This window comes from Notamacropus eugenii, chromosome 1, assembly GCF_028372415.1.
Source record: "Notamacropus eugenii isolate mMacEug1 chromosome 1, mMacEug1.pri_v2, whole genome shotgun sequence".
Classification (NCBI taxonomy): domain Eukaryota; kingdom Metazoa; phylum Chordata; class Mammalia; order Diprotodontia; family Macropodidae; genus Notamacropus; species Notamacropus eugenii.
The window spans coordinates 214,644,230-214,932,587 of record NC_092872.1 but is presented as its reverse complement, the minus strand read 5'-3'; the positions used below and the strand labels follow the sequence as shown (position 1 = coordinate 214,932,587).

Sequence of the window (288,358 nt, the reverse complement as noted above, 5' to 3'; positions counted from 1 at the left end):
AAAAAGAACAAAGAAAAGGAAAGAAGGAAGCAGGAATTTCCATCCTCTGCACATGCCTTTTGTTTCTCTTGCTAGGATTCTCTCCCTAACCCTTTCAGCTTCTTGTCCAATTCTTGCCCAATCCAAATCAATCCAACAGTTCTTTGACTAAGTGCTAATTACATGCAAGAAACATCAGGAATCGGCATGGCATAGTCGATAGAAAAACAGCCTTGGAGTCAAGACCTGGGTTCAAATTCCACCTCTGACACAATTTAGCTGTGTGATCCTAGGCAAACTTAATCTCTCAATGCTCTGGGCAACTTTCTCAGACTAATTTTCAGAGAGGGTGCTGACCTACATTGACAGGATGAGTGTCCTCTCCTAGAAGTTCCCCAAACTAATGAAATTACCCATCAATCCCTATCCCAATCCTCTAGTATAAGGCATGATGCTAGACACTGGGGACAAAAAGGAAAAATGAAAACATTAAAAGCTCTACTCAAATGCCACCTCCTCCATGAAATATTCCCCAGTTCCTAAACATGAAAGTGACTGCTCCCACAGATCTCAAGCTATACTACAAAGTTGTAATCATCACAACAATCTGGTACTGGATAAGATATAGAGTGATTGATCAATAGAACAGATTAGGTACATAATATTCAAAAGTAAGTGAGCATAGTAACCTAGTATTTGATAAACCCAAAGATCCCAAATACTGGGGCAAGAACTCACTATTTAACAAAATCTTCTGGGAAAACTGGAAAGCAGTCTGGCAAAAACTATAGTCCAATATCTCAGACCATATACTAAGATAAACTCAAAATAGGTACATGATTTATTTTTTAAAACGATTTCATTTGTTTTCAGTGTTCTACAATCACTCCCATGTATCTTAGATTTTTTTCCCCTCCCTTCCCCTTCTTCCTCCCTCCCTCCCTACTCCCTCCCCTAGATGGCATGCCATCTTATATAGGTTCTACACATATGTTCCTATTAAATACATTTTCATCTTAGTCATGTTGAATAGAAGAATTAAAATGAATGGGAGAAACCATAAAACAAAACAAAACAAAATGTAATACAAAAGTAAATGGTCTGCTTTATTCTGTGATCCAATTCCTTAGTTCTTTCTCTGGATGTGAAAGGCATTTTGCCTCAAAAGTCCATCGGGAATTTTTTAGGTCCTTGCTTTGCTATGAAAGACTAAGTCTACCAGAAAAATTCCTCACACACTGTAGTTGTTGCTGCATACAAAGTTCTCCTGGTTCTGCTCCTTTCACTTAGCATCAATTTCTATAAGTCTTTCCAGGTGTCTCTGAAGTCTTCCTGTTCATCATTTCTTACAGCACGGTAGTATTCCATTACATTCATATACCACAATTAATTCAGCCATTCCCCAATTGATGGGCATCCCCTTGATTTCCAGTTTTTGGCTACCACAGAGAGCTGCTATAAATATTTTTGTACATGTGGGACCCGTTTCCATATTTATAATCTCTTTGGTTACAGTCTTAGAAGTTATATTTCTGGGTCAAAGGGTATGCACATTTTTGTAGCTTTTTGGGCATAATTCCAAATTGCTCTCCAGATTGGTTGGATCAGCTCACAGCTCCACCAGCAATGAATTAGCATTCCAATTCTCCCACATCTTCTCCAACATTTATCATCTTCCTGTTCTGTCATGTTATCCAATCTGATAGGTGTGATGTGGTACCTCAGAGTTGTTCTGATTTACATCTCTCTAATCAATAGTGATTTAGAGCATTTTTTCATATGACTATAGATAGCTTTAATTTCTTCCTCTGAAAATTGTATATTCATATCCTTTAACCATTTATCAATTGGGGAATGACTTGTATTCTTGTACATTTGACTCAGTTCTCTATATATTTTAGAAATGAGGTCTTTATCACAGACACTAATTGCAAAAATTCAGTTTTCTGCTTCCCTTCTAATCTTGGTTATACTGGGTTTGTTTGTGCAAAAACTTTTCAACTTAATGCAATCAAAATGATCCATTTTGCACTTCATAATGTTCTCTATCTCTTGTTTGGTCAAGAATTTCTCCATTCTCCATAAATCTGACAAATAAACTATTCCTTGCTCCCCTAATTTGTTTATAGCATCAATCTTTATACCTAGTTCATATACCCATTTGGACTTTATTCTTGTGAACAGTTGCAGGCATTGGTCTATGACCAGTTTCTGCCACATTGTTATCTAGTTTTCTCAGCAATTTTTGTCACAGTGAGTTCTTATCCCAAAAGCTGGGATCCTTTGGTTTATCAAACAGTAAATTGCTATATTCATTGACTACTGTGTCTTGAGTACCTAACCTATTCCACTGGTCTACCCCTCTGTTTCTTAGCGAGACCAAGCGGTTTTGTTGATTGATGCTTTATAATACAATTTGAGATCTGGTAGGGCTAGGCCACCTTCCCTAGCATTTCTTTTCATTAGTTCCCTTGATATTCTGGGCCTTTTGTTCTTCCAGATGAATTCTGATATTATTTTTTTCTAGCTCTAGAAAATAATTATCTGGTAGTTTGACTGGTATGTCACTAAGTAAATTAATTTTGATAGAATTGTCATTTTTATTATATTGGCTCAGCCTACCCACGAGCAACCGATACTTTTCCACTTACTTAGATCTGACTTTATTTGTGTGAAAAGTGTTTTATAATTGTGTTCATCTAGTCCCTGGGTTTGTTTTGGAAGGTAGATTCCCGATATTTTATGATGTCTACTGTAGCTTTAAATGGGATTTCTCTTTCTATCTCTTGCTGCTGGGTTTTGTTAGTAATATATATATATATATATATATATATATATATATATATATATATATATGCAGATGACTTATGTGAGTTTATTTTGTAACATGCAACTTTGCCAAAGTTGTATATTATTTCTTTTTTTAAAATTTATTTATTTAAGTTTTCAACATTCATTTCCACAAAATTTTGGGTTCCAAATTTTCTCCCCATTTCTCCCCTACCCCTACTCCAAAACGCTGAGCATTCTAATCACTCCTATCACCAATCTGCCCTCCCTTCTAACATCCCTCCCTTCCCTTATCCCCATCTTCTCTTTTGTCCTGTAGGGCACAATAACTTTCTATACCCCATTACCAGTATTTCTTATTTCCTAGTTGCAAGAACAATACTCAACAGCTGTTCCTAAAACTTTGAGTTTTAACTTCTCTTCATCCCTCCCTCCCCACCCATTTCCTTTGGGAAGGCAAGCAATTCAATATAGGCCATATCTGTGAAGTTTTGCAAATGACTTCCATAATAGTCGTGTTGTGTAAGACTAACTATATTTCCCTCCATCCTATCCTGCCCCCCATTTCTTCTATTTTCTCTTTTGATCCTGTCCATCCCCAAGAGTGTTGACTACTAATTGCTCCCTCCTCCCACTGCCCTCCCTTCCATCATCCCCCCAACCCTGCTTATCCCCTTCTTCCCCACTTTCCTGTATTGTAAGATAGGTTTTCATACCAAAATGAGTGTCGAACTGGGGGGTTCGCTGCTGGGGATTCGCTGCTGCTGTGACTGGAGATTCCTCCCTGAGTTGCACCACACCACATGGCCAAGGCTGGGCTGGGCTCTGCTCTGGGTTCGGTGCAACCGACATTTCCTGGGGTCCTTTCAGGTCACCCTGGGCTGGAAATCTCCTCCACTCTTTTATTCTCCACTTCTGCTGCTCCAAAATTTGTTGAGAGTCCCTCTCTACAGGTATTTTGTGGGCTGTGTGGGGAGAGCCTCCATATGTGTGCCTTTCTACTCCGCCATCTTCGTTTATTATTTCAAGTAGGTTTTTCACTTGATTCTCTGGGATTCTCTAAGTATATCATCATATCATCTGCAAAGAATTATAACTTAATTTTTTCTTTGCCTATTCTAATTCCTTCAATTTCTTTTTCTTCTCTTATTGCTACAGCTAACGTTTCTAATACCATATTGAATAACAGTGGTGATAATGGACATCCTTGTTTCACCCCTGATCTTACTGGAAATGCATCTAGCCCATTTCCATTGATTATAATGCTTGCTGATGGTTTTAGGTAGATGGATACATGATTTAGATATAAAGAGTGTTGTCATAAGCAAATTATTGTAGTATGAAAGAAATCACTTGTCAGATCTATGGATGGGGGAAGGAGTTAATGACTTAAGAGACAGAGAGGTTCACTTAGTTAAAATGGATAATTTTCATTACATAAAATTAAACAAATTACAAACAAACAATTACACAAACTAAACCAATGCAACTAAAATGAAAAGAAAAGCAGGAAAATGAGGAAAAAAATCTTTGCATCAAGTTTCTATAATGAAGGTCTTATTGATAAAATATATGGGCAACTGATCCAAATTTGTAAGAATAAGTCACTTCCCCAATTAATAAATGGTCAAAGGATCTGAATAGGCAGTTTTCCTCCTCAAAGCTATCAATAGCCATATGAAAAATGCTCTAAAACACTAATAATTAGAGAAATAAAAATTAAAACACTACCTCACACCCATTAGGTTAGCTAAGATGACAAAAAAATGAAAATGAAATATACTGGCAAAGATGTGGGAAAACAAGTACACTAATGCACTGTTGGTAGAGCTTTGAATTATGCTAGCCATTTCAGGAAAACAGTTTGGAACTATGACCAGAAGTATTAGACTATGCATACCCTTTGATCTAGTAATGTTGTTGCCAGGGCATATACCTTAAGGAAATCAAAGAAAGAAAAAAAAAGACTCAAATGTGCAAACATTTATAATAGCTTTTTTTGTGGTAGCAAAGAATTCGAAACTGAAAGAATACTCATTAATTGGGAAATTGCTGAACAAGTTATGGCATATGAATGATGGAACATGTGCTATAAGAAAAGATGATGGGGATGGATTCAGAAAAAAATTGGAAGATTTATGTGAATTGATGCAAAGTGAACAGAACCAAGAGAACAATTTACACAATTAATAGCAATTATGTAAAGGTAATAGACTGTGACTAACTAATCAACAGAACCTATCACAGTTCTGAAGGACTGATGATGAAAAACACAAACCATTTCCAGGTAGAGAACTGGACTGAGAGTGCATATTGAAGCATATTCCTTCCTTCCTTCCTTCCTTCCTTCCTTCCTTTATTTCTTCCTTTGTCTTACCTTTTTTTTGGTAGAACATGACTATTGTGGAAATTTGTTTTGCATGACTTCATATTTGTAATAGATTTTGTATTTCTTGCTTTCTCAATGGGTAGGGGAGAGAGAGAGAGAGAGTTTGGAATTGAAAATAAAATAAAACTGAATTTTAAAAAAGTGATTTCTCCTTCCTTCAAACCTTTTGTTGTATGTCTATAGTCAAGAAGACTTAGGTTCTAATCCTGCTTCAGATAGTTGCTAGTCATGTTACAAACCCTTGGCAAGTCATTTAAATCTCTTTGTTTTCTTATCCTCTGAGATGGGGACGATAGCACCCCTCCTGCTAGAATTATTGGGAAGATCCAATGAGATAACATATATAAAGCACTTTGAAAACTTTAAGACTGAATGTAAATGGTAGCAACACGTCATCTTTTTCTCCTACAAGGCTATAAGCTCCGTGAAGGCAGGGAGAATTTCATCTTGTTTTCTGTATTTTTCCCTTGCACCCACACTACCTTGTCGTGCCTTGTATATGATATATTGAACAACTGAATTGATGGATGAGTGTATCCAGATGAAGAGAGGAAACTGATTAGAACCATCTTTCCAGCTGTATTCAGTATGTGTTCTTGGTACCTGCTGGTCTCACTGTCTGCAGAAAGCTAGACAGCACATGCTGATGTGCTCCTTCCCTAAGAGGAGGAGTGCAGGCATTTCATTTCGAGGGGAGTTACACTCACAAGGCCATAACTACAAGGGCGAACTCTCCCTGCCAGCCTCTGGTGATGGCAGCAGGGGCAAGAGCTAATAACTAGCCGGCTGCTTGCTGCCACACCTCCTCTTCTGACCCCACACATCTTTTCAGCTGACATCTTGGTTCTTTTCTCTGCTTCACTGCTCAAGCAACAGATCTGTGATCTGTCCTACTATCTCAGATTCCTTCCCTGTGTCCCAGCTTTTACTGCTTCGCCTTTCTGAAAGAGCATTATCTGAAATCTCCAATCTCCTCCAAGATGTCTAGAATTCCTTTTTCTTTTTGCTTCCTTTTTCTGCTGTGGTCAGCACACTAGGACAGATTCTCTCTCTTCTCCTGGAGGATGGGCACTGTTCTAGGTCCCCTGGGATTCCCAACAAACTTCTGAGGGATTTGAAATGTCCTCATTACCCTAAGGAAGGCAGACAGGGAATAACATGGCCCAGTAAAGATCCCTTGAAATAGCTCTGCTTTGGACTTAATGAGGTCATTTGACTCTAGTACTGGGTTTAAGCTCCCAGGGCTGCCCCTGAGCCTTCAAAGCCAGCCCCAGTATAAGTCTAAACATTTGTGGCTTCTAGTTAATCATCAGGACTCCAGGTAATCCTGATGGATTATTGAGAAGGATGCTGTTTCATGTAAGGTGACCCCCATTGAGGTAAGTTCTTCCTTCAGAATATAAGCATCTTGAGGGCAGAGACTTTATCTTTGTATCCTCAGTGATTAACATTAAGTAAGTGCTTAATATACATTTGTTGCTAGATGTAAAAATGGGCTGGCAGTTTTAATGTCTACAATTGCATATGGCTGGCCTGTTGTCCATACAGTAATCTGTTCCAACACACTTCAGTCCTGGTGATGTGCCCCCATGTTGTGCCTACTTATTCATGGCAACACTAATTTCTGGATCAAAGTTACCTTTGATGCTACTAGGATCTTTAGGTCTTTTTCAGCTCAACTCATGGATAGCTAAGCATCCCCTCCCCTCTTTTTTTTTTTTTTTTTTAGCTTTTATTTATATAACTTATTTTCCTTATTTGTGAGATTGAATTTACTTCTGTTGCTTTCAGTTCTCTTTTCTATATTACCTAAACCATTTTTAATTAAGCTGGGCAGGGTCATATTGTAAAGGGTCAGCTGGATGGTGTAGTGGATAGATCTGTAAGCTCTGACTCCGGAAGATTTACATTTGAATCTTGGACTCTGAGCAAGTCAATCAACCTCTCCTAGCCTCAGTTTCCTCATCTGTAAAATGGGAATGATAATAGCCTCTACCTCACAGAGTAGTTGTGAAAGTCAGGTAAGATAACATATAGAAATCTTCTTCTTCTCCTCCTCCTTCTCCTCCTCCTTCTCCTCCTCCTTCTCCTCTTTCTCCTCCTCCTCCTCCTCCTCCTCCTCCTCCTTCTTCTTCTTCTTCTTCTTCTTCTCCTTCTTCTCCTCCTTCTCCTCCTTCTCCTCCTCCTCCTCCTCCTCCTCCTCCTCCTCCTCCTCCTCCTCCTCCTTCTTCTTCTTCTTCTTCTTCTTCTTCTTCTTCTTCTTCTTCTTCTTCTTCTTCTTCTTCTTCTTCTTCTTCTTCTTCTTCTTCTTCTTCTTCCTCATGCCCTGGTGGGTCATTGATCCACAAAGTTTGTGGTCAATCAGATTCAGATTCAGCAATGTTTTTCTGTATTTCACTATATTCTATATCCAGCCTTCTCCATCCTCCCTCCCCTACCTCAACCAATGGTAAGACCTCACTGGCCTCTGACCCTGGACTATTGCTCCCTTCCACAACCACTCTCTTTCTATTAAGTGTCCAGTCTTTCAGGCTAGAATTGTCTTTGTCTCCTCCCTCTCATTATTCCCTGTATCAGATCTGTCCTATCTATTCTTCCTTTTGAAGAACAGTTATTTGTAACTTTCTCATGCATTTATTTTAACTGGACCTGTGATTTCATTAATATAGGGAATTTCCAGGTAAGGAAACTACTGCTACCAATGCAAATCAGCTCTGCAGCTTAAAATCTTAGAGTTACCTAATGTACTTATCATATAATATATTGTATGTTTTCATCCTTGTATCCCCAGTCAGTGTCTAGCACAGTGTCTTACATGTAATAAGGAACTTAATCGTAGAATTTCAGAGTTGGAAGGGACCTCAGTGGCTGTTTAATCCTACCTATGTCAAAAAAGGAATAAGGAAGTGCAGTGGATAGAGCATCAGCCCTAGAGTCAGGAAGATCTGAATTAAAATTTGACCTCAGACACTTACAGGCTGTATGACCCTGAGAAATCACTTAGCCTCTGTTTACTTCAGTTTCCTCAACTGTAAATTGGGGGTAATAATAGCATCTATTTCACAGAATTGCTGTGAAAATCAAATAAGATATTTGCAAAAAAAAAAAAAAAGTGCCTAGGTTATAATAGGTATTATGAAAATGCTCATTTCCTTCCCTTCAATCCCTTCATTAGCACGTACTTGACAAATGGTTATATAGTCTTGTAACCCCGCCTTCCCCCCCACTCCCCACCCCCAGGCAGCCCATTTTACTTGTGCAAGGCACTCATTTTTAGGAAGTTTTTCCTGAAATCAGCTTTAAATTCACTTTGCAATGTCCACTCCTTGCTCTTGGCTTGGCTCTCTGGGGATCTAACCCCTCCTCCACATGATCCCTTCAAATAGTGAAAGATAACTGTCATGTTCTCCCCTTCCCAGTTTTCTCTTAAAATAAATGTTCTAATAAATGTTGAAATGAGCTGATAACTCACTCCTGAGTCATCCTATCTATTTTTATCCCCCTATTTAAATTGTAAACTTCTTGAGGGAAGGGACCATGTTTTTATCTAAATGTTGTATCTTCCCCAGTGCCTTGCTTATTGTACATGCTTAATAAATGTTTGTTTACACAGATGAAATCTCTTTTCATTTTACCTTTGTCCTCTTCATGCTTACAGCTACCACTATAGCCCAGGCCCTCATCCCCTCACTCCTGAATTACAATGACCTGTGAGCCTATCTTCCTGCATCCAGCCTCTCCCTTATCCATCCATCCTGCATATCACTGCCAGATTAATATTCTTGAAACCCTATTTTCATCCCATCCTTTCTCTGCTTCAGAGCAACAATGCTTTCTTATTGCCCAGTGATAAACTATCTCCCGTCTCAACAATATATACGTGCATTGCCAGTTTCTGTGGAAACCTTTTTCTTCTAATATTCTTCACTAGGTTGAATGTAAAGGTGAGCTTTAAACATGGGAGGTCAGGGATCAAAGGCAAGGTGAGCAAATGAAAACCAAGGGATTAAATAATCACAGATCATAGATTCAGAGCTGGAAGGAAGCTGAGAGGCCATGTAGTCCACCTCCACCCTCCCCAACCTCCCACTTCTATTTTACAGATGAATCTAAGGCAAACAGAGGCTAAGTGACTTTCCCAAGGTCTCACAGCTATCAAAGTATCTGAGGCTGGATTTGAACTGAAGTCTTCCTGAGGACAGACCCAGCACTCTGTATTCAAAGGCAGGTGTCAGGAATAGAATATTACAGGGTCTCTCTCCTAAAAGGTGAGAAAGGGCATGAGAGTCCATAAAAACTGTCAGCAGCCAGGTGAGCTTCAGGGGCTGAATCACCAGACAAACTGGGAAGGCAGAACTACCAGACCTATAGGAATGGAGGGAGTCAGGCAGGCAGGTGGGAAAGTTCACAATACGGAAAGAACACTGACTTGAGGGTAGCGTATTAAGCTGACATTAGTTGCCTTTATTCTCTCAGCCTGTTAAGAGCTAATCCCAAGTGAGTCAGGCTTGGAGGCCTACAGGTAAAGCTAAGTAAAAACAGCTGGTTGGTAAGCAGTGTGGGGGCTGGAAGGAGACATGGATCTCTTGCATAGGAATTTCTCCAATAATGAGATACAAATTGCTTTCTGAAACAGACTGCCTTCTAGTTCCCAGTCCGAGTTTATACCAGAAATTGTTTTTTAAAAGGGCCAGGATCTCTTCCATATTTAAACCAGAACTGTAATGAGGTCTTTAAGCAGGAGTTTAAAGTGGTTTCATGACACTTCTCAGTAGTGAGTCACCAATTCAGTATTTCCTAAGTATTACTCTGTCCAAGGAACTGTGTTAGACCCTGGGGAATAGATAAAATGAAAGCTGACATGATTCTTGCCCTCAGGGTGCTTACAATCTGTTAAGGAGGATCTGATATGAGCACAAATGATTATAATACGAGTGAGAGTATAGTTGGAACAAAGGAGAGAACCAAGCAAAATTCCCTAGGAAAATTTGAGGAGGAAGATGTTACTCAGCAAATGGAACCAGGAAAGGCTACCTTAGGGAGACAGCACCTGAGCTGAACCTTGAAGAAAGAGAAGGATTTCAATAGACAGAGATAAAGAGGAAATACATTCCAGGAACTGTCGTTGGAAAGTTGAAATTGGGCAATAACTAGCTGGTGGTTCTGTCTTGCTAGAGAGAAAAGCACATGAAGGGGGAGGACTATGAAATAAGACTGGGAAGATAGTTTGAAGCCAGACTATGAAGGGTCTTAAATGCCAGTTTGTATTTTATACTATAGACAATAAGGAGCTACTGAGAAGTTTTCATCAGGGGAGTGACATGGGAAGACCCATGTATTAGAAAATTATTTTGATCACTCTTGGCCTATTTGGTCTAAGAGATCATACATGGAAGACTCTTTTGGTACCTGTGTGAAAGCTGGATTGGAGAGGAGGAGTACTAGAGTCAGGGAGATCAGTTAAGAGTCTATTACCATAGTCCTAGGGAGAAGAGAAGAGGGTCTGATCTGTGAGTATGAATGGAGAAAAAAGGCAGGGATGATGGGTATTGTGGAGTCAGAATCAATAAGACCTGGCAATGGATTGGATGTGAAGGGTGAGGTAGAAAGAAGAGTTCAAATTGCTTTAAGGTGATTGAACCTGAGTAGCTGGAAAGATGGTGGTACCCTCAAGAGAAATAGTGAAGTTAGGAGGAAAAGGGGAAAATGAACAGTTTAGGTTTGGATATGTTGCATTTGAGATACTGACTAGACATACAGATTGAGGTACGTGCTAGGCAGTTGGACATATGGAGATAGTTTATACTGTGAAAAGGGAAAAGTATATAGACAGTATGAATTAAGGAGGGAGGAAACTATATCCCAAATAAGTGATTGTTAAGCCAGCCATTAGTTATAATCACTCATATAAATATGTCTATTTGCATGTATATATATGATTATAATTTATTACTAGTAGTACTCATTTGGGGCATAATTTGCTGCCCAAGGCATAAGCAAACATATATGTTTGGATTTGAGATTTCATTAGGGTAGGGTTCAAAGTCGGGTCAAGTTCAAAGCGGCTGCTAAACCTTAGATAAGATTCCTTGTGGCCTGCATATTGACTTAGGAAACTACATGTTAACATTATCTGTGTTCCATTGCATTTTTATTTAATTTGTTAAATATTTCCCAATTTCATTTTAATCTAGTTCACTGACATTTCTGATATAGAAAGCTCCTACTGAAGAAACTCCCTCCATCACTGCAGATCAACAACTATTATGCAATTTATAATTTTTGAGAGTTGGTTGAGACATTGAGAAGTTAAATGACTCGCTGTGGGACATACAGGGAGTATACATCAGAGATATTTACTCATTCATTCTGAATTCACAACTCCACTCAATGCCATTCTGTCTGATCTCTATCTCTATATAGCCATGTGTCCCCATGCTGTTGGGTGTATGCTTTGTTGTAGAGTATGAACGTGGACAAGAGTTATACAGGATAAATAGGCATGAATATTTTGTAATTGGCAATTCTGGAGGGAATACCCATATAAGAAGGATTATAGATCACAGATTCATTTGAGCATTTGAATATAAAATAATATATTTTGTTTTGCTTTTCCATTGAATTCCAAAACTGTTAGAACCATCCCCCTCTCCTTTGTGTTAGACATCTCACTCTAAGGGATTATGTAAGTGTAGATAATAGGTACAAAGCCATGTAAGCAAATAGGGACTGATTATTATCCAATTATTGTGATATATATGTATATGAAGTATATAATAAGCCTACAAGACTGGCCATGGGTCTCCCTCCCTCCTTAGCTTTCTCAGGTAATTATAATCTCTTCTGAACTGTAAACCAGAGACATCAAAATGAAATGAGCCTTCCCAAATCTTCATTAAAACAATGGAAAGTCTAAATCAGAGATGGGGAAGTGAGGTTCACTGATAGCACCCAGAAAGGAGTATAAAATAACAGAAATGAACAATTAAAACAGACCTTTTATTGTCCTATGAATACGAAGACCTTAGAGCTTACGAGGGCATGTCAACAGCTGGCATGAGATACTCTTTGACCTGGACGGAACATGTCCCTTCCTTGGAAGCATTTCAGGAGACCCTCAGCAGCTCCATTCCCTGAACTCTCCATTCATCTGAGATGTGGTCAGCTATAGCATATCCTTCAGTAAAAGATGTACATTGAATTGTTCTTGCACTTTAAGAGGAATGGAACCACAAACCAATTTCAATAATAAAAAACAGTCTTGAGAGACGGATCATTCTTGGACCCTCGTTTGTTAGCATCTAATGTACTCCACAATGTCTTAAAACAAAGTAGGTTTTTGATAAATGTTTGTTAAATTGAACTGAAATGTTGGGACTAGCTATAGGGTTATGGTAGTTATCTGTGTAGAGTTGAAGATTTAAACCATAAGAATGGAGCCACATTATTGTCCTAAACAAATATTTATTGACCACCGACTACATGTAGGTCATTGTGCTGGGTTCTAGAGTCACCAAGAAGCATAAGGGACAACAAGAAACCAAGTTCCCACAGGGGCTAACTTTCAGAATGCTCATATGGACGCTAAGAACTTATGAGATGTGTCAGCACTCTTGGAAGGAACAGGACCATGTCACTCACATCCAAAACTGCATTGCATCACCATTATAGGGATACAGGGGTGGCAAATTGTGGAGGACTTGAGAATGGACCTCACTGCTGTGGTAGTTAGAGACCAGCTGCAATTGTGAAGCTTTGTGAGAAAGCTCAGAGTTAGATGAGCCTTTGTGGTTCAGGAAGGGTGAGGTTACATTGTCAGGATCCGTAGGATAACTTCACTGATTTAGGTTTATCTCTCCATCTCTAGAATACCAACCCCCGGGAAAGTGACCAAGAGAATTTTGTGTGTGTGTGTGTGTGTGTGTGTGTGTGTGTGTGTGTGTGTGTGAATTTCCTCTCCCCCAGGGTGTATTGTGTTCCATGACTTTACTTGATACCTCCCCATAGAATATGGCTCTGGAAAGATATACCTATCTAAAAGAAATTGGATAGGTAAAAGGGGTTGGTGGGGAAAACAGGAAATAGCAATGTATATTTCTCTGGTGAAGAAATTCAGGAATCAGAGTATAAAAGATGGAGAGCATTTCGGTATGAATCAACTGGGATAGAAACAGAAGTTATATTATCATTAGTGTATATTACAGACCCAGGGGAAGAGGGAATATGTGAAGGGTTTAGGAAACAGCGTGAAAGAGTGATAGAATAGATATGGAAAACTTCAATTATCCAGGCATCTGCTGTAACTCTCTCTCTCTGTGCATAAAGCTAATAGTTTCTTGACTTGCCTAATGATAATTTCATTCTTCAAAGGCGGAGGCATTGATGAGAGGACTTGATATTCTGCATTAATAAGAAGGAATTGGTTGGAAATGATGGGACTCTTGGCGGGGGAAGTGACCACCAATCTTAGAATGTGTGACTGAGAAGGAAAGAAAAATAGTCTGATATGAACCCTAGATTTTAAAACAGGTTTTAAAAGGTTCAGATAAAGCATAAGTGGGGTAGTGTGGGCTAAAATTTTATAGAAGTCAGTCCAGGAGTGACGAGAAACTCTCAAGAATGAAATTCTTAAGATACAAAGAGAAATAATTCTGAAGAGGAGGAAAAGAGAGAGTTGTCTAAGAAGATGAATACGGCTGCGTAGGAAGCTTGTGAGGAAACAAACACTGGGAAATCCATGCTGATCGATAACCCTCCAAATAATTAATAAATCTGGGTTTCTAATAGACTTGCTTTCTAAACATAATGCAGAATTCAGTCATGGGGAACTTGCGGCCTTGAGGCCATATGTAGCCCTACAGGTTCTCAAGTGCAGCTCCTTGAAGCCAAACTTCATAGGAAGTTAAAGAAGCATACTTGAGGAACTAGAGGGCCACATGTGGCCTTGAGGCTGCAGGTTCCCCACCCCCTGGTTCAGTTTATTTGATTCAACCCTATGAGTCCAAGGCAAATTTTCTTCCTAACCATCTGTGTTCCCGTCAAGATGTGAACTTGATGTAACAAGTACCTGGGGTGACTCCTCCCAGTGGTAGTTCCTTGTACCTCCCTCATGGGCATGTGGACATCAGATTGGCTCATTTGCTCCAATATACTCACACTGGTACATCTAGATTCCTAGAGAAGGACCCCTACAAACACAGTTATACTCAAATTCTCTAAGGGTTATAGATGGTGGAGTACACAAGTAGTTGTTGCTTTGGATAGACTGTTGGACCTGGAGTCAGGAAGACCTGGATTCAACTCCATCCTCAGATACTTACTAACTGTATGACCCTGGACAAATCACTTCTCTCAACCTCAGTTTCCTTAACTGTAGAGCCTAGCTCCCATGATTTATTGTGAGTATAAAAATAGATAATGCTTGTAAAACACTTTGTAAACTTTACAGTGCCATATAAATGCCAGCTATATAATCCTGTTGTGAGGGAATATATTCCCTCTACCCAACACTCTAGCACTAATACATTTCTAGACACAAAACTATCTACTCATGGTAATGACACTTTCAGTCATTTACTTAATACCAAAGGAAATATCATAGGTTATCAGTCATGCATGAAAGCAAATACATAAATCATAAATATAACACTATCTATACATAGACCTGGGCCATGCTGTCCTACCATGGAGCCCAGTATCTAAGGAAAGGTGGGTATACACAGAAACTGACCAGGCAGGCCTATGAATGAGGAAAGCATGTGCTCAGAGTAACTCAAAACCCTGGAACTATAAACTTCACCGTATTCTCTCTGTCCCAGGAGCTATCAAAGTTCCTTGATGAGCTGATCTTCTGTATTGATTTGCTGTATCCATAGCTAAGCCAGGTTGATACTCCTATTCTCGGTAGACACATCAACTAGTTGAACCCAAGTGACTTCTACAATTCTTTGCCTCTGATTCGTTCCTCAGCTCAGCTTGACTTTCTGCTCCAAAGCAACTGTACAATCTATTATTTCCGTCTTTGAAGGTAATGAAAATGATACTGAAATCTGTCCCTTCATGTCTCTCTCTTTTTTTTTTTCTGGTTCATACTGTAATCAGATAAATTAAATTTATCCCATAGTCACACTGCCATTTTGTTGCCCAAATCTCCCTTGTTTATAATAGCATCCCATGCATTGGCCTTGAAACTCTCAGGTACCCTGAACCCACAGCAACTGTCTTTTAGACTTGAAATTTCTCTTAGAATTCTGGGCAGAGACTTCATTCAGCAACAAATCTTAAAGAGACAGTGGATTAGCTCCATGCTACCTTGTAGGCAATTTCCCATGCTTTGAAATACACTCTGCCACTTCCTCTCAGAATCCTTACTTTTATTCAAAGATCAACTTAGGTGTCTCTTCTTATGAGAAGTCTTTCCCCAATCTCTCCTCAAATTTTCTCATGTTAATTTATCAATTTATATGTGTAGCAGTGATGTCAATGGTGTGGTGCAGTATGGGTAAGCAGAATTCACTCTTTCCAGATCCCCACTCTTGTGTAGGCTGGGTTACTCATTTTAGTTATTCCTTCAGCAACTCTCCTCAGGTGAGTAGTTGTTTTTTCAAACAAGAATGAGAGAAACAATGGGAAGGAAAGTGGCAAAGAGTCCACCTCTACTATCACCCCACCTAGTCTGACATACTGACATCCTTCAGTCATACTGCTGAATCATTCATTCATTGTCTCTGTCCATATCCATCCATACTCCCCAAAGGTTTAATAAATCCATGGATAGCAGATTCATAATGAGTAATTTAAGAGATGTTGGGAATATCGTGGAGAGGGGCCTTTGAGAATGACAGGACTTTTCCTCCTCTATAAAATGAAGGGATTAGACTAGATCTGGGTCTCTTAACCTTTATGTGTCATGGACCCTTTTGTCAGTCAGATGAAGCCTATGGACTTCTCCAAAGAATGGTTTTAAATGTTTAAAATAAAACACACAGAATTACAAAAGAAGCTAGTTATATTGTCGTAGGTACATAGTGATATCCAATTATCAAAATATTTTAGAAATCAAATTCACACATCCCAGATTAAGAACTCGTGGTCTGGAGAGAGTTCCTAACATATGTTTTCTTTCTTTCTTCTCTGTGATGTTGTAAAAAAGACGAAAGAAAGAAAGGAAGAAAGAAAGGAAGGAAGGAAGGAAGAAAAGATCAATAACTTTCTTACAACTCTGAGCCCCGAGCCAGGTAAACCATTCTAGCGAAATACCACACTTGTGAATCTCTCTTTCTCTTTTTCTTGCTCTCTCTCTCTCTCTCTCAGTCTCTTTCTTTCTCTCTCTCTCTCTCTTCTTCTCTCCCCCTGTTGCCTTACATTCCCTCTTTGCTGAATTTGAGCAAGGATAAAAAATTAACAATTCAACGATTAGTTTATCACGTGAAAAATATAAATTAAACAGAAAGATAAGTAGTTTAGAGATAGAGATATGTTTTCGCAAAGAGGTGCAAGCTCTTTTGGGAGAGAGAGGGAGGCAAAGGGAAAAAAAATTGAAGAAATCACCTCTTGTGAGTTTGCGGGCCTATAGTCAGAGCACAGAGAGAGACTGAGTTTTGGAAACATGTTATCCATTCTGATATACCTCCACTACAATCTGCACATACACAGCCCCAGGTCTAGAGTTTAGTGCTTTGCATTTCTCCGCTGGCCTGCTTCCTGCTCTACCTTCTATTCCTCCAGCCTCTCCCTCCTCTGCATTTCAGGGTAGCTCTTGTCCCTATCCTGCTTCCATGGTTGGAAGTCATATTCAGCCCACAATCCTTTAACTAGGTGGGCAGGTTTATCAGTTTTATCTTTCCCCTTTGTCCAAGAGTTAGAGCAAATTCCCTGATATAAGGTAGCAAGATCAAGAAAAGGCAAAACTCCTGAAGAGCTCTGCCTGAAAACCAGTAGGCATTTCCCTTCACTGTCCTGATCTAATATCCTTAGCAATGACAACACAATATTACATATTACATTTCCCCCAATAAAATCCCACCATCTTTGAGGGGAAGGACTGTTTACTTCTTTTGGTTTTGTATCCCTAGGATCTAGCATAGCATCCAACACACAGTAGATACTTCACTTCAACTCAACATTTATTTAATGTCTACTATGTGCTAGACACTCTTTCAGGTACTGGGATGCAAAGACAAAAATGCTCTCTGCCTTCAAGAAGCTTACATTCTTAAACTGAGTTTTATTAAATGAGGGTACGACTTAGAGGAAGATAATCTGTTCTATTATAAACAAGTGTAGGCATAGAATGCAGTCTATTCAGTATAGAAATGCTTTAGAGATTTTTCTCAGCTCTGGGTCTCTCTTCTCATGAACTTCTGACTAACTGAAATATCTCTTTTATTCCAAGTCATACCTTGTTTCTACTCACAAAGCTAGAACTATCCCTTTAAGCTTCTCTGGTGCCTAAGGAAACAAAGTCCTTTTTGATTCATCAGGCTCTTTCCTTGAGTTCAGGCTAAACTAGACATGGTAGCTCTCCACCATGTCCAATGCTATCTTTTCCCCTAGTATGTCTGCCAAAATTTCCCCCTTCACTTTCTACATCTCTTCGTTAACCTGGCCTCTGTCTGACCAGTGCTTCTTCTCTCATATTTGTTCTCCACTCAGCTACTGCCTTGGTTCAGTCTTATCTTTGAAAATTTGTGCAAATTTTTCCAAATGAACCCCTTTGTCCTCAATTCTTCCATAACAAATTTACATATACTTTTATTTATGTTGAATATGCAAAAGATAACTCTTGGAAAGGACTGTAAACAAGAGAGGAAGACAATACATTCAGAACAAGGATGGAGTTCTCCTTCACACTCTGAGCAGCCTTCCCTCCTTTCCTCCCATCCCTCATTCTTTCTTTCTCTTTCTTATCCCCCTCCCACCTTCCATCCCCTCTTTTTCATCCTTTCCCTTTTTCTCCCTTCCCCTTTTCTCCTTCCCTTTCCCCCTTCTTCCTTTCTTCCTTCCATCTCTACCTTGCCTCTATTTTTCTCTCCTTCCCCTCTTGCCTGCTTCTCTTGGGATAGTTGTGAGCTCCTTGAGAATAGGGGCTATCTTTTACCTTTTTTTTGAATTTCCATCACTTAGCACAGTGCTTGGCACACAGTAGGCACTTTACAAATGTTTATTTACTGACTGGAAGTGGATCAAATGCTGGATTTGGAATCTAGAATTTTCCTATCCTGCCTCTGACAATTATTAGCTGTATTTCCCTGGGCAAGTCACTTCTATTTTCTTTGTCCCCTTTGTAAACCTGGGTAGTAATAATGGCATTTACTTAATGGGATTGTTGTGAACTTTAAATAAGATCGCAGATGTAAAGTAACCTTGAAGTGCTGTACAAATATGAAGTACTATGCTTCTCTCCTCTCCCTTCCTCTCTTCCATCTTTTTTTCTCCTCTTCATTCCTCTTTTCCTTCCTTTACTGAGTACCTGAAATGTGTAATACTGTATTGTGCCAGTGTGGAATAGAAAGATGCGTAAACTTAGAAGTTCTTCAGAGAAGAAACCCCATCTAAATCTTTTGTATCTTCCACTCCTGCCCCATACCAGGTAACAAATGTGTGCTCTGGGGTATTTTATTACAGTTTTGAAGAGACTGGGGAAATTGTATTATCTATCTTTAAAAAATGTTTCTTTTTCTGTCTCTTTACTGGGAGTGGGTGGGAATGGTTATTTTTTCAAAGAGGTAGAGATTAGTAAGAACCGAATTCTGAAAGATTTCTTCTTTCTGACCTGAATGGAACCTTAGGAACAGGAGTCAGGTGGCATGTCTGGGAGTATCCTTTGACCTCAAGTATCCAAAATGAAGTAGAGAATAGTCCATTTAGCACTTTATTGATCTATTGTGCTTTTGAGTAGCTGATAAAGAGGGCTGGACTTTTGCTTTCCTGGAAGGAGGGAGAACCAGGCTGCTTGAGAGATTTGAAAAATAAAGGGCCTTTCCCACTTTGGACCACTGTACGGTAGTGGGGTAGGATCCAGGGTCTAGAGAATCTTGATGTACTAAGCACTTGATGTACTTGATGACTATGGCCTGAAGGGTAAAGGTTAGACAAAATTATCTTAATCCATCCAATCCAGCTCCAGAAACATTTATTAATTTGCTACCACATGTGAGGCATACCACTAGGTCCTAGGAGTATAAAGATAATGAAAAATAGTCTTTACCCTCAGGAAGGTTATATTCCACTGGGGGTAATCAGACATTTAAATAGATACATTTGTGATCATTTGGGAAGAGGAAATGCTTAAGAACTCTGTAGGCATCAGAAAATGCTCACCATAGGAGAGGGCACATGAGCTCAGAGTTGAAGGAAAATAGGGATTCTCAAAGACTGTGGTAAGGAAGGATTACATGCTAAGCATGGGGGACTGTGTGCAAATAAATATGTGATCTTTATAGGTTGGGGGACAGATATTCTGCTATCGGTCTTTATGCTCTTTATCCCCTCAAGACTGACATCTATCTATCCTACTTATATAGTTCCTTGCTACACACTCTTCAGTCTTTCTAGCCTTTCTGTCTGTACTGCAGCTGAATTTTCCTTTAGGCATTAACTCTCCTAATGAGAGTGTAAGTTCCTTGAGAGCAGAGATTGTCTGGCACTTTTCTGTTTTTATATTCAAAACTTAGCACAGGGCTTGACATATAATAAGTACTTCAATGCTTTTTTAAAAGCAATTTTATTTTTAAAATCAATCACACAATCATTTCTGATTACCTTAACTCTATTGAATTCTTTTCCCCCTTGCAAATAGAGAAAGTCCCTGAGGTCTGTCAGATAGTAGAAAGAATTCTAGATTAGAAGTCAAAGGAATTGGGTTTGCATGCTGGTCCTGCCATATGACCTTGAGTAGGTCATTTAAATCTCTGGACCTCTGTAAAGTGAGGAGGTTGAACCAGGACGTTTTTAAGATCTTTCCAACTCTAATAAATAGATAAATAATTGAAAAATTTTAAAATTCTACAATTCTCCACTATTTGTAAGACACATCTTTGGTTTCCCTCCCAGTCTCCAGGCTGTGTTCCCTTTCTTCCATTCTGCATGTAACTACTTCTACTTTCCAGTGAATAAAACATTAAAAGCATCTGTGTTTCTGATGTCCTCTTTTTTATCAGTTTTCCCTCATCATCTATTAGGAAGAAACATTTCCTCTTATCTTTTTCGTGTTCCTAGTGTATTTTAAAGAATGTTTTTCTATTTCCCTTTATATGTTTTGCTGGTTGCATCTCATTTCTTTCTTTGATTTTTCTCTTCCTACTCCTATAAACAATTTGACTCTCCCTCTGTGGGGTTTTTTAATAGGAGATCCAGCCTAACTGCCCATCTCTGGATTTCTGGTAGGTGGATTGGCTCCTTGTGCAGTTCTGTGTTTGGCCAATGAGATTTCCTGGTCACTTATTACCCTTCTTCATTTTATGAGCTTTTTTTATGTTCTTAATAATGATCTTGATTCATTGGCCCTCTGGGATCAGGATATCTAAAACCAGGGCCGGTACTAGAATTTTGCTACCACGTATAAAATGAGTCATTACATAGCTTGTCTTCTTGCCTCTCAGTTGGTCACAGCTTCTCTACTTTCAGGGCAGTGGAAAGAGCAGATAGCTCTACTGTCAGGATGGGGAATACTTAGTGACATAGTAAAAAACAAAACAAAACACTAGACAGTATCAGAAGACCTGAGTTCAAATCCTGTCTTTGTAACTTACTAATTCTATAACATTGGGTAAGTCACTTTATCGCCCCTGGACTCAATTTTCTCATCTGTAAAATGAAAAAAGAGATGGTTTCTAAATTTCTTTTGAGTTCTAAATCTCATGATTCCTAAGGGCTATATCTCCTATGTATAAATAAATGAACCATGATGTCCAAGATGGTTGAATTCTAAGCTCAGAGCACTCAAAGGACATGACCCAGGTTTGGTCAGTAACAAGCATTTATAAAGCACTTACATGTGCTGGGGATGTGTTGAGTTGCTCCGAAGACAAAGGAAGGCAAAGAAAGATAAAAAACCAACCAACAAAACAAAACAAAACAAACAAATGTGCCCAGAGAGTCCACATTTTAATAGGAGAGATAACATGCAAACCATGCACCTATGAGAGTCAATCTCAGAGCAAAGGAATTAGCTGTGGAAGATCACATTCCAGCTACTCTGCTTTTGTGAGTCCATCACACATGACATCGCAGCCACGTAAGGGAGGATCTTTTGCCCAGTGCTACTTCTACTTGGACTTCTGTTTAAATCTTATTTTCACTCCCTTCAGAGAGCAATTGGAGGCAGTCCTCAGTGGACTAACAGCTGGCATGTTATTATCATTAGTATTATGAGAGTCAGGGACCTTATTGATGATCTAGCCTGACTTTTTTTTTTTTAAACAAGGAAGAACCTGAGACCTAGAGAAGTATGGTGACCTATCCAAGGTCACATGGGTAGAAAGTAGGAGAATCAGGCTTCTGATTCCAAATCCAGGCACAAGGACTGGCGGGAGATAGGAAACTAATTTCTCCCTCCAGATTCTACAGAGTAGCTCTGGAGTAGAAGGAGAGGATTACGGCAATTGCCTCCTAAAATAATTTCTAATTCTACTAGATTCTTCTGTTATCTGAATATCTTGCTTCCCCATCAGGATTTCCTATTAAATTGAATTGAATTGAACAAAATTCAACTCAACACACTTTTATCAAGCACAAACTGCCTAAAACTCTTATGCTGGGCACTGACAATATAGCTAGCATTTATATAGCATTTTACAAATATTATTTCATTTCATTCTGATGACAACTCTGAGAGGTGGGAGCTATTATTATTCCTATTTTACCCATAAGGAAACTGAGACTGAGAGAGGATAACTGACTTGCCTGTTATCACACAGATAGGAAAAGTATGAGGCTGGATTTGAACTCAAGTCTTCTAGACTCCAGACCTAGTGCTTGCTGGTAGCAGTTACTCTCTTCAGTTCTTCAGTAGTTCCACTGTGATAGAGCCCCAGTGCAGGAGTCAGGAGGACCTGAGTTCAAATCTCATCTCAGACACTTGACACTCACTAGCTGTGTGACCTTGGGCAAGTCACTTAACCCCAATTGTCTCATCCTGGATCATCTCCAGTCATCCTGGTGACTATGTGGTCACTGGATTCAGATGGCTCTGGAGGAGAAGTGAGGCTGGTGACCTGCACAGCCCTCCCTCACTCAAAACAAAGTCAAGTGCAAGTCATGTCATCATTTCCCTGATGGCATGGTCTTCTTCAGCAATGAAGGATGAACACACACACAAAAGATCCACTGTGATTTGATTGAAGTGGGTATTCTCTCCAATGATGCCACTCATCACTCTGCAAAATGAACCCAATTCTGATCCTAGCACCTCCTCAGCACTCCATGCTCCTCTTGTTTCAGAGGGTGTGTGTGTATGCAGTGGACACTTGAGAGCCCCTCCCTAATTCTGTAGCATTTAAGGAGAGTACCCAGGGAATTCTCCAGATCATTTCCTGAACCTCATCATCTCCAGAAATTGACCCCTCTGCAAAATGAAATCAACTTTGTCATTCACACCTCCTCAGACCATTTCTCATCATGCCCCTTCCCTGTAACTGCCATCCCCCCTTCTTTTCAGCATCTTCTTATGTGTCATCTCTTCCACTAGATTGTGAGCTCCTTAAGGGCAGGGACTGTCTTATGTCTTTCTTTTCACCATGCCTGGCGCATAGTAGGAACTTAATAAATGTTTATTGACTTTGACGCACAGCCCATCCAAGCCTTCCCACCCTTTGACTCTTATCCATATCCTCCCATAAATTCTACATAAGAGAAAGGGAATACAGACTGGCAGCCAAGTACCATGGACAGAGTCAGAGATCCTGGGTTCAAATCCTGCTCTGATATATAATTGACCTTGAGTGAATCACTTAATCACCCTAGACCTTGTTTTTTTCTTCTGTTGAGTGAGGAGGATGGACTAGATGGTCTCTCAGGTTCTTTCTGATTCTCTGAAACTGACATGCTGGGTGCCTTCTTCTAGGTCTTTTCAAAGTAAATAGTCTGTTTATTAGACTTCATTTTCACCCCATCTCCTTTATCCATGATATGCTATTAAGTGATTTTTTAAATACAGTTCAAGTATAAGTCACTGTTGGTCATGTTTGAGAGAACTAGATCTGTGATCTCATTTATATAAGAAACTCCCTCTACTCACACACTTTTGTTGCAAATGTGCCTCACCCACAGTCTAATAGCCAGTATGTGTCAGGTTTTGAATCCAGGTTTTCCTGACTCTGAGGTCTGTTGAAATCCATGAGATCATAGTTGCCTCTGTTGATAATATACTCCTGCCTACTTATAAGTCTCTCCATTGTCTCTGGAGGGATCTGCAATTTTGATTTTGGTATTTTGTAATTTGTAGGCATGTGACATCATGGGAAGAATTTTTTTTTGTGGGGGGAGCCTGGGCTTGTAACTTCATATGTTGATGATATGCAAACTCCTACTATGGATTCATGCAGGCAACTCAAATCAAACTTGGAGTTGGAGAGAGTTGCCTGTGGGCATTCTGAGGTTATGAGTAGCTTGTGGTCACTCAGCTAATTAGTATGTATCAGAGGCAGGGCTTATATACCCAAGTCTTCCTGACTCCAGGGCTAGCTGAGGCCCTCTATCCACTGCATCATTCTGTCTCTTCACAGGGGAAAACACAACAAAAGCCTAATATTAAAAAGATGGGATCTAATGATGGTCCTGGAGAACAGATAATGAAATATCTCTCTCCTTATGGCAGAAAATTGGAGACTTACTAGAGCAGAATGTTGTATGCATTTTCAGATATGAGCACTGTGTCAAGTGCTTTTGCCTGTTTTTCTTTGTTGCAAAGTAGGGTTCACTTTGGAATGGAGGGAGTTGAAATGACCGTGGTGTAATAACAAAATGCATTAATAACATTTTTTAAATGAAAAAAAATGGGGTTTAGATTCAAGGAGCTTGGGGTGATTGAAAGTACTGCACAATTTCCTCAAAACAGAAATGAGCTCACCAAGTAAACTGAAATCAACATTCTAAAAGTTAATTTCTAAAAAATAATTTTTCTTGTGTTTCTCTCTTCCTTCTTTCTTCCTTCATCTGCAAAATACTAACCCCCTTTCACAAATATCATACTTATCAAGGTCACAATTTCCAAGGTTGCCTTCTACCTCAGAAGCTATAAGTAGCTCCTTCCTCTTAGATCGTGACTATCACATCAGAACACAGTCACTTGGTTGAACTTCTACCTTCTGAACCAATAAATTGCCACTGACATAGTCTGAGTTTGCTGAGTTGTATGTGACTTTGGCCCTTTAGTTTTATGTATGTACATCTTGCATCTCCAGCTAGATTGTAAACTTTTGTAGGCAGGAGCCATCTGTACCTGAACCTGTACCAGGAGCTTTGTATCTGACACAGCCTTGAGCAAAATGCAGAGAATAAATAATGAATGCTGGCAAGTGCTCATAATTTGGGCTCTAAGAATATTAGAACACAAAGGACTCTGACAACCATGTAGTCCAATCTCTCTTATCTTATAGATGAGAAAATGATAGCCTCTGGGGGTTAAGTGACTAGCCCAATGTCATAGAGCTAGTTATGCAGACAGTATTGATTGATTGAGATTCCTTGCTTTTTGGTTTTCCAAATGATTCTGTGATTCTACGCTCATGTGTTATAAACCCACAGCTCAGTGAAGGAAACTGAGTAAAACAGGAGAAGACTTGGTAGACTCCACTCATGATTTTGACAGCACACCAGAGCCAGGTGGCCATAGGGAATGCAAGCCGCCACAATAAAAAGATGAAAGCCTTGGAGAGTTAGGTTGAGTTCAGCCTATGGATGAATCTCTGTCATTTGCTTCATGTTGCTTTCTTAATCCAATAATGATCTTCTGGTCCTGAATCTCTGTTATAACAACTAGTCTTCCCACTCAAATTAGCTTTTTTTAAAAAAAAATACTTAACTAATTTTTAGTTTTCAACATTCATTTCCATAAGATTTTGAGTTTTAAATTTTCTCCCCCACTTTCTCCTCTCCCCTTTGCAAGACAACATGAAATCTTACATAGGCTGTACTTATACATTCATATTAAACATATTTTCATATTAGTCATGATATAAAGAAGAATTAGAACCAATGGGAGGAACCATGAGAAAGGAGAAAGAAAACAAAACAACAAAAGAAAAGGAGAGCAAATAGTATGCTTCATCTGCATTTAGACTCCCGAGTTCTTTCTCTGGATGTGGATGGCATTTTCTATTGTGAGTCTTTGGAACTTGTTTTAGATTCAAATTAGCTTCTTATGTTGATCCTCTGCCACCATAAGTCTGGCACCAAGTGGTCTGTCTTTTTGGTATATCCATGCTTTTCTCCCAACTGACCCTTCACCTCCCTAGGGCCCCATATAGGGATTACCTTCTCCCCATCCAGTTTGTTTATCATTGGCATGTGTTGAACCTGCCTGAGGTGAGATGCGGCAAAGTTCACCATCACCATTCAGTCCTGTTCCTTGGCAATTTTAGAGAGTTTCTCCAAAATGTCCATCCTGACCTCCTTTTCTTAGTAATGATCATGAAATTTGCTTCTCTCTTTTTCTGCCTTTCCAACTTAACCCAATGATAGGGCTCCCTACTTCATCATGTTCTAGGCTAGGTCCCCTCCCTTTAACATTCACTTTCTCCTTCCCAAACAGAATTATTTCTTTCTGCTCCTATAGGCTAGCCCAGCTAGAGAGAGCTATTTCACTATGTTTCAGTTGTGCAAATCAAATCACACACCCAGCCATAGTCTTCTAATGGAAAAAATGCTTTGGCAGAATGCAGCAGGAACACCAGGAACCTTGCTGTCAGCAGAAAGATACCCATCTCCTCCCTCACCAATCCTTTTCCCTGAATAAAAGATACACATCCCCTTTCTGAGGCATTAAATCTTCTCCATACTCCTATTTATGGCCACTGCAGAATAAACCCTGACTCTTCCCCATGTGTGCATATGAACTGCCCTTGCCAGTTTGACCCTGTAAAGGACATTTTGTTGGCCCAGGTACAAGCCTGGGAGTCTTAAAGCAATGGAAAGCCAAATAACTCTTACATTGTCTGACTCCCCTGCCATCCTCACTGTTCCTTTCCTTCCAGTGTTACATGGGGATCTTCCCATTTGGGAACAAACATTTCTGTATCCCAATGAGAAGCAGAAGGCCCTCTTCCCCTGGGCCTGTTATCCACAGATGCACTGGCTGACCTGCCACTCCTTTGTGTCAGAGGCTATCTGTGAGTATTAGAGAGCCGTATTGCAGAGGAGAAGAGAGGCATTTCCCTGCTCACATGTCTATGTCTTATAGCTAATGGGAGGGGATGGATGGGAGGGCAATCTTTCCTCTGAGACCTGTTGGAGGGGGCCATGTGCTCTCTCCACTCACCCAAGGGCCAGTACTGCTTCACGTGACTTTTGATCCAGGGTTGACATTAGTCCTCAGGGGAAAACACAATGGGCGGCTGACTCTCTCGCCTTATCCTTGTCTGATCATCTGTAACTGTGCCAGATGGAGTGCAAGGGAGGGCTGTGTGTGAAAGGTGGCAGAGGGAATGAAAAGACAAGCTGAGAGAAAGGAGCTGTCTCAGGGCTTTGGGTACTGACTGCTTCTGAACTGTGAATAGGGGAGACAAGGTTTTCTTTGGTGTCTTTTACGTTGCAGTCCTAGCTCTCTGTTCATTTCTTCATGAAGGGCTCAAGGGACACGGATTGGTTGTTTTGTTTTTTTTTTTGACCATCCTCTAACAGTTTCTGTGGAAAGCATTGGAGATTGACTTTTAAAAGGAAGAACCAGGATGCTAAAAAGTTAACCCTGATTCTTAGGAACAGGTCCAAGAACTCTAGCTCTGTGTATGTGTGCATTTGTAAGGGGTATGTGGGGGGGGGGGGGGTGGCAAAGAAAAGAAAGATTAGGGATGGGGAAGAGAGACAGACAGACACAGAGACAGAGAGATAGAGGCAGAAAGAGAGATAGAGAGTCAGAGAAAGAAAGAGATAGAGAGACAGAGAAGAGGTCTGGGTCTCCTCACCATGGACTGATAAGATAAGTTTGCTCTACCAATAATGGCTTAGGGTTGAGAATGGACTCTAAAGATCCAGGAAAGAGTGATCCATTAGCCATAAGAAAGGATTACGTTTTCCATAGAGTTAAAGGGGACCAGAACACTGTCTCCTGAGAACAGGCCATCTGTGATGAATTTCTCCTTGGTTAAGCATGGCCTCATCTGGACAAGGGGTGGGAAAACATCATTTCATGCCCTTCCATTTTGAAGACAGAGACAAGAGTGATTCTTCTTTCTTTGGATGACTCCATATGGTGACTATTTGGGAGTTTCAAAGGGAAGAGATCCTCCTTCCCACCAGACATTAGCCAAAGGAGGCAGCAGAGACCTTAGAACATGTAACATTCATCTCTGAATAGCCTTGAGGTTTCCTAATAACCTGTGTTGTTGAAATCATCTATACCTGCAGTCTGTCCCCTAGCCCACAGATCCATGGAGATGGCTTCCTGATGTTCACTTACTTCCCCCACCCCACCCCCCATTTTGTTGTTAGAGCAGTATCTCCTTCAGCGAAAGGTCCAGACCAAGGACAGAGTGTAATCTGACCGCTTATTTGACACATAGCATAGGCTGCCTGCCTTATATGGTTATTTAGCTTTATATGTGGGCATTATTCCAGTGACATTACAGGGCTGTGAATCATGGAACACCACAATCTCCAAAGGATTGGAATTGAGGATCACTCAAAGGGCAAAGGAGAAGCACATGGCCGATATGATCGGGAGTATTGGAAGAGGGCAACTGGGACCTTGAATTCATGTCCTATGCAGATCATTTGAAGGAAGTGGGCATATATAGCCTGTAGAGAAAGGAATTCAAGGGGAATGTGAGAGCTGTATTCAAACATTTGAAGGACTATTATGTGGAAGAGGAATTGTACTTGTTTGGGTTGACCAGAGAGGGCAGGAGCGATGATTGAAACTGTCAACAGGCACATTTAGGTTGAATGTCAATAAAAATTCCAAATAGTTCTACTGTTCAAAAATAGATTCCCCCTCCTTAAAGGGCTTCAAGATGACCACTTGTCAAGTATATTAGAGTAGAGATTCCTTTCAGGTATGGGCTAGACTCCATGGCTACTAACATCACTCTCAAATTCTACAATTCTATGACTCATGCAGGAGGAGTATAAAGGATATCATCAGGGAATATAGGACTAAGGAAAAGGAAAAGAAGAGCTGTTCATGTAGCAAAAGGGAGGGCTAATCAATGGATGGTCCACATGCTCCTCTAGTAACTATGCAATGTCAGGAGAACATAAAGAAGGCTGCTGATGTGTTGAATGGACCCACTGTGGTGAATTTATGGGAGGTCATGTATAAGAGTCACATAATATGGGTGGACATGAATGGGCCATGACCTTCATTGATGGAGGTAATATCCATGCTGATGACTGGGGCCTTGCCTAATTCATGTATCTTTAGTGCCTAGAATAGTGTCCCCAACACTATAAGAACTCAAGAATTGTTTGTTAAGGAGGAAGATGAGAAATTTCAAGCAGCAAAGCAAGAGGCAGAGTGGTATAATGGAAAGACCTGAACTTGGAGTGGAGAGCCCTCATTTCAAATCCTGGATGCCAATAGTTACTAGCAATGTGAACTTTATTTTAGGTGGGTTGTTGCATATGCCTGGTTCTCAGTTTCAACACTTTAATTTCCTTAAGGTGCTAAGTTCTACATTAACTCTCTGTCCATTCAACATTGACAGGCTTTTATGATATTTGAGATTACTTGAGAATGCCTTGTAGCAGAACAGATTTGAAAATACCTATATCCTTGCATAAATTTTGCATAAACCATGTATTTTAAATGGATCTTTAGGTGATGTAGCATTTGAGCCTCAGTTTCTTAATTTGTAAAATAGGCATAATAATAGTTGTACTACTCTCCACTCAGGGTTATGAAGTGAGCACTTTGTTGTCTTTAAAGCACTATCTAGACATAAATTAATGTCATTATTAAAAGTCTGTCACTCACAGTTATCTATAAGAATCACTATCATCTGGTTCCTTAAATGGACTTAGGAAATCAGATTCTAAGGTATGTCATTGACTAGTAACTTCCTTGTGTGGAATCCTGTCCTCAGAACTATTACTTGTTTCCAAAGAATTACAAAGCAGAACACCAGCCACCTGTACTCAAAAAGCACCTGTCATTGTTCACATAATAATTCTATGTTTTCCCAATTCAGAAATTATGATTGACTTACACCAAATCAAGTATTTCAAAGTCTGCTTTAAGGTTTTGCTTATCTTTTCCTCAGGAAATCCAGAAACACATGACCAGCTAGTGGAAAATTTATTTTCAAAGACCCATTCTTGGCCTCATGGTTTTGGCTGGGAATCCCACTGTTGCCTTTGTTTGAGCTGGAGATTTTGGAATTATATCTTCACCCTTCTTTGGTTGTGTAATTGCTTACAGATGGGTAACTAAATGCCCATGATCCTTATGTGCCATCAGGGCCTGGTAGTATGCTGTTAAAGAAATGTTTGCTCTGCTTCCTCCTGCCCTCATAACTGGCATTGTAGAAAACAGAGGAACTCACTACCTGGGGCAGGTGCTGGTGAAGAGAGACCCATGGAGAGGTTAAAGGGTTACTCCTAATAGAGCATAAGGGATTTAGGATAGTGAAATGCACCATTAAGATTGATTTCCTCACAAAGTGCCTTTTTCATAAGTGCTGTCTTTGGGTGGTTAAGTGAATAATCTTTATATTCAGGAACTTTTCTAAAGAGATTGGACTTGTACCATTAAATGCTGCAGTTTCACTTATTGAAACTTGTGTTGGTCTCTAGTGGCCCAACATTTAGGTCTCCACCAAGATAATTGCCAACCTCATGATAACCAGACCAAGGATTCAGGCAGCTACTCTAAGATATAAAGCAAGGGCTTCTCCCAAAGAAACGGCTAGAATCTCATAAGAATAAACCCACACTGTGAGAATCAAATGCTGATGCTTTCTACCCTCAGCCATTCTTTTTTCTATCTGAATCTACAACGTGAGAACAGAGAGTCATCTTATTCAGTCCTCATACCTCATACCATGTTTCTTTGATGAGGAGGTAAGAAATGGTGGTTGTATTCTCTGGGATCTGAGTATTAGCACAACTCATGGGTGAAGACTAGATGACAAAGGAATGTTTGTGTATGTGTCTTAATCTGGATTAGAATAGCTTCTCTGCCCACTCTCTGCCTTCATTCTCCTAATTATGAGAGTTAGGATTTATTAGTCAGTGGATCAAGAAAAGGCAGGAGCTGTCCAGGGTGTGAAGGGAACCAAGGCCCTGGCTGAAAAAGACTAAGTGACAAAGGAAAGTATGTACATTTTTACTTGACTTAGAGAATCTTCTCTGCCCACTATCTGCCATCTTCCTCATCATTACTAAAGTTAGGACTTGTTAGACCCATAGGATCAAGGAGTGAGGACAGGTAATTAGAAAATCTATGCATGACAACTTTTGGTTATGTTGGTCCTGTGTTGTTTTTATCCCCAGAAGCACCTGAGGTTCAAGGAAATTTGGTTTCTCCAAGTTTTTTAGTTCTTTAACTTCTTAAGCTAGGACACCTGTCATTATGTGATTCTTACCACCATTCCACACAGGAAGATAGGTCCTTGATAGAAAGATGTGAGGAGCAGATTTCATCCTTATAAATAAAAGGGAAGTGACTCTAGTTCTTAGGTTAAAGGAGCTTGGGTGTCAAGTATCACAAGACAGTTTGGAAAGTCACTGAATGTCTCCTGATTGGTAGATTTGAATGGATTAATCAGCTGGATTCACTCAGAGTTAATAAATCTTTAAACATGTTTGAAGGAGAAAACCCAGGCAGGGGCTGTATCCTGGGACCAGCCACAGTCAGCAGAGAGGAGCCAGCCACAATTACTGAGTGGCCCAACTGAGATGCTGCTGAGCTACTGCCAGTGTTATGCTCTTCCCTCCTCCCTCCCAACAGTCCCCGCTGCATGACTCCACTGATTGACAGAGAGAGGGCCGATGGACATAAGCAACTTTACCTGCTCCCAAATTCTAAAGCGAAATATATTAAAGAAGACTCAGCCAGGTAGAATTGTGGAGTGAGTAAAGTTTGTCTGTAGCACTCCTTTTCATTCCTCTTATGGGCTTTCCCCTGCTTCTCAGGGCCTCCTCACCTTGTCACCCAGGACTCCCCAACAACACTCCCCTAGCCTTGTCCTATAAAACATCAGCTTCTATCTAAGGCATTCTCCTTTATCTGGCCCTTTGAAGTGTTATTTCCCTTGACTCAGGGGTATGATTTTGTATGAGATGATCTGGCTAATATTCATCTAATGTGTTCATCCTTCATTGCTGAAGAAGACCATGTCATCAGAGAAATGATGACATGACTTGCACTTGACTTTGTTTTGAATGAGGGAGGACTATGCAGGTCACCAGCGTCACTTCTCCTCCAGAGCCATCTGAATCCAGTGACCAGATATTCATCAGGATGACTGGAGATGGTCCAGGATGAGGTAATTGGGGTTAAGTGACTTGCCCAAGGTCACACAGCTAGTGAATGTCAAGTGTCTGAGGTAAGATTTGAACTCAGATCCTCCTGACTCCTAACTGCTGCTGTATCCACTGCACCACCTAGCTGCCCCAATATTCATCAATAAATCTGGTAAAGATGCTAATTGTATGGGTTTTAACAGGTAACTCCAAGAAACACAATTGATGTTTTTGGATAAAATAACAATAAGAGTTGTATAGCAGGCTAGTGGTGGGTTTTGAGAATGGCAGGTTAAGGGCATCTTTGAAATCCTAGCACATAAGTGATTACTGCTTTGTCTAGATATCAATGCAGCCCTGAAAATTATAACAATTGTCATTATTATCTCATTCTTTTTATGGTTTCCAATGGAGTTCAGATAGAAACAGTCCTAAGGACTGTCACTATCCTGCTATTATTCCTTTATAATTAATGATTTGTGGAATGTTATACATGTGAATAAAATGAGTATTTTTTTTATAATGAAATAAAAGTATTGAGATGTGAGGTCGTCTTCTGTAGGTTCACTGAGCACATCTTTGGGACGACTCCGGTTGACAGGATGATACTATAATTATCTTGCTCCCATGTGATTTTGGTTTCTTCTCTTATTATTATAATAATTTTTAGCAACGATGTTTATAATACCTTGGTGCTTTATAATGTATAAAATGTTTCTATATCTCTCTTTTGATTACAGTAACCTCCATTTTATAGGTGGGGATACTGAACTTTGAGAGGTTAAGGTCGTTGTCCAATTATTGTCTGATACAGTTAATAAGTTTTGGACTTTGATTTGGTTCTCCTGACTATGTTTAAAACTTATTACTTTAATTAGGCATTTAAAATAAACGGCAGTTGACTATTTAAATAGACTAACTTTTCCTTCATTATATGGGATGTAGGGTCATAGATTTAAAATGAAGGGAACTTAGAGGTGGTGCAATTGATAGAGCTCCAGGCCTAGGGTCAGGAAGTCCTGAGTTTAAATCCGGTCTCAGATACTTACTAGCTATGTGACCCTGGGCAAGTCACTTGACCCTGTTTGCCTCAGTTCCTCATCTGTAAAATGGGCTGGAGAAGGAAATGACAAACCACTCCAGTGTCTCTGCTAAGTAAATGGAGTCACAAAGAGTCAGACAGGATTGAAATAACTCAACAACAACAAATAACAAGCTTTTTACTTTCTAGATGAGGAAACTCAGGCCCAGAGACTTCAATTTGCCCAAGGTCACAAAGGCAGCAGATGGTAAAGACAGAATTCAAATGCAGATCTTTTGATTTCAAATCCTTAATTTAATTGTAATCTTTCCAGGAAGGGAAAGTTATGTGATCTACAGTAGCAGACTTAGCCTAATGGTCTCAAACAAAGCAGTTTCCTCATCTGTAAAATAAGAGGCTAGACTACATTTACAGGTTGATGGGCTCTGGGCATAATGTTTATTTAAACACAAAAAATCCCTACCTTACCTTAAAAAATAAGTTCTTTTAAAATTTTAATGCAGTTCTTTGTGGTTTAGAAACACAAATTCCCTCTTCTTTCCATTCACCTCTACTACCTCTTTAAGATATCAAAAACATTTCATAGTACATAAGGGATAATCACTACTTTTGAATATGGCCCCAAATGGTGTTAGACGCAGCACTACACTTTAGTAAATTTTATAGGTTAACTGCTTCTATTGCTGCTTAGCCTATTATATCCTTTGCCATAACTGCCACCCCTTTGGCAGGGTCCTGCCAAGAAATGACTCAGTAATTTTAAGAATTCTGGAGCAGCCGACAAAGTTAAGAGATGTCTACCCATCAGCTAAAGATATTTGCTCAGCCTAGAAAATAATAACACAATAGAACTCAATGACCTAGGTATACTACCGGAGAGGCAGTTTGGTATAATGGATAGATAGCATGCTGCATTTGGAATTAAGATCTGGATTCAAGTCCTTTCTCTGAAGCTAACTGTGTGATCATGGACAAGCCCTGAGTTCCTTCATCTGTACAATGGTGATGATAATACCTGAAGTCCCTACTTTTCAGGATTGTTTCTCAAATGAGAAAATACATACAGAGCACTTTGTCAACTTGTGTACTATATAAAATGGCAGTTATTATTATCCTTCCTCCCTGCCTACCCCCTTCTCCTGGTGAATCCATTCCTTCCTCCCACAATTACAGCACTGTCTTTAGATAATAATGAGACTGAGTGTACCACAAGATGACCATGAATGACATTTCTAATCCTGTACTCATCATTGCAAGTGACCCTCAGCAGAGTATCTAGGGCTTCAGGGACTAATGCTGTGGGGGATGCTTGTCTGGGTGGCTGAGGGGAGGGCCATGATGTTAAACATCAACCACAGAGGTTACATAAGGTTCAACTTTGGCTCATTGATTTTGATTTTCTTACAGTTTTTGATGCCGAGTGAGTCATTTTGGGCTGTTCTGTCAGCATTGGCTCTAATCGATGGGATCAGGATCGCTTTTCAGCCCATTTGTTTTCAATAGCTTGCTATTGGCGGCCCCCCACGTTGGCTTTCTCCAACAGCAGCTGGTTCCCCCTGCTCCCTGTGGGTCTATGGCGAAGAACGCTGGCTAAGCCACTGTCACAACTTCAGTCTTTTAATCTCTCCTTCTAAAGGATAAGGTCCCAGGCTTTCCCTTCTGAGGAGATTACTGTCATTCTTGCACAAGCCACAAACAGCTTTGCTTGTCACTTGAAGCTTTCCCCTTCCTCTCTGCATCTTCTTTTATTGTAGACAATAGGGTTTGGGGGTTGAAAATGACCTTTCCCTTGAACTTGGGCCATTCTAAGGACATGGGCAACTTTTGTAGCTGCAGAAGAAAGCAAACTCCATGGAGTTTTAGACAGAAGACAAACCGGAAAGGTCATAAATTGCCTGCTGCTGTTCCTGCCCCCTTGGGAGAAGTCTCAGTTTGAAGTCCATTCTGGGGTTATTAGAATTAATGGTGAAGGATCTTGGACCAAACCAGATCCCTGGAATATCTGGCCCTGATTGAATCCAGACTTGCTTCATAGAACTTGATAATGGACAGAATTTTTTTCAAGGCTAGAAAAAGGTTCAGAAGTGTTGGCATGTGTAAATGTGGGAGGTGATACCATTCACATGGTCATTTGCTCCCTCTTTTTTGGCATTGATACACCCAAACCAGGGTGAAGCCTCCTTACTCCTGCTTCTGCTCCATTTAGCCCTTTGCTTTGCCCAGGTCACCTCTTCAATCTCAAGACTGGCCTCAAATCACTCCCCTCCAGGAACTTAGGTCCTCAAAAACCCCATCTCTGGGGCTTACCCAGTGAGGTAACCCAAAAAAATTCTCTCTGAGTTCTGCTTCCCCACTGGGCTTGTCACCAAAGCAAAATCTAGTGTTTGTTTCCACCTCACAGATGGCTAAAAACTCCCACCTACACAGAGAATAGTCTGAGGATTGGGAAACAATGTAGTATAGTGGGAAGAACAGTGGGCCTGGAGTCAGTAGACCCATATTCAAATCCTGCCATGGCTATTTACTTGAAGTATGACTATGAGCAACTTGTCTGAACCTTGGCTTCTTCATCTTTTATGAAATTGGCATCATCATCACCATCACCATTATTATCATCATCACCACCACCTTCACCATCATCATCATCGTCACCACCATCATCATCGTCACCACCACCATTATCGTCATCATCACCATCACCATCATCATCATCATCACCACCACCACCACCATTATCTTCATCATCACCACCATCACCATAACCATCCTCATCATCTTTGTGCTGTCTACTTCACAGAGAGGTGTGAGGAAGTATTTAAAACTATAAAGGGCTTTATAAACACGAGCTATAGTTGTGGCATGGCAGGAAACTCGCTAGATTTGGATGGAGTCAGAGAACATGCGTTCTAATCTTTGTTCTGTTCTTTTACTCTATGTGTAACTTTGTGCAGGTTGTCTGTCCTCTCTGAGCCCTGAGCTCCTCATCCATAAAAATGGAGAGGTTGGACTAACTGGTTCCTAATGTTCCTTCTGGCTTCAAATCTAGGATTCTATGACCTCACAAACCTAGCCCTTCCTCGGCTTGTCTGATCTTTGAGAGCCTAGGCTTCATAACCACTATCACCAATTTCCCTTCCCCAACCTACCATCAAAACTTATTTCCACTAATCTGTCCAGTGCCTGCTTCTTCCTTTCTGAGAATGCTTGTTCACAGTGATTGCTATGGTAAAGACATCCTTGAGCTAGAAGGGGGATTACTCTGAGTTCAACTTAATCCAACTTTCTCATTTTTTAAAATATGGAAATTGAGGCTCAAATAGCTGAAGTGACTTGAATAAGGTGAGACAAGTGATAAGTAGCAAAGGAGGAATTTGAACTCAGCTCTTCTAACTCCAAACCCAGGGCTTTTGCTTATACAGTATAATAACTTGACCATAGCCCATACCATATTTGAATTTGTTTATTTGAATAGTGGTCCCAAGAGATCCTTTTTAGAATTCTTGCCATAGATCCAAGACCTAATCCCTATTCTCACCAAGGATTCAATGGTAGACAAAAGCCCAATTGAGCAAAGACTTTCAAAGATTCCACCATTCCCTCTAGCAACACTACATGGCTGCGAAGGACAGGAAGCAAATGGCTACAAGAGGAGGTTAAAGCCATGACAGGCAGCTGAAGGAGGCACAAAATGATTGTCAGAATTGGTAGCAGGCCAGGACACCTGGGTTAATGCTTTGGCAAACTAGGTCCTCATCTTGGCACATCTCACACTACTGGGATTTGGGGTTGTCTCCTGAGTTAGAGGACAGAATACCTTCTACGAACTTGTCACCTTACAGGACAAAGCTTTAGAAGTCACTTGGGGGGCTCAGGTACCCCCTAGCAGATCCCAGCTGCATCAGAATTCACAGGCGATGCAGCATCCAATGCAGTATGGAAACATCATTTAGTGGTGATAGGCAGCAGTCTGGGAATACTCATTCCAGTCCTATTGTTTTCTTAGGATTCCACAGCCTATTTTTTTTAAACAGGAAGGGACCATAGATGAATCAATCAATAAGCATTTACCAAGGATCTACCATACGCTAGGTGTAGATAAAGACTAACTGTGATAAAATGGAACGAATGTTGGATTTAGTCAGAGGTCCTGTCACTAATGACCTGTGTGACCTTGCGCAAATCATTTCATCTCTCCTAGTCTCAGTTTCCTCATCTGTAAAATTGGACTAGATAGCTACCAAGATCCTTTCTGGCTCAAAATTAATGATTTCATGATTCTAACTTGATGACTTTATTTTACAGAAGGGGATAATGAAGCCTGGAGAGGACCTAGGACTGGAAAGGAACCTAAACGTCACTTGCCAAAGGTTGGCAATGGAATAAGGACCAAGATCCAGATGTCCTGTGTCCCAACCCAGTGCTCTTTTTAGACATGTGCCTAATTCATAGAATCACCAAAAGTGACTGACCAGGTTCTTTTCCCAGTTTCTCTAAAGCTCCATTTCACCACTGAGAACAGAGGGATAATGATACTAATGTGGTCATTGTCCAGTAAGGAATCTGTTGTGAAACAATGGGAATGGCCTATGCACATTTTCTGTGCTATTTATGCTTAATAAGTAGCTTGTCTTCTACCTCTCAGAGGTTCTCAGAAATAAGGAAGAACCAGGAGCCAAATGCCTTGGATCACCAGGAGCCCTGATGAGTGCCAAGAGAAAATTAACCCTGCATCTGGTACTGCGGTTGACATCCTGGGGTGGTGCTACTGCTGATCCTCTTCAGCCTCACTTACTAAGCTGGCAGGATTCTCTGAGGAACCTTATGTAACCACAGCAGGCCAAAGCACATCATTGTAGATTTTCCAACTCTCTTTGTACTTAGTATCTGCATCAAAAAGTGACTTTTTTCCCCAAATCTCTTCTGTGGTCCATACATTTAAAGAGATGAAGATTTAGAAGACACAAGGCATTCAAGTTTATAAAGGATAAATCCCTTTGACGAGGATATCTAAATGCTTGAATAAATGTGTGGTCTTATTGATGTGAATGTCTTCTTGGGAAATGCAGGTCATAACCTATCAGTGACTTGCTCATCCTCAGGGCATATCCTGCCTTGACAGCCCTATAGAGGTTCCTCTTTTTTACCCACATATTTCTTTTACAGAATCTTTTACCCAAATTCTCTTTTATAATTCCTTATTTGAAACATACTGCAGTCTGCTCACACTGACCATGTGTCTCACCATTGACCTCAGGGTAATACTTATTTTTAATCTTCAGAGACTGTAGTTTTCTATGACTTGTGGCCATATTACAACAATAATATAATACCAATATTAAAAAGACAGGTCTTCTTTTCTAGGAGAAGTTTAGAGTCATTAAAAGAGCTTTGCAATTGCCCAGAGCTAATCTAGTTGGCTCTCCTCCTCCTGTTTCATTTTAGTCCCAATTCTTTGTCCATTTGTACTATTGAGGCAGCTAGGCAATTGTGGAGACTTGGCAAAGATTGTGATGCAGATAGAGTGGTGAGCTTGGAGGCAGGAAGATCTGGATTTAAATTGTGCCTCAACTACTTACTAGCCAGGAGACCCTGACCAAGTCACTTGAAGGGAAAGAAAAGGGAACAAGTGTTCATATAGTACCTACTGTGTGCCAGGCACTCTGCTAAGTGTTGTTTTTTTAAAACAAATATTATCTCACTTGACTCCTTAGTTTCCTCATCTGTAGGATGGGGATAAAAATAACATGTACATCACAGGGTTGTTGGAAAGGCCAAATGAGATAACGTGTAAAGTACTTTGTAAACCTTAAAACACTTTCTAAATGCGAGTTATTATTTTTTTAAACTATCCAAGAGACATACAGAGATGGATGGATAAGCTCTATAGGTTACCCATTCAACCGCATGTCATAACCTGGATAATAGACATTCTTCATCCATTTGTGCTTTGCTGCATGAATGGCTAGGACAAACTCTTTTGAGTGGTCATGGCTCTTTTCCAAAAGGTACTGCAATGTTTCACGGATTGGGACACCCAGCACAATGTCATTTGTAAACAGAATTATCTGGAGGACCTCACCACACATGGTGAATCTCTCTTCAACTTAAGTTCTGTCCTGAATATCTTCCAGGACAAAGGCAAACCCTTTTGGCAAGCATACATTTCCATCCTTTATGCCTTGCCTGATATTTATGATGAGAGGGTCACTGGACTAAGTTTTCATTGTCTAGATATCTTTCAAGAAATCTTGAGTAATTTTGATATATGGATGAGAGACACATTGTTGGAAGGGATCCTTAAAGGTGATATTTGATTATAATAACATCTGAGAATTCTCATCAAGTAGATAGGTTGGGTAATGTATTGAAATAGGATAGATAATGTAGAGAAATAACCTCACCAAGCTCTAACCCTAATGGCCTTAAATGCACCTTCAATAGAATGAACTCTTAAGAAGATACTGTATAACTGTGCCATCCAGCCACCTTGAGGTCTGTATTTATAATGATTTTGTGCCCTAGGATCAATGAAACATGGCTCATGTCTTCCAGGAATTCGACACACCTGCCTGGCACAGCACATAGATGCCTACAGAGAGAGAAAATTCTCCAAGATCCCAGAGCACTTTGTGTAGCTATGGCACCTCGTTATGGCAATGACCCCCTCTCCCATCTCCTATCTGATCCCTCCCTCTCTTTCCTTTATCTGCAGACTTGATCTGTCTGCACCCACAGAATGATGAGGGCTTTCCTAAATAAATAGCTGACAATGCCTGCATCAATTCTCTCTGCTTAAATATTCTGACTAATCATATCTATAGTACACAGGACAGAAACACTGGTGCACTCCTCTAGTACAATAGCTGCACCTGCTCCCTTCTTCCTCCCCCACTTCCAAGTGCCCCATTGCCTTTCTTGCTGTGCTAACAAACTCATATTAAAAGATGATTTGTAAACATGTTGCGAATGAGATTAAGTGTCTCTCAATCTCCTCAGGGAGCCTCTAATCTTAAATGTAAACTAATGCAAAAGAAGCTATAATTTTAGAAACTGTAACGTATTACAAGGTATGAATCAAGTGTTGCTGTAATGACAGGATGTTCTGATGGCCGGTAACCTTGGGCAAGACACTTAACCTCTTTGGGGCACAATTGTCTCATCTGGAAAATGAAGCAGTTTAATTAGATGACCTCTAAGGTTCCCTATGGCTCTAAATCTGTGATCCTGTGACACTAAAAACTTGACAATATTTTTCTAGGATTGACTAGGGAAAAGGGTGCCCTGACTAACCACCATGATTATTATAGTCCCCTTTCCTAGTGTAAATTAATAAATTGGCATTCTGGTTTGTCAATCAGTCCCCATACCAGTCTATTTAGAGTGAATCAATCCTACAGGGCCTGATTACCCCTGGGAGAACTGACCAAATCTGCTGACCTCCAAAGCTTAGGACCATACCTTTCATAGTGATTTTTCCACCAAGGAATAACCACACCTTGAAAAACTGGCTGAAACAAACACTTAGCTTTACCTTTTTCCTTATAAAAATCTGAATACCAAAACCAAAATCCAGCTCCTACAGCTATCCATATTCAACAAAATAACATCAACTTTTGAAATTTGCTTCCCAAGCTTTTCAATTGAGATTTCTTAAAGTTCAAGTCACTCTACCTTTACATTTTCTTCTTTATCCTCAAATAAATGTGATTCAGTTCAATACAATAAACAACTATTAAGCACCTACTATGTGCAAGGCATTGTGCTAGTAGTAGAGAATATAAACACTCTGTGAAAACAAACAAATCTCTCACAATTCAGTGAGGGGAATACTGCGCAGAGGTGAGTGGTATGAGCCAAGGAAGGATAGGTACATTACAGCCAAATTGTAAGGGAGTCTAGAGTGAAGAGTTTATGCTGCCCAGATATGTATTGGCAACATTTTGAATAAGAACCTCCTTCATTCAGATCAGGAGAATGACATGGTAGAAAGTATTTAAATTTCAAAAGACACTTGACAAAATCATATGATTGTCCTAGCAGTGGAGATAGAAAAATGGTACTATGGTTAAGTGGCTCCAGGGCTGGATAAATAATTGGACCGAAAGTCTTGCGTAATGACCCCATGTCAGTCTGGAAGGGCATTATGTGGTGGCTTGCCATAGAGCTCTGTCCTTGGTCCTGCTCAACATTTGGTAAAGTTCAACAGCGATTTATTAAGTAGCTTCTATATGCCAGGCACTGCTATAGGCACAGGGGATACAAACACAGAAGTCAAATAGTCTCTGCCTTCAAGGAGTTTACATTTTACTGAGGGAAAACAACAAATATTTATGAATTTATTACCATAGAGATGCCATCTACCAATGTAAATAGCAATCCCTAGATAGCTTGATAGATGAGATGCTATGATTGAAAAAAATTCATTACCCAATGGTTACACATTTGGTTATTATCAATAAATTGGATGAAGGTATAAGACATTTATCAAACTGGAAGACACAAAGTTGGGAGGAATAGCTAATTTTATGAATGAAAGAATCAAAGTTCAAACACATGTTGCCACTTTGGAATACTGTATTAAAAATTACAAGATCAAATTTATGACAATAAATGTGAAGTCATGCACTAAGAATCATTTGCACAAGAACTACTTAAGGTGACCCTAGCTCCAAAGGAGTTCATGTGAAAAGGATCTGAGAATTCTTAAAAGAATATACCCAGTATGTCAATAGTGTAATATGACTGATAACAATGCTAATATGATCTTTGTCTGAATTAATAGAATTATAGTGCCCCAGCCTTGGAAGATAATAGTCTTATATATTCTACTATATTTATTGTGTTTATTTCTTAGTGCTACATTGTAGCAGGAGCATTGATTATTGTAATGAGTTCAGGAGATGATGCCTAGGGCAATAAAGAGTTTCAAAACTATATCTTATGAAAATTAGTTCAATGAACTGGTAATATTTAATCTGGAAAAGACTTAAAGAGCGACGTAATATTTATCTTCAATTACTTGAAAAGCTGTCTTATGGAAGAGGAAATAGAATTCCCCAAAGTTTTGCAAGGGGCAGAACTAGAATGAATGGATAACAGTTAAAAGAAGCAGATTTTTGTTTCAACAATGACTTCCTAAATAATTAGGGTAGTCCAACCATGGAACATGTTTCCTCATGAAAGTGAGTGACCCATTACCAGAAATTCTCCAATAGAGGCTGGATAACTACCTGTTAAAGATGCCAGGGAAGGGATTCCCACGTTAGGTGAGAGCAGGGATAATAGGGACCATTGCCCCTCAGAGGGAATCACCTTCTTTCCTCCTCTGGCATCTTAGAATCTTAGACAAGAGAGAGAGGGAGAAGCAGTTTCATTTCCTCCTTCCATACAGTTAAGGGCCCTTCTACAAGCTAGCTATTGATGGCATGCCTTCCAAGGTGCTTTCCAGCTCTAAGATTTTACAGTTCTATGGTTTTTCTGAAATAAGTCAAAGAGAGATCCATTACTTTCAGGATAAGTAGTAGACAGCCATATTTTCTTCTCTTCTAAGAAAATGTTAGTCTGAGGAAAATTAGACAACATCTACTGAGCTATATACTTGGTATTGGGCACCTTGAAGATTTTTTTTAAAAGAATGAAAAGCGTAGGTTCCTGTCCTCAAGGACTTTATAGTCTATTTGGAAACAGAGAAATAAAAGCAACCACTGAACTTGTTGAATGTGTAACTTCTCAAAAAGAGTAATTTAACATAGGGTGGTAAAATTCCACCGTGAAGAAGATGATGTTACAAAGTGGGGTTCTGCATAATAAAGCTATTCTCTTCACATATTCTGAAATATATGAATATATAGATCTATACACACATACATATATGTACACATATACATGTGTATGTGAGTATATACACATCTACATATACACATATATTCATACATATATGCATTTTTACACACACACACACACACACATATACACACACACACAATGAACAGAACCACTCCTAGGATGGGGTATGACAAATTAGGTGATTCTTCTGGACCCAAAGTTTTTCCTGGTTTACCCCTCCTCCTCGACTTCTCCATAATCTCTCCTACCCCAGCTCAGGAAATCTCTTTCTTGTTTTAAATCTGTTTTTAATGACCATTTCTAGATCCACTCCATCATGCATATCATCAGGCCCTGCCAGTCATTCATTCAACCAATCTGTATTTACTGTCTATTGAGGTGCAAAGCTTAATGATCTGTAGGGGATACAAAGATGAATGATTCATAATCCTTGCCCTTAAGGAGCTTATAATTTAGCAGTCTTAGGAAAAATAATAAAGGAGAAGTTTTTCTTTAGTATCTTCCCACTTGTATTTTCTTCTCTCTCTCCTCTCCTGTTTATCCCATGTACCATTCCCAGGGATAGTATCTCTGCTATATGGTTAATTGAAAATAGATGAGAAATAAGGTTTATGAGATCACTTTTCCCAGGGATATTTTAATCATTTTAGGAGACTCTTGGAAATTGAAAAGCCTTCAATATGCAGAGAAATGAATCTCTAATAGAAAAGTCCAGGCATTGGGTCAGAATAGGGGAAATATTTTTGCATGGGGAGGAGGATGTGTCTTCTGCATGCCTCTCAAACTTAATCTCAAAGAAAACTGCTTTATCTGCCTATTTTTAAGGGTGACCAAAGGTAGAGATTCAAATTTGAACCACAGTGAGTTAAATAGATGTTGTGGTAAAGTGAATAAAAGGTCACGTAGGCTCATCACCAATACTGTGAACTGAAAAAACTCAGCCACTTCTGTGCCCTTGAGTTCTCAAAGTTCAAAACTAGGTTTTTACCTGAAAGAAAGAAGTGGTGGCTAAGCACAGATTCCTGCAACCTAGAGACCTGGCCAGATGTATCTTCCTCCCCTTACCCCATACACATACCTTTTACTCAGGGCACCTCCAACTCTCCTGACAGCAGGTAGAGAGGTGAGCAAAGCAAAGGCAAGAGATTTGAGAGTGAGGATCCAGTTACAGAAGGAAAGGGGAAAAAAAGAGAGATAGTGAGAGCGATCGAGAACAGCAATGCAGCAAAAAGGGCTTTTAGTGATAATTAATAATTAACATTTCTAATGATGTCCCGGCGACAGGAAGAGGCCAGAATAGGGCTCTGGGGCATGACAAGGGGTGACAGCAACCTCCAGGAGGCCCAGACAGTCTTAGCCCTCATTAACCTTCACAAGACCACCCAAAGCAGTTCAGATGTTTGACTGGGTTAATAGTAGCCAGCAGGCCTGCTAGAAAGGTTATTCATTTCAACAGATATGGGAGCAGGGAAGCAAAGGCTCACCCTGGAGATGGTAGGATGTCCATGAGGGTATACAGAGGGCCACGCTGCGGGTTTTGAGTAATTCTGCTTCTCAGATCTCAACAGGAAGCCTGAGGACACAGTAGAAGCAGTATATGAGGAGTGAGGAAACTTTCCCCTTTTCTGCCCCAGTCCTCAGTTGCCCCAGTCCTCAGTGCCAACCAGATCTGACGTGTCCATCCTCATTCCCATGAGAGGTAGCCTGGAGCCTTTACCCTTCTGCATACTATTCCCTTCCCAGCACCTATTACCAGAGACATAGTCTGTCATACTGCTTGGATAAACCAACTGAAATTCTTCTAGAAGATGGTGGGCTGTTGTTCAGTTGATTAGTTGCATCTGACTCTTTGTGACCTCATTTGGGGTTTTCTTGGTAAATATACTAGAGTACTTTGCCATTTCCTTTTCCAGCTCCTTTTACAAATGAGGAAATTGAGGCAAACAGGGCTAAGTGACTAGCCTAAGGTCACAGTGAAGAAGTGTTTTAGGCTAGGAAGATGAGTCTTTCTGACTCCAAGCCCAGCACTTTATTCACTAGGACACCTAGCTGCCCAAGACTGTGGACTACCAGACTTTGATATCTGCTCTTGCTCCTCACCATCTTTCTTGCTATTATGCTTTCCAGACCCCCAGAAATTCCCCATCCATTCTGCCACTGTACCTTAAGGACAACTGGCCCTTGCTATCTGAATTGTAGTGGCACCTACCTATATATGTTATAATTAGAATGTGAACTCTGAGAGCAGAGAATGTCTTACTTCTCTGTTTGTCTCCAGCAAGTAGCACAACACTCAGCACATAGTAAGTGCTTAATGAATGTTTTCTTATTCATTTCTTTGGGATCATAGAACCAGCTCCTTTTAAACCCACCTGTTTGGCTCTTCCCTGTTTGCATCAGTGTACTATGGAGCAGGAGTGATTGAAGGTATGGGAAATTCCAGTCGAATGGGGACCACATTAAGAACAGAAGGAGCCTGTGAAAAGAGTTGGAATAGGAAAAAGTTCATCTCTGAAGGTGGAAGGGAGCTGTTTCTAAGAGGCAGATATAGCCAAGGCTGAGAGCAGCCTAACTGAAGTCATGGAGGCGGGTATCCATGGAACCATGCTGGTTTGCCTTCATCCTGGATCATCCCAATCCAAAGACTAGCTGTGTGGTCAGCCACTGCTAAGTTTGTAGAGATAGCTAGAGACTTCCCTCCTTTCCATTAAGTTCAATTCAGCAGTCCCTTTGCTGGATATCTACTATGTAAAAAGCATTGAAATCTTGCTAGAAAAAGCAATAGCGTCAAGTTATGTGATGGGGACAGGATACATTAGTTATCACATTCCTCATATCATGAACTTGGTATAACAAAATGAATTTGGAGTAAAGAAGCCTGAGTTCTACTCCTGGTTCCAATAAGAATCATTAAAAGAAATAGCTGGGGTAGCTAGGTGGTATAGTAGATAGAGCCCCAGTCCTGGAATCAGGAGGACTTAAATTCAAATTCAGCCTCAGGCACTTACTAGCTGTATGACTCTAGGTAAGTCACTTAATCCCAACTGCTTCCAAAAAAAAAGAGAAAAGAACAATAGCTTATATTTACATAGCACTCTGAGGTTTACAAAGCACTTAACGTGCCTCATTTCTTTTGACCCTCACAATATCCCTAGGAGCTGTTAGTCACATTTTACAGATGAAGAAATTAAAGTTCAGAGTATTCAAGTGAGTTTCCTAAGGTCAAATTCCTAAGGTCAAATGAACTGGGATTCAAACACAGGTCTCCTGATTCCCTGTGACCAGACCAAGTCATGTTCTCTCTTTGGGTCTCAGTTTCCTCATTTGTAAAATAGGGGCATTAGATTAGATGTTAGCTAAGGTTCCTTCTAGCTCTGGCATCCTATCCTGGTAGAGTTTTGCTTACCTTTGTTGCTATATCCAGTAAATAACTTTTGTCCAACAATATTCTATGTTTGCCGTTCTTGTCTCTGGGATACTTTAACGCAGAGTCATAGGACCACAGAATTTTTAGAATTGGGAGGATCTTTAAAGATGATCTAGTCCAACCCTTTCAATGGTTACTGAATGACCAATTTTATGGTCCATCCATCTGTACCTTTCATACAAATGCCAGGGACAGAGTGTTCTCTCAGTTCTGTTCAGTCTTCCTGGAAGACTGAAAACTAATACTTATTTGTGATTTCCTCTAGATCCTAAGGAGCACCTCTAGGCTTACAGTCTTCTCTGAAATGTACTTTTTAGGGCTCTATTCCTATAATTTCTTTAGTTTCTTTTCCAAATGCTGAAACTCCCTCCGATTATGCAAATAGGCAGTGCAACATTAATTTATGTTTAAGAACATAAGGGACACTGAGAGACCACATGGATTTTCTTGTTCCATGGTCCCATAACATTGAGAGGCAGGATTTGAATCCACATCTTACTGACTTCAAGTCTGACTGTCTATCCACGAGGTACCCAATGCCCTTTAAATATGTTCCTAATATAATTTTAATTTCTTGTAGTACCTTTAGGCTGTGTGTTAATTTTCTTAATTTGTCAGCCTTCTCAATTCATAGAATCATTGAATCTTATGGAAAGGAAGGGACCTTTGAAATAACTTATTCTACATTTGTCATCTTATAGATTAATAAACAGATCTAGAGAAGGGAATGAGCCCCCCAACCCACCCAAACCACACCAAGGTCACACAGCTGGTTGGTGTCAGTCTGGGAATAAAACCCAAGCTCTTCTGACCTCCCAGTCTAGCATTCTTTCCAGTTAAGTAAAAATAAATACTTGCTGTAATTGATCAGGTTCTGTACCCAGTGAAGACTTGAGCTGAGGGCAAATTGGCTTCTCATCACTCGGAATGGTTAGCCTATGGGGTGGGCTATATCCAGAAATAAATGAAGTAAAATAAATTCCTCTAAATATTCCTCCAGTTCATCAGTGCCCAGATTTAGACCCTAGTTGATTCCCTAGTCTATTTGCTATCCTAATTTATAGGTTGGGATGACAGCTGGGTCCTGTAGTAAGTAAATATTTGTTAAGTGCCTACTAGATACAAGGAACTGGGGTGGATTCTTGCTGTTCTCATGCTGATTTTGTTGGTTGTTGAAGGTCAGGCCATTATCACACTGGAGCATTTGGTGGTATTACCCATTTGTGGTCATCAAGGTTTTGCCATTTATGAAATGGGGCATTATTATGTGTTTCACAACCATTTCTGGTGCCTAATTACTACAAGATTCCTGCATGTGTCTGTACATGGAGGAGGGGCTATTAAAGAGTATAATTCAGGGAATAAGCTACAGAAGTAGACTTGATGAAAGGAACACTTTCCTCAAGATTAGGGCTACTTTGGGGAGGTAGTGGATTTTTCTTCACTGGAGGGCTTCAAGCTCTTGTAAAAGGGATTTTCATTCAGCTAAGTTGGATGACTCTTGGTATACCTCCCAGACCTATGATTCTGTGATATTATGATCACACATTAGGAAAATGAGGAAGTATGGTATATTAAAAAGAACACTGGAGTCAGAGGATCTGTGTTTGAGTCCCAACTCAGTAGCTTTGTTACCTTGGGCAAGTCACTTAACCTCTCCGGGCCTCAGTTTCTTCATCTGTAAAAGGATAGGGTTGTACTTGCTGACCTCTAACATCTCTTCCCTGATCTCAACTTATGATTCTATGATACTGCCTCAGCTATCTTCCAAAACAAGCCTAGAAACTCAGGAATTCCTACTGAACCACATCCTGTCTGCTTCAGGCTCATGGACCAAGGAAAAACAGTAGGTCAGCTGAACTTTTTAACTCATGTCCCTGAAAGTAGCACAGCAAAACCTCAATTAACTAACACTAACACTATCAGTTAAACAGAATGTTTTTGGACTGGAGTTTTAGGAGGAAATAAATGTCAAGAAAAGAGGTGATAGGAAAACAACCTGACATAAAACACTTATTTTTTTTTAAAGAAAAGAAAAGAAATTTCAAGAGCATGTACTGGGACCAATAAACATGCAACCTAATCAATCTTTCTTACACAGCCTCATATCTACTATACTCTATAACCATTGACAGTCCCAAGATTCTCCAAGATACCAGATTATAGAATTATAGAATTTCAAAGTTGCAAGGAATCCCAAAAGTCATTTAGTCCAATCATATTCAAGCAACAATCTCTTTTAAAACATCTAGACAAATTATCCTCCAGTCTGTATCTGAATGCATACATGATTAAATGAGTTCACTTTACTGTATTTACTAAGGCAGGAAATTATACTCAAGTATTTTAGGAACATTTTCAACAAGTTCAATATGACAATGTTTATATTTAACCCACAGTCAACAATTACATTAAATTAACCAGAACTCTCTGCCTTTAATAACTACCTTTTCTCTGTCAAATCACACACAGCCCTTCTATAGCATTGTAATGCATGTATCATAATGTTATTGTGCATTATAGTCATTTGAGTGTGTCTTACTGTACTACACTGTAAGGTTCATAACATCAGGTACATATCTTAAGTCTTTGTACCTTCCCCAGTGCTTTAAGTTTTGGTGGAATTGAGTTGGCTTGAGATGAATTCCCTCCAGAGGCCAGTTGGAGATTTTATTTTAAATAGGAGTAGTAGCTGCCCTCTACCAGTAGGGGGAGTAGGGGGTGGCTCTTGAAGTGACCCTGAGTCAGCTCTTCTAAAATGTGATGGGAGCTGATCAGAAAAGTTGAAAAGGACCTCAGACAGCATCTAATATAGTCTAAATCTAAAGAAGAACCCTCTTGAATTTAGCTTTGATGATTTCTAGTTTAGTGCTATTAGGAGCAGGATATATAGTGCATAGGGAGCAGGATACAAGAATGATTGTAATTTGGATAAAGGAAGACATTTCTCTTTATTTTGCATTTTGTTGGATGGAACAACAATAGTTACAAAAACGCATAGTAAAATTTCCCGTAAAAGGTGACATAACTTTGAATCTAGACTGATGGGAGGAAGACTTTTGAGAAACTAGAAACTTGAAACAATCTATGGAAAATGGGTAGTAAGGACTTTTAACCAAAATTTGAAAATCATATGTACGTACATATATACAAATATATGTCTTTGGATAAGTAATATGTTGTTGTTTAGCTGATTAGTCACAACCAACCCCATTTGGGGTTTTCTTGGCAAAGACACTGGATTGGTTTACCATTTCCCTCTCCATCTCATTTTACAGATGAGGAAACTAAGGCAAATAAGGTTAAAATATTTGCCCAGGCTCACATAGCTAGTAAGTGTTTGAGGCAGGATTTGAACTCAGGTCCTTCTGATTCCAGGGCAGGTACTTTATGCACTAGTTTCCTCTGTGTGTGTGTGTGTGTGTGTGTGTGTGTGTTTATATGTCTATATTTATATATGAAAGACAATAAGGGGATGGGGGCAGCACTCCTGACCCTGATATATTTTCTGACCAGCTATGGACTAGCCACTTAAATTGTTGGTGCCCCGAGGTGATTGTCTAAGATTATAAGTTACAGATAAGTTGCTGCTCTAATCTAGTGGAAGGAACTTCCTGTGATTTAGTCAACAAAAATTTATTAAGAACCTAATTTAGCTCCAGGTGTACAAAAAAGGTAAAAGACAGTTCTTGCTTTCAAGGAGCTTACAATCTACTGGATGAGCTATGCAAACAACTATGTATAAACTAGATAGAGGATAAATTAGAGATAATCAGCAGAGGGAAGGTATTAGCATTAAGAGGGGTTGGGAAAGGCTTCTTGAAGCCTTTAGCTGGGACCTAAAAGAAAGCCAGGAGAGCCAGGAGGCAGAGACAAGGAGGGAGAGCATTTCATACGGGGGAGAGAGGTGGCCAGTGAAAGTGTGTAAAGTCTAGAGATGCTGTTTGTCCTTCATTTTCAAAGAGGGCAATGTCTTGATTTGCAAGTGAACTGGATTTAAGTGAGGCAGAGCCGTGCAAAGTCATCAGCCCGACTCTCTCCTTCAGAATCATCGGAGTCCAGTGGCAGGATATAAGTCAAGATGACTTGCAATGACCCAGTGGAGTCTAGGGATGGAGTCTAGTGCAAGGAATAGCAAGGAAGCCAGTGTCACAGGATCCTAAAGTACTCAGTAGAGAAGAGTAAGTGGAATAGAGTGAGAAGACCAGTAAGAAGATAGGAAGACACTATGTTCTAAAGAGCTTTGAATGACAAACAAGATTTTATATTTGATCCTGGAGGTAATAGTGAGCCATTGAAATTTGTTGAAGGGGGAGGGATGGTCAGACTTATACCTTAGGAATATCAGTTTCCCCAAACTGAGTACATGATAGGTTGGAGTGGGGAGAGACTCAAGTTGGGGTGACCCCAACCAGCAGGCTATTGCAATAGTTCAAGAATGAGGTGATGAGGTGTCAGAGGAGAGAAGGGATCATATCCAAGAGAGCTTACAAAGGTAGAGTTGACAGGACTTGGCAGCATATTGGACATGGAGGATGAGAGAGTGAGGACCAGAGGTTGTGAGCTTGGGTGACCGAAAGGATCTACACAAATAGGAAAGTTCAGAAGGGAGGGTTTGATGGAGAGGAGGGGAAGATCATGAATTCAGTCTTGGACATATTGAATTTAATATGTCTATGGCACATCTAGTTTGAGATATCCAACAGGCAGATAGAAATGGGATTCTGAAGATTAGGGTTAGATAAATTGATTAGAGAATCATTAGCATAGAGATGACAATTGAATCCATAGAAGCATTGCCAGAACTGATGAAATCACAGGTCCAGAAATGTGATTTCCTTTTCCCACCCCATCTCCAAAACCTAGTCTTGTGAGATTATATATATAATGTATGTAAATATATTTAATATTATATATAAAATATAACTGTATATAAAACCCTTTGTGCCATAAAATGCTATTTATTATTATTATTATGTAGGTAGGTAGTATTATTGACCCCATCACACATGAATAAAACCAAACAGTGGCCTTTGATGACTTGCTCAGGATTATACAATTGATTAGTGATGGATCTGAGACTAGAACCCAGATCTCCTAACTAATAGTCTAGCGCTTGCATTTTAAACCAGGTCTTGAAGGATAAAATAGATAAATTAAGAAATTTCACAGGAGGAGAGTGGTCTTAACTAAGATCTGGAGTCATAATCCAGGAAGGATTTGAGAATACATGCATTTGTTTAGAGGACTGCAACCAGATGTGCTCGGTTCTAAGGGAGGGACCACATTGGGAAATAAGGAAAGGTGAAGCTGAAACACTATTGCGGGCACTTGGTGGTATAAGTAAACAGCTTGAAGAATAGACTGAGGAAAATGATTTGATGCTATAGCAATGGGGAACCATTTGGAGGTTTTTTGAGCACAAGACAAAAGATGAAAATATCATTGGAGGAAGCTTCCTCTGCCAGTTTTATGTAGCATGGATTGGAGGGAAGACGATCTGGAAGGAGGGAGGCCAGCTGTTGCAGTAGCTCAGATGTGAGGCATGTGATGAGATTCCTGTTGGAGGAGGTCTTAGGACCTACACCCTTCTGTCTTCTGGTTCCCAAGGACATCATGTAGGTGCCTGGGTCCACTTGTCAGCTGCCACCTCCAGAGAAAACCACCAGATGGAGCTCTTCCACACCTTTCTAGTATCACATGTTCTGGTAATGGTAGTTATCTATTGGTTTGCTCCCCGTGGAAAAAGACAGAGCCATGAACAGTGCTAGAAATCTATGATCAGGTAAGGGATAGAGTTGAGTGGAAATAATATACGTATACCCACATATATGTGTGTGTGTGTGTATATATATATATGTATGTATAATATACAGATGACTAGGAATATTCAGTTTAAGCAGTGTAGTGTAGTAGAAATAGCACCATACTGAAAGTCAGCCAGTTTGTCTGCTCATAATTTCTCGGTCATTTAATGGTAGCCTTGGACAAGTCACAGTAGTTATTCAGCTCCTCTCCTATAAAACAGGCATAATCATACCTGCCCTGTCTACTTTGCAGGATTGATTGAGGTTTGGATGGGATAAAGTATATGAAAATGCTTTATAAATTGTGAAGTACTGTACAAACACAAGGGATTTGTATACTACTACTATTGAAAAGTCCCCATTTATACCTTGAGGCTCTATCTTAATCCTGTAAGTTTTCCACTGAAATTCTGTTCTGCTCAACTCTTGGGGCTCCCTAGATAGCCTCTTTCCCCCTGACTCTACCCCTTTGAAATCACCACTCTCTCGATCCTTCCAGCTCTATCCCTTCCACTGTGATGAGATAGACCCCTAGCCTGCACAGACTGTGCAAACTACCATCCCCTTCCTGGATAACTGGGCTGCATGTGGGTAGCCCAGTCCTGGTGCCAGCTATGCCCAAGCATAAAGCATACTGTTGCCTTCAGGCAGAATTGTGCCTAGATCAAACCTGATCAGCGAATATCTGTCCAGTTCTCCAAGCTCTCTAGGGAAATAGATTCTATAACCTCTGGTGTTAATTAGTTCTAGTCTTTCACAGCTCTTACAGAGAGAAAGTTGTGCCTTACATATATGTAACCTAAATTCCTTCCCTGTTGAAGTAAGTCCACAGTTCCTTTTGTTCTCTATTTGACTGAGCTAAATTTGCAGAACCAAAATAATAGGGAAATTCTTCTTCCCACCTCATAGACTAAATACAAATGGTCAGTCAACATTTATCGATCATCCCCTGCTTGCATGCAGAGCTCTGTACTAGGAGCTCAGCAAGAGAGACAAAAATATAAGCTGACATTTACATAGCACTTTAAGGTTTGCTAAATGTTTTATATACATTATCTCATTTGATCCTTACAGCACTCCTTGTGAGGTGGGAAGTGTAAGTATTATTATCCACATTTCCCAGATGAGGAAACAGGTTCAGAAGGTTGAAGTGATTTGCCCAGAAAGGGGTGAGACTTGTTGCGAGCCTTGAAGGATGGATAGAATATAGAAGGAAAAAGAGAAAGCATCCCAAGTGGGGGAGGGAAAGTAGTAGGTGGGAGGGAGAGGACTGATATGAGCAAAAGCACTGAGCCTGGTGTGCTTAGGAACAGTGAGACTGGACTGGAGGGTGCATTTGGAGGAGTAGCAGGAAATAATGTTAGACAGGTGTTTGTGAGAATGTCCCAGGGGAAGGAAAGATGCAAGTTTGGAGTAGAGGCAATCCTTTAAAGGAATGCCTTTGAAGACAAACAGAGGAATTTGGAATTGATATACGAGGCAATGGGGAGCCAGTGTAGGACTCTTGAGCAGAGGAATAACAGGAGAGAAGCAGGGTTTAAGGAAGATCAATCTGGCAGTGGTGTGCAAGATAGATTAGAAGAACAGGCAGGCAGGGAGAGAAGCTGGCTGGCTGTTGCAGAAATTCAGGTGCAAGGGGATTAGAATCTGAAAATGGAAACAGTTGGAAGAGAGGAAGCAATGCATCTGAGAGAATTCAGAGGAAGACCTATCAAGATGGAGTGGATATGGGAGAATTATGGAAAGGGAAGGTGGAGATGCAAGGAATTCCCCCTGGTCTGCATTTACATCTATGCCAGAGAATTAGAGATCCAGAGCACTGAGTTCTCATCTGAGCAACTCTTACTGGCTAGCTGTGTGATTCTGGGTAAGTCATCTCATCTCTCTGAGCAGCAGTTTCCTCATATCTAAAATGAGGGGATTGAACTGAATGACTCTCCCAGGTCAATAATTCTATGGATTCATGACTCAATGTTCTTTCAATGTTTACCATTGGTCCAGGGACCCAGATTTCATGCCTTCCCCTGCAGATGCAGTGTCTTACCTTCTGAGACTCAATGCATTGGGGGATCCTTCTGAGGGAAGCTTGAATTCAGGATGAAATAACCCTAATCCCTTTCATTGTCCCTCTGCCTTTTGTTCAAGAAGAATGCAGGGAAGACAGAGAAACAGAACATGGAAGATTTCAAATTAGAATTTCAGGAGTATAGATTAAAGAGAAGCCAGAGAATAATGATGCGATACAGAGTTGAGTTCGTAATATTGCAGTAGATAGATAGACTTGGGATAAAATTATTAGATACAATCTGCTTTATGTTTTGAGGATTCCAAGGACTAATTTAATAACGAGGAATCCAACAATCTTTTCCTACCCACTACCCCACCACCATCACCAGGGGATACATACCATACTTACTGTGATTCTATTCAAATCCTGGGTACTCAACCCACTCCCTTTTTTCTCTATACCTCTATCCCTTCCACATGTACAACCTCTGACCCAATTCTTTATGTTCCCCTTTTTATACTGCTTGATGACGGGGCACTCTGAAATCTGTTCAGTATGGACAGGCAGGTGGTGTAATGGACACAGTACTGGGACTGGCGTCAGGAAGACATCTTCATGAGTTCAAATCTAGTCTCAGATACTTACTAGCTATGTGACTCTGGGCAATTCTTTTAACCCTGTTTGTCTCAGTTTCCTCATCTGTAAAATGAGTTAGGCCACAAAGAGTCAGACGCTACTGAAACAACTGAACCAAAAATGGACCCTAGCAATAATATGTTCATATTTTGAAGCCATGCTCTCTTCAGTGGTGGAGATAATGACCCATCCATGCCACCTCCTCCTGTGAGATTCTTGTCCTTGCCTTTCCATAATTCCTTCATTAAGGATCTATTCAGTACACTAGAGACAGTCTACACTAGATCATTAGATCACTCATGGATAGTTCTGGAATATCATCTTATCCCTTTCTTTGACAACCTGATCAGCTCAATTTATTATTTTTATTGTCAAAAATGTCCTTGATATTTTATGTCCCTTTTTTTCATTCAAGTGATCATTGCTGATTTGTTACAGCCTATTTATACTTCCCATGTATCTTTCCATTGCCCTTTGCTTACAAAATAATAAGCCAACATAATAACACAATTGTCCCTCATTTGATCTCTCAATTTTCCTTCTTTTTAATAATAATAATGACAGCTAGCATTTATATAGTGCTTGTTATATATCAGGCAGTATGATACATACCTTACAATTATTATCTCATTTGATTCTAACAACTCCAAGAAATAGCTGCAAGTACTATCCCTATTTTATAGATGAGGAAACTGAGACGAAGTGCTTTGAGCAGCACCATACAGCTGGTAAGTGTCTGAGGCTAGATTTGAATTCATGTCTTCTTGACTCTAGGCCCAGAACCCTATTCATGTTCCTTTTAATTTTTTAATTTCATTCCCTATTTCCATTACTTCTTCCTCTTGTATTTTTCTGTTCTGCTGTCTCTTCTATCTTATTTATTTTTCCTTTTCCTTTTTCTTTCTTTCCCAGTGAAGAAACTGTCCAGGGCACCCTCACACAGAACACTCCTTGTTATTTACCACTGATAGCTTTTTACCACTGAACAATCCTAAAGTTTACAGGTTCTTTTCCCCTGGCTTATGATATGGTGGCATTTCCTCCTTTTTTTCCTTCTAACATTGTCCTTCTCTGTCATGTGTCTTCAGCACATCAGATGCTCAGCCAGCCATTTTAGACTGCAAATCTACTTTACTACAATACGATGGAATGTGGGGATACAAATTGTACACAAGGATTGAGTACAGGTATGTAGTCTAATGTTTAAGCCATTTTAACCCTGCCAAACACACAATGGATTGAGGTTTCATGGTTGCCTCTTAGTTTCCCTTGGAAGATATGACTAGCTGGATTGTTCTTTAACCTGGTCCTTGAGCCACTCTGTCCTTTCTTGGTGGGGTGCGAGTGCGCCAATTTTCTGGTTCTCCTAAATTTTATTCAGTTCCTCTATCAAGTCTCTCTTCCCTAAGCTCTTTCTGTCTGGGGAGGGCAGCTAGATGGTGCAGTGGATAGAGCACCAGTGCAGGAGTCAGGAGGACCTGAGTTCAAATCTCACCTCAGACACTTGACATTCACTAGCTGTGTGACCTTGGGCAAAGTTACTTAACCCCAACTGTCTCATCCTGGGTCATCTCCAGTCATCCTGATGAATATCTGGTCACTGGATTCAGATGGCTCTGGAGGAGAAGTGAGGCTGGTGACCTGCACAGCCCTCCCTCACTCAAAACAAAGTCAACTACAACTCATGTCATCATTTCTCTGATGGCATGGTCTTCTTTGGCAGCAAAGGATGAACACACATGTTCTGTCTGGGAAAGTTCCCTTCAGTGATTTCTGCCTGCTTTCAATCCACTCTGGACTAACCTCTTCCTGGTGAGCTAATGGACTCCTTTACTCCTTTCAGTACATCCTTGTAATCTTGACCAAATCTTCAATTCATTGGGACAAACTGTTATTGAGCACCTACTATGCATGGGGATGTTTGACTCAGTTTCCTCATCTGTAAAAAAAAGGATTATAATAGTACCTACTTCCCAGGGTAATTGTGAGGATCAAATGAGATAATATTTGTAAGGTGCTTGGCACAAAGTAGATACAATATAAATGCTAGCTATCATTACTTAGATTCCCAGTGCCCCTAAGACTAATGTGCAGAATAGGTACCCACCTGCATGGGCAGATGGAGCTTCCTTATCATGAATTCTAAATGTTGGCAAAATCACAGACCTGGAAAAATGACCCCCTTTCCCCCCAGACCCAAAGGTGTTCCTACCTGACCTTTTTAACACCATAACATGAGAAGATGTGGGATTTAATAGTCAATATCTTAAATTTCAGGAGTGTGGTGAGAAAAAATAGTGAGGATCATGAGGATTTTATCATATTGGGAACTTGACTAGCAACTATTAAAACTCCAGATTTGAAGAAATAGATTTCTCTTTCTTCAAAATAGAGGTTTGTACAAAGGACTTACTTTCTGTGCCCATGTCTAAGCTGGGAGGGTTCTCATCTCTAACCTGCTACTAACTTGATCCTAAACCTGTTGTTATCAGTCCTTCAGTTGTGTCCTACTCTTTAGGATCCCATGGACCAACTGGTTCATGGGGTTTTTTTTGGCAAAGATACTGGAGTGGTTTGCCATTTCCTTCTCCAGTAGATTAAAGCAAACAGATATTAAATGACTCATCCAGGGTTACATAGCTGGTGTTTGTGGTTACATTTGAACTCAGGTCTTCCTGACTCTAGGCTTAACACTCTTTCCATTGAGCCATCTAGCTGCCTGATCATGGGTTTAGTCTAGTCCAACTTTTTCATTTTTTAGATGATAGAATCAAGGCTCAGAGAGTTTAAGGGGCTTATCCATGGTCACACAGCTACTAAGCAACAGTGGTAGAAAACATTCTTTCAACTGAGTGACAGTGGCTTCCATTCTCCTTGCTTACTGGCTGTGGGTGTCATAAAACCTCTCTGAGATGTTTCTGGATAGTGGCTGAAGTCCTCTAAAGGATACTATTAGGGCAGATTAGCAATAATCAGAGCTATAAAGGACCTTTGAAGTTTTAGAAGGTAGGTCAAAATATACACCAAAACTTTCACCATTATTAGAATTTAAAGCAACTGTGTGTAATAAGAATGAGGGAATGGCTCTGTGTAGTATTTTTGTACCACTCTATGGACTATGAGGGATAGGAGCAGCTGGGATGGAAAGAATGATGACCATGGATTTGGGCAGACAAGAGTTTGAATCCGACTTCTGAAGTGGGTGACCCTGGGCAAGTTATTTTATCTGTCCAGACTTTATTTCTCTAGTCTGTACCTACTTCACATGAGGTGGTTGTTGAGGCTCAAGTGAAATGATTTACTCCAAGTGCTTCACAAATCTTAAAGCAAGATACAAGTGGCAGATATTTTAAAGCCAATTCTTGAGCTCAAGGAGCTGTTAATCAGATTGGGAAAAGAGTATGAATAAGAGATAATTGGAGAAAGACAAAACAATACATAGAATCAAGTGCTAGCCTGTACCAGTGATGGGAAAGATCAGAGAAACGAGAGAGCCGCTTGTGTCTAGAGGAATCTGGGGAGGCATCCTGGAAGAGGTGCAATCTAAAGGACACCTGATGTAGTGAGTGGGATTTGAAGTGGTGAAGAGAAGGGAGAAGGGCATTGCAGAAAGCACAAGTCAAGGCTCTAAGCAAGAAACAGCAAAGTACCAAGGGGAAACATTATGGAGACTAATAGAAAGGATAATTCCTGTTAGGGAATAGAAGGTAATGAAATTAGGATAAAATCATCAATTTGGGGGAGGGGTCTTAGAGAATGTCAAATACTCATTTGACAGATGAAGAAACTGAGGCTCACATAGAAGTGACTTGCCAAAGGTCATAATCCTAATAGTGTCATAGCCAGGGTTATTTTTCCATATCTTCTGACTTCCAGCCCAGAGATCTTTTCACTATATTTCATAAAAAAGGAGAACTTGTGGTTGTATAGATAGGTACCAGGGAAGCAAAAGTGATGAGGCAGATCCTGGGTGCTGATGGGTACTGGCAAGTTGTTTGCTACAGGGCCAGGCAAGGGTTGGCACTGAGTGTCTAAAATGTGCTTTAGAAATGGTGTATTTTCAGATAGATAGAGCCAATTCTGTTTGACATCACTGCGCTCAGCCCTTGTGAGTATGTTTAACGAATTCAGACTGTGTTCCCTAGAGAGCATGCTGGACTGAAGTTTAAGCGTATTCCTCTATCTTCACCTCCACCTCTGATCTCTCCTCTTCCCCAGAACCCTAGGTTTGTTGTATTTGTACCTGGCAGGTTACAGGAAGGCGCAATATCATTATGGAGTGTTTTGTGCAGAGACTGTAGTCACATCTGGATAGCTAATGCTGATAATTACCAAGCTGGTTACTAAATCAGACAAGCCAAGAAGAGGGAGGTCTGCTGCTGTGGTTGCTACTCACAGCTTGGCACACCAGGGGGAGAAGTGAGAAGAAAACCAACAAAGGTGTAGGGTGTGTGTGTGTGTGTGTGCCTTTAAGTGCTCCAGGACTGAATGAAATGAGCTAATTATCAGTTACTTTCTGGTCCTCTGAACTGAGAATGCTGAGGCTGTTTCTGTCCAAAGAACTCTGCTCAAGATCAAACATCACAGGAAGTATGCAAGTAGTCACACAGAAATGGAGACAAGGATCAAGATGCATTTCAGATTGACTATCAGAATGGAGGACACCAGCATGAAATAATGAATAAAGGGCTAGCTTTGGATTAAAAAAAAAAAAAGACCTGCATTCAAGTCCCATCCCTATTGCATGCTAGCTGTATCTCCTTGGGCAAGTCACTTAGCCTCAGGACCTCAAGCAACCTAAGACTAGAAGCTGATACAGATCAAATGAGATAATATATACTAGATGTATTAAAGCTTAAAACCGCACTAAGACTTTTGGGACATCCTGTATGTAAAGCACTTTGCAAACTTTATGTCAGCCATCATCAGTTGTTGATCTGCAATGGTGAAGGGAATTTTCAGAATGGAAGTTCCCTGAACCAACAAAATTACAGGTCTGGCCAAAGACACTCTCCTCTAAATCAAGATACCAGTACCATCCATGCTTTTGTGTTGTCTCACTCATTTGTACTCAGAACTGAAAAATGGACTGATGGTCATTAAATGACAGTGGAACAGGTTGTTTGGACTGGATCTTCTATTCCATAAAGTGATTCATTCAACAAACATTTACTACCACCAAAGTGTAGTGTAAGGTGTGCAATGCACGACAAACCCAAAAGCTGTCCTTGTATTCAAAGAGCTCACATTCCAGTGAGGAGGAACTCTCAGAAGCTAGGAGTCCTATTGTATCCCCTCGAGAGTAGTGAGAGTTTACAGTGTTGTTCCTTGCACACTCCTAGGCACGCAGGGGCTTGATCTTTACAGGTGCAGTCCCTCATCATTAGCTGCACACTAGGTTTTAGAATGTAACAACCCCTTCCTCAGCAAGTTATAACAGCTAAGTTTCAGGTTGACCAAGGAATCTACACTAATGGAGGATAGTCATATGAATATATCAGCAGTGGGAAAAACAAAAGATTAGATCTGAACCGTGTCATCGGAGTGTGCATTTACTTCCTTGGTCGTCTCAGCTTCCAAATCCCCAGCCCTTCTGTGTCAGAAACCCTAGGCCTGTCCCAGTTTAGTTTGCTCATGTCAAAACCAGTGATCAGGCCCATTGGTTCTGGACATTTACCTGGGCCAGTTCCCAGCCCTGGAATGGTGCTGCTTGGCAGGAATGCCCAAGAACGTCCTTTTCTGGTCATGCCTACCACGCGTCCCCCCATGCTACAGAAATAGACGGGAATCCTCCCATGCCCTCTGCAGTAGACACTTTAGGCGAAGAACTCCCAGTGCGCACCAGCACCGGGGGGCTTGGTGGGGTCCTGGAGCCCGGGACCAGAGCACGGCCAGCCCAGGGCGAGGGCGCTCTTGGGACTGGCCGGGCTCCGTGCTCTGGTCCGAGGAGTCCAGCCGGCAGCAGCTGCCGCCGCCTTCTCCACTCCTCCTCCCGCACTGCTCGCTCCCGCCCCTCGGAGCCGTCGGTGGAGGCCTTCCCTCCATACTAAACAGCTCCCGGGAGGGATTCGGGCACGTCCCCCAGACCGGATAAAGATCTGGCTCGGCTCTCCGCAGCCCGGAATCTCGCTATCAGCGCTGTTCCAGCGCCGGCTCCAGACGGGCCCGGGCCCGGGGTGCTGCCGGAGGCGAGCGACTGATCTTTACCGGAGGGGAAAACCAGAAGGGCAGGTAGGGGCGCTCCAGTGGCCCCTGCTGCCCCTCCCGGCGCAGCTCGCCGGAGGACCCAGCCCTCGGAGTCCCCTCCCCTGGCTTCCCGGCTGGTTCCTCTCCCCGCGCTCCAGCTCCCAGCTGGAGACAGCTTTAGGGACCACAGCCCGGGAGGAGCCCTCTTCCCCCGCCCCTCTTCTCGCCAGGCCCTGCTGCCTCCTGAAGGTTACGAGCTGTGGCTGCGGGGAGCGCTCGCCGTACCGGGGAGGAGCGCTCGCTTGCCCCCCGCCCCCGAGGCCGCCGCTCCCGCTCCGGCTCCCGGGCCAGCCTGTCCGCCGACTGCCACCGCAATCCCGGCTACTAAATCAGCGCGGGGAGGCGGCCCCTTTGCCCCTCTCCCCACCATCACCCCCCCACTTGAATTCCCTTTCCTGCCATTGGTCGATCCCTCCCTCCCGCCCCCCGCTCCCCACCCCCCGGCTCTCCAGCCATTGGCTGCCTGTCTCCGCCAGCCTTTACATAAGCCTGGGCGCGCTCGAGTGGAGTTGTATAAAGCAGAGCGGCGTCGGGGCGAGAGGGCTGAGACGAGCCCAGGGCCGGGACGGGGAGCTGGGAGGAGGCGAGCGCCCGCCCTGTCTCCGCGACCCGTGCCCCAGACGGTGCGGGGGACGGAGGGGGTAGTGAGGATGGCACCCGGAGCGGATGGCCCCGTAAGTACCCGGCTATCCCTTGTACCTCTCCCCCCCCCCACCTTCGGATAGAGAAAGTTTCTCCCATCCCTCCACCGTTCCGGCCCCCCCCCCCCAATTCCCCCAAGCTGGGCAGCAGGGATGGCAGCTGGGGTGAACGAAGGGGGAAAGAACGATGAGGCAGCAGCTTCTCTCTCAACTTGGGAAGGGGCGCGGGGTTCTTCAAGCCATGCACGGGGGATGTAGGAGGGGGAACCATTGGAGAAAGGGGGAGCTATGGAATGGGGAAAAGGAAAAAGAGGAGAGGTGATAAGATTGTGAAGGATTAAGTGGGAAGGTGAGGGGGGATTGTTGGAGGTCAGATGTTTGGGGAGGGGGAGCTGGCTATAGGAGAGAGTGGAGGTGATGGGAGGGGAGCAGGTGAAGAGGACTGAGCTGGGGTAGTCGGGAAGTGACTGATTAGGGCGGTCTCAATTCTCCTGCTTTGGAAGATCTTGTGCCTGACCAGGATGTCTGTGCCTCCAGTCATTGGCATACCCCGGAGGGGTTGGAGCTCTCCCTTGGGAAGAAAAGCTCCCTTAGGCATGGAGCTGTGTGATGTACAGCTGCTGAGCCCCAGCTCCTCACAGTATTACTGCTTGAGCTCCCACAGCTAGCCTCTACTGCTTGGACTGAGGTGTGGTCTAGCATTGAGCCTGCCTCTGACAAGCTAGATTGCTGGCTTACTAGAGGAAACTAAGTTGCCTCTCCTGGAGGGGTGGGGGAGCTTAGTAAAGGGGGTGGGGAGCAAGGAAGCATGGATTTTGGGGGCATGCCCAGCAATGCAGAGGACTCCCTGGGCTATGTATGAGTTGAAGAGTCCTGTAAGAGTCCTATTTCTGCAGAGCAGAACTCAGGAATCCTAAGTCATCTCCCCCTGGATGGGATCCTACCAGTAGTGGTCAGGAGCTCCTGTCATACTTTGCAGGGGAGTGGGGTATGGGGATGCAGAAGAGATTCAGGTATGGCAGGTGGAAAAGACTATGTAACCTGAACTGATAGAGGTCCTGATATTTTGGTGTCCCTGATACCTGGCTCCTGTGTGGCACTGCGGAGGAACCCAACTCTTAAGCAAGGATGGAACCAGAAGCTTGGGGGTAGACAAGAGGGCAGGTGTGTTCTTGAGTCCTAATTGAGGTTTCTTTTGGGCCAAGCTGCAGGACTTCCAGAACTGGAGCCAGGCCCAAAGGAAAAAAAGGAAAGACAAGGAACTAGGCACTTGGCAGAACACTGTCTGGAAAAAAAAGGAGACATCATTGGAAGACCTGGCGCTGGATGCCATGATGGGTTAGGACCAGGGATGGTAAATCCTTAATTAAACCTGATATAAAGAACAACATTAACATATAAGCCAATCTTTGGAGAGGATGAAAGGCTGGGATCCTCCAGTCACTTCCAACATGGCTCTCCAGGGAGAGTTAATCTCTTTCTTAGCTAAGAAAAAAATATATATTTTTTTGTTAAACAACAGGTTCCAAAATGAGTTTACCAACGCAGCAGAAGGGAAACAGGGACATCACCCCTAATATGTTCCCAGTTGCACTGCCACCAGTTGAAAAACAGGAACTTTGGGGAAAGGTTCACACCTGTATAGAAGAAGAAAGGTTGCCTGCTCCAAATTTTTACCTGAAACTCAATTACAGCTTGCTTTTAAATGTATCCATGCTTTTGCCCTATCTATGGATGTTGGTGGTTGTCATATGTTCCTAGTAAGGCTATTTCAGTCTGAAGGGTGAGTGAGTACACCCTCTATACTCCCAGAAAACTAACTCCATCATCCTTGTACCTGCAATTGACACCTTCCTGGTCTGTTTCCCAAGACCATCGAGCCCCTGGGAATTTGTGCAACTAAATACCTGCTTGATTCAGCCTCTCTAAGTATCTAGGTTGTACCTGATGTTTATTTTCTGGTACTCTGATGTTCAATTATGAAGTTCAGGGAGTCTATTCCTGGGGAATACCTTTAAACAGATAATGTGGTATAATAAAAAGAACAATGTACTTAGAGTCAGAAATCCTGGAAATAAAAACTGGCCATGCTCCCTCTACCTCATCTAAGGCTTATAAGCTAGTGACCTTGGGCAAATCCCTTGACCTCTCTGACCCCCTTTTTCCTTATTTGTAAAATAGGGGAAACGATATCTTTACTATGTTTTTCGCATGATATGCTATATGTTAAATTCTTTGTAAAGTAATGGCATCTACCATTTGCATAATACTTCATTGCTATTAACTATGTGGCCTGTCTTTGTATTTTTAGGGTAAGAGTCCCCAATATTATTTTTCCTTCCACTAACTTTTCAGGAGACAAGTCATCAAGTCTTAAAAAAAAATGCCTGTGTTGAGGCAGCATTTCATAATGGAGAGAGTCCAATGGGATTTCAAATCCTGACTTCAAAACCCACTGGCATTGTGGCCATGGACAGCCTCTCTGGCATACTTTTTGACTGATTGAGGATATATCTCCTTATCTGTAAAATGGGGATAAGCCCATTTATACTACCCACCTTCAAAGAATTGTTGTGAAGAAAGTGCTTTGCAAATTCTATAAACATGAAATAAATGTAGGTTATTGTCGGTGGTAGTAGAGCAGCTGCCCAAATTCCCTTAGATTCTGTGTGGACCAGGCAGCTTGAGGTAGCTCAGACACCTCAAGGACAACTGACTTTTTGGTTTTCTTTCCTTACCCTGAAAAAGTGAGGGTGACTTAGGACTTCTCCATTCTTGCCCTTATTCATTGAACTCACAAGGGTCCACGTTTACCCTGAACCTTGTTAAATGGTACATTAGTGTATGATTAGACCAATGTGAGGAGTGCCCCCCCCCAATACTACAAAAGATGCTGAGATGTATTAACTCAGCTCTTCCCCCTTGCTGTGATCATTCCCCTGTGCTCAGTGGGGCTCTGATCTTTTTCCTTTTTTAACTAGTCAAGAGCAGGAGACACATCTTCCTACAGTATTCCAGACGTAACCAGCACTCAGTAAAGATGGACAGACAAGAAGTTTGGTGATGTTTTTGTTTAGTGGGAGAAGGGAACACTTCTCCTCCACTCCCCACCCCTCACACACAATGCTTTGATTATGTAAATTGGATGAGGAGGAGGTACTTTTCCCATAACTCATACAAAAAATCCTATTCGTGCTTGCTATATGTTTTTCATAGGGTCATAGATTTCAAACTGGAGGGGGCCATAGTGTTTGTCTAATTCAGTGCCCTTGTTTTAGAGATGAGGAAACTGGAGCCCCAAAAGGGCAAGTGACTGGTGCAAGGTCATACAGGTAAGTAGTAAATGGCAGAACCAGTAGCCAAACTCATATCTTCTGACCTCTGATCTTGTGCCTCTCTCCCTGTATTTTTCTCCTCTGTCCTTGGTTTGTTTGTTTGTTTTTCCCTTCTCTCAAATTGTCTCAGTCCATTTTTCAGGAAATTTTTGGTGGACAAATAATTTGTCCTTTTGTCCCCCAAAGTATCTGGGCAGAAATAGGAAGTACCTTACTCCTTCCTTAATATTGGTCTGTCTGGGACCAGACTAAGAGAATTCTTCCTGCCTCCTGACCAAGGAGGTCTGCTGGAACAGGAAGAAACCACAGTGAGATGTCTTATGGGTTCCACAGGACAAAGTCAAAGGCAAAAGGCAGAATGTTAATGGGATTCCCCTAGGGCAATACACTGCTGGAAGCTTTACTGCTACCTTGTCAGTTTAACCCATTCCTTACCACTACTGTGCTTAATGTTAGTGATCTAATGTTTCCTGTTTCCATTTTGCAACTTGGGCCATCCAGCCTAAGCTCTGGTAAGCTGGAGAAAACAATTCTGTGTGGCTTATGGAATCTCCTGGGATCAGTGTGTATGACTGTGAACCATGCAACAAACCATTGGTTTCTCTGTGTTCCATCATTCTATAAATGAGGAAACAGAATAGGAGATCAGGTCTGTCCTCCAAGAGCTTATAGTCTTTTGGTGAGATAAGACAAGTTCCTAGAAGATTATAATACAAGATAGAATAGGAAAGAGCAGTGCGATGACATTTTAGGGGAGGAAGAAATTCCTGAATAAGAGGGTCAGGGATGAGCTACCTAGTGCAGATGCCCTTGAAGAATGGGTGAGAATGAAACAGACAGGACAATCCATGTGAAAGGGAAGTGTGAGCAAAGCCAAAGAGTCAGGAAATCACAGAGCATGTTAGGGAAATAGATATTTAAATCCAGTTTCAGTGAAAGAGCAGAATTATAGAATGTTAGAAGGGAAGTTTAGAGGTCATGTATTCCAATCTCATTTTATGCATGGGGTAACTGAGAGAGATCGAAGAGGTCAAATGGCTTATCCAAGGTCACACAGCTAGTTAATGACTGGATAATACAGGAAAGGTTGATCATAGAAGGCTTTGAATGCCAGGTGAAAGGAATCTGGAGTGTATGCAGTAGGGAGCCCCTAAAGTTTTAGAGCAGAGGAGAGACAGGGTCAGAGCTGTGCTTTTAGGATTGGAAGAAGAATAATTTTTCAAAACTTGAAGGATAATTACAATAGTCCATTCAAGATGTAACTAGAAGCCTTGAATTAAAATGTGGCAGTAAGAATGGAGAGGAGAGAGTCATGAACCACTGCAGAGAGAATCTCACAAAATGCAGATTTTCTATGGATTGTCTTAAGGTCCAAAGCCAAGACTGAGGACAGTCTCCTTCCTTCTTACCTCTACTGGGAGGGGAACAGGGACTCTCTAACATCAGAATTTGAAATGAGCAGCTCATGTTTTGCCTTTACATCCTCAATGTGCTAGCTAGGGATTTATGTTATGAGGATGGAAGGTAGCGTTTCTTGGCATACCTGAAGGTTGTCTATGCAGACTCTTAGCCGTCTTGGCAGACTTGAAGGTAAGAAAGCAGGGCTAGGGTTATCCTCTACTTTAATTCAAAGTGGGGCTTAGGGAGCATATGACTAGGGTTACTCCTGGGGGCTGTCAGCTATAATGACACTGTAAAGAATCTGGGCCTGAATTCTCAAATCTTGATCCAAGAGATAAGTGATAACTTCAGGATGTATAGCCTCAGAGAATTAGAATTCTGGTACTGGGATTCTGAGGAAATGGTGGAGTGCACTGATTATATGTTCCCCAAAACTGAAGTTTCATGAGGGGCAATCCCTTTTGCTTTCTCCTCAGATGGGGTTGCCTCACAGAGATGCCCACTTTTTGTTGACTCACTGGTGTTTTCTCCTGGGCAAGTTACTTAACTTCTATTTGCCTCAGTTTCCTCAAATGTAAAATGGAGATAATAACCACACCTATCTCCCAGGATCAAGTGAAATAATATTTCTAAAGTTCTCATTAGAGGGACATAGTAGGCACATAGCAGACATATTAGGCACTTAATAAATTCATCCTTCCTAACACCTGAAGCCTGAAGTGTAATGTGGGTACTGTCCTCTACTTGCAGCTGTACTTTAGAGTTCATATGGAAACAGAGCTGTAACTAAGTTGAGCCAGTCTGGGGTTTGGCTCAGGGTGCTGATTGTATTTGTGTCTCTTCTGCAGCTAGAAACAACTAAGGTTAGCAAGAGTTATTAAAACCCATAACTACCAGATAGTGAATTTTCTCCCCTACCCTCTGCAGTTATGCTCCAGATAATCTCCTTGTTGTGCCTTCCCTATCCCTCCTCTAGGAAGCCTCCCTAGCAGAATCCTCAAGGTTTGCCAGGGTCTTTATCCAGAGGGGTTAGGGTTTCAGGGTTGCTGTACCCTTTCTCCAGCATAAGTGGAGCTGTTGATTAAGCATTGAGCTAGGAACCAGGAATATTCATCTTTCTGAGTTCAAATCTGGTCTCAGACTCTTACTAACTGTGTCCCTGGGCAAGTCACTTAACCCTGTTTGCCTCAGTTTCCTCACTTGTAAAATGAGCTGGAGAAGGAAATGGCAAACCACTCCAGTATCTTTGCCAAGAAAACCTCAAATGGGGTCATGAAGAGTTGGACACAATTGAAAATGACTCAACAACAACATCCCTCTCTCCAACAGAATTTGTCTTCTAAAAATAGATTTGATCAAGTGTTTTGTGCTGCTTGCTCCAAGCATAAAAACTGGAAGTTATGACTTTATATGAAAGGAACATTGACCAGGTCCTCTTAATCTTTTAGCCATGATCACCCCTGGGACTTCCATTTGTGAGTATAGCCTTCCTTTGGAAGTTACATTTTATAGTTATAACTCAGGTTGTGATGGACAACATTGAACTATTAATTCTTAGGGAAGGATCTTTCTGTTGGAAGAAGCCTTCCTAAGGGCACGATGATTTAGGAGGGCATTCTATGTCTCCTGCATGTTGTAGATATGGGTTTACATGTCCAGCTAGTGACTTTCTCATTACATGGAGAGCCTTATTGGTTACCTCATATGTTGTATAGGGGATATAAGCCCAGATACTTTTTTTTCTATGGAGATGGATCTATGAAGATCATTCATTACTGCTAAGATCATAAACACTGGTCCATACATACAGTAAGAAGCCTATGCATAAATGAAGGCTGTATCAAGTATAACTTTTTTAAAGTAGGAGGTAAAATAGATTGGAAATAGAAGAATAAATGGTGAAAAGATGTAGACTAGAGTCATGATCTGTGGTCTAACTAAGATGGGGGTGGTGAGGGAAGATTGTATCTAGTAAGACAGTCTCCCACCCAAGCATTCTCTGGCCCTGGGGTAAATTTTCCCATCATGGTCTACAGAAGGATGTCCAAATGGTTTTACTAATAGGAGTCTGGAGAGTTCTATTCCTGTCTCTGAGACTGACTCATTGTATATAATCTTAGGCAAGTCATTTCTCCCCATCAGGCTCCTGTTTCTTTGTATAATGTTTCTCCTCTCTGCTTTGCTTGGGTGTGGGTGCCTATGTGCTGATGATCAAAAAATAAGTATAGTTGGTGTTTTTAATAAGAAAAATCAAAAGATTTGCCCTTCAGAAACCCTAAGTAGACACCTTTTTTTTTAATGTAAGGGATTTTTCCTTGAAAGAAATCATGTTGACTTCATAAGAAGTACAGCATTTCATTCTTGGAGATATTCCAATTCCTTGGCCTTGCATGTTGGTTCCAACCCAGGAAATCTGATCAACATCCGGAGGAGAAAGTGATAGCTACACAGATGACAAATGACTGGATCTGTCCCCACTGAGAAAGGGAGATGGCAACTCCTCCTCAGCCCTCTCTGTAAGAGAGATGGTCTGTCCTGCATGGAACTTTGATGAAGAATGGGGAAGGGTGTTATTAATTAGTAAAAACCTGGTTTACTGAACAGGCATATTCTTAAAGATCTCTTTCGAGGGACGTTTTGACATATTACTTTAATTAGCCACAGAAGAATCCTAAATGTAGAGAGTGTAAAATGACCCTTCCTGTTGTTTCCAGTTAACTGTTATCTTCATTTGCTCTCAACAAGCATGGTGACAAGGTCACAGGAATCTGTTAAAGAACTCAGGCGGTGCATCCCATTGGCAGTTGGTGGGATTGCAAGAGAATGATAATAATCACATTTAAGTGGTGATTTACCATTACAGAAGGACACTCCATCTACCGCACTGCCTTTATGATAGTAAGTGTGTTGTTTTCACCCCTATTCTTTCCATGGAATCCTAGCTCTGTATTGTTGATGGTCTGGACCCATCCATTGAGATGACCTGCCCACATCTCAAACTCAACATGTTCCCAAGCTGACTTTTTGCCCTTCCCAATCTATCCCTTCTCACAGCTTCCCTACTTATATTGATTCCACCACCATCAAAACTTCAGGGTCATCTTTTTCTTCACTCTCCCGTATATACCAACCCAACATATATCATTTGTCAACTCCAGTCAATTCTATCTCCACAGTCCCTTGCATCTATCCCCTCTATGTACCTGTAGACAAAAGGTTCTAAGGACCTTGAAATGGTATTTTAACTAGCTCTCAGTCTTCTCATAGCTGCCAAAATATTCCTAATACAAAAGTCTGAGCTACCTTGACACTTCTCTGCTTAAAAAAACCTTCAGTAGCTCCCCATTGTCTGCAGGAAAAAATAAATTTCTCAACCTGACATTTGAGGTCGGTTGTGATCTGACTTCAACCTACCTTCCCGGCCTGATTTTTACAGTATTCTTCATGTATAGTATATTCCAGCCAAATGGAACTACTAGCTATTTTCTGAGCTTGTCCTATCTTTGTCTTCCTCTCTGCTATTATACAGGTCATTCCCCCTGATTAGAATACACTTCCTCTCACCCCATTTCTTACTGATAAATTCCTTCTCTTTCTTTATAGTCCAACTTAGGTGCTATTTCCTCTATGAAACTTTCCCTGATTTCTACCAGCTCTCCCAGTGAAAAGTGGTCTCTCATTCCTCAAATTTTCTTAATAAAAAAATCTTTGTTTTGGGCTTAATGACTGTTATTACATTCCAACTTAGATGTACCCAATTGTTTGAAAATTATATACACTGTGGAGGCAACTGGATTGCTCAGATAATAGAACTTTGGGCATAGAATCAAGAAGACTTTGGTTCAAATCCAGCCTCAGACACTTACTAGTTGTGTGACCTGGGGCGAGTCACTTAACCCTGTCTGCCTCAGTTCCTTATCTGTAAAATGAGCTGGAGAAGGAAATGGCAAACCACTCTAGTATCTTTGCCAAGAAAACTGCATGGACAGCATTGGTATGCTATGGCCTATAGAATCATAAACAGTCAAACACAACTGAGCAAATGAATGACGACTGTCTATACTCTGGAGGATTATAAACTGCTTGAGAGGAGGGACTGTGCTATTTTTTTAAATCTTTGTTTCTCAAGATACAGTACTTTCCACATAGTAGATAAAAGATACTTATTGAATTGAATCTGGGTTTCTTGGGGTTTGGAGCTGAGAAGGATCTTGGATATCATTCATTCTAATGCCTTCATTTTTACAGGTGAGGAAACTGAGGACCAGAGAGTTGAGGTGACTTACTTAAGATCACATCACTAGTACAAATGGCATGTTGGCCAATAATGTTTACCCGCTACCTTTTTGTTCCAGAGCAATGAATTGTAACAGAAACTTATACTGAGAATTCAGAGATTATCAGGAAAACCCCATTTACTTTCTTTTCTTCAAAGAACAGAACTGTTCACCTTGTTTATCTGGAAACTACATATCATGTCACTCTGCCTTCTAAATATGTGGGTAACATGTTGCACCTCTAATGTGCTTTTCCTTAACTTTTTTGTTGTTGTTGATTAGTACATCTGCTGTTTTCTGCTACCAAACTTTAAATTCAAGTGGCCAGGGACTATGTCCCTCCCCAAGAGCTTGATAATCTGCTCTGCATATAGTAGGTGCTTAATAAATTTATGTTTGTTGAATTGAATCATTGTTTAATTGAATTAGCTCATTTGCTGCTTTAACAACCTGGCATTGTAGACTTGGTGTTAAATGATCGTACCCAATTTGTATGAAAAGAAACTAAACCTTACGGAGGCAACATCTCATTGTGGAAAGAGTCCTGACCCTGGAGTCAGGAGACCTGGGCTCCAATTCTATCCTCAATGCTAATGGGGCGATAGCATGATACAGTCCATCAGCTGCAAGCCTCTTCTTAAAACAAAGCTAACAATTTAACTCGATACAATGATCCAAGACAATTCCAAAGCACTCGTGATGAAAAGGGGCAGCTAGATGGTGCAGTGGATAGAATGCCAGCACAGGAGTCAGGAAGATCTGAATTCAAATCTGGCCTCAGACACTTATTAGCTGTGTGGTCCTGGGTAATCACTTAACTCCTTTTGCCTCAGTTTTCTCATCTGTAAAAAGAGTTAGAGTAGGAAATGGTAAATCGCTCTTTGCCAAGAAAATCCCAAATGGGGTCCAAAAAGTCAGACATGCCTGAACAGCATGATGAAAAAACACTATCTACCTCCAGAGAGAAAACTGGTGAACTCTGAGTGCAGATTGAAGCATACTTTTTCGGTCTCCCCAAAATAAACAAATAATTAAATAAAGAAGAGCTAACAGCAAAAGAGGTACAAAGTCTGCCTTTGGTCAGTCGAGAAGAACCAGGTGCCTCTGACAGATTTCCCCTCTATCAGGCTGTTGATGAGGCTGTAGGGCAATAGCTCAACCTTCAAGTTCAATTCTCTTCCAATTAGTTCCCTAAAAACTGTACCACCTTTTGCTTCAGCCAATCATCAAGACAAAGCCCATCTTCCAATCAGTAGGCTCCCAGAACAACAGTTCAAACCTCTCCTGATTGTTTCTTTATATTTTCTTTCGCAGTTGGGTTTTCCCCTACTCTCAATGCCTGAAATCAGAACCTCCTGATGGCCAGTGAACTCACCTTTCCTTTATGATGTAAAACTTAAGAAATCCACCTTTTTGCCATCTACGAGCCCAACAGTCCTGATTTAGTCTTCTCTTAGACTACAAACAATTCTTTGATTTGCCCTTTTGTAACCTCTCAAACTCTAACAATAGTCACATGAAAATAAGTTGAGGGACCATAATGCCCTGCAGCTTCAGTTATTTCAATAGATCCTCCCAGTACATCATCTGAGTGTCAGTTTTCTTGCCAACCTTTCTAACAGTCTGTGCCACTTCTTTACATTTTATTTGAGAAATGTTTCTTTATACATGGATTTTATCAGTTTTTCATGCACAAAAGTTCTTTTTCTGCCCTTTTCAGCAACCAAACTTCACATATGTAACTATGTAAATATCTTATACTTAACAACATGTGTGATTTTAGGCAAGTCACTTGCACCTTCTGGGCCCTAGTTTCCTCATATAAATTTATGCTAGATTATATAAGTAGTAGGATCAGAGCTTGAACTCAGGTTTCTAGCTCTAAGTTCTTTCTACAATACCACATAATCCAGTCCTTCCTAAATAAACCTACACCATGGAATCAGGGTGGCAATAGTTAAATTTCTGTCTTTGTATTCACAGAATCACAAAATTTTCAAGTTGGAAGAGACTTCAGTAGCCACCTAGTCCAACCTATCCGTGATTGGAATTTTCATTATAACATACCTGTCAAATAGGCATCTAACCTTTACTTACGGACTGCCAAGGAAGTGGAACTTTACCTCTGCATCAGCCCTTTCTACTCTTGACCCTAATTGTTAGAAGGTTTTTCTTAACATCAATCCCATATATGTCTCTTTGCAACTTCCACACATTATTCCTGATTTTGCCTTGTAAGGCCAAATGAAAAAGCATTAATCCCTCTTCCATATGGCAACCCTTTAAAAACTTGAAGACAGAGTTCTTAAGCTTCGTGAGTTTTCCAGGTAATACATCTCCACTTCCTCCATCCAATACTTACATGGTTTGGATAAAGGCCTTTCACCATCCTGGTCACCCTCTCCTGCGTGCTTTCTTGTTTTTAAATATCTTCCTTAAGCTGTGGGACGCAGAACTCCAGATGGGATCTGACCAGGACCAAGGGTAAAGGGCCTATCAACTCTTTGTCACTGGAAGCCAAGCTCCATGATACATTAGCTTTTTTGGCTCCTGCATAATGCACTTGACTCATAATGAGCATGCAGTCCAACACTGAGCACAGTACCTTGTGCATAGTAGATACTTAATGAAGTTTGTTTAATTGAATTTTAGATCAAGAAAAGACCTTAAAGATCTAGGTCAAATCCCTCATTTTGTATGTGAAGAAACTGAAATTAGCATTTGCCCAAGATCCCACAGTAACTCAGCTTGGGTTAGAACCCCATGCTTTTGACCTTGACCTCACTTCTATGCTCTTTCAGCTATGGCACATAGACTTTGGGAAGTCATTCATTTGTTCACAAAACATTTATTAAATATCTATTGTATGCAAAACACTATGTGACAGACCTGGTGTGTGGTAAAGTTACAAAGAAAATTAAGATCTTTCCCCTGCCCTCAGGGGGCTTAAATTTATCAATGCATCCAAATTAGATTGTAGGTGCATAACAAAATGACAAATAATGTATAATGAGCCCAAATGAAGAGTTCTCACCAGTCTGGGGCAATCAAGGAAAGCTTCATTTAGGACGCAGCATTTGAGCAGAGCTGGAGTTGGGTCAACTACTACTTTTGCCTTCCTCATTTGGCAAGCAAGTGAGTAACAAGTACTTACTGAGTGCTTATTATGTACCAGGCAGTGTGCTAAGTGCTAGGGATACAAACATAAGAAAAAAGAAATAGGGTCCCTGCCCTCAAGGAGCTTATATTCTTATACTGGATGGCATAAAAGGGAGCTGAAAAGGAGGGAGTCCAAGAAAAATCCAATGTCAGAAGTAGAGGTAGAGTTGGGAGGGAATGAAGGATGCTTGCTTGAGTCACTCCCCCAAAATGGAGACCCTGAAAGAAACTTCCCCATGGGAGAAGGGATATTCTCCCCTACCAATGGGAGAAGGGATATTCTCTTCCACCAGTGGGAGAATTTGAGGGATATTCCAGAATTAGAAGACCCTAAATGTGGAGGGAGGTGATTAAAACATCTGTACTGCATTCTTCATTTGTCTTAAACCTGGTTGCAGGGACAGGGACAATGAGAGATTGATTCATTTTCCCTTGAATTCATCATAGTTTCAGGGAAGTGGTGAGAGACTCAAGACTCACCTTTTTGATAGGTGGAAAGTGTCTGAGCTCCCTTGACAGCTGTATTCAACCAAAGGATTTCTAAGCCAAGATAGTACTTAATTAACATCTTCCTGCTTAGGTTTTTTTGGTGGAGGTGGCTTCTGATACCTTCTGGGAATGTGGTGGTGTGGTCCATTGTAAATGGACAGTATGGAGGAACAATTCACAAAGGCTTCGAAACTGTTCTCCCTAAAGTTACAAACCATTTGTTAATGGCCATATCTCAAGGTCTTTGTTCAGTCCTCATCCTTACCAATGTACCTGATGCATTGGACTTTGGTAATCAACCTGTCTTTCTGGATATTCTGCCCTCTCTGGGGTTTTGTGACATTTCCTGGTTCTCATCCTACCTGTTTGACTGCTTCTTCTCCTTCTCCATCTCCATCTCCTTTACTGGTACATCATCCACATCACTCTTCTTAACAGTAGGTATTCCCCACTGTTCTGACTTTAACCTCTTCTTTCTTTATACTTTCTTTTAGTGACCTCATCAGTTCCCATGAGTGTAGTTATCATCTTTATGCAGATGACTCACAGAACTATAGATTCAGCTCTAGTCTCTCCCCTGAGCTTCAGTCCCACATCACCAGTTGCCTATTGGATATTTCAAACTGGATATCCCAGAAATATCTCAAACTCATCATGTCCAAAACTGAAATCATTCTCTTTTCCTTCAAGCCCTCCTTGACAAACTGTCCTATTCCTTTTGAGGGTACCACCATACCACCAATCTCTGTAGTCTATAAACAGAGTCTATTTTCCTTGACTTCACTTTTCCTCACCTCATCTATCCAATCAGTTACCATATTTTGTTTCTGTGTTTTGCAGATGACCCATTCTACCTATTCACACAGCTACTACCTTTAACCTTCATCCCCTCTTGCTTAGATTCCTTCTTTAGAGTCCCTTCCTTAGTCTCCTCATGGGTCTTCTTCCTTTCCCCCTCCAATACATTCTCCACAAAGCAGTCAAAGTGATTAAGCATAGATCTGCCCATGTTACTCCCCTACTTAGACAACTCTATTGGTTCCCTATTGTACTTAGAATCAAATATAAGCACTTCTGTGTAGCTTATAAAGCCCTTCACAACCTGCCACTGATGTATCTTTCCAGCCTTGCTAGACATTACTCTTCCTTCTATACTCTAAAATCCAGTCAAACTGGCTTCATTGTTCCTCATACACAACACTTCATTTCCCATACACTTCCCCCTCCTCATTGCCTTATAGACTCATATTAGCCTTCAAGATGCTGTTTAAGCTTTTAAGATCTTTCTACATCTGTGGTGTCAAATAGAAACAGGGGCATTAAAAGGACTTAAGGAAGGATCCCTGCAGGTGGCATATTGACTTAGAAAACCACATATTAACATTATCTGGGTATTATTATATTTTTATTAATTTTATTAAATATATACCAATTACATTTTAATCTTGTTCTGGCTCACTGGGGAGTGTTGCAGGCAACCTTGCTGCCTGGTATGTTTGATACCTCTGTTCTACATGAATCGTGTCCTATTCCCCCTCCACAAAATTTCTAGTACTCTTCCTGCCAAACTACCTTGTATTTATTTATATATACCTATATTTATATAGTTTTTATAAATGTGTGTGTACTCGCATATTTACGTATATACTTGTTGTCTCCCACGCTAGAATCTAACTTCCTTGCCAATATGGATTGTTTCATATCCACAGTCCCTGGCACATAGTAGTTCCTCAAAAACACTTGTTGATTGCTTAATAATTTTCCCTCTTTCTTTCTCCTACCACCCCATTTTCTCAAAACTCTTCCCCCAAGTTTTCTAATATTTCTTTTTTTCTGGCCTCCAGGCCCCACCCCCCCAATAAATTGTACTGACCATCTTTATATTAGGTTTTTATCATCTTATCACTATATACAAGGAAACTGAGACCCAGAGAAAAGAAAGGATTTATATAGTAGGTCAGTGGACCCTCTTGGCATTTCACTGTATTTCATATTCTTTCTCCTAATTTTCCTTTCTCATCTTAATTTTGATTCCCATTTTCTTCTTATACTTTGCTAATTAGTGCTTCTTTGTACCTGAGATATCCTCATCAAATTCTTTAATGGGTGCATAATGTCATCACTCCCAGCATAGGTCCAGATCCTACACCTCCAGACCTTGTCCTATGTCTTTCTATCCATGTTCCTCTATTCTTCCTTCTTAGAGGATCTACCTACAGTATCAAATACCTTTTTAGCGGTCTTCCAGTATTTAGTGGACATAGTTCAATTCTTTCTGTAGTGTATCAACTTGTTCTTCATTGGGTGGAGATGATGAATCTTGAACATTAACAGTTAAGTTAATATTTGTAGGTAGTCTAAAGGCTTTGTAATTCATAGCATCTTCTTAGCATCAATGGGAACTCTACCAATAAATCCACAACTATTTGAGCATCTATTATTGACATAGCACCAGCCTTATATGTGTCTCTGTTCCTATGCCCTTAGCAGGAAATGGATCACAGATTTTGGAAGGGACCTCAGTCCAACCTCCTCATTTTTAACGATGAGGCTCAGAGAAGGTGCCCAGGGCCACCAGGTAGTAAGTAACAGAGCCGAGATTCAAACTCAGGTCCTTTGTTTCCAAATCTGGTGTTATCCATTGCCTCTCGGCAGTTTCTATATTCTACCTCTCCGTTCTCATTACCCTCCTGGAAAGATAACTATGTGGGTGGACCTAGCTTTCAGTGAATAGGATATAATAACATTTCGGACTTGTACATAATCGCAATTTCAGAGTTTGGGCAACTGAGTTGTAAGAGAGCAAGTTTCCCCAGAGTGCATGAAAAATCTGTAGTGGAAAGCAAGCCAAATATTTGAAATGGAGACTAGAAAAATACAGAGACACCATGTGCCAGATACACTCCAAAAAAGTTTCCATGGATCAAATTTTTATAAACTGGTCATTTAAAATGCACTAGGAGAATTTGCTAAAGGTATCTACTCATGGATCTTTTGGGAAAGTAATGAATCACCCTCTTGCTTATATTTTGTGTAAATCCAAGTCCATAAACATTTGTTGAATGTAGATTGTAGGAAACAGTTGCATTGGGAGAGCTCTTGGTAATGGGCGTGCTTTCATCCATGGTTTTTTTCTTTTTTTCTGGGGCCCAATGAAAGCTCTTTTCCCTCTACAATATGTTTTCCCAGAGGTCATGTGGTTTATGATCTCTGCCCAAAAACGAACTAGATGATAACACTACTAGAATTGCTGAACCACCTCCAAAAATTATTGGAAGACCTAGAAGCTTTAATTGGTTCCATGAAAATTCAGTTCAATTCAGCTGGGTTTTATTGAGTGACTCTTATGTAGAGGGCACTGTGCTAAATGGTGGAGATACAAAGAAGAGATCACATCAGTCACTGTCCTTGAAGAGCTTACCTGACTTGGACAGAATGATGTAACAGGTGGCTCCATAGGACAGATCTTAGAAATGGGTGACTGGCCAAAAACAGGAAAGTATTCAGTTTAGTATAAGAGCTAGAGCTTCAAAGAACACTAGAAGTCACCCAACCCAACTCTCTTTTTTACAGATGAGGAAACTGAGATGCAAGGAGATAAAGTAACTTATCTAATATCACATGAGTAGCAAGTGGCAGAGTCTGGATTGAAACTTAGGTCCTTTGACTCCAAAGCCAGTGATGTTCAAATTCTGTTTTTTGTTGGGAGAATGTTAATTGAAGTCCAAAGAATGTATGTAAGGACAAATTCACAGGCATTGTTGACTGATTGGATATGGGAGATAAGGGAGAAGAGCAAAAGATTTCACAGTTTCAAGACTGAATTATAGGGAAAATAGTGGCATAGTTAGCAGAAGTGAAGTTGAGGACTGGTTTAGGGAAAAAGATGATTTCTCTTTAGACCAGTTGTTCTCAAAGTGTGGTCTGGGAACCCCTGGGAATCTCTGAGACTCTTTCAGAGGGTCTGCAAGGTCAAAACTATTTTCACAATAATACTAAAACATTTATTTTCTAATATGGTAATATCAATGATATAACCCACAGAAACAAAGTTCTTTGTGGGATCCTCAATAATTTTTAAGAATGTCAAGGGGTCCTGAGACCAGAATGTTTGTGAATTTCTGCTTTAGACCATGTTGAATTGGAAGTAATGATAGGCCATGGAGATGGAGATGTACAGCAGGTGATTAGAAATGCAAGTTTTGATGTTAGGAAAAAGGCAAAGGAACTTGAAATTTACTAAAGGCCAATAGGGAGCTCCTGAATTTTTGATCAGTGACATGACTAGTTCTTATGCATAAAAATATTATTTTGGAAATGGCATCAATGATGGATTGGAGACAAATTGGATGGAGATATGTTGTTGAGTGCCCCAGGGATATATGTTCTTAGTCTTGTGTAATTCAACATTTTTATCAATGACTTGTAAATAAAAGGCATGCTTGTCAAATTTCCAGCTGGACACTATGCTGGGAGGGATAGTTAATATGTAGGATTACAATTAGGCTCCAAAGAGATCTCACCAGGCTATACTGATGGGCCAAATCTATTAAAGTTAAATTTAATAGGAATAAATGTAAAACTTTGAACTTGCAAAGTTCATTTTTTTGAACCAAAGTACTAGAATGTGGAGAGGAGGAACTTGCTTATAACATAGTTCATGTGATAAAGATCTGGGAATTTTAATGGACCTAAAATTCAGGAAGAGTCATCAGTAAGAGATGATTTTTAAAAAAGGCTAATAGACGCTAGGCTTCATTGAGAAGTATAGAGGGTAGGGATTGTCTATTGCTTCTTTTTATACCACAGTGCATAGAACACAGTGAGTGCTTAATAAATGATTATTAACTGACTGATCAGAGAAAGTGATGTGATAATCCTACCGAACTTTACCTCTATCAGGCCACATCTAGACTGTTTATTCTGTTCTAGGTGCCATACCATAGGAAGAACATTAATAAACCAGTGAGAACCTAAAAGAGGGCAGCTAGCATGATGAAGGGGTTGGAGACCATGCCATATGAGGAGTGATTCAAAGTATCTAAGGATCTTCAGGTGGGAGGAGAAAGGCAGAGGAAGGACAGGATAAATATTTATCATTTAATTATAATAAGGATATCCTTAAATATTTGAAGGATTCTCACATGGAAGGGAGATTAAATTTGTTCTTGACACTAGAAAGCAGAACCAAGGCAACTAGGTGGCACAGTGGATAGAGCACCGGACCTGGAGTCAGGAAGACCTGAGTTCAAATCTGGCCTCTGACACTTCCTTGCTGTGTGACACTGGACAAGTCACTTAACCTCTATTTGCCTCCATTTCCTCCTCTGTAAAATGTGAGTCATAATAGCACCTACCTCCCCGGGTTGTTATGAAGATCAAATGAGATAATAGTTATAACATGCTTAGCCCAGTGGCTTGAGAATAGTAGGTGCTAGATAAATGTTAGTTATTGTTAGAAAGAGGAGCAGCCATTAATACAGCAGAGGCAGACTTGGTATGAGGAAAAATTAAACCTCTGTAAAAGTAGAATGGAGAACTTTAGGAGAAAGTAGGTTGCCCTGTTCTGTCTTCAAGCAGTAGCTATCTTGGTCATGTATGTTGGCCATGAAGTAGAAGTCATATATACAACATGTCAGGCATACATTGGACTAGATGGTCTTTGAAGACTATTCTAACTCTGAGATTTAAGGAAATCAGGAGAGAATAGAAGCTGGGTATTAGGAGACTAGAAGTTCCTTGAAAGTAGGAGCGATTTTATTTCTTATATTTGTAGCTCCAGCATCTAGCATAGTTCCTTGCTCATAGTTAGGTACTTAAATGCTTGCTGAATTAACTGAGGCTACTGGATCTGTCTGAGTAGATAAATGGATTGATTGATTGATAGAGCATTTATTAAATGCTTATAACCTACCAAGCACTATGCTACCTACAGAATCCCTGCCCTCAAGAGGCTTATATTCCAGTGGGTGAGGAGAATGTACAAAAGTGAGAAGTTCAAAACAGTGGCGTGATTTTGGCTGTGGTGACTGGGAAGCCAGGTGTAGGATTTGTTTCAGGCAAGATAGTGCAAACGCTTGCCTGTTGGAGTCCAAGGTAATTCTAGGGTCTGAGTCTAAGATTCCAGTGGGGAGAAGGTGAGGATGATGGCAGAGTGGAGGTGATAGTAATGAAAACCTTTAATATAGTTGTAATAGTAGGGATAGAGAGGAAGGGACAGATGTGAGAGTTATGTCAGAGTTAGATTCAACAGGAGTTGGTAATTGTTTGGATGTGAGGGGTAAAGGAGAAGGAAGTCACAGAAAGCGATAAGGTTGTGGATAGGGACAGTGAATAGGGACAGATAGAAATAGTGAAGCCAGAAGAAGCAGGTTCAGGAGGAAAGATAATAACTTCAAACAGAAGAGAATGGTCAGCAGTATCGAAATTGACGGAGGATGAGGAAAAATTAGGACCGAAAAGAAAGGCCTTTATATGTGACAGTTAAGAGGTCACTGGTGACTCTCTTAGTCATATGGAGGCAGATGCCAGCATACAAGGAGATTAATAGGAGAGTGGGTGGTAGAAATAATTGATATATGAGAAAAAAAGAAAAGATTTATTCCATTTGGTCCTGGTTCTGTCTTCTGGAGACAATGAGTCATTAGCAGTAGGTTTCGTTTCAGTGTAAAAAAAAGCTTTCTGTTAGAGCTATCCAAAAATGAAATGGACTGCCTTGTGACCTAGTGGCTTCTTGATCACTCAGAAGTGTTGACAAGATAACTATCTGTCTGGAATGATATTAGGAAAATTCCTCCTTTAAGTGCGAGGTTGACCTAAATGACTCTAGGGTCCTGTCCAGCCCTAAGATTATACAATGTTTAGTGAATGCAGTAGATGTAACTGAACTCCTTGGTCTGGGAAAGGAAGACAAGAAGTAAGGCAGAAGATAACATGGGTCTACAAAGCCACATTTCTTTTATTTTCGCCAATGGAGGGGAAAACCATGCATACTTCAAGATGGAAGGGAAGGAGCAGAAAGAGACAGTGAATATCCCAAAGGAGGCAGAAAAGTCCAGTACTAAATAGAAAGTAACCTCAGAAAAGAGTGGGGGTACTTCTTCCTCTGAGAGAGGAGGAAAGGAAGAAAGTAAGGGAACAAGAACAGATGAATTTTAGTACAGCAAGATTTGTTGAACAAACCTTCTGCCCTTTGTGATTTTCTCACTTTGGATTGTCCTTTGTAGTTCTTTGAACTTGTCAGAGTAAGGATTCAGAGGAAACGGTGGGCATTAATATTCTACATATTGACTTCCATCTTCTCTTCTCCCTGCTGTTCTGTCCAGCTTGGAGATTTTTGTTCATTTGGATGTACGTTCAGTGACTGGGCCCACTCTTGTGGTTCCTAGTGCTCTCAGTCTAGGATTCATAAATTTCTACTGCTCTTCTTGCCTGTGCCTGAGCTCCACAGCCCTTCAGAAGCAGCTTTCAAAATGGCTGAAGTGTTTTCTAGTTCTTCCTTTCACATGCAAGTAGGCACCAATGGTGCAGCAACATTGCCAGCTTTCAGTCATTCTCAAACAATTGTTGGTCTTAGAAACTACCCTAAAAGACTGACTATGGATGGTGGCTTACTGTTTTTCTATAGCAATTTCAGATGTACAAGCACTCCCTACCACAGCTCTATGAGGTAAGGAGTGCCAGTAATATTATTCATATTTTACAGATGAGGGAACTGAGGCAAAGGGATGAAATGACTTGTTCAATGTTACTTGGCCACTAAGTAACAGAGCTGGGCAGAACTTAGATTTCTCCTGATTCCAAGTCTAAGAAAATCTTTCTCTTTTTTCTCTTTTTCTCCTCTTTCTTCTCCTTGTCCTTCCTTCTCCTCTGCTTTCTCTGTTTCTATTTCTTCCTCTTCCTTCTCTTTGTTGTCTCCCTCCTCCATCCCATTTTCCTCTTCCTCCTTTTTCTTCTGTCCTTTCTCCTGTTTCTCCTCCTTCCTTTTCTTCTCATAATTTCCTATTCATTTTCTTCCTTTTCCTTCTCTCTTTCTTCTCCTCATCCTAATTCTTGTCTTTCTCCTCTGTTTCTCCTCTTCCTCCTATGACAACAGTGACTACTACTACAACTCATAATTACAGCTGGCATTTACACAGTGCTTTAAAGTTTGCAGATCACTAGACATATATTGTATTATTTGATCTTCACAACAACCTGAGGCATGGCTACTATTATTATCTACATTTTGCCGATGAAGATACCAGTGTTCAGAGAGGTTGTGACTTTTCTAGGGTTCCCATCTCCTCAGTGTCTGAGATGAGGATTCAGACTCAAGTCTTCCTAATTCTAAATTTACCTTTCTATCCTCACTGCATCAATGTGCTTCTCAACCATTCATGCTAGCCTGAAAATCACGAAGTCTAGGACATTGGCTACAGGTGTGCTGGCCCAGTTTATCAAAGTGATCAATCATAAATCTAGTCCAACTCGCTCATTTTACAGACTAAAAAACTAAGACCAAGGGAGGCCGAGTGACTTATCCCCAGGTCCACGTAGAAAGTAAATGGCAGAGTGAGTATTCAAATGCAGGTCCTTCAGGGGCCACACCCAACAGCCTTTCCACTGCCCTACACTGCCCCATCCATGAGACTACAGTTTATTGAATTTGGATATCAGTTGCCTATTAATGTCTAAAGATGCTTGTGACCTTAATGATGCACTATATAAGTACAAAGACTAAGTACATAAGGTATTTTTAATAAATTAATTTGATTACTTACTTGACTTCCATCCTCCAAATTCTGTCAGTTGTTTCACCTGTGTAAATTGCAAACCCTTCATGCAAAGTGTATGGTCTTCATGAATTTCTCTAGTTAAAAAATTCATGACCAGTAGTGGCCAAACTCTTGGATATGAGCTTTTCGGAAATTAGCTAGACAAACATAGAGGACCATTTACTAAGGCTTTCTAGCTTGGTTAGACCATGTGGAGTTCATGCTCTGCTGGCATAGACTTCAAGAACTCCAATTCACCGCCCTGACACAACAAGGTACTAGATTTGTTGATACTTTTCTATGTGCTTCAATGTTCAAACGGTTCCTGATTTTATCAAGGAGGGTCTTTCCTCCAACAATGCAGATGATAGCCCATCCATCCTGGCCCATCCTGTTCAACCTTTGTTCATATCATTCCATAATGTCATCACAGTGGTCTATCTAACATAGTTGAGTAGATTGAACCTTCTTCAATTTCCCTTGATAACATAGGAATGCCACAGGAGCGCACAGGTCAGTTACTCCTTTCTCTTGCCTCATGACCAGCCATCTTCCTTCACTCATCCCTTTCTTTGTTGACACCTTTGGTTATAGTTGCACTTCATAATTCCCTATTTGGAGTGTGCTCCAACCTGCTCCCACCCACCATGTGCCTCTCTGTTACATTCTGGGTGACAGTCATTTTTAATTTTTCAGCAACTGTGGACTTCCATGATTCAGAGCTTTACTGGTAGAATGTCAGTCTTATAAAGATGGGTTTTTGTTTCAGAGAGAACCTTTCTATATAACCCAACAGGCCCAATAAAATGTGACTTTCCACTAAGGTCAATATCATTGGAACCCCTCCTTCCTTCCCCAAAACTTTGTAGGTAACTTTATTGCATTGTGCTAACTGAAATTCTTTACATAAAACCAACCAGGTTGGCCAGAAATCTCTGCCATAAAACCAATTTTTTTTTATCTGAGGACCCATATACTTTGTCTGAAGAACTATGTATCTAAGAGATCAGTCATTTTAAGCCATGGACCCACCAAGTCACAAATGACTATGGCTGATCTGTTTTATATTTTAGCAATGAAGTTACTATTTTATTGCTTCATATGTAATGTGTGCTGGGAATTAACCTCATAAATTTACTTTCTAAATAACCCTTGTATGTTTTATATTCCCTCTCTTCATAAAACCAGCTGAATGTATTACCAGTAATCCAGAGCAGTAGCCATTCTGTGGAGGAAGGGTGAGACAGAGAAAATTATTTTCCTTTCCACTTTTCCTTCAATCTCCTTCCCAGTTCCCCACAGTCTATAAAGGCAAATGAAATTTTACTCCTCTGTTCTCAGCATCTAGTTGGATTGAGGGTCAATCTCAGGAGTTGCACATTTGGCCCAAGACAACATTTTTTTGGGGTGAGCAAGGTTCACATATAATTGGTTTCTGGTCATCAGCTCTACACAATCTACTCTCTTCAGTCCTAAACTGATCATTTCAGGAGATATTTTGGAACAGGTCCATAGTGGTATAGACATAAAGCTCTGGGAGTCAATTTGGAACTGAACTTACCCCAGTGGAGTGAGAGGATGCTTTTGTAGACCTTGTTCAGAGATTTATCACTAGAAAATGTACCTACGAACTGGTCACTTATCCATCAATAATTAGGCATCGAAGGGACTTAAGATTTCATTGGCATAGGGAACTCCTTAGCAAGCAAAATTCCTTGGCCAGTGCATGTTGGCATCTTGTCTGTGACTTGTATTCTCTGAAATGACTATTTCACACCTAGAGAAGTTAAATGACCTACCCAGGGTCCTGAAATCCAGATCTTCCAGGTTTCAAAGTCATCGAATACAGCAACTACTAACTGGTATTTATGGCTATTTGAAAGCAGCACAAAATATGAAGGTGAAGTTCCTTTCCTGGAAGTTCTTACACTCTAAAGCAGGGGTCTTTAACCTTTTGGGTTCATGGACCCTTTTGGCAGTTTGGTAAAGCCAGTCTAGACCCATTTTCAGAATAATGTTTTTAAACACATAAAACAAAATAATATTAGTTACAATAGAAGACAATTATATTGAAATACATTTATTACAATACTTATTTTAAAAAACCATCAAGAACCCAGGTTAAGAAGCCCAATAATAAAGAGATAAATTATGTGTAAAAATATAATCTTATAATACATAATTACATAATATATGTTACACATAGTTTGTATATATGTGTATATATAATGTATATGTGTATATAATATATAGGTATATATAATATATGTATAGGTAATGTATGTAATATATGTATATATAATATATAATCATATATTATATGTAATATAATTGTGTGTATGAGGCAGTTATGTGGTACAATGGATAGGGTGCTGGACCTGGAGTCAGAAAGTCTTGAGTTCAAATCCTGCCTTGAACACTTCTGCAACCCCAAGGCAAGTCACCTAACTTCTCTCTGCCACAGTTTTCTCATCTGTAAAATGGAAATGATAATAGTACCTTACCTCCCAGAATTGTGAGGATCAAAAAAGATAAATATGTACAGCATCTTGCAAACCTCAAAGAGCTACAGGACTGCTATTATTATGGTTGTGATTATTTTCAAAGCATTATTCAAATGGCATTCTATCCCATTCCAATTTTTGCTCTGAGTACCATGGTATCGGTAGTGTCATTGCTTCTGGAAAGGGCATGCCAGTTGACAACCACATGGATTACTCTTTGTGACTCTCCAGACACTTCCATCAAAGGCCACTTCTCTCTTATATGTGTTGCCTTTCTTTATTAGAATATAAGCTTCCTGAGGGCAGATACTCTTTGCATTTGTATCCTTGATGATTAGCACAGTGCCTGGCGTGTAAGTGTTTAATAACTACTTTTTCATTCCTTCCTTTACCCGGTCCCCATTCTTTACTTTGATTCACCCCGGATCTAATGGACAGAGTTTTAGCACCTGGGTTCAGGTCTAGGCTTTTGTCCTAGATGTGTGATTTGGGGGAGCTCATGTAACTCTTGTGAGCCTTAGTTTCCTTATCTGAAAAATGGGGTTAACAATATTTGTACTACTTGCCTATATAGGCTAGGTTGTGGTAAAGAAAAGTGCTTTGTAAACATTAAAATTCTATATAAATGTGAACCATTATTTTTGAACTTTGCAAATGTTAGAGTTCAAAGCAGTGCAAATATTCTGTACTGACAGGTTCTTCCAGGGGATAGGATAGGAGGGAAAAGCATTTGTACAGTATCCTGGAACTTAATCATGGCCAGATTTTGGGTTATGCCACCTTGTTAGCATTATTTCATAAACTCTCAAAGTTGGAAGGGACTTCAGAGGGCATTTAGTCCAACTCATGCCTGAACAAGGATCCTCTCTCTAAAACTTATCCAACAAGTAATTAGTCATCCAGCTTCTCTTCGAAGACTTTTAGCTCTTGGTATGTTTGTAAATGTTTTTAACAATCAACTTTCCATGGGAGGAGGAAATGTACCCGTGACACACTTTTAAGTTTCGTCTGCTTAAACACACTTTAAAAGTTTAATATTTTATATTTTCTCTATTACTTTCTTAAGTCTATTAATCAAGAAAATAATAAATCAAACCTTAATTTGTACCTTTTGCTGATTTCCAAGGTATAAAGACTTGTGCTGAAAAACAACTATTAGGTCTGAGAGGTGATTAGAGCTGGTTCCAGCATAACCCTACCTCCAGTGTGGAAAAAATCCATTTTAACCATTTAATCATTCTAAAGAAGGGTTGGATTTTACTTTGGTTCCCTTACCTGAGACCTAACTTTGCCTTACAACTTCTACCCATTGTTACTAGTTGGGCCTTCAGGGGCCTAACAAAATAAATTCAATTATTCCTTTAAGTATTCAAATATTTTAAGACAGCCCATCACATCTTCCCTTCTTTGGACTATATATCTCTAGTTCCTTCAAGTGATACCATAAGACAGGAACCCATCCACCAGGCTCTTCATCCTGGTTGCACCTAAGCTGGACATTTGTCAGCTTACCAATGTCCTTCCTAGAATGTGGTTCTCAGAATCGGACACAATATACTCCAGATGTATTCTGATAAGGTCCTGGTCCTGAACACTGCCTCTCTCCGTGCAGCCCAATAGTACATTTGGGGAGTTGAGGGAGGGCAGCCTTGTTGAACTCTTGACTCATAGTGAGTTTATTATCCACTTAAATTCCCAGGTCTTTTAGAAATTGTTGTCTAGTTATAGATCCCCAACCTTCAACTGATGATGTTGATTTTTTGAACCCATGTTAAAAACTTTACATTTATTGCTGATGGGAGAGGGTGAGTAAATCAACCAGGCCTCAGCCCCCTTAACCACTGAGAAAACAGATACCAGGTCACTCCCTACATGGTCACTGGGACCCAGCCCATGACCACAACCTTGCTCTTTTCTCCCCCTAACCTCATCCTTAGAAAATATAGCCAGAATCTGGGTGGCTGCCATTCCAGTGGGCCCCTAGACACTAGACCTCTCCCTATCAGGCTACTGAGCTACTTTTGCATGCTAGGAAGGGAATGACAATCTATTGTTGGCTGGTTAGCAGATTTTTCTCTTCCTCCTCTTAGAATCTCAGTGGTTCAGAGTTGAAGACTATCTAGGTAACTCTCTTTCTACTACTCCCTATTCATTCCTACCCACTTCAGCCTAACCTTTCCCGAGATTTTGTGTTTCTCTGCCTTCCTCCCACTGTTCTCTCTGGGACTCTTGTTTAATTGTTAACAAGCTGCCCTTCTTGGTAGACCTCTCCCTCTCTCACTCCTTTCACCTTCTTGTATTCATGGAAATCTGGCTCCATAGAAGACAGTACTCAGCTCAGGCTTCCTCTCTACTCCAATCCCTGCCTATGTATTAGAGTCCCTTCAAATACCCCAGATTCATAATTTATCAGTTTCCTCAACTCCCACGATCTGCGTTGTCATTCTGTTTCAGCCACATACAAGGTCAGTCATCCTCTTGAGCTCCTTGTTATCCATACATACTCTCTTTGGCAATCTAGAATTCTGAGATGCTTCTGACTCTAACCACCTATCCTTGCACCTCGCTTCTTCTAACCCTACTTTCATCCAAACCAACACCTTCAGTTACTCCTTGTACCCTGCTCTGGACTCAATTACTTCCCTTAGAATTAGCCACTTAACATTGCCCTATCTTTGAATTCCTTGTTCCTTTGTCCTAGCATTGCTAATGTCTTTCCAAACTCCAACCCTAGGTTATCCCCACCATTGATCTCTTCTGTTCCTGCTCCCTGTTTGCTAACCCTGTTGGAGGAAACCATTCTGCAGGGCTGAGTGGAGCCACTACTAATTTGTGTTGCCTAATCTCAACTGGGCCTTTGTTGTAATGAGGCAATCCTTTCACTGTTCCTATTCAGCTCTTGCTTTCCCTGAAGTGGCTATTCGAAATGTTCTTTCCCATTGAGCCACCTACACTTTCTCCTCCCTTTTTCTTTCAGCAGAGGATCTCCACCTAATACTATACTGAGAAAATATACATCATTCCTTGGAAGCTTCTTCTCCTACTCAATTCTGTATCTCAAACCCCCCAACATCTTCACCTTTCTCTTCTACTCGGTTCCAGTCTTAGAGGAAGAGGTTACCAAGGCTTCCGAACTATTTGTGCCATCGATCACATCCCCTCCTGACTACTTTGATCGTTCTCTCTGTCCACTGGCTCCTTCCCTAATGTCTCCAAACATGCTCAGATTTCCCTTATTCTTAAATCTTTGTCTAATCTTGCCATGCCCTCAGATAATCACCCTATATCTCTCCTCCCTTTTGATACTAACCTCCTAGAAAAACCATCTATCATGACTTCTACTTCCTCTATGGTATGGTTTCCCATCCATAAACTCCACTAACATTGCCCCCTCCAAGGTCCCAATTATGTTTTAAAAATTTATTTGTGTATATGTTATATAGCCCAGGGGTGGGGAACCTGCCATCTCAAGGCTACATGTGGCCCTCTAGGTCCTCAAGTGCAGCCCTTTGACTGAATCCAAACTTCATAGAACAAATCCCCTTAATAAAAGGATTAGTTCTGAGATTATAATATATCCTAACTAGGAAAATAGAAGTTCCTTGAGGGCAGGAAATGCATCATTTTTATATTTGTATCTCCAGTGATTTGCACATAGTAGGCCCTTAATAAATCCTCATTGAATTAATTAAGCACATTTTATCTAACTTGTCAAGATCTTTGTGAATCCTGACTCATCTTCCAGTATGTTGACTCCCTTTCCCAACACTGTATCATCTGCAAATTTGCTAAGCATATTCCCCATGACTTTACCTAAGTTAGTAATCAAAATATTAAATAGCACAGGATGAATGGATTCATATCTCTGGAGCACTCCAGTGGAGACTTTTTTCCAGAATGGCGCCAAGTCCAAGCCAAGTCAACAAGCTAGCCGTTCAACCAGTTCTGAATTCATTTAATTATGCTGTCATCTACCTCATGTCTCCAGTTTGTCCACAAGAATAGCGGGAGAGACTTTAACTGCTTTGCTCAATCTAGTTAAACTATATTTATAACATTCCCCTGATCTATGAGTCTAGTTTGCCCCCAAAAAAGGAAATGAAGTTAATCTAAAATGATTTGTTCTTGGTTATCTGGTACTTCTATAAGCTGTAAAGTTCTGTAAGTATGAACCATTTTAAAAAGTTATTACCTAAGTAATTTAAGTGACTTAGTATGGTCCTATACTCTAATTCTTTTTTAGGAGTGAATAGTGTTATTCAAACCCTACTATTACTACTATTCTATTTAATATAGAATTAATGTAAATGTACACATACACAGTATGAGGACACAGGTAGATAGGGGGATTTCACCTTCCTTCACTGTATCCGTGGCAACACCAGTGCTAGGGAAAGAAGGATGACATTTATTAACAGTGTTTTCCTGTCCTGTCCTATGCTGTCCCTGAAGTTCTCTACCTTTTGTCTACTCCAGAAAGCGTTTTTCTACTTACTCTTCTCCACTCTCACCTTCCACTTCCCAACTGTTGAGACATCTAGGGTCTTTCTCCACTTCACATAGCCAATTAGAGCTCTTCACTTCTAGAATCTAACACATACAGGAAGCCCTCTTCACACATTAATCCTCAGGATGAAGTGAGCTGTATTGACTACCTCACCCTCCTCAATGAATAGGACCTATCACTCCCAATCCTTCCTTCCCTGGTTCGTTACCAAGGACCCCACCCTCCCTTTAGGGGCAAGTCTGGAAACACAGTAAATACTACTTTGTTTTGGATTAAAGAAGTGGTTTCCAATGAAATTACAAGTAAAATGGTTGGTAAAGACAATCCTTTTCTTTTCTTTCTTGCCTCGTTACTTTGTTTTTCTCTTCTGCCCCTGTTTCCTTGTTTATTCCGTTCCACCTGACTCATTTGGCCAGAATGCAAGGAATCCTGAGAGTTAGGGAGTGCCCGCTGCTGGGCACCCTTTCTAGGGAATGAGCATTAAGGAGCAAGCTCAGCTGGTACAATTCAGACAGGCAGCCCTCGGCTGGAAATGGAGCACAATTCTCAATGCAAGCAGGGGAAATGCTAAAACCAACTCATACCACCTTGTAATAGTTCACTTTTCACTGTGATCATTTACGCTTTGGAAATTGGCAAATGCTGCAAATCAGAGCTTGATTTATTGTTTTGTCGATGGTTAAGATAAAAAAAGAGATGGGGAAAATGTTTATTATTGTGTAAATGAGTATTACATAAATAATCTTTATGACAATAAAGATTAAACTTAAAAGTTGTGTGCCACGTTTTTGGAGAGCTGATTGTTACCATACACTGCCATGGACGCTCATGATTTTATGCACCACAGTGATGATTAAAAAGGGAAAAATCCCAAGGTCAAACACTGGCCTCTATACTTGCCCCATTGCTTCCAGCCTCAACTGATCCCCTTTCCTTCCTGCTCCCAACTCACCCTCTCTTGGTTTTCTCATCTGTAAAATGGGGATAATATCAATGAGAAGTCTCATCAAACACTCTTTCTTACCGCCATGTTTAGGCTGCTTAGAGCCAAGAGACACCAGCCCCCTTATCTGTTTCTTTTCAAATAAGCCATCCTTCACTTCCTGTATCCTGTGCTAGATATTATGCACACTGTAAGGTGCTATCAGCACAGTCTTCCATCTCTAGACCATGTGGCACGCCATTTTCCCTACCATACAGAAGTTTCCTTTCCCTCTCATCTCTCCTCCTATGGAGCAGGGCCAGCACATAAACAGAAAGAGAAAAATGGCTATTCACAGCAAAATAGGGGACTGCTGAGAATAACTTGTTCTGATAATACATAATCCGTTCCCTAATAGCTGATCATAATAGCTAGCACTTGTATAGTTCTTTCAGATTTACAAAGTGTTTTACATATGTTGTATCATTTGATCCTTACAATAGTGTTCAATTAGGAGGCAACAACTTCAACTTTGAGTTGAGATGAGGGAACTGAGGCCGAGGAGAAGCTACATGACTTCCCCAAGGTCACATAGGTAGCATGTGTCTAAAGCAAAATTTGAGCTTGGGTCTTCTTCCCTTTCAAGTCTAGTACTCTACTACACCACCTAGCAACTGCAAGCTAATCAACAACTGCAGAAAATTGGTAGCCACTCCTAGGATATAATCAATGACTTCCTTGTTACCTGTGAGGAAAAAACTGTGTAACTGGGTTTAAACATCTTTAGAAGTAAATAAATATGCCAGGCGCCTAGAATACCTGACTTGGAATCATGAAGACTTGAGTTCAAATTTGACCTTAGAAGCTTATACTAGCTAAGTAGTACAAGCTTCTGAGCAGCTCACTTAACCTCAATTTTATCATCTGTAAAATGAGGGTAATAATACCATCTATCTCACAGGCTTGTTTTGAAGATGGAATGAGGTAATACTTTAAAAAAAACCTCAAAGAGAAGAGTTTTGAGAAAAGTTAATAACAGAGTAGGGAAAACGTTGGGTCTGAGTCTGAAAATGACAAGGGATGAGGGGAGGCGCTCTGTCTCTAGACTTGAATCGTAGACTTTAAAAGCTAGATATCATGGTAAGGATCTATCCAGCCATTTTATATTGCAGTGAAGGGAAGCCTTAGATTCCTCATCTGGAAAATGGGGGCTGGAGGTTGGACCAGAAGACCCCCAGGGTCTCTTCCAGCTCTCAGCTATGAATCCTATGACAATATAACTGTCTTAACAGTGGTCTAAATTCATTTAATGAATGAACAGACTTTAAGATACAGATGTCAGAAAATGAAAACAATATCACCGAGTTGTGAAGTTCTTGAACAGATTGATTTCACATCATTTTGTGATGGATTGTAAAAGATACTGGATTTGGAATGATAAGGCTCTGGGTTCAAATTCTGGCTCTGGGTGACTTTGGAAATTATTGTTATTGATTAATATAGCACTTTAAGATTCGCAAGGCATTTTATATGCATTGTCTCTTATGAGCCTCACAACAGCCCTGTGAGTTAGGCCCATTTCACAGATGAGGAAACCGAGTCTGAGAGAAGTTATGTGATGTTCCCATAGTTATACAGGCAATATGTGTCAGAGGATTCAAGCCCTGATCTAACTGAACTCAAGTACAATATCAGCCATTATTCCATGCTGAACTTAACCTCTCGGAACCTCAGTTTCCTCCTTTGTAAAGAGTTGGATTAGATGACCCCCAAGAGTTCTCTGTCACCAACTCTATGAGTCCCTGAAGCAACAAAGTGAAAGCTCTTATTCCCTATAGATTTCCTAGTGATTTAGGGAACATCCATTACTTTCCTTTTGAAGACGAGATTAGAATTTTCTTTCCTAAGAGTCATCTTAGAAGTAATTCTCTGACCAGTAATTGAAGTTTGAAGGATTTACAGCTTTAAGGGACCATAGAGGTCATCTGCTTTGACTCTGTTTTATAGGTGAGGAAACTGAGGCCCAAGAAATAAAACTGCTTTTGAGAGATGGCTTTTTTTACGATCACGGAATTTAGATCCAGGAAGAACCTTAGGGATGAATGTGATTATGAACAGGTCACTCAGCCTCTCACAGTTTTCTCATCTATAAAATAGGAGTGATATCTGTCATAATTAATGCTCAAGGTTGTTGTGAGGATCAAATGAAAATGAATATAAAGGACTTTACAAACATTTACAATATTCTACTGATGTCAGCTATTATTATTATCTATTCCAAGCTGCCTCATTTTACGGATAGGGAACCTGGTTCTCCAAGAAGTTAAATGATGTACACCCTGACTTTTGTCCTGCTACCAGACTTAGATGTCTCAGGGAGAGCAAGTGAGGCTGATGACTTTGTGCAGCTCTGCCTCACTTAAATCCAATTTATGCCTGAGCCAAGACAGCACCCTGTGATGCCACTGGTCTTCTTCAAAAATGAAGGATGAACCACAGTGAAAAGGAAGGTTCTGGAGTCAGAGGACCTGGGTCAAATTCCATCTCTGACACTTAGCTTTCTGTATGGCTTTAGGTACATTAGTAATCTCCCAGGGGTCTCTGAATCCTTATCTCAAAAAATGAGGGGGTTGTATTATGTGGCCCATTTTGCTGTACAATCTGCATTGCCATGGTTTGCCTGTGGTCACACAGCTAGTAAGTGCTTGAGCCAGGATCCGGATCTCGTTCTCCTTACTTCAATGAAGCAGTATAGTCCTCTGGCTCTGGTGAGCTCCTAGTTGTTCCTTGGGTTATTAAAGACTCCTGCCTACTCAGAGGCATGTGTGTCTGCTTTCCCACGTGAGGACCATCTTCATTTGTATTCCCCTTCATTAAGACATCAGCCTCACTCAGACCCAGATCTTGCTGGCTGATTTCTCCCAAATGCTCTGACACGCCAGCAGGATTTGTTCCATCAAAAAGAGGTGAGGTGCCTTCTGGAAGCCAACAGCCACGGCATCCTCTTTGAGGGATTTGGTCCAGGCAGCAGGTGTGGGATGGGTTCCAGCTGGGCCTTTAGGCCCCTCAGTGTGGTTTTTTGTGCCGACAAGAATAGTCAGGTTGATGCTATCTATAGGAACTTAAGTGTCTCCCTTGTTCTAGTGTAGAGAAGGGGGGAGTTCCTACTTTGGCCCTCTGCATCTGTCTCTTGGGTCTGTGCCATCCCTTCCCATGGCCCCAGGCAGCTTGGCAACACTGTGAGTTATGTTAGAGATATAATAATGAATTATACAATGTATTATACATAATTAATTTATAATAAACCACGCATAAGATGGTTTAATTTCTCCAAGTGACTGATGCAGTGCCAGCTAGATTCTGCTGGAATGTCTGCCCTGGCTGTAATAACTTTGTTTCCTGGTTTTAAAGGCAGAGACCTGGGCAGGGGGTGGAAGCAGGCTCAGAGAGGTATTAAAAAGTAATTTCCTTCTTGGCTGCTTGTAGGAATGTTGTTGTTCAATCTTGAAAGAGTTGTGTCCGACTCTTTGTGATCCCATTTGGGTTTTCATTGGCAAAGATACTGGAGTGGTTTGCCATTTCCTTCTTCAGTTCATTTTATAGATGTGGAACCTGAGGCAAACAGGGTGAAGCGACTTACCCAGTGTTACATTGCTAGTGTCTGAGGACAGATTTGAACTCAGGTCTTCCTGACTCCTGGTCTGTCACTGTATCCACTGTGCCACCAAACTGCTCCTTATTGGAAAAAATACCATCTAAGAAAGTCTCCACAGCTGTGGATCCCCAGTGATTTTGACTGCCTTGACCTGAACTACTAGGATATTGAGAAAGCATTATGCTGTGGGAAGAGTCCTGGATTTGGAGTCAGGGGACCTGGCTTTTTGGTCCTTTCTAGCTTCTAATTTCTGTCCTTGTCCTTCTATTTTCCTTTGTCTCCTTTCATTGCTTGGATTCGAATGTCCAGGTTGTTGATTAAGCTTCTCATGTAGTGGCCAGACATGTTTGAATCACATTCTATTTATGTGGGAAAATCTGCCTGGGCCCCCATCCTTTCCAAGATCAATGGCCTGCTTTTTAAGCTTGTTGGCCTTGGTTTCAGATGCTGCTGAGGATGCTGCTGCTGATGCTGCTGGGGTGGTTCCTGCCTCTCAGTGAGGGGTCCCAGAGAGCCGAGCCCATGTTTACTGCAGTCACCAACTCTGTCCTACCACCTGACTATGACAGCAACCCTACCCAGCTCAACTACGGTGTGGCCGTCACCGATGTAGACCATGATGGGGACTTTGAGATCGTGGTGGCAGGGTAGGTACCGTTTTCTCTGCGCATCCTACCAAGAGTCCTCCATTTGCCTGTCACAGGGATTACTCTGTAAAAACAGCCAATCCATAGCTGAATTACCCCACTGCAAACTTAGCTGCCCTGGCTCAGGAAACCTTCTTCTCTTTCCACTCTGACTCCCTGGGTGTGGAAGTGGTTGGTATTTCCGTTTTTGTCTGGTCAGCTGAGGTGACTTTATCCTTCTTAATACCGGCTCCCCAGCCTCCTGGGGTTTCTGGAATTGTACTGGGCACAAGGAAGATTGTTGTTCAGTCTTTTCAATCATGTCCAACTCTTCGGGACCCCATTTAGAATGCTCTTGGTGTCTCAAACAAAATTCTGAGAGACAGTGTCTGGATATTAAAGATAATTTTATTAATTAGACTAGTCAATAAATAAATTAATGGTTAGTGGTTCTCTCAGTAAACAAAGAAAAAGAGGCAGGGTCTTTGGTCATCTTAAATGTCCACCTGTCTTCCTGACAGCACATTATTGGACCCTCCCCTGACAAGAAAAAGGCAACCTTAATTGGCAGACACTTTATGAGGATGTGAGCTGAGTCCTCAGTCCCTCCTTATTTACTTCATCCTCAAGGGGAGGAGGTCAGCTGAGGAATGAGGCTTGGTCAGGAATTTTAACAGCCTCCAGCAGTCTGAGTGAGGACAACCGTTCTGGATCAGGATCTTTCTCGGGCTTTATTTCTTCTTCAAGAGCCGAACTCTAATGAAGGGACCAAGATCACACAAATGGCTCTTGGTAGCAAGAATCAACTCAGTTTAGCTTTTGTTTATGGGCTAGAGAGCCCCAGACCAGGTCTTAGAAGGAGTTGGTACATGACAGGATTTCTCAGCTTCTGGAAATGGTTTTTTGATGTGAGCTAAAACAAAGAAGTAGGGATTTTAAACAGAGAAGGGACTATTACAAATTAATAATCAAGTGACATAGCATTGAAATTAGTTTTACTTATTGGCAAAGATACTGGAGTGGTTTGCCACTTCCTTCTCCAGCTCGTTTTACAGATGAGGAAACCGAGGCAAACAGAGTGAAGTGACTTGCCCAGGGTCACACAGCTAGTAAGTACATGAAGCCAGATTTGGACTCAGGAAGATGAGTCTTCCTGACTTTAGGCCCATTACCATCAGAAAGATACCATTGTGTTTATTCTGGATGGGTGAGAAGGGTAAGTCAAGTCTTCCTCTACCCATACATGCTGCCTTTGTTTGTGCATGTATTTGGATGTAGTCTTGAGCATACATGTTTTTACATGTACATATATATACATATATATACAAATATACTTGTGTGGCCTTCTACTTCTGCAATAATGGTGGCAGGGTAACAGAAAAGAAGGCAGAGGGCACTAAGAATGCTAGTCTTGGGGACTGTGCATGAGCCTTACTCCAAGTTGGTTGGACATAGATAAGAGCTGCCCAGAATGGGAAGGCATGGGCAAGTTATCATTTACATTTTTGTAAGGAGTATTCAAATAGGTGAGATCGAAGATCTAGAGGTTGGGAAGGGGCGGGTTGGGGAGAAGGGAGAGTGAGAGGAAGAGAGAAGAAGAAGTGGGGGAGAGAGAAAAGGAGAAAGAGAGAAAATATATGTACACACACAAGAGAGACAGGTGGTACAGTAGTTAGAGACCCAGCCTCTGAGTTAGGAAGACCTGGGCTTAGGTCCTGCCTCACTGGCACCCTAGCTGCAGGCCCTGGGCAAGCTACTTAACTTTTTGGTCCTCTCAGACAACTCTCTAAGGCTTAAAGTTGCAGAGGAGCGAAGAGGAAGGAAATAAGCATTTATTAAGTGCTTACTATATGCTAAGCACTTTGTAAATATTATCTCATTTGATCCTCACAAAAATCCTGGGAGGGTGGTGGTGTAATTTCCCCCCATTTTATGGTCAAGGAAACTGAGGCAGACAGAGGCAAAGTGACTTTGCCTAGGATCATCCAGTCTCAGACACTTGCTAGCTGTGTGACTCTGGGCAAGTCACTTAACCTCTATTTGCCTTTGCACAGACTGTTCCTCAGACCCAGAAAGCACTCCTTCCTTACTCTTAAAATCCTTAGTTTCAGCTCAGGCATCACCTCCTCCAGGAAGCCTTTTGTGATCTCCCCAATCACTGATACCCTCTCTCTTCTCCAATGAGGTTGGATCTATTTATCTGTATCCGTGTTGTATCTCCCAATCGTGCATTGGCCTCTCAATAAGAGGGATTTTTTACTTGTCGATTTTATTTTTGCCTGCGTGGCTCAGCAGCTCACACAGTGCTTTGCTCATAATAGTCATTTAATAAATGTTTATGGAATGGAATTGACTCTTGTGAGAAAGGGTTTGAGCCACCAAGGCTGAGACAGAAGACTAAGGAAGAAAGGTTCTGAGTCAACGAACAAGATGGAGCAATAGTTCCAGAGAGTGGAGCTGTGTTTTCAAGGCTGCCTCTGGAGCTCTATCCTTTCTGGTCCTTAAATGGCTGGGGATGGGGAGGAAGAGTGAGTGAATGGCAGTAGTTGTAGCAACAAGGGAAAAAGAAAGAAAAGAAAATTAGGTTATTTAAAAAAATTTCAGTGCATAGAAGAGAACAGAAAGGAGAAAAAGAATCACAGATAAAGAGGATAGCTTTGAAAGTTACATGTTGAATATTTTATGTAGGCAACTAAGTGATGCAGTAGATGGAGCCTTGGGCTTGTAGTCAAGAAGACCTCAGTTCAAAGTCTGCTTCAGATAATTACTGGCCACGTGGCTCTCAACAACAAGTCATGTGACTTCTCTCAGCCTCAATTTCCTCATTTGTAAAATGGGAATAATAATAGCACCTTACTAGTACTGTCTTGTTGTGAGGATCAAATGAGATATTATATGATACATAACTATAAACATATGATTATATATTATATTATACAAACCTTAAAACTCTAAGTACTATTATTATCTTAAAAGGAAAGCAAGCTATACATAATAGAGGCTTGCTGTTTTGTATATGACTTCCCTTGCTCTCTTTCTTTCTCTCTCTCTGTGTCTCTCTTTCTCTTTCTCTCATCTACTATGTACATGGAAATGCTAGATTTATTTAATGAGTGCTAAGCTCAGGAAAAAAAATATTATTCAAACAATAAATAAATGGTTCTACCATGCCATGCTCTTAGGACCTCCCTCTACCCAAAAAGTTTCTCTATCAGCAGACTATGGTTGTGCTTTTCTCCTATCTGTGCAGCCGGCTCTCATGCTCCATGGGGAATGCTCCTTATAGACCCTCCGTCCTGGCCACTAAGCTGATCTCAGTTTTTCCCCATTCACTTTTCAGGAACCAGTAAAGTCCCTGTGCCAGCATTCCATAGAGAGAGACTGGGGTTTGCACAGTTGAGTAGACTTTATCTAAGCTTCAAGGGAAGAAGCAAAGACAGCCTGGTGCTGCTTGCTTGCTTTTTTTTCTCTTTTGATTTATAGCCCCTTGGCAGCTACCTCAAAGGCAAACTGAAATAGCAAAGTCACGGGCCATATTATACCTCTCCCAACTCGTCTTTCAGGTGCAAAGAACAAGAATAAAAAAAACCCCAACAACTCGGAGGTCCTCTTTCAAAGACCTTCTCCTGTCCTCCCTTTCTCTCGGAAGGGATTTCGCTGAGAGTACCTTAGCCTTTCTGTGCCTAAGGTTTCAAAGATGGTCGATGGACCACTGTAGCAAGGCACACAAGTTTACTGAGGTCTGTACAGCCAGGACTGAGCTTGTGTGGGCTTTCCACATGGATACTTGTATCCATCCATTTCATCTCTTGTCCATTACCCCCAGGTTCTTATTCATTGGATTTGAAGGCTCTTCTTTATCATGTATCTAGAAACTGCCTCTTTTTCTTTTCCAAATGCTAATGACTTATTTTTGTCCTTTGCCCTTCTTATATTTCACTTGCTCTGTAATTTCCTCAATGTAAAATACATCAAAACACTCCCGTCAAAGTACAACCCATCCGTACCACCTTACCCCACCCAGCTCATGTCCACATTTTCCTAAAAATCCTTTGCGGAGGATGTGACCAATTTACTAGAGACCTTCTAAGTCTTTAACGTTTTCTAGTCAGTTACCAGTATAGTGCTGTCCAATGGAGATCCCTCACTTTGGCTGCATGACCAGCTCACTGTCCTTCTTTGGCCGTTTACTGAATGATTTTCCCTTATGTCAAGATGATAAGTCTCTTTTCAATAGAGTTTTTTCTCCCCGGGAGCTCAAGAAACAGTAGAGAAGCAAAGTTGTCATGTGTGATCTATTTTGTGGATTATCTACAACAAAGTTGGAAGTCCATTCTGCGTGTGTTTTTCACCTTTCTTTGATTGCCATCTTGGGACTATCCTACATGAAAAAAATTTCACCTCTTCTGGTCTTGGTTCAATTTCTTGAAATATTCTTTCAACAAAAAATACTTAACCCCCATCCCACCTTTCTTCTCTAGAAAACACTATATGAGCCATTCAGATAAATTTTAGAGGTGTTCAGGTTGACAGGCATCCATCTGAGAGGTGAGGCTGTCTATCTCCAGCAAGGAATGGGAAGCAGGGAAAAAGTTAATCAGAGTTCAGGACGATCAAACTGGGCAACTTTCTAGTTCCTGAATCAGGCTTTCATTGTGGCTTCATTATCTGGGGTGAAGTGTGGTAAATTCCTAGAGCATTAGACACATTCATGCTCATTTATGTACAAAAATGAACTCCAAAGGTAAAAATAACTTCTATGTTATCAAAATGTTTTTCTGTTGAATGTTCTGTTAGGAATGATTTGTCACTGTTTCCCTTATTTTAGACTGGATAACCAAGAGTTGGATACCTAGAAATGCTTAGAATACAAAGTTATGAAGTAGAGGACAGATAGTCACTTACCAGAACTGTTGTAGAAGGTTAAATTAGATGGTCTCTTTCAATTTTAAGATCCACTGACTCTCATGAGATTGTCTAGCCCATCTACTGCTTTGAAATAAAATCACATCTAAACCATTTCCCAGTCTTCAAGGTGCGGAGGGAAAGATCCTAGAGGTCTTGTAAATCATTCCAAGGTTTAGTTGCCCTAGCTTTTAGGAACTGGAGGTTAAAGGGAGGTGGGGGAAACTAACCTAAATCACTGATGCTGCATCCCCAGACTTTTCCACCATTTCAGTTGCCTCCTTCTCCTTTCATCCTTACAGTCCCTTCTTTCATAGGTGAGCTCCTCTCAGGACTTCTATTTGGGGGAAGACCAGGTACCTTCTTTTTCCCCTTTTCAGCTCCCTTTTATGTGTTATATCCTCCCATTAGAATATAAGCTTCCTAAGGGCAGGACCTGTCTTTCTTTTAACTTATATTTGTATCCCTAATGCTTAGCACAGTGCCTGGTATATTGCTGTTACCAGGGGTCCAGTTGTGTCTTACTCTTCGTCACCATCCTGTTCATGGAGTTTTCTTGGCAAAGATACTGGAGTGGTTTGCTATTTCTTCCTTTAGTGGATTAAGGTAAACAGAGGTTAAGTGACTTGCCCAGGGTCACACAGTATCTGAGGCTGGATTTGAACTCAGGTCTCCCTGACTCCAGGTCCAGCGCTCTAGTCACTGAGACATCTAGCTGCTTCTGTGGACACATAGTATGTACCTAATAAATGCTTGTTGACTTATTGACTAGTACAGGAAGACTGGAATTAAGGTATATTGATAGTGACTTTGTCCCTCATATTGACTCTAGACCACTGGTGATAACTCCAAGCATAACCTTACTTTTATTTCATAGAATGAATATTCTTAGAGGTGAGAGTCCTCAAGAGATTTGATTCCACCCTCTGTCCTCAGGTAAATTAAAGGGATGGTTATCCCCACCTTTCATGCAAGGCAACTGAGGTTCAGAAGAGTTAAGTCCAAGGTCATATAATTGATTAACAGAAGTATTTGGACTTGAACCTAACTCTCCTCCTTCCTAGTTGAACCTGCCTTCCATGGCAGACTCCTATTCCTTCCCCTCTTCCTCCTCAGCAACATGGTAGCGTAGGAAGGCTTGAAGTCAAAGAACCCGGGTCTCGTCCCTGTTTGGGTTTTTACTGTAATATTGGACAAATCTTTTAACTTCTTTTGGCCTCAGTTTTCTTGTCCATAAAATGAGAGATTTGGACGAGGTCCAGTCTCCTAAGATCCTTTCTAGCTCTAAATCCTCCGCTCCTCAGTTTGATGGCTGAGCCTATATTTGATGAAGTAGAGGGTTTATTCGTAGAATGGAAGCAAGATAGTTGGCCTTTTGAAAGCACCTGCATTTCAACTCATCTTGGGTCCATTGACCTTGTGGTGGATTTTGTTAGGAGGCTGTGTGATCTGTTCTCTGCAGCATGCAGAGGGCTGCTGCTCTGAGTGTTTGCTCTTCAAATAGGTTTTTTTGGTATCTCAGTTCTGGGTATCGATGCCATTGATTTTGAGCATGTTGCCGGTGAGTTTGTTGTGTTTCAGATTCTCCTGTTAATTGTGATGGAGGGAGCGTGCGTGTGTCTGACTCAGGGAGGAACAGAAACCGACCACTCTTTTCTTTGTGCTGGGTTTTTTTCCCTCTTTGGGTCTACATCACCATCATCCAGGGGGATGGTCTGGGCTCAGCTTTCAGAGCCTCTGCTGGGAGAGTGCCTATGCATGCTGACTGCATATCTGTTCACCTGCAGGTGCAAAATTTCTCTTGGCATATTGTCTCTTCCATGTGTTCCATGGGGTAGCATGGGCTTATATTTTGGAGAGAGACACACACGCCTCCTGGTCACTGGAGATTTTGCTCCCTGGCTCCCTATGTCTAAATGGGAAAGCCAGGTGCTTCCCTTTCTCCTGTTAGGAAAAGTGCCCACTCTAGGGGCTCCTATCAGCAGACTAGAAAAATCTGATTTTGTCATTCTTATCCTTTGCAGAAACCGCTACTTCCTTTTTATTCCCAAAGGTCTGAGATGATCTTCTCCCAACCAATAGAAACACAGATCAAGTGAATGATGTAATATAGAAGTTTCTTGAGGGCAGGACAATGACAATTGTCACTATATCCCAGTGCCTGGCTTAGTGCTTGGGCAGTTGATAAAGGCTTTGAATTGAATTGAAAGTAGCTGGATGGTTAAATCAGTATTTAAATCACGAGTTAGTTCCCCCTCCCTATATTTTGTGCCCCTCCTCCTCAAAAAATAAACTAAGTTCATGCTTGATAAAGTTTTAGCACCTATTGGGCAACTCACTTCGATCTTTCCATACCTCAGTTTTCTTAACTGTAAAAATGAAAAAATTGGACTAGACAGTCTTTATAAGGGGTCTTCAGCTCTGAAGTTTCATGACATCTTCTTCATAGGTCAGGAGTGGTTGCCTGTAAAGGGCGATGCCATGCTTTAAAACAATAGCTTCTTTTGATATGCTTCCTGTCTAATTTTACAGTCGCATTGGAAAATCGATCCTGGTTTTATATGTCAAATATGATTTGAAGCAGCCACTCAGTTTCTTGTGAGGTGAGCCCTCTGCAAGTCAACAGACTATTTATGAATATTTCGAGAATGCTTTTGCTCGACTGCCCTGGAAGGACATCCCTCTCACCAGAAATAGAACATTTACATGAGATTCTCATAAATATAAAAGCAAGAAGGAAATGTAGGCCAGGGGTGAGCTGGTAAACGTTTAAAAACAGGCTCCCCAAAAGAAAAAAAAACATGCAATGAATACACTTTTATCATTATCATTTCCTTCATCACTTTCTTAAGTCTAGATAATCAACAAAATGCCAAATCAAGCCCTGATTTGAAGCTTCTAAGGTCTAAATGACCACACTGAAAATTTAAAGTCATTTACTAGTTGTTTGAAAATGGACCCCACACACCCCATGTAGTTCAAGCCCCTTGTTGCCAGATAAAGAAACTATGACACAGAAGGGTAAGAGACTTGCCCATTGCCACACAGCTAGTAAATAGCAGTTCCAAGATACACTTCAAGGCCTTCAGCTCAAAATCCAGGGCCCAACCCACTACATTCTTACTTGTGTAAGTAAAGCAACACTTATGTATGCTGCATGATTTTCCCCCTCTACCATAAAAATATGTAATCATTTGAACAAAAGAAGGTGTAGTTTTTAACTTTGTCAGAAATGTGTGTTTTTAGAAGATGTTAATTTCGTTCACATTGACATAAGAAATTTAAAATATTGGTTTGTGTAACCAGCTCAATCTTTAACCAATTTTTTCTACTTATCCATGAACTAGAAAAGAAAGGTGAGGTTTTTTTCTTTCTTTTTCAATGCCCAAATGATTCTTATTTAGAATAAATTAATCTAAAGGAAGAAAACATTATTTCAGCTTCTGCAGAAGAAGCTAATAATGTTAAAAGCTGGCTTACGACAATTAAACTGGCTTTGACTCTTCACACTTGTTAACTTGGACCAGGGTGACTTTCTTTAAAATCTCATTTGCAAAAATATATTTCAGAAATGATATATTATAGAGTTTTGCAGCCAGAAGAGACTTGAGAGATCCTCTAGTCCAATGGGTTTTATTCTTAATGTGTGGTATGGACCCGTTTGATAGTCTGGTGAAGTCTTTAGACCCCTCCTCAATAATAATAGGATTATAAATGAAACCAAAGGATCATTAAAATAAAGGTATAGGTTTTTCCCATCCAAATTCATGGGTCCCCTGAAATCTATCTACATACCCATTAGGGTGGTCCATGAACCCCAGGTTAATTAAAGCCCCTCATTTTGCAGCAGAAGGAATTGAGAACCAGAGATATCAGATAACTTGTTCAACATTGCACAACTAGTATGTCAAAAGCCAAGACCTGAAGTTTGGTTTTCTTATGCCTAAGGGAGAGTTCTTTCTCTTACACAATGTTGTCTACATCCTCTCTACCCTGAAATACATTATCATTGGTGTTATAAAGGCGTCATTGCTAGATGTTGGAGTTATAACCACTTCTTGTTTTGGCTAATTATGGTACTGAATATTGAGAGTCAGGGCTGCAGTCAGAGCATGCCCTATTGGGACTATTTGTCAAACTTCTTTTAAAAGATTGGATCAGGGTCGATAACCTATGCCCTCCTGCTCCTTGCTTCCTGTCCCCCCTACACACACACACACACACACACACACACACACACACACACGTCTTACTTATGGTAGAAATGGAGTCAATAGAAACTATACCGACTGTGAAATGCCAGCCTAGGAGAAGATGGCATAATCACTCCATTTTGGGGAACAGGGGCAGAGACTTTGAATCTGGTAGCTTTGCAATAGGAAGGGGACTAAAGTGATTTGGGGGTATGTGACTGTGACTGGAATCTTTAACAGCCTGCAGTCATCAGAGGATCATTCTCTGAATAAAACAAGCCTGAGAAAAGAGAAAGCTTTCCTTTTCTCCTCTCTCAGGCTTCTTTTTACCAGCAGAGATGCTTCAGCTCTGGGGTGATACACTCTCCAACCTCATCATCCCTCTGAAGCAGGGGTTCTTATGCTGGAGTCTGTGAACTTTTAAAAAAAATTCAAATTTAAAATTTTAATTTTTAAAAAATTTTGATAACTATATTTCAATTGGTTCCCTTTTTAATCTTATTATTTTAAACATTTTAAAACATTCTACTGAGAAGGGGTCCATAGATCAAATTACCAAAGGGGGTGATCCATGACCCAAAATAAGGTTGAGAGCCCCTATTCTATAGGATTGTTTTCTTCTGACCTTGTACCAGTTTCCTGGGTTACAGAAGAATTTAGTACTTACCAGTTTTATAATGACATATGTTGGATCAATTTCACCTTTTGGCCAGGGAGCTGGGGCAGAACAGGGGGAGAGAGGGATGATGGAGACAGAAATAAGAGTGGAAGGGTAGAAGTGACAAAAATAAACATCACTTGATTCAAGGGTTCTTAACCTTCATTGTGTTGTGGATGCCTTTGGCATTTTGATGGGACCCCTTCTCAGAAGAATGTCTCTGAATTTTGGGGTTTTTTTTAAATTCATAATTGAAGGAAATACTAAATTTCGGTTAGAGGTTGGTGGAAATAAAGATATAATATTTTTCCAATCCAAGTTCATGGACTCCCTTAAAATTTCTCCCTGGTCCCTAGTTAAGATTTTGCTAAATCTAGCCCAGTTCACCTGAATCTCTTCTCAGCTAGGTAAAAGCTATGCACAGAGGTATTAGTGGCCATGCCAGATTTCAGAGAATGTCATGTGTAGGAAGCGCCTTCTTCCCAGCTGCTTAGGAATGGCGGAATGTTACCTTGCCAAAATGCCGCCGTGTCACAGGCATGAAGAGCAGGGTGGAGACCGTCATGCGTGGATAAAAAGGAAGGGAAAAGAGAAGTATGTGCAAAAGCTGCCTGCCTTGGAACAAACCCATATGCTGCTGCCTCCTGGAAGAGGAGCCTTGAAGGTTTGAGACCCCAGCTTTGAACAATCCCATTCGAGGCTGTGGGGATTAGGCAGTGTCTGACCAAGGAAGTACAGGCACAGAGCAGTTCAAAAAACATTCAACCTTAGCCATCAACTCTGAACATCATTCATTCTCCAAACATTTATTAAGCACCTACTATGTGCCATGCTATGGATACAAAGCCTAAAATGAAACAGACTCTACTTTCAAAGAGCTTACATTCGATAAGGGAAATGTATGCAAATCCAGGTACATACAAAATGAAGACAAGGTAATGACAAGGTAGGGAGAAAAGGAACTAGTAGAGCAGAGGCCATAAGACAAGTACAGTGGATAGAGCTCTGGGCCTGGAGTCTGGAAAACCTGGGTTCAAATTTGGCCTTAGACACTGGCTATGTGATCCTGGGTAAATCTCTTAACCTCTGTTTGCCTCAGTTCCCTCATCTGTAAAATGGGGATAATAATGGTACCTATCTCCCAAGGTTGTTGCAAGTTAAAATGAGAGGATTTTTATAAAACACTTTGAAAGTTTTATATAAATATAAGCTATATAAATGCTAGCAATTAGAAGGTGGTGCTCAAACCTGAGTTTTGAAGGGAATTTGGAATCTTAAGAAGGAAAGGTGAAGAAAGTGAAATGATATTACAGACACGGGGGACAATCATTGCAAAGGAGCAGAGATAGAACATGGGAGGCTGTGTATTATGAAAAGTAAGAGCGTCAGTTTGGCTGGACCATAGACTGCATGAAGGGGAGTAATGGCTAATAAAGCTGGAAAGGTAGGTTAGGGCCAGGTTGTGGAGGGCTTTAAATGCTAGACAGGGAAGTTTATATTGAGTTCTGGAGTTGATAGGGATCCACTGGAGTTTATTGACTAGACTGGGCCAGGGAGATGAATCATGGTCAGATACTATGGCAGCTCTTTGGAGGGCAGGTTGGATTGGGGTGGAACATGCTTTAGAAGCACTAACCTCATGAGATCACGATCAAAAGCAGAGAATTCCTCAGAGTCATCCTTTTGTGTTGATGTTGTCCTTGTGCCAGATGTGAGCAAGAAGTTGAGACTTGGTCCCCTGAAAAGAAATTTGGGAGCTGAGGAGGTGATGGTATTCTAAGATTCAGCATGCCATGCCTTCATTTACACATGAGGCAGATCTTGCAATCCTTATGATGGGATCAGGAGTTGGTCTGGACTATTCCAGCCACTGGAGGTACCTATTGGGGTTACTTGTCCCCAGTTATGACCATCAAACATTTTTTAAAACTCCTTATCTATAAGGGGTGGCAAATTTCAAATTATAGTCATTTACTGAGTCAGAGAAACGATCTTATCACAGAATTTGAGTTGGCAGAAACCTCAGACACCAGCTAGTCTAACCCATTCCTGGCCCTGAATCCTTCCTGCAACATTCACACCTAGTGGTCCTTTAGCCTTTGCTTGCTGACCTCTTATGGGGAAGGGGGAGTCTGATCGCCTGAGACTACCCTACACCACTTTTGAACCATTTTAATTTAGGGGAAACTTTCCTTTAGATCAAGTCCAAATCTCTTCCCTTGTAGCTTCTTCCCGTTGCTACACTGAAAGTTACTCATATTGTAGCCAGAGTACTGCAGGCCAGACCACAGTTCCTCTTCCCCACCTCCTGCTGAGGCGATCCCTTTCAGAGAGGAGACTTTGAAGGTTTGATAAAGGCTGTGAATAGTGTTTAACTCATTATTTTACTGATGGATTTATTCCACTGAGTATGGAAAAAATATCTATTATCCCAACCAAGACCAAACTAGAACAAAACCTGGATCAGATTTGGAAAAATAAAAAGGCCTCAGACAAAGAAATAGAATAGCAACTCTACCAACAAAGAGCTTGTGCTCTAACAAAACATTTTGTGCTAGAATTACTGCTACCAGAGCAAGAAATAATACAGGAGGCAAGAAATAATACAGGACATCAAAAGAGGAGGGGGTCTAGAACAAAAATATCGCCAAGTTCTTACTAAAATAGGGATGTGACTTAGACAATGCCCTGAATGTTGAGGTCATCAATTAATCAAATATTTACCGAGTGTCTACTGTGTGAGCCTTCTGCTCACTCCCCTTTTTGTATGTGACTTAAATAATCATTTGTTGACTGGCTAGCATTGCTAGGCTGATCCTTCTGCCTGCTCTGGACTCCTCCTGGCCCCTGCATGATGCTTCAGATTCAGGTGAAGGAAAGAGCTCTAACCTAGGAACCAGGAGACCTGACTAACCAGCCCTGTGACTGACCTTGGCAAATAATTTAACTTCCCTGAATCTCAGTTTCTTTATCTGTAAATGAGGGAGGTGGATGAGGTAATCATTAGATCAATCATGAAGAGTTTTTTAAGCACCCACTAGGTGTTAGGCACTGGTGATTAAAGACCAAAAAAAGAGCTAATCCCTACTCTCAAGAAATTTAGATCCTGTTGGGGAAGATTATATAAACATATGTTAAATACACAACAAATAAATGCAAAATAGACATAAGGTAGTTTAGGGATGGGAAGGGTACTTGCCATTGGGGGGATCAGCGAAAGCTTCATGTAGAAGGTGGAGCTTCACCTAAATCTTGAAGAAGATGAGGGACTCCATGAGATGGAGATAGGAGGGAGAATATTCCAGGGACAAAGACAACTAAAAGGTACAGAGATGGAAGATGGAGGGTTTTGTGGGTAAGGAATGGGAAGCACCATATGATGAAACTGGGAAAGGTAGGCTGGGGTCAGGTTGTGAAGGGGTTTGAAAAATAAATATAAGAGATTATATTTGATTCTAGAGGTAATGAGGACCACTGGATTTAGGATGTGGTAAGGAGTGACATGGTCAGAAAATATGCTCAAGGGAAATCATTTTGCCAGCTGTAAAGAGGGTGAATTGGAGTATGGCAAGACTTTTGGTAAGAGACCAATTAGGAGGCCATTTTAATAGTCTAAGTGAAAGATGATGGGAGCCTGAACTAAGGTGATAGATTTTTAAGTAGTGAGAAGAGGATGGATATGAGACAGTCTGTAGAGAAAGCTGATATCCAAGGTCTTACAAAATTCTTACAATCTATGTTCTAAGAATCTAAGGTGAAATTCCCTAAAATGTACCAATGGCCAACTGTACAACCCCTAGTGTTTTTATTTTTCTTGTGAATATGTGACCATCAACTTCCTGTGACACTCCCCTCCCCCAAAGGTGAGAAACCTCTCTCCTTAGAAAATCAGGCTATGGGAGAAAAAAAGGAGAAAGGATGAAAAAGACCAGATATCTTCAGTTGGTACTATCTCCACTTCGTAGTCTTACTTGAATCTCTCATGCTATTCTGTCTAAACTTTCCCAATTTATTATTAACAGTTATCATCAACTCTCACATTTCTATTGTGCTTTGTAGTTAATAGAGTGCTTTCTTCAACATCCCATGAGGTGAGGGCTGGCAAATTGTAGTGTCCCCATTTTAGACATGAGGAAACTGAGACTGAGACTAAATGATTTGTTCAAGGGCACAACATGGTAAGTGGTAGAACAAGGGTTCAAACACAGGCTATCTGATTTAGAGCCCAACGTTCTTTCCGTTCTGATGTTTTTATGCCTTTAATAATATTTTAACATTTTTTTAATATGTACACACGAACAATACATTCACCATCACTAGATTATAGGATCTTTGAGAGTAGGCCCTGTTCTCTTTTCATTTTTGCAACCATATCACCCAGCATAGTGTGTTGCATATAGAAGGTGCTTCATAAATGTTCATTGAATTAAAATGTGTCAAATTATCTTAACAAATATTTGAACTGAGTTGGATTTTTATCTCTTTTATCCAGTACAGTTAAAATTTAGCTCCCTAGTTTCCCGAGATTCTTGACTATGGTTTCTTGCCTACTTATCCCAAGGTTGCCCCTAGCTTTTGAAGTACCTTCCTAGAGGGCCAGGCTATGTGATCCCAGAAGGCCCTCAGCCAAGTTTTTAAGGCCTGTCAGCACTTTACTAATGGACAGCACCATAGCCACTGACCCAGTGCTGACTAAAACGTCCTCTCTTCACGCCCAGGCAACCTAGCTCCCACCAATTGTAAAGATTTTTGTTTGATTCCTACTTTGTTTTTGACGTGGCCTGTTTTTTCATAAAGAAACTTCATTTCCATAGGATCTGATGATAATAAAGTTCTCTGTAAATATTGCTACCTTCAGCCTTATGTAATGAGGTAGCCCAAAACATTCAAATCAAGGTGGGACAATCCATTCAGTACGGATGTCAGAGGGAATTTCAGACAACTCTAAGTCAGTTAGTCAATAAGTATTTGTTAAGAACTTACCATGGGCCAGGCACTGTGCTAAGCATTGGGATACAAAGAGAGGCAAAGGACAGTCCCTGCCCTTAAATAAGTTATCAGACCTCGAAAACCTAAAGTCTATTTCTCTACATACCTTAAGAGTTCCATGGCCCAAGAAACATTTGTTTCAAGAGTAAACTTTGGAATTTAAAAATAAAAGCAGGCACATCATTTCCTGGTGAACAGAAAGTCTGTTTCTCAATTGTTGGTAAGCAAAACACTTCAGAATAGAGGGATAGTGACTGCTTTTCCAGATTTACTGTCTAGTGTTAACTCGAGTTTTAGCTAACAACACAAAAGAATGCACCATCTTCCTCTTTACCTCCCATAATTGTCCATAATATGGAACCAGAGTACAATTTTAACTTGGTGCAAAAATCATTCATAGAGCAGCTGCTGCTATGTGCAAGACACAGTGCTAATTGTTTTATTAGTTACATATTGCTTGTTATTTTGCTTGATAAGATGAACATTTGTGTGTTTTTATCTAAAAATTCAACAGAATTCCTTTTTTTACCTGTGCCCTTTTTTTGATGAATTATTACCCCTACCTAGGAAAAAAGTTGTTGGCTTTTTTTTCTTTTTTACCCTTGCTAGTTACAGTCGATTCTTGATTATTCTGCTAATTGGATTTAGGGGAAGACTAGATAATTGAAATTCACAGTTTTTTCAAGAAAATCTCATTCTTACCAATAGCTCCCACCTGCCCTTGCACCAAACCTTTTACCAGAGCTGCTGACCTACCGCTGCATTCACCACTCCTTCCTGCTGCTGCCCTTCCCTGGTGAAAGTGATAACAAGGAATTCAGAGATCGCAAATATGACAAGAAAAGAGTTGCAAAGGGTCTAGGTAATCCAGGAGCTAATTAGCACCTGAATAATTAGGATCTCACTGTTTAAAAAAAAGGTATCATGGTTCATGTCACAAAGAAATGAGCACGTACAAAAGCGGGGGAGGACAGGTGGAAATGCAACAGTTCTGAAAAAATCTTAGAAGCCATTTTGTCCTATGTTTAACATAAGTTCCTTGAGGGTAGTGACTATTTTATTTTTGTCTTTGTCTCCTTAGCGTCTTATGCATTGTAAGCATTTAATAAAGCTTTGTTTGAACTAATTTTTTTGAAGGGAAGAAGTAAAAAGAAAGAACAGTAGGTCAATGTCTTTTTTTCATCTTATAACATTAAGCAAGTGGAACATGTGGAACATGTAAGGATTAAGTATACCAAATTCAGTATAATTATCTGGTACTCCCAAAAAATCCATGAGGGAGGTAGGTCAGGTAGGATTATCCCTGTTTTGCAGATGAGCAACGTGGTACTCAGAGAAATTAATCTACTTGCCCAAGGTCACACAGCGAGGTCTCCTGATTCCCAGCTCAGTGAGTTTACTAAACAAGAATAAACATCTATAGAGCTCCTTAGGGTTTACAAAGCACTTTATATATATTATCTCATTCGATCTCAACAACCCTATAATGTCTAAGGTTCTATGACAGGGGTTAAGTAAATTATCCAGGATCACAGTTTGAATGTCAAATGAACTCATCTTCCTCATTTCAAGACAGCATTATCACTCTTATGCCACTTATATACCATCACACTATATTGCTTTTCAGACACAGGCACATATCAAATTGAACCACTAGGAATAGGTATGAGGGTGCCATATTTTCCCTAGGTAAAGAGGCAAATAAAACTTTACCTGTATTTTAAAGAAAATTTGCATGCTCAGATATACACTAAAGGCAGAAAGGTTTGAAAGATAGTTCTAGAGGAAAGAGGAAAAAAGAGAAAAGATATCCCTAAAGGTCAATCAAGGTATAGTCTTCCCTGAGTAACCCCAAAACTGATTTTAAGAGAAGAAAGTGTTTTTCACGTGTGAGATACTTCAGAAAGGATATCCTTTGCCAGATTATGCCCCATTGGAGTTTGAAAACCATGGTGGTCATTTCCATTGGTCATTTCCATATCCTCTTTGTCTTAGTTATCATTCATTTACAATCAGTTCTCATCCCTCTTTGAGAAGTATTCTATATAGTGGACTTTCAGAGTCAGAAGATTTTAGTTTGATCTTTACCTCTACCATTTCATAAGTGTGTGATCTTGGTAAATTACTCAACCTCTCTGAGTTTCATTTTACTCATCTGCAAAATGACAAAAAAAAATATGGTACTAAAGTAAGAATCACACAGGATGAAGTGTGGATAGGGTTCGGGCTGTACAAGTACAGGTAGTACCCATACTCATTACAATACCAATCTCAAAGGGTTGTTATAAGACTCAAGTGAGAGGGTAAAGCATCTTGTAACCATAAAGCCCTCTATGAATGTTAATGTTATTCATTCCTACCCCCTGAAGGGTCATGCTTAGTATATAAGAACTCATTATTCTTAACTATGATTAGACCACCATTCCTGGGTGTTTCCAGGCTTTCTTTACAGGCTCCAACCCTGACTCCCATGCATTGATGCAGTGGGAACATTCAGTGACGGCACTAAAAAAATTTAATTGGCTGAGACAGACCTTTATAGTCCTCTTCTGGTGTGCTGGCTTGGAAAGGTTGCCAGGAGAGGCTAGAGGGGGAAGTAGTCAACTGTGTGTTTTAGCTCCGCACATAGTTTCCTAGCACAAGATGCTATCTGGATTCAGTGAGAACAGGGTAGTTAGGCTGGCTGCTGTAGGAAGGGATGGAAGAATAATAAAAGCCACATATCTTTACCAATTTCTGATGGCTAGTTGGAGGTTGTTTTTGAGAGAGATGGACATCCCTGTGAAGGCAGAATATTTTGCAAAACTGAGTCAATAGACCAGGAACTGTTCTCATGCCTGTCTTCATTTAGGGACTGGAACAAAGTGTGTGTTCACTTTGGCTGCCAGATGTGGCCTGTAGTAGATGTGAAAAACACCTGTTATACTTGTTAAAAGCTGACAGAGAACTGAGTTTGCTTTTTGTAGGTTTCTGTCTTATGTGTTTATATCAGTAGCTGCCTGGTGAGATGGAAATGAAGGGTCAGCAAAGAGATGATCAGAGGTGCTTGAAAAATGTGTCTGAGCATCTTTGGTAATCTCTCACTAGATAAAGATGACGTCTTTTGGGTGATTTCACCCCCTCCCTATGGAACTAAATATGGCTAATATAAAGTCTCATTTTGCAAGTAAACCTATTTTTTTAAATATAAACATATAAAACATTCTACATCCAAATGAGGGAGCCATTTGGGAGTCCATGCATTTATTCCAATAATGTTGCCATTGGCCAAAGTGTTTTGGAAAAATCTCTTTTGGAATTGCCTTCAAAGTCAATTTAAAAGCCACACAGGAAAATCAGTTCATTTACATATAGCAACACTTTATTTTTAACTACAAACAGTATTCCCTCTTTTGATAGCCTTTGCTACCTTTGATTCTGAATGACTGGGTTCTTTTCAAAAATCAGATCCACCCTCAAAGAAACAAGATTGACTGCTCCTGTGCTTCCTTGAAAGAATGGCATTGGGCTGTTCCCAGGGGGAAGTTCAAGAAATGATGGGAGCAAGAGCAGCATAGGCTCATAGATTTGGACTTGAAAGAGACTTCAGATGCCATCTACTCCAAGCCCTTCATTTCACAAATGAGGAAACTAAGGCAAATAGAGGTTAACTTACATGGATAGTAATGAGTCTTGGAACTTGAACTGATGTCCTCTGGCTCCTAAACCGTTATTCCTACCATTGTCCTACTTGAAAGAGCAGCACTCATTTGAATGTATAAGTTCCAGGGCCTTAAATCAGTTACATTACCTTATAGTCTCCCCCTCACAGTGTTTCCACCATATCTGGGACAAATTTCCCATTGGAAATAGTTGGTACGTGACTGTTGATTGTTTTATCTCATTTCTTTTAGACTTAGTCTCCCACCTTTTGCTCTAGGAAATTGTGCTTGCAAGTTTCCTGATAATTTATTCCCCTCCAAATGAAATAATCTCTGGTGGTGGTCTTGCTCACACCGGTGAATATTACCTCTGTACCTTTGGCTTTTTTATATTTCTTAAAGTTCTTTCTCTGCCATTCTCTTGAAGCTATCAAGCTGAGCAAAGGAAACTTATTTCAGATTTCTAGCACAGGGAATGCAAACAGCATGACATAACAAGCAGAATTAGAGCTGGTTGATCAGGATCATGACCCTAGCATGCAGAAGGATGATACTGCTTAAGTGAGTGTATGATGAGTGATATTGAAGCTTTTTATTAGCAGATAAGGTGGGTGGTACTTCTCCAGGACCTTCAGGTCTTATGGCTCTTGTCTGGATCACAGCATAATTCATTATGCCAAGTGAGTCCATAACCTTTCTGTAAATTGAACATTGTGATCTTGGAACTTCTGTTTTCTCAGATAACTAGTACCTAAATTTATACACTCACATTGCTTTCTTGGAATTCCTTCCCTTCTCATCTCTGCCTCCTGTCTTCCCTGACTTCCTTCAAGATCTAGCTAATATCTCCCTATGTACAAGAAGTCTTTCAGGATCTCTCTTAACGCTACTGACTTCTCTCTGTTGATCATCTCCAATTTACCCTGTGAGTCACTTGTTTGTACATGATTGTTTTAATGTTGCCTTCCCATTTGACTGTGAGTACCTTGAGATCAGGGAATGTTTGTATTTTTATGATTTTACTTTGTATCCTCAGCACTTAAAATAGTGCCTGGCACATTGTAGGCACTTAATAAATGCTTGTTAGCTGACTGGTTGACAGGTGTTGATCCTGGTGAGGTTCATTTCCATAGTATAGAAGCTTTCTGAATTTCCTAAAGTCTCACTCAGTCTGAATTATTAAGTGTAGATGGATTGAGTTTAATGGGGAGGCGCATGGTCTCCAAAATGGATTTTTTTCCATTTTATTATTTGTCTTAGGAAAGCTGGCAACACTTACCTGGAAATCTGCTTCTGGATATCACAGCGTCAGCACTATTTTGGAGCTCAGGTACTTGATGAGATTGCTATTCAGTCTAGATCAGATTCAACTGAGATTTATTATCCATCAAGTGATTTGCCTTCACCTTTTTGTGGGTGAGCTAATGGACCATAACAGTAAGAACACTTAGGAAGAGTATTGGACCATGTCAGGAAAAATCCAGAAGCAAAACCCCAAACTTGTTTTAATCTCATTTTAAGCTCAAAGGGTTAGAAATACATCCATTTTCTAGGTGTTTCTGTGTACCCACAGTCATGGAGGATGTAAATATCAACATGTTTGACTGGAATCTGTACTAATGAAGAATGAATGAAAAAGCACTTACTAAGCATTCACTGAGGGCCAAGCATTGTGCTTAGCACTGGGGATGCAAATAAAAAAGTAAGGCATTCCCTGCCCTCAAGAAACTTACATTCTAATAAGAATATCAACACATACAAGGCAATGGATGGCAAGGGAGGATTATTTTGGTCTGAGAAGTCACAGGGATGAGAGTAAAGCAACCAACTAGTCATTTGACAATGCCTTTCTTGAAGCAACAGGGTGGGAGTGCATTTAATCCTCAACAGGATATATATCAATTAAGTCAGTCAACAGTTTTTGTTAGATTAAATAAAGCCACTCAGAATTGGTTTCTATTGTCTAATTTTTCCTGCAGTGAGCAAGAGGTAAAGTCCTAGTTCAATGGGACACCTATGCTGAGAATCTGGAACAAGTGGGCTCCCTGGGTGCTGAAGGAGAGTCTCTATAGGATCATAGATTTAGAACTAGAAGGAGCCCCAGAGACCACTGAAATCAGTCTTCTCATTTTACAGATGAGATACTGGAGGCTGAGCAGTTTATCTGATTGTGATCTCCAGAAGACTGAAAGACTACATCAAGCCCAATTTCCATCTAGGGGCAGAATTGTTTTTGTCCCTTAGCTCCCTCTTCCCTTCTCTTTTCTTGTCTCTCACTGGTTCCCTTTTTTCTGCCCCTTAGTTGAGGTTTCTGAATGTTCACACAAGGTCTTCTGTCTCACATAGTTCCATCCCTCCTTCTGGAAACTGTTTATTTTATAGTTAAGAGATTCACCTAAGGTCACACAATGGTTAAGTACCTGAGGCAGGATTTGAACTCAGGTCTACCTGACTCCAAGCACAGTGCTCTATGTACTGTACCACCAAGTTGTCTTAAGGATATTTTAAAATAATGTCTTATCTCAAATTTCCTTTCTCGACTTGCCCCTTTAAAAATGATTAACATCTAGGAGGGTACCAGAGTCCTCTGGTACTCCAAGTCCTCAAAGCTGAGAGGGTACAGAAAAATTACATGCAGTCTTCTTGCCTTGATTTAGAAATTCTTGGCAAAAATGTCAATGGCCCTAGGTGTCTTGTTTTTTCTTTGTTGGATGACTTCCCTTATCATGTCAAGAATCAATGATATTCTGAGGATGCTTCTGCTTGGGTGCTCCAAGAAAGAAAGAGATAAAAACACTCACTTCCACAATTGAGTTTTAACTAGGGTCTTTGAAATGTATAGTTCAGTGACAGCTTTTGCCCTTAGTAGTTCTCTATTACTATAGCTCAAGGACACCAGTCCTAAGGCTTGGCCCACAGACAGTGTGGCACTTATATCCCTACCTGTCAAAGGTGTTGGCGGTATGTTATATCACCTGCATTTTGTCGTCCTGTTCTTCATGCCATGAGTTTTTCATTGAGCCTCTGCCTTGGTTAATAGAGGCTTCAATTTCTTTCACTTTTAGTTGATGTCAATTTGCCAGGTGCTAAAAGCCTTCTACTTGGGTTCAATCAATTCCGATACCTCTTCATTATTCCCATCAACCCAGTCATGGTATTTCTTGGTGATGAATCTGAGTGCCTCTTCATTGGCTTTAATGATGGTGGCAGCATCATTTATTGAGCACTCACTGTGTGCAAAGTACTTGATGGAGGGATAATAGTAATGACAGCTTATGTTTGTCCACTGTTTTACAGTTTACGAGGCACTTCTGACTATGTTATGTCATTTGAGTCAAAAGGAGTCAAAGAATGTGGTAGACAGGGTCGCTGTATTCATGCTGCTTATAGTCTAATGTGGGGGGAGATAGCATGAACATAGAATGAAGAAAGTATATGCAATAGAAACGTATATGAGCGTGCAACTGGGAAAAGTCACAAGGTTTTACATATGCATGTATTCTAAGATGGTTTCTGAGTGACCAGATCCAAGTGGTTTGTCTAGGGCACTTCTTTGGTAGATTAAGAAAAAAAATCAAATTGATTTATTCTAATGAGACATTGATGAAAGAAGTTGCACTGGATGCCAGCTGATACTTGTCCAACCTCAAGGCACTATGGGTACAAATCCCTGCAATGAGAGGAAACAAAAAGATCAACAGGTGAAAATAGCAGCCAGGAGGGGGGTGATGTGTATTGTGTTTAAGATGGGAGCTTTGGGAATGCACTGAGCTGGGGAGCAGGGCAGTTCTTCTGCTCCTCAATTTGCGCCATGTCCCTTCCTTCACAACAGGAAACCTGCTAGTGACAGCTACAACAGTTGTCGCTGGAGAAAGTCTCCAGATTCATACTGTCGGATTTTTAGGGGATTTGCGATGGCGAGCCAGCCAATTGCCTTCTTCCTGCCTGCTCTACCTGCCAGATGCTGATGGTGATATCTGCTTTTTGCATAGAGTTTTAAGGTTTACTTGGTATTTTGCAAGCATCATTTCATTTGACCCTCATGGCTGCCCTTCGTGGTAACATTACCCCATTTTATAGGTGAGAAATCAAGGCTTAGAGTGTAGTATCACTTGTCCAGCTAGTAAGTGGCAAAAACCATTTAAAATGAGGTTTTCTGACTCCAAATTCAATGCTCCTTTCTCTATACTACATTACTGCTGTAATGGATGGATCTTCCTTGAATTGGGGCATTGTATTACAATGGAAGTGCTGAATTTAGATTCACATCCAGGTTTTGCCACTTAGTACCTACGTAAGTTTGAGCATGACAATATTCCTGGGCCTTAATATCCTCATCTGGGTTGGACAAAGATGGACTCTAAGGTATTTTTCAGTTCTGAAATCTATGCTCAAGGAATCAAGCACTGATTGAGTACCTACCGTGTGCTAGGTGCTAGGGATACAAAAACTAGAACAATCACTGCCTTCAAAAAGCTTATATTCTAGCAGGGTAGAGTAGACAATCTACGCAAATCCCATGATATTGCCCCTAATCCCTTTTTCATAGCTGCTTTTCTTCTGGTTATTTGACTATGGCCTTGGGCATCTTGAAGTTTTGAATGCCAAGTCTGCTTGACTGAGTCTTGGCTCAGGTACTAAGCCGTCTGCCACTGCTTTTTAATCAACGTAACTTTTGCCAGGGTCATTCATCCCATTTACTAAGGGCTGACTGTGAGCAGAACATTGTGCTAGGTACCAGGGGGACATGGACTTTATTTAAGACACAGCCCCTACCCCCACTTACCATCCAGTAGGGGAGCCCAGGCCTATATACAAATGAAAATAAGAGAAGTGCTTAAGATAAATGTAAAGTGCTGTGAGGACAGAGGAGGGGATAGATCACCTCTCGGAGCAAGGAGCTGACTCTGCCATTTAGGATTCTTTTTAAGAGACATAAACAAGTAAATGAGTCATTAGTCAGTCTCATATCTTATAATATTGGTTCTTGGCATGGCTCTTGTAACAGATATATTTGTAACCCCAGGCATGGACATTAATATAATATTGTCTTCCATTTGTATGGCACCTTATAGTTTCCAAAGTCTGTTCATATTGATTATCATACTTCATCTTCATAATAAGTCTGAGAGTCAGGCAAGGCATATGTTATTATCTCAGTTTTGCACATGAGGAAACTGAGGCTATCACTTCCTTCAGATCACGTAACCAATGAGTAGCAGAGTTTAGACCAGAACCCAGATCTCTCACTCAGTTTTAATTATAGTGGCTGAATCTCATCCCTCCCATCTCTCCTGGGCGCCAGACAGCCTTCTTGTAACTGTTGCCCTTATCCCCAGTACATGGCATTCCAGCATGATGATTTTGCTGCTTGCAAAGATGACTTTTAGCAGAGAAAGTATGGGGTGAGGTGGGGGAATGAGAGAGGAAAGAAAGGAGGAGGGAAGTTGTGAGAGCACAGACTGCTCTGGGTGTAGTCATGCCAGGGGATGGGTTAGCCAGTATCCTTAGAGAGTCCCTGTGGTGTAGCTGATGGTCCCTAATCCCCGGGAAGGACGTAGAAGGTTCTAACACTAGGGGAAAGAGAGCTCCATCGCATGGGTCAGTGGATAATCAACCATGAGTCAAAGGGACGGCAGAGAGGAAACATAGCCCATCCCAGTTGCCCCATTGTAGTCATGGCTCTGATTTTGTCGCTTGACTTCTGGTCCGATGTTCATACTGCTGCAGTAGACTCCAAATATTGATGCTTAGCCCACAAATGGCTTCATGATGTTTTCCTTGGCATAATTGCTGACATTTAGATGATACTTTGAAGTTTGTAAAGAAAGGCAGGGTGGTGTAATGGATAGAGAAGATATCTTGAAGTGAGGAAGAGCTAGGTTCAAATTTGACCTCAGGTCTATACTGGTGGGGTGACCTTAGGCAAGTCACTGAGTCACTTAATGCCCCAAGCAAATCTCATAAGACTGCTTTACAGACTAGTAGCCAATCATTGGTGGAGAGAGTTCCCACACAGATCTCTATACTGGTGATAAAAATAATAACTAACATTTTAAGATTCGCAAAGGATGTTTTTATCTTCACAACAACCCTGAAAGTTAGATGCTATTATTATCCCCACTTTACAGATGTGGAAGTTGAGGCAAACAGAGATCAACTGACTTGCTTAGGGTCAGTTAGTCAGTAAGCATTTAGTAAGCACCTGCTGTATGCTGTATACAAAGCACTGGAGATACAAAGAGCTCACAGTCTAATAGGTGAGACCACAAGCAAATGAGTGCACAACCAGGGTAGATACAGGATAAATTGGAGATGTAGTGGGAAGGCCCTAGCATTAAGGAGGTTCAGAAAAGCCTTCTCATAGAGGGTGGGATTTTAGCTGGGACCTGAAGGAAGCCAGGGCAGTCATAGAGGGAGATGAGGAAGAGGAGTATTCCAGGCTTTAGAAATGCCAATGAAAATGCCTGGGGTCTGGAGATGGATTGTTTTGTGCAAGGAGCTAGTACAAAGAGGCCACTGTCCCTGCGTCACAGAGTATGTATGGGGGGAAGGGAGGTAAAGTATAAGACATTGGAAAGAGAGGAGTGTGCTGGGTTGCAAAGGACTTTGAATGCCAATCAGAGGATTAGCTATTTGATCCTAGAAGTGACAGGAAACTACAAGAGTTGATTGAATGGAGGTCAGGGAGGGAAGAGGGGGTAACGTCTGAAGCAAGATTCACAGATCTGGACCTTACTCCTCCCACAAAAAAATTTAATTTGTTCATCTCAACAACCCTATGAAATACATTGTTGTTCAGTCATTTCAGTCATTTCCAACTCTTTGTGACCCCATCTGGGGTTTTCTTGGCAAGGTACTGGAGTGGTTTGTCATTTCCTTCTCCAGCTCATTTTACAGATGAGGAAACTGAGGTAAACAGGGTTAAGTGACTTGTCCAAAGTCACATAGCTAGTTAATGTCTGAGGCCAGATCTGAACTGTAGGCCTGGAACATGACTACTTTGTTCTTATTGCTAACTAGCTGCATGACCTTGAGAAAAACACAGCCTTGAGCAAGTTGCTCTGAATTCTTGACTCCTGGCCTGGCACTCTATCCACTGCCACCTAGCTGCCCGTGGATTATTATCCACATTTTACAGACAAAGAAACCAAGTTTAAATGATTTTCACGTGGTCCTAGACTTAGTCTCAGAGAAGGAACTCAAACCCACACTGTTTCTGGCTCTGAGAGAGGTGCTTCCCCCCCATTAGACTTAGAGATTAGTTCATGATCATTCCATTTGTCAAGAAGAATGTGTCATTGGAATTAACCTATCTTCCCCTCCCTTACCGACAACTGTGTTAAAAAGGTTCAGATCCCTTCATGCTCCAACATTAAATCATGCAGAAGCTGGGATTGCGCCTCCACCTCTCTCCTTCCTCAGCCCCTGAACATCAGAAAGGACGGAGTCGTCGGTCTGCTATAACATTCCTCCTTTGTCTTGAAAGCAGTATCAAGAGTAAGGCCATACATACTGATGATTGTGGCATATTGGTTCCCTGCCAGTTTGATATAGAGTCATGAGGTACTCATCAATTCCAATAGGGAGCTTGTTGAGTTAGTTTAGGCTTTCATTCTTGATAGCAAAACCAATTCTATGATGCTGGCATGTCTTTTGCTGATTTCCTTCCCAGAAGATGGTGTACTAACTTCCGTTTTCATCAAATTGTTCTTCCCCTATTAACCTGAGCAAAGGTGAATCCTAGGAGCTTACAATCAGGAATTTCACTTAGCTTTGCCTATTTGTGCATATATGATTTCCCCAATATACCCTAGAATGAAAGGTCCTAGAAGGTGAGGCCTTACCTTATGTTTTTCTGTTCTTCAAGCCTGAGTGAGCTGGAGAAGGAAATGGCAAATCACACCAGGATCTTTGCTAAGAAAACCCCAAAATGCACTCACAAAGAATTGGATATGATTGAAATGAGTGAACAACAGAAAGACAAGCCAGGGAGTACACAATAGGTGTTTGATAAACCTTGGTTAAATTGAATTGAGATGGATGTTCAGAGTGACTTTACCCAAGGCTGTGTCTTGCTCAGGGTCATGCAGGTAGCTAGCCACAGAAACAAACTAATCATGTTCCAGTCAATCTTCTCCAGTTTAAACATCCCCAAAGTTTCCACCTTTCCTCATCTATTCAGGAACTGAGATTCTTTACTGATTCCAGAGGGTTTTCTCAGTCTGGTGAAAGGGGAGGAAAGTGATGGTGGTGGTAGGGGGTGGGGGGTTGTCAGTCAGTCAATAAGTATTTATTAGGTACTTACCAGCTGCCAGGCACTGTGCTAAACCCTGAGGATACAAAAGTAGACCAAATGATTCCTGTCTGCTGGGGCTTACGTTCTAATGGGATATGGGATGTAAATAACTAGGTTCATACAATATGTAAATGGAAGGTAATCTTGGGGGAGGGAGCGGGGGGGAGAGAAAGCATTAGCAGCTAGGGGTTGTGGAAACCAGGAAAGGATACCTGCAAAAAACGGGATTTGAACTGAGACTTGAAGGAATTCTGGGAATCCAGGAGACAGAAGTAAGGGGGGAGATCATTCTAGGCATGGGGGAAGTGGGTACAAAGGCATAAGGACAGGACCAGAAGCATCCCCACTGGACTGGGACCTTCAGGGGCAATTCTCATGAGTGGGAATGGTTCTATGAAGGCCAATCCAATAGATTGAGGAGGGAGGGGCTCATCTGCCCCTATTGCACCATGTTTTTGGTGGGTCAAGTGATGAGGAGAACAGTGTAAGATGTAACTATAAAGCATGGGTCAGAGAAAACCACCGCTTACAGGAGGTATACACATTCCCTACTTTCCTTTCCCTCAATCAGTCAGACAAGAAGAATTTATTAGGGCTCTAACCCTAACCCTCAGCAGGGTCCTCAATAGACTTGCCTTACAGCCTCCCTCAGGTGTTCTATTGCATGTCCCAGGCAGCTGATCCCCTTCCTCCTTTCCTCCCTCCCTTCATTCAGTAAATATATATTAAGCTCCACTATGTATGAAATAACAACACTTCTGATAACATCACATTTACATGGCATTTTATTAGACATATTCGTTCCTCAAAAGAAGCCTTTGAGGTAGGTGGGTATTATAGATATTATTATCCTCATTTCACTGATCAGGAAACCACAGAACTTGAACCTAGACCTTTTGGGTATTGCATTTGCCAGAGCTGTACAGCCACCAATTGCATTTGTCACACCAAATGCTTACAGTTAGGAGGGTCTTGGAATGCTTAACAGTATTTTTTGAATCATGCTTGTGTTGAATTACAAAGGACAAAAACTTAAGAGACTGTTCTTTAGGACTGGACACTTAGTAGACCAAATTAGGGGGTTTTGTGTGATACTCGGCCTTCTAAAGACTGAGCAGAAAGCAGGTCCCAGTACGGACTGCCAGGCACTACTGACTCTTCCTTTCAAAGTGCCAGACACCCTTCTTGTAATCGCTGCCCTTATTCCGCACATGACAGTTTGCTGCTGGTTAAAGCGATGTATCATTTAGTGAAAGGTCTCTACACATGGGGTCATTTTCATAACTGGCCAAAGCACCCTTGGGACCTTCCCCACGTTTAAGGGATCGCCTCCAAATGTGCTGATTCAGGAGAATCCATTTCTAATTTAGGTTAGAAGCCTCAGGTCAATACAACACAGAAGTATTTAGTGAATAGAGCTGCCATTTGCTGTGACATTCACCCCAAAGGTCAGAGAACAGTTTCTATGGAAGTTGCTAATAAGTACTTAGCACTTTATATAGTGATGCTTCCTGGTCCCAAGGTTACTGAAGTGAGTGAGCTTGCAACAATGATATTAGAATATGTAATGAATATAATAATATATATATAAGAATATTAGCTAAAATTGATAGAGTAATTTAAATGTTTGCAAAGCAATTTATGTATGGTACAACATTTAATCCTCAGAATAACCCTGCGAAATAGGTACTCATATCATCCCCATTTTACAGATTAGGAAACTGAGGCTGAGCAAGGTTAAGTGACTTTATGTAACATCAGTATAAGTGTCCGAGGCAGGATTCAAACTCAGATCTTTCCAACTCCAAGTCCATCCTTCTATCCCACTGTACCACCTAGGTACCTGCACTATTTAGTTACATTTCAATGTGCAGTAGCTTTAAAAAAGTTTCATATTCTTTAAGCCTAATACATCACACAGTGCTTTCTTCAAAGCTCAGTGAGTAATCAAAGGATTACCCAGTTGGAAGAGATTTCAGTTTCCATCTAGACCAGGGGTGGGGAACCTGTGGCCTCTAAGTCACATGTGGCCTTCCAGGTCCTCGCGTATGGACTTTTGACTGGGTCCAAGTTTTACAGAACAAATCTTTTTATTAAGGGGATTTGTTCTGTGAGGTTTGGAGTCAGTCAAAGGGCCACACTTGAGGACCTAGAGGGCCACGTTTGACCTCAAGGTTCCCTACTCTTGATCTAGTCCAACCCATATCTGATTGGAATCCTTCCAAAAAGAGAAGACCCATCACCTATGGAGTCAGTCCAGGTCTTACTTTGGCTCTGCGGTTTTCACCTTGGCTCCCTTGGAACACTTCAAGTTGAAACAGAAGCATGTGGATATTGCAAAGCAAAAACTTCTTGACAAGATATACCCAAAAGTGGAATGGGTGGACTGTGGAAGTGGTGAGTTCTCCATCACAAGAGGTCTTTAAGCCAAGGACTGGATGTCTGCTTATTGGGTACATTACAGAGGGAGAGGTTCTTGTTCAGTTATTTGTGTACTGGAAGCATCGTGGATAGTGATTAGAGAGTCAGCCTTGGAGTCAGGAAGACCTGGATTCCAATGTTGCCTTCAATACTCACTAGCTAGGTGAATTAAACCAACATCGTTGGGTCTCAGTTTCCTCATGTGTAAAATGAGGAGGAGACAGGATAGACTTATGACATCCAAGATCTCTTCCAGCTCAAAATTGATGATCCTATGACCCTTTGAGCATCTAGGTGGTGCAGTGGATAGAGTGCCTGGCCTGGAGCCAGGAAGACTTACCTTCATGAGTTCAAATCTGGTCCTAGACCCTTCTTCACTGTGTGACCCTGGACAAGTCACTTAACCCTGTTTGTCTCAGTTTCCTCATCTGTCAAATGAGCTAAAGATGGGAATGGCAAATCATTCCAGTATCTTTGCCAAGAAAACCCTGAATGGGTCAAGATGAATCAGACATGACTGAAATGATTCAACAACAACAACGACCTTATTCCAGGGGTGGGGAGCCTGTGGCCGCGAGGTCACATGTGGCCTTCTGGATCCTTAGGTGTCGCCTTTTGACTGACTCCAAGTTTTCAGAACAAATCCTTTTATTAACAAATCTGTTCTGTGAAGTTTGGATTCAGTCAAAGGACAGCACTTGAGGATCTAGAGGGCCACATGTGATTCCTGACCCCTGCCTTATGACTATATGGCCTCTGTGGTCCCTTCTGACTCTGAGAGTCTGTATTTCCCTAGAGTTCCTTCACCTAGCATAGGAAGAACATAGGACTATGTTTCAAAGACCTGGATTTCGTCTCATCTCTGTCAATTCCTAACTGTGGGAATTATGTAACCTGACTCTCAGCTTTCTCCTCTGTAAAATGGGAATAATAGTGCCAACCCCACCCAGAGGCCTTCGGATTGTTTTAAGATTCAAATAGGATCACCTGTTGTTATCATTATCCACCATTTGTAAGAAGCAGGGTGCCTAATCAGCTACCAAGGGAGTGAACTACAAATGAACAGGAGTTTCATGAGACTGGGGTTAGACTGATGACATCACAGAGGGACCTCAGAGGCCACCGAGTCGAAACGCCCTCCTCTTATTTTACAGATGAAGAAACTGAGGCTCCAGAAGGGGAAGGAATTTGTCCAATGTCATATGAGAAGTGATAGAGGTGAGATTTGAACCCAGGTCCTCTGACTCTAGTGTCTGGGGTCTTTCTATTATCCTTAGTTGCCTCTGGTTCCAAGAGTACTTCCCTGAACAGGAGTCTTCACTAATCTTCCAGTGCCAATTAGGCAGCACATGGCTGTGATGGTTCAGGTTCTTTACTTGGTTTAGTCTGGTAGCAGGAGGAAGGAAACAAGATTTATTGAGTACCTACTATGTGTCTGGGGCTGTGTTAAGCACTTTACAAATGTCCCATTTGATCCAACAACCATGGGAAGCAGGTGCTAATATTATCTCTACTTTACATTTGAGGATACTGAGCTAGAGGATGAAGTGACTTGCTAGGGCCACACAACTAATAAGTATTGGAGGTTGTGTTTTATCTCAAGTCTTCCTGACTCCAGGCTCAGTGCTCTAACTGCTGCTCCACCTAGATGGCATCCTCTCTTTGGGTTGTTGATGGAAGGGAGGAAGGAAGGAATGGTGGTAGGCATGGGCATACCTCTGACTCTTGACTGGCCCAGTGGATGGCTTCCCCGGCACAGGAAGGCAGACCAGGAAGGGCCTGGGAGTTTGACCACTGAAATGGAAAGCTGCCAGCCAAGGCTATGCTTGAGGGGAGGTAGGGCATGATCAGAAATAACAAAGTTAGAGCATGAAGGTACCTTGGAGATCCTCTAGTCTAACCCCTTTCCAATTTTATAGATGAAAAAACTGAGGTCCACAGAGGTCCAATGATTTACCCAGGGTCATACATGTGGTAAGCATCAGAAGTGGGAGATATGGCATTATTAATTAACCTTCCCTGGCTTAGTGACTGTGATCTATTGAATATAAGACTCTAGAGAAGGAGTTAGATTTCAGAGGATCAATGAACTTGAGACAAAATTACATCTTTATTTCAACATAACATAGTTTTCTTAATAATCCAATGTGACTTGTTTTGTACATTTGAAAACATGATTCTGAGAAGGGGTCCATAGTTTTCCCAAGTCTGTCAAGGGGTCCATAACACAAGAACAGTTAAGAGTCCTGGACTAGGGGCTTGATTCCCTCTACCCGGGGAGATGCCCCCTTGTCTGGGTGAAACCTTTCTTTGAATTGGGGGAGAAGGATGAGGAAGCAGTGGGATCCAACAGGTCTTTAACTCTTAGAATGGTATGTGCAGAAAGGAAACTCACTTCTCCACCTATGTAATGTGGATGAAACACTTCATTCCAGATGTTCTCCAGTCAGGCTTCTCACCAAGGCTCATCCAGTCCTTGGGTTTGACAACACCAGACCCCCTTTGGATCTTGGATCTTGAGAAAGAAACTACACATTTCTTACTGCTCATCTAGTCCAGAGTAATGAAAGGGTTAAACTTTCCTTTTCTTTGAAGCTCATAAGGTTGGACCCTTTGCAATAACTTCCCGTAGGAAGAAAAGGGAACATTTTTGGCACAGAGAAGGAAGGAAAAGAAGCCTGAAAACTCTCCTTCCTCAGCCTCCAGCTGTCCCCACCTTTAGAGAGGGAAGGGGAAAGGGGAAGGAGAAGGGAAGAAGCTGAGATCTTCTGAATTATGGTAAACTAAGGAACCTCCTTCATCTCTCTTTCCTCTCTGCTCCCCAGTGGGGGATGAGGGGGATGTGGAGGGAGGGGGACCAAGGGAGAAGAGAGAGAAGCAGTCAACCAGGGTCTAAGATGTCTTTCCTTTCTGGGATTGGTCCAGAAGCATTTTGTGTTAAATGCCGACATATAAATTTGTAGACAATCTCCTTGAGAGCGAATTGGATTCCTTCATACGGCCTTTAAGCACTACCATTTAACCAGATTTCACAGGAGTGTCTCTCCACCCCCACCCCTTCCCCTTTTGCTGACCCTTCCACAGACACCCAGGAATTGATCTCAGCCCAGCAAACTGCTGGGGTTTGCATGGGCCTCCTGGCTCCTAGCAAAAGGCTTTTCACAGAGCCCTGTCTTCTCTCTCGGTCCTTCTTTTTCAATTCTTCGCTTCGTCTCTGCCTGTCTCTTTTACTCTCATTTCTCTCATTCTCTCCCTCCTTTCTCTCTCATTGCCTTTCCCTCCTTCCTTAATATCTCCCTGCCCCCTTCCTCTCTCTCCCTCCCCTCCATCCCTCCCTCCTCCTGTCTGAACCGTGGCAGCTGCTTCCCAATGCAGCGAAATGCACCAATTCATTCAGCCTCACAGACGCTTTAAGGTCGTTACTAAATATATCAAGCAGAAGAAAAGGGTCTTTTTTCCTATCTCTGAGTGTGGAGCATAAATTCTGGCCTTAGGATCCTATGCTGTCCTCACTGATTCAGAATGGGGAGGAAATCCAAAACCCGTCAGTTTCCCTTGAGCCCTCCCCCACTGCCAGTGTATCTGTCTCTCTGCAGAGGTTGCTCTCTCTCTCTCTCTCTCTCTCTCTCTCTCTCTCTCTCTCTCTCTCTCTCTTATTCTTTCTCTCTTTCATTCTTTCTCTCTCTCATTCTTTCTCTCTCTCTCTTTCTCTTTCCCTCTCTGGCTCCCTAGGGAAGGTGAGTGATGCAGGAGAGGGCAGTGATGGAGGTGAAGTGGGTGAGGGGAGTGGATACTGAGAAGGCAAAATTATATATGAAATCAATTTCATATCTTCAAGGAACTCAATACCTTTAAAGGTATTCAAACGGTAAAGAATAAGCCAGTCTCTTCTAAATTTCTATTTTTTCCCCTTTAAACTTTTTAAAAAGTAAATTGGGAAGTGTTGAAAGGGATTGATTTGACAGTCCCAGAGAAGGAATTCTATTCAAGTACTCCAAGCCATACGTATTCCCTCTAATTTTTGAAAATTGCTACATGAGTAAAAAAATTAGTGAAGGCTGAAACCTACGTGAACCATTTTGCATTATAATAAAATTAAAACTTAACGTATTTCTTGACTTCTCAATGGGTGGGGGAGGGAGTGCAGGGTAGGAGTGAATTCGGAAGTGAAAATAAAAATTGAAAATAGGAAATTTTTAAAAATAAAGTTAAACTTATAGCAAAGTTAAGCTTTCAAAGCTTACTACCTATGGGACCTTGGGCAGGTAACTTGGTGTCTCCCAATCTCAGTTTCTTTATCTGTAAAATATAGCCCTTGAAGGACCCTTCTCCTAAAGATTTAGGATCCTTAGATACATGCAATACTCAGACCATGGTTTAGCCCTGACAGAAAAATAGGGAGGCTGGACTGCCTAGGTAACCAAGAATTATGGATCTCGGGCTTTAGAGGGAGCCTCAAAGCATCTTCCTCATCTCTCAGTTTCCTCTCTAGTCAGGGGAACATGTTGGAGAGGATCAAATGCGTCTTTTCCTACCCCCTTCCAGAGCAAGCCTTATACATAGGCTGATACTTAACAGATAGGACCTCCACCCCCCACAGAGACACTTATTCCAATTTCCTTGATACTGCTTGAAATTCTACCAATTCAAGATTCATTCATTTGAATTAACAAGAAAGGTGGGAGAGTTATTCACAACTCAATGGGGGTTAATTTAATCAGATTGCTTTCCTAGTCTAGATGCACTAAGGAAATGGGACTTCTGATGCTGGAAGAAGGGAAGGATGAGAGGCAGTTTGGAGGTATAGGACATCTCTAGGGAGGGTACGCCTTGGGAGCACCAGAAATGAAGGACCTTGGATAGGTGGAAAGTACTGAATCCTTAAGGGTTGGGGGGCACCAAAGGCAAATGTAACTTGTTTCAGAATTTGCCCACAGCTAGCACACCTCTATCTTGGAATCTTCTCTTCCTCTTAAAGGCTTCCTAACCCTCATGTTCTCGATCTTCCTGGTCTTGGCTTACCTTACATGAAAGGGGAGGGGAGAGCCAACAGGTCAACTGCAGGGAGCTACCTTGACAGTAGCATGAACAAAGAAGTCTGAGTAGATATTACAGGAAGAAGCCACTGGGTAGAAAAACAGTGTTCATGGGGATCTTTTGTGGCATGCGTGGTCATGCAAACAGTTTAACAGGAGTTATGGCTCTGAGGGAGCCCAATTTACTCTACCTAATAATAACAACATCTGACATTTATAGAGGGCTTTAAAGTTTCCAAAGCACTTTACATATGCTATCTTGTCTGGATTTTCATAGCAATTTTGCAAGGTGGGGAACGTGTGTATTTTATTCCCATCTTATATGATTTTCAGCAGCTGCACTGTAGCAGCAAGGGCAATACCTTCCTTCCTACCTCTTTCTCTGATGCGTTCCACAGTCTCCTGAAAGACCCATCTGGCCTCATTCATTTAGAATGCCTAGGCCAAGTGAGATAAGCTCAAATTAGATGGCAGGGACAAGATCAAGAAAGAGCTTAAACTTGAAAGCACAAATATGTGACCTTTTCCCAAGGTCACAAAGGAACCCAGGGGTGGGTCCAGAAATTCAGTCCCAGAATCCAGATCCTTAGTCTAGCCTTTACCGGATTTGAAAGTCGTCCCTATCCCAGAAGACCTTTCCCAGACTCCCTCACTCCTAATGCTTTACTCTCTCCAAGCTCCTTCCATCTGCTTTGAACAGATAGTATGTATACCTAATTATTTCTCAATTTTTTTACCCAGTAGAATGTAAGTTTCTTGAAAGTAAAAACTGTCTTTTTGCCTTTCTTTGTAATCCCATTTCTTAGCACAGTGCCTGACCCATGGTAAATGCTGAATAAATACCTTTTGACTTGACTTGAAAATATTCACCTGTATGCCCAGAGCACCCAGGTTCTTGTGCCAGCCAGTTGAGTAGATTTTCCCCATAATGTTCTATGAAGTCTTCTGATAGTGCCTGTTCATCTGGCCACATCTCCTGTATTTGCCAAAGGTCTTGGTGTTCTTTGGCAATACATTTATTTTTCTCCTTCTAGGGAACATAGTTGAGTGGATAGTACTAGGACACAGAGAAAAGAAACCGAAAAAATGTCTTAGTTCCCCCCTACCCTATATCACTATGGATACATACATACATATGTGTGTGTGCATGTGTGTGTATTTTCCACAAGAAGTCATCTGGGATTACAGGAAGCCTAGTGGCTAGGGGGCTATGACGGTATTTTCCCTTAAGAGACAGATATATACCTTATTGCCTCTCTCCCCAGAACCAGAGAAGGTCCTCATCCACTTCTGAGATAAAGTGAGCAGAGACATGCTAATGTCTGCTATTTCAATGAGTGTCTTCAGTCCATGGAAAGTAAGATAAACCAATACCCACGGATGTTATTATCAGGTCTCTAGATATAGGCAACAAGAAGCAAAAAGGGGAGAGGAAGAAAGAAGAGGATGGAGGAGGACAAGAAGAGCAGTCTTTGCCTCCCTGTTTATTCCTCACAGATCTGTTTCAATCCTTTTCGTCAATCAAGCTTTTAGCCACATCAAAAGCCTTATACATACAGGAGGTAACCTACTTCACTGAGAAGACTGAGGTCTTCTGATGATGGTTCCCTTGACTTTTTTTCCATCGCTCCTCAAGACTTTTTCTCTCCTTCTTCTCTCCTATCTTAGAAGGGGAAATCACAGTTCTCTTCCTAAGTTAATCTCTCTCTCTCTGTACCAGTGAGTCCATCTCCAGGACACTGTTTTAGCTTCTTGTTCATCTTTCTTAATCATCTTCTGTTGATCCTATCCCAGTAGTCTTTTACTATCTGCCTAAAGAAGTGCTTAAATCTCCATCATTCTAAAAGAACTTTTACCTCATTCAGTTACCTTTATCTCTTTCAGTTACCATCCCATCTCTTCTCTCTTTCACAAAAAATAGTCTAGTACCCAACACCTCCATTTTTTCACTACCTCCCCTCCCCTCGGCTTCTTGTAGTCTGGTCTCCATACCCTTCACTTTTCCACTCAAAGATCACTGCTGGGCTCCTAATCACCAAATTAATTATCTTGTTGGTCTGTTCTCATACTTCTTTGATTCTGTGGAGTACCCTACTTCTTATGATTTCTAAACCCCACATCTTTCAGGTTCCCTTCCCTCTCAAAGCCAATTCTGGCTCTTTCTATGACTCCTCATTCATTCCTGACACCCTAAGATGGGTGTTCTCCCAGGTTCTCTCCTTGGCTGTATCTCCTCTCTTTATATTATCTCCCATGGCAATCACTCCCTTGACTTCAGCAATTCAGAGGTGAAAAATGATACAATGGCTTCCCTTTAAGAGCTAACTGTCTCTAATAGGGAAGAAGATGTCTACACAAATATGTGTGGTACAAGATAAAATGGAAGAAGGGCAAAAGAGAGAGCCAACCAAAGTGTTCTTGGATAATTTGAGGAGAAAGAGAATACTCTTCATTGGATGTGGGACTGGGAAAGGGAGGGGAATCAAGGCAGCCTTCTTAGAGGAGGCAGTACCTGAACAGAACTTGAATGGGAAAGAAGAATGTCAAAAAGCAAGCCACCCAGATGACCTTGGGCAAGTCATTTCACTTCCCTCACCTTCAGTTTCTTCATCTGTAAAATGGAAGATTTGGAGTAGATGACCTCATAGTTCTCCTCCGGTTTTATATCGATGATCCTATAATAATATATGGAGGAAATGGGTTCCAGGCATGGAAGTTGCTTCACATGAATCCTTGTATGTGATAGAGGACAGAATGAGATGTAAGGAACAAATAACTTAGTCCATCTGTAACATAAGGTATTTGAAAGGAAGTGTTGTAAAATAAAGCCAGAAAGTTAGGTTAGAACTATATTGCAGCCAAGGCATTGGTAATTTATCCTATGGGGAATAGGAAGTCACTAGACTCTAGTGACTAGAGGTTTTATAATAGGAGAATGATATGATCACACCTGTGTATTAGGAAGATTTACTTGGTAACTATATGAAGGATGGGTTGGAGGGCAAGACAATGAGAAATTGGATACAGTGATATCAGTGGCTATTATGTACATATTATACATATGTACATATCTAATATTCACGTGTATAAGTGAGAGGTGCCAAATGTCTGACCTAGGTCAATGGCAATGTGGGTGGAAAGGAGGGAATGGAGAGAAGACACATTTCAGAGAAGAATCAATAGAACTTAGTTAATTGATTGAATGTGGGCATATGGAGAAGTTAATATATACTTGTACAGTGTGCCTACTATGTGCAAGCACTGTGCTAAGTGCTTTTTACAATATTATCTCATTTGACACTCACAACAACCTGGAGAGCTTGGTACTATTATTATCCTCATTTTACAGTTAAGGAAACTGAGGCAAAGAGAGGTTAAGTGAATTGTGCAGGGTCACACATCTAGTCTCCATGGTCAGACTCAAATTCAGGTCTTCCCGACACTGTATCCACTGCATTACCAGCTGCCTCAAATAGGCAAGAGGCAAAGAGGACTCCAAGATTTTGAGCCTGGGTGACCAGGGATAGTGGCGCAATCAACGTAAATGAAGCCTGGGAGAGGGGCAGATGATGAGGCAGACTTTGAGGGGGAAGATGATAAATTCAGTTTGGGGCGTGTTGAGTCAGAGATGTCATGGTACATCCAGGTGAAAGTGTCCAGTAGGCAGTTAGAAATGTAGGGTGGAGAATCATCATGGAAATCAGAATTGTATATATAGAGATTTGGGCGTCATCTGCATTGAGAAGAGCCCTAAAGCCATAGAAGTGGATTTGTCAAGAAACACAGAGATAAAGGCTAATGGCATCCACATTCAGAGGCAAGAGAATGAACTAACGTTAAAAGAAGCCAAGGCTTAGTCAGACAGGCAGGAGAAGATGCTAGAAAGAGAAATATTTAGGAAGCCAAGGGAAAGATAAGCACACACAAAAAAATGATAGTCAACAGTATTAAATGCTGTCTGAAGATCCAGGAGGTTGAGGATTGCAGAAAAGTCCTCAAATTTCATAATTAAGAGAGTACTGATGATCTTGGAATTTTAGTAGAGCGGTGGGCAACAAAAGATACACTATGGGAACTTGAAAGGTAAGTGGTTGGTGAGTCAGTAAGCATAAACTAATTTTTAAAGAAATTTGGCATTGAAAGTGAGGAGAGATGTAAGGTGATAGCTTAAAGACACAGCAGAACCAAGAGAAAGTTTTGAGGGTTTTTTTATTAGATGGGAAAACCTGAACATTTTTATATACAGAAAGAAAATAGCTTGGAGGGAGAGAAAGTAAAAGAGGGAAGAGAGATGAGTCAGAAAATAGAAGCAATGCAAAGAAAGAGGGAAAGGGGCTGCATGTATAAAAATATGTACTGCAGCTCTTTTGTGGTGGCTAAGAATTGTAAACAAAGAGAGTGCCCACTAATTGGGCGATAGCTGAACAAACAATGATATATGAATGTAATAGAATACTCTTGTGCCACAGGAAATGATAAAGGGGGTAGTTTCAGAGAAACCTGAGAAGACTTGTATGAACTGATGCAGAGTAAAGGGAGCAGAGTAATTTATACTCTTGCAGTATTATGAAAATGGATAACTTATTGATTGATTGAACTTGAAAGACTTATTCCAGAAGACTGTTGATGAAAAATGTTACCCACCTCCTGCAAGAGGGTGATGACTGTGACACACGTTTTTGGACATAACCAATGTAGAAGATTGTTTTGCTTAGGTGTGCATATTTGTTACAGTGGCCTTGTTTGTATTTTTTAGTGGTGATGGAAAGGAAGGAGAGAAAATATATGCTTGTCAACTGAAAATAATGTTTACTTTATAAAGAAAATAGACCCAAGGGAGCAAGGTCCCAGAGGAGACAGAAAGGGTTAGGAAGTAATGAGATCAAGGAGTTAGCTTTTGCGCAAGGAAAATCAGCTCATTCCTTGGGATGTGACTTTTTGCAGCAGTGCTTAACAGCTTATGAATAGGAACAGAGAAGGGGGGTGACCCAGAATTCAGGATTAGCAGGACAGAATCAGGAAAAAGACAAGGGTCAAGGAATTCAAGAATGAAGCAGGACAGGAATGAAGCAGGAAGTAGCTGATTATAGGGTGAAGACCCTGGAATCTTGGAAGAAAAGGGAGAGGAGTAAAGCTAGGACAGAAGTGAGGGCCTGAAGACCATGAGGAGGGTAAACAGTAGGAAGGAGACATTAGAAAAGGGGGGAATTATAAGTTCAAGAAATTGAAGGAGGGTACTAATAACTGATATTTATATTTGTATAGCTCTCAAAAGTTTACAAAGTGCTGTACCTACATTTCCCCATTGGATATTTGTAATCCTGCAAGGTAGAAACTACAAGTGTTATTGTCCCCATTTTACAGATAATGAGACTGAGGCTCAGTGATGTTAAGTGACATCTGTGGACACACAGCTTAAATAAACTTTGGAGGTGAGATTTGAATTTAGTTCATCCTGACTCCAACTCCACCACTCTGTCAACAGCCCTACACTGTCTCTAAAGTAATAAGGTATAAGACAAGGATTCTTAACCTGGAGTCTATAAACTTAGGTTTTGGGGTTTTTTTGATAGATGTTTTCATGGATTTTATTTTATGCATTTCAAAGCATCATTCTGAGAAGGGGTCCACAGGTTTCACCAGATGAACAAAAGGGTCCATAATAAAAAAAATATTTAAACCCTCCTGATCTCAGGTGTTAGTCACCTCTGTGGGTGGCTGAGGTATAGAAATGTAGAGGTCATGGAAGTTAAGGAGGTTGAACCAAGAGGCCAGAGTGATCCAGTGGTTATCAACATGAGCCTGGAAGTCACTGAGGATGGGATGAAGAAGGAGACAATGGGCCAGGCACAGTTTACCCGAGGAAGGGGGAAGAATGATCTGAAAGTCTTGTAGATGACAGTGACAAGGGTCTGGGCAAGATGATATAATTGACTGGTGTGAGCTTCAGAGGGGGAAAGGTTGTTAATAATAGCAGCAGATCAATCGATTGATTAGTCAATCAATAAACAAGCATTTGTTCTTAGTAAGTGCTTCCTATGAACCAGGCAGCATGCTAAGTGCTAAAGATACAGTAATAAAAATGAAACTGTCCCTGCCTAAGGGTCTGGATGTGGCGATGGAGAACAAAGGATCAAAGAGATTCCACTCTTTCTCCTCCTCCTGTGTGCTGAGTGAGCCAGCACTGGAGAAGGTGGTAAGGAATCTGGTGTCTTCCAAAGGAAAAAAGGTTCCATTTAGTGCCAGGAGGTGGAAAGATTGCAAGAAGAAGAAGAGATCAAAGATTAAGGAGAGTGAATTAATTTTATGAGTAGAAGGCAAGCTGGGAGAGGGGTTAGGAAGGGAGATTCCAGAAGACACAGATAGGGAAGGGGGAGGAGGGCAAGGACTTATGGGAACTGTGAGGAGGAGGATTGGGAGCTGAGCTGCATAGGGATAAGAGTACAAAAAATAAGAATTCAGGAGGAGGAAGTAAGAAAACGGGATTTTCATCTAAGCAGATGGTGGTGCCAAATGATGGGGATCTGAAATGTGCTAGCCATGGGGCAGGGGAAGGACCAAGTAGGCAGAAGCCTCTATGTAAAGTCTAACAGCAAAAATAACAGCCAGCGTTTATGTGCAGTAAAGTTTACGGAGCTCTTCTCATCCATTATCTCATTTGATCCTGGCAATAATAGTTATTATCTCATTATTACCCTTCCCTTTAGAGTTGAGGAAGCCCAGGATCTGAGGCCTGATTTGAACTTTGATATTCCTAACTCCAAGTCTATCACTCCATCCAGGATGATCCCATTTGTATCTTAATCAGCACCAAGGTTCTAGTCACAATGTCAGCAGGATGAAGCTTTCACAGGTGCCCTATGGAGGAAGAGTCAGAGGTCTGAGAACACGAAAGGTCTGTCTCAGATACCATCTTTTAGGTTTCTCCTGCTGGGAAGGATTTCCACTATGATCTCGAATCAAATCAGCTGTCAATCTAAATTTATAGCCCTAGCCTTTCTTCTCAAGTTCCGGATCTACTTCTCCAACTGTAGCTGCCATAGATGCCTCTAGGACATCTCCCTCTGACACTAACTCCACTTGTCCATAAGTGAGTTTATTTTTCAACCCCCCCCCCTTTTGTTGTTGTTGAGTTATTTTCAGTCATCTCTGACTCTTTGTGACCCCTTTTGGGGTTGTCTTGGCCAAGACATAGGAGTGGTTTGCCATTTTCTTCTCCATCTCATTTAACAGATGAGGCAAACAGGGCTAAGTGACTTGCCTAGGGTCAACACAGCTTGTAAGTATCTGAGGCCAGAGCTGAACTCAGAAAGATGAATCTTGCTGGTTTGAAGCCCAGCGTTCTATCAAATGTACCACCTACCTGCCCCTCTATCCCCCACCCCTTCCAGGATCAGATAGCAAATGTGTTTCATGACCTGGCCCCCTCTTCCCTTTCCAATCCTCTTACACCTTGTTCTCCTCCATGGCCACCCAGTTGCCCTTCCTTAGGCATTTTCACTAGCTTTCATTTGTCAAGAAAGACAAAGAGAAAAGGGCTAATGGCACCCGCACCCACATTCAGGGCAAGAAAATGAACTAATGGTAAAAGAAGTTGAGGATCAGTCAGACAGGCAGGAGAAGATGCAACAGAAAGAAATGTCTAGGAAGCCAAGGGAAAGATAAGCACAAAAAAATGATGGTCCATGCCTGGATTTCTCTCTCTCCTCATGTCTACCTCTTGACTTCCTTGGCCCTCCTTTCATGTTCCAGCTAAAATCTCACCTTCTACAAGAAGGCTTCTCAATCCCCCTTAGCGCTAATGCCTTCCCTCTAAGATGACTTTCCATTTATCTGGGTTGTATCTTGTTTGTTCATGCATCGATCTTTGCATGCTATCTCCCCCACTAAACTGTGAGCTTCTTCAGAGCAAGGATGGTCTTTTGCTTTTCTGTATATCTCTAGGGCTTAGCACTGTGGTTGGCACATAATAGGTGCTTAATAAATGCATACTGACTTGTTTCCTCTTGGTATAATTGACTCCTTCCTTTCAGTTGCCCTGGTTTCCCTTTCAGGCTTCAGAGTAGGAGCACCATTTCTTCCTCCTTGGACTCCTCTTGGGCTCTTGAAAGTGGGAAGGAGACAAATCTTTTCAGAAAGGTCCTAATTCACTTCCAGCATAGCAACCTGGATTGGGTGAAGGAGCCTGGTCTGTACCAATAATGAGGGTCTGAAGCCAAGCAGCATTAAATACCCTTTCTTTCCATACTAGTGTATGAAATGCCAGCAGATCACAACAATCATCTTACAAAGGCTAATGGCCAATTTACTTCAGTTTTAAAGACAAGCTCGTCATTTCAGGGGCATCAGGATAGATCATTGGCCTAGGCCCCATCGAAAGAGGAGGTGGAGGTGTTTTCCATGAGAACTCACAATTCAATTAGACTTGTGTGTTCTTTAAAAGGACAATTAAGGTCAGGGAAATACATTCCATGTTAATAACTTCATTGGCACTACAAGGGAGGCAAGTCTTGCCAGAGTCAATAAATACATCAAGTATTTGTGTCTAAGAGCATGTCTTCGCTTCCCACTCGTGCCTGCATATTTGGCAGCAACTGATGGTAAAACCAGAAAGGTTGTTTCTGCTCTGAGGTTGGGAATTTTTTTCCTTTTAGGGGTTGTTCCCCCATCCCCACCCCCATCTTCCTCTTCAGTGAGAAGCCTTAGGATTATCAATAGAGCTGAAGAAAAAATTTTCCTGCTTCTTTATTCTTGGTCCAGTTCTGGTAACTGTCTATGCTGATGGAGGGTTCAGTCTCCAGGCTGGGTGTCCATGAATTAAAAGGCCATATGTGAGATCCTTTCATCTTCCATGCCATTTAAGGAGTAGTGTGGAGGAGGCTTGAATTGGGGACCAGGGGTAGCTAGGTGGTGCAGTGGATAGAGTGCCAGGCCTGGAGTCAGAAAGACCTAAGTTCAAATCTGACCTCAAACACTTGTGTGACCCTGGGAAAGTCATTTAACCCTGTTTCCCTCAGTTTCCTCATCTGTAAAGTGAAATGGCAAACCACTCCAGTATGTCTGCCAAGAAAACCCCAAATGAGGTCATAAAGAGTCAGACATGACTGAACAACTTCTTCCATGCCATTTAAAGGGTAATGTGGAGGAGGCAGAAAGAGTCCTAGTCTTGGACTCAAGACTCAAGTTCAAATTTACCTCTAATGCTAACCTCTGGCACTTAGCACAGTGGTAGTCAATAAAGGCTTATTGACTATCTAGGTGATCTTGTGGAAGTTAATTGATTTCAATTTCCTTATCTAGGAAACAGGGGTTTATGATGACCTGCCCACACTACCTCCCAGGGATGTTGTGAGAAAAAAAATTAGTGGAAGTTAGAATACCATATGAATGTAAACAGTTGAGGGGCTGATACCCCATAACTTGTCTCTTCTTCCTCTGACCACTACTGGGTCTCCCCCAACAGCCCACGTTATTTGGGAAGACAGACATCTCCTATTCAAAATGCCAATGACATAGTCACAAGAGCATTCAAATTGGGTTCTGAGGATCTGGGTTTGAATCCTCACTCTGACAAGTCCCTGAACATCTCTGGTCCTCAGTTTTCCCATGAGTGGATTGGACCAGATGACCTCTGAGGTTGCTTCCGGCTCTGATTCCATGATACTGTGACCCTGTGAAAGTTGGCTCCATCTAGCCTTCATTAGGGACCTGCCTGTCCTTGGAATCTCTAAGCCCCTTTCCGTTTTAAATGTGATCTCCTTATAGCATCCCAGAAGGTTAAAGGTAGAAGGAGCCCAAGGACCCATTATTCTGTATGTGAAAAAGTGAAATGGCTAAAGTAACACAGCTGGTACATATTGGGGTTTCTGACTCCTGGGTCTTCAGACCATGCTCTGGAGACCAGCTTGACAATCTTTCACCTCCATTACTTTTTTGACTCTGCATCTCTTTGAGGAACCAAATGTTATCTCGGCACACTTGTCGATGGGTGTGGGAGCTACGTTTGGGGTTCTTTGGGGGCCCAGAGGCCTTGTTAGAATATTTGGTTATTGTTGCCATTTGCCCATATCTGCAGGTTTTGTTTTTTTTAAGGTGTGGCCTTTTTCTTTTATCAATGCTTGTACATTGGAAGAGGGCTGTCTATCTCTCTGCCTTACATCCCTGCCCTGGATGCTGATGTTGTGGAGATGTGAGTGTGTGGAGTTCTGCTTGAGTGCCAGAGGTGTGTATTGAATTTCTGTTTCGGATCATTTAGTACGTTGTGACAAAGGGAGCGGATGTTGTTTCGATTCATGTGGAACCAAAACGGAATATTCCCTTTCTGTTCTCTGTGCTGTGACAGAGCAGAGTTTCCTTGTGGCTGGTGGCTTGCTGAACAGGGAGGCACTGGTCCCATTTTGTAGTCAAGCCTCCTGGTGAAACTCAGTGGAAAATTGGAAATATGGCGCCAGGTCTTCAGTAACGTTAATTTCATTTAAAACCTTCCCAAACCCAGGTCCTTATTGAATTAAACATTGAAACAAATAACAATCGATAATATAATAATATAATGTGCTAAATTGTATCACATTTAATAACGATTGTGTGTCCCTTTGAGGATGTAATGAGCATGCACACTCACTAAGCAGTGTTCAGGCTTAATTCTTTAATTCCAAAAGGTGGTTCTGAGCATTTCATAATGAAATGAAGTGTCCAGTTTTATGTAGGCTAGAAGTGAAAGATCTGTCCTTCCAGGAGGCCAGTCATGATTAGGCCTACTTTAGCCTTTTCCAGGGGAGTCATCATTACTGATCAACCTCCTTTGAGGCTGAAGTGAATTATATTCACTACTGTATGGATAGGGAATAAGAAGAAAAACTCTCTCCTTGCCACTATCCTCTGTCTATTTCCCAGCAGATATCTGACCTATAACAGCACCTAGGTGGTGCAGTGGATAGAGCAACAGCCTTGGAGTCAGGAGGACCTGAGTTTGAATCTGGCCTCAGATACTCACTAGCTACGTAACCCTGGTCAAATCACTTAACCATGTTTGCCTCAGTTTCCTCATTTGTCAAATGAGCTAGAGAAGGAAATGGCAACATCTTTGCTAAGAAATCCCTAAATGAGATCACAAAGAGTCAGACACAACTGAAACAACTCAGCAATGATAATTTGGCACATAGTAAGCCCTTACTAGATGGTGTTTTTTTAAAATTTATTTATGACATACAGAATAGAGGTCCAGAGTGCAATTAGAGTTAAGAAAACCTGAATTCACGACCAGCTTCTGGCACTTGCTAGCTGTGGGACTATGGCAAGTCTTACAATGCCTCTAGCAACTCCCTGAGAATATAAGTTACACATGAGTTGCTAATCTTCATTGGCAAAGGAAATTTCCACACTTAGAGTTCCTTATCCCAATGAAATCATAATTCCAGATTCATTATGTCATGATAATTTCCATTTATATGATGCTTTAAGGTTTGTAACGTGTTTTTACATACATTATCTCAGTTCTTCCAACTGTTCTGTAAGGGAAGTGATAGCTACTTTTATCCCATTTCACAATTAGGTGGCATAGTAGATAGAGTGTCAGACCTGGAGTCAGGAAGACTCATCTCTCTGAGTTCAAATCTGGCCTCAGACACTCACAAGGTGAGTGACCCTGGGCAAGTCGCTTAACCCTGTTTGCCTCAGTTTCCTTATCTGTAAAATGAGCCAGAGAAGAATATGGTAAACTACTCCACTCTCACTGCCAGAAAACCCCAAATGGGCTCATGAGGAGTCAGACACGACTGAACAACAAGTTTACAAATGAGGAAACTGAGACTAAAAGAGGGTTCAAATCTAGGTGGTTTCTGAGTTCAGCACTTCATCTATTTTTTTTAACTACATCATCTAAAGCCTGAGAGCATTTAGGATTGAGACTAAATTTAGACCTGGTAAGGACCTGGAAGGTGAGTCAGTGGGCATTTCTTAAGGACTTAATATATGCCAAGGATGGTGCTAAGTGCTGGAGATACAAAACAAAAATGAGATATAGTCCCTGCCCTCATGAAGCTCCTATTTTACTGGAAGAGAATTTAGAAATCAGAACAGAAGATCAATACAGAGTAATTGGACACAAGCATGAGGAGATGGCATCGGTACCAGGGGGGGAACAGAAGAGGCCTCCTGAAGGAAATAGCCCTTGAGATAAGCCTCAGTGGAAGTGAAAGATTCTAAGAGTTGGAGATTGGGGGAGAGAACATGGCGGTCATGGGCAGTAGTCAGAGCAAAGATGCAGGGACAGGACCTGAGAGTATTGTGTCTGAGGAACTACAAGTCACCCAAACCCCTCTTTCCCCTGTTGATGTGGTTGGAGAGACAAGAAAACTGAGATTTAAAGATATGACAAAACAAGGTCGTGTAGGCAGTCAATTATCAAAGACAGAATTTAAACCTGAGTCCTGCCATTCCAAATCTATCATACTTTCTATTGCATCACTTCACTTAGCACCACATGTAACAAGGACTGTTCAAAGAGAAATAAGCCTCAACTTTAGGAATTTATCGTGTTGTGGTTCAGTCATTTCAGTCATGTCCAACTCTTCATGACCCCATTTGGGGTTTTCTTGGCAAAGATATTGGAATGATTTGTTATTTCTTTCTATGGCTCTTTTTACTGATGAGGAAACTGAAGCAAACAGAGCAAAGTGACTTGCCCAGGGTCACGCAGCTAGTACTTATTAGAGGCTTACTAGAGACCAGTACTTACTCTGAGGTTAGATTTGAACTCAGGAAGATGTTTCCTGACTCCAGGCTCAACACTGTATCCACTGTGCTCTCTAGCTGTCCTTAAGGATTTATAATCTAAGAAAAATATGTGAAATGGAAAGAGTACTGACTTTGGAGTCAGAAAAGCAGGATTCCAATTCTGGCCCTGACAGTTACTAGTTATGTGACCTTGGACAATTTGATTCATCATCTTCGAAAAGAGAGGCTCATGGTCCCTTCTAACTCTAATTTATGCATCTATTATCTTATGTAGGCATATGTAGGACAAACAGCTAAATAAAAACAAATGTGCAAATGGCCAGAAGACGTTTCTGGTGTGTGTGTGTGTGTGTGTGTGTGTGTGTGTGTGTGTGTGTGTGTGTGTGTGTGTGTGTGTGTGTGTATGTGTGTGTGTGCTCACATACACGCGAGTCATTTTACAAATCAAATTAATTGGCATGGTAGCGGCCCTTTGGGAGTCTCTGATCAAAATAGGACAGCAATAAAGTGGGCGGTACCCCCAACAACTGAGCGAGCATTGAACAAAATATGCGTTAAGTGAATACGTGACATTAAAATTAAAGAGGGGCACCAGCGTGGCATGAAGGCATATTGGAAAGTGAGGCAGGAGAGGAAACCATGGGAGTTACATGGAAAGTATGTTTAAGGAACACAGAAACCCTGAAGTTGACCATCTCCACTCCCTGTGGAAGAGAAAAGGAAGAGAGGCAGCATTTCGTACCCTATGTGACATTTCCTGATTCTCTTGGGTTTGTGAGGCCAGCCCCATAGAGACTGATTATTTCCTCCCCGGAACTATGCCTACTTCCTCCCCTCCCTTGCTGTGGAGCACATGTGCCCCATCCCCCAATCTAGACAATCTAGCCTCCACTTCCTTTGTCTCTAGATCCCAAATGCATATTTCCCCTTTACTAGCCTATTTGATATTTTCTTAGTATTTAATGATATTTTCTTACCATAACTCCTCTTTCCTGATGCCCAAAAATCTATCCCTATACCTCCTAACTGATGCAAGAAGAGATAGTCCAGTACTTGGTGAAGATGAGGTAATGTTGGCAGCTGACAGAGAAAAAGAAGGCAAAACGAATGATTCATCTCCCATTTTGCTCCCATCTTTTCCAGCAAGGACTATTATCCTCAAACTAGAAATAGTTGGCAGGCAGTGTAATGAGGGTGTATCAGCCCAAGGTGGGTGAGGACACTTACATTTTTAGCATGATAAAGTGTTTTATAGTACCATCTCATTTGATTCCCAACAACAACCTGAGGAGACAAGCAGCTCAGGTGTAATTAACTCCCTTTTACAGATAAGGGAACTAAATCTCAGAGAAGTTAAGTGACATGCCCAGGGTCACACAACCAGTAAACTACAATGTCAGCTCTCTCCTGACTATAAGTCTAGTGCTTTTTCCATTGTATCGTACTGCCCCACCTCTCACATTGAGAAATAAGACAACAATAGCCTCTTTAAATGGCTTTTCATTCAGCCCCAGAGACCATGGCTAATTACTCTCTGAACTTAAATGTGAGGAAACTGAGGACCAAGGTGAAGTTATGTGCCCAAAGTGATGCAGATATAAAAGTAGCGGAACTGGGATTCAGATCTCAGTCTTTCAACTCAGAATCTAGCCTTGCTGCTCAGATGGAGAGAGTCAGGACTTGGGGAGTGGAATGGGAAAGAGGGTCTGTGCATAGGGGCTGTAATCACCTTCCTCTATTTCTAGAGCAAGGACAATAGACTTGTTTTGCATAAATAGGGAAGAGTAGATACCTATCAAAGGAGACTGTCTGTGACCAGGAACACAGGACCAGCAGGCAAGGTTAGTCCTTGGACATGGCATAACCTGGACATCAATAGTTATGCACAGCCCTTGGTTTGGTGGAGTCACCATTTTCTGGTTTCCCAGTTTTGCAATCTTAGTGTTTATCTTTGACCCTGCCCTCTCATATCCAATCATTTACCAAGTCCTCCGAGTTTCATCTCTGCAAACTCTCCTCTCTGTTCTTACTGTCAACATCCTGACTCAGGCTCTCATCACTACCTGCCTAGATTTCTGCAATAGTCTCACAGAGGTCTCCCTAAATCTATTCTCTTCTTGCTCTAAGCCACCCTTTCTATGGGTGGCAAAATAATCTCTTTTGTGCATAGATCTGGCCATGTCACTCCTTGACTTGTAACCCTACTGCTTCTCTAGTGAGGATCAAATTCCCTTGTTAGTCAGTGGGTCAGCAGATATTTATGTCTATGCCATTTATGCTATGTGCCAGGCTCTGCACCAAGTGCTAGGGGTACAAAGAAAAACAGAAAACAGTCTCTGCTTTCAAGGATCTTCCAGTTTAATGGGAGGAGCATCTTACAAACAACTGTGTACAGACAAGTTACATACAGAATAAATCAGAGATAATTTGCGGATTATCTGACATTCCAGACCTTGTACAATCTAGTGCTACCCATATATCCAATCTTTTTTCTCATGTGTCTCCCCCTCACCACTCTGTACTCCACCCAGATTGGTCAAGATACTCTCCCACTGCCATGCTCTTCCCTGTTTCTAGGATGCTCCAAGTTGTTAGGACCCCTCTTCCTTCTCAGACTACCCTGTGTTACATTTATCTGTGCAAATGTCATATTTACTAACCCTAACCCTCCCCCCGTGCCAGTAAAATACAAACTCCTTGAGGACAGGGGCTACTTTTTTTTTTTCTAACACAATGCCTTTAGTAAAGTCTGGTTCTAACAAATAATTATGGAATTTAATTGATTCTCTGTTCATTCTTTAAATGTCCAAGTCACTCCTCTCTAAGTCTCTCCTGATTCCTTTGGTTAATAATAATACATCCCTCTAATATACTTATTGTGCAATGGTGTATGTGTTAAATACATGCTGGCTAACAAGGGAATTTGATTGCTTACTAGAGAAGCAGCAGGGATACAAGTAAAGAAGTGAGGTGGCCAAATTTATGCACGAGAAATAATATTTTTGGCACCCATAGGTGTGCCTTGTTTTTTGGATAGTTATTTGTGTTTGTTATCTCTTTATCAGATTCCATAAAAGCAGAGATCATCTCTTATCTAAACTTCATATGTCCCTCAATTGTTAGAAGAGTGCTTGGCATAAAGTTGGTGTTTATTGTTTGTTGAATGAATTGTTGAATGAAAGAATTAATCCTCTTCTAAAATAACCTGTGAGAGATCGCGATCACCAAGGAACACATGGTTTTTTCTAGACTAGGAAATACCCATCCCTTCAATAGGTCGTGGTGTTGATCCCATTGGTTGGTCCCTCTAATATCTCAGCATCCACTCATTCTATTCACTTCATTTTTAAATTTTCTTTTAGACTGCCAAATTTTATTTTTAAAATTATCAAACATTTCTATATTCTCCCCCAACCCCTGGAGGGAGGGGGGGATGTATGTCTTATTCTGCATAGTTAGTCCTTCATCTCTCTGTGAGGGGTTAGGTAGCATTCTTTATCATCTATCCTCTGCAATCATGGTTGATGTACTGATCAGAGTTGTTTTTTAAAACTGTTAGTTTTTACAAAGTTGTTCTGGGTTTTGCTCACTTCACTCTGTATCACTAAATCTTCCCAGGTTTCTCTGAACACATCTCATCACTTCTTACAGCCCGTAGTATATCCCATTATATTCACATGCCAGAACTTGTTCAGTCATCTCCCATTTACCCCTCCCCTTAATTTCCAGTTCTTTTCCAATTTAAAAAAGCCAATATATATGCATCTAATATATATATATATGTGTGTGTGTGTGTGTGTATACAAATATATGTACATGCAGATAGGTAGATGCACCTGTGTGTGTGTGTATGTATGTGTGTGTATGTGTTTTTCCTCTGATATCTTTGTGATTAGGTCTGGTAGCAGTTTTCACGAGGGCAAAGGATATTTACAATTTAGTAACTCTTGGGGCATAGTTTCAAATTACTTTCCATAATAGCTGGACAAATTCATATGCTCTACCACAGTGCCTCAATGTTCCTGTTTGCTCACAGACCCTCCCACATTTGTCATTTTTCTTTTTTGTTAACTTTTGCCAATCTGATGCATCCCATTCACTTTAAAACCGTAAAGTAAACCCTGAGGTTTAAGAGTCTTTCAGTGACACCTATGATGCTTTCATCTCCATTTAGCCTGGAATATGGTGATGGAAAGGGCAGATTTAATCGTCAAATTCAATGGTGTGAAGCAATCCTTTTTATTAATGGATCCCTCTATTCGTTAATTCAAGCACACACACAACTGAGTGAGCAAAGGGCAAAAGGCTGTGAGCATCTTATGTCCCTTTGTAAAACACTGCAACATATGTAGACATAACCTTGCAAATGAGCACACCTGCTTGCCTAGGCCAGGGATGTACTAAGTTTTCTAATTTTTTCTCATTCTTTGCCCTTACTGATCCACTTGGTCTTGCACACACTCCCTTATCTCTGCCAATTACAAAGCCCTTTTATTCATTCTCCTTTTGATTATTAATTCATCTGACTACATGGTGTATTTCAGGTTCTCATGCCCTCTTTCTTTGTAAGCAGGTTATCTGGGTGCAGAAAAGATCATTGTAGAGCAGTCATGTTTCTATTCGAGGAAGACAGTTTAAAGTGGAAGGGAGAGAGGAACACCCTGTAGATCTCCTCCTGACAGATCTTACCTTGGAAAGTACAGACTAACCTTGTCTAATGTTACTGGACTGGACTTCTCTTAATCCTTCTTCAATTCTGAGTAAAAATGTTCCCAACATTGCTGGCTTGTACAAGGGATGCCTGAATGCCATACAAGCACAATGCTCTGCTCATCCCAGGTTGTTGAAAAAATTTAGATATGATGATCTCAAAACAACTATTGATAATTTTTTTAAAAAATTAAAGAACAAAGAAACCTGGAGCCAAGTACATATTACCTTGATTTTTAAAAAGGGCAGGCTATTTAGCATAAAGTTTAGTAAACTTATGTTGATCTCTGGAAATTATTAAGAAAGAATTCTCAAAGGGAAAATAATATGGTGATTACTAGAGGCATCACAGTATAGGAGGCAGAGAGCCAACTTGAAATCAGGAAGACTTGGTTCATCTCACCCTTGACATATGCTGCCTGTGAGATGTGAGTAAGTCTTATAACCTCTCTCTGTTTTAGGAAACTATCTTAAGATAGTAAGTTGCAGAATCTTCTGCAATAGCAGAAGGAGTTTTAAGTATAAAACAAAATGAACAAAAACACCCCATGGTGACCAATGGAAGCCAAAAGAGTTAACTAAGAACAGGTCATGCCAAACTAACCCAATTTTTTTTTTTCTGAGAGGGTTATTGGGCTTCTATCTAAGGGGAATGCAGATGACAGTAAGGGCTCTGATGTTCTGACCTAAGCTTGTCCTTTCCTGTGCAACATTTTTATCCAGGACTCAGATAAAGACATTGAAAGTGTTTACCAGTTTTGTAAATATTATGGAGCAAGGGATGAGAGTAAATATGACAGACTATAAAAAGGTAGAATTCTCACTCCTGCCTCAACTATTCTGGGGCACTTTGTCTGAATCCTATCTTTGCCTGGATTCTGTTCTATTTTCTACTATGATAATTTGTATATAAGTATTCCCCCTGAGATTACAGGCTCCTTGTGGGAGTTGAACTGGGTAGTTTTGTAGCCTTGTATTCCCTATCATTTGGCACGATGCTGTGCAAACAGGAGGCATTTAACAAATGTTGAACTGAATTGAGTGACAGTGCTCTGGGATACTGAACTGAAAACAACAAGATGAAATTTGACAGGGACAGATGTAGAGTCCTACAGCTTGCAGGTTCAGAAATCAATTATACAAATACAAGACAGAGACTGACTTGATAGCATTGAGAAAGACCTGGGGGGGTTAGTTGATCACAAGTTCAATATGAGCCAACAGTGTAAAGAAGCTACTAAAAAATCTGAAGCACTAATGGAAGACCAAGTCAAGAAGCCAGGAAGTGTAGCAGTCTGACTGTACTCTACCTTGGTCAGAATACAGAATGTTGTTCTCAATTATGGGCACATCATTTAAAAGAAGGATGTGAATGAATCAGAGGCAGCCTGGCACAGGGGATAGAATTCTGGGTTTGGAGTAAAGGTCATCCCTGCTGGTGCCCTCCCCACCAAGGTTGCCTTATATATACTTTGTGTATACCTACCTACCTGTCTGTTGTTCCCTCACCCCCCATTAGAATAGAAGTCCCTTGAGGACAGAGATTGTCACTTTTGTCTTTGTAGCCACAGGGCCTAGCATCATGGCTGGCACATAGTACGTGTTTAATACATTCATTGATTGATTCTCACCTCTGATGTTTCCTAGCTGTGTGATCTTGGGGCAAGTACCCTGACCTATATGTGCCTCAAGCAATCCCCTAGGATTTGTCTACATGTTATTCATGGATTGTGATTTCTGTTAATGGAGAAAGTTTCCATCACAGTAGTTCCCCATAAACACACAATAATAGATGAATTAAATATATACTTGGACAAACTAGAGAATAGATAGTAGAGGAATATTGGATAGTAAAGTATCTGAAAACCATCTCACATGGAGAGTACTTGGAGGCATTAGTGATTGAGAGATTAGGCTGAGACGACCAGATCATAGGGATCAATCATAGATCTAAAGTTGGAAGGAATTTCAGAAGCCAACAGTCCAACCTCTGCCTGTTAATAATGAGAATCTGAGGCTCAGCAGGGTGAGTGGAGTGATTGCCAAGGTCATACAAGATTATTGGGGGATTTTTTGTCCTTTATGTTCAAAAAGGACCAAAATGATGTCACAATGTTGGGGTAAATGCACAATGTGTCCAATTGTGGCTGATCAGGCCAATACAAGCATGGAAAACTTTACCACAGGTTGGGCACAAATAGTCCATATGAACAGCTTAGATAGAGATGTCTCTAGATTTGCACATCTCACATTTCCTTTGAGCTATTACCATTACAATTCTGCTTTGCTCATAGCACCATCTTTGATGCTGGCACACCAAGCCAGAAGCCTGTGCCAGTGTCTCCCAAGCCTCACAATTGATACCAAAGTTCTTCAGAGAGACCTTGAGAGTGTCTTGGTATCACTTCCTCTGGTCTCCATTTAAGAGCCTGTCTTGTGTGAGTTTTCCTTGTAGGCAAATGTACATTTGCAATTCAAACAATGTGGCCAGCCCATCAGAGTTGTACTCTCTGGGGGATATTTGGCAGTTCATCTCAAGAAAGGACCTTAGTTTCTGGTACCTTATCTGCCAGGTGATCTTCAGAATCTTCCTAAGACAATCAAATGGAAGTGTTTCAATTTTGCTGGTAGACTGTCCAGGTTTCACAGGTATAAAACGATGAGGTCAGCACAGAGGTTCTGTAGATCTTCAGTTTGGTAAGCAGCTTAACATCTCTTCTCTCTCACTCTTTCTTATGGAGCCTCCAAGTGCTGAGCTGGTGCTGGCAATGCATGCATCAATCTAATTATCTATATGTACATTCCTGGAAAGTATGCTGCCAATGTAAGTGAACTTATCCACAGCATTCATAATTTCTCCATTTGCTATAACTGATGATTCCATGTTTGGATGGTGCAGTGCTAGCTGATGGAGAACCTCTGTTTTCTTGCTTTTAATTGTTAGGCCAAAATTAGCACAGGTGGCAGAGAACTGATTTATACTCAGTTTCAGAGGCTGCATTGAGTACAGGATAATCTCTGAACAAAAAGTCCCATACTAACTCTCCTTTCACTTTAGTCTTGGTCTGTATCTTTTCAAGATAAAATTATTTATCTTCAGTGGAATAATTGACCCTGATGTCAGTTTTATTCTTGTTGAAGGCATCTGACACTGCTGAAAACATCATGCTAAAGAGCATGGGAGCAAGCACACAATCCTGCTTCACTCCACTGGTGACTGGAAAAGCACAAGTGCCTCATCCATTATCCAGAACCCATGCAACCATGCCATCATGAAACAGGCATACAATGATGACTTTTTTTGGCAACCAAATTTTGTAATGACTCATGACTGACAGTGTCAAAGACCTTGGTTAGATCCACGAACATTGTATACAGATGTCTGTTCTGCTCCTGGCATTTCTTCTGGAGTTGTGGGCAGCAAACACCATAGTGACCATTCCTTGGCCTCTTCTGAATCCACACTGGCTCTCAGGTAGATGACCATCTTCCAGGTGAAGGATCAGTTGATTAAGGAGGACTCTGGCAAGAATCTTGCCAGAAATAACTAAGAGAGATACCACCACCACCTCCCCCCATGGTCTTTTTCCTTTATAGAGATGGACAATGAAGGCATCACCATTTTCCTGGAAGATAACCTCCTCTTGCCATATGACATAGAAGATTTCCGTCAGCTTTTGTATGAGCAGGGAAGCCCATCTCTTGTAGATCTCTGCTAGAATAGAATTAGCGCATTTGCCACTTTGCCACATGTGAAGAGTCTAATGGTATTCAAAAACTCTTCTTCAGTTGGAAGTTTGGCTAGAGAGGGATTGACTTCAGCCTGAGGTCAATGACTTAAGTTTGAGTGATGATGGTCTGTTGAGAAGACTATGGAATTGTTCAGCCCATCTCTCTAGGATCATATTCTTATCACTGATCAGTGTGGCTCTATCAGCACTGAGTAATTGAGATGCACCGTATATCTTTGGCCCATAAATAGCTTTCAGGGCATCATAAAAAATGCTTTGGATTCTTACTATCAGCATAAAACTAAATTTCATCTGCCTACTTACTGAGACAAGAATCCTGCTTCTCTCTAAGCTCCACTTGCACTTTTGCTTTGAGGCAATTAAACACTGCCCTTTTAGAGACAAATGATCTCTCCTGTTGGAGTTTTTGTCTTTTGCTCAGCATCTTCTGAATTTCCTCATCATTTTCATCAAACCAGTCCTGATGTTTGTGAGTGTTCTGACCCAGATGAGTAAATGTGGTACTACACAACAAATATCTGAAAGCTGCCTTTTTTTACTGCTCTGCTGTTACCAACCATGTGTTGGCTCAGTTTTCCCTCCAGAGCAGTAACAAACTGCTCACTCAAGAAGCATTCTAATTTGTTGACACTGGGTCTTCTGGTAGTAGTCATGCCTTGAAGCCACTGCTTTTGTTGGATGTGAATGTTTAGCTTGGAGAGGATAAGCCTATGATCAGTCCAGCACTCTGGACTGTCACTCTCACATTCCTTCTGTCTCTTCTCCTTACAATGACATGCTCTACTAAATGCCAGTGTTTGCTGTGAGGGTGCATTCATGAAGTTTTGTTGCATTTAGATAAATGGAAGGCAGTGTTGGTGATGAGGTCATGAGATGCACAAATCTTCTATTTTAAGCGAGTGTTACTGTTTCTGATTTCATTCCTCCCAAGGACTCCCTACGACATCTGATAGTCTGTGCCTCCTCTGGCATTAACATCACTCAGAATTACAAGCTTGTCTTCTTTTGGCACCACATCGATGATATTGGTCCAGATCCTCAAAAACTTTTCTTTGACCTCATCAGGGTTTGTCATGATGGGAGCATATGCCTTGATGATGGTGGCATGGCATTTCCTGCAAGTGGCAATCACATAGTCATGAGTCTGTCTTTCACTCTTTTGGGGAGCCTACAAGCTTACTGCCTGCATTAGATTTGATTGTGAAACCTATGCCAAATTCATGGTGCTCCTCATCACAGCAGCCACTCCAGAAACATGTGTATCCAGCTCTGACTTTGGTAAGCTGGTGTTCATCTGCAGCCTTATTTCACTCAGGGCTGCTATTTGGATGTGATACCTATTGTTTTCTCACAACAAGAACTGTTTATCTTTCAGGTCTACTGGATTTCTTGTTGTCCATAAACGTGCACATATTCCATGTACCAATGGAGAGAGGAATCATCTTTGCAGAAGTTTTTGTACATTTTTTTATGTGTTTTGACTGCAGAGTAGGTTCCAGGGTAAACAGGCCAGGGTCAGATTAGGTGAAGCAGACAATTTTTAGAACATGTTTTCCAGCTCCTTCTTCACACCAGGAGGTGAGCAGTGCAATCCTTAAAAAAAGCTGCTCAGATACCCAGGTGGCTGCTCAATCCTGCTACTGCTTCAGTCCAACAAGAAGACGACTTTATTTATGGTCCTCCTTGACCACCCTATAGACCCCTGTCACACAAGTTGTATCAGGTCCTCTGACTCTATAGACAGTATACTTTCTACTACACCATCCTGTTGTGCTACTCCTGAATTACTGTCCCCTAACCTTAACCTGAGGAGGGGCAGAAACCAAAGAAGACATGCTGGAAGGATATTCCTATGGTCCTTGGAAATAGACATTGCCCAGGAGAGTCCTAGAACCATCAGGTTCACATGGAATCAGCCATGTGATGTGTTGATCACAACAGACACAGTGTATTAGGCTCCGGTGTCTGGGTACCAGAACATCAAGAACCTAAATAGCTACCTGTATGACCTTGCACAAGTCACTAAGATTTTCTATTCCTCAGTTTCTTCATCTGCAAAATAGAGGGTTGGATTCAATGGTCTCTGATGTCTCTTCTATTTCTAGATCTGTGATCCTATGAACCTGTGATAGTACCTGATGCTTATGTAGCTATTTATTTTATTTCATCCTCACAACAACCCAGGGCATCTACTAAATGCCTGCTATGTGCCAGGGATGGTGCTGAACTTATCTTATTTCATCTTGACAGCGACTCTTCGGAGGTAGGTGTTATAATTATCTCCATTACATACAAATGAGAAAACTGAGGCTCAGAAAGGGTTAAATGACTCACCCAGGGTCACGTAGCTAATAAGCGTCTAACCTAGATCTTCTTGACTCCAGGTCCATCACTGTATCGTACCATGGTATCCATGTCATTGACTCATATGAAAGTGCCAGTTGGCAAATTCTGCTCTGGCCTACACTTAACTGCTTAGCCCATGAAAATATTAATACAGGAAGTTTATAGTGCCATATGTTTTCTCTCCACTTTCACTGTTTAGTATTTGAAGCCTCCAGTCCTAAGATGCCAGATTGCTTCTAGACTTCAAGAAAAGACTTTAGGTAAAAATAGATACCTTCTCCTGCTAGGTTTAATTTCTTTTTCTCTTTTCTTACACATTTGACAATAGCGCCCAGTAGCAGGGATGTGGGCTCCACTTCATTTTATAGCGAGATATCTCATTTGGCTTGACTCATGAGAGTTTTTTGGTGCTTAACTATTTCAACAACAAACATTTACCCAGGACCTGAGTTAGCAACTGTTGGGATGGTAGAAATGAACAAAAGGAGACCTCTGCCCTGGAGGAATTTGTGGTCTTGGTAGCTGAATCCGATATATATGGATACATTTATACAAATTAACTATAAAATAAGGTCGAGTGGGCTAAGTGTAGTGAGAGTTTCTTTTCTCTTTTTTCACTGTGTCCACTAGAGAAAAGTTGTTTCTGATAATATGAGGACAGAGATCACTGCCGTTCTTGTACCTCAAGGAATTGAGCACCGCAGGGCAGCATTAGTGAGATTAAACTCTTGAAGAGGTCTCCCTATAGTGAGGAGCCCTGAAGTGGGGGGAAGGGGGCGCGGGCAGTAGAACAACTTTCTCCTATACCCGACCCTTAATAAAAGCTTGTTGGTTGACTGATTGATGGAGTCTCAGGGTCATAGTACTTCCTTCAAATGGTTTTGGTCCCCATGGGTTTTCTCTGCTTCCCATTCTCATCATCTGCCATTTGTAAGGTCAGCTGGCTGTATTTTCTGTCAGCAGAAATGTGGAAGTGAGAGTTAAATGGGAGGCCAGGCTAATCTTGGTTGTGGCCCTGACCTATGGTGTGCCATGACTGAGTCATTTTTCTTTTCTACAAATGAAGAGACCCAGTTCATCAATCTGAGGTGGTTTAGGGTAACGGTCTGGAGGACAGTGTTACTGTCCTTTCTCAAAGAAGTCTTCCTTTTTAAACCTTTTGTTCCAATGTCCTAAGAAAATTTTTTGGAAGATCAAATTGTCCCCTCAAAGTATAGGAGCAGAAATAAAAGAGTATCGAACCATCTCCCTTTGAAGTTATCTTAATGATTTGCATTGAGGGAGGTGTGCGCAGTGGCTCCAATGTACTGTTTAGGGGCTGTAGTCTCACATTTGTGGGGTTATTCTTTTTCTCCCAAAGTACTTTGGGTGGAGCAACATCCTTTAGAAGGCATCTAGAATAATATCATGTGGTATTAATAAGGAAAGCAGGTTTAACCCTGAAGAATGTAATAGGAACTACCCAACTATCCCAACCCAGCAAACCTCCTTCCTTCAGCCTGTCACCCCCGCAACAATCTGACTGAAGATTGCTATGTCTGTAGCACCCCGAGGTCAACCAGCAGAGTCAAGATACCCTCTCAGAGATGTAGCATAGTACATCCCGGAAAGTCCTTACCAATCTAGTTGGTAACAGACTCCCAGCCACCAGAAAGGTACCAAGAAAAACCAAGTCATACAGATGCAGAGGCAAGAGAAAACATGCACATAACATGTAACTGATTGGGTCTGCTACAAATTTATGTTACCTAATCTCAGCTCAGCCCTCATTACAGCCAGGCAATCCTTCTACTCCTCCCTAATCAATTTTCTATCCCACTTTCCAGTAGTGGCTGTTTCAAACCTCTCCCTCCACCCTCTCAGCTGAGAACCTTGTCTCATACTTCATTGAAAAAAAATGGAAGCCATTCTCCTAGAGTCTCCCTCTCCCTTTCTGTTCATCTTGACTCACTGAGATATCTTCCCCCAGTATCTGCTTTTTTGATCCTCCATCAGATGAAGAGATTGCCTTCCTCCTTGCTAATGCCAAGCCCTCCACATCTACCCATCTTGCTTTCTCTAGCAAATTGCTGCCATGATTATTTCCACTTTCTAATCTTCAATCTCTCCTACCTACTGACTTCTCTGCTACCTACAGCAACACCCATCTATCCCTCATCCTTAAAAACAAATAAACAAATGAAAACATTCCCTAGATTCTGCCATCCTGGTTAGATAATACCTTATAGCCTTCCTCTCTTCTCAACTAAATTTCTTAAGGAAATCATCTGTACTAGGTTTCTCTACTTTCTCTCCTCTTCCCCAATTCTAAAGAAGCTAGGTAGTGCAGTAGATAGAGCACTGGGTGTAAAACCAGGAAGACCTGAGTTCAAATCCAGCCTTAGATACTTACTAGCTGTATCTGGGCAAATCTCTTAACTTCAGTTTGCCTCAGTTTCTTCATCTATATAACAGAGATAAATAACAGCACCTACCTCCCAAAGTTGTTGTGAGGATCAAATAAGATAGTCATCATCAAGCACTATTACTATTAATCACTAAAGCACCAGTAATCATAAAATCCTACGAAGCACAGTGCCTGGCCCATTGTTGTTGTTCAGTTGTTTCAGTTGTGTCTGATTCCTTGTGAACCCATTTGGGGTTTTCTTGGCAGAGATACTGGAGTGGTTTGCCATTTGCTTCTCCAGCTCATTTTACAGTTGAGGAAACTGAGGCAAACAGGGTTACAGTACCTTGCCCAGGGTCACACAGCTAGGAAGTGTGTGAGGTCACATTTGAACTCAGGTCTTCCTGATTGAAGGCCTGGCACTCTATCCACTGCACCACCTAACTGTTCATATAAATGTTAGTGATAATGATGAGGATGAGGATGATGCCTTTGTATTCTGACTTCTGACTTTATCACTTAACTAAAGCTGCTCTCTCTATAGTTACCAGTGCTCTATTCATTACAAATTCAATGGCCTTCTCTCAGTTATGAACCTCTGACCTCTTGGAGTATTTGACAGAGTCAATCACCATTTCTTCCTGGATCCGCTTTCCCCTCTAGGTTTTCGTGACACTGTTCTCTCCTGGTTCTCCTCCTACCCAACTGACAGTCCTTCTCAGTCTCTTCTTGTGGGATCTTTGTCCAGATCATAACCATGAAACATGGGTGTCCCCCAATGCTCTGTCTTGTATCCTTTTACCTTCCCTATATTATATTTCATTGGGAAAACTGATCAGCTCCCAGGAGTTCAATTATTATCTCCATGCAGATAATTCTCAGACCTATTTATCTAGTCCTTGTTCCTTTCCTGAGCTCCAGTCACCTATCACTAACTGCCTTTTGACCATTTTGAACTGGATGCCCCATAGGCATCTCAACTTCAATATGTCTGAAATGAAACTCATTATCTTTCCCCCCAAACCTTCCCATCTTTCAAATTTTCCTATCACTCTCAGGGGCATCTCCATCCTCCAATCCTCTAAGGCTTGAAACCTTGGCTTCATCCTTACATCCTAACCCTCACTCAATATATCAAATCCTTTGCCAAATCTTGCTAACTTCACAGCATCTCTTGTATATGTCCCCTTCTCATCATTCACTCAGTTTCCACTCTACTTCAGGGCCTCCTTATCCCTCTCTCCAGGACAACTGAAATAGCCTTCTAATTGGTCTTCTCGCCTCAGGTCTCTGCCCACTTCAATCCATCATCCATCCACTCAGCAGCCAAAGTGATTTTCCTAAAGTATACGTCAGCCCATGTTGCCCCCTGCACAATAAACTTCCCTCTAGGATGAGATATATACTCCTCTGCTTGGCCTTTTCCCAACTTCTGACCCATTCCTACATTTCCAAGTGTCTGATACTCCCTTCCTCTCAATACAATCTATGGCCCAGTCTACTCTCTGGACTACCTGCAATTGCTCCCAGCTGGAATGTTCTCCCTTCTCTCCTTTGCTTCTTTGTTTCTCTGGTTTTCCTTGAAGATTCAGGTGAAATTCCACCTTCAAGCAGGAGGCCTTTCCTGCTTCCCCAAGCTTCTGGTGTCTTCTTCTTGGAAATCACCTTCCATCTGCTCTATATGTATCTTGTATGTACTATTTGCATGCTGTCTTCCCTATGCTCTATTAGAATGTCAGTTCTTTGAGGGAAGGGACTTCTTTGCCTTTTTTTGTCTCTTCTCAAGCACAGTGACTCAAAGGAACTAAGTACTTAATAAATGCCAGCTGACTGATGGACAGCTCCCTGGAACAGCATCTCATGGGTCATCATGCCAGAAGGGAGAGAGATGGAGAATCACACTTGCATCAGGGAAGTCTCTAAAGTATCCCAAACAATGATGCAAGAATAGCGTCGTGAGGGTGCAGAGCTTAGAGTCAGTCAGTTGTGGTGGTGGTGGTGGTGAAGTCCTTTATCAGTCATGTCTGACTCTTCGTGACCCCATTTGGAGTTTTCTTGGCAAAGATACTGGAGTGGTTTGCCATTTCCTTCTCCAGTGAGTCAGTAAGAGAGAGGTTCAAATCTTGCCTCTGACAGGTCCTAGCTGTGTGTCCCCAGACAAGTCAGGTAGCTTCTCTGAACCACGTTGCAAAATGGTGAAAATAATATCTATTGTCCCTACCTTACAAGTTGCTCTTAAACACAAAGTAGATCATGTCTAGAAAGTCCTTGGCAAAGTTTAAACTGCAAAATAAATAACAATTATTCTTATCATTCCTGCATTCCAAGGCCCTTGGAGTCAGAATCCTTCTGCAAATAAACAGATCTATGCAAAGGCTCCACAAAACCAGCCAATCTTTTTCTAGGTTCTTTTTTTAAAAAAGATTTTATTGATATTTTAAAAATTTTTTACATCACTTACATTTCTTCCTTTATCTTTCCCTTATTCCCTCCCAGAAAGTCTCCCCTTATAACAAAGAATATTTTAAAAGAAGAAGAGAGAAAGGTCATCAAAACCAAACAATCAGAAAGCATGATGCTATATTCAGAATTCCACATCAGTGGACTCCTACCTCTGCAAAGGATAAGGATGAAGTATTTTCTCTCCTCTCTTCTTAGAGGCCAAGCTTGGCCTTTATAATTTCAAAGCCTTCAGTCTTGATTGTTTTATGGTGGTTGTGCTGTCTGTTTACATCATGTATATGATTATTTCCTGGTTTTACTTGCTTCACTTTGAATCAGTTCACATAAATCTTTCCTTGCTTCTCTGTATCCATCAAGTTTGTCATTGCTTATAGCACAACAATATTCCTTTTCATTCACAAGGCACAATTTGTTTAGCCATTCCCCAGTTGAGGGGCATCTACTTTGTTTTCAGTTTTTTCCCATCACAAAAAGCACTGTTATAAATATTTTGGGGTAAATGGAGCCTTTCTTTTTGTCATTGATCTCCTTGAGCATATGCCTAGAAGAGGAATCTGTGAGTCAAAGGGTATAGATTGTTTTCTGGCCTAATAACTACCAGCGACAGTTATCTCTCCTTAAACATACTTACAACACACTGCCCCTACCCAAAAGACATCCTCATGCTGCCCAGCTGAAGCAGTATGACAGAGCAAGGGCCACTCAGTCAGTTTTTACTCCCAACCTTGGTTCTCACAGTGATGTTAGATCATACCTGGATGTCACATCATCAGAGTTTATCACTAACATTACCGTTTCCTACTTCCAAGTGCTCAGGGAAAGTAGGTTTCACTTGATGCTTAGAGATCTTTCTAGAACATCTCTTGGCCACATTGCTTAATAAATCTGATCACCTAGTAGTAAACATTCTATTTATTTCACATTCTAAAATTCTGGATATATACAAAGGAAGAAAAAACTCCATAATGTATTTTTAAAGACTGTGTGCTGTCCCATAAGATTCTTTTTTTTTCTCACCTAGAACAAGCACTCGGTGGCTTAGTATATCTCTTCCCCAGAAACTCTGTACTCTTTCAGGGTCCCTCCCTGCCATCCCTTTCTTAAAGCACCCACCCTCTTCACCCAGGGATAGCACTTGCTGGACTCCCATCATACATTTCTCCTGTTTTCTCATGTTGTACATTGAATTTCAAAAGACTGCTGCTAGTCTTTTCTTATCTGTCTTGTAAAAGAGAGTGTTATGGTTCATGGCCCTTCCTTTCTGAGAAAACCAGGCACTTGTATGAAAAGAAAACGAAAGCTCACACAATCCCTAAGGAGTGGGCATATGTAAACACTAAGGATTCATCTGCTCAGTTTTCTGACCTGGAATGAATGACCTGGTTGGAAATGAAGTTCATTTAGACTTCTGTAGGGAAGGTTCTGCAGTGACTTATGCAAGGAAAGTCAAAGCAAAATCTCTTTGGACAGAAGTGGACAGCACCCAGAGTCACCTTCACACTGCTTGGTCCCATAGCTTATAGCAGAACAAACGGGAAAGGAATATAGTTAGCATACCATTGTCTAAGTACTGTCTTGTGCAGAAAAGTCTATTATTGTCTTGTGCAGGGCAGCTAGGTGGCACAGTGTTTGGAGTACTGTGCCTGGAGTCAGGAAAACTCATCTTCCTAAGTTCAAATCTATCCTCAGACACCTAGTAGCTGTGTGACCCTGGGCAAGTCACTTAAACTTGTTTGCTTTAGTCTCCTCAACTGTAAAATGAGGGAGAGAAGGAAATGGCACACCACTCCAGTATCTTTGCCAAGAAAACCCCAAATGGGGTCATTGAGAGTTGGACGTGACTAAAACAACTGAACAATAGTTCATTGATTATATTACACTTCCAGGCTAGCTCCCTGGATTTCTGGCTACGTGCTGCAAACTGTGCCCCTGACTCCTGTCTTGCTCTTTAGATTTTGTTTTCAAATGAGGTCTGGCTTGATCCAACTGAGTCTCAGGATACTCTAGGATCACAACTTGGACCTAGCCCTCTTTGCTCTTCCTGATGTGATGTTTTTTCCTTGGGTTTTGGCGTTTACTCTTAATCACCAGAAGGAATCTGCCTTCTCCCTACCCTCCATTCCCCCTCTGGAGGCCAGGAATTTGGCATCCACTCCAAAATTCTGTGGGTTTCATTGAGCGTACCCTGGAATAACAGTGATTGATCCTGACTCGCTGCTCTAACACATTGCTGGGAGAATAACACAAAAAAGAGTCAGGCCCCTGGTCATACACACTTAAAAGATTCATTGGGAGAGATTTTCTTTTCTTGAGATAAGAATAAGCTTGTTTCCAGGAGATAATGGGAAAATGTGAGGTGGGGGGGAAGGAAGAATCTCTCCACCTAATAGAACACAGTGCTGAAGGGTGAATCAAATACATTATCAACTAAGCATACTATAAAATACTCAGTCCCTACATGTATTTGCCAAGTGTTTTTCCTAAATTCTCTTTGTTTCCTTCATCTGTGTTCAATTGCACCAGTGTTGTCAGATTTAAATTGTAAGCCCCTACAGGGCAGGGACCAGGTCTGTGTAAATCACTCTACTATGGCTAGCAGAGCACTATGTACCAACAGATAGTGAATTGGTTTTTTGTAATAATAGAAGATGGTTCTTGTGGAGGTTAGGGAAAGAAAAAATAAAAGAGGAGAAAAGAACATCCTGAATCTCTCCTACATCAATCTCTCCTACATCTTTGGACATTTGATGGTCATTCTGGAAAGTATTTTCCTTTCTCCCAAAGAGTTCTTTCACTAATTGCAGCTCCCTAGGACTAGTAGCACTAATAATTGTGCCTGAATTATAATACTTAACAAGATTTACACTTTTTCTCTAGGTGAGGAATATAACATTTGCCTTTATAACTTTAAGCTCACAATCACAGCACCAGAAGTTCTAGGGGTTTTTTTCCCCCTTCAGTTATTTTCTTACAATTAGGATATACTGTTACCAGGAGGCTGTAGGTGTTACATTTCACATTGTCCCAACTACGAGGTGCTCGCTTTATTTAACACTCAAATGACAATTCTGAACTTTATCAAGAGACTGTTTGGTCCAGAGGACAGAAGCTGGACCTGGAATCAGGAAGACCCAAGTTCAAATCCTACCTCCAACATTTATCAGTCATATGACCATAGGCAAGTGGTAATTTCATGGAGCTTGTCTCCTTATCTATAAAGTGGAAACTGCATGCAGTACCTCCCCCACCAAGTTGTTGTGAAGTTCAAATGAGTATTACAGAAAATTAGGTTCTAAAGTGGAGTAGACTTTGAGACATTCCTTTTAAACTTACCATCAACTTCCTTTGTAGTCACACTGGGCTGGTGCAGAATCTCTGTGTCAGTGTCTCCGTATGTGTATCTTTCTCCGCATCTCTCTTCCCACGTATGTGTCTCTTTCTGGTTTTGTAGGTTTCATTTTTTCTTTCTCCATACGACTCTATTATACTCTTCCTATGTCTGCACGTTACACTCTTTTATCTATGTCATAAGATCACGGAATTAGAACTAGAAAGGACAGATCATCCAATCCACCAACCCAGGAATTCTTCACCTCCCTCCTTCTTCCTTGTATAATGTTTTGGCAGTCAGTCTAGTGAAATCTATGGACCCTTTCTCAAAATAACGTTTTTAAATGCATCAAACAAAATACCAAGGATTAAAAGGAAGCCAATTTTATATTGTAAGGGAAACTAATTACAAAGAAACCAATTCCATTGAAATATTGTCTTCCAATTATTTTTCTAAACAAGTTCACAGACCTCAGATTAAGAACCTTGATAGTTCAGCTTCCTCTACGTACAGATGAGGAAACCGAGGCTGAGAAAGATTTTTCTTGCCCAAGGTGACACAGCTAAGTAGAATCAAAGCCAATGTTTGACCCCAGACCTTCTGACTCCAGACCCAGAGCTCTTTCCCCTATACCAGGTTGCCTTTCTATGTGCTTTTTTATGTTTTTCTCTTCCCTCTTCTATTTTTTCTTCTCTCTCCTTCCTCACCCTGCCTTTCTCCCTTAACTAGCAATAAATAGAACTAAAGTGCATTATTTACTTGTATTTGTTAAATAGTTTTGAATTCCTTCTTCTTAATTGAGAAAGCAAATGAGCGAAGCATTTTATATTTTTCACTAATTTTTCAAATTAGTTTCTTACTAAATTGATTTTTTTTCCCCTGTGTAGGTGGCCTTTGATGGAAAAGAAAAGGTCTCCCCTAGCATAAGTTAATGCTTGGACCCCTTTCTTTCATCCACAACCAGTATACCATCTACCAAGTGCCCCCCCTTAGCTCAGTTCCTGTTCACCTTTATGTTCCTCTGTTGAATTTCAAAAGAGGGAATAAATAAAAATGGAGGAACCAGCAGGCTGAACGAACAATCGATTGATGGTTCAGGCTACTCTTGGCTCTGCCACCCTGTGACTTATCTTGTGACCTTCAATAAGTCCCCTTCCCCTGTGCCTTGGTTTGTTCATCTGTGAAACAGGGAGAATGATGCTGAGCTACACTATTGTAAACAACAGCGAGAGTGACTATAAACACTTGGCAAGTAGAAGGTGCTATGACAAACATTAGAGGATGATCGCAAGGATTCGAGCTGGCAACAAATACCTTCAAAGAATGCTGAGTTCTCTTTGGTCTATGAGGGTGCCCTTGGTGCTCTCGTAAGCGCATTTGGCCCCTCTAAATATCTAATTCAATACAATAAGCATTTATTAAGTGCTTTCATTTTTTTTTAGCCTGTAGTTTATTTTTCTACTGGATCCCACCAACTGACCAACAATCAATGAGAATTTATTAAGCAGTTGCTATGTGCTAGGCACTGTGCTAGGCTCTGGGGACACAAACACAAAGAATGAAATAAGCCTTACATTTTAATGAGAAAGACTAGTGTGTATATATATATATATATATATATATATATATATATATATGTATATATATATGTATATATACATATATATATATACATATATATATATATATACACAAATATATATATATGTACATACAGATTTAAAGACCAAAATAATAGTGAATTCAGATGCACCTAAGTTATTATGGAACTTTCATGTGGTACAGCAGAGGGAGGGGTAGGTTTGGAGTTAGGAGAGACTTAGTTTTGAATCCATCCTTGGTACTCTGTGACCAAAGGCACCCCACTCAGGCTCCCTAAGCCTCAGTTTCCCCAACTGTAAAATGGAAATAATAATGTAAAGTAAAATAATGCAGTTAGGGAAAAGGTACCTATTATTTTAAGGCACCATGCTAAGTGCTGAGGATGCAAAGACAAAAAGAAAAAGGGTCTCCTTGCTCTCAAGATCCTTGCCTTCTACAGAGATGTGCAACAGAGAATCAGAGGAGCACAAATCTAGAGCTGGAATGGGACTTTAGAGGTCGTGTAGTCCAACTCTCCTTGTTTTACACTTCATGAAGAATGGCCTACGGAGGGTAAGAGACTTGCCCAAACTCACGTAGATATTTCAGTGAAGGAGCCAGGATTTGAATTTAAGTCTTCCAAATGTAAAACAAGCACTCTTTCCACTGCTCCATACTGCCTCCCGTGTAAAAAGGTCAATCTTTACATAATCCTTTGAGGAAGAGATCATATGAGCTATTGAAATTCTACTAACTAAGAAAAAGCTCCTAGGAGATGACACATGAACTTGAATCTGGAAGTAAGCTAAGGATTCTAAAGGCAGCTAGGTGGTACAGAGGGTAGAACAACAGACCTGGAGTCAAGAAGACTCATATTCCTGAGTTCAAATCTGGCCTCAGACACTTACAAGCTGTGTGACCCTGAGCAAGTTACTTAACCCTGTTTACCTCAGCTCCTCATCTATAAAATGAGCTGGAGAAGGAGAATGGCAAACTACTTCTGTATCTTTGCCAAGAAAACCCCAAATGGGGTCCTGAAGAGTTGGACACAACTGAAAAACGACTCAACAATAACAGAAGAATTCTAAGAATTGAAATAAAGAGGGAGCACACTCCAGGCATGGGTGAGGAGAGGATTAGGGCGGGGAAGGGAGGGGGGGAGAGAGAACAGCCTATACCAAAACTCAGAGGCAGAAGATTGACTGAGTTCTGAGAATAGAAGCTAAGCCAGTCTGTTTGGATTATGGGTACATGGAAGGCCACGATGGGCAATTAACCTGAAATGTTAGACTAGAGCCAGACCAAGAAAGGCTTTTAGTTGCCAAGCTGAGGAGTTTGTATTTTCTCTTAGAGGTCAAGATGGTTAAGGCTAGAAAAAGGAAGAGTGTACAGGATCTTCTAAAGTCAATTCTGATGTTTGCACCCCACACCTACCCAGGCTTACATGGGGGAAGTATCTGCTGGTGTATTCCTCCTCAGTCCACAGAACCACAGATGGTTAGGGCTGGTCGGAGAAGGACTTCCCATCTATCTAATCCAACCCCCTTATTTCAAAAGTAAGGGAACTTAAAGCCCAGAGAGCTCTGGTTCTTAAGTAATAGAGCCAGGATCACTCCTGGGTGAATTGATTCCAAATACAGTAGTCTTTCCACTAACTATACTATGCTTATTGAATTAAATCTCAGTATATCCCATGTGGAGTTCTTGCCATACTCATTGTTATTAAACAATTGATGTTCCCCACCCTTTGAGATCTCCTGCGTGAAAAGCCCTGGCCTTGGTGTGGAAAACACAAAGACAAACTTAGGAAGACAAACATATTCCACTACCGACAAGGAGGTAATTCTGGTGACTAGGGAGCCCCGCTCATACGCAAGTAAATAAATACAAAGTAATACAAGGTCATTTCAAGAGAAAGCAAGTGCTAAAGAAGAAAGGGAGGATGGTAGAGGATCAGGAAAGGCCTTATAGAGGACGTAGTACCTGGGCTTTGCTTTGAAGGAAGGCAGGGATTCTATGGGGCAGAAGTAAGGAATGGGTGCTTTCTGGGTGTCAGGGGTCATTTGTACAAAGGCTGGAGATTTAAGCCTGGGCTGGAGGAAAAGCTAGCAGGCCAATTGGACTGAAACAGAACATGTGTAAGGGGTGGAAATGTGAAATAAGGTTGAAAAGGTAGGTGGCAGGCAGATTGTAAAGAGCTTTAAAAAGCCGGGCTGAGAATTGTGCTTTTTATCCTAGAAACAATAGGGCACCATTGAGGATTTTTGAGTGTGGAGGGGAGAGGGTAGCATTGTCAGATTTGTGTTTTGGGAATTATCATTTTGGTAGAAATATTAATTTGACAGTTATGTCAGCTTGGGGAGGCAAGATCCCGGGCACAAGAAGAGCCTTTGTGACAGTCTGGGGTGTTGAAAGCAGTGGAAAGTTGCCTATCACTTGCTTGAGGCAAGAATGTTCTGTGCTATTCTTTTGAGTACAGGAGGGAACAGGAATATGGTGAAAGAAGAAATGGACCACTGAATTGTTGAGGGAAAGAATATTAGCCACCAATGAAATCTAGAGGTGTCCTATTGACATGCTGAGAGTGTGATTTTATTTTTTAACCACCGATCAGAAACCAAGAAAAAGTAAGGCTGGTGTGAGACATTCTAGAAGACTACAAGGAAGATAAGTGATCTGGATCCTGGTTAACAAAGCCTCAGGGGCAGCTAGGTAATGTAGGGGATAGAGCAGCAGCCCTGGAGTCAGGAGAACCTAAGTTCAAATCCAGCCTCAGATACTTACTAGCTGTGTGACTCTGGGCAAGTCACTTAACCCTGACTGCCTCCCAAAAAAACCAACAATGTAGCCTCAACATGTTGTGGAAAGAGTGATGGATTTGGAGTCATGTGCCCTGGGTTAAAATCCTACCTCTGATACTAGCTACATGACCTTGAGCAAGTCACTTAAGTCAGGACTTCGGTTACCTCATTTATGAAAATGAAGGGGTTTTTTTAGATCAACTCTGTGGTCCCATCCAGTTCTGAATCATAACTGGAGTTCATGAAATTGTATATCCATATATCTAAACATAAAGACATATGGATAGCTAGATATATATGCATCTGTACGTGTATATTTCTATGGACATATGATCCTGTAATGGGCACAAAGGGAATAATGTGGTTCACATGTGTGACCCTGGAAAAGTTACTTAACTTCTCTAGGCCTCAGTTTCCCCATCTGTCAAAATGAGATGATTGGTTTAGAGGCCTTCTAAAATCCTTTCTGGTTCTAAATCTATCACCCTGTGACTGGCACCTTAAGTCAAGGATATATTTACTTCTCATAGGAAATTATAAATCTCCTAACATCTCTGGGCTTCAGTTTCTTCATCTTCAAAAATAAAAAGGTTAGAAGATGGTTAAGGTTCATTCTAGTCCCTAGTCCTGCAGTCCTATGGTTGACACTATAAAATACAGGAGTATGAATCTGGGGAAAGATCTGGAGCAAACTAGCGTAGGTTGAGATCTCTGAGTCTTGAGGCATATTTGATTTTGCTCTAGACCAGAGTTCTTAGCTTTTATGGGGCCAGTGGACCCTTTTGGCAGTCTTGTGAAGTCTATTAACCCTTTCTTAGAATAACGTTTTAAATTTCATAAAATGAAATCAATTCTGTTGAAATAATTATCTTTCTACCCATATATCTATCTTTGTATATCTATATGTACATAGATACATAGTATACATATGTGTATATATCTAGCTATACATGTCTGTATGTTCAGATATATAGATATAGTCTACAAGTTCATGCACTCCAGTTAAGAACCTCAGCCCTAAACAGATGAAATTGTTAGCAACCATGTGTAAATGGTGAACTTACTCCTCTTATAAATCAATGCCTCCTAGACTCAATATGCCTTAGCCACAAGAAAGAAAGAGAGTACTGGAGAAGAGAGGTGGATGCTAGAGTCATAAGCATCTTCGTGGTGGGGGCTGGGTGGTCAGAGACAAGGGCTGGAAATACAGATCTGTGAGTCATCTACATAGAGATGATGATTCAAACCATGGAAGCTGATAAGGGTCCCCAAGTGACAGAACAGAAAGAGAATAGAGAAGCAAGCCCAAGATAGAACGTTGGGGTATACTCACAGTTAGAGGGCAGGATATGGATGATGAGTCAACAAAAGAGACCGAGAAGAAGCAGGCAGGTGGGAGGAGAGAATGTCTAGGAGGAGAGGATGGTCAACGGTAAGAGTGCCTTGGAAAGGGCAAGGAAGAATGAAGTCTGAGAAAATCATTCGATTTGGAAAATAAAAGGTCATTGGTAACTATGATAGAGAGAGTAGTTTTAATTGAGTAATGAGGTCAGAAGCCAGGTTTTAAAAGAGAGTAAGAGGTGATTAAGTGGAGGTTTTTTCAAGGAGTTTAGCTGAGAAAGATTAAGAATTTTTTAAATGTCTGTTATTAATGTTATAATTATCATCATCATCATCACCGTTGTAAGATAATGACTTTTGAAGGCAAGACAGTGTTGGGATGGAGAAGGCTGGGCATTAGAAACCCTGGGTTCTTTTCCCAGTAAGATTAAGGAAACCATATTTCACTCAGATGAAGCATTTCTTTGTACCTGAGGCTGACCAGGCAAGTGCTGACCGAGCTAGTATTGGGACCTCAGTGTTCTGTCTCTCCATCTTAGGCACCTCTCATAGGTCATGTAGCCTCCCTTGACACATAGAATTCAGACACTCTTTGTTAAGGTGTCTAACAAGCTCCCTTCCATCACCCATGCTGCTGACTCGGTAGATAATAAGTTTCCTTTCTCCCCTTTCATGCACTGTGGGTGCCAGGAGGCACCTGGCCAGTTTTCTAAAAATCTTCCAACTTCATTGGCTCCAAATCCTGAGTAACTATGAAGAGAGTCAAATTGGCTTCCTTTTAGGAAAACAAGAAAGTGACTTCTTTCAGAGACCTTGGAGACTTCAGCCTGCTGGCCCCAAGCACTCTCAGAAGGGAACTAATCAGAAACAGGCAACTGAATTTCCTGTAAGATATACTAGCAGGTTAAAAACAAAGGAGAAGGAATGTGAGGGATTAAATGTACCTGGGGTTTGGCTAGATTCCTCTGGAAAGCTCAGAAGAGTCTGGTTCTGTGCAGAGAACTCTGTCTGGAAGGCAGGATCCCAGAATTCTTTCTTTTATCTTACTCCCTTCCTCTTTGGGTGACCTTCAGCAAATTATTTTCTCTTTCGGCACCTCAGATTTTCCAGGTGAGATATAAAATGGGGCATCTTAATAACTGGGGGACCGGAACCTACTTGACTCAGAGAACTCCAAGGATTAATGAAATGTGAATCAAGTGGAGAGGAACAGGGTAAGGTTAATTAAGTGAGCAGCTCCTTCCATTGGTACCAAGGCAAGCCATGCTCACTCCTTTGATTCTCTCTCTATATTACTGACTCTCTGGACTTTAGGTACCTTCTTACACGCATACACACACACACACACACACACACATCTGCTTCTCAGCTCTCTTGAATGAGTTGTCTTACCCCATTACACTATAATCCTCTTGAGGACAGGGACATTCTTTTTGTATGTATTTACATATTCCCAGCACTTAGCACTGTGCCTGGAACATAGTAAATACTTAACAAATATTTGTTGTTGTGGTTCAAAAACTTGCTGTTCCTACTGTACCTACCGTGTGGCCGTGGCCAAGCTCCTCAATTATCTTGCAGAGGCAGCTAAATGGTAAAGTAGATAGAACACTGCACCTAGGGTCAGGAAGACCTGAGTTGAAAGTCAGCCTCAGACACTCACTAGCTGGGTGACTTTGGGCAAGTCACTTACCCTCTGTTTACCTCAGTTTCCCTTGTAAAATGGAAATAATAACAGCACGTACTGCCCACGGTTCTTGTGAGGGTCAAATGTGACATTACTTGCAAAGCACTTAGCACAGTTCTTGGCCACAGTAGACCCTTAGTAAATGCATCTTTTCTTTCTTTCTTCCTATTGAGTAAGAACGCTGGCCTTGCTAACCACTAAACTATGATTTCAGCTAAGATGGGGAGGTCAAAACCATGCTTGGGTATCCTCCATCTGTTCCATTCTAATTTTGAAAGAACTATTTTCTTCAGTGAGCTTTTGAATCTCCTTTTCCATTTGGCTAATTCTGCTTTCGAAAGCATTCTTCTCCTCATTGGCTTTTTGAACCTCTTTTGCCAATTGAGTTAGCCTGTTTTTCAAGGTGTTATTTTCTTCAGCATTTTTTTGGGTCTCCTTTAGCAGGGTGCTGACCTGCTGTTCATGCTTTGACTGCATATCTCTCATTTCTCTTCCCAGCTTTTCCTCCACCTCTCTAAGTTGATTTTCAAAATCCTTTTTGAGCTCTTCCATGGCCTGAGCCCACAGAATATTTAGTCTGGATGTTTGGGATGCAGAGGCCTTGACTTCTATGTCTTTGCCTGATGGTAAGCATTGTTCTTCCTCATCAGAAGGGAAGGGAGGAGATGCCTGTTCACTAAGAAAGTAACCTTCTATAGTCTTATTTCTTTTCCCTTTTCTGGGCATTTTCCCAGCCAGTGACTTGACCTCTGAATATTCTCCTCACACCCACCTCGCCTCCTGATCCTCCCAGCCAGAGCTTGGGGTCTGAGATTCAAATGCTGCTTCCCAGCCTCATGGCTTCCGCAGGGGCGGGGATGCTATTCAGTGTGAGATTAAGTTCAGGTACTCAGGTCAGGGCAGGGCCGCCTCTCTGGCTCAGTTCCCTCAGGGGGTTTTTGCAGAGACCTTCAACAATGGATCCAGGCTCCTGCCTGCTTGGGGAGCCCCGGTCTGCTTCTGTCTCCGCTGTTGCCTCCTGAGGGGGCCTGAGTTATGGGGGCACCCCACTCCTCTCTCGACCTGCCAAGAAGACCCTCTCACTGACCCCCATCACCTGTGGGTGGAGGGACCCGCGCGGCCGCTGGAGATCCCATCCCTGAAGCCCGCTCAGATCTGCTCCTCTCCGTGCCGTGGCCGCGGCAGGGCTGGGCTGGGCTCCGTGTCCGCAGCGCAATGGACCTTTTGCGAGAGGTTTGCAGGTCCCTCTGGAACAGAAATCTCCTTTGCTCCACTGTGCTGTGGCCTCTACTACTCCAGAATTCGCCGTGAGTTCCTTTTTACCGATGTTCTATGGGTTGTGGGTTCGGAGCTATGTGTATATGCATCTTTCTACTCCGCCATCTATGCTTGGGTATCCTTAAACAAAAAAATATAGGTCAAAGAAATCTAGCGGGTTGACCTAATCTAGCTATGATTATTCACACTCTCTAGCCTGAGATGCTAATGTCACACGTGTGATTTAAATGTGGGAAGTGTCTTGTCAGGTTTGAAGTATCCAACCCCCGATCAAAATGGCTTCTATTCCCCTGGTATTTCTTCATTCTAGAAGGCCCAAGGCCAAAGTGGGGCCTTCTGTCCTATTCTTTACCTTGGATGCTATGTGGGCCGGTGAACTCAAACAGGAGAATAAAAACCAGACTCTCTTTACCTTTCCCTATTTATTAGTGGCCAGACTTTGGGGTCCAGCCATGGGACACTCAGCAGATACTCAGGCTCCCATGAAACACCAACCTGGTAGGGTGAACCTACCTTAGCAATCCAATTTGAATTTTTTTTCTTTTTAATAATATTTTGTATTTTCCTCAGTCACATGTTAAAACAATTTTAAAAAATATTTTAAAAGGAATTTTGAGTTCCAAATTCTATCTCCTCCTCCCCTAACACCCCAACAGTAAATAATCCAATATAGGTTATATGTGTGCAATTATGTAAAACATATTTGCATTAGTCATTTTGTACAAGAAGACTTGAACAGGAAGGAAGAAAAAAGAGAGGAAGAAAGAGAGGAAGGGAGGGAGGAAGGAAGGAAGAAATAACATGCTTCATTCTGTATTCATATAATATCAGTTCTTTCTCTGGAAATGGGTAGCTTTATCAAGAGTCCTTTGGGATTGTCTTGGATCACTGCATTGTTCAGTATGGCTAAGTCATTCACAGTTCTTCAGTGTATAATATTGCCATTCCTGTGTACAACATTCTCCTGGTTCTGCTTCCTTCACTTTGTATCAGATCATGTCTGTCTTTTTGGATAAATATTTTTGCAAGCTGTTCACGGAAGGCTTGAGGTTCATTGTGGAGAGAGATGTTGCTTCCTGTTCCCATCTTCCTTATCATTCTCTCCTCCCTCAGGTATAATGGCCCCAACCTGGTTCTGAAATATGACCGAGCTCGGCAGCGCCTGGTGAACATTGCAGTGGATGAGAGAAGCTCCCCATACTATGCACTCCGGGACAGGCAGGGGAACGCCATTGGGGTCACTGCCTGTGACATTGATGGGGATGGCCAGGAGGAAATCTACTTCCTTAACACCAACAATGCCTTCTCAGGTAGGGAATCTGGCAAATTCCCTTCTTTCCTTTTCTACCTCCAACACTTGCTTGTAACTCTCCTATAGATATCTTCTCAAAGAGGGTTCCCTGGTACCTCCCCACAGAAACCCTAGATTTCTCCATTAAGGAACTCCTGGGGGTGAGGAGGGCCTATAGAGACATTATTTCTTTGAGCAAAGTCTAGATACAGCCTCCTGGTGCTTATTAATGACAGCAGTGTGTTCCCTGGACCCTGTATAGGGGAGGCAGAGAAGGTAAAAACTATCTCTAGCCTACAAATTGCCAAATCAGATCAGGGTTCCCAGAGTGTCATATGAAGTTTCTATTTTACAAGGTACTATGATTCAGAAAGGCAGATATAGGCCTCCTACTCAATGCTTCTTCAGAGACTCTTAACTCTCAACTTTGCCCATGCTGAAATGAGGACAGCACACTCTGAGTATGTGCTATAGAATCCACCGATTAGATGGGTTGATCTGAACCAGGGTAAAAACTTGCCAAAGGCCCTTCTGACCACAGTCAGCTCAAATAGGATTGGACTTTCTAGGATTCCTCTTTAGACTTCTTTAGAGTCTGTCCTTATTGAGACCTCTAACCTGCTCAGATAGAAGAGTAGCCTTGGGATCAGGATGTCCTTCTGATATATACTGGCTGTCTGACTCTGGCCAAGTCACTTACCCTCTCAATGCCCAGAGCAACTCTTTAAAATTGTAATTTGATAAGAAGTTGTCCATCCGCATGGTTGAAAGGAATTCCACACATAGATGAAATAACAAAAACAAAATCCACAAAAATCTGTCTTAGGCGCGCCTCGGTCTCCATGGTGGTGGTGGTCGGGCAGGAGAAGGGAAGAGTAATAGTAGTAATGAGTTAATGAGGCAATAATGTGTTGTGCCTAAACCTACTTTGTTGTGATTCAGTTGTTTCATTTGTGTCCAGCTCTTCATGACCCCATTTGGGTTTTCCTTGGCAAAGATACTAGAGTGGTTTGCCTTTTCCTTTTCCAGCTCATTTTACACATGAGGAAACTGAGGCAAATCAGGTCAAGTGACATATCTAGGAAGTGTCTGGGGATGGATTTGAACTTAGGTCATCTTGACTTCAGGACTGGCACTTTTTCCACTGCACCACCTAGCTGCCCTGCCAAACCCTAATACAATTCAATAAATATTTTGATGTTTGGAGTCAAAAGACCTCAGTTCATAGACTCATAGATCTGGAAGGGAATTTAGAGGTCATCTAGTGAAAAAGTGTCAAACTCATGGGCTTGCAGGCTGTGTGCAGCTCCCAAGTCTCTGGAGTACATGATTGAAATGTAGTCAGAAATGACTTCAGACGGATAATTGATTTCCTATTGCTTGTCTCCTTAATGAAGCGGGGAGGGAGAGAACTGGGAACTCTAAATGTAAAAAAGAAAAATAATAATGTAAATAAAGGTCTAAAATATGATTGGGAAATATTAACAAAATAAATAAACTTGCAATAAAGCATAGATAACATTAACTTGTGGTTTTCTACGGCAAAATGCAACTTGCAGGAATCTGTTTCTATTTTAGTTCAATATTCTTGATCCAGTTCACTTTCCCCTTATTCTATAGATGGAAAAACAAGCAGAGGTTGAAGGACTAACCCAAGGTCACATAGGTAGGAAGTGCTTTAATATATTAATTATAACAGTAGATTTTAGGGCAGCTAGGTGGCACAGTAGCTAGAGTGCCAGGTCTGGAGTCAGGGAATGCTCCTCTTCCTGGCCACAGATACTTACTAGCCATGTGGCCCTGGGCAAGTCACTTCACCCTGTTTACTCAGTTTCCTCATCTGTAAAAGGAACTGGAGAACGAAATGACAAACCATCCCGGTGTCTCTGCCAAGAAAAATCCAAATGGAGTCACAAAGAGTTGAACACAGCTGAAAAATGACTCAACAGCTAAAGTAGGTTTTAATATATTAATATGAGTATATTAATAATATATGCAGATGAGGACATTGAGATTGAGAAGGTAGGATTGAAGCCCAGATCCCCTGGGTCAAATGCCTTAGCACCATGCCACAACACCTCTCTGACACACACCAACCACGAGCCATCTGGGGAGTCCCTCGCCATCCCCAGGCCCCCCCACGTCCTCATCTGTAAAAATGAGGACAATACCTGCCTCTGCTTGCTTCCCAGGGCGGTTGTAGGTCAAGTTGCCTTGAGAACTGTGAGGTTTCTATGCAAATGTGAAATTTCAAGGTGTGGAGCTTTACAGTTTCCAAAGCTGTTTTTCACATCTGAACATATTTGTTCCTTACCATAATTCTGTGATCTGAATCTAGGATTCTGAAGCCTCAGTGAAATAACTGATTGAATGAGTGAGAGGAAAAGGGGGCTGGAGGAAGAGGAGAAAAAGGCAGGGAGGGGCATGAGCACCTAGGGGATAGACAAATATAGTGACATGGTCTATGCCTCTTTCAGCCCCAAGCACTCATCTACTATTCACTGACAGGACCTCTCTTTGTGAAAAAGGCAGACCTGGGCCTCCTGTACTGCTAAGGGAACATACCACCTGAGTATTGGGGCGCTGGACAAAACTGGGTCTTTGATGGTCCCCTGCTCACCAAGACTCAGAGATCTGTTCCCGGGGGCTCCCTGCTCCCTGTAGGTAGGACCTGAGGAGGTTAGGATGTGAGATGGGGCTCCAGGCCAGGCCCAGGGCTGCGAGAAGGCAAGGAGGGTGCTGTTGCCTGGCCAACTTCCAGCAAGCCAGGAAACAATGAGCCCCAGCACCCGAGCTGTATTTTATGGGTTTCCATCTCATCTTCCCACCACCTCAGGCCTGTGCGACTGTAATTATCCCTACACAAATATCAGGGCATGATTATCCAGCTGGATTTACTGCTCTCCATCAAAGGGAAGATTGAATTGGGACAAAGTTAATTGATGAGCTGATCAACTCTTTAATATGGGGCAAGGTCAGGGGAAGAGACCAAGATCCACCTAAGGTCCAGCTGCAAACAGGAGCTGCAGGGCAGGAAGGGGGACAGTGGATGGAAAGGGGGAGTAAAGGAGAGTCAGAATAGAAGCATGAAGGTTCTAGAAAGAGAATTATTCATAAGGCCCTAGATTTAGAGTTGTGAAGGACCATAGAGACCATCAAGTCCAATTGTCCTGATTTTACAGTTGAGGAAACTGAGGCTGAGAGTTGTCTTGTCCAAGGTCATATAACTGGTAACTGTCTGAGGCAAGATTCGAACTCAGATCTTCTGGACTTCAAGTCCAGTGATCTATCTACTGTGCCACCTAGCAACCCGAAGGGGACTTTGGGCTTTAAGGTAGTAATATAAACATATTAATAATATATACAGATGATATATTTAAAATATTTTATTATATATTTAATATATTTTATTTAACACATTAATATAATCAGAGCTTTAATATATTAACATAAACATATTAATATTATATACAGATGAGGACACTGAGCTTGAGAAGTTAAGTGATTTGCCCAAGGTCACAAAGTGTCAGAGCCAGACCTTGAACTCAGGTCTGCATATACCAAGAACAGTATTCCTTCCACAACAATAGGCTACTTCTTATGTCAGAAGAAAGGAACACCTCAAAGATAAGCAGACAAAATGGATGTGCTGAGAAGAAATCATTGTCCTTCTGGAGATGAGTGCCCTAACGTTTGCCTCCTGAGGGGCTAAAGACCTGGCTTGGGGTGACCATTCTAGAGACATAAGTTTTTCCTGGCCTTCCGCCCTCGCCAATGCCCAGCAGCCTCAGTTCTAGCTCCACACTTCTCAGTGACCTTCTGTGGGTTTGAGGGATGTCTGTGATTTTGAGTTAATTTTTCAGTTGAGTGATTCAATTGATTCATTGACAGGAGGCAGAGATGGGGAGCAGAGGCACTTGTGCTGTGTCAGCAAATTCCCCTCTGTCCAGCTAGCTCTGTGCTTAACTGTTCCAACCCCTGGCCGCCATGGGGAGCCCAAGATGTCTCTGGGAGTTCCAGCCTAGGACCCACACCACTTGGTGCATTTGACTTTAGGGATCCTTCTGCTTATGTGGGAGATGTTCAGATGGGATACAACAAGACCCTAGAAAGGTCATCTCCCCTTCTTTTTACCTTCTACAGACTCCAGGATTTTGGTTGCTTTAGGGATGTTACTGATGCCAATGGGGATGGGTTGGTTGATTCAGAAGACTGAGAGTGACCAATAACTACATAGTGGAGATAGAGCTGGACTTGTACTCAGAAAGGCCTGCATTCTCATCCCTCTGATCATAGCACAATCTTAACCTTTTTGGATCTCCATTTTCTTCTCTATAAAATGAGGCGTTTGGGTTAGATGGGCCCTAGGACCCTTTCTAGATCTCAATCTATGATTCCTGGGCAAGTTCCTTAACCTCCTTTGTGCACCAAGCACAGAGATTATGGAATAAGACTATGGAATGCCCATCTCCATGATGACAGATGAACTGGTATTGTTTGTTATTGTTTCTTAAAGCACTTGGGAGTTTCCATCCCTAAAAGTAGTGTACTTTGGGGAGGGGTCCCTTTAAGCACTTCAACCACTCATTCCCAAGAAAAGGTAGAATTAATACTGTTCCAAGTTGATGAGAGGCAGCAAACTGAACTGGGAGTTAAGAGAGAAGGATAAGGACTACATCTGTGCTTTTAGTAGAAGAGGGAACTCCCGGGCAAGAAAACTCCGTCTACTGAGCAGGTCATGGGCTTAAAGAGTGGACCAGACCACTGAGATTGTAAATGACTTTTCCAGGGTCACTTAACTAAGTTGGCTTCCAAGCTGCCTCTATATATATCATGCAATGCCAACCCTGGAGAATCAGGAGCCTGAATTTTAATCCTGACTGACTAGCTAATTATATCAGAGCTGGTGTCTCTTACAACTATAACTCTATGGTTGCAAATTCTCCCCACCCGCAGCTCTAACATTGTAGGAGTCTAGGTGATCCCAAGAAGAAGCTTAGTAACATATCACAGAGTCGTCAGGAGACAATCTGTGGGAACTCCCAGGGCGGAAATTCCTTCTACTGATGTGGACTGGCAGCTGTATGGCAACTTATGGTCTTAGATGATGGTCTGAGGGCACTAAGATGTTCAGGTGACTTGCCCAGGGTCACATAGTCAGTATGTATTGGAAGAAAGACCTAAATCCTGACTCCCAGGCTAGTTCTTTACTCACTGTGTCATGTTATCTATTTAGAAATGAGAAGAAATGCCAGCTGGTGGATGAGAGGCTTAGCAACTGGTAGCCGGGGATGAGAGAATGATTCTAGGGAATGGAATGAATTAGGTGATATACTCTACCATCTCCTACAGCTGGGTACTACCCAGTGCCCACAAATATTAGATACTTCAGACTGATCCCCTAGAGAAAGGAATGAATTAGATGATGTTCTTTACTGTCTTCTACTGCTGGGTACTACTCAGTGCCTGCAAATATTAGATACTTCAGACTGATCCCCTACTGGGGAACACCATTGGGCATGCCTTCCCCAGATGGTCCCTCTCCTTGCTTTTTACTCCCTGATCTTTTCCAACAAAGTGTTCTGAGTATTATCCAAAAGGATAAGCCTGGGTTAGAATACTTCTTGAAAACCACTCCCTTTCTTCCAAGCAACCCGGTATCTTTCTTTGGCTTTTCTTTTTTTCCTTCTTATTAAATCAGGAAAGACTTTTATTCAATGTTCTTGCAAGAACAGGTGATCTACGTTTACAAGGCATACCATTAAGACAAATGCACAGCTTTTTTATTCCCTGTTCCTGATTCGAATTTCCCTCCCCTGTGCCCAATTGGTTGGGTACTGCAGGGTTTACAGCCTATCCAGAGTGCCTAAACTCACCAGTGGAGTCTCCACCCTTGCTTATATCTCCCATATCCCACATTTCCATGCCCCCTTCCTCTTATTTTCTTTGTACCTTACTTGGTAAAAAAGAATGGCAAGCTTTAAATACTTTTAGCAATTGAAAATACAACCCAAGAGGTTTTTCTTAATCCAAAGAATTACCTCCAGGAGTGTGGGATTCCAGGTGCCATGGTAGGTCATAGCTCTGGGGTTGAAAGAGGCTTTAGGGATTATCTCATTGATCAAACTAATCTCATACAGATCAGGTAGCAGGTCCAGAGAAAGGTTGAATGATTTACCCAGTATCACCCAGAAGTAGTAACGGGGTTGGAATTTGAACTCAGGTCTTAATTGAGCACTTTGTAGGTAGGGGTTGGAGGGATTTGAGCATTTCTCCAATGACACAAGTAAACATTTGGCTTAAGTCAAGGATTTAACCCCTCAAATAGTCCAAAGCAGTAAGTAGTCATGTGCGAAGTAATACAGGGAACCCCTCCATTTCCATGCCTACTCAGTTCTCAGACCTAATGCATCACCATCTTGAACTCTGAACTAGATTTCTAGGTGTGCTAATTCCCACGTTTCAGTGACATGGCTCCCACCCCTAAAATATATTTATTTCATGACCCTCACACTATATTTTTGTGGACCTTCCCCCTCAAAAATCATGTTCTTTTGCCTCTTTACCTAGACCCCAGGTCTTCTGCTATCCCAGGTCCCAACCACATTTAACAGTTTCGTATTTATAGGCAAGTCTTTTTCACGTGCCTCTCAGCTAACAGACTACAATCACAAATGGTTAGATGAGTAGCAAGTGGTGAGGAGGGGGATGGGCAGAACAGTAACAAGAGCAGAACAGTATGGAGATTCAGATGGTTGGTTCATGGATGTGCTGTCATCAAGAAGCCATGGTTGTGATCCAATCCCAGACCACCAAACTGAGTCCAATATAGTGTAAGATCATTAGAGTATACTGAAGACCAGACAAAAAGAAGTATATTTTGATTGTGGAAGTATGGAGAGAAATTTTATTAAATCCCTAAAACATCCCCTCACCTGGATGATTTTCACCAGTTGATTTCCTCTTCCCCTGTGACTTGTGACTAATTCTGTGGATTTTCATCAGCCAAGTCACCCAGAATATATTTGACTGAATTTCTCAATCACCTCCTACAGCACGGATATTACTTTTGCCTGATGCCATATCACTGACCCTCCTCTTTAGCAATATATATTGCTAATATATATATATAGTGAACTTCATCTACCTGCCAGCTTATCCTTCTCCCTTCAGTAATGCTAAATAAAGTATGGATTGGATCATATCCTGGGTTAGATCAGCCCCTGGGGGAAAGATAATTAAACTCAATATAGTTGAACAAATATTTACTGGGCACTTGCTATGAACAGGGCACTGTGGGAGGCAACATTCTGTAGGATAGTACCAGACTTGGAGTCAGGAAAGCATGAGTTCAAATCCCATCTTGGACACTTAAGGTCATGTGATCGAGGGCAAATAATTTACCCTACCTCAGTCTCAGTTTCCTCCTCTATAAAGTGGGAATAAAAATATTCTTAGCAACTAACTCACAGGATTACTGTAAGTTTCAAATGAGCTAGTATATGGGAAGTGCTTTGCAGACCTTAAAACACTATATAATTGTCAGTTTAGTGGTAATACTAACTGTGGGGAGTACAAAGATGAATGAAGTGCTGTCTCAGTCCTAAATGGGCTAGCTGCTCCACTGAAAAAGCCCTTTAATTCCATATCTATCCCAAACCCCACATTCACACCCTTTGAACTGCCCCCAGAGAGCTCCTATAGCTCTCCCTGGAAGAGAGAGACTAGGCAGAGAGAGGGCTGGAGTTCATCCTACTCCTTAGGGGATAAGGTTGAAAAGCCCAATGTGTATTGATTGGTTAATGGCCACCCTCCTCCTTCTTAGAACTCTCTTCTCCCTTGGGTTAGAGAATATCTTGGTTCTCCTCTCTCTCTCTCTCTCTCCCCCTCCTTTTTTCTCTCCCTCTCTCTTTCCTTCTCCCTCTCCTCTTCCCTCCCTCTACCTCTCACTCTACCTCTCTCCCTTTGTCTCTCTCTGTGTCTCTGTCTCTGTATTTCTATTTCTGTGTGTGTGTGTGTGTGTGTGTCTCTCTCTGTCTCTTTCTCTTTCTGTCTCTCTGTCTCTCTCTCTGTCCCAGTCTCTGTCTCTCTTTCTCTCTGTCTCTCTCTCTTTCATTGCCACTTCTCTATCTACTATGCTGGCCTCTCTTCTTTCCACCATTTATGCCCAAGCACTCCCTCTTATTCAATCCTTTGCTCTCTGCTTGTTTCTGTATGTCCTTTCTCTTGGAAATCTCATTAGCTGTCATAGCTTTAATTATCACCTTTATACAAATACCTTCCAAATCTATATATCCTTCACGGATCTTTTTTTTGAGCTCCAGAATTGTCAGCCTCCTAGATTCTTCTACTGGGTAGTCTTGCCATTCTTCCAAATTTTCCAAGTCTAAAATAGAATTTAACATCTAGGAGGCAGTGTGGTTCAGTATCTTTGAAATCAAAAGACCTGAGTTCAAATCCTGCTTCTCATACTCCCCAAGTCATATCAAGGCACTTGGACTCCAGTTTCCTCATCTATAAAATCAAAGGGTTGGGCCATATGGCTTCCAAAGTCCTCCCAGCTATAAATCTATGATCTCCTATCCTGTATGTCTCCCCAAATGGACTCACCCTCCTGATGCCCCTATTTCACACACCTTTCTCCTAGTCATCCAAGCTGGGAAACATGGAGGCTTCATTAATTTTTACTTCTCCTGTGCCCTCCACATCTTGCTATCTCCAAATCCTGTGAATTCTTCCTTAGATGTGTCTCTTGTATTGAACCCTTCCTTTCTATTTCTATTATGACCATTCCTACTATGACAATCCTGATTCCACCTGGACTGGTCTCTAAGCCTCCCTTTTCTCCCGACTTTGGACCATTCTGCACATTATTGTCAAGTTAATCTTCCTAAAACGCTGCTCTGAAATCACAGATTGATACAGCTAGCAGAGGTTCCTCTTCCTGTTTTTCAGTCATTTCAGTTGTATCCAACTCTTTGTGACCACCATGTTGAGTTTTCTTGGCAAAGATGCTGGATTAGTTTGCCATTTCCTACTCCAGCTCATTTGACAGATAAGGAAACAGAGGCAAACAGCATTAAGTGACTTGTCCAGAGGCATACAGCTAGTAAGTGTCTGAGGCCAGATTTGAACTCAGTTCCAGGCCCAACTTCTGTCCACTGCGCCACCTCAATGCCCTAGAAGTGATCCAAGGGGGAGTGTATTCATAGGATCATAAATTTTGAGCTAGAAAAGGATTTTGGAAGCCATCTTTTCCAATCTCTTAATTTCAAAGACCGGGAAACTAAGACTCAGTAATAAAATGACTTGCCCAGAGTCACACTGCTAAGCAAGTAACTGAGGCAAGATCCAAACTTAGGTCTCCCTAACTCCAAGTCGAGCACTGCATCTCCCATCCCTCCCCTCTTTTTTCTAGTACCTTCATTTACAGGTGGCAAAGGTGACATGATTTTGACCAAGGTCATGCAGAGTGTGCTTGAATACAGATCTTCAAATGCCAAGTCCCATGCTCTTAATACTACATTTTACTATCAGATTATATGAGTTTCTTGCTTAAAAATCTTCACTGACTCCCCATTACCTGTAGTCTAGACTTATTAACCTGGCATTCAAGGCCTTCCACAATCTAACAGCAAGTCCCTTCTCCAGATTTCCTTCCCTCTACCTCACAGTATGACTTTTCTTCCTTCTTCTCCCTCCCAGCAAAATTTTGACTATTCACCATCTCCTGCCTTTGCTTCAGTACTCCTCTTTGTCCTGGAATTTGGAAAGACCTGAGTCTAAATTTGGCCTCAGACTCTTATCCTTTGTTTGCCTCAGTTTCCATAACTGTAGAATAGTTATAAGGCAATAATATACTCCCCACCTACCTCACAGAGTTGTTTGGAGGAAAGCCCTCAAAATGCTGTGTAAAAACAAGTTTTTATTATCACCACTCATTTTGTAATTAATCCCCCCTCTTCGTGATATATCATGAATTCCTGCTTGGTATTGCTTAGTTTTGCACTTTTATCAATCAGCCAATCAACCAATCTTGATTAAGCAGCTAGTATGTGCTAAACGTTGTAGTGGGTGTTGGACATACAAAGACAAAAATGATAACAATCCCAGTCCTCAAATACTGACAATCTAGCTATGTAGACAGAATACATATACCCATACATATTCGTAAATGTGTTAGCATATATGCGCGTGCACATAGATGTATACGTGCATGTATATATACACACATGTACATATGTACATATGTATACATATTTATACATACGCACACATATATACACATGTACACAAAATAGATAGAGGATGATTTAGAGGATAAGATACTGAAGATGTCAGGAAGGGTTTCCCAGCAAAACTGCAAACTTCCTGGGGATGGGTAACATGGTCTCCTACTTCTTTTTATCTCCCATTGTGCCTAGCACAGTGCCTGGAACACACTAGATGTTTTCACAATAATAGGAATAATGATACACTTAGGTAATGTTTTAGGGTTCCCAATGTCCTTTCTTCCTAAATGCCCTGTGAGGGAGGTGGTGTAAATGTCACTCCTCTTTTACAGGTTAATAAGCACAGAGGCTCCCTTGCCCATAGTACCTACACAGCTAGTAAATGTTAGAGCAAAGATTTAGTGTATGTCTAATGGAGAGAGCATTGGATTTGGAATCAGAGAACCTGGGTTCGGATGCTGCCCAGGTGACTGAGGGCACTAAGAAGTGTTCTTGTTAACATTTGTACGGACTTGAAGGTTTGAGTTTCACATAATTGTTTGTAGGTATAAGTCACTGGACTTCCCTGAGCCTCAGTTTCCACATCTGTAAAATAAGGGCATTGTATTACTTGACCTCTAAGGCCACTCCCAGCTCTAAATCCTATACTCCTGTGATGCCAGGTCCAGCGCTTACCTCTAAATCATGCTGTCTCAGCGATAAATTTTTGTTGATTGATTACATGCCAAGGCTTCAGCTTGCATGAGGACTCATGCCCAAAAATGATTTCCCTTAACTGCCCTATTAGCAGCAGGTTCTGGCCGTGGCTTGGGATCCTCTAAGGCTGTGTAGTCCAGGCCTAGGGGTCTGAGTCCCCATCTCAACCCTCTGACCTCTCCTCATTCACTAGTCCTCTCCTAGGCTCCTCCAGGAGAGTTGGGAAGGTTCTTGGGCTCCCACCAGCCTTCCCTCTTCCAGAGCAGCCTGTCCTCTGGCCTCTAGCGAGGTACCCCAGGCCGTGTGTAGCTCCAGGGAGCTGGCAGGAGGCATGACGTGCTGACACGGACCTGGGGTAAGCGCACGGGCGTTTATTACCTGTCCCATCGACCCACACAGCTCACTGTTTATCCGTCTTCCTGACACACCTAATTACCCAGGTTGCAGCTGCCAGAGCATTTGCTCTTCCTAAATCACAGAGTCCCATTCCTCCTGTCGCCCAGGCCCCTCCGCTGCCGCCTGCGGAAGGGCTGCCATTGATTTTGCCGTTCCCATTTATGATCTACAAGGCTCTGCACCACTCTTGCACATTTTACCTTAATTAGTTTATTCTTCTGAGTGTCCCTGGTCAGCTCTAAAGCCAAAGGGGCTGAAGGAGGAGGAAGGGGCCATAGAAAAACAATGCCCACCCCTCTTCCCTTTGGCCTCTGGGCCTGCCTGGACATTAGTACTGAAGGATGAAGGACTTCAAGGGAAGAGAATGAGCCCTGGGGCAGCATAGTTCTTAGGGGGCAGGGTGTGAAAATTCTTCTCTTTAGGCCCTAAGGTTCCAGAAAGCAGCATCCTCTGTATCTGGCAGAGGCAAAGCCAGTCATGATACCACAAATTGCACCCAGGGAACATGAGAGGAAATGTGCCTGCATTTGGGATTGAGAAGGGAGAGGAGGAGGGTGGTGCAGCATGGTGGAGAAGTGATAAGTTTACTGCAGCCAGCCATCTGTAGCTTTCTATTTTAACTAATTATTCTTGCTAACTAGATGCTAAATTCTTTTGTTTCTGTGCTCTTGAAAAAACTAAATGCAGTCAGTGCCCTCTAAATTTGGCGCCCTGAGGCAAAGCTCTAGTCACCCTGCCCTAGTTATAGTTCTAGTATCTGGAGTCTCCTTAAATGCTCTGCACAGACCAGAGCCATTATACAACCTTCTCTCTTCTTAGATACTAATTTCCATGAATGATTGAGACTCCCTAGGGAAATTACTTTGGGGGCTTCTCTTGGCCTAAGGATCCTCTGATTTGAGAGCCAAATACAGGGGTTACAGTGTCTGAAAGAAGGAGATATAAAAAGCATAAAAGGGTCAGGAATGTGGGATGGGCAGTGCCTCCTTAGAAAGTACCCTCCTCTAAACTATGAGATTAATAATAGAGAACATCTCAAAAGTTTTAGTGCAGTTTTAAGCTATCAGAACTCGAAAACTTCACTGAGGCTTTTGAGAGCCTGTATTACTTGCTCTGTATAGACACATTCAGCACTTGAAGGCTGACAAAATGTTTCACATATTATTTCATTTGAACCTAGAAGCAACTCTATGAAACAGGTACTTGGTTGAGTTGTTTTTCAGTCCTGTCAGACTCTCTGTGACCCCATTTTGGGGTTTTCTTGGAAATGATACTAAAGGGGTTTGCAATTTCCTTTTGCAGCTCATTTCACAGATGAGGAAACTGAGGCCAACAGGGTTAAGTGAATTGCCTAGGGTCATACAGTTAGTGTCTGAAGCCAATTTGAACGCAGAAAGATGAGTTTTCCTAACTCTGGCCTGGTGCTCTATCCACTATACCACTTGGCAGCCTACCAGTATTATTATCTCCATTTTACAGATGAAGAAACTGAGGCACAGAGTTTAAAGGTCATACAGTTAATAAGTTTCACAGTTGGGATTAAAACCCAAATCTAAGAGTCTACGTCATGCATCCCACAAGATGAAAGACTTTTTCCAGTCCTCACTAACTCAAAAAAAATTGTCAAAGAGGAATTTTGCACCAAAGGGAGAGCAGTTACAACTGTATCCATAGGACAAGAAAGAAAGGAGTCCAACAAAGTAACAGCTTTGTGAATTAACAATGGGGAATGTTAAAGAGCTCATTCAATACTCCTCCCCCACCAGCCTCCACCCAGTAATTACAAACTGACCCATGAGCTTCTGCTTTGAAACTCATTCAGATGCACCCCATGTTTGCCCTCCATCATCCTGTTGCAATAAGCAGTGGACATTGACTCTGCCCAGCCACTTTGGGGGTGGAGAGGAATAAGAGAGGAGTGCCATGCTTCCCAAGGCAGCTCAGAGGCAAAGTTGATAGAGCACAGGGCCTGGAGTCAAGAAGACTCATCTTTCCTGAGTTCAAATCCAGCCTTTGACACTTAGTAGCTGTGTGACCCTGAGCAAGTCACCTAACCCTGTTTGCCTCAGTTTCCTCATCAGTCAAATGAGTTGGAGAAGGAAATGGCAAATCACCCTAAAACCCCAAATGAGGTCATGAAGAGTCAAGTACACCTGAAACAGCTGAACAGCAACCATACTTCCCTTCTGCCTGGGTTGGCTTAGGGATTCTCTAATCCCAAAGCAGTAACGGCTGTCCCCCAAACCCTAACCTCCCCTCTTTGCTAATCTTTCAGAAAGATGCTGACTCAGTTCAATCAAAGAAGTAAAGAATAAAGGGAACAGAAGTAGAGAACCAGCTTGTGAAGCTGTATTAGGCCTGAAGAAAGGGATAGGAAACCGAGCTGAAGTCAGTTCTGTCTGCCAGAAATTACTAGGCGCAAGGAATGTGGCTGATGGAAAGCAAAGAGTCTGAGACAGCACTGGGGTCCAACCCCAAAGATAAATCTATCATCAAAAGAGAAGTCATAAATGAGGGACAGGTGAATATAAAGAGAAAGTAATAAAATCATCAAAGATTTCAAGAAGAAATTTTAATTTAAAACCTAGAAGAGTATACATTCGTAAATCAGTGAAAAATACACCAATAAATTTAAAGAGAATATGAGTAACAAAACATCCGAGTAATTAACCAAGTCTAACTCCAAGTCCAGTACTGCCTACTCTTCCATGCTTGCTTTGGGATGTGTAAAGAGAATGGGTTCTCCAGGGTTTAGCCAAGGACATAGAACCCCAGATAATTATAACTTCTGAGGCAAATTCTGAAAACAAGCACCAAGAAGTCCCTATCCAGCTGTGAATTAGCTCAGCTATGCTGGAAAGCAATTTGAAATTATGCTCAGAAGGTGACCTAAATGTCCACATCCTTTGATGCAAAGATCTCACTTCAAGACATACATTCCAAGGAGGCCAAAGAAATAAAGATACCATGTACACCAGATTATTTGTAGTATCACTCTTTGTGTTACCAAAGAATTGGAAACAAAGTAAATACCCATCAATTGGAGAATGGCTAAACATTTGTGGTGTGTGAATGTAAGCTTGGTGGTATATTAGACAGAGTGCTGGACAGCGTCAAGAAAGCCCCCAGTTTGAAAACAATCTCAGACATTTAACTAGCTGTGTGATCCTATGCAAGTCATTTAACCTCTCTGTGCCTGTTTCTTCATCTGTAAAGTGAGGGGAGTAGAGTAGGCAACCTCTGAGATCCCTTCCAATTCTGTACCAATCATCCTATCATCTATGATCGTTTACTGGGATATTGCTACACCATAAGAAACACTTAATATAAAGAATTTGGAGAATTATAGAAGACAGATGAGCTGCAGATCCAAGAAAAGAATATATTCCGCGACTACAACCATGGAAACACAAATATAAATGAAAACAAAACAAAATAAAACAGAACTGAATGCTGTGTAATACAGTGATTAAGTTTGGTCCTGGAAAACAGTTGAGAAAACGCACCTTCCTTCCCTCTTTGCAGAGGTAGTGGGACTGTTGGTGTGGAGTATTGAATATTCAGTCAGGCCAGTTTGGTTGAACAGATTGTTTTTTCCTTTTAAAATATTTCTTATATCTTGCCGAATAGGGGAAGGGATAGGGAAATGTTTGGTAATAAAAGTTATGTAAAAATAAGTTATTTCAATAAAAAGGAAAAAAAAAACAAAGAAAACTAGAAGTCCCCAGCAAAGTCTCTTTCTCTGTTCTCTCCAGTGAGGTCAAGGTAGGAAAGCAATATGGGTCCCTGATTCTCTTGAGATCTGCTCTCTCTGGGAATATCTTCCTTGAGATAGGTAACATTCTCCAGGAATCATTTAGACAACAGGATTGGATTGAACCAAGAATGTCTCTGTGGAGGGGTAAAGGGGAAGAAAGCGCTAAGGTTAGAGTCAGAAAACAAACCACAAACAGATTTGGCTCAGATCTGGGTTCTGTCACTTATTAGCAATAAGATCTTTGCAAATTTAAGCCTCAGTCTTTCTACGTCCATAAATAGTGATGACTTACCTGAGTGTTAGTTATTCTTTGGAGCAAGGGAGACTTCATTTTTGTCTTTATAATCCCAATTCCTGGCACACAGTAAGCACATAATAAATATTTTTTAAATTGATATAGTGGTTGTGAGAAAAGTTCTTGATAAGCATGAGTAGTCATTATTTTCAGTTTTGAGGCACTGCCTTACCCAGATCCTTGCTGTGGTTGCTGAGTATTACTGTGGCCCATGTCATGCTTACATGTATACATGTCAGGTACCATGAAGATAATCTATGAACTCAGTATAGCCTAGGAAGATGTTAGAGCAAAACCCTGACTCCTTACAGTTTAAGTGGCTCTGGAGGCCTGGAGATTAAACTAGGGATAATGGTCATAGCCCAAAGAAACCTCGGAAACCAACTAATTCAACCTATACCTGAACGAGATTTCTTATGACGACATACACAATAACTGGTCATCCAACTGTTGTCTAAAGTCCTCCAGTCACATAAGGGAGCCCACTACCTCCTGAGGCTATTCCATTTTTATATTTCTCTAATTGTTTGGACATACTCTTTTCACTTTATTCTTTACATCCCTTTTTGCAATTTCTACTCATTACTCCTATAGTAGTTCTGCCTTTTGGAGCCAAACAGAGCAAATCTACTAATCCCTCTTCCACAGACAACCTTCCAAGTACTTAAATATAGCTATCATGTTTCCTCCAAATCCTCTCTTCTCCAAGTTAAACATGGATAATTCCTTTCATCATTCATTTCTTCATCTGGCATGATCTGGTATCTGGCATCTTCACCATTCTGACTGACCTCTCTCGGATGCCCTCCATTTTATCAATGTCCTTCCTAAAATGAGATACTTAGAATGGAGCATAATACTCCAAGTAGCGATAGCTATTCCTTCCAATTTGGAGATCAGTTTCAGGTTTGATAAGTAATACTTTTAAGTAATACCTAAAACATGACTGGGCCAATCACAGATCTCAGAGGCACTCCGCTTGATCCCTCTTTTCAAGTTGACATTGAACTATTAATGGCTACTCATTGAGTCTGGTCATCCAACCTACTTTAAATCTACTGAAGGATTCTAGCATATAGTATAGCTTGTTCACAAAAACCTCCTGAGATATTTTGTCAAAGTTTGTGCTAAAATGTAGATAGACTCTAGCTATAGCATTCCCTGATATACTAGCCTGGTAACCCTTTTAAAAAATAAAAAGAGGTTAGTCTAGCACACTTTGTTCTTTTTAAAAATTTATTAATTTTTAGTTTTCAACATTCACTTCCATAAGTTTATAATTTCTTTATTTTTGTAAATTAATTTATTTGTTTTTGACAATCACTTTCATAAGTCTTAAATTTTCTTTCCCCTTCTTCCCCAAGATGGCATGCAATCTGATATGGACTGTACACGCACATTCCTATTAAACACATTTTCACATTAGTTGCATAGAAGAATTACAACAAATGGGAAAAACCATGAGAAATCAAAAAAGAAAAAGAAAATAGTCTGTTTCACTCTATATTCTGACTTCACAGTTCTTTCTCTGGATGCGGGTGGCTGTAACAGCAAGCACCCTGGCATACACAGGAGAGCCTGATGCACAGGTGCTTAGATCTACTTTTCTAAAGGGAAAGCAACTTTTGAGAGGTCAATAATCTTCTTTAATTACATTCACCAACAGAGAAAATACAAGCAGAGAAATAAAGACCAACAGACAGGGCTTCTGTCTGACCCTAAGCAATACATACATCACAGATCAACAGACAGATCCAACTGTCTGGCCATTAGACATATACATAGTTACCAGAAAGAGAAGCATCAACATCTGTGTTTTTAAAGCGGGGTAGGGGGTAAGGGGAGCTCCTTAATGGCTACTCAGAGTCTCATCTGGCACATGAGCTTTCCTCCAAGCCTTCAAAAGCAAAACCTCTTCTTAGAATATGTATACACTTTTCAGAACCAGAGGACACAACCCTTGTGACCCTTGCCTCATTAACAAAAGGTGTGGTCCTTCCTACAAACAAGCCTCCCCTAATCTGAGGCCCATTAATGGGCTGGGAAGATGTTTCATTACCATAAATATCATTAACATTACAACAATACTTTCCATCATGCTTTCCTTTGGAATTGTTTTAGGTCTTTGCATTTCTGAGAAGAGTTAAGTGTATCAGAATCAGTCTTCACACACTGTGGCTGTTTCTGCGAACAATGTTCTCCTGGTTCTGCTCCCATCACTCAGCATCAGTCCATATAAGTCGTTCCAGGATTTTCTGAAGTCTGCCTGTTCATCATTGCTTATAGCCCTCCCTCACTCAAATCAAAGTCAACTGCAAGTGATGTCATCCTCTTAATGTCATTGGTCCTCTGAGAACGGACAAACACAATAACACAATAATATTCCATTACATTCCTGTACCACAATTTGTCCAGCCATTCCCCAATTGATGGGCACTCCCTCGATTTCCAGTTCTTGGCCACCACAAAGAGAGCTGCTATAAGTATTTTTGTATGTGTGGTTCCTTTTCCCATTTTTATGATCTCTTTGGGATACAGTCCTAGAAGTGGAATTAGCATACTTTATTCTTGATGAAGCCATACTAGCTTTGGTGAATGCTGCCTTTTCTAGATAGTCACTGGCCACTGATACAGTGTAGAATTTTGCCAGGAATGCCTAGTCAAGCTCTCTGGCTTAAAGCTTGCAGACTTTATTCTCTTCCCCCTTTTGAAAATCAGGACAGCATTTGCTCTTCTCCAGTCCTGCAGTACCTTCCCATTCTTCATGATCTTTCAAAGGTCACTGACACTGGTTCAATAATCACATTAGCCAGTTTTTACAGGATTGGAGGTTGTAGTTCATCTGGCCCTGGTGATATGGACTCATTTAAGGCAGCTAGTGTTCCCTTGCTATGTCTCAACTTATTCAGAATATTAACTTCCTAGGATCCACTTTGTTCTATCATTTCCAGTCCAGATATCACTCACCTTGGCAGAGAAATCAGAAACAAACTAAAGGCTATTGAGTTCCACCTTCTGTCCATCATCAGTTATCACCCCTCCTTGCTGGACAGGGGTCCTTCTCTCCTTTTTTAGTCCTTAGCAGTTTGTTCAAAGCTTGAAGTCCTCCTGACACTGATGCTTTTGTCTTCATCTTCCATTAACTATGTTGTATCCATGCTCTGTATACATCTTTTTCAGATTAAGCTGGTGAATGAGTTCGCTATTTATCCATACTGGTCTCACTAAATGGGTCCTCTTTTCATCCTCATCAGGATTGTTTCTCTTTGTCTTTTTTTAAAACCAGATCTCCCTTTCTCCCTCACTTGACTATGAAATCCCTGAGAGCAAGAACTGTTTGTTTGTTTTCACTTTTTTTTGTATCCCTAGAACTTAGCACAGGGCCCTGGCACACAGTAGACATTTAATAAGTGTTAATTGACTGAGTGACTCCCTCTCTCACCCAAATTGGAAGAAAGATCGAGATTGGGCTCACTCAAGGGTCGAATCTCAATACTTATTGGTATGGAAGCTTTAACCTATTCTGTTTTTTTTCTGAAATGGACTGGTTTGCCCTTGCTTAAGAAGCCTGATGGGTATTTAGATGGTAAAGTGGATAGAATGGATGGAGTGCCAGACCTGAAGTCAGGAAGACTCATCTTCCTGAGTTCAAATCTAGCCTCCCTTACTAACTGTGTGACCCTAGGCAAGTCACTTAACCCTGTTTGCCTCAGTTTTCTTATCTGTAAAATGAGCTAGAAAAGGAAATGGCAAACTACTCCACTTATCTTTGCCAAGATCAACCCAAATGACATCATAAAAAGTCTTCACATGAGTATAAGTATTTCTTTTCAATATACAATGTAACTTTGCACCACTACATCTTCCCCACCCATCCCTTTTACCTATCCTGTTGACTTTATTAATAATATTACCCCTCCAGAGGCATATTCTACTCATTGGTCTCATCCCACTAAGTCATAGATAGATAGACAGATAGACAGACAGACAGACAGACAGATCGTTAGATGGTTAGATGGATGGATGGATGGATGGATGGATGGATGGATGGATGGATGGATGGATGGATGTTCAAATTTGCATCCTTGTGTTATAATCACCAATTCCCTTTGTTACATTCTGTGTATTCACCTTAATGGATAATTGGAAGTCAGTTTTTACTATCCTCCTGCCTTTCTTTAGTCTACAGCCCTTTTTAATAGACTAGTCAAATATGTGGTTACCAAAGCTTGTTAAATGGATTCCATTTCTGACCAGCAACTTGTCATTCCTCTATTTTAAGTTGTAGTCCAAAAATTCAAAACAGAAGCCCTCTTCTTAAATGAGCTATTCACATCTCCAAATCTTCCTTCCTCTTTTTAAACCTTTTTCTTCAAATTATTAACAATCATGTGAACACAACCCATATACCTAAGACCTTCAATTTCTTGTCAAAAATTTTGCAGCCTTTATCAGTTCATTTCCTTTGGCATTTACATGTATGCCCATGTGAATCACCATGCATAGGTAGTAGTCATCCAGTCTGATAAGTCTTGGGAGGTTTTCTGTCACAACCTGAGTACAGACTCCAGGAAGACAGCTGACCTCTCTGTTGTCATCATCTTGACAAATATTGGCCTCAGTACCTCTCAGTAACCATAATTACTCAATCTTATTTCCCCTTGACCCTTACTGGATAATCTCGCACCTGACAGCACCTCTAGGGTCTCATCATTGTTCTTTGGAGAGCAAGCAGCTACTACTTTCTCGACAACTCCAGCTCCTTCCTCTTTGGGAAGAGTCTCCCATCTGATATGTTTCAGGGCTGAGCATCCTGAGCACCAGGTTGAAGCCACCCCACTGTTGACTCTTGCCAAATCATTACAAACTTTAGTGTTAGGGATCACAGGGTCAGTCACTTTAAAAATTGAGTCAGAGACAGTTAGAACTAGAGTGAATATTAGGGTTAATTTATTCATTTTACAGTTGAGGAAACTACAGCCCAGGGAGAAGAAAATTACTTTCCCAGAGTCATAGAAACAAGACTAGAACCTGGTTCTTTTGAGAACCTGACTGCTGCACATTTTGCTCTACCTTATAACCTAAGGATCCGTTGGCCTTGCCAACAGACCCACCACCACACCCTGAAGACATCTGGGTCTTTCCTCCTGCCCTGGAGCTAAACTTTCTTTTTCATGTTATCTCCCTCAACTAGAGTGTAATCCCTTTGAGAGCAGGGACTGTCTGGCTTTTTCTATTTCTATTCTCGGTGCTTAGGACAAAATAAGCACTTAATAAATGATTTTTTTTATTCATCCATTCCCTTCGTTGACTTTTCTTCCCAGAGTTTCCCATGCCAGTCCAAAAATGCAAATATCAGTTGTTTTTAATTCAATGATGTTTTAATAAAAGAAGAAAAGTGAGAGAGAAGGACAAAGGAGAAAAACTGAGCTGGGGAAAAGTCAATAGGCACTTCTCAGGTTGCTGAACCATTCATGTCTTTGTAGCCCTAGCCCTGTTTCTCACAAATAGTAAGTGCTTAATAAATGCTATAAATTGAACTGAATTCTTACCACTTTCCATTAAGGAATTTCCAGTTCTAAGAGAAAGAGGCCATGAGGTTGTCCTTAGGGAAATCTTCACCCTAGATTATAGGATTTGGGGAATTATAATAGACAATAAAGGTCATTTGGTTCAACTCCACTTTATGGATGTGGAAATTGAGATCCAGGGTGGTTTCATGATTTGCCCAAACTCTTACAGACATTAAAAAGCAGAGCTGAATCTTGAAAATTGGCCTGCTGATTTTAAATTGTTTTTCCAAGACATTATGCTTCCTGTCTCTTTCCTGCCAGGACCCTTCCCAGAGTCCTGTTTTTTTTATTCAAAGAGAGTATACCACTGAAAGGAATCCTCAGCCTTCCTGTTCTCTTGGTGATAGAGGTGATCAATCTCTGCTCACTGTTAAAGCGCCTCATGTCCTGGATTCATTGACTATCCTTTCTTCTCCTGATTCTGTGGTAAATCTCTGTTTTGAGTCATTATCATAGAATAGCCAAGCAGAATCACTTTCTTTTACTTAATTGTTTTTCAATTTTAAAAAATCTATTTTTTTTCCCTTCCACCTCCTCCGTTTGGAAAAAGAAAAACAAAACCCTTGTCAAAATATTCAAGTCAAGCAAAACAAATTCCCACATTGTCCATTTCCAAAAAAATGTATGTGTCATTGTGTACCCTATGCCCATCCCCTCTGTGACAGGAGGTAGGTAGCATGCATCCTCATCAGTTCTGGAGAATCTTGCCTGATCAGTGCATTGATCTGACTTCTCAAGTTCCTCAGAGTTTGTTTTACAATGCTATTATTACATAAGTTGTTGTCCTGGTTCTGCTCATTTCACTCTGCATGAGTTCATACAAGTCTACCCCTGTTTCTCTGAAACTGTGCCCTACGTCATTTCTTACAGCACAATAGTATTCCATTAGATTCATGTACTATAATTTGTTAAACCATTCCCCAATTGTTAGGCATCCTGTTAGTTTTCAGTTCTGGCAGAATTACTTCTGACAGATATGAGTTTGGACTGTTCTCTAGTATCTTCATGGCAAGAGATTCTATATTCTCATATCCCCAGTGCCTCCTTTATATTAGGGGAGAGGGGAAGACATCATATGGGCAAGCGCTGTCCAGGGTGCTGGGCAGTGCCTCTTGATTTACCATCAGCTTTGCATCTCTTTTCCCCTCCTCTTTCCAGGGGTTGCCACTTACACAGACAAGCTGTTCAAGTTCCGGAATGGCCGCTGGGAGGACATCCTGAGTGATGAGGTCAACGTCCGCCGTGGGGTGGCCAGCCGTTTTGCCGGCCGTTCTGTGGCCTGTGTGGACAGGACGGTGAGTTGGAAAAACACTGATGTACACGGTGTGAAAGCTTAAGGGAATAAGATGAGAAGATTACAATGAGAATGAGAGGCTGAGAAGAAAATGGCCCCCCACCCCAAGCAAGTATCCCTGGAGATTTTCTTCTTTCCTTCCTATTCTATGTGCCCTCAGATGAGTCCAGTGAATGCTGGATGTAAACTAGAAAGGACTGGCAATAGAGATCCCAGAACCCAGACACTCTGGGAATAAGAGACAATAGTGAGGGTCTCCCCACTCAGGTTCCTGTTATTACCATGCTGGAACACTGCCCCCCCCCCCCCCAAGCTGCTGCTGCTGCTGCTGCTGCTGGGAGATTCTTAGTGTGGAAGTGATTTATGCCTCCTGTCATCTACTCCTCTGCCTCCCCCTCCTCTACTTTATAAACAGTTATCACTAAATCAGGCACCCAGCTGCTGCCTGGTCAGCTCACACATTCAAGGGGAGCCATCCCTAGGGACCCCACACTCTGGGGGAAAGGTTGTCAGGAGGGGGCAGCTTATTTAACAATCAAAATTACACAGAGGGGATTGGGGATTCAGCGTGAAACTTCACAGTAGGGGCCTCCAGGCCCTAGGAAGAGGCAGGTGCCAGGTATAAATATTTATTTCTTAACAAGCTGGTGCTGGGAAGAGGAGCCAAGCTGGGCTGTGAAGCCACATTTAGACCTGACCTGAATCCTTGCCACCTGGACTCCTGCCTGGCACAAGGTGATGGGCGAGGGGGGAGTCATCCCTGGAGCACAGCTCCAAGTCGTGAGGAGAATTGTAGGGAGCTGGGAGAGAGGAGGAAGAGAGTATGTGAGAGAGCCAAGGATGCAGCTCTGACTCCTGCTTGGGGCCTCGCCTCTCTCTTCCTGCTTCAGCTTTTTCAGTTGGGCTAGGATGGTGAACTTTAGGGAGAGCTTTCTGGTGGTAGGTAAAGGTTAATCAGGAAAAAAAGACACGTTTTCTGGCCTAACAAGGTTATCTGCACACAAATGAATTTAAGCACAAGACAAAGACACAGTTGGAATGCTAAGAATAAAAAAATAAAAAAAGTTCACCAAGAGTACATTAAGATTAGCATAGCCAGTCCTTGCCCAGAAGTATTCACTCTCTCTCTTCCCTTCAAATCACAGATCACAGACCCCTGCACACACACCTTAAGACTGTCAAATTTGCAGAATAAAAAAAGCTTTCTCTTTCCCTCTCCCCCAGCCTATCCTCCTGCCCCATCTCTGCCCTTAAGGGAGTAGTTGCTTTCTCTGTCCAGCAAAGAATCCCCCAAAACCTGAGGAGTGAAGAAAGGAGGGTAAAATATTTGGGTATGAAAGGAGAAGGTAGGAATGGAAGCCAATACACATAAAACCTTCAGAAAAGAGAGCCACACTTGCTGGATAGCAAGTATAAATATAAATCCTGTAAGTGTCTAGGGCCAAATTTGAACTCATATTTTCCTGACCCTGGACCTGCCATTCTATCCACAATGCCACCTAGCTGCCCCCAAGCTTCTTATAGAAGGCGGGATTTTAGCAGGGACTTGAAGGAGGCCAGGGAAGACTGGACATTTATTGGACACTGTAAGATTTTCCAAGTGATTTCCATCCATTGTCTCATTTGAGCTCCATAACAGCCCTTAACAGTATTGCTGCAGGGGTAATGATCCCCATTTTGTAGATGGGAAAAGAAGCGCAGAAAGGGTTAAAATACTTGTCCATGGTCACTCAAACAGCAAATATCGTAGGCTAGATGGGAAACGTGATCTTCCTGGTACTGTATCCAGGTCTCTATCCTCTGTACCAGGCCGTCTCACATGGGTATAACTGAACAGTCCATTAGATGCAGACACTCCTCACATCTGAATGAGTACCATGCTCATCATGTACTTCCCAGATGTCTTCCCATCACTGATGTCACCCCTTAGTAGAAATCCTATTGGATACCTCCTTATCTCTGCCCCCTGTTCCTGGGGATCATACAGGTAATAAGTAGCAGAGCTGGAATTTGAACCATGGTCCTTTGATAACACCAGACTGCCTCTCAACACATCTTCACAAAGTTAATCCTAACTTTGTTCATTCCAAAATCAAATATAAAATTCTCAGTTTTGTATTAAAAACTCTTCCTAACCTGGTCACCTCCTACCTCTACAGTCTTCCTATCTCTTACTCTTCACACACACACACACACACACACACACACACACACACACACACACACACACACACTTGGTGATCCAGTAACACCAGCCTCTTTGCCATTCCTCATACAAGACACTGATTATTTTTATTGGCTGACCCCATACATGGAATGCTCTCCCTCCTCATCACCTCCTGGTTTTCCTGGCCTCCTTTAAGTTTCTGCTAAAATCCCTTCTTCTATAAGAAGTTGGGGGGCAGCTAGGTGGCACCATGGAAAGACTGGCAGACCTGGAGTCAGGAAAACCTGGCCTTAGAAACCTACTAGCTATGTGACCCTGGGCAAGTCACATACACCTGTTAACCTCAGTTTCCTCACCTGTAAAATGAACTGGAGAAGGAAATGGCAAACCATTCCACTGTCTTTGCCAAGAAAATCCCACATGAAGTCAGGAAGAGTCAGACATGACTGAAAGGACAGAAAACAAAAAATGAGAAGCTTATTCTGATCTCCTTAATGTTAGTGCCTTCCCTCTGTTGATTATCTCCCAATTATCCTGTCTGTCTCTTGTTTGCACATGGTTGTTTGCATGTGATCTCCCACATTAGACTGTGAACTCCTTCAGAATAGGGTCTGTCTTTTGCCTTTCTGTGTATCTTCAGCCCTTTGGTTCATGGCACATGAAAGACATTTAATAAATGCTTTCATTGACTTGACATGTCCTGTATCTCCTCAAATCCTTTTACCATCCATCCTTGCATTTTCATCTGAATCAGATCCTAGGATTAAGCGCTAAAAGGGACCGTAGCAATCATGCGTTCCAATTTCTCCCTCATTTTATAAGTGAAGAAATGGATGCATTAAGAAGAATTCTGGATTTGAAATCCAAAGGACTTGATACAAACCCCAGCTCTGTCACTTATTACACCACCCTCACCAATTCCACCCCCCTTGATCCTAGACATGTTACTTAAATCTTCTTGAGTTCAGTTTACTTATTTGTAAAATGAAGGAATCGGATTAGACAGACTCTGGGGTCCTTTCATACTCTAATCCTGGGATCCTGTGAGTCTCAGAGAAGTTAAATGATTTGCCAGACAAAACACATAGATAATCAGTGATGGAGTTAAAACTTTAACTCAGGCCTTTCAGTTCCAAATCCATCATACAGTCTCTTGATCACAGACAGACTTTACCACGTGGCTCCTTCCTCCCTTAACTAGTCAGTTCCCTACTTGTGCCTGTTGTATAACCAAAGACTCATCTTTTCTAACCCATTTTTGAGCCCCAACCTATCATTCCTCATATGTGAAACAATCTTATCCCTAACTCTACCACTTCATATTTCATCCACCTTTCGTCTCCTGCCAAAAGTCATCCTTGATCCTTAATACTAATAGTGCCTTATACTTGTATGGCTTTTCCCCCTTTTCAAAGTACATCCACATTCACTGTCCTATTTTATCTTCACAATGATCCTATGAGGTATGGAGGGGTTAATACCATCCCTTTTAAAGCTGCATGGTGCAGTGGATGGAGTATTGGTCTTGAAGTGGTGAATATCTGGTGAGAGAGGGACCCAACACCAGTTTGTTAAAAAATAAATATTCTTCCTCCAAAAGCTATTAGCTGTGTGACCACAGGCAAGTCATTTAACCCCTTTGAATCTCAGTTTCCTCATCAATAAAATGACAATAATATCTATAGTTCCACCTTCATAAGTTTGTGAAGTTCCAATGAGATTACATATATATTTATATACATATATAAAAAGGACTTTTCAAACTTTAAAGTACTGTATGTCAGTTACTATTAATAGTCCTAGTACCACTAGTAGAATACGTGTAATAGTACTAGTATTAGTGGTAGTAATTTTGGAAAATGATTTGGAAAATGGTGACCCAGAGAGGTTATTTGATATGTCGCACTGCTAGTTTGTGTCAGAGCTAGAGATGGTTCAATTCAATAAGTATTTTAATAGCATATGTAAAGACAATTTTTAACATTCATTTTTATAAAATTTCAAATTCCAAATTTTTCTCCCTCTCTCCCCTCCCCTTTTCCTAAGCAATCTTATATAGGTTATATATGTGCAATCATGTAAAACTTATTTCCATATGAGTCATGTTGTGAAAGAAGAAATAGACCAAAAGGAGAAAACCACAAAGAAAATAAAGGAAGCAAAAACAGTATGTTTCAATGTGCCTTCAGACTCCTTCAGTTCTTTCTCTGGATGCGGATAGCATTTCCCATCATGAATCCTTTGTAATTGTCTTGGATCATTGTACCACTGAAAAGAGCTAAGTCATTCCTAGTTAATCATCACACAATGTTACTGTTCCTGCGTACAATTCAACAAGTATTTTTAAGCTCCCATTATGTGCCAGACACTATGCCAGACCTTGATGATGCAAAAACAAAATGAAAGCTATTTCCCTGTTCCCTGACTATATATAGTCCCTGTTTGCAAGCAACTTACATTCTAATTGGGAGGGGGGATATGCACAAATGAATAAACACAAAATATATTCAAAGAAATACAAAGTAATTTAGGGAGAACACTCACAACTAGGGTGTCAGGAAAGGTCTCATGTAGGAGACTTACTTGAGCTAAGTCTCAAAGAGGGCTAGGAAATCCAAGGTCATAACAGAGTAAGAAATTTGAGTCCCTTGCTTCTTCGGTCATGCACCAGCAAACATGTGGATAAGCATCTTCTTTTGAAAAGAATTAGACCACTCAGGACTTTTCTCTCAATAAAGGGCTGGATTTCATACTTGAGATTACTGTATAGTCTCTGATGCAGCAGCCCCAAGTTCTGGACTTGCATTGACCAGATCCAACCATGGGATTCTCCTAAAAGATGTCACTCTTTTTAGCCCAATTGACCCTTCTCCAGGATTTTCTGTAGGAAATCTCAGACTGTGGTTCATCTTAGTTCCCACAGATGTTGTTAAAAGGATCTCACCCCAGCTTCTGCATGAGCACAAGTCCCATAGAAGGACTACTGTTCTTTCTCTAGATACGGCTTCATTTCCATAGACCCCCCCCCCCCTTCTTCTACCTTTATGTTGACATGTACTAATTAACTTTCTATCCATATTTGTCTTTGTTATTCTTCAGTTCTATTGGATTGCAAATTCCCCTAAGAAATGAACCAAAGATAAATAGTAATCAAATACTGTACATCACCAAGAGATGTTTTGAAAAGGGGCAGGTTGTTCTGGGCATGAGGAACTCAATACAATTCATTCTTCAGGGACTTAATTAAACATTTGTTATGAGATTGATGCCCACAGAAAGGTGGGGGACGTCAGCTACAACAACACTTTTATCTCCTTTGACCCAGTGTATTCAGTTGTTCATTGTCAAATATTCATTGAGCACTTGGCTACATGAAAATAGGGTCACTCCCATCAAAATTCTCCCCAAATGAAGACATTTGATCCATGTGCAGGGATCAGGAGTAGCAGCAGTGTTCATTGGCATAAGAGTATGGAAAAGCAGAAATCTTCAGTGAATCCTGTAAGCAGGGATGACACTGAGCATGACATATTAAAGACACAACCTCTGCTTTCCCAGAGCTTATATGTGGGCTGCTGGAGAAGAAAATGGACCTTTTCGCTCCTCCCCTGCTTCAACTATTAGTCACCTTAAAGTGGCTCATGATTGGCTTCCCAGGAGAAACTGGTCTGAAAGATTAGGGTATAAAAGATGTAGGTACTTGGTTGTGCAGGGCTTGGTGGGTGTGCATATACCTCATACACCCACACCGTCCTATAAGGCTGTAATAAAAGATGTAGAAGAGATATAGAGGTACATAAAGTACATTAGTTGTCCTGAATTATTATTTTCCTTTTGATAGATCAGCCAATCCACAAATATTTCCTGAGCATCTCCAGTGGCTCTGCGAAGTGCTAGGTGGATGGAGTGAGCTTAGCAGTAGCAGTAGTTTTGAGAGAGAAGTTAAATATGGAGAGTGGATATGATCTCCCAGGGGAGCCTGGGAGAAAAAAGGGTAGAGCTTAGTAAAAGGTCCATAGCCAACGATGGAATAAGGGAGAGCTGATTCTTTAGAAAAAGACACAAATAGACTGAGGAAGGAAACCGTAAGCCCTGCTCACCCCCCTTCTCTTCCATTGCAGGGCTCTGGCCGCTACTCCATTTACATAGCCAACTATGCCAATGGCAACGTGGGCCCAGACGCCCTCATTGAAATGGATCCAGAGGCCAGCGATCTCTCCAGGGGCATTCTGGCTCTCAGTGATGTGGCTTCTGAAGCCGGGGTCAGCAAATACACAGGTAGGGGCACTGAGGCGGGGCAAGGAGGGAAGGAATGGGAGGAAGAGGGAATGTTGTAGGTGAGGGTGTTGTACTTGGAGTCAGGAAAACCTGAGCTGAAATTATGTTTCTGAAATGATGATATAAATGATGATAATAATTGATTAGGATGATATCAATGGAACTAGGTTCCTACAAAACCAAGTCCTACAAAGTCTGACCTGTGGCTTCAGAAAGAAGAAGCGTATGGATTGGGATTTTCCAGCCCATGTAAATGAAAAGGTGAAGGATGAGGGCCACAGATGAGGGCCATAGATGAACGTCTTAGTTTAACCCTTTTCTCAACATAAGAAGGTTTTTCCAACCTATTTCTCACAAAGAGCAGGGATTCTAAGTAGGGGAGCCTCAAACAAGCATTGGCTGTAAGGTCAGTTTGTCTAGTGTGACCATCGGGGGAAGTTGAGGTGCAACTCTTAACTCGGCTCCAGCCGGAGCCCCAGCTGAATCTCAAATGGTGATCAGTTCTATAGCAGTTCTATAGCAGAAAATCAACATATCACAAAAGCTATGATTTAAAACATCTGTTATGGCCAAATAGCAGATGAAGTTACTTATTTACATATAAGAGCCTAGGAATTGAGTGCTGAATCCCTGAGCTTCAGCTGAGCCCTGTCTCAGATATCTGGGTTCAAAGAATTGTGTTTTCATTTCAAATCTCTACTTTCCCTCCCCCAGGGTAAATGTTTTGGTAGACAGTGGATCTAGTAAACATGGTCGCTGATAAGTGAGATTTTTTTTTTGTAAGAAGAGAGGCCTTTTTCTTATTAAACATGGTTGCTGACTGAACTCCTACTGCTTGCCATTGGGTGACTGATGACAGGTCTCTGCCCAAGTTATAATCGAGCAGTCAGTCATCAACCATTTATTAATGGCTCACTATGTGCCGGTCGCAGTCCTAAGTGCTGAGAATACAAATTAAAGCAAAAAGGAAGACAATGCTTGCCTCCAAGCACCTTACATTCTAATGAGAGAAGAATACACAAAAGGAAACTGAAGTGGGGGAGTGGGTAACTGTTGGAGAAAGGGGAGGATAAGGTCCAGGGTCTAGCCTGGAGAGGAATGAGATATGGATGGTCTAGGGGCCCTCCTTAAATGGAGGCTCTGGGAAGAGCCATCCAGGCAGAAGGCAAGGCTGCAGGGATGGATAGTACTTAAATTCCAGACTTGGAGTGAGTTTCAAGAATAAAAAGATTTCTGGAGCACGGTAGAAAAAGTCCGGAATGTAGCCTGAATAGAAATGGGTACCCAAACCTAATAGGACAAAATTCCAAACCATTTATTACTCTACCTTCAGCAGACCAGGATCAGTCTAGACTTTAAAAGCAGAATTCTCATTAGAAACACTCTCAGTTACACATTTCAGGATGGTGTAAGGGATAGAGCATGGGACTTGTATTCTGGAAGCTGGGAATGGATTGTACCTCTGACACTCCCTAGATAATATGACCCTGGGTAAGTCTTTTCATTTGTCTGAGATGCAGGCAGCTGGCTAAGACTATAGGTTCCAGGCAGTTTGTGAACTGGCTTCCTAGCAGGTCTCCCTACCTGATCCCTCCCTTCTTTAATCCATCCTCCACTCAACTGCCAAAGTGATTTTCCTAAAGCACAAGTTGACTATGTCACTCTCCTACTCAATAAACTCCAGTGGCTCCCTATTAATTCCAGGATCAAATATAAATTCCTCTGTTTAGCAGTGAAAGCCTGCAACAACTCGACCCCAACCTACTTTTTTAGACAGTCTTATTTTACTTTACTCTCCTTCATTTATCCCAGCAAAAATGACTATCTTATTACTCCTTGTCAGTGATCCCTGGGAAGTAGCTAATGGTGTCAAACTGAAATAGAAATGTATCCCTGCAGGCTGCATATTGACTTAGAAAAACACAAATTAACATTATCTATGTTGTATTGTATTTTTATATATTTTGTTAAATATGTCCCATTACATTTTAATCTGGTCTCAATGGATACAGCACTGGACTTGGAATCAGAAAAAGTTTGGGTTCAAGCCTAGCCTCTGATTGTAGCTGTGAGTCTCGCCAAGTCACTCAATTTCTTTCAGCCTCAGTTTCCTCAGTTGTAAAATGAAGGTGATATTGGTACATATCTCACAGGGTTGTTATGTGGATCAAAGGAGATATCATTTGTGGAGGATTTTGTGAATCTTAAAGTCCTACATATGATTATGATGGTGGTGGTGGTGGTGGTGGTGGTAACACTCCACCTCCTGTCTCTGTGATTTGGCACCAACTGTCCCCTATACCTGGAATGAAATCCCTCCTTACTACATCTTTTAGATACCCTAGTATCCTTTAGGACTCAGATCAAGTGCCACCATCTCTCCATGAAGTCCTTCCTGAGGTTCCCATCTGCTAATGCCTCCGCCACAAAAAATTACTTCGTATATACGCATGTATGTCCACGTTGTCTCCCCCTTTAGAAGGTAAGCTTCTTGAGGGGAGGCCCTATTTCCCCTTTGTCCTCTATCCCTAGTCCCCTAGTTGGGCACACAGCAAATTGCTTAAAAAATGCTTCTCCATTGAGTGGCTGTACGTAGGCATTTAAGCAGTGATGGAATCACTGGCCCTTCACAAACATGGAAAATTACAAACTTCCTAAATCTAATTCCCTAAAACCTAAAACTCTGAGATATCATCGTGAGGCTATCCCCTGCCTCCAGGCATCTGGGTGTCTGTCATGTTTCTAAAGCTTTCTAAGGGAAAGAGATATTACTGCTTCCCAAGGAGATGGTTATGTCTTCATTATCCATGTTTCTACCTCAGTAAAAGAGGGAAGATTAATTCCAACTGAGCTGACAAAGTTTTTGAGGACAAACTTGCTAACAAATGACTAGCGGATAAAGGACTTTGCAAATCTAAAGCACCGTGAGCATGCCCAAAGATCCACGTGGGGATGCTCTGCAGGAAGGCTGTGTCAGTAATAAACCATATTTTCCAGACAAGGAAAAAAAAAACCAACCCTCCACAAACATGCAGAAGCATCAGCCCAACACTGAACAGTCAATTTTTCTGAATAGCTCCCAGTTCTGAGCACAGGCCTAGCTCTGCCATTTAAGTGACTTGATCTGTAAGAGTGGCATGAGATCCTGGAGAATGATGAGATTGCCAGGGGGTGGAGGGTGGATTGTAAGAAGGACTCTGTTAAAAGGATAAGGATCCCTGACTCTGAGAACTGGAAGGGACCTTGGAGGTCATCCAGTCCAATATTCTGATATTGCAAAGGAGGAAACTGAGGCCCAGAGAGTTAAAATTATTTACTGGGGGAGGGGGTGGAAAATGTGGGTGGGTCCCAGCTAGTTATCAGCAGATCGGGACTTAAAACTAGGTGTTCCAGATTAGAAACCTTCCAGTGATGCCACAATTCCCTTATAATTAAGAAGACCAGAGTACTTAAGCAAGAACAGGATTTTTCAAAAAGAAAAAAATTTAGGACAAACCCTTTGGATAGGTTTGAAATGACTGGGCTGGTATTGATTTTAAGAGGCTTGGAAGATCAGGAATCAGAAGAACCAACATGTTCCAGGAGGGCTGAAATAGTTCTATGAGAGAGCCTAGAGTTGGATCCAGGGACACAGAGGATCTTTGCAATGAGGGCTGCATGGGCATGGATGCCCCAGGTATGGGAGGGAGTGCCCACCCAGCTTCAGAAAGGCTCAGAAAGAAGAAAGGGCAGCTGAGGGTGTCCACAGTACATGTTACAGCTGCTTCATAATTCCTCAAAATCATCTGGTTTTAAAGAACCTATATGTCCTCAAGAATTTCCCTTCTCTCTGTCCATGTTCCCCAAAGTCATCATTGCCCCCCTCAACAGCTCTCCCCTATGACTCTTCCCAACTAGCTCTATGCCATTGAGAAGGGGAGATAGATGAGGGCTGCATCTCACTTCCTTTTCCATTGAAGGGCGGCACCTACTTCCCATAAAGGGCAGGGATTTCTGGCAGGCAATAGGGTGCCAGATTTTAAGGGTACCTTGACCATTAGAATGTGAGTAAAGTCTAGACGGAATACCTTAAAACATTTGACTACAGCAAATAACTTCCCCTACAAACTTCAAGAGTGAAAAATTAAGGTAGAAAATGTTCCATGGGGCTTGTGTTCTTTCTTTAGGACTGTGCTAAGGCCCCTGAGGAGTTAAAGATGGCATCACTCATGCTTTGGTCATGCCCCTGAGCTGGATGACTTGGAAAGAAACAGTCCATGAGTCCCTATAGTGGTAGAGAGACCCAGCGTCCCCAGAGCATGCATGGAATGTGCCCAATCCTGCACAGGAGGGACCTGAAAGGGTCAATGAAGATGTGGCCAGTTGCCTTCCCTGCCTCTCACATCTGGAAATGAAATGTCTCCCTGACCCTTGGGTGATGGCAAGGTAGATAAGGACATTGTGGAGCCCTTGAGGAGCCTGTCAGGTCTTGCCTGGCTTAAACAATCTGATTGAGGGCATCCAGCCCTTTGGGGATCACCGATCGCCCCTCTGTTCAAGCACAACTAAGATGGGGGTGGGGCAGAAGCCTCTCCATAGGCAGGACTGTCTATGACCACACTGTTGGCACACAGTGCCATCTAGTGGCCATCAAGCCAATTCTCGAGGGAGTTGCGTGCCCTGGGGAGGGAGCATTTGTCCCATAGCTGAGAGAGCCCAGAGGCCATTTGGTAGGAATGATATTAGGGACACTTTGCCCCTTACCTTTCTGGAAGGCCAGGAGCTAGCTCCCAGGCACAGATGAGAAAAGGAAGCCCCAGAACTCCCCAGTAACAGAAAAGCCCCTTGGGATCCCTGCTCACAGCCACTGCCTACTCCCAGAGCCAGTAGCTTTCTCTTTCAGCCTTTCTCCTTTTGGTCTTCCTTGACCAAACTTCTCCCTCTACCCACCCCCAGGTCCTCCTTCCACTCGGCTCAGACCATTTAGGGAGCATCTGCCCTGGATAGAAGGTGGTGATTAAAGGAACCTTAAAAGAAATTTAGAAAGAAAATGAAAGTGGATTTATGATGTCGGGTGGGGAGTTTTGCCGCTGGCTGGGAGCAGGGCTGAACAAAGGAGAGGGCAGATCTGATTTATAGGAAGTCATTATTGGAAGAGACGGAGATGCACATAGCCCAGCTGAGGCCTCCCTGCTGTTCTTATCCGTGTCACTGCAGAGGGGTGACCAAGGACAGCGGCACCAGGACCAGGAGCATCCTTGGTACAGGGGATAGTCTCGTTATCTTCACTCGAGCAGCCAGTTCTGTCCTAATGGCTCGTTCCCAAATTCCCCACCTCTTACCCTACCTACCACAGGCAGCTGCATAATTATAGTACCATGAGCTCTAGAGCTGGAAAGGGACCTTAGGGGTCGTCTTCTATCTTCTGGTCCATCCCCTTCATTTTACAGAGGAGGAACTTGAGATCCAGAGAGGTTATACCGCTTGCTCAGGGTTGCTCAGGTAATGAGTCACAAGGTCCTTGGAGGCAGTCTGTCTTCTTGCACACAGGTTTAGGAATTGCCCCCTCTCCAGTTGCATTGACTAAGGAAAAGTGATAAATATATAATGCTTACGTCCCTTTTCCCTCACTGTCACACTGCAGAGAGAAGATGGGTAGGAGTGATGGGTAACATTTATTCTCCTAGGTAGTTGTTTTACCTCCCATGGCTATAATCAAAGGGAATATCCTTACCATATAGACATCTCACCCTCCACCCAGCCTGTAGGATGGGGATGGAGGGGGACACAGACATCGTAGCTCCAGCCAGCCATTTTTCTGCCTTTTATCTTCTTAGCACCTCCACTCTCCCTTCCCCAGTTTTTCCCAGTACCATGAACTTCTTTCATGATCTCTTATAGGCCTTTGTAAGTCCCTAGTATTGAAATTTTTCGAGGTCATTTTTTTTTTCTCTAGGTACCTAGCTTCTTAATCCCAGAAGATCAAATTACCTAGATAGAAGGCTTCTAACTCAGTCAGTCCCAGGGTTCTTGAGGGGGTGGGGTCATGGTCTGGATACTCCCAGATCAATGCTTCCAATACCCTTATACTGTTGAATTCCTTTCGAAGTCTCCTATAGGTCCTGTTCTCTATGGTCAGTCAACGAGCATTTGCTAAGTGCCAGGCATATGCTGGGAATATACAAGCAAAAAGGAAGTCCCTGCAGAGCTTACATTTGAATGGGGAAAGAAAACCCATAAAAAGAAGCTGAAAAGAAGGAAAGGGGCCTGGGAATATCTTTGAGAAGTTGAGAATGTCACATGGGGAGGAATGAGGACAAGGCTGACCTGGGCATCCTATCCAAATGGAGCTTTTGGTAGAAGTCATCTAATAAGAGGGATTCTGGGGTTGAAGATATTTCCAAGGTGGGAATTCCAGGGAGGCAATGATCTTCCTGGATGAAAAGGTTTTTGGGGCATGGTATTGATGTCTGGAGAGCAGCCTGAAATGAGAGAAAAATGAACCCCAGTGTTTGCTGCAATTTCCAGTGCACCTTTGGCATTCCCCTGTAGTCTCTCCTTCTTCCTTTCCAATTCACCCTTCCTATCCAAGGGTTGGGGTTTCAATTCCTAAACTTGTTCCAGACACTCCTCCCTTACACCTCAGTCCTTTATGTTAACAACAACTACGTGCTCTTAGATTGGATTGCATCTGTCTTAGCAGAATCTGAGTATATTAAATACTCTATGTCATCTGGGAAGCAATGGCTCTTAATATTGGAAAGGACCTTAGAGGTTACCTTCTCTACCTCTTACATAGCTGGGGCATGAATTCCTCCCACAACATCCTTGGAAAACCTAGTGACAGTAAACTCACTATCTTACCAAATATTCCCTTTCTTGGTTCGATGCCCTAATGGTCAAAAACTCTTTCCTTATACTGAGTGGAGTCCTTGTCTTCCTGTAATTCCCATCCAGTCAGCTCTGGTTTTACAGACTAGAACAAAGAATGTTAGAGAAAGAACCCTTGACATCATCTTGTCCACAGTGTAGATAGAGTACTGGATGTAGAGTCAGGAAGGTCTGAGTTTGAATCCTGTACCCCACTCAGGGGAAGTCACTTAACACCTCTGTGCCTCATTTTCCTCCTATGTAAAATGATGGATATGGACTCAGCCTCTGAGGCTCCTTTTAGCTCTAAATCTACACTCCTGAAATCCCTTCATTTTATTTTTTAACCGAATTGAAAGCAATTTTAATGTTATTAAGGTTGGGGACCCTAATTTTACAAAGGAGTCAAAGGCCCATAAGTTTCTGAAGTGACTCACTCACAGTCGCACAGCACACAACTGACAGTGGAGCCAAGCCTTTTTGTGTGCCAAGTTCAGAGCTCATTCTATCACATCGTACTGCCTTTCCTTTTAGACCCATACAAATAAGCCTGATCCTTCTCATGTCATTTGGAATAAATCCCTCAGATATTCCACAGGATCATACATTTCCAGTTGGAAGGGACCTTAGAGATCATCTAATCTGATTACCTCATTTTCCAGAAGATAGACATCATTTCACCTCCCCCCTCCACCACCAGGTCTCATCTTCTCAGCTAAATATCCCCTGTTCCTCTCTCCAGTCTCATATGGAACATCTTCAAGAGCTCTCCCCATCCTCACTGCCCTTCTCTCAATAGAATCCATTGTGTTGACATCCTTCTTGCAACGGATCCCACAGAATTGGGCAAAGTATTCCTGATGGGGAATGAACTCCTCCCCCAATGCGATGTGAGGTTGAATAAGCAGCAAACCTCAGATTCCTGAGAAGATCACAATGCTGTTTAGGCTTTGGGCTGATGGCACTAGAAATATAACCGAAGGATGGGTAAGGCAAGGGCATTGGCAGTTACCTGTGCTCCTGCCCCATTATCTCTATAACCATAGTAGCCATGATGCCAAGCCCCACCGCAGCAGGCATGGCCAAGCAGGAGGGGCTTCAGAGCTTATCATCCCAGAAGAGGCTCCTTTTGAAGCTGGAAGGAAGCAGTTTTAGGATGAATACAAAAAGCATTACTTTACACAACAGGCTATGTTGTTTGTTATTCAGTCGTTTCAGTCCTGTCCAACTCTTCATGGCCCCATTTGAGGTTTCCTTGGCAAAGATACCAGAGTGGTTTGCCATCTCCTTCTCCAGATCATTTTACAGATGAGGAAACTGAGGCAAACAGGCCATAGATGTATAGAATTCATTTGTCCAAGAGGATTGACAAAATGATAATGGTATCTTTTTTTTTTTTAATTTAACTTTTAACATTCATTTTCACAAAATTTTGGGTTACAAATTTTCTCCCCTTTTATCCCCTCCTGCCCCAAACACCAAGCATTCTAATTGCCCCTATGACCAATCTGCTCTCTCTTCTATCATCCCTCTCTGCCCTTGTCTCCATCTTCTCTTTTGTCCTGTAGGGCCAGATAGCTTTCTATACCCCTTTACCTGTATTTCTTATTTCTTAGTGGCAAGAACATTACTCGACAGTTGATCCTAACACTTTGAGTTCCAACTTCTTTACCTCCCTCCCTCTCCACCCCTTCCCTTTGGAAGGCAAGCAATTCAATATAGGCCAAATCTGTGTAGTTTTGCAAATGACTTCCATAATAGTTGTGTTGTATAGGACTAACTATATTTCCCTCCATCCTGTCCTGTCCCCCATTACTTCTATTATCTTTTGATCCTATCCCTCCCCATGAGTGTCGACCTCAAATTGCACTCTCCTCCCCATGCCCTCCCTTCTATTATCCCCCCCACCCTGCTTATCCCCTTATCCCCCACTTTCCTGTATTGTGAGATAGGTTTTCATACCAAAATGAGTGTGCATTTTATTCTTTCCTTTAGTGGAATGTGATGAGAGTAGACTTCATGTTTTTCTCTCACCTCCCCTCTTTATCCCTCCACTAATGAGTCTTTTGCTTGCCTCCTTTATGAGAGATAATTTGCCCCATTCAATTTCTCCCTTTCTCCTCCCAATATCTTTCTCTCTCACTGCTTGATTTCATTTTTTTTTTTAAGATATGATCCCATCCTCTTCAATTCACTCTGTGCACTCCGTCTCTATGTATGTGTGCGTGTGTGCATGTGTGTGTGTGTAATCCCACCCACTACCCAGATACTGAAATGTTTCAAGAGTTACAAATATTGTCTTTCCATGTAGGAATGTAAACAGTTCAACTTTAGTAAGTCCCTTATGACTTCTCCTTGCTGTTCACCTTTTCATGCTTCTCTTCATTCTTGTGTTTGGAAGTCAAATTTTCTTTTCAGCTCTGGTCTTTTCATCAAGAATGCTTGAAAATCCTCTATTTCATTGAAAGACCAATTTTTCCCCTGAAGTATTATACTCAGTTTTGCTGGGTAGGTGATTCTTGGTTTTAGTCCTAGTTCCTTTGACTTCTGGAATATCCTATTCCACGCCCTTCGATCCCTTAATGTAGAAGCTGCTAGATCTTGTGTTATCCTGATTGTATTTCCACAATACTTGAATTGTTTCTTTCTAGCTGCTTGCAATATTTTCTCCTTGACCTGGGAACTCTGGAATTTGGCCACAATGTTCCTAGGAGTTTCTCTTTTTGGATCTCTTTCAGGCGGTGTTCTGTGGATTCCTTGAATATTTATTTTGCCCTCTGGTTCTAGAATCTCAGGGCAGTTTTCCTTGATAATTTCATGAAAGATGATGTCTAGGCTCTTCTTTTGATCATGGCTTTCAGGTAGTCCCATAATTTTTAAATTGTCTCTCCTGGATCTATTTTCCAGGTCAGTTGTTTTTCCCATGAGATATTTCACATTATCTTCCATTTTTCCATTCTTCTGGCTTTGTTCTGTGATTTCTTGCTTTCTCATAAAGTCCTTAGCCTCCATCTGTGCCATTCTAATTTTGAAAGAACTATTTTCTTCAGTGAGCTTTTGAATCTCCTTTTCCATTTGGCTAATTCTGCTTTTGAAAGCATTCTTCTCCTCATTGGCTTTTTGAACCTCTTTTGCCAATTGAGTTAGGCTAGTTTTCAAGGTGTTATTTTCTTCAACATTTTTTTGGGTCTCCTTTAGCAGGGAGCTGATTTGCTGTTCATGCTTTGAATTCATGTCTCTCATTTCTCTTCCCAGCTTTTCCTCCACCTCTCTAACTTGATTTTCAAAATTCTTTTTGAACTCTTCCATGGCCTGAGCCCATTGGGTGGGCTGGGACACAGAAGCCTTGATTTCTGTGTCTTTGCCTGATGGTAAGCATTGTTCTTCCTCATCAGAAAGGAAGGGAGGAAATGCCTGTTCACCAAGAAAGTAACCTTCTGTAGTCTTATTTCTTTTCCCTTTTCTGGGCATTTTCCCAGCCAGTGACTTGACCTCTGAATATTTTCCTCACACCCACCTCGCCTCCTGATCCTCCCAGCCAGCGTTTGGGGTCTGAGATTCAAATGCTGCTTCCAGCCTCAGGGCTTTGGGCGGGGGCAGGGCTGCTATTCAGTGTGAGATTAAGTTCAGGTGCTGAGGCTGGGGCAGGGCCACCTCTCAGGCTCAGTTCCCTCAGGGAGTTTATGCACAGACCTTCCACAATGGATCCAGGCTCCTGCCTGCTTGGGGAGCCCCGGTCTGCCGCCGCCCCTCAGCTTCTGTCTCCTGAGGGGGCCCGAGCCATGGGGGCACCCCACTCCCCCCTCGACCCACCAAAGAGACTCTCTCACCGACCCCCGTCACCTGTGGGTGGAGGGACTTGTGCGGCCTCTGGAGATCCCGTCCCTGAAGCCCGCTCGGATCTGTTCCTCTCGGTGCCACAGCCGCGGCAGGGCTGTACTCAGCTCCCAGTCCCGGCACCCAGTCCGCAGCGTGAAGGACCTTTTGCGAGAGGTTTGCAGGTCTCTCTGGAACAGAAATCTCCCTCGCTCCAATGTTCTGTGGCCTCTGGGTGCAGAATTCGCCATGAGTTACTTCTTTGTAGTTGTTCTATGGGTTGTGGATTCGGAGCTATGTATATGTGCGTCTTTCTACTCTGCCATCTTGGCTCTGCCCTCAATAATGGTATCTTTTATGGGAGATCATGACAATTGTCCAATGACTCCTAGAAAACAAGAATGTTTTCTAACACGAAGCTCTAACAAGAGCTGAGAAGAGCCCTAGAACACAGAACATTAAAACTAGAAGGGGTTTTTGAGATCATCTCCAGCAGTTCTTGTCTTTATTTTTTTTAATGTTTTTTAACTGTAATTCAATATCACTGGTTTCCTTTGTAATCCTATATATTTTACTTTATGCATATGAAAAGATAATTCTGAGAAGTGCTCCATAAGCTTCCCCAGACTGCCAGAAGGGATCTGCTAAAAAGGTTAAGAACTTCTAATCTAGTTCCATCTTCACGTTTTATAAATGAAAAAGCCAGTCATTCTCAAAAGTTAGAGATATACCCTGCTCCCCCTCCAATAGTCCAACATTCTTTTAATAACTCCTTATGGATCTGCCAGCCATGCACTTATTAAACCCCAGGAACCTGTGGTTCTTGGTGGGGAGGGGTATAGATAGATGTGAAGGAAGGAAGAAGAAGAAAAGTTCTGGTTAAAGATTTTGGCTGAATAAAGACTTCTTGTCAATGACTAGGCAGAAAGTAAAAGTTTACTGATGTACCTCAGATTGATAGATACTAGCTTGAAGCAAACTCCAATATTAATAACAGCAAACATGGAAATGCATGCTGAGATGACAGAAAAGGGGCCACAGAGACCCAGTTGTTCACTGTGCAGTCTCTACTGCAGTCCAGGCTAATGCAGATGCCTGAGAGGGCAGCACCAGAGATGTGGTGCTCACCTGCTCTGGGCTGGAGTTGTGAACTTGCCAAGGAGGCAGTGTGGGTAACATCTCTGTTATGGTCCTGTTGCCATGGCAATAAATTGTCACTAATTAGTAGTGTGGTTACCATGGCAATTTCTAGTAATTACAGGTTACAAATGGTGCAAGGCTTCAACCCAACCCAATTAGTTAATTAGAAAGATTTAGAAATTTGTCCAAAAGGGAAATAGCCTGCTTCGCAGAAAATGAAGAGAATGTGTCACAGCTTGGGGCCGGAGGCAAAAGGGAAATTGGAAGGTGCCAACACCAGGGGAAATAATGGATTTTCTCGGTGGTTGGTCCCTGGGCAGTACCAGCATTTCATAGGGACATGACCTATAAACTCAGGTTTCACCACTGACATCCGGGCATTGGGTCTCAGCTTAGTGCTATCTCCTCTTGGCCTGGGCAAGGAAGAAGGCCCCTCAGCACCTACCAATTCTGGAGGAGGAGATTAAGCCCTGGCACCAGCACCAGCATCCTTTGCTGTTGGTCTAGAAAAGTAAAGCCTAGAACCTTTGTGTTTGCCATACTCTACACTACAGTCCATGATTAGAAAATTGGTGCTTACCTATTAAAGGCACTCCATGAAAGCACTATGAACTTTTGTGTTGCCTACTCCATCTTTAAAGGTTTAATTAGATTATCAGTGAGAAATCAAAAGGCACAGGGCCTAGAATATTAACGAAGAACCTGTTATGAGAACATTAAGCCCTGCATTCCCAGGTGGTCCTAACACCCTAATCTATGTGGGCAGCACATGTTAATGCTATTTTCAAAGACGAAGTATGTGACTTTTTTCCTCCAGGGATGTCTTCCCAGACATCTGGAACTGGGAGTGTCTCCATCTCAAATTAGCAAAGTGACCTCAGGCAAGTTGTTTCCCCATCTGGAGGGGATGAGTTGTGATCTGTCATTCCACATCAGCAGGTGCCCTGAGCTCTGGTTTATAATGCAATCAGACCCTTGAAAGGTGAACCCAAGACAAAGCATCCCAGGCCTATTCTGGATTGGACTACCCATCTTCTCTTCCCACCTCCCGAATCATGCCTGTGGTGCTCCCCTGAACTGATGGAGACAGGGTTGGGGGAGCACTCCTGGCTTCTGTGCATGTGAACATTTTGCCAAGTCATTTTTTCTATTTCCATAATACATCATTTTTCACATCTGGGACGGTTTAAATTCAACCCTGTATGGAGAAATACATGGATTAAATCAAAAATTCTTAACCTTTTTGGGGGTCATGGATCCTGTGGCAATCTGGTGAAGCCTATGGACCTTTTCTCAGAATAATGTTTTTAAATGAACAAAATAAATAGGATTACAAAGAAACCTAATTATATTGAGTGTTGTTAGGAAAATATTTTTTAAAAGAGTTCATGAGTCCTAACGTTAACACTCTTGGATTAAATTATTTTCCATGTCTTCCTGATTCTATGACTTGCCCAAATTCACCCAATTCTATAGGGCAGAGCAGGACTTGAGATCCACAGGAGTTCTCCCAAAGGACACAGGTTTTCTTCTTCCTTGGGAAGAAGGCATGGAATCATGGAATGTTAAGGCAGGAAGATACTTTTGAGATCCTGTAAACTTTTCTTTACAGGTGAGAAGACAGGCCCAGAGAGGAGAGATTAAATGATTCTGTTTTCATTCTCCAACTCCTTAGGTTTAGGTGTCCCCTGCTCAGCGCTGATTTAGAAGTGTTATGGTGATCAGGGAGAGAAAACACTCATGCATGCATTAATTTCTCCTAATGTCCCTTCTTGAGTTTTTCCCACAGAGACTTGGGGAAAATAACCAGTTAGAGAAAATCTCTTAGCTGGGTCTTTTAAATTCATAGACCTATAGCAGACCTCAGAGAAGATCTCATCCAATCCCCTCATTTTATAAGTGAGGAAACTGAGACCCAGGGAGATTCCAAGGTCACACAGGTAGCAAGAATGAGAAGTAGGATTTGAACCCAGGTCCTCAGACTCTAGAGACACAGCTATTTCCTATGAACCATGCTGCCTTTTCACTGGAGCTTTCAAGAGTCTAGAAACTTCCTTCCATCTCCCTGATTCCGTGATATGGGTGGGTTTCCTAAAGGAATGTTAATATAACTCACTCCCCTTGAGTCAACAGGTGCTCATAAGCATTTATCAATCACCTGACTAATCAAAAGCACTTCTATGTTGTGTGCCAGGCAATGTGCTATGCCCTTCTGGGGGCTCAAAGGGAGTGAGGCTGCTGTGCTAGGCACAGGAGAAAAATACAAAAGAAAAACCATTCTTGCCCTTATGTTCTCCTGGAGGGAAACAGTTGACATATAAAAATATATAATTATATATAATATATACATAGAAATATATAATTATATATGTAACATATATATAATTGTATATACACATATACACATGCATATATAGAAATATGTAATTATATATACACATACACGCACATATATATTGTATATGTAATATGTATGCACACAAAGTGTTTGGGAGGAGTGGGTTCTGGGTGGCAAGAGGTTCTTATTCTGGGGAGCAGAGGTAAAAACAGAAGATGCCCATGTAGGTGTGGCACATCATTTTCGCTTTTTGGAAATAGAGGGATTCTAAGAGACAGAGTGTGAAGAGAGAGCCTTCCCGAGAGGAAGGATCTCATGTGCAAAGTCAAGGAGAGTGGACATGGAGAGCATCAGGCAGTCCTTTTTATGGCAGGAATATGGAATGCATGAGAGGGACTGATGTGAAATCAGTATGGAAAGACAGGTTGGAGCCAGACTGTGAAAGGCCGCAATGCCAACAGCAGAGTTCTGGATTCTTTCCTGGAGATGACAAAAAGACTCTGAGGCTTGTTGAGGAGGGGAGAGGCATAGTCAGAGCTGTTCTGTAGGGATTGCTACTTATTTGACCACTATGTGGAGGAGGCTGGATTAGACAGAGGGCCTAGACCAGAGTCAAGGAGAGTGGTTTCTAGACTACTGCAACGATGACACAGGTCTGAGCTAGGGTGGTAGAAGTTTCCCCAATAACATGTCCTCTCTCCTCTGTTTTACCCAAGTTTGAACATTCTACTCTTTCTTAGGGGGCCGAGGCGTCAGTGTTGGGCCCATCCTCAGCAATAGTGCCTCTGACATTTTCTGTGACAACGAGAATGGACCCAACTTCCTCTTCCACAACCAGGGGGACGGCACCTTCATTGATGTGGCTGCCAGCACCGGTGAGTGCAATCTATTCAGTCCCATATCATCTGGCTATGGTGCCTTTGGCCAACGTTGGCCAATGTCCTCTGTAGCCCAGCTCTTTCTCGGAAACTTCTCAGTTTTCAGTGATTCAGTCAATTCATCGAACATTTATTTTATACCTGTTGTGTGCACGCCACAGTGAAGACACTGAACTTCAGATGAGACAAAGTCCCTGCACTTCTAAAGCTCATGATTGGGCATGCTCCCCAATGCCTTCCTGGAGTTCTATAGGTTCTTCTGGACCCTAGGGAGGTCACCACCTCCCTAGTCACTTCTCCATTAGCTCCTCCCACACACCTTTCAAAATGACCCTCTCATCAAATCCAGCCCTCCATTCCTCTCTTACCCTCTCTCTGCATTTCTGCATGAAGCCTTTCTTGATTCTGGCCAACTTAAGTGCCCTCCTCCTCCCAAACCACCTTGAATTTAACCACTTTATAATTATTTGTATTTATTCTCTACATTTAGTCTTCTATATTTTAGTCCTCATTCACTTATATGTGTACTTGTCTCCCCTATTCAATTGTATTCTCCTCCTAAGCAAGGACTGAGTCATTCTTGGGTTCCTGGGACATGGAAGACACATAAAAAATGCTTATTGACTGATGGATCACCATTCCCACTGCTCCTTCTAAACCTGGTTCACTCAGACAAAACCCCTTCCTGTAGAGTTCCTATGAAGGAAAGTCCAGCATCCTGATGCACAGGTTCACCTCCTTCTTGGAGAGGTCATATAGGAAGGCCTCTGACCTTAAATAATGAAGTTAGAGCAGACACCCTGAGCCAACACCCTAAAGACAGGAAAATCTCCTCTCACAGAACTAGTGCCTTTACTACTCAATTTCTGCTTGAAACTCCTTGACAGAGACCCAGTCTGATTAGGACTCAACTGATACCCTGACCTTTGCCCTCACGCTCCTTTATTCATGGGTCTTGAACAAACTAAAATCAAAGGTGAGCTCCCTGACTCCCATCAGAAGCTTAGCTTTCTCATTGACAATTTCCGTTTTTGATTTCTCTGGCAGCTAATTGTTCTAATCACTAAGAAATCGTAAAACTTTAAAAAACTAAAATAAAAAAAATAAACACCTGAAATCTTGAGAATCTGATAAGGTGCTAAAGACATGGAAGCAGAGGTGAGTAAAGAAGTTGGAACAGGGAGTGGGTATCAGGCAGGGAGGAGAGAGGAGAGGTGTTAGTCCCATAATTGAAAGTCGGAATGATTGTAGGGGTTTAACAAGACATGTCAAGAGGGCATTCATCACCCAAACAGATGCTGCAGTGAAATGCTGCTCTGCCACCTATTATTCCTGTGAAAGGGAACCGTCTCCTTGTCAAGGTGCCTCGTAGATAGGAGAGAAATGGGCCAACACAGAAGGACATAGACATTTGGGGCTGGGACGTTTCAGTGGAAAATTAATGGTATATTAATCCTGGAAGCTGTTGAATTCGACCCCCATTACCTTCCAAATAAACGGCTTTTAGGTTTGGCTCTGCTTTCCTATCTCCCCCAAACCCTGCTTCTTCCCTTCCTGTGAAAGGTATTCGCTGTAGCTTTTCCAGATGTTTGACTGCTCAGACTTTGTTGGGATCTGCTGCTGGATGGTTGGGCTCTATTTCAGTTTTAAACAGGGTTTCATGGAAGAATCAGTTGAGACCAATCAATAATGAAAGTAATAATCCTTTTTATTTGGCACATTCAAGAGAAGGCCTTGTTACTTAACAGGAAACACCTGAGAAGTACACGAAACACTAAGGCAAGAAGGGAAGTGTGTGGAGACTGTCTGCCCCTACTGGGTGTGGGTTGGCTGTTCCAGGCTAGGACAGTCTCACCAGTCCCCTGTGCAGAGGCTGGAACCAACCCCTCCCAAGTGGGGTTGTTAAGGCCAGGGAAGAGATACAGGCAGGGATGTTGTCTGGTAGCCTTGGGCATGATGGTCTACTCAGAATAGAAGAAGGGAGGGAGGGAAACTACTTGGTATGACTACATCAAACCCTTGTTGAGACTCCAGAATCCATCCTCACTCCATTCATCAGGGCACCTTCCTGATGAGGATAATGAAGGTGCTTTATAGAGAAACACAGGGGACCTACTCTGGCAAACCTGATTGCCTTTTCCTCTTTGATGTTACCAATCAAGTTTCTAGAATGGAAACTGAAATAGGAAATCCTATGGGGAAATTCCAGAAAAGGGCAGAACAGGAGGAAAGGGGGTATACCCAGGACATAAATTGGTAAATAGAGCACAGTGATTTTTCTAGACTACAACAGACCCCAGTCATGCTACAGATGGTCCAGAGGGAATACTGATTTCCTGACCTTTCATGTAGAGGGCTGATCCTAGTGTGGGGTGGCCAACCCCAGCCTAGGTGATGACAATTTTAACACCCTTCCCTAGCTCACTTTACCTGCCCTGTGTGCTTCCTTAGAGATCTCCAATTGAGTTTCAAGGCCTCACCGTGAATGGGATAAAGAAAATGGCCTGTTGCTTTCAGGATTCACCAGATTCATCTAATTTCTGCCCCAGGACCCTTTAGCTATGACTTCCAGACCCCAAGGTCCCATTTTCCTTTTCCTATTCCACCCTCTCTTTGTCCCAAAGCACCTTAAATCCCAAGGGGTGGGATAACAACTACTGTAACCTCAGAAAAGTCTGGAAGGTATCGGGTTTAGAGGCTAGCAGTTCTGAGCTCTACCAGAGCCTTTAGGAAATATGTGCTTGTCATGGACTTGCCAAGAGACCTGGCCCTTCCTGCTAGGCAAGCTCCCCCTCAGTCAGCTAGGACAAGCTGGCCCTTGGCCTAATCATGTGAATTCCTATCCGTCAGGAGATGCAGGTTCAGATCCAGGCTAGGCTACCTCCTAGGCATATGACATTAGCCAATCAATCAGCAAATGTTTATTAAGCACCTACCATGTGCCAGGCACTGTTAGGCACCGGAGATACAAAGGCCAAACTTGTCTCTACACCTTAGCTCTCTTAGCTGTGAAATGCTGGAGCTGGAGCACATAATCACGAAGAGCCCTTCTAATCCAAAAAGAAAGATGGGTCTGATGATCTATATTGTAAAACACAGTAAATAAAATGAAAAACTATGAAGGAAGCTTATGCTGAACCTCTGAGCAACAAGGAGTTTTGGGTGCTGCCCAGTAGAAATCTCGGCTCACTTTCTCTCCAACATTCCAGGTGTGGATGACCCACAGCAACATGGGCGTGGTATAGCCCTGGCTGACTTCAACAGGGATGGCAAGGTGGACATTGTCTATGGCAACTGGAATGGCCCCCACCGCCTGTATCTGCAGATGAGCACCCATGGGAAGGTCCGATTCCGGGTAAGCAGGCTGGGGTCCCTCTCTCTCTCCCTCCTTCCCTTCCTTTGAAAAATAGTAGTAGGGCCCTTGGACAACATCATGGTATGATGGACAGCTAGGTGGCACAGTGGATTAGGGTGCCAGGTCTGGAGTCAGGAAAAGACTCATTTTAAGTTCAGCTCTAGCCTTAGACTTAGACTTAGCTTTTTGACTCTGGGCAAGTCACTTAACCCTGTTTACCTCAGTTTCCTAATCTGTCAAATGAGCTGGAGAAGGAAATGGCAAACACCACCAATATACCTGCCAATAAACCCCCAGTCAAATGGGGTCACAAAGAGCCAAGCATGATGAAAAGACCTGGGTTGAAATTTCCACTCTGCTACTTCCTACCTGTACTATCTTGGGCAAGTCATTTGCCCATCAGTTTCCTCATCTTTAAAATGAAGGGATGGAGGATTGAAACTTGGACCCAGAGTTAAGAAAATGCACTTTCTTTCACTGCAGAAGCAAGAAACAGTAAAACTTTGAATCTACTGTCAGCTGTCATCCATGTGTTTCTTGCTTTGCTGAACTGCCTTTTTCTTCTCTGTTCATCTTTGTTACAAAGAATGAAATAACATGTAAGGCACTTTGCAAACCGTAAAGTGCTATATAAATTCTTGTTACTATTATTATTGCTGCTACTAATAATAAGAGAAGACTTGCTGGGTACAGGAGGTAGGGAAGGATTATATTTTTGGAAATGAATCTAATTCGTATGATGTAAAAACAGAAGGCATCATTAAAAATTTTTAAATAAAATTAAAATGTATCAGGAAATTTCCCTACATCTATAAAAAAGAGGAATTTGGATGAGATCATGTTTAAGGCCACTTGTAGATTCTGATTCTTCTCTATTAGAATAAAGATGCTAACAATCCCTTCCACACTTGTTCCCATCACACACAGGATAAGGCCTGGCTGCTCTCCCAAGTCCATTGACAGCTTCAGTTTAGATAATGATCAGAGGGAAACAGCCAGGCCTTAGGTCCTCTGAGAGGCTCCATTGCAGGACACCACTGTGGCCCTGCGATGAAGCCTCAGAGAAAGGACAAACATCTGAGTCAGCCCAAGGAAAAGAATTTCTACACGTAGTGGGCAAGGATGAGTGGGCATCATGATAAGCACTGCCTTTAGCATTCTATGGAAAGGACTCCTTTCTAGCGAATCTGCTGGGAAAGGGGACATTCAGGTCTCTTCTAGTTCTAAATCCTAGGAAGTTCAGAAACATGAAGGGAAGCATATTATTTTGAAAGCACATCATCCCTCCCACTCGGAAAATTTTGCTGTGATGAAAACAGCACAGTTCCAAACGATGGTGTAGCCACAGTGCCTATAAGATGAACTTTGAGCTTTTTTGTTTTTTGGTAAAAGGAAGTGTGGGATTCATAAGGGAGATGAATCTGTCCCTTGACTAGAGGATTCTAGAAAAAAAAGCCCTGCCCCCCCCATTCTCTCTCTGTCTCTCTCTGTCTCTCTCTGTCTCTGTCTCTGTCTCTGTCTCTCTCTCTCTGTCTCTCTCTCTCTCTCTCTCTCTCTCTCTTTTTCTCTGTCCCATATCTCTCTCTATCTCATCTCTCTGTCTCATCTCTCTCTTTCTCTCTCTCTGTCTCTTTCTTTGTGTGTGTCTCTCTTTCTATCTGTCTCTCTCTCTCATCCCCTCTCCCTTCTCCCTTCCTGCCATTCTCACTCTCCCTCTTCATCTCTCCTTCTTTCTCCCCTTTGCTCTTTATCTGTCCCTCTCTCCCCCTTTCTTCATCATTTCCAACTTCTTCTTCCTTCCTCTCCCTTTCTCTTTCCTCCCTCCCTCTCTCTCCTCTCCTAATAGTGGAGCCTAGGATCTGATAGTACCACCTCTTGTGTCCAAATTTTTATGTAGCAATAAAGGGCTGCAGTTAAACTCTGGATTCCAACTCCACCAACTCTCCTCCCAGGGTCAGGCTGGCTCCTTTTCTGAGCTTCACACCACCCTTTGTTGGCCCTGAAGTCACTCTGCTTCACTCTCCCCTTGAAGGTCTCCATAACCCTAGACCATGGAATTGTTACCATGTCTGCATTTTTTGTTCAAAGCACCTACGTCCCCTCTACCTCTAAATTCTAAGATCCCTTTGAGCCCAATGGCTGACACCATCATCTAACATCTCCCTCATGTGAGTTCCCTCTACCCACCAGGAATAGCCCATTCTCTTTATGGATCAAAACCTGTGCTCCTGCCAGACCTTCTCCATCATTCCTACTCCAGCGCATTAGCAAGGCAGAGATAATCAACCTGTCCTGAACCCAATGATAGATCGAACCCTTCTCAACTCAAATTACCATCTTTCCTTCCTGCATCTCTATATTCTCTTTGACAACTCATCCCTCAGATACCCACCCAAGGAGGCATAGCAAGGGGCTGTCCCAAGGATGAAAGCACAGGACTGTTACATGGAAGGAGTAGACTCTGCTTGGTCCCTAGGTTGGGGTAAAACTAAGCACCTAAGTGATAGTTGCAGAGAGGTCAATTTAGGCTTGACAGAAGAAAACCTTTCATAACAAGTAGAGCAATCCCAGAGTCAAGTGGACTGCTTTCAAAGCACTAGCTTCCTCATCATTGGACATCTTCAAGGGGAAGCTAGATCAGTTCTTCTCATTGATGGTCTAGAAATGATTCCTCTTCTAGCACAGGTTGAACTTCATGGTGTCTGTGGTCCCTGATCTCAACTCTGTGCTTCTGTGACTTTCTAACTCTGTGACTTTCCATAATCCTATTACCATAATTTCCCAGCATCAAAAATGCTTTAAAACTTTGCAGTACAATGACCAATGCCTCCCACCAACAGTAAGGGAAGGGTTGTTTCTTTCACACAGGTAACTCAGGGTACTGTCAACTCTTCCCAAATCTAGGGCCCAAAGCATTAATCCTGAAACCTGGTCATCTGTCTTTGCCTCTGATTCTTTGCCAGGACAGGGTGGAGACAAAGAAACTTCTCAGCAAAGTTGCTAGAGTTCATTGGAGAAGACCCTGGTGGGGAGGTCAAAAGTGTCTTCATTTCCCTTCTTTGAACCATGCCTGTAGCCTGACCGTACAGGATACTGACCCCTTCTGGATTCATAGTTTAAAAGCAAGCCAACACTCTCGGGGAGCTATGGGAACAGCTGGAGTTTCTTAGATTCATTTCTTTTATTAATCCAATGAGCATTTATTCAGTGCCTACTATGAATGACTGGGAAAGCATTTATTTATCAATTACTATGTCCAAAGAACTGTACTAAGTATTGGGGATACAAAAAGAAAAACAAGATGGCCCAGCTCTCAAGAGGTTCATATTCTGATAAGAGGAGGCAGCACACAGCAGAGGTTCGGCTCCATGTAGGGCAGATGGAGAAGAAACAATAACGGGGCTGGTTGTAAATCCCAGGGTTTTGGAGGAGGGCGCAGCAGCAGGACAGATACCAAAACCTAGTGGTCCTAGACCCTGGGGATTCCAGGACAAAAATGAAAATCCCTGCCTCCAGGAATTTACATTTTATTGGGGAAATTGTGCACACATGTGAATAAATACAAAGTAACAACTAAATTATTTCAGGGTGTACTAGGAGATGATCCCTGAGCATAGTGAGGAATTTTAAGAGATAGAAGTGTTTTCCAGACATGGGGGCAGCCTCTACAAAGGTGTGGAGGTGGGAGTTTCACTGACTTGTAGAGTATATGAGGAGTAACGTGTCAGGGCTAAGAGACTGAATTTCAAAGTTCTAGGAATGAGGCACCAATGCAGAGGTTCACATGAGTAGCCTAAGGGAGAAGAGAAGGCAGGAATAAGGAGATGAAAAGAAAGAAGCTGAGTGGCGCTAGTAGCCTCCTATGCCTCCAGGTCCCCAAGCTCCCATGGATCCTTGTAGCCTACTCCTGGCTGGAAGAACAAACCTTTAAATCAGCCTTGTTACCAGACTGATGGGGAGTGACCTCTTTCCCCGGCCTCCTGTAACGGGGTGGGCAGCTTGCCAGCCACACTGGCCACTGGCTCATTACAACAGTCATCAGGGAGACCAGTGGAGCAAGAGCCTGGGGGTTGGTAAGAGAGATATCATATGACTCCCAGAGGCCACAAAGGGAGTGTTTGGAGCTCAGCTCCAATGAGCCATTCTGTGAGACTGGGAGTCCTCCAAGGCAACAGGCCAAAGGGGCCTCACTCCTAAATTAAAAGGTCATGGAACTCAAACTTTCCTCCTATCCTCAAAGGAAAAGCTCCTCTTTAGAGTCGTGTCCCTTTCTCCAATGGTATCCAAAGATTCAACCAGCCTGGAGGAGTCCCAGCCCAGTTATCCTGGATCCTGGATCTGTCCCTAACTGGTATTGGGCCAGCATTCTTTCATCTGTCCACCCCAAAAGACATTTCTGAGCATGGTTAAGTGAACTTCAAGGAATAACTCAGCAGGGGTAGAATTAAGGAAAAAAACTGATCCTGGAGTCATGGGACCCAGGTGTGAATCTCAACTCACTTGTTCCCTACATGACCTTGGGCAGCTAAATTAAGGTCTCTGAGACTCAGCTTTCTTATCTGAAAAATGGGCAGCTAGGTGTCAAAGTGGATAGAGTGCTGGGCCTGTTGTCAGGAAGACCTGAGGTCACATGCAACCCCATTCATGCACTAGCCATGTGACCTTGGGCAAGTCACTAAACCTGTTTGCTTCTGTTTCTTCTGTGAAATACCTACCTTGCAGGGTTGTCGTAAAGATCAAATGAGGTAATCATTGTAAAGTGTTCAGCATGTTGCCTAGCATGTAGTATGTGCTATATAAATTAGTGTTATTAATTATATTTTGAAGAGCTATTATTATCAAAATGGAAATAATAATGCAGGCGCCCCCTGTTTCACCAGGTTATTATGGGGAAGTTACTTTGCAAACTTTGGTTCATTATATAAATATTGGTAATATTATCAATGATAATAATAATGATTCATTTTGTTATTAATAAGTTAGTTATACACATTGTTAATTATTCATAATAATTAATGATTATCTGATTAAGGCAGCAAGGAAAGCAGCTGAAGTCAGCAGGTCTCACATATACTAGTAGAGGCTTCAAAGTCCCAGCTTGAGGGGAAAATCTTATCCCTGGTGATTCAGGAGAAGGGAGAAAATAAAAGCTGATCTCTTTTAAAACTGTGCATGAGGGGAGCAATGGATCTGGCAGCGCTGGATACCAAGGTAGAAGAGAAAGGGATCTTGCTAGCCAGAAGGAGCCAGACCTTCCTGCCCCCAAATCACCCAAAATGTAGGTTTGTTACCATCTTTAGTCCCAAGCACCACAGGCGGAGTTAAGTGATACTTACCTCTACGTGCTACTAACAGCCCCAAGACGTGGGCAAGGGGAAAAATGGGGAGCAGAAGAGAAAATAGAGGGAGGGAGGAGAGTAACCGAGACACAAGAGGGATACAGGGAGGGGAGGAGCAGAATGCTTTGTTATGTTGACAAGGCAACAGTGTGAGAAGGTGTCGTGGTGTGGAGGTGGAGAGAGCCCTGGATTTGTATTGAGATGACCTGTCACTTATTGTCTACATGATAGTGGGTAAGGGATTTCATCTCTCTGACTTCAGTGTACTCACCTGTAAAATGGGGAGAGTTAGACTAAATCATTTCTGAGGTCCTTTTCAGATGGTCATCCCATGATCTACAGTGTCCTGAGGGCAAGTGTGAGTCCCTACCAGGTCTACCAAACAGTGGCCCTGCATAGGCCACTTCAGGTAGTAAAATAGGAAAAAGTATTCTGGGTCAGAACTGTCTCATATCTTTCACTTCAATAAATATCAAGTGCCTACTGTTTGGAGTGTCCTTACCCAATGCCCCCCACAAAGGGGGCAGTTAATAATAAATGTTTGTGGATTGATTGATTTAGAGGGGATGATTGAAGGGTCCTCCCTAGCAGGAGCAGACCCCTCCCTGGATCTCATACTTCTCCTGATCTCTCTCTGTCTCTCTGCCCAGGACATCGCCACTCCCAAGTTCTCTATGCCATCCCCAGTCCGCACAGTCATTGCTGCTGACTTTGATAATGACCAAGAGCTAGAGGTTTTCTTCAACAACATTGCCTATCGAGGCTCCTCTGCCAACCGTCTCTTCAGGTAGGCCTTTCCATGGGGCATCTGGCCTCTCATTCAGATACCAGTGGGGGCATCAAGGAACAGAGGAGTGTCCCCTTCTTCTGAGGACAAAGGGCCAATGGGTGAGTGAGCTGGATGCCAGGCTAGGAAAAAGAGTCTTATGACTCAGAGTTAGATGTGTTTAAAGGAATTGGGAGACAGAGGGTCTCAGAATGGTGACATAGCAGAAGGAACGCTGAATTTGGAATTTGAGGACCTGAGTTCACATTCTAGTTCTGCTACTTATTTAGCTATGTGACCTTGGGCAAATCATTTAACCATCGGGGGTCTCAGTTTCTTCATCTGTAAAATAAGAGAGTTGTGGGGCAGCTAAATGGTGAAATAGAACATTTGCCTGGAATTGGGAGGACCTAAGTTCAAATCTGACCTTAGACATTTACCAGCTGTGTAACCCTGAGCAAGTCACTTAACCCAGATTGCCTCCAAAAACAAAACGAATAAATAATAATAATGATAATGGCGGGGGGGGCGGGGATTCCACTAGATGACTTCCAAGTTTCCAGCTATAGATCTATGACCTCGTGATGAGATGGTTCTACATCCTCCATTCTAAAAGAGAACACCAGTTCAAGAACCAGTCAAGACAGCACCTTAGGTATGAAGCCACAGCTTCTGCTAAAGCAGCGAGGTGATGTAGGGGATAGATTAGACTTGAAATCCTGCCTCAGACACTTACAAGCTCTATGACTTTGGGCAAGTCACCTAAGTTGTCTCAGCCTCAGTTTTCCCATCTCTAAAATGGGGTCGATCATGGTACCTGCCTCTGAGGGTATAATGAGACCACTCTGCAAACCCTGAAGCACTATAGAAATGCCAGACAGGCTGAATAGGGCAGAGTGAGAACACAGCACTGGCATCCACATGATGGAGGAAGGGAGGACTTGCATGGTTTAGAGGATTTAACAGTTGAGAAAGTAGACCACTATGGATGCTGGTGGAAGATGTGAGCATTTCAGTATCACACTAAGAGAGGAGAGTAAATGTTTTCCATGGAAAAAGTGGAAACTGAAATGTGTTTCTACAGTCCTGAAAATCAGCCCTACTGCCCCTGGGTACCAAGTAGCCTGACCTACCTGCTGCTTTGAGGCCAGTGGAGCTTGAGATTGCCCTGAACTCTGCCCCAACAAGCTCATGGGGCTTCCTGGGCTAAGGAAAAGGGAAAAGACCAGGAATGAAGAGGCCAGGGTCTGTAGGTTCTGGAAATTTCCCAGATCCCTGAGTCTGCTCCTCTGAACCCCCAACTCCCTAGCGCAGGAGCATGGCCAACTACTATTAATAAAAGGCGAGAGCTATGACTAAGCGTGTTTTAAAATATAATTATTAACAAAGCATCAATCCTGACTGGATGTAATCACCCCCTGAAGGCACCAGATTTACTAATTAGGTGCCTTGCAAAAAGCTTATTCACGACTTCCAGATTAATTGCAGAAGATCAATTGCTCGTTAACAGAGACGTGCTTTTCTTCTCTGGCTAATAAAGTGTCACTTGCCAGGGGCCCCTGAGCAGGGAGAGGTACATCTCATTTGTCTCTCTCTGGCCCCAGAATTCAAGTATTCTTACAATTTTTCTCATGAACCTCTACCTTCCTCCTTCCCAAACACAGACTCTACCCTCCCCTTCCTAGCAGCAAGCCCCAGTCCCAATCAAATGCCCAGATACCCCTTCCTCAACCATAGGGAAGGTTGAGGGGCATCAGGTTGGCTCAGGGGCTGGCAGGGAACAGGTTAAGCACATGGCTGCCCACGTGGGTGAGTGTTTACTGCAGTCCTGGAGGCATTGCCCCTAGCTGTGGCCGGGGAGCCAGTTGCCTGGTAAGTGGCTGTGCCCATAGTCCCTGTGGCAGATGGTTGGGTCCTGAACACACAATGGTAAGTATGAGAGGGTCTAACAGCTGGGGCCACTACACAGCTGGCTGCCTATGGCAGTTTTAACCCCTTCCTGTACCACACTGTTTGGTCTTCTCATCTGCCCTTTTCATTGGACAGAACCCTCTTCCCCATCCACCAAGACACTGTTACACTCTCCCTGGTCCTCCAGACCCTGGATGCTCCGGGCCACACTGAGGGTCCTCCTATTTGCCTATTTGAAGGGTATTTTCTGAGGGCTCTTAACTTCATAATAATAGTCCAAGAGAAGAAGAGAAGTATATTCAGTACACGGGTGATCAGTAAAGGAATTAGGTACATTAAAGATTTAGCATTGTGTACACAGACAGTCCAGATATGTCCCCAGCAAGCAAACACATACGCAAATATTGTACTGTCACACTTTCTCAGATTACATACACAGCTCTTGTACGTGGAGACTCAACATGGACCCTAGGTCAAATACATCACCTGGGTAGAGACACAGACACACAAAGACTCATTCCCTCAAAACCAGATACACATATTCCAACAGAGAACTCAGAAACTCAAGGGACCCAGTCAGGGCTAGTCCCCTTTCTCTCCAAATTTTGTTAAAAATGCTAATGGCACCAAATGAATCCAGCAAGCCTTCTTTTTTGGCACTGTCTGAGCCGCCAGGGACTCGCTGGTTACTTTCTGGATCAAATTCAGCATCCTCCTCCAAATGTGACCTAGGGACAGGTTTCTGGTGGCCCATCCGCTGGCTTTCTATCCTCCCCCATATTTGCTGTACACATCGGATGCCAAGAATCTGGGTCAGTAATAATGAACAGGAAAAAACTAGGGAAAAGAAAAGGCAAAAGAAAAATTGCGTGGACAGCTGTCACAGCTTGGCCCCCTAAATATAGTAAGGGAATGGGAGGGGGACACCCCTGGGTAAAGCATATAGGGTTGGTTGCTTTCTATTTATGTGGCTTCATTATGAGTGTGCCAGGCAGTCAGGCCACTGACATTAAGGAAGTCACTTCCCTCCTCCATCCCTCTGTGAAAGGAAGAGAAGAATCCCCTACAAACATTTGGGTCACTTAAGGACATCTCTCCCCCTCAGTCTTCACTGTCAATCAGGCATCTTTCCCCAGGCAATCTACAAACCATCCATTATAAAACTGGGAAAGCCACATGTGCAGAAATACACGAAATCCCATAGAAAGGGAGGAACAGGCAAAGCTACGGTACAGGGCAAGCAGAGCTGAGGTGTGCTGTGTGGGCATTCCGGGCAGTGCCAAGGACACCATGGTTCTGGGTAAATACTCAGTATTAATGCCTACTGTTACGAGGTATGAGAATGGATGTTGGCGCTCTGGTCCTGGCAGTTCTTGGAAGAAGCTGACCATGCCTCTGCCCCAAATTCACTGTGGGACCCTGGGCAGGTCATTTCCTTCTCTGGAGTCAGTTTCCTCATATGGAAAATGAGGAGGTGTGCTGCTAGATGGAGGTCCCTTCCAGGTCTCTGTGATTGTTACCTTTCCTGATGAAAAGTTAGGGGTGAGGGGCGTAGCTGGTTCCAGGAGGAGAGCATTGACTAATGTGAGCAAAATGGAAATATGGACCTTCCAATTCCAGTTCTTTGGGTCATGGTCCCCTTTAACAATCCAAGGAAGCCTAGGATAATGTTTTTAAATGCCTAAAAATGCATAATATTACAAAGGAAAGAAAGAAAAGTTATTGAAAGTAAGGATGCCATTTTCTTTCCTGTCTACCCACAGACCACAGGTTAAGAACCCCTGCTCCAGAGGGTGATCATTGCTCCTGTTTTCTCTCTTCTCCCACAGGGTCATCCGCAGGGAGCATGCTGACCCTCTCATTGAAGAACTCAATCCTGGAGATGCCTTGGAGCCTGAGGGTCGGGGCACAGGTAGGAAAGTGTCTGGGCATTCCCTGGCACACATCTCACAATGAAGGTGGATGGTAAAGGGTAGCTCAAAGGCATTGACCTCCTGTATATTTCTCCTCTCCCCCCTTTGCCCACCTAGTTAAGATCATAAGGAGAAAGGACATAGGAGCTAGGTGGAAGAAAGTTGGCAATGCCACTCTGGTGGCTATGGTACAGAAAGATGGAAGAAGGGATTACCCATTCCTAGGATTCCAGGACAGGAGGTGGGAGTTAGGGGATGGAGACTTCTGTATTGATGTTCTCTAGCAGTGCTCTGTTCTATGGAAGATGGAAAAAAGAGAAAATGGTGGAGAGACACTGGGCCTGCTTCTGTTCCTTACATGGGAGGTTCTAACAAGCTCTGAGTCCTTCTATACCTAGGCAGTGGTGGAGGAGGAAGACCACTGGACCTGGAGTCAGCGGAGTCCTACGTTCAAATTCCATCTCTGATCCTCACTTAGCTGTGTGACCCTGGACAATTCCTTTATCTCCCTGACCCTCAGTTTTCTTATCTACAGAAAAGGAATAGTGATAAAATCTACCTGAAAGGCTTGTTGTGAGGATAAGATAATATACTACTTGTAAAGTGCTTTGCCAACCTTAAATGGCCCTGTAAATGTCATCTCTAATCAGCTGTTATTAGTAAGGTGGAAAAAGTAGCAAAATGAGCCAGACTCAGGAGGACTGGGGCTCTAGACATTAGAAAGAGAATTCAAACGTGGTAAGACAAGACGATTTAGAGATGAAAGGGAAATTCAAGACCATCTAGTACAATCACATCCTTTTACAATTGAAGAAACTGAGGCCTAGAGCAATGGCATGACCTGTCCAAAGTCACGTAGGTAGTAAGTCATGTAGTAGGTAGTAATTGGGATTTAGAGCCAGTTTTTCTGACTCCGTATTTCACTGCCTGATGGAAGGGCCCCTGATCCTGGGAGGGATGAGATAGGGGGCTAGATGGTGCCCGGAATATTTGCAACCTCATCTACTCTCAGGCTAATTGGTGCCATGAAAGTCATCCTGGTTCTCGGCCAGGTGGAACTCACCTCCAGCAGGCCCCTGGCTGTGGGAGGGATTTTGAGTTTCCAGGCAGCACCATAGCCATGTGCCCCTTGCTCCCCTCTGCTTAATGAGCAGCAGCTGCTAATGGAGGTGGTGGGTGGGCAGGACCTTATTTGGGCTTTTGTTTGCCTGATTTTTAGTTTTGAAATAAATTGATTAGGTCTTTTGATATAGTAGAGCAAGCTGGAAAGTAGGTGTGACTCCCTTCTCCTCCAGGCTCTAGATGATATAGATTTATATTTATACTATAAATATATTCTATCGTATATGATATTATAGATACAAATACATTACATTTCTATTAGATTTTATAGGCTTTAGACAAGGATGTCTGCACATGAACCAGTATGCAGTTAAGCAGAGGGTAACTCTACCTTAGTTCATGACATCAGTCTTCTCCTTTGTCTGTCCTGACCCAACCACCTCCCTTGTCCCTCCCAGAATCGGGGACCTTTTCAGTGTGGGACAATAGAATGTGAAGTCAGAAAAACTGGCTTCAGATCCCGGCTCAGCCACTTACCTCCTATGGGTCTTTGGGTGGTATTCGACAACACCATAAGAGCAGAAGCCAATCAGTCACTCGACAAACGTTTATTAAACATCTACAGAGCACCAGCTAAGAGCTAAGCACTGTATTGCAAGGGAAAGCAAAAATAGCTCCTATCCTCCAGGAACTTAGACTGCAGTGAAGGAGATAATATGTAAACAACTCTGTACAAACTAGATAGATATACTATAACTTGGAGGCTATCTGAAAGAGAAGCCACTAGCACTAAGGGGGAATGGGAAAGGTCTCCTGCAGAAGGTGGGTTTTGAGAAGAGAGTTGAAACAAGGAGTCAGAAATGAGGCTTCATAGCACCACGGGCATGGGTAACAGCCAGGACAAATGAATGGAGTATCATGTGTGATAAAGAGCATACAGGTCAAGAATAGTTGGACTTTAGGGCATCGAAGTGGTGTGGGGGATACAGTGCTGGGCCTGGAGTCAGGAAGACTCATCTTCATGAGTTCAGATCTGGCCTCAGATGCTTACCAGCTAGGTGACCCTGGACAAGTCATTTATCTCTGCTTACCTCAGTTTCCTCATCTATAAAATGAGCTGGAAAAGGAAATGGCAAATCTTTCCAGTATCTTTGCTAAGAAAACCCCAAATGGGGTCACAAAGAGAAGGACATGAGTGAACAGCATAGCTGGATCTCAAGAGTTCATGGAGGAAAGTAAAGTGTAAGAAGACTGGAAAAGTGGGCAGGAACCAGAGTGTAAAGTACTTTTAAATGCCAAGGGGAGCATTTATGTGTATTGTATTCTGGAGATCATAGGGAGTCATTGGAGTTTCTTTAGTTGGAGAGAGGGTGCCATGGATAGGAAAATAACTTTGGCAGCTGAGCAACTTGTCAATATATAGAGCCTAGAAATCAACCAAAAGATGAAAGAGACTTGGGCCAACAGAGGATCATTTTACAGTTCAACAATATCAGTACCCTTGAGCAAACATTTATTATGCACCTACAGCATGCAAGGCAGTGTGTAGGAATACAAAGCTGCTCTCGAGAAGCTTATGATCAAAGACAGGAAAGACAGAAGGAACTGTATTACAAGAGAAAGTGATAAATATAAGGGAATTTCCAGGCAAAGGCTATAAAATGTTTGAGGAGAGAGACCTCCCTTTCACCAAGACAACTGGGGAGTGGGTTTCAGGGAAGGCTACAGAGAAGAGATGAGCACCTGAAATAAGGAAAGGACTTTGACAGGTGCACACTGGGGTTAAAGGACGCATGAGGAGTTGGAGGGCAGAAATAGGGGGCGGAATAGTTCCATTTGGCTGGACCATTTGTGAGGGAAGGCTGGAGATGTAGGCTGAATCCAAATTATATGGGGCACTGACCATCAGGGTCAGGAATTGATATTAATTCAGTAGGCAATGGGAAGCCATTGAGGATTTTCAAATAAATTAGGAAAGGATCAGAGCAGATCATTAGGAAGCTTATCTTGATTCCAGGAAGAATAAATTACAGAGAGAAAAGTCTAGAGACTAGGAACCAGTGGAGTCACAACTCAACAACAGAAAGATATGCCAGACAAGGTCAAAGGATTGGGGTAAGCAACATCAGCAGCCTTTGCTATTGGTGACTCTATGGTAATCTCTTACTAGGACTATGAGGGATTATTTCTTTATTATCATGGTTCTGTGGGCGTCTCTCATCCGTTCATGGTCCACAGACAGCCCCCCCTTCTATGCCCAGAGGTCAGTCAATGCAGTGGGGAGTAGGGAGATGTCACATCCAACAGATCCTCCCCCCAAGGCCAGAGCCAAGTAGGAATAATCAAGTACAAGATCAGAGCAGAGCCAACAATAAAGCTGGCCTGATACTGAGGCCTGAGCTGTGCCTTCATGGGGTTCTTACATCTCACTGGTCTAAAGGATTAGCTTGAGTCCCAGGGTCTGGGGCAGAATTAGTGCCAAAAGAAGATTGGGGTTAAGTAGCCACATCAGGAAGGACACAAGGGTAAGGAGTCAAGGCAGTCATTTCAAAGGGAGCCTTAATCCCCAAAAGGATCACCAGCAAGAACTCACCTAGACTAGTTAACTGGTACTACTCTTTTTGCCCCATTCTTTATGCACAATCTTTAGGGTTTAGGAGGTGGGCTTTTAGGCTCAACCTTTCTGTGCTCTCACCAGCCTCAAACAAGGAGCTAAGCCTGTGTTGTTACAGGGGGCGTGGTGACCGACTTTGATGGAGATGGAATGCTGGACTTGATCTTGTCTCATGGAGAGTCCATGGCCCAGCCTCTGTCCGTGTTCCGGGGGAACCAGGTAAGTAGGGGACTCCAGGGGACTCTGGGATGTGTGTGGGAGAAAGAGTTAATGATGCTCTCTGGAATAGCTTAAGGGATCCCCCAATACATTCAGACTCTGGAAAAAGGACCTGACCCTAGGATCCGTCTCCCTTCTCTTGCCACTCCACACTTCCTGCTTCTGTCTTTCCTTCCCTTCCAGTCTGTCCTCCTTTTACTGTTCTCTAATTCTCTAGATCCTTCCTTTGTTCCATTTCCCCCTTTGCCCATTCCTTCTTTCCCCAGTTTTACTCCCCTTTTTTCTGTACATTTCTCTTTGGTCTCCATACCAGGGTCCCATGGCTGTGTCCACACTTTGGTCCCCGTACCAGGGTCCCCATGGTTGTGTCCACACTTTGGTCCCCCTGCCAGGGTCCCCGTGGCTGTGTCCACACTTTGGTGCCTGTACCAGGGTCCCCATGGCTATGTCCACGTTTTAGTCCCTGCTACTCTTCTTCCTCAGAGGATAACTGGGCTTTCTTTTCTCCACCTTCACCCCCAGGGATTCAAAAACAACTGGCTTCGTGTGGTGCCCCGAACCCAGTTTGGAGCCTTTGCCAGAGGGGCCAAGGTGGTGTTGTACACCAAGAAGAGTGGGGCTCACCTGAGGATCATTGATGGTGGCTCAGGTTACCTGTGTGAGATGGAACCCGTGGCACATTTTGGCCTGGGTGAGTCCAAACCAACTTTGCATAACAATGAGTGAGGTCTGGGTTACACACTGGAGAGTAAACATGACTGAAGGTAGGGGAACTTTCCTCATGAGCAGGTCACTTGATGTATTAACCTAAAAGGTGGTAGAGTATAAAGTACATTAGATTTGGAGTCAGGAGAGACTTGGGTTCCAATCCCAGGTCTGTGCTACACTTGCCAACTGTATGACCATTGGCAAGTCATTTAACCTCTATGATCTGTTAGAAGGGATCTCAAAGGCAATTCAGTCCAATATTTCATGACCTCTACAATGTCAGTTAAAAAACATTTATTAAGCACTTACTATGAACGCTGACCAGAGCTGTAACTAAGACAAGGCAGTGGAGTCTTTGTCCCAGGGCACTGAATTTAGAGGGTGCTGATAGTACTTACAATGCATCCAGAGTATAGAAACAATAGAAACGCAAAAGTGTAGAAACAATACTTATAGCATCTAGTTAGCAAGAATAATTAGTTAAAATAGGAGCTACCAGATGGTGCTGTTTTGATCTCCACTTCTAATACTGCAACACTCCCACTGCTCTATCTCCCCATCGCACCTGATGCTCCCAACTGAAGATGCATTTCATACCATAGTTTCCCTGGCTGTGGTTTGTGGTGATTGTCTCAGGTATAAAGATTCCTCTGTCATTGACACGTAGTCATTCAATTTCAGTTTTAAAACCTGGAGTGAGAGAGAACTCACTGCCTCTTAAGTCAGCTCATCGCACTTCTGGAAAACTCAGTCTTAGAAGGTATTTCTTTACATCCACCTAAAATCTGCCTCTCTGAACCTCAGTTTCTCAAGCTATAAAGTAGGGATGATCACCACAGTACTACTTGCCTCACAAGGTTGTTGTAGCCCCTAAAGCAGCTATATATATAAATGTGAGCTCTTCCTGCTGCTTAGACATGCCAGCTATATTTTCTTACAGATGTTCCTTCTGTCATCACTCAGACAGAGATCTCTTGGCTCTGCTCTACCCTCACCAGATCTGTTCTACTATCCATTTTCACATTCCCTTGCTAACAAGGGACTTCCACATGGCTCGGAGAGATGGAGGGGAGGGGAGGCCACACCAGTGGCTAATTGACCGACTTAAACCACAGTCCGTACTGAAGTTCACAGATCTAAAGCCAGAAGGGACCACAGAAGTCATATATTCCAACCTCCTCATCTTACATTTGGGGAAACTGAGGCCCATAGAGGATGAGTGACTTGTTCAAAGTCACACAGGTGACACACATCAGAGGCAGGATTTGAAACCAGGTCTCCTGACTCCAATTAGTTCTTGCTTTATGTACCTGTTTAAGAAGGCCCTTTGGTACCCATCCTACCTGCCTCCACAGTCTCTGCAGAGAAGATTGAAAGACAGTATGGTGCAATGGAAAAAGTACAAAAATTAGAGCCAAAAGATCTGGATTCAAGTTCTGGCTTAGCCCCTTACTTGCTGTGTGACCTAGGGCAAGTTATTTGACTTCTCTGAGCCTCAGTTTCTTCATCTGTAAAATGGAGGTCATCATATCAGAATGACTCCTTCGTGGAGGTGTTCAAAGAATCAAATGTAATAATGTCATGAAGTACTTTGTAGATACAGTACAGTATGTACAGTAGTATCATATATCAACCACTTATCAATTATTTTCAAAATAATGTCAGCATTAACCACAATCAATTGCCAATCATTCATCCACTGTATTCTTCCCTAAACAGTGGTGGTAGTTTGGTGCAAAAGAAGGGTCCCTTCCTCTCAATTATGCCATCCCCCTAGTTCTGTGGGCTCAGCCAATCAGGCATTTATTAAGCACTTATTATACACCAGGCATTTTTCTAAGCCCTGGGGATACAAAGAAAGCCAGAAATATGGCTTTCAAGGAGTTCTTCCATTTAAGTGAGAGAGGCAATATGGTAATAAGTAGTCCTGTTTAGGATATCAGGAGTAGACAGAAGGTAGTATAGGAGGGTAAGGCACTGGTCAATGGGGGCGGGGTGGGGGGTAGGGTGCAGGCCAGACCAGGAAGGCCTTCACAGAAGATATGAGGCTTGAGGGGGCATAGCGTTCCAGGCATGGGGCACAGCCAATACAAATGCACTGAGACCAGCCAGAAGGCCATTTTAGAGTAGAGGAAGATCGTAAAGCCGAAGAAGGCAGAAAAGGAGACAGCTTGGGGAGACCCAAACAGAGGATGCTCATTGAGCCCCAAAGAGCCTTGGTCAGGCCTCATGGTCTTGAGAGGAATCACCTTGGAAGGGGAGGACGGATTGAAGTGGGAGGAGACTTTGCACAAAGACAACAATTCAGGAGAGCTAAAAAAAATCAAAGGGTGCGTTCCTGGCCCAGGAACTGATGCTCCCTCCCCACACCCACACTGCCCCCTCCTAACCCTCCTCCCTCCTCCCCTCACCACACACACAAGGGCCCTGAGGCCAAGCACATTCCTTAGACTCAGAAAAACCAGGTCCCATCTCAGTGAGCTAGGCTCTGAGGCTGGGCTCTTTTTTTAGGAACAGGGACCCTCCAGGTCAGCTCCAGACCTGGCAGCCGTGATGCCCCCTGAGCCAACTTTGCAGACAGCAGTCCCCACGAGCGCAGACTAGTGGAAGGTGTCCTTCCCAGCGGCTGAGAGGCCCATCATGAATCCCCAGAGCGCTCCCTTCACAGAGCAGGGAGGGAGCAGGGGCTTCCTGATTGATGGAGACATAGAGACACTCTCATAGGACAGAAGGAGAGCATCGAAGGCAGGGAAGCAGATGGGAAGGGAGGAAAAGAGAAGGAAGACTAGAGGAAAGGGGAGAGAGAACAGAAGAGAGGCAGGAGGAAAAACAGAAGGACAAAAAGCAGTAGAGAAATGGCAAGAAGTCACTGTGCCAGGATCTCTAAGCCTGTGTCTGACAAAGAGGATTTGGAGTTTAAAATGACCAGATGTTGAGATGGAGAGTGAGGAGTGACTTAGGGCTGAAAGAAAGAGTCAGGAGGGAAAATAGGAGGGAAGGAAAAGAAATGAGCAGAAGGAATAAATGGAACACTTATTAAGCACTTACTGTATGCAAGCCTTGGGAATACAAAACCAATGGCTACCCTCAAGGATTCTAATGAGGGAAGGGAATATATAAAAGGGATCTGAAAAGCTGGGGATGGGGAAGGTTCCAGATAGTTAGGAGTGGAACTAGGTTAGAAATGAGAAGGGCAAGTGCTGGAGAGGAATTCGATTGAATAAAGGGACAGCTGAGGCTGAGACAGAAGATTTCAGACACTAATTACATACCAATAGCACCAAGATGTGTTGGGGGGTTGTTCCTTCCCCGGGGTGGTACATTTCCCACCTCTGCCCACCTCCCACTACCAGCTACCCAACTTACCAGCCCCTTTACTTGACTCTGGGCTCTCACCCCTCAGGGTCCTATGACTGCCATACTCCCCTCCTAGTACTTTCCAGCTGGAGCAGGATGAAATGTGCACCCTCCCTCTTCTTCCCCACCCCCATCCCCACCAGTCACTTGGCCTACCATCCCAAGTCAGGTGACAGGCCCAGATATTGGTGTAGGATCACCAGTGGAGTTCAGTAGTCAAAGCAACTGACCATGCCCACAGCCATCCCCCATGGTGAATTCAGTCTTAGCCCTCCCCACATCACCATCTGCTTCTGCCCTCCCTTTTCAATGCATCCTCAGAGGACCTTCCTCTTTTATTATTGGAAACAGAGTGGATTTAGTGAAACACAGTGGAAACACAGAGTCAAAGGACCTGAGTGTGAACATAATGGGACCTTAGACTTAATTCTCCCAGCCTCAATTTCATCATCGGTAAAGTTGTTAGGCTGAATGACTTCCAAGGCCTCCTCCATCTCTCAATTTAGGACCTTCGATCTTTTTCTTCCAAATCTTTGACATCTTCTGGAACTCCCCGAAGTCTGACTCCCTCCTGAAAACACCTCATCTCTTGCCCCAACACACACACACACACACACACACACACGCACACCAGCTGGCTGTTTCTCTTCTCACACCCCTGGCAGACAGGTTCAGGAGGAGAAGCTGATGTAATCCTTGCTCCCCACTGCCACCTTCCGACCCTCCCTCGGCCGCCATCACTCAGCAACCCCCTCTCCCTTAAAGGTCCTTCTGTCCTATCCAGAGCCTCCGCATGATGCTTGCACCTAAAAGACCTCCAGGGTACTTGTCCTCCCCAGTACACTCCAAACCTTACTCACCACCTTATTTCTTCCCCAAATCTCTGCCTCCTTTGAATGCTTTCATCTCAGCCTCAATTCTCATAACCCCTATCTCGTCTTCCTCAATCTCATACAAGCACTTTAGACATCTGCTTTACCCCTCCCAACCATCACACACACACACACACACACACACACACACACACACACACACACACACACACACTGGCTCAACTGAATTTTCCCCTACTTCCCCAATTTCTAGTTTTGACTCTGAATGAAAAATGCCTATGCTGAAAAAGAGGTAAGTAGAAAATTAATGCCAAGGCAAAAATGGGGGAACCCAGGCCTGGCAGTGCACAGAATTGTGATTTCCAGGTATTTGTTCAGTATCAGGAAGGAATGGCAAGGATGAGGAGGAAGGAGGAAGGAATGACTACAATTTAGGGGGAAAATTTGGAATCTCTAAAAGTGGAAATGGAAATGGAAATGATTGTCCCCGCCCTCCCAGGGCAGCTTCAGGGAACCACCCTCCAGCTGGCTGATGTTGGAAATCTTTAGTGATTGGTACTCTCTCCTCTTCTGCTCCTTCCATCCATCAGAAATTATTTCAAAACCTGTTTTGTCTTTGAAGCACAATGGGTGTACAAAAGGACATGTGTGCAGTTGTATTGTGTAGTTGTGTTTTGTGCGTGTGTTCACATGTATGTTTTGTATGTTATAAATGTGTGCGTGTTGTATAGTGAGCATGTTAGGTCCCATGTGTTCTATGTATGTAAATATGAATGGAATGTGTGTCGTGTGGGGGTATCATGCATACGTCTCTGTATGTTCTATATTGGTCATCTCCATGGCTGCAGTGATTTGCTCCCTCTGGGTGCCGCCGCACGGTTCACATCTTTGAGGACTCTAAGCCACATTAAGTCCACGGTTCCTCATCTTTGTGTACAGCTTTGTTGATTTAGTAAGTCCTGTCGTTCTTCAAAAGTTCCCCAGCCTCCTTTCTGCCTTTCCTCTCTGGGCTCTAATCCATCCTTCATTTTGAAGGCATCTAGTCCCTTAGGGCTCCCCAACTGGCTTCTCCAGGACTGAATCTAACCGAATGTGATACTCAGGCCCTCCAATATTGGGGGGGGGGGAGGGGGGCTTGGGAGCACCCCTTTGGGGCAGAGGATTCTGAAGGACAATAACCTTGCTCTGACAAGCCTGTCTGTCTCCTTTTGTATCACTGCCTCCTCCAGTCTTCCTGGGACTTCTGCCTGCCTTAGACTCCTGATTTGGGATATATTTCTCCTGTATGTTCATTTGCAATATTCAGCCTGTTTGATCTCATTGGTTTTTCACCTCTGCCCTCATTTCTAGCCATATCAGGATGCTCTTGGGGTCAGTGCCAATCACAGATCTATTAGCTTTCTGCTTACAGCCTGTAAAGAATTCTCTCTCTCTCTCTCTCTCTATCTCTCTCTCTCTCTCTCTCTCTCTCTCTCTCTCTCTCACACACACACACACACACACACATACACACACACACACACACACACAATGGAGAATACTGCATATTTTACATTCTGTATGGTTGTTTCAGCTCCTATGCTTCGGTTGCTGACTGTTTCTCGTTGTGTGGAGGCGGATGGCTGTTTGTTACCCAACACAGAAAATAAAATAAACGCAAATCATTTCCCTGCCCCCACCAATCCATAAGAAAGCCTTCCTTGCCCTAGAGATGTCAACACAGAAGCCCCTTTTGTCCAGGCTTTCAGCTCTCTCTCTCTCTCTTTTTTTTTTTTTTTGGCAAGTAAAACAGGGTTAGTATCTAAGCTGTTGGAGCTCATTTGAGGAAAGAAAATTCAATGGACTCCCCCCACTCCCCCATAAAAATGGCTTTATTAAAGTGCAAAAATATTCCACCGACTATATTCCCACCATCTGCTTTGTTTCTAATTCTTCTGAAAAAGAGCAATCCTGTTTGTCTCAATTGCCTTTGTCCTTTGTAACTGCCTGAGACTGCTCAGGGCTGCTCCTGATGTCCCCTGTCCTCTCTGCTTAATATCAAGGTGAGCAGTCTTCACTTGCAACCAGCAGCAGGAGAGGCATGCCCTGGGCCCTGTACTGAGGACTGTATTCAAGGGAGTCTGGATGGCAGAGCCTCCATCATAGTCGCCTTCCTTTCCTCTGGGGGCAGCTCTGACATGGCCTCATCCAATGCCAGGATCATGGGCCATCTAGTTCAATCCCATCATTCCCCAACCTCAGCGAAATTATTTTGGGTTTATTTTATTTGTATCTTGTACCTACTTATCTCTATACATGCTATAGAATGTCCCTGCTTGAAAGCAGGGATTCTAGGCTTTTGTCTATGCCCAGTGCCTAGCTCAGAACCTAATACATATTAGGTGCTTAATAAATGCTCCTTGAATTGAATATGGAGGAGGAAACCAAGGCCCAGAGAGGCAAAGGGACTGTATGGCCTCAGGTCACTAGGCAGGAAGGAGCTGAGCCAGGACAGGAGCCCAGGTGGCACGGCTCCTCCAAACCAGTCATCCCCAGAGACTTCTTATCAGCTCTGGGATCAAATATAAGGTGCTGTGTTCCATTTTTAAAACCCTTCAGAACAAGGCCCTTTCCTACAGTTCCAGTCTTTTTCTATTTTACTCCCTCCTCCTCCTTTATATAGTCCATGATCCAGTGACCCTGGCCTCCACCTCCTGACTCCATGTATTTGCATAGCCTTCAGCCTCCCTCCTCACCTTCATCTCCTGGCTTCCTCCAAGACTTAGCATAAATCCCCTGCTGCTGCTACTGGAGGCCTTTTTCATCTTCCCCTCATCCTTGGACTCTAGTGCCTAATACTCTTTCCCCTATGTGACACTGTCCCATTGGGCCTATCAGAACTCTGGAGAAGGTCATAGACCACAGCTGCCCTCTGCCACTGCTGCCCCTCTCAGAGCTCCAGTAACTATTTTGCCCCCACTATACTTCACATCCTGGTACCCTAGGCTCCAATCACCCTGACTCATTCCTTTTGCAGCCTAGGAAGCAAGGCAGAACCTGTATCCTGGGGAGAAGCTAGGGGAGACAGGAAGAAACAGATTTCTTTCTACCCATTCTTTATACTATACAAGGAGTCCTGAAAATACTCTCAACCCAGGCCATGGTACTTAATAAATGTTTGTTGATTGTTTGATCCCCATTTGACAGATGAGAAAACAGAGGCTCAGAGGCATTAAGTGACTTGTCCATGGTCACCCAACTAGTAAGTACTCAAGGCAGGATCCCAGGCTTCTCCTGAATATAATTCTGTCCTACTTTCAAGTCCAGAGTTTCTCCCACCAAATCTTGTCTAAGTTAACACAGCCAGTGTGTGTCCCAGCCAAGATTCAAGCTGAGACCTCCTGACTCTAAGCCCAACTCTCTTCCTGACTCTGGATGTTGCTTCTCAGATAACAAAGGCTTCCCCTCCAGTTGCAGTGGCAAGGTGCTGACTCTGAATGTGAGATGCCAGAGAAGATAACCCTCAGAAGATCACTGAGTTCACAATACAACATGGGCGTATGATATTGTCTTTCAAGCCGTCCTTTCACCCAGAGTGCTCCTTGGTTGGTTTTGTGGTGTCTTTGACTTTACTAAAACAGATGCTGGTGTAGAAGGGAGTAGTTGTCTATACAGCATCATTTGCATTCTCTGAGGAAGGGACAAAATATCCCAGTCTTCTGTTAGGAAGGGAAAAAAACCCCAAGAGACAGAGTTTCTGGGTAATTAATTATCAATTTATTAATTAGGCTAGCTAATAATCAATAAACTGATGGTCCATGGTTTCTCTCAGCAACCAAACACCCTGAGTGGAGATGCTGAATTCCTTAAATACCTTTACGAGAGGGAATGCCCCTGACAAGTAAAAATCAACAAATGGTATGACATTGAATGAGGAAGTGGGCCAGAGAACGTGCTGAGAACCTGACTTGATCATATGCCTCCGCTACCTCCAGCAATCTGAGCAGGGGAACGTATCTCCATCCAGACCACCCTGATTGGTCTTCTCCTTCATGACCCTAAACTCTACTGGAGGGGTCCATGGACAGGGGCTCATTTCCTTCAGAGTAACTGGATTCTGCTTATACTCTAAATAGAAGTAAGGTCTCCTAGTTGGGTGGAGTCCAGTCCAAAATGGAAGAGCATGTTCCCCAAAGGTCAGGGTTCATCTCCACCAGGACCTCCTCCAGAGGCTGACCTTCCATAAGAACTAGACCTCAATGAAGAAAAAGAGGAGAAAAAGCTTGCCTCCTGATTTAATAACTGGTTATTAATATAATAGAAAGATAATTTCTCTCACATATTAGGGGATCAGCTGGTCTAGAAGTCACTACATAGCCGTGGCAGATGTCCCAGTCAATTCATATTGACAGTGGAATGTCCACAGCCTTCCACCCCTCAGCCCAGGCTCTCAAGGTTCACGAGACTGTCCTAAACCCCATGGATTGTTTATTGTCCCTGAGTGCAAGGGTGGGTTTTAAATCCAAGAGATTTGAACCTACAGACACACTAGGTAATATGAGACTAAATAAGACATAACGTTCTGTGGATAAAGTGAATGAAGTTCAGTATTTAGGGTCAGAAAGACCAAAGTCTGAATCTACCTCAAGGAAATCACTGGCTGTGTGGCCCTAAGCAAATCATAATCTCTCTCAGGCCATTTCCTCATCTGTAAAATGGGTACAATAATAGTACCTAGCTCACAGGATTGTTGTGAGGATGATCTATGTAAAGTGCTTTGCAAACTCTAAAGGTTATATAAATGCTAGCTATTTTAATGAATTTTCCCTTCATGATTTGGCAATTACAATCTGACGGGGGGACTTTGAGTGCTCAGATACTTTCCTTATAACATCTCAGTGAGGTGAGCAGTACACATATTTTTATCCCCATTTTATAGATGAAAAAAGTGAGGCTTGTTGGAGAGGCCCAGGGGCTTGCCCAGGTTCATATGACTAGGAAGTGGCTAAACTGGATTTGAACCCAGGTCTTCTTACTCCAAGTTCAGTATTTTCTTCAGGGTGTCATGCTAGACTCATTATGCCTACCCCCAAATGCTGTGTGTTTATTTTATCTAAGGATAGGGAATTTGTGGCCTTGAGGCCACAGGTAGCCACCTAGATCCTTAAGTGAGTGAGCTATCATTCTGTGTTCTTAAAAAAAAATATGTTGCTATTACCTTAGGATATTCTCGAAAACAATTTTCTAGTGGAACAGTTTGGGGCAGGAAATGCATCTTATGCTTCTTCTCTCTTCTGCTTCATCTGTGCTCTCTCACTCCACAGGACAGGACGAGGCCAGCAGTGTGGAGGTGACGTGGCCAGATGGTAGGGTTGTGAGCCGAGGGGTAACCAGTAATGAGACTAACTCTGTGCTGGAGATCCTCTATCCCCGAGAGGAAGATGGGCCACTCAGACCAGCAACACTGGAGGTGGGCAGAAACTCTAGGCTCTACTATGGTCCCACCTTCCCTAGATGGAGACACTACTCAGCCCCATAGAAGGGAATCCTGAGAAGGTGGGCCAATTAATAGGCCCATAGCTGCACAGCCTTCCTTCACTCAAAACAAAGTCAAGTGCAAGTCATGTCATCATTTCTCTGATGGCATGCTCTTCTTTGGCAACGAAGGATGAACACACTAACATACACACTAGCTAAAGTAGATCCTTAGTTCTTATATCCAAGCTATCTCATCCCTTGAATGAGAGAGTTTCCCTAGCAGGGACCTCTTGTGACCTTCACAACTGAGACAAAACCTTTTAGCAAAATGTAGGGCTCCTGGCAGCTCCTCCCTTGCCTATGAGGGCAGCAGCTCTGAGCCTCTTGGCCTCTAAGCTGCAGCTGGGTATCCCTCCTTCGGTTTTCCCCAGCACAGCAGGCTGGGGGAGAAGGCCAAAAGAGGAAGAGGAAAGCCTGAAAGTTGGGTTTCCTAATTCTGGCTCATAGATTCCACTATGGAGAAGGGAAAAGAACAGGAGCTTGAGGTATCAACAATTGGACTCCTGAATCCCTTTTGGTCTAAGTACAAGGGAACAAAAGACCTGGGAAGGAGGGAAGAGAGGCTGCCTTCAGGCACTGGACCTGAGCTCAGCTTCCGCTGGATTTGGGGTCTGGATGGCAGCTGCTTTGGTGCTGTGACGAGAGAGGGCCTGGGACAGGGACATCGAGGCTCACTGGTGTCTCCACTTCCTCCCACCATGCAGTGCGGCCAAGGATTCTCCCAGCAAGACAATGGACGGTGCATGGGTGAGTTGGTAACAGATCTCATGGGTCAGAGAAGTGGGGGGAGGGAGTGACCATGGAGCAGCTTTTGGGGAAATAAAACATAAGGCCCTGGCCAGGAGTTCAAGATATTCATGAAAGGGTGGGAAAGGACCTTGAAATGGGAATGTGGTGTGAGAGGAAAGGAGAAATGCCATGATGGAAAGAATGAACTGATATCCCAATTGGAGCACATTTTGACATTCAGGCCCCAACCACACACACGTTTATTAAGTATCTACTGTGGGGATGCAAAAATGGATACGGAACACATTTTTCTCAATATTCTTACAATTTAATGATGAGGGGTAGAGGACAGTACGTACATTTTAAATAACTACGTTACAAGGGAGATTCACCAGCTGTGTGACCCTGGGTAAGTCACTTAACTCTGTTTGCCTCAGTTTCCTTATCTGTAAAATGAGCTGGAGAAGGACATGGCAAATTACTCCAGTATCTTTACCAAAAAAAGCCCAGTAGGGTCATAAAGAGTCAGACATGATTGAACAACAAAAGTGAAATGTAAAGGAGGGGTCTAAGCAAAGTGCTTTGAAAAACTTTCAGGAGCAGGGAGGAGAGATCACTACAGAAAGTCTATGTAAAGAGGAATTAGCAAGGAGGTGTGGATATCACAATCTGGTCCAATAGTTTGGTAGAATCTGGTGTCACCATCGTGTACTAGGAAATTATTGGCCTTCGCCTAGCTGGTCATGTGGATTCTCATAGACTTGGAGATGGAAGGAACCTTAGAGATCCTCTAGTCTAGTTCCCCCAGTCTATAATTAAAGACAATCAGTCCCAGAAAGTCCAAAGGTCATACCACTAGTAGTGGCAGAGCTGAAGTCTGACACCAGGTCTTCTGCCTCTAACCAGGAGCAGCCTGACTATGGTGAACAGAACTCAGTGCATGCAATTCATAAGCATTTAAGTATTTATCATGGCAGGCATTGTTCTAGGGACTAGGAGTCTGGGCTAGCCATTATAAGGGAGGATTGGCCATATGCCCAATGGGATGCCTTGCAAGGTAACCCACAGGGCAGTTAGGTAGTGGGATGGGTAGTCAAGGCCACTCCGAGATGGGATTACAATACGGGCAACTGGACACGCCATGGTTGGGGGACAATTGTAAAAATGAAGAAGGTGACAGTGACATTCAGACTCTTAGTAGTTGCCAAGGTCTTACAATAGAAACTTGGCAGCTTAGCATGCCTTGTAGAGTTCTTCCCATGCAGTCAACATGCCATAATTGTTTTTTCATTAGGATGATTGGCAGGCAGAAGGCGCCTAGCCTGGAAAGAGTTTTTATTCACTGTTTCCTTCAGCCAGCGTACATCTGGACTGCTGAGTGAGTTGATTCCTCTCTTACTTTTCAGACACCGATGAGTGTATCCAGTTCCCGTTTGTGTGTCCCCGTGAGAAGCCAGTCTGCATCAACACCTATGGAAGCTACCGATGTCGGACAAACAAAAGGTGCAGTCGGGGCTATGAGCCCAATGAGGATGGCACTGCTTGCGTGGGTGAGTGGAAGACATTAAGAGACCCAAATGTAACCCAAGAGCAAGGGGAGAGTAGAACGAGCCAAATAAAGTCATCCTAATTCCCTTAGGTTTGGGGATTCCATAGGGATCCCCCAAATCCAGGATGTTCTACCTCAGCTTTCTTATTAGTTTGAAAAGATAAATTGAGGGTTTCCTGGATAATACCCCCATATAAAGTTATGAGGTATCCATCTGAAGCCACATACACACACTCACACATACACACACTTTTTGTTTTCATAGGGGACCCCAGTCCACAAGCTATGCACTGGGCCAAGCCTGTAACTGAAGAGTTACAATTCCGTTGCAGTCCTATCTTCCTCAGACTAATGCACCTCTCATTAAGCCAGTGATCCTCTTCCTACCTAAGAAATAAATGAGCTCTTGTTAACTTCTGTCTGAATTGGCATTTCTCTTTTTCCTCCTTTTCCATCTCTCCCTTGATCTCTCTCTCGTTTTGTTTTGTTTTTTCTCTCCCACTCCCTCTGCAGCTCAAGTGGCCTTTCTAGGTGGATACCCCTCTGCTGCCATCAGAATCTCTGAGTCTCCCTCTCAGGCCTCCTTTCTATTTCTAGGCCTTGGACTTTGCCTTCAGTTATATGCACTTTAATTCCCGTCAATAAAGAAAGCCTAACAACCTTTGTGGAACTGAATCTCTCTCCCTCTGCCTGTTTCTCTCTCTACCCCGCAGTAGATACCACAGTGTTCCCTCAGAGTCATTGAATGGACAGCAGGGTAGCCATCTTTGAAAAGGGAAAGGGAAGTTATCGATATTTTTGTAAACAGAGTTGTTTGTGAATCCTTTCTTTGCATGTTTTCTGAGAAAACACAAAGGGAAATTTCTCCCTCCCTCCCTCCCTTCCGAAACAGCCACAACCGTCCTAGTTCATCTGTATCAGTCTGTGTTGTAACCTTTCTCTTGTTTATTATTTTGCCCTTAACAAAGATGGCTCCTGGGTGGTTGCTTGCTTCATTATAATGTATCTTGTGCCTGCTGGTTTGGCCTGTGCTGTTTCTTCTTTGCCCACCCTCACTCCCTGGAATGGAGAACACACCTTCTTGAGGGGATGGTGCTGGTGGAGGTGGTGACAGTGGCCATGAGAGTGGGGGGAAGGGAGGGATAGGGTTTCTTGATGAAAATGTTAAAATTTTAATCTGCTAAGTCTTCCAGCCCTTCCCCCAGAGAACTTATGCCAATAAACTGTATGCTGGATATTAGCGCTGAGCTGGTGGAATTCCTCTGGGGCAATAGATGATGCTTGAAAAACTGTCGCACACTTTGTGTTTACACCACACCTCATATCCAAAATTCCATCCTCTGAATGGCTACAGGATGCCATCCTCTCCATAACACTGTACAGTGAAGCCAAGTGAAGGAGTAGAGAAAATATCACGCCCAGGTTGGATGGTGGTGCTAAGAATGAACAACACACAAGTAGCATACCTGCCATGCAGGTCGTTCACCAGCGTTGGGTTCTAGACCTGGCTTGGGTTCTAGATCTGACTCAGCCCCAACTTATGGAGAGAATATGGGAAGTCTCACCTCCCTTCTCTGGGCCCCAGTTTCCCTCTCTGTGAAATGATAAGGTTGTACTAGTTATTCTTCAAAGTCACTTTAAGCTCTAATAATCTACAATTTTTTGACCAAGTAGGCATGCCAACAAATTTCCAGGTGCCAATCAGGCCCCACTGAGCACAAACAAAAGCAGTGAAATGTGGGTACAGACTAGCGTGTGCCCCTTCTGGGAGGCTGGGATTCAGTCCAAGGAAAGGAGTTATGGAATGAGGAGATAGTGAGCTTGCAATGCAATTCGATTCAATATTTCCCTGATGTCTTGGTCCTCTTCGAGACTGAAGGACAAACAGCAAACACTACTACTACAAAGTACCTACTGTGAGCAAGGAATTGGTCTGAGCAGTGAGTTTATTGAGATTTTCCTTAGAGGAGGTGAGTAAGTAGGAATACAACTCTGGCAACCCATTTTTTAGAAAAAATCTCTCAGCAGATTTTTCTACTCAACATTCAGGGACGCTCAGGACCAACCTGCCTTCTGGGGCTGGACCTAATACATAGAATACTTTAATAATAAGTCTTGATAGTGAAAATTGCCATTACCTCACATTGAATTGCAGATATCTTCTGGAAGGAAAAAGGAGGGGGAGAATACAGTGCCCCAAGATATAATAAAATCACACTTAGAAATGCAGTAAACCTTTTAAAATCACCTATTTAAAAGAGAGCTACAATTTTCTGATATTATAATAATGATACTCAAGATAAATAATAAAATGTGAATCCCTAACAGGTGCAGCTATTTTTATATTTGTGACAGTTGTTTGAATTACAAGTCTAAAGCAAAAAACAAAACAAAAATCACAGCTTAGCTAAATAGCTACAGTAGGTTTCAGAAAGGCTTTCATTGAGGTACTTGTGCCTAGACATGGGTGTTGGAGAAGGGAACTTAGATCTTAGTATCAAACCTTCTCTTCCAAATCCGTCATTCTACGTACGAGGAAACTGAGGCCCAGAAATGACTTGCTCAAGGTCACACACCTGGAAGAACCAAGATAAAAGCCCATGTCTTCTGCCTTCCAACCCAATATATGAGATGCAGCCTCCCTTTGATATTGGCCTCCATCTCTATGGGAAGCTATTACCTCTTTAGGAAGGAGTGAGTTAATTGCAGGTGAGGGGCCTGGGAAACACACAAATTCAACAATTCAATATGTGGCCATGCCCAGAGATTCAAGAGCATGTTAGCTAGACCCCACACAGCACTAAATTATAATGCCATTGGACATTTCTTGGATACTGGCTGTGACATCAAAGCCCCAAAGTAAACAAGCAGTTCATTTGTCGAAAGCCACTGACTGCCAAGAGGACCAGAAATCTCAGTAAAGTAAGTCTCCAGGCAATCTAAGTAGTCACATTAGGTTTCTGATTTAGATAAGGAATGAATGTAACAGCAAATGTCTGAACATCAAGTTGTTGGGTTTTTGTTGGGTATTTTTTATAATGAGGTTTTCCTGTATCCATTTATAGGTGGGGCCAGCTGACATCCGTAGAATTATTTCTGGCCCCACTACAGTCCACAAGTAGAAGCAGATGTGCAGTGCCAGTGGCCTGAGATCACACTGCCTTTCCTCAGACTGGGTGGTTTGACAGGATCAAATGTATGAGGTTGGCTGGTGACTGCCGCTCCGAGTCAGAGGAAGGGGTTAGGTTAGACATGCTTGTCATTAATATTGAAAGGACATGTTTAGCACCTGTCAGCAGGGAGTAGGGGTCAGTCAAGTGGGGGTGAGAGCTGAATTCTGCTCCTTCAAAAACGTTCAACACACCTCCTTCCCTTGGATGTTTACCTTCTAAGCTCGACGGCATGGGTAGAAACAGATGAGAAGAAAGCTAGACAAATACTGAACCCCAGCAATAGGTATATAAACCATCCTAGGCAAGTTTTATGTTCAGAGCTGCCGAGGAAAACTGGAATTTTCCGTTCCAGGGGGCCTCCCTCCCTGGTAGAGTTTGGTTGTGCTTAATTTCTGCCGAATCGTGGAGGAAAGTGAGTAGAAGGCTCCTACCCTCCACCTTCCCGTGCCCCTACTGTATCAACAGCCCCACTGTGGGAAGGTGCCACCCTTCTGGGGCCAGGAGCTGCACTGAGCTTCACTCGGCCTGCCAGAGCCCCCTCCGAGGTCTAACGCATCACACAGACCCAAACGGCTAGACTGATGCAGCCAAGCAGAAAATCCAGTTCTGTGCTCCAAACAGGGGCTTTGTTCATCTTTCCAGAACCATGCTGAAGCAGGAGACAGAACATTTAATCTTCTCAGGAAACAAGCTAAGTCTTTCCAAGCAGATTCCACACTCACACAAGCCCAAGCCCAACCCAGATACTTGGCTGGGATGACAAGCAGAATCCCACCCTCCCTAGGGTCACCTTCTATCTCTTACTACCATAGTGCGGACTCGAGCCCCAGCCTAGTCCTATCAGGAGGATGTAGCGATGTCTCCTTGGTAACTAGCTCATCTTGCAAATAGTCAGAGAGAAGGAGAGAAGGTGGGAGGGAGAGAGTGAATGGGGGTCAGTGAACTCCACAGATAATCCAAAACTTCACCTCAATCTTCTTCCATGAAACCTTTATAAGGTGACCAAGTTGTCCCAACTCCTTGCCCTCTGGAAGAAGTACTGTCGCGCTGTGAATTGGTCAAAAGGTCAACAAAAGAAGAGTAGACTCATTGCCACAGACACGTCTTATAGAATTATAGAACCTTGGAGGGCATCTAGTTCAACACCTCCCTAACTGAATATTAGGAGGATCAGTGCTTCTGAAATGCTGTAATTTCAATAGATAAAGGTTCCCAAGAATTATGCAGCCCTTGTTTATTCAGTTATGTCTCACCCCATTTGGGGTTTTCTTGGCAGGGACACTGGAGTGGTTTGCCATTTCCTTCTCCAGCTCATTTTGCAGATAAGGAAAGTGAGGAAAACAGGGTTAAATGACTTGCTCAGGGTCACACAGCCAGTAAGTGTCTGAGGCCAGATCTGAGCTCAGGCCTTCCTGACTCCAGACCAGGTTCTCTATTCACTGAGCCCCCTAGCTGCCTATTTTATTGAACAGGATCCAGAAAAATTTGAACTCATTTCCCTTATTTATAAGACTCATGTTCTAACACCTGAGCTTTGATGCTAGATAGGCTAGTACTAAAACTCTTTTTGAGATATAGAGATAGATTAGGCATGGTTCCTGCTCTCAAGGAACTTAAGATTTAATTCAGCCTTTGCCTCATTGAGTAGGGAAGTAATTGTAGGGGTAGCAAATAAATGGCCCCAAAGTAAGAGACATGAGCTTACATCATCCCTCTCACCCATCCTGGCCATGAGACTTGACCTGAGCATGTCCCTCTAGTGCTCCAGGTAACTCCAAGACCTTTTGGTTTTAAAAAAGGTGCTGACCCGCTTTGGTAGGGGGAGTTTGCTTATCCAAGAATGACTTTTCTATCAATATGATCATAGATGCATTCCTTATCCCTGTCCCCACCTAACTTGAGTGTTAGGAGAATCTCGAGGGAGGGAAGAGGGGAATGAGACAATTGTTCAGATAAACACAGTACAAATTAGGACATGATCTGTGCCCCAGACAAAGAATCAGGGGAGGAAGCATTTTGAGCTAGGCCTCAAAGAGCTCATATCATCGCAATAGCCCTGGGAGGCAGGGATCTTGCTCAGGAGGAGAGGGTCAGTCCCTCCTCTAGAGGAGAATAGACTTATCCAGCAGACTCACATCTCCAGACCAGAAATGTCCAGGGGACTCCCTACTTTTACCTCATGTTTCTGTGGCAGGAATAACAAGCCTCTTAGTTCTGACTCTCCCTGGACACAGGGCAAGGAGAGCAGTAAACTGAGTCATTTCCTCCTCCACTTAACTCTTGTCCCCCACCAACTAATGGAACAGACAGCCTGTGATCCCAGTTGAGCATCTGCTTTGTTCTGATTCCTGAGGCACTCAGTGATGGACTTAACATCCCATCCCTGAGCTTGGCTGACTTGTCACTTGGTGCACCATCCCTGGGGGATGAGGTGAACTGACAGTGCATAGATTAGTCCTAAAATTCTCCAGAAATGCCATTTCCAGAAAGAATCTTCATTAAGTAATGAAGAGGAGGGCCAGAAGGCAATATCTGATAGAGTGAAGTCTCAAAGGGGCAGGCATCTGCTCGGGCAGCTGGGCTGGGCTGAGCTGGGCTAGAGACCCAGTCTTCTAATCACGATAATGCAAGGAGTTGAACCCTATTAGCTCTCCAGTGATCTCAAAGCATTTTAGAAACTATTATCATCCATTCTTGCAACAGTAGTTGCCCCACTTTGCAGATAAAGAAAGGAAGGTGGGCCACTTTACAGATTCATTCATTGATTTTTAAGAGTTTGCTACGTGCAGGGCACTGTTCTAGGCTTTGGGGATAAAATAACAGAAAAATGCAACAGTCCCTGCCTACAAAAAGCTAACATTCTGGGGAGGGAAGGGGATTGGAGAAAAGCATAAATACAGATAAGTAAATACGGAATAGATACAAAATAAATACAAGCGGATTTCCAGGCGAGAAAGGGCAAAGATGTCCTATGAAAAGAGGAATATGGGTTAGGGCTTCAGAGCAGTGTTTTGAAAAATGGAAGGAGAGCATTTATTGCAGCAAATGCTGTACCCAGGTGGGAGGGAGTTGCTGCAGGAACCCTGGTTCTGCAGCTTGAGAGTCTGGGCTAGAAAATGGTTTCCAGCAACTACCTGCTGTTTCCAGACCTGTCCCAGAACCAGAGCTGCTGCTTCCCTCCCTATTCCCAGGCTGAGACTCCTGAACTGCATGTCTCCACTTACGTCGCTCCTCTCCCTAGTGGATTGCCCCAGAGGTGACATAAATGAGACAGTCCTCTTTGGTCAGAAATTTCACCACAACATTGCTAAGTAACGACCCTTCCTTCCTCCACCCTGGCAGAACTGGGTTTCCTCCGGCCTAAGTGAAGAAAACCTAGATATCCAGAGTAAATGGAATTAGAAGGCAGGGGGACTCTTAGACACTGTCCCTTCCATTCCCAAGGTGCAAAAAGTATGACTTATTTTATGAGATATGCCTTCTTTCCAACAGCTCAGAGCACAATTCATCCACTGAGAATTGCAATCCCTATCTGTATCTATCCATTTGCCTGCCTCTCTGTGAGACTAATTGCATCCATCTCTCTAGCCATCTAGACATCTATCTCTTGCTCCTGCCTCCCCACATCCATCAGTCATTTCACAACAACCAGCTTTCCCTGCATCTCTCCATCCATTTACCTGTCCCTATGAATGACGGGTGCCTTTCTATACCACTTTTCCCCTAATGTCTCAGATATAGGCCCCTCAGTCAAAGGTTGGAGGATCACAGGATATAGTGCTAGAAAAGACCTAAACTCAGGACAGCAGGACCTTTTCCCGGGGCTATACAATTCTGATTCTCCTCTTCTCATAGAAAATGATCACTGGAGATGTCTGCATATCCCCTGACATCTTTCTCTATCTATATCAGTGAGGTAGAGCACTGGACCTGGAATCGGGAAGACCTGAGTTCAAATGTGATCCCAGACACTTACTCGCTGGTGACTGTGGGCAAGTCATTTAACTTCTGTCTGCCTGAGTTTTCCCATCTACAAAATGGAGATAATAATAACCCCTAACTCCCAAAGTTGTTGTGAAGACAGAGTGAGATATTTGTAAAGCGCTTTGCAAACCTTAAAGTCATATTTAAATGCTGCCATGTTGTTACTCTTAACCTTTTTTGAGTTTTTGCTGGCCTGTGCCTATGGCAGTCTGGGGAAGTCTGTGGGCCCCTTCTCAGAATAATGCTTTTAAACAAATAAAAATGAATAACCAGATTGCAAAGGAAACCAATTATACTGAAATACAGTTATCAAAATATTTTTCAAACAAAACATGGACCACGCCCACTTTCCCCCCATTTACCAGCCTCCTAATTTCTTCCTCACAAGTTATGGAAATTTTTCTTCAAACAATCAGCAAGTATTTATTAGGTCCCTACTGTGTGCTAAGTATTATGTTAGATACTAGGGATACAAAAACAAAGAATGAAAAGATTCCTACTTACAGGGAGTTTACATTGTAATGGAAAAAGTGACAAGTACAAAAAAAATTCAACATAACTATAAAGTTAATAAATACCTATGTAAAAATGTCTATGTAAAAACATAATTATAAAGTTAATAAACACCTGTGTAAAAAAAAAAGTAGTGTTATGGGAGGGAGAGCCATAGGGACCAAGAAAGGCTTCATGGAGAGTATGGTGTCTGAGCTACATTTTAAAGAAAGAAAGGGCGTCTAGGAATTGGATGTAAGTAGGGAGTATTCCAGGCACAGGAAATTGCCAGTACAAAGTGTGGAAAAAGGATGGAGTGCCATGAGGGGGAGAGACAGAGACAGGGAGACAGAGACAGAGAGACAGTCAGAGAGCCAGTGTAGTTGGATCAAAGAGGGAGAAAGGGTAAATTTCCAATACTTTTCCCTTTCCCATCCCTTCCCGCACAATGTGTAAGATGGACTGGAGCAATGGCAGACCTCAGTGAGAAAACAGTTTGGAGGCTATTGCAATAATCTAGACAAGGAGTGACGAGGGCCTGAATCAAGGCAATAACTGTGTAAGCAGAGAGAAGCCTACTATGCGTGAGGCACTATGCTAGGAACTGAGTCCAAAAGTACCGAGAGCAATGATGCCTCCATGCAATGATCTTTCATTCTAGTGAAGAACTCCATGCCCTACATCCTTGTCTTTTTTCTTTCCACTGCTTAGGATCATAGATTTAGAGCTAGAAGAGACCTTAGCGGCAGTCCAGTCCAATCTCCTCCTGATACAGTTGAAGAAACTAAGGACAGAGCAGCTACATAACTTGCCTGAAATCTTTTGACTCATAAGGAGCGGAGTCAGAACTTAAACGCAGGGCCTCCGCTTCCAAAGGTCATGCTCTCACCACCACACCTTAGCTGTCTCCTAGTCTCCTCCTCCCCTCCCCAAATGTGCTTTCAGGGACCATGCTGAGCACTACTGACAAGGGCTCAATTGGATGGGGACAGATGCTTATGGTGAGCCTCTCCCGGGCAGCCAGAGTGAAGAAGATGAGGCTGTGAGAAGGTTCCCATGGTCCCATTCATTTGAAGCTGCTGCCCGTCGCAGCAGAGGGATGGAATTTGCTCCTCTGACTTTCCCGTGGCTGAATTTAGACACTTGGTGCCTCTACTTTCCTTCACCTGACTACTCTCTAAGCCCCACACCGTTCTAGGGTGTTAGGTACTTCAGAGGGCTGCTCATGGGTCTCTTCTCTTCAGTCTGTTCTCCCACCCTACGTTCCCTTGCTCCCCTTCATTTGTCCCTCAGCTCTGCTCTCAGATAGTGTTTAGTAGCCAATGGCTTCTCCATCCCACAAATCAATAGTGTCTATTACTGTAGAATAGGTAACGACATCAGGCACCTGAAAAGATAATCTATCTGTGTGTCTGTACAGTATTTGCCCATGTGCTTCTCTCTGGCTCTGCCTGGAAGCCAATACAGACAGGGCTAGATTCTTTTTGTCTGGCTCCATGAACACAGTGGAGCCTCCCCAATCTCTTCTATGGGACCCAAATGATTGCCTTCACACACTTCCATATGTAACCACCCTTTGATGCGGTCTGAGATAGATCTCCCTCGTACTGAATGCCCCTCCAGCAAATGTTGTTAGGGTAAAAGCAACACGTTGAATCATGGTAGAGTAGAACAAGCCCTGTCTCAGGAATCAGAGGATGTGAGTTCAAATTTAACTTTGACAATGACCACTTATGTGACCTTGGGCAAATAACTTAGCTTAACCAGACTGCTGAAGGGGTTCATGTTAAAACAAAAAACAAAAAAACAAGGTTAAGGACCCCCTGCTCCAGAATCAGCTCAAGTACTACCACCTTCTACTCTACATCTTTCTTGTTTTCTCCAACTACTAATGCCTTCCCCCTCCAAAAAAAATTACCATTAATTTATTATTTATTATTTTAATTTAATATATCATATATTTTATTACATAATATGTATAATTTATGTTTATATAAGCATATGCTGCCTCCCCCAAGAGAATGTGAAGTTCCGGAGGGCAGGAATTATTTCAATTTTGTATTTGTATCCTGAACACTTAGCACAGTGTGTGACACATAGTAGGTATTTAGTAATTTCTTGGTAACTGTTAACTGATTGATCATTATAGAGGTATTGTGTTATACAAAATGGGTGGTGATCTTGGACTCAGGGAAGACCTGGGTTCCAGTTCTATTTCTGACACTAGGTGTGTGACCCTAGGCAGATTGCTCGCTGTGCCTTGGGAAAGTCCCTGGAATTACTCTACTAAGTCACAGATGAATTATGATTTGCTTTGGTGAAAGGATTCCCCACACTGATGAAATGATAAATTCTTTGTTCATACACATATTTTCATCCCTACTATATTCAAGGCATTTCACAGAGACTCCTTCTAGCAGAGTGAATGGCCAAGCTTGGCACCTTATCAGTACCAGGCACTGTGTTCTGTATCTACAGTCTCACTTCTTCTCATCTCCCCCATTCTTCAACCCCATTCACCCCCTTCTCACAAGGAGGGACTATTTTTGTAAAAGAAATATAGTTATCTAGTGATAGTGATGCAAGAAAAGAAGAAAAGAAAGAAAAATATGTCAATGAAAAGAATTAATAATGTTTAGAAAAAAGAGGAAAAAAGAAGTATCTGGTTAAATTTAATATGCACTTTTAAAATGACATTATAGAAATTCTCAGTTTTATATACAATCCTCTTTTTCTATATTTCTTGCATATTGAAATATTTATGTCTGTTGATATTTAAATTCATAATAAGCATTTTTAATCCCACTCACCTCCTTCACTCACCCTACTTACCTTGATTTCTTTCTGAGTCACTCAAGCCCAACTGTCACAGCTGTCATGACTGCTCTAGATGCTCTCCCTGACCTAGACTAGGATCAGTTATGTGAGTACTTCCTTGATTGTTGCCCTTTCCATGATGATTCCCAAGCCTGGATCCATCTCATTGTCTATTTCTCGCAACTCCTGTTCCTGGACTGCAAAGCTCCTCTGAAAAAAGAGCATGCTGTTGTGAATAAACCTGGCCCATGACAAATTGATGCTGTCCAACTTCAATCTGGCCCTTGCTATTGCCTGGCAATCATATTATTTCTCTCTCATTGACTCCCTCAAACACTACCCACAGCTGCTATTCCAGACCTTCTCTGCTCTCATTAAACCTCAGTTCCTCCTCCCTCCCTCTCTTCATTCTCAGTAGATACTCCAGAGAGACTCATCTATTCTCCTCTTTGTCTCACTATTTTTCTGTCTCCATAGCCCTTCTCTCATTCTTTTCTCAAGATGCCTTGCTCAAACTACGCATTGATGTCTCATCCCATCCAAACTCCAGTGGACTTGGCTTACTCTCCACCATCTTCTCCATTTCCAGGATCAATTAAATAAAGATTAATAAATACCTTCTCCTCAGCATGGCCTCTCTGCCTCAGTCAATCTGGTCTCATAAGATGTAGAGCTGTAAGATACTTCAGAGATCACATAGTCTAATCCCTCTATTTTGCAAAGAATGTGCAGCTCAGAAAGAGGGGCAGTAACAAACCCAAGCCCTCTCTTTCCATAGCTGGTAGTCTTTCCATCATACCACATCACCTGTCTTTATTGTCACCTCAACACATCATGATCATTCATACTTTTCTGCCTTTGTTCAGGATGTTTTGCCTACTCAAGCCCCTTTCCACCAGTCCAATGCCTCTATTTATCCTTCAAGGTTCAGCTCAGTGCCTACATCTACCCTCTATGATAATCTTCCTTGGCAGGTTCAAGCAATGTCATTTTCTCCCATTTTGTTTTTATATCTAATCAAATTCAATTCAACATATACTTATTAAGCAACTGTTGTGTGCAGAGGAACTGAGGAATATACAGAAGTTAGATAAGATATTGTCCCTGCTTTCATGGGGTTTACAGCCTAATTGGAGAATTGGTTGTTGTCCTTCATTCTCGAAGAGGACCAAAATGGCATCACCATGAAAAAGTGAAATTTCAGTGTGTCCGACGGGGGCTGATCAGACCAATATGAGCTTGGAATGTTCTACCACAGGTTGGGCACAGAGAGTCCATGTGAATATTTGGGGTGCATATCCTAAATTTGTGCATCCTGTGTTTACTTTGTGCTGTCTCAATTCTGCTTTGCTCAAAGAGCACAGCACCTTTTCTTATGTGGGCACACCATGCTGAGTGGTCCTGTGCCAATTTCTCCCATGTTGCATAGTCAAATACAAAGTTCTTGAGAGAGACCTTGAGAGTGTCCTTGTATCGTTTCTTCTGACCACCATGATCACCTGCCCCATGCCAGTTCTCCATAAAATGGTCTTTTTGGCAAGCATACATTTTGCATTCGAACAATGTGGCCAGCCCATTGAAGTTGTGCTCTCTGAAGCATAGTTTGAATACTTGGCAGTTCAGCTCAAGCAAGGACTTCAGTGTCTGGTACCTTATCCTGCCAGGTGATCCTCAGAATCTTCCTAAGACAGTTCAAGTGGAAGCGATTCAGTTTTCTGGCATGGCACTGGTGGTCTGTCCATGTTTCACAAGCATATAACAGTGAGGTCAGCACAACGGCTCTGTAGACCTTCAGTTTGGTAGTCAGTCTAATACCTCTTCTCTCCCAAACCTTTCTTCGGAGCCTCCCAAACACTGAGCTAGCTCTGGCAATGTGTGCATCAACCTCATTGTCAATGTATACATCCCTGGAAAGTATACTACCAAAGTAAGTGAACTTATCCACTGCATTCAAAACTTCTCCATTAGAATGCAATGCATACATAGATAACTTATACAAAATGATACTTCAGAAGTGTACTAGACTTTTCTGAGATCATGGTTGGGAGGGAGGAATTACCAATGGGGTAATTGTTCTCTGTTCTCGTTCCATACATTGTACTCAATTTACTGTTCTACAGTATATGTTCCTTTATTTTCTTTAGTTATCCTCTATATTAGTCTTACCTTCAGATGCCTCATCATGGGTTGGAGGTAATCCTAGGTCTTCCAGAGCTATGTCAGAAGAGCTCAAACTCTGGCAGAGAGAGTTTCAGTTTCTTTCAAGCTGGAAAAGCTTTGACTATGGCCCGTAACAGACTGCCTGCTGTTCCAGGACTAGTCTAGCTAAGTACAGATAGAGATTCATCACCAGAAAGTTGGCCACTGGGCAATCCATAAAGCATACAAAATGGCCCTCCATTCTGTGTGGTCCCTTCCTGTTGCTGCTCTGATGATGTCATAGAAAAGGGAGCAGAGGGTGCCTTAAAGAGTGGGTTGTGATCTGCAAAAGTAGGTGGAGTACCCACATCTATGAGTTTAGGAACCCATCCAAATTTCATAGTTCTTTAAGTATATCATGCTATAATCATCATCCACAATGAATATTTATTGAGTACTGCTTTGGGTTGCCACGTGGCATATTGTCCAATAGTACATTTACCAGATTTATCTGCATTTATCTTCAAGTGATAAGAAGAAAGGAGCAGCTGCAAGTCCTAGGAACCATCAGACTTGAGTGATGACCTTGTTCAGATACTTTCCCTGGCCCCATGCCTGCTCTATGAGTTCACCAATCATCTATGTCTCACATAATTTTCCATAAGCCCTCATGACCAACAGTGTCAAAGGCGTTGGTCAGATCTACAAACGTTGTGCACAGACCTCTGTTCTGGTCCTGGCATTTCTGCTGGAGTTGTCGGGCAGTAAACATCATATTGATTGTTCCTCGGCCCTTTCTGAAGCTACACTGGCTCTCTGGTATGTGCACATCTTCCAGGTGAAGGATCAGCCTATTAAGGAGGACTCTAGCAAGAATTTTGCCAGAAATATCTAAGAGAGAGATCCCCCTGTGATTGTAATAGGACAGTCTATTCCCTTTACCCTTATAGAGATGGACGATGGAGGCATCTTTGAATGCCTGGGTAATAACCTCCTCTTGCCATATAACCTGGGAAATTTCAGTCAGCTTTTTGGTTGCCCAGAGAAGTTCATCAATTTTGTATGTCAATTTCATGATGGCATGTTTGCCCAGGTTTTGGATAATGGACAAAGCTCTCATGCCTTCCCAGTCACCAATGGAGTGCAACAGGGCTGTGTGCTTGCTCCTATGCTTTTTAGCATGACGTTTTCAGCCATGTTGACAAATATTTTCCATGAGGATGAACACAGCATTAAGGTCAACTACCGTACTGATGGTAAGTTCTTCAATTTGAAAAGGCTACAAGCCAAGACCAAAGTGGAGGGAGTGTTGGTGCATGATTTTCTGTTTGCAGATGATTGTGTACTCAACATAGCCTCTGAAGCTGAGATGTAACAAAGTATGGATCAATTCTCTGCTGTCTGTGCTAATTTTGGCCTAATAATTAACACCAAAAAAAAAAAAAACCACAGGTGCTCCATCAGTCACCACCACATCATCCATACGTGGAACCATCGGTTACAACAAATGGAGTTTTCAATGCTGTGGATAAGTTCACTTACCTTGGTAGTGTACTTTCCAGGGATGTATACATTGATGCACACATTGCCAGAGCCAGCTCAGTGTTTGAGAGGTTCCGAAGAAAGGTTTGGGAGAGAAGAGGTATTAGACTGACTACCAAACTGAAGGTCTACAGAGCCGTTGTGCTGACCTCACTGTTATATGCTTGTGAAACATGGACAGACCACCAGTGCCATGCCAGAAAACTGAATCGCTTCCACTTGAACTGTCTTAGGAAGATTCTGAGGATCACCTGGCAGGATAAGGTACCAGACACTGAAGTCCTTGCTTGAGCTGAACTGCCAAGTATTCAAACTATGCTTCAGAGAGCACAACTTCAATGGGCTGGCCACATTGTTCGAATGCAAAATGTATGCTTGCCAAAAAGACCATTTTATGGAGAACTGGCATGGGGCAGGTGATCATGGTGGTCAGAAGAAGCGATACAAGGGCACTTTCAAGGTCTCTCTCAAGAACTTTGTATTTGACTGTGCAACATGGGAGAAATTGGCACAGGACCACTCAGCATGGTGTGCCCACATAAGAAAAGGTGCTGTGCTCTTTGAGCAAAGCAGAATTGAGACAGCACAAAGTAAACCAGGATGTGCAAATTTGGGGTATCCACCCCAAATATTCACATGGACTCTCTGTGCTCAACCTGTGGTAGAGCATTCCAAGCTCATATTGATCTGATCAGCCCCAGTCAGACACACTGAAATTTCACTTTATCATGGTGATGTCATTTTGGTCCTCTTCGAAGACAAGGGGCAACAACCAACCATGTCTCACATCATGGAACACAGACTGCCAACAGATATAGGCCTTTACTTTGGAGTCACCCACCCAGTCAAAATGGCTTCTCCCTTTTGTACCTTAGAGTAAACAGTCTCTAAGTTCATATACAGTCATAGACAGAACCTAGGATTCCTATTGACTGGCCACATTATAAAACATTTGCCGTCATTGATCATTCCAGAATAAGCAGTCATATTACAATATATTTGGCAGTTACAGTTACAGATCATTTAAAAATTAACAGAGCTACGTGATCCATAAGATGGATGGATAGGCCACCCTGCCAATCCTAAAACAAGTACTGATGATTTTGCAAGATACTAAGAAATTAAAGATATGATCCCTGCTTGAAAAAGAAAAAAAAGCTTATAATCTAGTTGGGAAGACAAGATAAATTCACCAAAAAAGTTTATGTAAGATAATGTGTTAGTTACCAAATAAGTGATGCAGATAATAAGTTCATAGGAGGGAGATATCCTGGTAGTAGGAGAAGGAGATCCCAAAAGAGATAGCACTAATCTTTTAAATATGGGCAAGATTTAAGTAACTTGTGATCCAGAATATTTAAGTTTACACAGACCATATTCAGTCTCTTTTTAGCTCAAGCCTCAACGTGAGGGTCCCCAGGGAACATCAGTATTTGGCCCAATGTCTAGGTCTCCACCACAACAAGAAAAGAGCCCTCAATTCCCAAGCAATCCAATCACTCAGGCTAACAAAACATCGAATATAAGACAAATTTTACTTAACCCAACAAAAAAACAAAATGGACTCATACTAAACCAGGGGCCCTAAAAAGACATATCACTATTCTTGAGTTAAGCCTCTCCCCACCCTAATTCCCAACTAGGGAAAGCTTACTCAAAGCAAAGAGAAAGTTGATTTTGTGAAAGAGCCTGAGGCTACCTAGCTGTTTCCCTCTGATCATTATCTAAACTGAAACTGTCAGTGGGTTTGGGAGAGCAGACTGACGGTCCTATTCTCAGTCTGGTGGAAGTGGGTGTGGAAGGGATTGTCAATGTCTTTCAATAGAGAAGCTTCTAGAATTGAGAAGGGACCTTAAACGGCATCTACTCCAAATCCCTCAGGGGTTTTTTTTAATAGCTGTAGGGAAATTCCTTGATATATTTTAATTTTGTTTAAAAAATTTTAATGATGCCTTCTGTTTTACTAGCCCATGAATTACTTAGATTTATTTATTTTGCTAAACACTTCCCAATTACATTTGAATCTCTTGTGGACTGCATTGGGGAGTGTTGCCACAAATTTACCACCTCTGCTCTAGGCAACTCTCTAAGATTATAAATTGTATAGACAGTATGAACCTGTGTTGATACAGGGATTTTGTTCCCCATGAGTTTGCTCTATGATTAAAATAACAAATATAGCTCCCATCCACCCTAATGAAGTCTAAGATTTTTTCCATGCCTTAGTTGTCTTCTTTTCCTTAAGTTTAGTTTAAGAATCAGTCCCTCAGTGTCCTCACAATTGGGCTTCCTCCTCCCATGCATCTTGGTGGGGAGATGACCTGAGATTTCTCTGGGCTATGCCAAAGGAACAACAATTCTGGCCCATGTTCTTCCCTTGGAAAGTCGTTATGGCCCCAGCAACAAACTGAATCTGCTTTCTAAGGACCAGACTAGCCAAGTAAAAAGAAGCTGCTCTGCAGGAGGAGCATGGTCATTCAGTCAGTGGTCCTTGACCATGGCAGCTCATGAAACAAAGAAAATGTAAAAATAGCCCTCTGTCCTGTCCTGCTTCCACAGTGCTATTGGTAGCGTGAAAAAGAGCAGAGAAGGCACTAAGGGGCATCCAGTTTTACACTGTCTAGAAATTTTAACTTGGCTGTTGGTACTCTGGGTATAAGATCATTGTCCAGTGCAATGAGTGGACATGATACTGGAGGGATCAAATATATTGAACTTAACATTCTCTATTTAAATGAAACCAGAATAAAAAAGGAGGTCTCAGTCAGAAGGAAGGAGGGAAACAGAGGGAGGAAGGAAGGGAGAGAGGGAGGAAAGAAGGAAGGAAGGAAGGAAGGAAGGAAGGAAGGAAGGAAGGAAAGAAGGAAAGAAGGGAAAAGGGGGAAGAGGAAGAGGGATGGAAAGAGGAAGAAAAAACATTTATTATGCTTTTATTATTATACTCTTTATACAAAGCCCTGTGCTAAGCAGTAGAGACACAAACAGAAAAGCAGAGACAGTCCTTGCTCTCAAGGGAAGACAATATATATATGAAAGGTTTCTCCTGCAAGCCACTTGGAAAAATCCCATGATCCTTAGGGTGAAGTGGCAATGCAGATATAAATGCTTCTTCTTTGAAGTCATTTCCACAGATAAAATGATATCAGTTTCTGATGTTAGTTGATTTGACAGTGTCAAGAATTTTAGTGGAAAGAAATTTTTTTCTGAGTTTTCTGGTGCTCTGACTCAGTTGTCAAGCCACATTTCTAGAGAAGCTGCTTCCCCAGATGATGGCTCTTGGGGCTGAGCTGAAAGTATTGCTATTCCCAAGGCTCTTGGGTTTAGAGTCCTAGGCTTTCTCTTTCAGGGTCTAAAGAGGGGTCATAATCAAGGTGGTAGTGATGGTTTTACATGACTAGCACATGCCACCTTCTGTCTCTCCCTCAGGATGTCCTGCTGTTTCAGCTAGGCTGGCATGCCTGCCCCATAGCTGGTGGTTGTTTGTCAGTTGGTGGGGATGGCTGGTCTCTTCTCCAAAGGGGTTGCTCCCCTGGATGGTGATTGTAGGCATTGGGTTAGAATCAGAACTGGTGGTCTAGAGTAGAGTCATTCACAGATTCCCCTTGGAGAGGTAAGTGAAGCAGTGAAAGAGTTGGTTTTATGGTGAACTCAAAGACAAGAAAACACATCATTTCATGAGACATTTGGTCATTTCATTTGCAGTACTTATGGTAAATACTAACAAAAGACTACCATGAAAACAATCAGAACTGTTGCAGAGGATTGAGAGGCAGAGTTCTATGAAGAACAAACCACCAATGTCTTATTGAATTTGAATGAAATTACATTGAAGCAAACAGAAACAAGGAAGCTGGGAGGAGAGCTGATGTTGTCCATCCTTGTTCTCAGAGAGAACCAATGACATCAAGAGAGTGATGTCTTGACTTGCAAGTAACTTGTATTTAAGAGAGGCAGAGCTGTGCAAAGTTTTCAGCCTTACTCTCTCCTCGAGTCATTGGAGTCTAGTGGTAAGGCATAGATCAAGACAATTGGCCTTGGATGCAGTAGAAGACCTTGGTCTTTTTAAGCTAAGGTCTTCTCCAGATCTCAACTTGTCTGAGGCAAGGTCCATTCAGTGATTAAAAGCTAGGTAAGAATTGAGACAAAAGTTGGCCTGGTTTGCTCACATAGAAGAATCAATCCAGGAAGGGAAGACTCTCAAGAGTTTCTGGCCAGAACAGAAACAATTGCTATTTAACACTCACTCTGAGCCATCAAAACCCAAACAATGAGCAAGTGAGGCTTGGGCTAGGACCTCTTACTGGCCAATCAGTGAAAGCCAGAATAATTTGGGTTTAAAGGCATAGTCAAGTAGCTCCATTGCAATCACAATGGGTTTTATCAAAACTTTTTTTTTCAGAGCTATATTTCAAGAAATTAAAAATAAAAAACTACATGAGACAAAAGAGTTCATTGTCCCAGTGCTTTTTGGGGGGGAAATGATAAAATAAAGAGAAGGAAAAATCTAGCTCCTAAACTCCAAAGTACCTTATGAAGTATAAGCAATCAAAATTTATGTTCTTTTGGACAGAACACCCAGATGTAAGGGTATGACTCCCTATGTGGACAGAGGAAGAGGGGGGAGAGGGGAAGGAAGGGAGGAGAAATATGTTTTTAGGAGAAGATGATGAATTCAATTTTAGACACAGTGAGCTTGCCATAGCAGCAGGACATACAGGAGATGTCCAGGAGGCATTAAACGTTAAAGAACTGGAGCTCAAGGCACATATCAAGGCTAGGAGCATAAATTTGGGCTGGTTTCTGCAAAGATGTGATTGTTGATTCCATGGAAATGGAGAACATCAAGGAAAAAAGGTAAGCAAAAAAAGAGAAGAGAGCTGAGGATGGAGACTGAAAAGATAACATGTATGCATGTACACACACACACACACACACACACACACACACACACACACACACACCCCAAGAGTTAGTAGAATAAAACTACAAAAGGAGAGGGGTCAAGAAGCAGTAAAATAAATAGGAGATTCAAGAGAAAAACAGTATCTCTGAATTCAAGGAAGGCGGTTGTTTCCAAAAGGAAAGACTGGCTGTTCAACCAATATTTCTTGAATAACTGTTACATGTAATTCAGTTTAATTGAATTCAACATACATTTATTAAATGCCCACTATGTGCATACAAGGTAGCAGAATGGTAAATGATTTGGAAGCAATTCCAAACGGGGACCTGGACAAGGGAAGACAAGGAAGACATGCTAGCTCTGGGATTGTTGAAGGGCTATCTATCTTCTAGGAGGAGCAGACAACCTGTGTGGCGCCACAGAGCCAATCTAGGACCAAGGACTGCAAGTTACAGGAGGCAGATTTCAACAGTTTCAGGACTAAATGACAATGCCAGAGAACTAAAAACTATTCACAATTTGAGTGGGTCGCCTTTTGAGTGATTGAGTTTCTGGTCAGAAACTGGGAATGGTTAGGGAGGCTGGATAACATCTGTAGGGGGACAGTAGAGGAGATTTCAACTTGAGGTAGGTTCTTCCAGTCTAAGCTTCTCTGCTTTTTTGGCCACTTCCTATTCCTCAGGGATGAAGATTGGTTGGATATAAAATTTAAAAGTCACACACTAATCTGTGTAGACACTGTGTACATAGAAATTATGCACTCTAAGACAGGGGTTCATAACCTATAATGAGTTATGGATCCTTTTGGCAGACCAGTGGAAGTCTATGGACCCCTTCTCAAAATAATCTTTTAAAACTCATAAAAGAAAATAGATCAGATTGCAAAGGAAACCAATTATATTGAAATACAATTATCTGGATTCCAGGTTAAGAACCCCTGCTCTAAGGAGATCAAAGGACTAGAGGCACACAACTGGCAAGGTGCTTAGGGCTCAGAGAGGTGAAGGGGAAGTATCATAGGATCATTGCTTGAGAGATGGTAGGGACCTTAGAGGTATCTAATTCAACCTTCTCATTTTACAGATAAAGATACTGAGGACCAAAGAGGTTAAATGATGTTCCCAATGTCACACAGCTGGTAAGTGGCAGGAATGAGTTTCAAACTAATTCCAAATCTTGGATGCTCTACCCTGAGCTCTAACTATATCTTGCTGTGTACCTTTGGACTACTTACCTGCTCTCATGTTCTCTCTCTCTCTCTCTCTCTCTCTCTCTCTCTCTCTCTCTCTCTCTCTCTCTCACTCTCTCTCTCTCTCTCTCGCTCTGTGTGTGTGTGTGTGTGTGTATGTGTGTGTGTACACAAATAATATGTGTGTATACATTTTCCTATTCCCCCCGGAGTGATGTGTAAGGTAGTAACTATGTACTGTTTCAACTTAAGGGCACATCTCTAGCTGCAATGCCTTATTTCACCACTCAGTGGCACCTCACACTCTGGAAATCCCCCAGCTTGCATTCTCCCTCTGGACCAGTTGTACAAACTGGGATTTTGGAACTCCAAGGGGTAGAATCTCAGGAGTCCCACAGATGCTTAGACTGTCCTACCTGGAAGATGTATGCTAATGGAAGACCCTTTCCTGGGATCTGGCTTGATGGCTGTGAGGACTTGGCCAAAGTGAAGGAGCCTTAGGAGATATAGTTTTAGAGAAGCAGATCCCTTCTCTCCACAGCCTGGGACTGCCTTGTGGATCATCCTAGGCAGTGTCCTATAATGTAAAGAGCCCTGGACTCAGAGTCAAAAGAGACTTAGATTTGGATCCTGCCTCTAACACATCCTAGCTTTGTGACCATGGACAAGATGTTTAGCCTGTCTGGGCCTCAGTTTCCCCTTCTGTAAAAAGAGGGGGTTGGATTTAATGATCCTTTCCAGCTCTAGAGCTCTGACCCTATGAGATAATAACACCTGTTGTACTTATTTCCCATGGTTGTTGTCAGAATAAAGTAGATATAGTCCATAAAACACCTTGTAAATCTTAAAGCAATTATCATTATCTCTCAGCTGATGATGCAGAAGGCAACTGGCAGGAGACCCCAGCCCAGACACATGCTCTCTTATCTATATCTCAATGTAAGGTGTGATAGGTGGGTTGTCCTGTATCAACTGGATGAGTCTAGAAACCTCATTCATTCATTCAACCAAAAAAAATTTATAAGGATCATAGATTTGGAGCCATAAAGGACTTTAACCATCATCTTGTCCAGCTGCCTTATTTTAACAGATGAATAAGCTAAGGATCATGAGAAAGGATCATAGAGGATCATAGATTTAGAGGTAGAAGGGACCTAGAAGGCCTTTTAATCTAACTTCTTCATTTTACAAATAGAGAAACTAATGCCCAACCAAGTTCAGTAACTTGCTCAAGACAGCACAGATAGTGAGTGGTACAGCCAGCATTCAAATCTCTGTCTTCTGATTTTCTTAACCCTATACTACCTCTCTTACCATCTGCTATGCGCCAAGCACTGCATTTGAAGCAGGAAATACAAAAACAATACAATAGGCTCATGCATTCAGCAATTTGATAACTCATTTCAACTCAACAAATATTTTTAAGAACCTGCTGTGTACAATCCCCTATGTATAGCAGGGGAAGACAATGGTTTCTTCATGGAGTGAGCAGAAATGTGGCTCTACATCTTTTCTATGGACCCTAAGTATAAATATTGATCTGCTTACTTCGGGTCCTAATTTTTCTCTTTTGTGCTGTGACATGCTCCTCTTGATACCCAAACAAAGCATAGACACACCCATGCTCATCATTTCCCCTCCTATAAAAGAAAGAACTCTGGAGACAATGGTATAGCTAGCCAGGCAAAAGGACATTGGTGTTCAAAGTTTTTTTCTTGAGGAACAAGATGACCAGAACCTACAATTTTCTGCCTGACCCAAAAGTAGAGCCATGGAGTTGGGGATAATTGCTGTCCTCATGGTCTAAAAGCTGCTAGGCACCATATGGGGGTGTGAGGGTATCTGTTGTAGTCTAAAGACTCTTGGTCTAAAGGCTGCTAGGTACCATATGGGACTGTGAGGGGATCTGTTGTGGCTGGAAGATGCCAGAAGCTTTGTCTGTCACTTTCCCCAAGAGCCTTTCCCTGACATAAATAATTGTATCTCTCTCTATGAATGTTGACAGTCAAAGACCAACATGAATAACTAATCTGAAGACAGGATGAGAGACAGAGCGTATCCAGAACGAAACCTCTGACCCAGGAGGTCTTCATGTGGAAACTGGATGACCACCTGGAAAGGATATTCAATTAATCAAGGAGAATTTGTTAATTTATTATTTACTATGTTCCAGGCACTCTATTAGGCACCAAGGATACAAGTACATGAGTGAAACAATCTATACTCACAATGAGTTTATGTTCTAATGGAGGAGACAAGCACAAATAAAAATACATATAGCACAACTATAAAATGAATACGCAGCATGTATACAAAGAGGGTAAAATACAATGTAGTTTGGGAAGAAGGAGGAGGAAGAGTTTCATCTGGAAGATAATACCTTAGCTTCATCTTTTTTTTTATTAATTTATTTAACTTTTAACATTCATTTTCACAAAATTTTGGGTTCCATATTTTCTCCCCATTTGTCCCCTCCCCCCACCCCAAAACACCAAGCATTCTAATTGCCCCTATGCCCAATCTGCCCTCTCTTCTGTCATCCCTCCCTTCCCTTGTCCCCATCTTCTCTTTTGTCCTGTAGGGCCAGATAACTTTCTATACCCCTTTACCTGTATTTCTTATTTCCTAGTGGCAAGAACAGTACTCAACAGTTGTTCCTAATACTCTGAGTTCTAACTTCTCTTCATCCCTCCCTCCCCACCCATTCCCTTTGGAAGGCAAGCAATTCAATATAGGCCATGTCTGTGTGGTTTTGCAAATGACTTCCATGATAGTTGTGTTGTGTAAGACTAACTATATTTCCCTCCATCCTATTCTGCCCTGCATTGCTTCTATTTTCTCTTTTGATCCTGTCCCTCCCCATGAGTGTTGACCTCAAATTGTTCCCTCCTCCCCATGCCCTCCCTTCCATCATCCCCCTGACCCTGCTTATCCCCTTCTCCCCAACTTTCCTGTATTGTAAGATAGGTTTTCATACCAAAATGAGTGTGCATTTTATTCCTTCCATTAGTGGAATGTGATGAGAGTAAACTTCATGTTTTTCTCTCACCTGCCTTCTTTCTCCCTCCACTAAAAAGTCTTTTGCTTGCCTCTTTTATGGGAGATAATTTGCCCCATTCCAATTTCTTCCTTTCTCCTCCCAATATATTTCTCTCTCACTGCTTGATTTCATTTTTTTAAGATATGATCCCATCCTATTCAATTCACTCTGTGCTCTCTCTGTGTGTGTGTGTGTACATGTGTGTGTGCGTGTGTGTGTGTAATCCCACCCACTACCCAGATACTGAAAAGTTTCAAGAGTTACAAATATTGTCTTTCCATGTAGGAATGTAAACAATTCAACTTTTATAAGTCCCTTATGACTTCTCTTTGCTGTTTACCTTTTCATGCTTCTCTTCATTCTTGTGTTTGAAAGTCAAATTTTCTTTTCAGCTCTGGTCTTTTCATCAAGAATGCTTGAAAGTCCCCAATTTCATTGAAAGACCAATTTGTCCCCTGAAGTATTATACTCAGTTTTGCTGGGTAGGTGATTCTTGGTTTTAGTCCTAGTTCCTTTGACTTCTGGAATATCCTATTCCACGCCCTTCGATCCCTTAATGTAGAAGCTGCTAGATCTTGTGTTATCCTGATTGTATTTCCACAATACTTGAATTGTTTCTTTCTAGCTGCTTGCAATATTTTCTCCTTGACCAGGGAGCTCTGGAATTTGGCCACAATGTTCCTAGGAGTTTCCCTTTTGGGATCTCTTTCAGGAAGTGATCAGTGGATTCTTTCAATACTTATTTTGCCCTCTGGTTCTAGAATCTCAGGGCAGTTTTCCTTGATAATTTCATGAAAGATGATATCTAGGGTCTTTTTTTGATCATGGCTTTCAGGTAGTCCCATAATTTTTAAACTGTCTCTCCTGGATCTATTGTCCAGGTCAGTTGTTTTTCCAATGAGGTATTTCACATTATCTTCCATTTTTTCATTCTTTTGGTTTTGTTTTGTGATTTCTTGGTTTCTCATAAAGTCATTAGCCTCCATCTGTTCCATTCTAATTTTGAAAGATTTTCTTCAGTGAGCTTTTGAACCTCCTTTTCCATTTGGCTAATTCTGCTTTTGAAAGCATTCTTCTCCTCATTGGCTTTTTGAACCTCTTTTACCAATTGAGTTAGCCTATTTTTCAAGGTGTTATTTCTTCAGCATTTTTGGGGGTCTCCTTTAGCAAGGTATTGACCTGCTTTTCATGCTTTTCTTTCATCTCTCTCATTTCTCTTCCCAGTTTTTCCTCCACCTCTCTAACTTGATTTTCAAAATCATTTTTGAGCTCTTCCATGGCCTGAGCCTGTGATATATTTATTTTGGATGTGTGGGATACAGAAGCCTTGACTTCTGTGTTTTTCCCTGATGGTAAGCATTTTTCTTCCTCATCAGAAAGGAAGGGAGGAATTATCTGTTCACCAAGAAAATAACGTTCTATGGTCTTATTTTTTTCCCTTTTCTGGGCATTTTCCCAGCCAGTGACTTGACTTCTGAGTTTTCTTTCCACCCCCACCTCGCCTCCAGATCCACCCAGCCAGCGCTTGGGGGTCTGAGATTCAAATGCAGCTCCCCAGCCTCAGGGCTTTTGGCGGGGGCAGGGCTGCTATTCAGTGTGAGATTAAGTTCAGGTGCTTGGGTGGGGGCAGGGCCACCTCAAGGGGCTCAGTTCCCTCAGGGGGCTTATGCAGAGACCTTCAACAATGGATCCGGGCTCCTGCCTGCTTGGGGAGCCCCTGTCCGCCGCCGCCAACCCTGCCCCCTGCTGCCTCCCGAGGGGGCCTGAGCCACAGGGACACCCCACTCCCCTGTCAGCCACCCAAAAAGACTCTCTCACCAACCCCCGCCACCTGTGGTTGGAGGACCTGCGCGGCCGCCAGAGATTCCTTCCCTGAAGCCTGCTCGGATCTGCTCCTCTCGGTGCCTAGTGGCCAAGGCAGGGTTGGGCTCTGCTCCAGGTCCAGTGTGCGACGGACCTTTGGTGTCTGTTTTCAGGGCTCTCTGGAACAGAAATCTCATCTGCTCTGTTGTTCTGTGGCTTCTGCTGCTCCAGAATTTGTTGGGAGTTCTTCTTTACAGATATTTTATGGGCTGTGGGTTCGGAGCTAGCATATGTGTGTCTTCCTACTCTGCCATCTTGGCTCCTCCCCCCCCCCCCCTTAGCTTCATCTTAAAGGAAGAAAGGGACTCTGGGGGGTGGAGTTAAGAAGGGAATTCATTCCAGGCTTGGGGAAAAACAAGTGCAAAGGCATGAGGGTAGGAGATGAAGTCCAGTATATGAGGAACAGTGAGAAGTCCAGTTTGGGCACAGGAGGAGAGAACACAATGTCCACCGAGACTGGGAAGATAGGCCATATTGTGTACGGATTTCTATTTTTTTTATTCTAGAAGCAATAAGAAATAATTAGAGGTAGTTAAGTAGGAGAGTCACATGGTCAGATCTATTCTGTGGCATCAGTGTGTAGGATGGACTGAAAAGGTGAGAGATTTGAGGTAATTCGAAAACTAATTAAAAGACTGTTACAGTAATCTAGACCAGAAGCAATGAGGTCCTGAACTAAGGTAGTATCTGTGGGAATGGAGGGAAGAGATCAGATGTGAGAGATGTGTTGGAGATAGAAACAGCAAGATTTGGTAACTGATTGGATGTGTGGGGTGAGAAGGAGTAAATTATAATGCTAAGATTGCAAGCCTAAGACACTGGGAAAATGATGATGCCTTTGACAGAAATATGTAAGTTTGGAAGAAGGGAGGTTTGGGGGAAAGATAATGAGTTCAGTTTTGCATATTCTAAGTTGAAGACATCTCTGGGACATCCAGTATGAAATATCCAATAAGCAATTAATTGGTAAATCTAGGGCTGAAGATCTAGAGAGAGATGACAGTTGAAGGATCAGGAAAGACTTCATACAGATGATACCAAAGCTTCATTTTGTGTACACATATATATATATCTATACATCCATTATTTATATATATACATATATGTATATAGATATGCCTTGAAGTTACTATTAAACTCATGAAAATGATAAAAATTACCAAGAAAGAGTATAGAAGGAGAAGAGAAAAAGGTCCTGGACAGAACCCTGGAAAGTACTCACAGTTAGGGAGGACAATGCATATGATAAGCCCAAAGAAACTGAAAATGAATGGTCGAACAAACAGGAGAACCAGAAGAAAGTGGTCATGGAAATTCAGAGGTGAGAGTATCCAAAAGGAGAGAAAGTGGCAAATGTGGCCTATATGTCAAGAAGAATTAGAACTGAGAAACGACCCTCAGATTTCACAATAAGTGATCACTGCAAACTTCAAAGAGAGGAGTTTCAGTTGAGTGAAAAACTGATTGCAAAGCATTGAGGAACAAGTGAGGGGAAAGGAAGTGGAGGCAATGCATGTAGATTACTTTTTCAAGGAGTTTGAGAAATGGAGGAGAGTTGTAGAATGATAACTTGAGAGGATGGCAAGGTCTAGCAAAGACTTCTTAAAGATGGAGAGGTTGTGGCATATTTGAAGGCAGTAAGGAAATGGAGAGGTTAAAGATTTAAGAAAGAGGGGGAATGATTGAGGACGCAATTTTCTGGAAAAGACAGGAGGGCATAGGATCAAGTGTACATGTAGAGGGGCTCATCTTGCCAAGTAGAAAGGCCATCTCTGTGCTAAAGACTGGAGGAAAGGAGAAGAGAATGGGAAATGATGTCAGATGATTTTGAGAAGAAAATGGAAGGAGAGGAGTCCATGTTGAATGGCCTCAATTTTTCAGAGGGAAGAATCCTCAGACGAGAGAGAGGACAGAGAAAAAGTGTTGGGATCTTGAAGAAAGAAGAGCTTCTGTGGGGAGTGAGATGGGCAATGAATTAGGGAAAGTGAAAGGACTACTTTGCTACAGTGAAGGCCCAGCTCAGGTCAGATAACAAATTGGTAATGCAGTCGGGCAGCACCATTGTGAGACTTCCTCTAGCTTCATTCAATCAGTAGCTCAGGGGTAGGACTGGAAATAGTCCAAGGGTGGCGAGAGCAATCTGGGACTGGGGTTTGGCAAGAGAATAGTGCCAATATAACAAAGGGGCAAAGAATTTAAGAGCCAAAGATAGTACAGAGTTGAAATACCTAACTATTAGGTCAAAGTTTGAAAGGGAAATATAAGATTGAGGGCCTAAAAAAATGCTGAGGGGTGGGGAGGGAATGGAAGTTTTGATGGGGACAAAGAACAGGTGTAGGAGGGGTGGAGCAATGAAAAGCAGAACAGAGATAGGAGGTTATGTTGAGATAGGAAAAATGTCAAAAACTTCCAGTAAAGGAAGTAGAATACTTGTGGATTTAGTACGGGACCATATCTGTGTGTGACTGAGGTTGGGTAAAAGATGAGGTGTTGGAACTTAAGGAGGTTGAAGAATATGAAGGTTAGGAAGTTTAAGGAAAATCTCCATTTGGGTTTTTTTTTTAATATTTTGATAACTGTATTCTGGCATAATTGAAATATATTTTTTATTTTATGCATTTAAAAAGTTTCCTGAAAAGGGATTCATAGATTTCACCAGACTGCCAAAGGAGTCCATGACATAAAAATGGCTAAGAATTCCTTAAGCTCTGGTTCAATGAGGGATCCATAAGATCTAGAAACCAACCTATCAACACCCATCTATTCTCTTTTCTTTTGCTACTACATTATCAGTCCAAGTTCTCATCACCTAATATTGGAATTACTGTCTTACTCTCCTAAATGGTCTTTCTTTTTTTTAATTTTTTTTAATTTATGAGATAAAATAATCCTTTCCATAACATATATAATAAAAAGATGATTGCACATGATACTACAAATCTACTATGTTACAACTTGCTGTTACTTTTAAAATATATAATGATGTTATTGTGTAAATTTCTTTTTTTCCTTCCTTCCCCCACCCCTGCCCTAGATGACTACCCTTAGATACATGTATTTGTGGAAATGGCTTTGCATTGAGCCATCCACACTACCTTTCCAGCTCCCCATGTGACCAATTACATATATCCGTAATAGACTTAGGCTGGGATATGTTACCCACATCTGGTGCTGTTTCTACTACACCAAACTGCTCAGCCTACAGGTATAATATGATGTCCTAGGGCTTGTCTGCTCCCTGGACAGAACCTCTCCACAGATATTTCTATACTAGGACACTTCCCATGTAGGTATAATCACCAAACCCTAAACTTTGTGTCTGTTTCATCTTTTTTTTATCCTTCTACTTTCTCCCTATGATTTGTGGCCCTAGAAAGAAAAACCTTAATAAAGCAGGCCTAACCTGGGGACAGAACATAGGTACACAGCCTTGTGGGCCCTGAGACCTAGCACCTGGGTCCTCCTTCCTTCTGTACATCCTGCCTGCCCTAGTCCACAAAAAAAAAAAAAGTTGCACCAAATTAACAACAAACTTGTGTAGAGAGATTGGCAATCCTGGTTTAATTTACCCAGGACAGAGTCTGAGCCTAGTAAGGTTGGAAACCATCTATCATTGTAGACAGGATCAAGTCCTTCCCTCCTTGTCTGCCTGTTCAGAGAGGTGCCAAAAGCACAGGCTTCCCCAAAGACCATTCAGCAAATACCTTACTGTTCTTTAGGGGTCCATACAAACCCAGTGTCAGCCATATTCAGCATTAACCAGATATGACTAATGGATATTAGTCATAATATCCTCCTCTACAGGAGACTACAGAAGGACAGTCTCCAAAGAAGATGAATGAATTCATAGAATCCAGGGCCAGTAAGCACCATCAAGATCTAGCCCAACCTCCTCTCTTTACAGGTAAAGAAACTGAGAAGCAGAAAGGTGAACTGACTTGTCCAAAGTAGTTAAATGGACAGCCTAGACTTCCAAAGAACTATACAGTGCTATTTCCATTATCCACCAGATATAAGAGGTTACTCATAGACATCTAGATGGCTTAGTGGATACAACCCCAGCCTGCAATCAGGAAGATCTGAGGCCAAATGTAGCCTCAGACACAAAGTAGCTGTGGGACCTAGATCAATCACTTAATCTTTTTTGCATCAGTTTCTTCTACTGTAAAATGAGCATAGCTAACATTCATATAGTGCCTACTATGTGCCAGGCACTGTGCTAGGTGCTTTACAAATATTTCTTTCATTTTATCCTCACAACAACCCTAGGAGGTGGGTATTATTATTATCTTCATTTTATAGATGAGGAAACTGAGGCAAAGAGTTTAAATTACTTGCCCAGAGTCCTATAGCTAGTGTCTGAAGCCACATTTGAACTTCTCTTCCCTACTCCAAACCCAGAATTCCATCCCCTGCACCAACTAATAGCACTTATCTCCCAGGGTTTGGGGGAAGAGCAAATGAGATATTTGTAAAGTGCTTGGCACCTAGTAAATGCTTAATAAATGCTGGTTTCCTTCCTTCCATCCTTTCCTTGCTTCATTCCTTCCAGTCTTCCTTCCCAGGGTTCATCTACTCCCTGGACAGAGTCAGCAGGTCTTTCTATACCAATAAACTTTGCATTCAAGCATAATAACCAAATGCAAACTGTTATGCCATCATACTCAATTGTGTTCACACCAGGCATTTCTTTATCCCTATCGACTGAAATATGTGACTTTGTCATGAAAAGGATTCTTTCTAGGGCACTCAGGTGAACCTGTTTCTTCCCTAGAACAATTAGAGACCCATCCTAGTTTAAAAGTGTGTTGCAAATTCCTGAAAGGGAAAGACTCTGCCTTGTTGATCATTATATGATGAAAAAGAGACAATACGGTGCCATGGGAAGAATACAGGACTCCGCATCAAAAAACCAGCTGCTTAATTCCTGTGTGGTATTGGTTAGGTCACTTCATAGCTTTGTCAAGTGAGTTGGTACCTATCTAGCCAGCCTTCCTTCACCCTATACTTATGCATTGGCTGTTCAAGTTGAATATAAGACTTTAAATTTGTCCCTATTCAAAATTATCCTATTGGACTGGGCCCATTGCAACCTGTCACTATTGGTACATACTCCTCTCTAGCCACAATAAATACCGTCATCTCAATGGAAAGTGCTAGATTTAAAGTCTGAGGGTGAGGATTCAAATCCTAGCTTTGTCACTTTCTATCTGACTTTGAAAAAGATCAATTAACTGGTCTGGGTCTCAGTTTCTTTGTCTTTAAGTTGTACGAGATGACTTCAAGCTCTAAAACTATGATTCCCATGGCCTTGGTTTTCATGTCTCAGTCCCTAGACTTCTTAGCTGTGTAGCTATGGACAAATCACTTAACTACTCTGAGCCAGGAATAATAATAATACTCATCTACCTCACAAGGCTGCTTAAGTGTTATATAAATATGAATTATTGTCATTACTTATTAATGTAATGATAACGGCTATCACAACAGAGGACAAGGGAGATGAATATGGTAGATGTGAGCAGCCTACAACATGTATAATTTTAATAATATACATAATATAATATTATATAGTATATAATATAATTTTAATATATTTAACAATATAATTTTAATAATATTACAAACAATAATATAAGGAAGTCCAAAGAAGAATAGGTGTAAAAGTTGCAGAAGGGTAATGTGGTATAGAAAGACTATGGACTGGCCATGGAATGAAGAACAAAGATAACCGCTAACCAGTGAAGAGCATTCCACTGGTGTCTTATAGACGTCAGGCGAAAGCAAGAAAGTAGTTGGATGGACTCCTCTGGGAGAAACTAATGGAAGCACATGAGCAGGAATCTCAAGAGATTCAGAATCTGCATCCCTGGAGGCAGCAGCCAAACCAATGAGATCACAGATCCATTTGAGTAATTATTATTATAATTATTAGTCATAAAAAGAGTACTTGAATATAATAGCTACTTAGTAAATATCTTTTGAATGAAATCATTACTTCACTAGCTTACTATACATAAGTATAGTAGGAGTCAGGTTTAAGTAGAAGCAGCCAGTTTGGGGAGATGAGTAGGGCACAGAAACAGTCAAGGGAGGAAGGCTGATAGCAGTAGGGGAAGGAAGGGGGAAAGAGGGAGACAGAGGGTAAAAGTGGAAGGGAGGAAGAGAGAAAGGGGAAAATGGAGTGAGGAGAAAGGAGGAGAGGGAGAGAGGAAGGAAAAAGAGAAAGAGAGAGAGAGAGGGAGGGAGGGAGAGAGGGAGTAAGAGAGAGAAATAGGGAGAGGGAGAAGAATGGGATGAAGGGACATCAGCTTGCCTTAACTAAGGAGATTTCTCAGATGTTGCTGCTGTAAATCAAGGTTGCTGAGTTTCAATTTTGACTCTGCCCTGTTGGAGTATTGTGTTTGCTAAGGTTACAGTAATAATAACTCACGTGTAGATAGATAGATAGATAGATAGATAGATAGATAGATAGATAGATAGATAGATAGATAGATGATAGATAGATAGATAGATAGATAGATAGATAGATAGATAGATAGATAGATAGATAGAGATAGCAAGTGTTTTACTGTATACAAAGTATCTCAGTCACTTGGCTACAAAATGAGGGAACACTCATTTCTCCATAACTGTTTAACTCCACTTCACTGGATACAATGTAAGACAAAGGCCCCTACCATGATTGTGAGGAGACAGCCCTGCTGGCTACCCTTGGGGAGAAAGTGACACAAAATCCAAGGTCAAGCAGGTCCTTTTATTGGTTAAAAACAAAAGGCTTTTCTGTTCTTCATGCATGGACATCCAGAAGGTAGGTGGAGATACATTGGTTTTAAATAAGGAACACCAGCACAAAACCAGAAAATACATTAAGAAACAAGATGGGCCAGAATTGGCCAGGCTTGTTCTTATCCCTGTGGCTCAGATGAGGAATAAGCCACAGTCACCCAGCCCTGGCTATCTCAGGTCATGGCAGCCTGAACTGGTCTATTGGCTGAGCGGGAGTGTTCATATGTGCTGTTCCTCTGTTGGCAGAACCAGAATCCATCCTTCTTTCCAGCTTTGGAGAACTCCCTGCTGACTCTTTATGACTTGTTTCTCTGCACTTCCCACTATGGGGGAGGGGAGAATGCAGAGTTCCCTGTTCCCTGCTGGTCCAGCTACGGTCCTGTTTAGTTTCCTTGTGTCTCAGCTCTGGAGGAAATGCTTCCTGGTTTCTGTTGCTACAGCAACTGAGAGTTGGAATTTGCTTTTTCTCTGGCCAAGTGGCACTTTCAGCAACATAACTGGGAATACACTCATGGGAAAGTCAAGTCCGTGGCATGCCATCAAGGGAAGCCTCAATTATCTAGCCACTGTCTTCAGATGCAATGGTTTCTCAGAAGAAGGTGGCTGGGAGGGTCACTGATGCCATACCATGTGGAGAGTTCCTCACTTAGAGCCATCAGGAGGAGTCATGTCACAGGGAATAGATAAGGGCCACAAATGGCATGATGAGCTATAGGGGGAGTGTCTACATAGTATAACCTTCCAATGGCATAATCTCTATAGTTCGAAGCTGCCCTCCTGGAATCTGACTCCCTATTTACAGAATAGAGAGTAGGGTCTGGGAGGAAAAAAGCCCCAGTAATAGGAAATGGAATTGGAAGTACATAATAGCACCTGGCATAGAAGCCCCTGGTCAAAAGGGAAAGACCCCAGCCCCACAGTTATTTACTTACACAAGAATATGGAAAAAGAAGGAGGGGGAGGGACAGTCTAGTCATAGGCAAAGCACCAGGAGGACTACCTGTAGGAAGGGACAGAGTCCCAGGCAGCCCCTCATACAACAGAACATATCTCTTTCTTTCTCTTTCTCTCTCTTTCTCTCTCTCACATACACAAGCACACACGCACGCGCGTATGTATACACACACACACACACACACACACATCCCATTTGTGAGGACACAGACATATAACCCTACTCAGTAATACAAAGCTACAAGGGGAGAGAAATAAAGGCAGGAAAGAGTAATAGGGAACCCAGCTAGAGAAGAAGAGAGGGAATTGGGGCTTTGGGAACTCAGTCATCATGGCTCCCTACAAATAAAGTAGTCCTGCCTGCTCTTCCTTCACACTTATCCTTACCTATTTCTCTCTGCCTTGCAGCATTGGAGTTACATTGCTGAGCACAAGTCAAAGAACCCCTCTCTTCTGTAGGGCTCAGTTACAGAAATCTTCCCATTACATCCTTGATCAGGCTCCCATAATTTGTTTCCTTTTTTACCTCTTTCCCTCTCATCATCCCCTCTTCACAAATGTTCCCTTCTCCGATAGATAGATCCCATTACAGAAGTAGAAATTCCCAAGGCTAAGCTCTTCTCTTCCAGACCAAATCACCCACTAAACTAGTTTCTCCATGATAAAAAGTTACTCCAGGTTATTCTGACTCCATGGCAGACATGGGAGCACCTCCCTTCCCTTCCTTTGGCCATAGGTCTCTTGCTACTATTGAAGTTTGCCCCTGACCAGAGTACCTCCCCTTGCCCACTTTGCTAAGGAGAAGAAAGCAAAAGCTAGGGAGATTTGCAGTCCTGGAAAGATGAGCAGTCCTGGAGAAGACACTGGACCTTGGCCTTCCTGCCCCTGTGGGGACTGGACTTCCCCCAGTGACTCCCATCTCCCCAGATTCCTATAAAAAATGGTTCACAGATAGGGGGAGGTCTCAGGATAGCATTAGAAAACATGGGAGGAGAGAGATGGGAAAGACACTAGAGCAAGGAGGCCAGGCAAGAGAACATAGGAGAGTTATTTGCATGGCCACCCTATCACATTTGGCAGGAAAGCAGTTGGACTTTGGGGAACAGAGATCCAGTGGTTTGGGTCCTCTAAGCTAAGGGATCATGCAGGGTAAGGGATTGTCCAGGTTTCCTAGCCTCTGTTCTATTCAGGCATGGAAGGTCCCCTCTGGGGGATCTCTAAGAGAGCAGCAGCTGGAAGGGGAATAGAGACACTCAGAGGGAAAGAGCCCCCTACCTGTACCCCTGACAAGGGACTCCTCCCTAGCAGGAGTGGTCCCCAGGGAACAAAGAGGAGTCAGATCTAAGAAGGGGTGCTTCTGGAGGGGGCAACTCCTTCTGTGAGGACACCTGAGCAACAAGGAGTAGTCCCCTGCCTATCAGGGACCCACAAAGGTCAGCTGACCATAGTTGAATCTCAGGGGGAGCCACCTCCCTCCCTCCCCACCCCACCCCCAATGAAGTGGCAGGTAGAGAGGGCGACTCAGAAGCGGGTGCTCTGGTAGCGTAGCCTACGAAGATCTGAGAGGCCCTCATCCCGACAGTACAGCTCCCTGCAGGGACTCTCGGCCAGTCACCGGCCCCCTGCCCCACCTCCCCCTCCACTGCTGCTGCCGCTGCTGCTGGAGCTGCCACTGCTTGCACTGCCACTGCTGCAACGGTCTTCATAGATGGAGATTTCAATCTGGGGAGGAGCCAAGTGAAGGAAGAGAGGCATCTTCATCAGGCACTTGGGACAAGCAATCTCTCTGGGAGTGTGCACTTAGCGTAGGAGCGCCCAACTCATGGATTATATTCACCACTTCCCACACATGAACTTTTGTCATCTCCCCATGGTACTCATCTCCCATGGATCAGGAACACAGAGTAGTAGTATTGGGTGAGTCCTGTAAAAACAACCCAAGGGAGATGATGGAGAAGGAACTAGGGGCATGTCCCTATCCATAAAGCCATCACTCAGTATGGCCTGCCTGAGGAGCTCCTCAGACCCTCCCTTCAGACATCAGATAATATTGCTCAGTGGTTACCAGCTGGTCAACAGTCCTAAATGGCTCTTACTGCTAAAGGCTGCCCTAACTTTATAGGATCATACATAGCCATAGAGCTGGAAGGGGCCTTGAAGGACATCAACCCCTTCATTTTACAAATGAGGAAACTGAGGTCTAGAGAATTTAACTGACTTTCACCAACCGTCCCCAAGGTCATCTTGCCATGTGAAGCAGCACTCTTGGACTGGACCTCCCAAACCCCTGATCCCATATAATTACTAACGTTTGGCATTCTCCCCCTGGAATTGATCTGTCTTGATAGGTGACCCATCCCACTATATCTAGCTCATCCCAGATCAGATCTCCTCTATCACCACATGGATTTGGGCTGGCTACCAACTTGACTTGAGTGTAATCAAATCAACGCAACCACTGCTTCTACGAGGTGTTTCAAAAAATTTTCTGTAGATTATCAACTTGAGAGACAACTTGATGTACTAGATAGCAACCCTGTCTTGAAGCCAGGAAGACCTGAGTTCATGGTCCTGCCTCTAATATATATTGATAAGGGCAGCTGGGTGAAGTGGATAAATCAGCCCTGGAGTCAGGAGGATCTGAGTTCAAACCTGACTTTACACAGTTACTAGTTGTGTAACCCTGGGCAAGTCACTTTAACCCCACTGCATCAAAAAAAAAAAAAAAAAGAACGTGTTGATAACATCTTAGTGCTTTTGACAATTCTCTAAAACCCTAAATTGCTGAGAAAATGCTGAATTTCAATAAAAGAGGGAGTTTTCTATTCCCTGTCCCCTATGGATCAATTCATCATCCCTGTTACTTCCCAAACCAAACCTCCTTTCCCTGGACTCCAATTCAGCTCTCCATCCATCACTCACTTAGAGATATGAACACCTTCCCATTGTCCAACCCATCCAACCCAGGCCCAGCAATCACACTCAAAAAGGATACAACTCTCATTCCTCGTTCCACTGGATCAGTGAGAAGCAGACCCCGGGGAGCAAAGATCTTCTCATTCTGCTCTTGGATATATCGGGAAATCTTCTTGAGAACCTGCAGAAAGGGTGTTAGTTGCTGATGGGGGTGGTCAAGGGTACAGACATTAGGAAGGGGAAACAGGAATAGAGAGAATGAGGAGTGCAGGGAGGGTAGAACAGAATGAAAAAGGATAAGAGCTATTTGTGACTGAAGGTAAGGATGGGTCTAGGGTGGGAGCCACCTTCTCATAATGGGTCTCCATGCAGAGGAAGATAAAGTATGCCGTAGCACAGGCCAGACAACCCTCTAGGTAGGAACTGCCCCCAATTTTCTCAGCCTCAGCATAGAAGTTGTTGAGAGTCTTCACCGTCTCCTCAAACAGCTGCCGCTCAATCTGGAGAAACAACAACATTAAAGGCCTGGTTTAAGGTCCCAGAGATTACAGACTATAATGGAGAGCTGGCAAAGAGGAGAGAGGTACATCAGGATTCAATAGGGTGTGAGTATCTAATATGTGTGTGGCTCACATATAGGGAAAGAAGAAATGTAAATGAGATACTTCCTGCAGTCACGGATACATGAGGGCTCTATACATGGGACTTAAATTGCTTTGAGCAAGTGGGATGAGATGCTATATCTGCCTGTCAAGGGAGGGCTGGAATCTCTTTCCCTAGAGGTAGCTAAGTAAGAAACTCTCAGGCTTTGAATGGTTGAGATGCTGTCTGACCAGATGGCAAGGGGACAGACTGGGACCTGCCTTGCAGGTAGTTTTCACAAATCATTAGGCTGCAGAATTTCATTGGCCCCACCCACATTTCCCCAGGGCTCCCTCTAAGCCACCCCCACAAGCTGCCAGGGCTTCCCTGATCACTAAGCTCAGGGACCACAGATGTCTGTCTGCCTAAAGCCAAAGCTCTCCAAGGGGGCAGTAAGTAGCTGTGAGACTCTCAGTTTCTGCCTAAGACAACTGGATGGAAAAAAAGTAGAGAAAGTGCCATCCTTTCTACAATGTGATCTCTGTTCTTAATACTATTCTGTTCTCCAGGGTTAAATAACTCCTGAAGGCATGCATTTGCCTGCTGGCTAGCCCAGGGGCAAGGAATGGCTGGCATTTTTCTGGAAGGTTGGTCAAGGACAAGAAGCAATGAAGGCAACTCTGGACCATGATATAAACAGTCCCTAGGTCTCCCTCGTGGCCTAGCATCCAAACCTGCCTGGCCTGATAAATAGAAGTCATATGATGTTGCTTTTCCATAGGTCAGAGCTAAGGGGGTGGAAACTGGGTGATCCAGAACCAAGGCCAAACCCAGCTGGGCCACCATCAAGGTTCCTTGCAGGCTCCCCAAAATTGGAGTTCAAGGGTCAGCCTACATGAGGCAAGAGCATGCTCAAGGGTTTCTAATTAAGTTTCATTTCTGAGGTTACCTCCTATCTACTCTCTAGTTCCTGTATGTACAGCTAAGTTTCAATGAGTGTGAATAATTAATGTAAGTGCAGTGATCACATTATTCAAATTTTGATTTCATTTTTCTAGTAATGCACTGGAACCAATGACCACATTTTGCATATAACTTCCCATAATGCCATTTGAATAATTCAGTCACTTAGCAAGATTCATTATTTGTCCTAAATATTATTTGCCCTAGCTTTACATAGTTTTGAGTACTATCTCACTCATTAAAATGTGAGTTCCTTGAGGGTAGAGACTGTCTTCTGCCTTTCTATATAACCCCAACACTTAGCACAGCATCCAGCACATAGTAAGCATTTGATAAATGCTTGCTGAGTGACTGTTGACTAACACAGACCTGATTTCCATAGTGCATGGGCAAGAAGGTATTTGGACTCCAGGTTCATTCACTATCCTATAAGTAGTTTGACTGTGACTTGGACCAAGCACCAAGACTAGAGACAAGAATTCCTTACCCGACTGTCCAGCTCAGGGGGGAATTTGGTCTGGAACTGGCAAGTGGTCCCATCGCTGTAATCTCTCTGGACAAAGACTTTGGTGGCCAATGAGGCACTGCGCCGGAGCTCCTGCAGATTGTGACCCTCCAGAGACACAACGAATTCAATCAGCAAACATGGTTTCTGCTATGTGCAAGGGGGGCAGGAGTGTGGAGAAAAAGAGGAATAAGACACAGTCCCTACCCACAAGGAGCTTACCATCTAAGAGAGAGGATGAGACATGTGCACAAGTACTGATGACACAAAATGCTTCACTTCAAGACCAAAATGGATGCTAATCGATACTAGAGCCTGTAGCTGCCTCCCTCTAGGGCTTCATATGTGTCTTATAATATAGCTATTTCCTCTGTACATGTTATCTCCCCATTAACATGTAAGCTCCTTAAGGAAAGGAACTGTTTTCACTTTGGCCTGTATATAATATTGCCTGGCACATGGCAAGTACTTAATAAATGTTTGTTGATTGATCAATTGGCCATCCTCTAAAAAATGGACTTTGGAAGTTAATGTGACTCAAAAAATTCTTCATCTATTGACCAAACTTCTGGCAATAAATCTCTCTGAATTTCCCTAAATTAATCCTTACCCAGTAGGTGCATACAGTCCATAACTAGCTCCATGCTGAAATGCTTACCACTTTGGCAATATCTACCCAAGAAATTATGCTCTATTGAAAAAGCATCCAAGACCTAGGATGACCCCCATAACCCAATAAGGCATCAGAGAAAGATTTTGGTGTTTAAGTGCTTTTACACTAAGCACATAAAAGGGCTCCAAAGTGCTAAGAAAAATCAGAGGATATGTGTATACACAGACACATATATACATATGTATATACATATATATGTATACATATACATATACACACATAAACACACACACACACATATATACACCCATATATATACATATAGGTATGTATATATAGACACATATTATAACTTGGTGAGGAAGGGAATCTTGGAAAGTTTCACAGAGGAGGTGGCATCAAAGGATGAGAGAAGAATTTTAACAATCAATAGAGAAAGAAAAAGAAATTTCTTTGGAAAATGAAAAACATAGATCAAAGCAGAAGCAAAAATAAATCAGAGTGAAAACAGAAAAGTCCTAGAACCAGCTGAAGGCCTGGACTCAGATAATAGGAATGAGTCATCAAGATGGTCAGCACATATTCCTCATTTTTCTTAAGATGGTTGCCTGCCTTGTATGGTCTAAACAACTAAGAAACCAGCACTTTCTTTCACAGTATAGGTGTCATAATGGCTCTCTGCCTTTCCCAGCTACTGTGACCCATGAAAAAGGTGCCATTGACACCAAGTGTGGTAGTGGCAATTGGACCTGCCCATTGTCAGCTCTAGGCAGGAATGGGCAGCAAAGTCCAGTAAAGGTGTGCTGTTGCCAGGGCAAACATGTGACATATGTTCTCACCAATTCAGTATAGTAGAACCAGAACATTTGAATGGGTATCAAGAGATCTAGGACCTAATATTGACTCTGCCACTCTGTGTTATTGGGAAAGCCATATCATTTCTCCATGCCTCCTTTTCTCACCTATAATATGAAAGAGTTGAGCTAGATTTTCTTTCCCAGATATAATATTATGGCTTTATCATTTAAGCTGGGAACCACAGAGGATATGTTCTAGGACCCCAGGCTCAATATTCAGCTCTTTTGCTGCTACTTTATACAATCTCAGCCAAGCACCAACTTCCAAAAAGAGGATTTGGTGATCTTTTTGTTCTAACACCTAACACATACATCTACTGAGGGAGAAGGTTCATCAGAAGTAGTTCCATTGAGGAAGACTATGGGGAAGGGGGGAGGAGGAGCACAGGGGCAATTTGCAGTTTGTGGAACAGGATTTTACGTGGATGGGCTCCAGCATTCTCAGAACTTCAATTTCATAAAGGAGGAGAGCCCCAATTCACCCCCTTCACTACTGGCTACCCATTTGATAGAACATAAACTTTGAATTGGGAAAGCCCTGAAAAATAATTGAACTTGAGGGTGGAGCCAAGATGGTGGAGTGCAGGCAGCAACCCAGTTGAATTCGCCCAACATTCTCCTCCAAACCACTTTATTATAACTCATCAAATCAAATTTTGGAGGAGCAAAACCAAAAGAAGGTCAAAGTAAGACATTTTTTCAGCCTAAAACAATTTAGATCTGCAAGAAAGGTCTGTGACATGGGATGGGAGCCATGACAGGATTTGAGGTAAGAGGGTAGGATAACTGATCTGAAAGAAATTACAGAAAACTTCTTGCTGACAGTGGGTGCTGCTGATGCTACTTGGGAACCATATTACCCATTCCTAGTTCTAGACTGCAGTTCCAGGGTGAACACAAGCACTAGCACCTGTAGTTAGAGGGGAACAGAGGTGACTGCAGGGCAAAGACCAGACCAAAGACCACAAAAGCAGTGATCACACCTCTCCCCAGATCACACCACCTTAGAAGAACCAAGAACTTGCTGACTCCCAGAGTTTGCTCTAAAAACAGCAGCACCAAAAAAGCCTGAAACTTGGGACAGTACCTCCACCCCCAGGTGAGCAGAGCTTAACTTTAACTTAAAGTTTAAAGTCAAGAAATAAGTTAGAAGAATGAGCTAACAACCAAAAAAGAACAACCATAAAAAGCTATTACATTGACAAGGAAGACTAAAACATAAACTCAGAAGAAAACAACACTGTGAAAACAGCTCCCCCCCAAAAAAAGTCTAAAAAAAATACTAATTGGACTCAAGCCCAGCAAGAATTCCTGGAAGAGTTAGAGAAAAAGAAATGAGTGGTAAAGGAAAAATTGGGAAAAGAAACTAGAGTGATACAAGAAATTGTGGGGTGGGAAGAAGAATTAACAGCTTGGTAAAAGAGGCACAAAAAATACTGAAGAAAATAACACCTTAAAAAATAGACTTGGCCTACTGTTAAACAAAAGAAAGAAAGAAAGAAAAGAAAAGAACAAAAATTTACTGAGGAAAGAATTCCTTAAAAAGTAAAATTGGCCAAGCAGAAAAAGAGGTGCAAAAGCTCATTGAAGAAAATAGTTCCTTAAAAAGCAGAATTGGACAACTGGAAGCTAATGACCCCATGAAACATTAAGAAATAATCAAACAAAGTCAAAGAATGAAAAGACATAAGAAAATGTGAAATATCTCATTGGAAAAACAACTGACCTGCAAAATAAGATTAAGGAGTAATAATTTAAGAATTATTGGACTACCTGAAAGCCATGATCAAGAAAAGAGCATAGACATTCTATTTTAAGAAATTATCAAGGAAAACTCCCTTAACCTATTAGGCACAGAGAATAAAATAGAAATGGAAAGAATCCATTGATTGACTCCTGAAAGAGATCCCCAAATGAAAACTCTCATGAATATTACAGCCAAATGCCAGAGCTCCCAGGACAAGGAGAAAATACTTCAAGCATCCATAAAGAAACAATTGAAACATCATTGAGCCATAGTCAGGATCACACAAGATTTAGCAGATTCCACATTAAAGGATCAGAGGGCTTGGAACATTATACTCCAGAAGGTAAAGGAGCTAGGATTACAAACAAGAATCACCTACCCAACAAAACTGATTTTAATCCTTCAGGGGAAAAATGGATATTTCATGAAATAGAGGACTTGCAAGCATTCCTGATGAAAAGATCAGAGCTGAATAGGAAATCTGAAATTTAGACACAAGACTCAAGAGAAGCATAAAAAGTTAAACATAAAAGAGTAGTCATAAGGAACTCAATAAAGTTAAACTGGTTTACATTCCTATATGGTTTACATTCCTATATTCCATGAGTGAGAGTCAGTTACGATGAGATGATCTCAAAAAAAATGAAAGGGTGAAAAAGAGGGATGTGCTGGGATGAAGGAGGAGGAAAAGGTAGAATGGGGAAATTTTCTCACATAAAAGAGGCAAGGAAGAGCTTTTGCAGTGAAGGGGGAATGGGGAATGGGGTGGGGTGGTAGGCAATGTTTGAACCTTGCTCACATTGTAATTGGTTCAAAGAGGGAAGAGATATACATACAGTAGGGTATAGAAATCTACTCAATTGGGAAAAAGGAGGGAAAGGTGATGAGAGATTGGAGGAGGGAATAATAAAAAGAAAGGTGGATTGAGAGAGGCAGTGATCAGAAGCAAAAGAGAGAGAGAAGGATAAACAGAAGAAAATGAGATTGAGAAAAATATACAGTTAATAATCATAACTGTGAATGTTAATGCTCACCCACAAAACATAAGCAGATAGCAGAATGGATTAAAAACCAGAATTCAATGATATGTTGTTTACAAGAGACATACTTGAAACCAAAACATGCATACAGGGATAAAACAAAGGGATGAAACAATCTATTATGCTTCAGCTGAAGTTAAAAAGAGCAGGGGCAGCAATTACTACCTCAGACTAAGCAAAAGCAAAATTTGACCTAATCAAAAGAGATGATCTGGAAAACTACATTTTGCTTAAAAGGTACCATAGACAATGAAGTAATAGCAAAACAATTGCAAGGGTACATTTCTCTGATAAAGGCCTCCTCAAACATATAGGAAACTGAGTAAATTTTTATGAATGAGAGTCATTCCCCAATTGATAAATGGTCAAAGAATATGAACCAAGTTTTTAAAATAAATCAAATCTATATATAGACATAGGAAAAAATGCTCTAAATCACTGTTGATTAGTAAATGCAAATTAAAACAACTCTGAAGTACTGTCTCATACCTATCAAAAATGATAAATGTTGAAGGGGATGAGGGAAAATAAGTGCACTAATAAGCTGTTGGTAGAGCTATGAATTAGTACAATCATTCAAAAGAACAATTTGGAACTATACCCCAAGGGTTACAAAACTGTGTATATATTTTGACCCAGCAACAATGCAACTAGGTCTATACTCCAAAGAGATCAAAGAAAAAGAAAAAGGAGTTATATGTACAAAAAATATTCATATCAGCTCCTTCTCTGGTGGTGAAGAAATTAAGGGGAATCAACTCATTCTGCCATATGATTATGATGGATTATGATTATGTTATAAGAAATGATGAGGGAGTGGTTTTAGGAAAAAAAAAAAACATGGCAAAATCTATATGAACTGACGAAAAGTAAAGTGACAAGAACCAGGAGATCATTATGCACAATAACAGCAATGCTTCAATGATGATCAACTGTAAAAGACTTGGCTACTCTGATCAATACAATGATCAAAGATAATTCCAAGGATTCATGATGAAAAAATCCTATCCACCTTCAGAGAAAGAAAACCAGTGAACTCTGTGTGCCAATTTAAGTAGAAATTTTTTTGCTTTGCTTATTTTTTTTTTTTGCTTCTTTTGCTAAATGGCTAATATGGAAATATGTTTTGCATGATTTCACATATCATTTTTCTTACCTTCTCAATGGGTGGGAGAGAGATGGGAGAGAAAGAAAACTATTCAGAATTCGAAATTTCAAAAGAAAAGAATGTTTAAAAACAAATTATAAAATTTTAAAGGAAAGAAATTGAGTTGAATAGTAGGAATTTTTTTATAAAAGGAAATAAGTGTACTTGGTATATTCATTTTTAAAATGGGAAAGTAAGACTCAGAGATGTTAAATGACTTGCTATGGACACACACCCAGTAATTAACAGAGACAGAATTAGAATCCAGGGCTTCTAGTTCTAAAGCCTCTATACAATACTGTAAAAACTAAAAACAGCACCCAGTTCATTGAGTAAATCCAAATAAAAGTACAACCCACATTAGGGCCTTTATACCAGAAGCATGGTAGAAAGATCTCCATTATAAACCTAAGGAGAATTCTTCACTCAGGAAGACTTGTTGGCAAATGAGTTCTGATATAAGCCTTTCCTAATTGCAAGTGAATCTTGCTTTATGTAAAAGAATTTTCCCCAAAGTGTAGTGAATTTTTTGTTGTTGTTGCAAAGTAAATTATATTTTAAATTCATTAGGGGAGCTTTCTGTTTAAGGAGTCATGGCAGCTTGAATAAAAAAATTG

At 42.0% G+C, this 288,358-nt stretch overlaps 2 protein-coding genes across 6 annotated transcripts in view; one reads left to right on the top strand and one right to left on the bottom strand.

Moving 5' to 3' along the window:
• The first annotated feature begins 60,760 nt into the window (after positions 1 to 60,760).
• On the top strand, positions 60,761 to 267,018 carry CRTAC1 (cartilage acidic protein 1). 5 transcript variants are annotated; one of them, XM_072626815.1, is made up of 16 exons: positions 60,761 to 61,463; positions 94,880 to 95,082; positions 170,728 to 170,924; positions 193,013 to 193,149; positions 199,437 to 199,593; positions 214,477 to 214,611; positions 217,824 to 217,969; positions 223,959 to 224,095; positions 227,815 to 227,897; positions 231,693 to 231,793; positions 232,316 to 232,484; positions 241,995 to 242,140; positions 242,913 to 242,955; positions 244,344 to 244,487; positions 264,620 to 264,674; positions 266,731 to 267,018. In XM_072626815.1, the coding sequence occupies exons 1-15, from the start codon at positions 61,440 to 61,442 to the stop codon at positions 264,646 to 264,648; spliced, it is 1,851 nt and encodes a 616-aa protein (XP_072482916.1). In that variant the 5' UTR covers positions 60,761 to 61,439; the 3' UTR covers positions 264,649 to 264,674; positions 266,731 to 267,018. The 5 variants fall into 5 exon arrangements, with proteins under 5 accessions (XP_072482916.1, XP_072482885.1, XP_072482914.1 ...); XM_072626784.1 differs by lacking the exons at positions 264,620 to 264,674; positions 266,731 to 267,018 and adding an exon at positions 255,430 to 255,566; XM_072626813.1 differs by lacking the exons at positions 264,620 to 264,674; positions 266,731 to 267,018 and adding an exon at positions 245,200 to 245,356.
• An 11,880-nt stretch (positions 267,019 to 278,898) lies between these two features.
• GOLGA7B (golgin A7 family member B) overlaps positions 278,899 to 288,358 on the bottom strand; it is a 13,756-nt gene continuing 4,296 nt past the window's right edge. The window contains exons 2-5 of the mRNA XM_072621451.1: positions 282,320 to 282,487; positions 280,635 to 280,787; positions 280,367 to 280,468; positions 278,899 to 279,093 (exon numbers count right to left, since the gene is read on the bottom strand). Coding sequence (XP_072477552.1) covers positions 278,983 to 279,093; positions 280,367 to 280,468; positions 280,635 to 280,787; positions 282,320 to 282,487 — 534 coding nt within the window. The 3' untranslated portion in view covers positions 278,899 to 278,982. The remainder of the gene's footprint in view (positions 279,094 to 280,366; positions 280,469 to 280,634; positions 280,788 to 282,319; positions 282,488 to 288,358) is intronic.

What these genes read in the sequence shown, in the direction of transcription:
- CRTAC1 (XM_072626784.1), top strand. Translation starts at nt 61,440, where the DNA reads ATGGCACCCGGAGCGGATGGCCCC. An exon ending in ATGGGAAGGTCCGATTCCGG is followed by an intron (nt 217,970 to 223,958) that starts GTAAGCAGGCTG and finishes CTCTCTGCCCAG; the next exon opens with GACATCGCCACTCCCAAGTT. An exon ending in CGTGGCACATTTTGGCCTGG is followed by an intron (nt 232,485 to 241,994) that starts GTGAGTCCAAAC and finishes CTCACTCCACAG; the next exon opens with GACAGGACGAGGCCAGCAGT.